General features: G+C 41.2%; 1 protein-coding gene across 2 annotated transcripts; it reads left to right on the top strand.

Moving 5' to 3' along the window:
* Positions 1–26,357: 26,357 nt before the first annotated feature.
* SATB2 (SATB homeobox 2) lies at positions 26,358–203,653 on the top strand. Of its 2 annotated transcripts, XM_081142484.1 has the most exons (12): positions 26,358–26,397; positions 28,508–28,587; positions 32,887–33,114; positions 54,007–54,183; positions 101,773–101,899; positions 102,974–103,097; positions 112,895–112,997; positions 130,529–131,001; positions 148,991–149,203; positions 153,435–153,590; positions 166,845–167,042; positions 200,496–203,653. In XM_081142484.1, the coding sequence occupies exons 3-12, from the start codon at positions 32,946–32,948 to the stop codon at positions 200,955–200,957; spliced, it is 2,202 nt and encodes a 733-aa protein (XP_080998610.1). In that variant the 5' UTR covers positions 26,358–26,397; positions 28,508–28,587; positions 32,887–32,945; the 3' UTR covers positions 200,958–203,653. The 2 variants fall into 2 exon arrangements, with proteins under 2 accessions (XP_080998610.1, XP_080998609.1); XM_081142483.1 differs by lacking the exons at positions 26,358–26,397; positions 28,508–28,587 and adding an exon at positions 31,475–31,630.
* The last annotated feature ends 84,705 nt before the right edge of the window (positions 203,654–288,358 follow it).

A 288,358-nucleotide genomic window follows, 5' to 3' on the forward strand; every position in this document is an offset into this window, starting at 1 on the left:
AGAGCCAGAGGGCATGAGATTTCATCACCTACTCAGAACAGAGTGCTATTTAAAATGTATGAATTGTTTCTTTCTGGATTTTTTCATTTATTATTTTTAGACCATGCTTGACCACAGGTAACTGAAAGTACAAAAGTGAAACCTCAGATAAGGGGAGACTACTGTACAGTCTAGCTCCAGTGTCTATGCAATTGGCCCCTCTCAAGATCTTTTGATGTTCACTAAGCATCAAACCCTAGTGTTCTAGAACATTCATCATGTGTAATGAATTACCTTTTCACCTATGCACCTAGTATAGTTATATCTATGTACCATCCTTAGGTACATAGTGTACATCCCAGTGGCTTCAGAAAAATTGTCTATTCTCTTCTCGCTCCACAAATAAATATATTCCTAAGTATCCTATTCTATTCTATTGTGAACAAAATTTTTTTTTTAATTTTCACTGTCAGCTTGTTGGTTGCTAGCATATAGAAATACAATTGATTATTTGTATTACTCTTGTATATTGTGGCCTTGTTAGTCCTGTCTATTAGTTCTAATTATTTTTGTACATTCCCTAGGACTTTCTACACAAAGAATCATGTTGTCTGTGAATGAAGGCAGTTTTACTTCTTTCTTTTTATCTGCATGCCATAAACTTTTTCTTATCTTATTACATGCCTAGCACCTCTAGTGAAATACTGAATTGAGGCAGTGAGATTGGAAATCCCTGCCTTGTTTTTTATATCAGGGGAAAGCATTTGGTCTTTCATTAGTAAACATAATGTTAACTGTAAGGTTTTCATAGATGACTTTTATCTGTTTGAGAAAGTTTTCTTCTATTCTTTGCCTGTAACTAAGAAAGAGTTCCCTATCTGTGTATGAGAGCTCCTCTCTTTCTCTCCTGGATTCAACAGCTTTTTTCTGCCTGCTGTCATTTACCCACAGTGACTGATGTGAATTCAAACTGAAGTACAAAATCCAAAGAAACAGTAAGCCCATTTTCAGCCTCTACATTGTGGACAACATGGGCTTCTAAAGCACATACACTCTGTTCTTCTATAGCCTATTTTTCTTAAATAATAATTAGTTCTTATGCTATTAGTAATTAGTGTGAGAATGTCAATATAATGCAGAAATTGTGTACACTTAAATATAATTTTTCCTAACATTTTATCATCTTGTTTCAACAAATAACAGCAACTGAAAGTAAAGTACCTAATACCACGGAAGAGTACAAAGCCGTGATGTGAGTACAGTCCTCCCACAGTCTTCTCCTTGGCTCAGTTTACCTTGTTGGCTGCTTCTCCTTGTCACTGTGTATTTTGCATTTTTTGCCATAGTTCACCAACCTCAACTCTTCCTCTCATTTATCTATTGCTGTATAACAAGCCACCCCAAAACTTAGTGGCTTAGAACAACATAAATATGTGATTTACTCATGTGCTGGCAATTTGGGCGAGGTTTGGAAGGAACAGCCCCTCTCTGCTTCATAGAATCTGAGGCCTCAACTAGGATGGCTCCAGTGGATTGGTGGCTGGAATAGCTGGAGGCTGGCTAGGTTCCCCCCCTTTCCTCTCCACATGAATAACTCAGGCTTCCTCACAGCATGTTGATCTCAAGGTGGTTGAACTTCGTATGTAGCATCTGACTTCTCCCAACATCAGCATTCCCAAAGTCTGTGATGGAAGCTCCAAGTGTTCTTATAATCTAACCTCAGAAGTCTACAACATCACTTTTGCTGTATCCTATTGGTCAAGCAAGTCACTAAGGTCAGGTCAGATTTAAGGAGAGGGAACTAGACTCAACTTTTCAATGGGAGGAAGTGCAAAAAGTTTGTAACCATCTTTTATCTAACTAAAGCCCCTTTCATCAAAATAATTTGACTTTTTAAGTTCAAATTTTATATTTACTATATTTACTTTTAATTAGAAATTTATCATATCTTTTAAAATTGTGCTAGTATGTTCATTTTAAATTGTGCTAATTGTTATTTAGGTAGTATCCTAATTGTCAAGTTCCACGGATTTTGAGTGGTTTCACCAACCATATTTTCTTCACAAACTTCGTTGGTTTGAGTGCAACATTTATAGGACTAAACATTATAGGAGAAACACTTGTGAATGCATGTGCTTCACTGAGGGTGTTCACTGAGTGTTTCAGGACTCTGCTGAGACCCAGCACTTCTTAAGAAGCCCCGGCCTCTTATTTTACCCCTTGATCTCACTGCAGAAGTACATTGTTACATCAACAACACTTATTCTTCAAGCAGAAACTGCCACAAAGAGGCAGGAATAAAACTGATCTTCTATGATGAAGATGGAGGTTGACTTCTAGGTGAAATCGGGGAAGTGTTTTTTCAGATTATTGTTGTTTCTGTTTTAGTAATTTAGCACATTGTTACATATGTGGCATGACAGAGAATCGCATGTAAGGTGAGCTGAAGACATGTAAGGCATTTCAGCTGGCATAATGCCCAGAGGAGTGCGTGTGTGTGTGTGCGCGCGCGCATGGGGTGGGGGGCAGGCTGATCTGTCATTCAGAGGCTCTGCTGAATTCTTTCCATTCCTACTTGCACCCTCATCACGCCTTCCTTAAGTCCTTTTCAAAACACAGGAACACTGTAAAGAAACCAAACACCATTTATAACAGAAGCTAAAATATTGACTTTTCTGGCCACATTTTCTTTGGAAATGAAAACACACACACACACACAGAGCTTAACACTCAAAACTTGAGCACCACCTCTGAAAGGTGGGGTCCTAGAACCAGATTTCTGACTTAAAATTCCTTATCAAGATAAGAGCATTCAGAAAAATAATATATGACTGACTAAATTGGTAGTGACACCTTATAGTTGCAGACCAGAGCTAAACAGAAATTTCTTAACCTGCTGTGTATGAAGCACCACACGAGAAGGATGTTTGAAAGGAAGTGATAGCCCTGGCCAGTGTGGCTCAGTTGGTTAGAGTGTGGCCCATGCACCCAAAGGTTGCCTGTTCGTTTCCAGTCAGGGCACATTCCCAGGTTGGGGGTTTGATCCCTGGTGGGGATGTGTACAGGAGGCAACTGTTCAATGTTTCCTTTTCTCTCTCTCTTTCTCTAAAAATCAGTAAAACATATCCTTAGGTGAGGATTTAAAGAAAAGAGAAAAAAAAAGATAATCCATTTCTCATTCAGTCACTTGAGCCTAAAACCTAAACTCCCCTTTGGCTTCTCCCTTTTCCAAGACCTCAGTAACTGCTGTAGAATCTACTGTCCCAAGTGTATCTAATCCAGACCCTCCTCGCCACCTCCAGTCCAAGTCACCTCCATCTCTCCCAGGGACCATATAGCAGGAGCCTCCTAATGGTTCTGCCTTCTTCCACTCTACCTCTTCCCCATACTTCCTATTCTCCACATAGCAGTCAAGAAGAAAGTTTTAAAAATTAAATCAAATCACTCCATCAACACTCAAAATAAAACCCAAACTCCTACCATGGCCTTCAAGGCCCCTGCCTCTCTCCCCTTCCCCATCTTCTAGGCTTTGCTCCTTGCTGACTCCAGCCACAGGTACCTGCTCGCTGTACATTGAACACACCTAGCTCATGCCGGGCTCAGGTCCTTTGCTGTTTCTTCTGCTGGGACCCTCCTCCCCTTGCCTCAACTCCTGTCCCCAGATGTTCACTTGGTTTGGGTCTCTGCTCAAATGACCTAAAATATCATAGTTAAAATAGCAGAGACTCCCAATTACTCACTATGTCCCTTTACCCTAATTTTCTATCTTCCTGGCCCTTTTCAGTGCCCAACATCATGTTAAATATTTATCTTTGCTTTTGTGTTTCTTCCCCTGTAAAATGAATCTCCAAGAGCTCTGTCCATCTTAACTGCTATAATCACAGTGCCTGGAACAGTGCCTACCACATAGAAAATAGTAAAGATTTGTTGAATGAATGAGTGAATGAAAACCTATCCTGGCAGAGCGCTGATCTATATTGGAAGGCGAGCTTGGAAACAGCATTTGCCCTACAATTGTGATTGTGCTGTGACAGGTGCACATACAAGGTGTTTGGGGACCACAGAGGGTGGAGTCACTGATTCTGCTTAAGGAGGAAAGGGGCGAACTGTTTTCACCTGGTTATTGAAGGATGAGTAGGAGTTCTCCAGATGGAGAAGTCTACAGAAGACATTTCAAGCAGCAGGAATAGCGGATGCAAAGGCCTGGATGTAAAATCGTAAGGCAGGGTGGAAGCTAGTCATTGTGCTGGGAAAGCAGGCAGCATGCGCAGAGGGGGAGGTGAGGAGAGTGGCAGAGGTGAGCTGATCGGCTTGGAGCCAGAGGTGACTTTCCAAGGAACTTGAAAGAACCGTTGGGTAAAAAGAAGGTAAAATAACCTTCTGTATTTTAGAAAGAGTTTACTGGCAGCTGTGGGGTGGACAGCTTGAGGCAGGAGGGCTTTGCTGTCCTGCTGGAGAGAGCAGTCATTGCAGGAAGGATGGAGAGAAGGGGATGGATGGGAGGTGCGTTTTGAGGGAGAGCTGAGAGGGCTTGGTGACCTAGACGCGGGGGCCAATGGAAAGGGAGAGATAGGCCTGCAGAATTTTAAACTTGGGTGACTTGATGACATTTATCCTGCTGAGGAATGCGGAAGGAAACCCAAGGTCGGGGAGTCCGCATGAAGAATAGTTGTCGTCGGCATCTGCCCACTCTCCTTCCTCTCTGAGCCCGAGTAGCCATTTCCAGCCTCCCAGCCACCAGTAAACAGAGGCTCCTGCTTGCACCTGTTCCGCAGCCAATTGCACAGTCTGGGCTCACGCCTGCTCCTTCCTCCCACCCTTGGAGCCTTGGTTATTGGGCCACTCCTGTGTGCCTGCCTCTCTCGTCCCTTGAGACAAAACCTCTCCCAGGTGGCTCTTTATCTCAAAAATAGATTTCTAGAAATTCCACCCCACCAGACATGCTTAGACACGCCAAGGCTCAAGGGGAACAAGACTTAAGCTCAAGCCTGAACCCACCCAAACCATAGGCATAATATTATTGGACTTTCATTATTAGATGTAATTTTTCAATTATACATCTAATACATGAATACCTTCCCATTATAAAAAATGCAAATTACAGAAGTACACAAAGACTGAGAGGCTCTTTTCATGGCCCCTCCTTGAAAAATAAAAAATGTTCACTCCCCGCCTAAGAGTGAGATGTGCCTTTTTTCAGTACTTTATTCTACACACACACACACACACACACACACACACACACACACACACATACTTATAGAAACAATATATGGTTTTATATGTTATCTTTGGGCTCAGATTGTTTTGAAACCTTTTTCACTTAAAAATATGTCTTCAAAGGTTTTCACATCAGTAAATACAGATCTACTTTCTTTTCAAACTACTGAGTGGTCTTCCATGGCATATATGTATATTTTTCATGTAATCATTCCCCTTCTTGGATACTTGAGCTGCTTCCAAGTTTTCAAGATTATAAACAGTGCTACAGAGAATATCATTGTATGCTTTCTTTCGTAGACGTCTGAAAACGTTTCTCTATGATGGATTCCTGCAGGTAGAATTGGTGGACAGTCCTAAAGGTATCCCATTTTAATTTTGCTACAGGCTGCCAGTTTTTCTATTCTATCTTATTAGATGCTTCCAGCTGTTGGTACTGAAACAAGAAAATTTCCTGAAATTGTAATGTCAATTACATCTTGACAATCTCTTCTAAAGTTAACATCAACCCAAGGACAACCCGACAGTCACTCTGATTATTGTGTTGAATCCTAGGGGCCAGGAATGCTTGGCCACAGATACAATTCTTAGGGTTCATTAGCTTTTCTGAGGCCTGCCTAAAGTCTTGAGATCAGAAAAAAATTTGTTTATATATGTATATATGTTTTGTATATATATAAAACTAGAACATTGAACTTAACACAAATTTATTAAATAATTATGAAATGTAGCATATGTTGACTTCATTGATATTAGATTAGTATTTATAAGTATTTTGTCATTGAACAACCCCAAATTCTAAATTCTTTCCCTGGCCTGCCCTACTCTTAGGTTGAGGGACCAGCACCAGCCTCTTCAGGGAAGAGATTCACTCAGAAAGTAATTTCAGGGCTTCCTTTCTTCCTTCCATGATTCCCTCCTCTGCAGGAAGGAGGCAAGCTTCTCTAGAACAGCAGTCTGGGGAGAAAGCACCCTTCTCCAAAAGGGGGCAGTATTGGGGAAGGAACTGCATTTGTGAGGGGGCAAACACTGGGGAAATTTTTTCTTCAGTCCTCTGGGGGAGGAGAGAAAGGCAGTAAGGGCCTGGAGGGAACAGTCCAAGCCCTCAGTGGGTGGGGAAGGGACAGGGTCTCTGGGTCACAGACTCTGTTATGAGGGTGGCAAGTGACAGATGGAATCTCCCTCTCATCTCAGCTTTTATTGTGACTCTCAAGCTCTGTTTCAATGTATTTCTTTTCCTTTGGTGCTTATTGCTAATGTGGTGATGACATGGCACCCCACTATTTATCATGGTAAAAGTACCTCCTTGCAGGTAGGCTGGGGTCCTAATCAACATCAGTGTTTCTATGGGAAAATGCATCTGGGTCTCCAACAGTGGAATTACTGTTGAACCTCTGGAGCACAGCCTGTTTCCGACTGAGCCCTGCTCACATGGACAGAGTATGTGATGGATGACCAGATGTCTGTTTTTCAAAGTTCCAGTTTGTGATTCCCTGAGAAATGTCTGAGGCCCAAGAGTTTTTTGTTCAGGTTCCTCTGTAATGAACCACAAAGCACTGTATGGGACATTTTATGGAGGGGCTTGGCTATTTTATATTGTTTCCTAAGCTGGTGACTTTGTAGTTTACAAAATGACCCATGTAGTTCAACAGCTTGTGAGGACTGGAAGCCCTAGATGGATTTATAAGATGAATTAATTCTACCTGTTTGTTTTAGTTTTTAAGTGTTGTATACTACAAAATTTTAAGTTGCATATATGGCATTATATGCTACTGGACAGCACCCCTGCAGTAGCTAGGACAGGCCCCACCGTAAAGGGCGCTGAAATCCAGTGCACCGGCAGAGCTGCCAGAGGAATGAGACTGCGAAGGCAGGGATGTCTCTTGGAGGAATGGGTGGCCTCAACCTGGGGTAGTAACAGAAACTCCCCCACGTGTCTGGTTGGCAAACTGGCTAAACACATGGACTCCCACCCTTTTCCCATTCCAGGCGCTTTGAATTGGCTGGTTGATTTCCCTCCTGCTGACTCACATGGCAGGAGAACGGAGCAGGGATGAAGTGCAGATCCCGCTCACACTAACTAGATTTGGCTTGGAGTTCGCTTCTGAGGTCATCCTTGCACCTTCGGATCCCAGGTTGTACATGTAGAATCTACATTGTAGGTTACTGAGTTGTTTGATATGAGCTTGATATCCCAGTCAGGCTTGGAAGGCTAATAATTCCATGGATTGTGTTGCCTTAAAATTTTCAGGTAATGCATTTTATTCATAAGAACTTGCTTTATTGTTTTCCTAAAGGGACTTTGTGGATCAGGGCATAGGCATTGCTATCCGACCAGGAAGAACTGGATTTTGCGTAGTAGTCTACAGTTTGCAATGTCCTTTTCAACAAATTATCACTTTTTATTGTCACAACATCTTGTGAGGCAGGCAAGGCATGTATAGCTTTTTATCCATATGTCATAGCTGAGAAACAACAACAAAAAAGGTTGTCTTGACCAACATTTGAAAGCTGTTAAGTGACAGAATTAGGGATGGATCATGGATGATCTAATTGGAAACCTTGGCTTCTGGTCTTTGGTGGCTTCTACTCACGTATAGAGGGCCACTGAGATAGGCCCGGGGATGAGTGGTCCACAGCTTCCTTAACTCAAGGAATTCTGCCCCCCCTAAAAATAAGGAAAGTAAATTCACCAGGCCTGGATGTCAGGATTTGGAAAACTGCCATTTGGGGATCCAGGGAAAGAGCATAATTGGAGCACCGCCTTCCACTCTGCAGGAATGCCTTTGAAGTTGGTGACTGTTTAATTACCCCAGGTGACCTCCCTGGGAGCTCTGGGAAAGGCCCAGCCACTTCCTCCTAGGAGACAGATTCTGAGCTGCAGGCAGAGCCCAGCAGAGGGTGCTGAGAGCCCACTACTTCAGGGTGGGACGGACTGTCAGCTCTGTGGAGCTGGACTGCTGGGAGAGGAGGAAACCTAAGGAAACAATGGTTTTTCTAAGAGTTTTCCTTTCAGTAGAGTGACGATGATGATGACGACGACAATGCTGAGCATATAAGTAGGAGCCAGGATTCACCTGGTGGGTGTGGTGTGGTTTGGAAATGTTAGAGGGTCTGGAACCAGTCCTCAGTTTCCACCATGTGTTTGAGTTCAGGCAGTTAGTAGTGAGGTGGCAGCCAACCAAAAGAAGGAGATGTGAAGCCAAGAAGTTAGGGAATCAGAGGGCTGGGGAAACAGTAGCAATAATCTCTGGGTCAACGCCACTGATTATTTTGTTAGACTTGACTGCACTTCTGTGATTTATTTACAGATCACCATGATCACTGACATGATGCATGTTGGAAAAATAAGTTCAACTACTTGTGTAGATCCCAGCAAATCATTGCACAGCCAAACTTAGAACTACAGTCATTCAACAGAGTAACGGAATGAAAGGGAACCCAAGCAATGGGCCTGTCCAAGGCCTTCATTTTACAGTTAAGGAAAATGAGATCCAGAGATGGGAAATTCCTTGCCAGATGTCACAGAGCTAAGAATGACCTAGAATGAAAACTAGAGACAGTGAAATATCAGTATCATGGTCAGAAATACAGGCTATGGAACCAGATCTGGCTTCAAGTCTGGGTTCTGAGAGACATTTATTTGTTTTGTGATTCTGGGCAGGTTATTGAACTTTTCTGATCTTAGCTTCCAAATCTGTACAGTAAGGGTTTTAAAAAGTATCTACCTCGAGGGTATTAAGTAGGGTAATAAGTATGAAGTGTTTACATAGGATATGCTTACTGTAAACATTCAATGAATAGTAACTGATATTATTATTAGAATTCCGCTTTTCTGACTTCCTGGCCAGAATTCATCCTTTATGCCATGCAGCCTCCCTCAGTTCTCATCAGCTCTTTTGCATGCCTGTGCAGGTCCCTATTTATTAGTTCTACTGTGACATCTTCATGGAAGATTGTATGAATAATATAAAGAAGTCATTTGACTTCACAGTTTCCCTAGATGTAAAATAGGATAAAACTAGCTGGACTACAGACCAGCTGATATAAGAAAAAGACTTGTAAGTAGAGTGGCTTACGCAGGAAAGGAGCTTGTTTCTCTTTTATGTAACAGCCCAGAGGTAACTGGTAAGACAGTCTGCCATCCTCAACATTTGAATCTCTTTTCTAGGTTCAAAGTGTCTTTTCCAGTTCTTGCATTTTCCCATGCAGACAGATGGGGCCAGGAAGTGCATGCCTGATCCTTTTAAAATTAAGACCAGAAGCAGCACCCACAATTTCTCTAATTTAATTGGCCAAAATTTGGTCACATGTCCACATCTAGCTGCAAGGAGAAACATAGGCTTCAGCAGGGAATTCACACACCTGGAAAGAGAAGAACAATGTTAGATGAAAACCTAGTTTGTCACAAGCTCCTTACTGTTAAAGCCATAGGTGCTGCTGTTGCTAAAAGTGCTGATATTTCTGACAATCCATCCACCCCACTTTTCAAAGAAAAGAAAAAATAATTTAATTGCCTAGAAAGGTAACTTCTCTTAAAACAGTTTGGTTCTTCGCTAGTGATTCAAAGGTAATTTAGAGGCAGCGAGACTGCTGGTGGTTACACGAAGAGTGATAAAGGATTACCCATGGGAAACAGCTGGAAAATGAGTGGGAGAACCATGAAGCAACTGAGAAAAGAGGTTTGCTGATGGGAGGGAGAGAACAAAAGAGCAAGTGCTGAGCTGCACGGTGAACTACAGATGCTGCTTTGACCATCTGGGGGTTACATTCCTGCCCCCGAAGGAGATGCCCCTCCAGCTCAGGGTTGATCCGGAGATCCTTCGACACCTGCTCAGTCTGAGGAAGGCTCCAGGAGGTCAGTCCGAGGCTCTGGAGCCATGAAGGCTTCTTTAAAAAGCTGGAAGACAGTTTCACTTTGATGCAGATAGTAATTTCTAGAATTTAGCACCCTCCTTGCCTACTTTGGGGCCACCTAACTGGGATCGGGCCAGTTTGTGAGGTGCCAGGTGATCCAGGCACTGGAAGAAAATGACTGGAATGGGGAAACCCATTGGCTGAGCCCTGGGGCTGGAACTTCAGTGGGCTGGGGGGACGCTCGGAGACATTTCAGTTATCAGAGGAATGCCTGATGGGCGCCTCCTCTAGGTCTCAGATTCAACCTTTGCTCTTCATTCCCACAGTTACTGCTCCGGGCTGGGCCCTCAGGATTCTGTGACAGGCTTATCCTGCTACCCTTCTAACCCGTCTCCTTCCCACTCACCTTTTTCCCTCAAAGCCACCCTGCAGATAGTTGCCACGATAATCCTTCAAAATCCTTTTCGTTAGGAGCCTTCTTTACCTGAGAATTTGCAAGTGGAGTTTTTAGAGTGGTTCTATATTTTTTTTGCTGTTGTTGCTGGGGCCGGAGTTTTTTTTACAAGTACTTTTAAATTCCTCTCAACAAGCATGTATGATTTTTGTAATAATGGGAAGACTAAGTCACTTTTAAAGTGTCAAAAGTTGGGAGGGGCAGTTGGGAACTGCTGTGGCTCTCGTTTCTTCTTCACTTTGGGGCACTATCTGAAGCCTCCGTAAATGGTTCTAGTCTAGCTGGCAAGCGTGCGCTCCCTGAATCCTTCCATCTAGACTCTTCTAGTTTCCTTATGACACCCGCTTCTGCTCCTGCCGAGCCCTGTCCCCCCAGTGACTTCAGGCTTAGCCATCTTTCTAGATCTAGTTAAAACTTCACCTTCCTGGACTATTTTATTTCTTAAAAGTATCCATCACTTCTATAACATTTTATTTATGTCTGTCCCACGCCTCTTAGGGCATGGATGATGCCCTTTTAGTTGCTGTTAACTATTGTCCTGGAGCGACTCTTACCTCCTAAATGAAGTCCAAGTTCTTCTAGGATAAGGGCGAGCTCTTGTAAATCCCTTGCTTTCCTCGCGCCATCTGGCATCATTCTAAACACGTAATAGGCAATCCATCGATCATTATGTTTGGGAACTTGATTCACATCTTAGCTGAATGATTTAACATGTGTCATGCCACTGGTCACCCTTCCTACAAAATATTTGAAAGAAGATTTCATAGGGACAGGAATCATGAATACAAAGGAATAATGGGGGGATTTGGGGTGTCAGTAACAAGCTGACAGGAGCAGCCTTGGAAAACATCCCCTTTGCCTTAACTTGACAGCCAGTCACTCTCCATTTTATTCCTGTTGGCTGTTCTGACCACTGCTGGTGAGACCCTCTTAGCAGACAGTACACTTCATTGTCTGCACCAGGTTCCTTCCCCCACCATTGTGTCCATCAGCACCAGAGATAACTCTTTCTCCAAGAAGCAGGCCCCAAATGCCGTCAGTGAGGTAGTGATCACACCTCCTCCAAGCCTGGTTCTAAACAACCTAGTCCTCCGTAATTATCACTCCAAAGCATAAACTGCATCGTTACACACGGGGCTAGGGAAGCTGTTTGCTCACCCATGCATCTGTCTATCTTCCGAGTGATCAAGCAGGATGTAATAGTTGTTTCTTAGACCGTTCTTAGAGGGTGCACATGATGTATTTTTAATGTGCCTGGGTCAGTTCCTGTCTGAAAACACTTCAAAATGATTGCTAAATGGTGCCTTTAAACAGGTCACATGCATAAAATCTCATCTCTGACTTCTACTGTTAGGCTGATAAAAGAACCAGACAGAAAGTCTGAGTAGCTCAGATCTGCTAGTTAAACCCAACTCCTAATTAGTAGTTATTATTTAACTTCTCTAAACTCACCTTTGAAAGTGAAATGTGCATGATAATAGTACCTATCTCACTGTATTGTTTTAAGGATTAAATGAGATAAAGGGCTTGGTAACATTAATAGCTATTATTGGATAGTTTTCCTTATTCCTTGAGGTAGAAGGTAGCTGGGCAGTAGAATGTATGAACCAATAGCTTCTCAGTACATTTGTTGAATTGAAATGGTTCTGTGACCTGTGTTTTGAGGTCCAGGAAGTCAGCAGAAGTCTGAGCTTTTCGCCAATCCAGTTTGGTAGCTCTTATCCAGATTCATGCCTCTTTTCTGCTCTTTCTCCCTTCCTCAGGACTGAAAATATCTGCAGGGGCAATAAAAACAAATGGCTGTTTTGCAGGAGAGGAGAGAAAGAGAGAGAGAGAGCTAATATCTCAGGCTACATAGTTCTGCTTTAGTTTATTATAAACCAACCCACCCCAAAGAATCAGGATTTTCATCCTGGGACAAGGCTTCCCAGCTGGTTGGTGGTGTCTTCCCTTAAGCTACAGTAGAGAATTGATTGGTAAAAAGCAATCAGTTTGTGTTAGGTTTGTGGGCGTGAGCATGATCTGAAAGGTCATTGAAATTTTATTGTATGAGTGTTTCAAACTGATGTAAATATCTAAGCAGAGCTCACAAAGGACAAAACGTTGAATCAAAGAGCGAACCAGACAGAACAGCCTCTTGGGGGTTTCCCTTCTGGCACTCTCTTCCTGGGCCTCACAGCTCTGCATTTTAATACCTACTTCTCCAGTCAAAGGCAGTGGGAGGCCAGGTGTATTACAAGCTGCCAGCCGGCTGAAAGCTTATTTGGCTTAGTATGTGGACTCCAAGAAATCCTCAGGAAAAGAGACACGAAACCGCAGGAGGGAGGAAGTGGGTCTTTGGTGGTAACTCCTACAATCTGCTCTGCTTTTGCTAAGTGGCAGCTCCTGTGAGGCTTCAAGTAGAGTCCCCGGTTTTGCAAATGGTCTTCCAGGTAAGTGACAAGAATGGCTTGTGACTGCTGCTCCTGAACGCTCTGCTTTTTCACTGCCCCCTTCTGGGGCTGCTAATGCTCTGCCTGCAGCCGAAAGAACACAGCCCAGAGAGAAGTCTAGCCATGGGGAGAGCGCCATAGGAATTTATAAACTGAATGAAGTATCTTGCCCAACCCAGCAAGACGCAACAACTTTCTTTCATAAAATCAAATGGTTGTAACAGAGAGGAAAATAGCAATATTTTTTTTCATTTTTTGTCGACACCAAACAGAACAATATTGATTCCTGGGCCAGTTTAATGCAGAAGGGTGAGAGAGGTGTTTCTGGGAGTAAGCCTACGGTTTTCTCACCATTTGGTAGCAAGAATCAAAGACTAGAGGACACAGTGTCTGGGTCTCTGTCTCTGTACCCGGAGTCAATAGAATGTCCTGGGACTGCATGAGAAAAAGGTCTAGCTGCCTGAGCATAGCCCTCCGTGGGAGACTCTGAGATGACCTCTTGGCAGACGGCTCTGCTAACCTCTGCCCACCTCACCCAGCTAAGGAGCCTCTGGTGCAGGGAAAAAGGGGCAAATGAGCTGAGGAAGAGGCGCTAGAGAGATACTTAATAAAATTCAGGCACACTTCATTGGCGATGAAGTGATATAAGATTCTTTGCATTATTTTGTTTAAAAAAGTGAATCTAAGGGAACAATACGATCCAAGCTTTAACTGTGTGCACATTCACTGATTTGCATGATGAATTAATAGAAAGAACCCATTGAATTAGCAGTGCCCCCATCATAACGTATAGTGACCATGTTCAAAGTTTGTATTATGTTCCAGGAACTGTTTTAAGCAACTCACATGTAGTATTTCATTGAATCCTCACAATTTTATGAGATAGCTGTTGGTACTATGCCCATTTGACAAATATGGGAAATGAGACTCAGAGAGGTCAGGCAGCCTCCCTTGGTTTACCCTGCTAGGAGGCGGCAGAGACAGAGTATAATTACGCTGTAGTTTTAAAATTCTGAAGCACAAAGCCTCACTCCCCTCCGATATTTACAGAAATTTTAAGAATTTTTAATAGTCATTAAAGTTGCCATTGCAAGAAGATGGATACTATTGTTTAAATAAATTTAATCTTTCAAAAAAGAGAGGATTTTTCCTGCACTACCTCCACACACACACTGGCATTACCTCCTTAAAAGTGGTCATAATTCTCCTTTCCCCTCCGTCATGCTTCCCTATGTGACACCTCCCTCACTACTCGCCTTCCCTGAGGCCAGGGGAGGGGTGCATGCAATTCTCAGATCCTTGCTCCTGGGCATCCCGTCCAGTGTCGTCCAGTGTCTCTTGGAGAAGAGAGAGCCTAGACTGCAGCCTCGATAGGGGGCCGGGGGCCGTGACTGCGGTGAGATAAACGGCCTGTTCTGGAAGCACACCCCTCTCCTGGGGCGAGGGAGAGAGAAGCTCTCCTTGTCATGTCCTTCTGCCCACTCCTGCAGACACAAGGCCGAGAAAAGTCACCTCACCTTCTTGAGCAGGAATTTCCCAGATCATGGTGCTAAACCTAGAAGATTGAGCTAAATGAATAGAAAGCTCTAGAAGTTCAGATGTTCAATTCTTCTTGGAGTAGGGGGAGGGTTAAGAGGGGGAGTAGCTAGTATGCAGTTGTGCTGAGAATGCATTATAGTAAACCTTCCCGTTCTTCAATGCAGCTAACCCATACGGCGTGCCAAGGGAGAGGAAGTCTGAGGTTTGTTTTTATTCATATGTTTTCAGCTTTGCTGTAGATACTGTTGTGTGTGGTAATTTCTAGGCAGATGTTACAATGTAGAGTTTCTCCAGGCGGTTTAGTTGGCATTTTTAACAGGACTCGGATTAAAAGTCTTTCTCCTCAAAAAAAAAAAAAAAAAACACACACAAGAACACAGTTCAGTGATTGAGGCTGAAAGGATCCTGGCTTTAAAATCCTCTCCTGCAAAACCAAAGACAATCAGAGCAGCCTTATTTTTTATTTTTTACTTTTGAAAATGTTATTGCCGTGAGTCTGCTGTGAACCAGCACAGGTTTAGGCCGCAGGAAGCTCTTAGATACGCCAGCCCCCAGGTGGGCAGTCACTCCAGCCTGAGGACTGCAGAGATCCCTTGTGAGACCCTTAGCAAGTGCCAGTCATCAGTAATACTACCCAGCTCATAGGGCTGTAGAGCAGGACTTAGGGAGTTATGTATTTGAAAGCAAACATGCCTATTCTGTTTCCTTCCCTGTGGATCTCTTTTTCCCCTACTCCCATTGTATGTAGGTTAACTGAAAACTTAGTGTTTCTTGACTTCTAAAACATTAAAATTGGAGAGGCAAATAAAATGACAAAGTAGGGGAGAGGCAGGCTGATCAGTTGAGTGACCTCAATGTCATTCCATTATGAATTTCTGGAAGTAATGCTTCTAAATTGTCAATTTTATCAGCCAAATATAATTCTTGCATGTGTATGATGGGATAAGTATTGCATATCTCAGCCAACCATGCTTTTTCTTCTTCTCCCCAATTCCCAAAGGACTTGAAGAAGGGAAATCAATAAATCAATTGGTACCTTGTCCAATACCCATTTCAATGACATCACAGCACCATTTGCTAAAGATCAGACATTAGTTACGGAACGAGATGGAGACATTTCCATTTGATAATGTATCTCTTTGCCTTTGTGAACCAGATATAAAGAGGAACAGTGTAGTGTCCTTGTAAATAATTTTTTGTGTTGACTTTATAAAAAAAGAGGATAATTATGGAGAGAATCATGAAATATCATGTATATCTCAGGATTTATTACAAAGCCAGTGGGGAGTGTTTTCTTATCCTTTAATATTTAATTCAAAAAAATTAAATGTCCCCTACTGTGGCTAAATCAACTTTTTAGAAATTAGAGTTTTATTTTTTTCAAATCTAATTTTTAAAATGTTTATATTCATTCATCTTGGTCCTTAAAAATAAACCAGAATTTAACACTTAAAAATCTATGAATGAACATTTAAATCACCAAATTAGCTCTGATTTTTGGAGAAAAATTACACAACGTGGAAGAATGTTGTGAGACTTTGATGACTTGGCCTTAGGAATGCTCTTATGAGCTGTGAGCTCTGTGGATGTTCTATTTTGTTCATTCATTCACATATTTGCACATATCCAATGTTCTTTTTTAAAAAAAAAATATATATATATATACATATATATATATTGATTTTAGAGAGGAAGGGAGAGGGAGAGACAGAAACATCAATGATGAGAGAGTCATTGATCAGCTGCCTCCTGCACACCCCTGACTGGGGATTGAGCCCACAACTCAGGCATGTGTCCTGACCGGGAACTGAACCACGATCTCCTGGATCCTAGGTCGACGCTCAACCACTGAGCCATGCCTGGCTGGGCCAATGTTCTTAAATTGGGATAAAACAACACAATTCTTTTTGTTTAGTCTTTCCTCCAAATGCTTCAATGCTGTACTGTTAAGTTCATTTCTAAAGTGTAGCCTCCCTTGAGCCAACTCTAATACTCTTTTCACACAGACCTTGCAGATGTTGTTATTACAATATTATTAAAGGAGTATGCCTTACAAAGAACCCTAAAATATGTGGGGGCATAATAAGAATTTCAAGGATAATGACAACAGTAAAATTCACTTCTGTTGCTGTGTGCTCAAAACTGTCCTGGACTGAAGGTCCGAGGAAGAGAGTTCCAGTGCTCACCCAGCGGTTCAGGGGCTTTCTCACCTGGAGCCCGATTCTTCGCCTTTATCCAGCTCAAGTTCCTCACCAGTGGTTGTTGGACTACATGGTCTTCATGTTTCCTTCCAAGTGTGAAATTCTTTGCGTTAGTCTCTTTGATGACTTGGCCTTAGGAGAGCTCTTTGAGTCATGGGCTCCCTGAGGGATTTTTGTGGGAGAGCTTGCAGGCTTTTATGCGTGGGAGTTTTGACCAGGAATCTCTGGTCCCTCGAGCACAGGTGTGCAGCCACACTGGGCACAGTGGGGTGGCCTGTGGGTTCCCCTGAGCCCTGGATTAAGATTATTCTCTAAACAGTGGTCCTATCTGATCTGAACTCTGACTTAAGCATATGGAGCCAGGAAGGAAGAAAATCAGTTGCTGCTGTTGCTGCGCGGAAGCCAGCAGGTCTCACCTGAGCTCTGTTTTGTGCTGTGACCAACTAAAGCTCCTGGAAATAAACGACTTGGAAACACAGTGAGAAAGAATTAGATAACCTAAAATTTTTAAATAAAGCTCAAAATTTGTGGAAGTAAGAACAACTTATATATATGTATATATCACTATATATGTATATATCACTATATACCTATCTTTTGTTTTATTTTGTTCTGTTTTGTTTTTTTCCCCCCATTTCCCATTGGATGGCAAAGGAGTTAATTTCACCTACACATTTCTTTAACTATATTTAGGCCTAAAGAATAGACTTGTTTTGCCTGTTTCTTTGCTGTGAAACAGCAGGCAGTTGGGAGCGGCTCGGCCTGCGTCCCCTTCTTCGCCGGCAGAGAGCACCTGGGGGCAGGTGAGGCGGCCTCCTGGCTGAGCCTGCGGGTGGGAGCTGACCGCAGGGCCGACGGAGGCCTGGGCCCGGCCGGCTCGGCGCCGGCGGCTGCGCCCCCTACCGGGAGAGCGGGGCGGCGCCGGGGGCGCCGGGGGCACAGCCGCCTCCCCACCCCGACTCCTGGGTGGCTCCGGGTGGGACCGTGCGCTGTGGCCGGTAGGTCAGCCAGGCCGGGCGGAAGCGCACCGCCGGTAACGGGCGCTTTCCTGCGTAAACAGTTGGCTGCGAATAAACATCTGAACCCCCGGCTAGGTAAACGGCCTGTGCGCGCAAAGCCCTCTAACTGGAGGTGGGCTGCGGGGGCGGGGGGGGGGAAGGGAAGGATTCGAGGCCCCAAAAGCAAGGAAGCGCCCCCACACGCATTCCCTTGGTTCAGAGGCGCGTAGGTTACCGACAAGTTAGAGCAGACCCTGGAGAGCTCAGCCCGGCCACACCGCGCCCCTTTCCCTCGCCCGGGGTGCCACGCGCTGCAGGTGGTCAGCACAGCCCACCCGACTCCAGATGCCTTCGGAGACCCGGACCCGGGGAGCGAGCGCCTCTGTGGGGCGCAGCCGCTGTGCACCCACCAGCCCTGATACAACTGATAGTTAATTGGGGCCTTCGAGTGCCTCAAGTCCAGGTGAGCAGAGGAGTCCCGAGGCCACTAGCTCCGGCCTTCAGCGCTTATCTCCTGGCACTTGGGTCCGAGTAGCGCCCCAAAGGCAAAGCCGTTTGGGACGAAAGACACGGGGCGAATTCGTTTCAGAGCGGGAGGACGCTTCCAGGGGCTTGGGGGCGCCCGCTGGGTTAGGCGTGTGCGGTGCAGGAGCTGCGGCCGGCGCGCATTTCGGGTGCGCAGGTTCGGGCGACGCGCACTCCCCGGGGCCGCAACAGCCGTCGGTTTGGCCAAAGTGGGAGCTGCCCTTGGTACGCGCGGGCGAGGGGGTTGGGTGGGGTACAGAATACTGCAGAGCGGTCGCTTGGGAAGCCAAATTCGCAGTCTCGCCCAATCTTTGGGGCAGTTTCCGTAAAGGAAACCGCTGGAATACAGCCGTCATCCGTCTACCTAAGATAGGGACAAGAAACGTGGATGGGAAATAGGGGGTGAAGGTCTGATCCGCCTCGGGACACCTGGCCCTCGCCTCCGTCTCCTCAGGCCCAGGGCTGTCCTGGAGGCAGTGCCAGGCGCAGTGGGTGTCCCCATACTTGGCCCGGCCCCGCCAGGGTCGTGACCCACCCACTCCCACCGCGAGCCAGGCGGAAACCCCCAGCCTCGCGCAGCCTGGGGCCTTCGTACCCCAACTTGGCACCCACGGCCAAGGAGGGGCCTAACCTAGGGATCAGGATAGGTGCCGGCAGCCGGGCTCAAACCGCAGGCCAGGCTCCAGGGAGAGCAGGGCAAGGAGGCCGCTGCTGCGGTGGCCGAGGGCGGCTTCTCGGGAAGTCTCGGGCAGGGGCTGCGACGTGCGCTTGAAGTCGCCTCAGCTGCCTTTTCCGCGCGGGGCTCTCGTGGGTCAGGGGTGGCACCGGGACTGTAACGACCTTCTCGAGCCCCAGCGCTTCCTCGCCCGCGCGGGCTGCGCGGGGCCAGGGGCGCGGACGTGCTCCCGGCAGCGCGCTCTGGGCGCCGGGGAGTGACCTGGACGCGCGGCCCGGGCGGGAGTCGGCGCGGGAGGGACGCGGGGAGGGGATTCCTTTCCGGCCCGCTTCTCCCTTCTTGTTCCCTTTTCAGAATGCGCCAGGGTTTTGGCAGTTGGGCTGTTACAAAGACAGACTTTCTAAACTCCCCCTCCCTCCCGCATTTTTTCTTGGGAGACGTTGCACTACCCCGTCCCCCACCTTTCTCTAACCTGCCCTCCTCCCTCTCGCCCGGAAAATGTAACATGTGAGGTTCAGCATAGCCCAGGGTCTGCAGCGGAGCCGCGAGCTAAGTGCGCGGGAGGGATTCGCCCAAGGACTTGGTGTTTCTGAAGTTGCGATAAAGCGCTCGACTTGTTGGCGATGGAGGCGCCGAGCGGGACGCGCAGGTGGAGGGCAGGGAACGGGCGCCCGGCCGCGTGCACCGGGTGCGGGCAGGGCCTGGCCTCGCGGGCCGGGCCCGAGGCCCCTCTCTCAGCCGGGGGCCGGAGCAGGCCCCCACCCCCACTTTTCTTTTTGTAGACGCGCAGGTAGCCCGAGGCTGCGACGTCGGAGTGCTGAGTGACCCCGGGGCTGGCAGCGCCCTCCCGGGTTTAGGGGTCGTCTGGGAGCCGAGGAGGGTCAAAGGGACATCCGTTTCTGTCCAAAGAGGACGCGGTGTACTTCCCGCAGAGGGCGGGCGGGAAGAGCCGGGGGCTGAGGGCTCCCGGGTGGCTCCCTGAGCAGGTAATCCGGCGGCGGGGCGCGAGTTGGTGGCTGACACTCCGTGACGGCGACCAGGCCGGGCAGCGCCCTTTCCGGTTATCAAGATGATTAACCTCCGGCTTCGCCTCCGGGCGCCCCACTCTCCCTGCGGCTCCCCCTCGCAGGGATTAGGGGGCACTCCTTTCAAAGGGGAACCCCAGGGTCGCCTTCGGGGCCCTCTCTTACCTCCGCGGGGCTTCTCCTCGGAGCGGGCTGGGGGCGAGGGGGCAGCGGGCAGGCCCGTCCCTTCTGGTCGCCCGCCTCGGAGTAGGGTTCACCAGGCCGGTCCCCCGCGGTCCCCCGGGTCACCTCCCCCCCGCAACCACTTGTCTGAAACTTACCAGATTCCAATCTTTAGGCAGGAAAAAAAGTGTTTCATATACAAACCGATCAGGGTATTTGCAGATAATTGCGAATGTCAAATACTCGGGCGTGATGACAAAGTGCAGAGATTGCCAGGGCCCGATCTCCGCCTGCGGGGCGGGGGCTGCTGGCGGGGCTCCCGGCCACCTCGGGCGGCTCAGCGGAGGGGAGGGGCAGTGGCCGCCGCGGCGCGCGGCCCGTTGACGCAGGAGGCCTCTGCGGTGGAGCTGGGCCACGCATTCCTTCCCCGCGCCGCGCTCCGGCCCGCGGGGAGCCGTGCGAGGCGCACGCAGCGCCAGGCAGCGCCCCAGCACCCGCACGCAGCACGGGTCCCCCAGGCCACGGGCGCGCACGGGCTGGGTGACCGCCGCAGCCGGACGCCACGGCCCGACGCCCTGCCAGGCCTCTGGCTACCGGAGCTAACACCGCGCTGTCAGCCCCTGCTGCCTGACAGACACGCGTGGGGCACGTCACAGGCCTTGGGGCCAACTGCTGTACCCTTCTAGCGCTGGGATTACTCTTCCATTGAAATAAAAAAACAAATCTTTTAAAAAGCAAAAGGCAAAAACAAAAACAAAAACCTGGAAACTCGGCTCTCCAACCCATTCCTCCTACTCCCAGTTGCAGGAGGCCCTTTTTGGGAAGGGGGTGCGGGGGGGGGGGTGCTGGGGAGCACACAAAGCCCACCAGAGCCAAACCCATCAAGGCCTTGGGGACAGCAAAGGTGGCTGGCTGTCCCCCCCCCCCCAACCGCAGGCCTGCCCAGAATGTTTCAAGAGCCCCAACCCCTTAAAAAAGTAAATTTAAATAATAAGGTTATTTTTGTTGGATTCCAAATCTACTGAAAACCAAGGGGATCATTATAGATGGTATGTGGAAGTTAGTGGCAGGTCTGCAGCTTCCTTCCCAGGGGTCAGAGCCGCAGGGGCGGAGGCGCTGGACCTGGGGGCTGGAGGGGGCAGAGAGGAGTAGTAGCGGCCTAGGCACCGCAGGCCAGTGCGGAAAGGGAGCACCATGGCCCGGCCTCTGAGTCCCGGGTCCCAAGACAGCCGCAGGGGAGGGGGAGAGCCTGAGACCTTGACACTATATGCCCACTACTTTCTGAGGTCCAAAGAAGTGAAGGGGATGCTTCGGAGGATGGGGGGAAGGGGTGAGGGGAGGTAGAGGCGGACAGCTAGGCCGCAGCGGAGGAGAGTCCGGGAGAGCACCTGAATGCCTGTCAGGTACCCCGTCCCAGCTCTCAGACCCCCTGCCCCTTCCACTGAGTGCCTGATGTCAGCATTTCCCTGGAAGCCCGTGAAGTGTTGCACTCCAGTTGTCTGAGGTTTCCAATGATGACAAATTAGAAAAACGCTCCGGCTGCAGTCCAGCACCTAAGTCGGAGCTGGGGGGAGGGGACGCTACTGGAAGTACAGCTGGGGAGAGGAGACTGGCCTCTCCCGCTTTCCCTACGGCTGTAGCTGCCGCGAGTGGGTGAGAGTGGATGGGGAGCTATCGCCTGGGGCTCTGTCGTGCCTCCGAAACCGGGAACCTGGGTCTGACGCCGGGCTCCCTAGCTAAGGGACACCAGCGCTCTCGGGTGCTCAGCCTTTCACGCCCTTCCCGGGAAGGCCTGGAGGTCACCGAGGGACAAGCCGCGCAACAGGCTCTTTAGGGCGCTTGCGCCCAGGTCCAGGCTGGCACAGAAGGACGACAGCGCCTGTCCCCAGCCTGGCAGGGCAACAAGGGCCCCACAAGTGAAAGATGTGATTCTATTTGACTTTCCAAATCAAAATGCATTGATTGGGGGCCCACAGAGTTCAAGGCACATAACTGTCTTAATTAAATCTGCTATAAACAGACAAATCTCTCCTCCTCTTGCACACAGAGCTTTGGGAGATCGCACAGGGTCTGGCAGAAGCCAGGCTTGGGGGATGCTGTTTGTTTTTTGTTTTTTAAAGGGGTGTGAATGAGGCAAACCGTGGAGTTTCCACGACCTCAGAAAACAGCTTAACTGAAACCAAAACATGAGATAGCAGGGGGCGCATAAAAGCTGGGGCACAACCTGGGTTCACAGAGCAGCTCCCTCAGGGACCTGCGGCCGGGAAGGGACTTCAGTGGAAGGCCGGGGAGGGAAAGGGAAGCCCTGGTTTGTTTGGGGAGGCTGAGGGGCTCACCGAGGGGACCCTGAGCTGTCCTGGGCCCTGCACGTTCCTTCCCAGTCATTTCATCTTTCTCAGCCACTGGATTCAACTTCCTGGCACTCGGAGGGCAGCGCAGGGATCCTTAAAGAGGCCAGTTAAGGGGCCCAGGGGGCTGCTACAATGAGTGCCCCAGCACGTGGTCACTGCGGTGGGCCCCTAAGGGCCCGGCGACGGCCAAAATGAGGGAGATGGGCGAGAGCAGGCGCCCAGGCGCGGGCAGGTGGGAAGGAAGGCCGGCTGCAACCCTCCGAGAAGGCAGGAAGCGGGGCGCAGACACAGCTCAGGGGTCCTTCCCTCCGCAGCCAAATGCCAGCACGGGCCGGCGGGCCTCAGGAAGGGAGGCGAGGGCCAGGCGCTCTGCTGCCCTTCGCCCGCGGGCGCCGCGCCAGGTCCGGGAAGCGGTGCGCGCGAGGGGCGGGCAGGACGCGGTTCTCGCTGCGCCGCGCAGGGCTGGGTCTGCCTCCGAAAAACTCGGCCTCCGGAAGTTACCTGGCAGAGGGCGACCCTCGGCTGACTTTGGGACTCGCATCCCCAAAGAAGACGTACTAAAGAACACTCATCCATTTTCTAACTAAAAGTGTAAAGGAAGAGTTCTCCACGCACGAAAACGTAAGACAGGAGCGCGCAGGTTTGGGTGTGTTCCTGGGAACTTCCCTACCGGCTTCCTTCCCGCCCCCTTGGTTTGCAAAACTGAATGCTCGTCACTTTTCATTGAGTAGCTTCTGACCCCAACAATAATCTGATTTAAAAATATTCTTCATTTCGTTAGGTCGGTCATGGCAAACACTAGCTACGCTGTATTTGGTACAGAATTTAAGTTCAAGGGAATTTTAGCAGAACGGTTTTCTAAAAAGTCCTTTAAAGGATTTGTTTGCTTCCATACCACAGAAATGAAAAAAACGTATATCCCGATAGGAGTGGAGAGAGAAACATGCTTAGATTGCCTTTAGACTTCTGAGATTTCTCTATAGGCTCCGGCTCTGCAGACACTAACGAATGGGCTACCTGCAGTTATTATTCACGGAAGGTCTTTTATGTTTTTAAATCGAGGTATGGTTCCCAGGCGGAAAAATTCTGTACGACTAAAAACACGCTTTCAAAAGGATTAGAAAATAAAGCAAGAATTTAGACGGCATTACAGTATAGGAGTCTCTACTGGCTACAGCAGATATCACTACAGTCTAGCGGTGGAAGTCCAAGGTGGTGAAAGTTCATTAGAATTCAAACTATTAGGGAAGCACTGCAAACGTCTTTATCACATCGAAGGGGAAAAGCCCTTCGGCCCCCCACCCACCACTTATGTTACACTTGATCTGTGAGGCTGGGGTTCTTGTCACCATTTCCCTCTGAACCAGCGACAGTTCACCTTCCAAAGCTCTTCACGGCAGAGACCATGGTGGTTGCTCTCCAGCCCAAGGACTCGAGGCAACTTCATTCACACGCTCACACTTGCACACCACACACAACTGCACACACAGTTGCCGGTTTTTAAAAACGTTGCTTCTGAATGAGAGAGAGAGGGGGAGAGAGAGCGGGAGATAGAGAGAGGGAGGGAGGGAGATAGAGATAGAGATAGAGGGAGAGAGAGAGAGAGAGAGAGAGAGAGAGAGAGAGAGAGAGGAGAGAGAGAGAGAGACTGGGAAACTCGAGCTTAGGTAACCAACAAGCCCAATTACTCGGCTTTATTGATACTAAAAGGAAAAGTTCCCCTCGTAAAATTTCCCCGAGCTTATTAGTTATTTAAATCAGCCCCAGGGCAGGACGAGCGACGCCGCAGGCACCGGCCGCGGGCTCCCGGAGGCGAGCAGACGGCGCCCACTCGGCCCTGGGCGCCCGGGGCGAGGCCGGCGCGGCGAGCGAAGGTGAGCCCCTGGGCAGGCGCGCGGCCTGGCGCGCTCGGCGAGGGCTCGGCGCGGCCTGCGGCTGCTGGGATTGAGAACCCGGCAGGTCCCAGCCCGTGGCAGGGCCGTGGGCGAGCAGGCCGGGCCGGGAGCGCGGGGCTCGGGCGGGCTGCGCTGCTCCCTCCCGGACTTGCCAGGAGCCGCTCTCCCTGCGAGAGTGCGTCCCGCTCAGGCGTCCAGGGCTCGCTCCTGTTTTGCGTGGGGCTGGGAAGTTTGTCACTGGGTGGACCCCAGGTGAATGTACACCTTTCTGGGCCGTAGTCCCTTTCCATAGTTGACAGTCCCAAAATGTGTGTGTGTGTGGGGGGGGGGGGGGCACGAGCGCCAGCGGGAACAGTTGAATTTATTTAAAATAAGCCTCAATCTACCTCCAAGCCCGACGTGGGGTCTCTGGAGGCAGCGCGAGGTGAAGCCTGGCTCTGCGGAGCTTGGCCGCGGGGCCTGGAGGCGACGCCCGGCGGGGCGGGGCGGGCCTGAGCCCCGGACACTGCGGTCCCAGCCACCGGGGCCTTCGCCCGGGTCAAGCCTTGGCGGATGAGAGGGTGTGGTGGGGCTTCGTGAGACCACGGCAACCGGCGAGCCGCGAGCCTAGGAAGCCCTTAGGTTCCCCGCACTCTGGACGGGTTTCCCCGCCCAACAGACCGACGGCCCGCTCGGTCCTCGGCCCAGTAAGTGCTGCGACCTCGGGGCCCACAGCGGGCTTTCCCGCCCTCGCGGGCGCGTTCGGGCCCCGGGCCGCAGAGCGGCTGAGGCTCGGGCCGCCTCGGACCCGGCCTCCTGGGCCGTCGGGCCCCCGCGAGGGCTGGGAGCGCGTTTCGTCAGCAAGGCTGGCCTGTCGGAGTTTCGGGTGCGGACGAGGCGCCCTGGCCTGGTCTCCCGGGCGTGCTTCTCACCACAAGGCGCCGAGGCGCACTGAGGGCGCCCTCACTTCTGTGCCGGGTGGTCTGGCTGTGTCCGGGCGGGGGCCTGCCCATCCCCCGCCGCACCCCTGTCCGGCGGCCTGCAGGCTGCGAGCAAGGGTTGGCTCCCGGACGCGGCGCCGGGAGCGGGACCCGCACGGCTGGGCCGCAGCCCACGCGGTGGCGCTGTCGCGAGAGGGCGCCTCTGCTCGGCTCTGGGCCCCCCGCAGTGACCCGGGCCCGGGGGGGTGACAGGGCCCTGACGACGACGCGTCCAGGCCGCGGGGTTCCTCGCCACCACCTCGTGCCCGGGGATTGGCGATGGGACCGACCCCCTCCACCGGGCTCGGTGTTTCCCGACTGAAAGCGCAGCGCGTCTGGAGCGAGACTCGGGGTCCGACCCCGTCGCACCGAGTGGGGGCGGGGAGGCAGCGGCCGCTCCTTTTTCTTCCCCCTCTGCCTCGTTACCCCGGTCTTTTAAAAGTTGATTTCTATTTTTTAAAAACTGGGTTAGCAGGGCAGTCCTCCTCTCAGCGGGCTGCGGAAGGAGATCTAGCTATTAAACTCTGGGCGCGCGGAAGATTGAAGGGGTCCGGGAGTCCCGTGGGCGGCGATCAGTGTCGCCGGAGTCGTGCTCCGAGCCCGCAGGCGCTCCGCCTTCCCGGGCCTCCCATCCGCACCTCAGACCAAACGACTTCCCTGGCTCCGAGGCACGTCCCTTCCTTCCCTCTCCCGGGGCGGGCAGAGCTCATCCCGGGCGCCCTGCCTCATCCCCTTCGTCCGGGACCCGCAGCTCCCCGGCCGGCCTTCGCGCGTCCCCTCCCGCCCTCTGGGCCTCCGCCTGGTCTTTTCTCCCGGCCCCCTGGGTCCTCCGGCCTCCCGGGGCTCGGCTCCCCGTCTAACTCGGCCTAGTTGCGCACCACCCCCGCCCCAAGTAGTCGTCTCCCCGGGACTGATCTCCGTCCAGGCCGCAGAGCTCGTTCCTTTGGGGATGGGAGGGGGACCTCCGCCGCCCCTACCTTAGGCGGCCCGACGGCTTCCTCGCCGCTCCGCCCCCGCCGGGCCCGCGGAGCCGCGGCGGGAGCCAGGAGTAATTTATCTTTGCCTGGCGCGGGTTGGGATTTGTCCAGCTCCGATGCCAACGAGGAAAGCGTGCGGATAACGAAGTAAGTGTCCCCCGCCCCCTGCGCTCGGGTCAGTCCCCCGACACCCCGGAGCAGCCTGGGAAAGGGCTCGAGCCCACCCTAGTCCATCTGGCCTTCTAGGCTTGTGCTCCTCGGGTCATTCTGGCCCCGGGCCCTCGTCCACTTGGCGCGTCCAGTTGCCAATCCAGGCCCGGCGCAGTGAAGTGGTCTGAGAAACTGCTGGTCGTCCAATTCTCCCCGGACACTTCGCATCGGAAATTTGGCTTCAGAGCTGGTGTTGGGTTCATGTGAATGAAATGATTCCCTCCCACCCTCCTCTTGCCCCCCAGCAGAGCAAGCCCAAGGCGGGGTGGTGGTGTTGGGGGGAGGGGGGAGTGGGGTAGAGGCCGGCCGGTGTCGGTACCTACGAACCCTCGAAGGGTTTTGTGGTCGACGGTTCCCATCGTTTCCCCCCTGGACGGCACGCGGGAGTGGCGGGGAAACGCGGCGCAACTTCCCTGGGCTCTCTAAGAGGCAGCGCACTGCCGGGGCCTCGGTGCCTGGGTCACTGGACTTGAAATCTAGGGAGCCTGGGTGTGGATGCTGGACCTTCAGAGGCCCGCGTGGCCCAGCAGAGAGCCGGGGTCCTATGCGTGGCACCCGCACCCGCACCCGCACCCGCGCCCGGGCAGCTGGGCCTAGGCCGTCCCGCGCGGGCTTTGGGGAAGGCAGGCTGGTGGGGTCCCGAGCTAGCGCGGCAGGACCTGGGCGTCCGGAGACAGAAATCAGGAAATGCTGTCAGTGGAAGTGCAGGCCGTGCAAGAAAGGGGAGGCCTGAGAGGAGCTGGGGAGAGAAGGGAGAGCGTGGAAATAAGCAAAAACACGCATATTTAAGCTCTGCGTATAAAGATCCGTTGATTTTTAAAATAACAAATCTCAGTGATTATGAAAGACAAGCGACCTTTGACTAAATGACAGATAAAAAAAAAAAAAAAGTTGGGGGTCGGGGGGAGGGGGGGAAAATTTGAGTAGGTTCCCGACAAAAAACGTCAGTGAGAAGCCGGGAGATGAAAAGTCCCCCAGTGAACTTTACGCTGTGAGCGCTGCAGCAAACTAGCAGACAGCGGACAAAAACGCATTCTGGGCCAGATTAATTTTTTAAAAGTCACTAAAACCATTTCTTTTCTTCAGTATGATTTTGTTTTTACAATGTTTGGAAATAAAGCACTTGAGGAGTACGAAACGAAACCAAACAAAACTTTCGAATCATCATAATTTATTTACTGTTTAAAAAAGAAAAATCCCAGGGAAAGGTAAAAATGCTTAGAAATTTCTTATTGTCAAAATTAAACATGCTGGAAATAACTGCTTACTTCAGTTGAAATAATATCAATACAAAAACCGTGCAGTGTCAATATAAAAGCTTATGCAATCTGAACCATAAAAAGCCTTTATTAAGGACAAAAACTCAAGGGGGAAAAACCACACACATCGGGCATATGTTATATCGTAAAACGTCTTAGAATTTCCTTTTCTTAGATCGAAAGAAATTTGTAAAATGTGTTACTAAACATAAGTCTACATTCAAAAGACATTTCTGGTAATAATTCCTATTATTCAACATGTCCCTTTATGCTAAATGTCATTTTAAATATTTTGAGCTCTTTGCCCAAGACGATAGATTTGTTCCCTATCAAAACCGGACAAGAGGGACCCCCAATAAAGAGAAAAACAGTGAATTTAAAAGCGCATGGGACCTGAAAACAAACTGGCCGCAGTGGACACTTAATTGTACTTAATTGTATACTCTATTTAAATCACCCTTCTCGGGGGTTTAATAATTTAGAATCAATAGTTCCCTTCAAAACATAATCAAATATTTATGCTTTATAAAATATTAACCGATGAGCCACACAGCTGTGTTGTTTAGAGAGCGTGGCTGCGGTCCCGCGAGCGCGCCGTGGACACGAGCCTGCGAGGCTGCGAAGTGATCCTTCGCAAAATGTAAATGACCTTCAGACAGTGTTGTTTATAAAATAGCTCATTAATGACTTAAGATCGAGTCGCTCCAACCATTCACATCATCAGATATAATAATAGTGACGAATCAGACGGGACAGATCCTGGCTAAACCACTTGCGTTTCCCCCCAGGAGGACTGAGGACCTCGTATCGCCAGTTCCTCCGAGTTTCTGGACGTGGATCCGGAGGAGGGTTCCCGGCCCGACGGGAGGTAAGGAGCCGGCGTCGCCGTGGGCGCGGACAGGCCAGGGAGGAACGCGCCCTCCGGCCCTCGGAGGCGGGCTCGGCCCCGCCGCCGGCCCCGTCGGCCTCCCGCTCGACGGCACAGTCTGCGCGCGGAGGGAAAGTTTGTCGGTCAGACTTACAGTTCGCTTCTTTGCAGCCAAAAACCCAAAAAAACCCCAAAACCCTTTCAGCTGCCGCCGCGAGCTGATTTCCTCGAGCCACTTTTCTCTTTCCCGGACTGGAACGGTGCGTTCTCTCCGACCGGTTCGCGTGGGGAGGCGGGTGGGGTGCGGTCTAAGGAATAAAAAACCGGGGGTGAAAAACGCTGCTTGAATCCCCAGGGCGGCTCCCCCGAGTGTTACGGCTCCTCCGCCTTCCTTTCCCCGCTGGCTCCACCGCCGCCCGAGTCGCCTCCGGCTTCTCTGAAACTTGGGGGGGCGGCGCCTGGGTGCGGGGTTCTCGGGAATCCGGGCGCTGAGACTCAGGCCAGGGGCAGGTTTCGCTTCTGCGACCCTTTCTGCTCCGGAGGCTCCCCCGCCTCCAGGCTCCTACTTTTTAGGGAACAGCTGCGCGCACGCGGCCCACCCGGTGGGCGCGACGAGGGGACCCCCGCGCGGCGCAGGGCTAGGCGGACGCGACCTCCCGCGGCGGGGGCGCCCCTCCAGCATCGCCAGCGCTGCCCCCGGAGAGCGTTTCCGAAACCGGATTTAGTTTGGCCCTCTGGCGCCGCCGTACCGTCAACGCTTCTTAAGGGGGACTGGCGTCTCCGGCAGCTAAGCGGTGGGGGGAGTCCTCGGGGTCCCGGGGGCGAGGAGGGAGAGCCCGGGTGTGCGGGGGAGACAGGAGGGGCAGCCAGCGGGGGGCTCTTCACCGGCCTCGAGGCAGGCAGGGGAGCGTCCACGTTCCCCGCCCCAGGTCGGGGCGCCGAGAGTCAGCCCGCGCGCAGGGCGTCTCGCGGGGGCAGCGGCTCCTGCCCACGTGCTTTTCTTTAAGGAGGTCGCGCGCCCAGGCGGGACCTCAGGGACAAAAGCGCGGCCGGAGTCCGGCCCGTGCGGCGAATGCCCGCGCCACCTTAAGCGAACGCCGCGGCCGGAGCCGGGCTGCAGCCGCGCGAGTGGGCAAAAGTTTGTGGCTCAGTTACGCCTCCGCCGGACCAGCTGGAGACGCCCCCGCGCGGCCCCCCGGGGACGGCGAGGCTGGGTCCGAAACCGCACGGCCCTGCCCGCGCTCGCAGCCCGGGGCCCGAGGCGCCTGGGGTCGCGGGAGCCGCAGCCCCGCAGCCGGAGGACAGACAGCCCCACCGCCCTCGCCGCCACCTTGGCACGGCCTCGGGGCGGCTCGGGCTGCACCGCTGGAGATGTCGCCGGCGCCGCGAGCGCTCCAGGGACTTCATCCAGGGATGCTCCCGGCTCCGCGCCCCCGACACAGCTCTCTCCCCCGTGCCACCCGCACCTCGGCGGGCAGTGCCGGTGCTCCTGCCGCTTGGGACGCCCGGGCCATTGTTCTGGACCCGCGACCGAGCCGGCTCTGAGGGCGAAGCGGCCTTCCCTGCGCGCGCGGCGGTGCGGCGGCCCGGCCGGCCGGCTCCGCGCCGAGGGGGAGCTCGCAGGCGCGGGGAAAAGTTGCTCGGAGGGGCGGAGGCGGTGGGTGGTGGGCGGAGGCGGTGGGTGGGGGAGGCGATAGCCCTCCAATCTCCAAAGTCGAAAGTACTCGGAGCAGTTAGCAGACCCGGATCCCAGGCACCGCGGCCGCCTCCTGCGCGCTGGGCTGCGCCTCCTCCGGGGACCAGGCAGCCGGCGCCCGCCGTGTGCCGCCGCCTCCGCGCCGGGACGAGCGCGCCCAGGGGCTGGGCGAGGCGGCCGCACCCAGGACCCGCGCGAGGAGGAGGGGGAGGAGCAGACCCCGGCCCCGGCCCCACGCGTGCGTGGGAGCGCGCAGCGCCCGCGCGGCTCGCGGTTCTCGGTCGTCTGCGCTCCGCCGCCCCGCGCGGTCCTCGCCCCGCGCTCTCCCACCGCGCCCTCCTCCCCCCGCTCCCCGCTCCCGTCCCCTCTCGCCCGTCCCTCTGCCTCCACCGCAGCCCCGCCGCTGCTGGGTCGCCGGGCTCCCAGCGATTGATTGATTGATGTTTAATTTCCTGCCAGGCGGGGCCCCCTCCCCCGGCAACCTCCCCGGCCCTCCTCCCCGCCCCCCGCTCTCCCTCGCGGCGGTGGACCAGTCTGGCTCCGGTTTGGATCCCCCCCCCTCCGGCCCCCATCCCGAAATAACCCAGAGACTTCCCCTGCCCCCACCCCAAATTATTATTTTGAAGGCGCTAGATCTGGGGACGGCAGGGGGGAGGGGAGAAATCGGAAACCGAGGACAACCCAAAAGGACTCACTTTGCCTGATGACTCAACGCAACTAATAATCATCTCCCTCTCCGCGCGTCTCTCTCCGCGGCTTGTCAGGGAGTCTGGCTCCGGCTGCTGGCGGCGGCGGCCTAGGGGAGCGGCTGGAGGTGACAGCGCGGGCGGCCCCGCGTCTGCTCCCGCGCGCGGCCCCGGTCCCCGCGCCTTCCCGGCTCGCGGTGCCACGGGCCTCACGGCGCCGGCCGCGCCTCCTCGGGAGCTGGCCGCCGGCGGAGCGGCAGCCCGGCCGCCGCTGCTGCCTCCCGGTGCTCAGCCCCTTCTCTCCAGAACCGGTCTCCTTCCCGAAGGTGTGAAGGGTTTTTTCCTGCCTCCTCTCTTCTCCCCTCCTCTGCCGTCCCCTCCCCCGCTCGCTCGGGTGCCCCTTTAGAGGAGCCCTCCTTTCCCTCTCCTCCCCCCTTCCCCCCCAATCACCATCCTCATAACAACCATCTCCGCGCTAGAAGACACCCCGACCCAGGACCGTAAACGTTAGGACCTGGGGAGAGGAAAGGGGAGGAAGTGGAGAGAGGAAGCCTAGGAGAACCCCGCGAGGCAGAGCACCAGAAACTTTCCACCCTGGATTCTCTACTTTTGCTCCATGGACAGAGCCCCAGCCAGCCAAGTTACAGACAGACCGTGAGCAGTAAGTACGCAGGGCTAGGGCTCCCGCGCCGCGCCCGCGCTCGGGGACACCCCGCGTCCGCCTCAGCGCCCTCCCCGCGGCTCCCACCCTCCGGGGCCGCGGAGCCGGAGCCCGGGGCGGGCGGGAGAAATTTTTGCCCGCAGCCCTCGGGTTCCGACTCCGCGTCCCTGGCGTCTCTCCCCGCATCTCCCCTCTGCCGCCCCTGCGCTGTCTCCTGGAGCCGCGGCGAAGCGGCTTCTCCCACTGCGAGGGCGCAGAGCGGATTCCCAGCGCATCTCGTTGTGCGGGTTCCTGCTGCTCGGGGTGGCAGCGACAGTGTGAGTGCCTTTTCATCAGGTGTTTCCCTCTCCTCCGCCGCCCCCCAAAACGCAAGGGGTGCCGAGATCTGCGGGCTCCATGAAGAGAGTGCTGCCAGCCAAGCGACCCAGAGGAAAACTTTTTGGAGAGACTTAAAAATTGGGTTGATAAAGGCACCTAATAATTCAAATGCTTTTAATTTTTTTTTTTTTTTTTGCTTTTGGGTTTTATGCTGAAGACCTTTAAAAAAATTACTTAGGATCGTGTGAAGATGAGCGTTCCAAAATCATAATTGTAGCCCCCGCCTTGTGATGAAGGTTATTCTGGAGGTTATTCTGGTGAATACCTCCAAATGTTTCTGGATGCTTATTGCTGTGGAATTGGGGTTGGTTTTGTGCAAATATGTGTGTGCCTCAAGACTGGCTCGGTAAAGGTGAAATGCAGGGATTCGAGGGGTCCATTAGCCAGGCCTTGGGCTCCTGCCCCACCATTAACCGCGCGGGCATCATATGGCTCATTTGGTTTCTCAAAGACTTGTGTGCATCCCCCAACCCCTCCTTGAGTCGGTGAGAGGCCTTTTTCTGAAGTTCACCTCTTCCACAACCACGACCCCCAGACGCTGAAGCTGTGGCACCCGGGAACAGTTTATGCCAACCTGTTCCAATGGACCTGCCACTTCTGGGCGCCCCTGGGTGCGGGCCCCGACGTTGTCACTGAGGGATAATTCCTGGGAAACAGCCGCCGTAGGCTCGCGGCCCGACACGCCCTGGGCTTCCTCTGGGTAGCCCCGTGCAGGGGTGGGACCCGCTCCGGGCTGCGGCCCCTCGGGCAGCGTGGGAGGAAGTTTGTGCGGCTGCGGTGCGTCGCTTTGCCACTGGCCTGAACGTCTATCACGTGTGTGAGCGGTTTTCCCTCTTTTTTCTTCCCTCCCCTTTCCCTCCCCCCCGCCCCCTCCCTAGGTCTCTGCGCGTTTTATTGCGACCTGCCGGTGGGAACTTTGTCTCCGAGTCGGAGCAGCATGGAGCGGCGGAGCGAGAGCCCGTGTCTGCGGGACAGCCCCGACCGGCGCAGCGGCAGCCCCGACGTCAAGGGGCCTCCCCCGGTGAAGGTGGCCCGGCTGGAGCAGAACGGCAGCCCCATGGGAGCCCGCGGGAGGCCCAACGGCGCCGTGGCCAAGGCCGTGGGAGGTAACAGCCCCCGGCGCGGAGGCGCGCGGCGCGCGGCGCGGCGAGAGTGGCCCGGGTGTCAGGGTTCAGGTTGATTAGGCCGCGTCGCGGTGTAGGATTACAGGAAGTGAGCTCCAGGTTGCCAAAGAATGCCCCGTCGCCTCTCACCTGGAACTGGTAGCTTCATCTCGAGTTAAAACAAGAAAGTGGTTTACCCAGAGGGTGGCATTTTTTGGGCACTTTGCCACTGTGTGCTGAGGTGTTGGCAGGTTTATGTCACAGCCAGCTAACTGTTTCTAGATTTTCCTAGAGAGCTTTTTAGTGATTTAACTCTTTTGCTTTGCCTCAGAGTATCTGTTGTGGGATGAAGTTAAGTTGCATTCGCTTTTGTAGACCAGCCTTCAGTCCTCGGTCTAGTATAGGAGCAAGAGGGTTGTTACTTTGTAGTTAGGACAGTGCTTTGAGACAGCTGAGTAACCACCGGGAATATTTCCTGCCACATTTCAAGTGTGAAATAAAGAATCATGAATCTATCAGGCCCTTAAAAGGCTTTCATGCTACTGTTTCCTATAGAGTTTAAAGTCATATGCGTTTGGAACTTTGTTAGGGTCCTTTCCAAGAATTTAATATTATTTAAAGATAGTCTTTTGTAGTTGTTTTTTTCTTTTTCTTCTTACTACTTAAACATCTTTTTAAAAAGTGGTTAGGAAAATAATTTTATAAAATGAAGATATGCAAGAAGTTTAAACATTATTGAAATATTTTGAGATTTATATGCCATTTGCCAGTTGTTTTTTAAGAAATAAAATGCACAATTTTACATGGTATGCAGTTTTAGTGTGTTTGGGATAAATCACTAGTTTGACTTTTCTTTGCTTCTAAAGTTTTTCTTTGTCCTAAAAATTTCAGCAGTAGCCTATTTAATATAATTCTTTACATTAGCCCGCCTGTAATGATACAAAACCCTGGCAAAACTTAGTGATAAGTTCCAACCCCAGGTTCTAAATAGCCATAGCATGTATTTTGAAGTAAATACTTAACATGTTTGCTCCGCTTTAAAGAGTTTAAATACAGGCATTTTATAAAGTAACATGATATTATTTTTACTTATTTTGCTATTGGTGTCTTCATGGTAGACATTCAGGATGGTTTGCTTTAGTTCCTTATATTAATCATCTCCCTTGAGAAGCACTCATTTTCACAATTTTTAAAGCTTTAAAAAATTAGTTGGCTATAGATTGTAGCTTACATGTCTTCCATTTTAGGGGCTTGGGGACATACTTTAATGAAGCAAAAGAAAACTTGATAGTTCTGTGACCCACTTTTAAAAGTGGTATTTATTAATGTGTTGTGTCTTGAGCCTGGAGCAATAACTTTAGACTTTTCATATCCTTTTTTCATCTATGCATGTGAGAAAGAAAAATATATAGTGACTGTGTTGGAACTAAATGTGAGATAATATGATATGTGCTGATAATGTTTGATTAAAAAACTTTTACATATCCTTTGAGGAGATGTGTTCTCAAAGCGGCCTTATGCATAAAGAAAAAATGTAGACTTGAACTTTTGGTTTCTTTCTGAAGACTTAATAAAATTCACTAAATTGAGAGAAGTTTTTAAATATTTTAGAATATAATTGTTAAAAATTGTGCTTCCCTAAGCAAGTTTTATTTATATCATATTGAACTGTGAAAATAAAACAACTGCCTAGTATTGATGACCAGGGCTACCTTTAGTGTAAAATAGTAGTTGCTTTTCATGTTTTCCAAGACTATAATTCACATTTGACCACTTATTATAAATTTGATATAAACTAAAATTATTAAGTCCTGGTGATGAATGATAGCTTTCTTTCAACAAACTACTTTTGTCACTTTTTCTGAGCTTTAACTGCATTTAGTAATAGCAAATATCTTACTAGCTGCTTCCCAAACTGAAAATAAAGATGACATTATTTTGTCTCAACAATTACCATTTATAATATTTAATAGGAAAGTGGTTGAAATAGTTTGCACATGGTGGATTTTTAAAGATTTTTAAAAAGAAATATTTTACTCTATATAGCACAGTAGGTTGGAAAGATTTTAATTTAGAAAGCTTTAAAATGTAACAACTAGAACATAAAATTTCGATAATACAAAGTTTTCTTATTGAATGTTAATGATTATGTTGGGGATTTAAGTTTATATACAGTAGTTTCTAAATGTGCATTGAAATGTTAATAATTTCATTTTCTTGTAACTTTTAATCATGCATAGATTGGAGAAAAGCAAAGCTTTTAAAAATGCACATTCTAAATTTAAAAAATGTTTAAAATATATTCTTAGCAGTTTTTCATACTTGACTTTTTTGAACATAGGGTAAATAAAAAATAGGTTATATTTCTATCACCCTGCCTCTTTTTGTTTAAATTTTCTTTATGAAGCAATACAATAAGCATAGACAACTTCAAAAATATTTATAGCTCTGCATTTTTTATTATAATTTTCATATCTATTAGTCTTGTAAATGTTGAAAAGTTGCTATAATAATGACTGTAATGTGTTTTAAAAATAGAGCTCAAAATTTGGGAAGATGTATTTGTTAATCTATAGTGATTTTAGGGGGCTCCCCCTTAAAATATTAATTTAGGGGAAATTATTAAGTTAATTGGCTGCTCAGTAAAACGGCAGTTTATCTTAATGCTTCTGATAAACAGCGAGTGGAATAAATGTTTCTGAGCGCATTGGTTGCAACAGTAAATTTTATTGCTATTCTACTTTTTTAGGGAAAGAGAGAGTTTGCCTTATTTTAGGGTCTGGATTTAACTAGTTGCGGTGGTAGATGTGCTATCACAGCCTTCCAGGTTGCATTTTAATAGGGGACTTAAAAGTTAGTGCATTGTTTACAATGTGGTTAGCTCTAGACGACTGTAAGAAAGAGGCCAATTTTGCCTTGTCTTTCCAACACTTTCTAGGATGTTTTTGCTCTTATCTAAGCAGTGTTTTAAAGCATGTATGTAATAAAGTATAAGTGCTCAGGTGTGTATGACAGTCAGCTTTTATAGAAGGTCCTCAGAAAAAAAAAAAAAAAAGAGAGGCTAATATCTCTTTAAAAAACATATGAAGGCCGGGAGAGAGTTTAGAGCAAGCAAGAGCACCGTGGTGTTGACAGCTTTATATCCCTGCTGGGTAACATTCACTTACTAGAATTGGCGTCCCCTGTCAGCTAGTAATTCACTCCATAAGGATCCTGAAAAAGGATGATTAATGGTGGGGAAATTTATATTTGTAAAATTGGTGATTAAAACTTACAGATCTATTTGAAGATTTAGAAAAAGAAAAGATTATTAAAGGAGACGGAAATAAGAATCAGATGATCCCTTTTTACCACCCTTTAGCATAAGTACCTAAAATGTTCCGCGACGTGTAAGGCTCCGGCCACGCAACCTGCAGCGTAAAATGAAAGTGATGCCAATCAAGTTTCCAGAGGAGCAGGGCCTGCTGCTGCCCCCGGGCTGGGCTGCGGAGAGTCGGGCCAGTCCTGCCTCAGCGTCAATAAATTATCGTACTTCATTCATTGTTAACAGAAGCAGTTTCATTTTTTAGTGTTTGGCTTAATGAAGAACTTTCAGACAGCTTTATTTAAACTGAATGAACAGTGCTTGAGTATAGCAGATGGTGTATTTGCTGATAGGAGGCATTAAACATCAGAAACCTCTTTGATATTTTTCATTTTCCTGTGAATTTTGATGATTTTATTGGTGTTAAATGTTCTAGATTTTAGGAGAAAATGTTTAATCACTGGGAATATCTTTTAGAGAGATTGGCTTTTTTGGGGGGGCGGGTTGGAGAATTCATTTTTTAAAATAATTTAATTTTGTTAAAGAATCATCTGTTGAAGTTATCTTATGACTAGGTGACCGGAATTAGACCTGTTCTTCTTGTTGTCAGGCAGCCCTTCCAAGAATATAACTCTTGTTGCAAGGAGGGAAAAAAAGATTATTCAATGCACACTGATGTACTCACAGAGGAAAGCAAACATGGCCCTGATGGGTGGGCAGGGCCTCGTTCGGAGCTGAGCACTGTCTACAACAGCCCTGCGCCTGATTGTCTGCATGTGGACCGTTCCCTTTCCATTGAAAGCAAGAGGCACGCAGCTCAGGTCAGGTGCAGTCAGCACATTAGCAGTTGTGGAGAGACAGCTTCCTTTCTGACAGGAGTGCAGATATGCAAGAGAATAGATACTGATGCACTGAAATGTGTTGAATATTTAGAAATTTAGAAATGTACTGTCAACGTGGGGAAAATGAAGAAAAGATTAAATTCATTTTAGCCAAGGATAAACACCATAATGCTTGTAGGGAGGACCCATGTTATTACTTCAAAACAGAAAAGATTGTATTTCCCTCTTCCACTCCCTCCCTTCCTCCCCCCCCCTTTTTTTTAAAGGGTTTAAGATCTATTTAAAAAATAGAATGAACTTAGGCTCTGGGGTCATCCAGCAATCTAGCACGTCCCCTGTAGTTTTGCTGAGGTAGAAAAATAGCCCTTTTCTAAAGTGTTTTTCGTCCTTGGCCTGTTATTAAAATAAAGATATACTTGGTTAAAAAAAATATATGCAATGGAACATACACATTAAACAGAACATAGGGTATCCGCCCCTCAAAGTCCGGAGCATAATTTGATGTTTGAAGTAATTTTGGAAGCCTTACGTTCCATCAACTGAAACCCAGTGACCATCATATATTCAAGATCGCCTGCAGTGAAGTGTGCGCGTGTGCGTGCGTGTTGGAACCACATAGGTGTCCCTTAAGGCGTCCCGTGTTTCAGCCCCTGCAGAAAACAGCAACATCATCCTTTCCCAGGGGTCGTGAGCAGCAGAGTCAGTCTCTACATTTTGGGCATCCTGTGTTCAGTTTTCTTTCCTTTTTTGACTACCTGTGGGGAAGGAAACAGACTGATCATCATTTAAGGAATATGAACGAGTTATTTTAAGGATATGGAAATTAGTTTTATTCCAGGTAATTATTTGGTGATTATTTGGTATATATGGCAAGCAGTCAGGCTTGGTGGTTACACTTTGATAATTTATATCCCTTCTTTATTTTTTAAAAAAATAATTCAGTGTAGAAACAGTTTATATGCCTGTATCAAAAAAGACATTAAATTAATAGGGCTAGATGAATTCCAAATTGTATTATTTTCTTTGGTCTTTTTAGAGGTTTTAGGTTTCTGTGGAAGTGAAAATGACCAATTTTCTCATCATTAAAACGTTTCTTGTAACAAATAATCTCACATGGAGTGCATACAATGTGTGCGTAGTTTGTTAAATTTCAGGAAGCCAAACTTTATCCTACATAGCATGTAAATAAGTAAAAAGTCCTTTATATTCTTTTATCTAATAAGTAGTCTTTTTTTTTTAACCTATATAACTAATGTATGGTAACATAGTAGTTTTTACTATCTTCCTTACATGAATGCTGAGATACAATGGCATTTTGGAACATATTTAAAGATGAAGCATTTGACAAAAGTTGTATGTGTAACAGTTTGTCAGTGAAAAGTGACAAGTGGGAAATGACAAATGAAATGTTGGCATCATCACTCTTTATTTTGATAAAAATGTCTCAATTTGCAGTGATATAATACTGTTTCATATTATTTCATGAGTTGTGTGAGATGCATAAGGGAAATTTAGATTTTGTGAACGGAAAATTAGCAGCCCAAACTCTCTTTTCAGAGGCTTTGGCAGCAAGTTCCTCCTCCCCCAGCTCCCCAAGAATAAGAACAGCAGTGAAATGTTGGATCTAACCCATACATTTTACATTTTAACTCATTATTTTTTGAGAAAGAAAGAAAGAAAGGGAAAAAAAAAGAGCTGAAAATGGTTTCAAGTAGGAGACCTTTATGCTTAGCTGGAAAAATGAAGAAGAGAGTTTGTCTTTTAGTTTTCATTGTTCTCTTGGTAGCAATTGTAAAATGAGTGATTTCCCTCTGCTGGCTAGGATTGTACGGAGCCTCTCTCACTCCCAATCCCCACTGCTCCTCAGCATTAATTTAGGGTGCCAGTAAGGAGAGCTGTGCATTCCTTTTATCTCCAAGTGCAATGGAGATTTGAAAATGTCTATGTGTTAAAAATGGATTTTTATATACAAAGGATTCATCATCCTACCACTTTCGGGTAATATGATAGATATTTCAAAGTCAAAGTAGACGGCCCTGAGTGGAACTGAGGTTTGAGTTAAAACAAAAGCCAGTTGCGGACTTACAGATTTCCAAAAGAGCACAGACGTAGCAGCCTCTGTCGTGTGCTATTTTCCATTTTCTGAAGTCACATTGCTTCCCTTATTGTCAGTGATCAACCAAACATTTATTTTCTTCTTTCACATGAAACAAGCCCCATAAGTACTTCATGCTACACAGTGTTCGTGTAAAAATGTTCCACGGTGGAGTTTTCAAAATCATGGAACTCTGTAGAATTTTTGTTTTGTTTTAAATTGACAGAATTGTTTTGCTGTTTAAGAGTGAGGGACTTAAAAATTGTGGTAAAATCAGTATAATTAAGTGGCAGTGAAAGGCTGCATCAGAAATTATCTTTTACAACTTGTGCTTTTTGCTTCTCATTTCCAAAGTTTTACTTATTCCAGATTTTTAAAAATCTAGGCAAAAATGACTTTATCTGGAGTAAATGTGCCTTAGATATATTGTCAGTTGGGTTTATGGCATATATTTTTTCCATTTTAAGTGATTTTTATAACTTATAAAATAAACTAGTGAGTATAGTAGTTACTGGTTTGACAAATGCTTAAAATAAAGAAAAAAACATTAATAGACATTTCAAGAATTTGAACCTTGAAATAAAGTTATGCGCAAATTATGCCTGTCTTGTATTGTACTAAGAATAATCTTGATTTGCGGTTATGACACCTTGGGATAATAAAACTCTGTGGGAAGTATTGAATTTCTATTATAACTGCTCCCAATATTATTACTGTTTGCTAGTGTGTAAGGCAGTGTGGTTTTGCCCGTAACTAGTTGCCTTATCATTGGAATGGAGTTATATCTTACCACAGTGGGTTATTAAACTGTAACATGGGAGCAACAAAGATCAGAAAGTTAAGGGGAGACATTGTAAGCTGCCATTTAGGAAAAGGGCTGCGTTTCCCATCAGACAGGTTGGTGTCCACTGAGGGCTGCACAGTTGCTGAAATGTGCTCAGCAGCCTAGTGATTTTCTTTGTTTTGTTGAAGATTTGCACAGGTATGAAAAGTATTCATAGAGACTCTAGTTAGAGCAAATGCTTCCCAAAGCACTAAGATCTGACAGAGGTGACTTACATGTTTTATAGAAACAATTTGTACTTCATCATATTGAGCATAGAGATCTCTTTCTTTCTTTTAAAAATATCTTTGACTTGCTTTTGTATCTGGCTGGAAAGTAAGCGTATCAGGTGTTTTTTGTTTTTTTTTTTAATAATTGAATAAAATTGATTTTCAAATTTCCTTATTATTTCCTACATTAAAATTGCATACTTTTATTGCATTCTTTCCAATTATTTATACATGTAAGGAGAGGCAAAGTTGATAGCTTAGTAGGAAAATGCATTCATCTCAAAATTCTTCAAATAGTGTTTTCAAAACATTTTTTTTCTTTTTTGGTTAATAGAACAAGAACTTTTCTTTGTCATAATCCAAATATGCTAAGAGAGCAGCATGATAAATGTCTCTTTAAGTGTCGTAGTAAAAGAAAATGACTTGCCTTCTGAGGCAGTGGAGAGTTTATGTTGTTTTGGACCCATTTCCCAAGCAGTGATCGAAAACAGATTACAATAACAATTATACAGTCAGAAGATGCAATATCCATTTCTGTTTTAATTGAGTGAAAGAATAATAAAAACATCGTTAAGAAACATGAGGTGGACCTGTCACATAATGTACAAATTTTTAGTCTTGAAGGAGATGCAGAATAACTGAAGTGCTTTCCACTTACTTTGTTGTGTTTATTAGCTTAAATCTGTTTTGGGGAAGGACCATTCGGTTCTTGCCCCTCCCTGGGAAGTTCAGAGAGGAGCCCTTGGGAGGTGGTTGCTTGGGAGATATTAAAAGTGCTCACTGATTCTTATCTTCAGATACACTTTGAGAAGGGATATCACATTTTCTGATATTGTACCTGAGGTGTAACTATCTTTTTTTTAACCTATGTAAATGGAAATAAAAAGTAATGAATGCTGCTCTTGTTATAGAACGCTGTCCAGTAAAGGGTTAGGTGTGGTCCCTGGGCCTGCTGTTCCTCCTTCTCTGGAAATCTTAACCAGGCTGAAGGGGAGGGAGAGAGTTGAAAGTGAGTAATGACCACTCTTGTTTCTTCTCGGCACACATGGGGCTGTGGGAGACCCCACGTTTCCACGTGTCCGTATTACCTGACATTCACTCGGGTACATAGACTCTCACCTGAGATGCATGGGCTCTGGCCTCCATCTGCAATCACTGGGACCATTAAATTGATAATCCTTCACATTGCTGAGCTTCCAGCCCTCAGTCCCCAGAGTGGAGCTTTTCAGCAACTTGGAGACAGCTGGCCGGCAGCAGCCAAAATCAGTGGCTAGTGTTCTTTCACTCGAGGCTGTGTTTCCTAGTGTATTCATAGAAACTGTGAGCTTCTGGAAACTTGGGTGATGACAGTGGAGTCAGCCCAGATAGTGGAGTTAACCTCTGCTCACTGTGAGGTTACTGAAACTGCAAATAATGCTGGCGATCAGAGCAGCAGCAGCCCAAGGAGGGAGTCTGTTGACAGTTATTGGAGAATATTTCTATCCTCTGTAGCTAAGAGTTGTCTTGGGGTCAATATTTAAAAACCTTTCTGAGGGTGGCTAAAGGAAAGGAGTAAGGCAGGCAGTAAGCCCTTCCCGTTGGAGGTCTCGTAGTCCCAAACTGTCCCAAGCATAATCCGCCTCAGAGTGAAATTTATATCAAACAGCTCAAAAGGCTTTAAAAAAATTCAGTTCAGAGAGTCTAGTTAATAGTGCTTTCATTAAAATACTTTTGTCAGCAAAGGGTTTTTCAGTTTCAACATTTACATAACCTAACAGCATTGACGAATGCCACGAGCTTTAAGGGTTTTTAGTGGTTCTGTTTTTCCTGGACTTTATAATTTAAACCTAAACATTAATTCTGGGTGGAACTTGGCATAATGTCTTCTTGCCTTGGAGGGAATTTTTGTTGTACAATAAAAAAAAGTATTTTTTTTTTCATACAGTCACCTTCTCCATGTCTCCCCTCCTCCAAGTAAATAGCAGTTAAATAGTCAAGCTTTTAAAAGGGCTTATTTAATTCAAAAAAAGGAGTGATTATTTTAGGTGAATTTAACAATTTTCCATTAGTTCACATTGCAAACTAGTGCTTTTGATATTAACAAGAAAGATCTGTGAGGCTGATAATGCAATGAAAATATTTTTCCTCTCTCATATACTAAAATCACGTGGTAGAACTTTTTATAAAATTATATTTGATCACCCTTGAAACTTTTAAGCCAGTTACTTGTCTTCTTTATTAGAAGCCGAGAGACATAACAAATGCTTTATTTTATGTCACCTGAAATGATAACGTTGACAAGAAGGAAAGATGTCGGAATCTCACTTTTAAGTAATGAAGCAACTGTATTTCCCAGTATTAGTTATTTTGGAAAACATACTTAAACTAGGATTCTTAAAGTGACCTTTTCTATATATCTGTATTATTAAACTATTACAGGAATCTGATTACAAGGTAATTGTGAAATTAAGAAACAAATGCGGAAACCCGGCAATCCTACCTTGTCATCATTTGATACCCAGGGGGTGTGGGGAGTGCTGGGGAAGGCACATGCCTGGAGAAAGGCCTTCACCCAGGACGGGGCTCAGCCGGCTACCCCTGAAGCTTTGCCTCACTTTCAGCTTACGAGGCTCCCTTCAGACAAGATTGTGTCCTATAGGTTTGGCAGATGTGCTATTAGAAGACCAAACACCCTTTATTATTGCTGAGGGTGTATAAGAGGAGCAAATTGTTCTCCGAAAGGGAAGTTATTACACATTTAAGACCCAAGTAAATGCACTTTACAAGGGTAAATAAGGCGACCCTGATTTTTTTTTTTTCCTTTTCAAATGAATCTCCAGGTAACGTTTAGGAAAACTAACTCTATTTACAGGCTCATTCATATAGTCAGTTTGAGCCTTAAGCACATTTTTACAGCTAACATATAAATCTCCCCAAACTGGAGCTTACCATTGAAAGCCTGCCAATACTGTCACAAATGGTCATTAGTTCCCAAGAGAGTTTAAGGAGAAAAAGAGCTGTCGGAGAATGCCGCGGCTTCAGTAAGAACCATTTGGAGGCACGTGTATTTTTTTTGCCGCCATGGCAGAACTGTCTGGGGACCCACCTGCACGTGCAGGATTGATAGTGTCCATTCTCCCATGGAAATGTATAGAATTCCAATTAGCACAGGGTCAGAGTATAAATGTACCTCTTTTCACACTGTTCCAAGTGGTTAGTGGAAAACAAGCTGCAAAGTAATTCCCTTGGCCCCCCAATAAAAAGATTTATAGCAAAATAATTCTCAGCTTCATAATGGGACTGTTGTAGGTTTGTTTGATATTTATAAGACTGAAATACAGTCCATGTACCCAAACTAAGCATTTATTGTAAACAAGTTAACTGCCAAGAGCTTATATTCTGTCAAACATAATTATATTGAAGATTGATGTAGAGCTTGAAAGCTAGTTTGAGGGAGACAGTTCTTTCTCACCAGGAGAGCTTCTCCTGAGAGACAGCTCCTTCCTTCCTTCCTCTGACAGGACTCGGCCGAGGTGTCTTGCTCGCAGCCAGCCTCTCCTGTATATACAGTCAACACGGGCTTGCTCTTTGAAACCTTACCTGTTTGTGATCCTACTTCTGTTACCAAAATAAAGAAATGAACTTATATTCATGGAAACTGTTAGGTCTGGTGTCTCACGATCTTTATCCAAATCTCGGCTGAGATGGCCTCCCACCCGTGACGGGCAAGGCCTCCTTGGCCACACCAAACCTTGAGTTCACACACAAACCTGTGTTACGCCCCAAAACGAACCCCTTTCTACTTTAATGTAGTTTGAAAAAGCGTCTTAGACCTGTCTTTCTGTTATTTTGTGTTGAGCCTGTGAGATTAGACCTATTTTGACACTGTTGCCTTTTGGGAGAAGGGGGAGAAATTACACTAATATGCTTCATTTTGTGGCTCGGAAATTATTATAGAATCAAAGAATTTATGAACCTAGGGAATCTAAGGGGAGTGAAATCTTTTTGAAATTAAGATGTTTTATATCTGGGATTACCCCAAATTTAAAATGGTGTAGTACTTTTCTAGGGCTGTTTTTGTTTTTTTGCTTTAAGGAAGATACTTATTTTAAAAAAAAAAATTAGATTTATTTTGTTTTAGGAGACAGATCACTTTGGGCTTTGAGTGACACTTCTCAAGCGTAGTTAAAACTGGAATAACACTCCTCCTTTGGCTGGGTGGTATTCTTTGGGTAATATTAAGGATGAATATAAGATTTTCACTGGATTTATATGGCCTACATGGTCTCAGGTTTTTAAAATACTAAATACTAAATTTTCTTTTCAAAATTATATAAATTATAAAGTGGATGTCTTGAAATGAAAAAAAAAAAAGATACTCTAGTTTTTTCTCTTCTGTTTTTCTTATTTAAATAAAAGTTATAAATTACACAGGTACACCTGTACTTAAAATATCTTGTGTGGGGTGCAGTCCATCGGTGGGGACCCGAGTCTCCCCAGTCTGAGAGCTGGGCTTTATTAACTTCATCTCAGTCACAACAATAACATCCTATGTATTGCAATCCCGAGATCTCAGTGTACCCTAGGGAACCGCCCAGTGCACACTATGACTTTCACTTTCTTGCGCTCTGCTCCGGTTCTGTTCCTTCCCTCCTCCCAGTGTTACCCCTTTCAAGAGCTTGGTTGCTACCGCATCTTGGTGGCGGCGTTTGCCGGGTACACGGATGAGAGTGGCTATTAGTGGTTGGGAAAGGATCATGATGGCTGCCTGTCTAAGCTCAGCATTGTGAAATCTGCATTCCTTTCACAGGGATGATTTTTACACATCTATTAACTATCCATACATGTTTTGCTGCTTGAACCCTAAATATAGACAGTAAGATTTCCTTTTGTAAGGGAGAAAGCCTTTTATTTTTCACTATAAAAACCTTACCTTTTCAGGGTTTTATTTGATAAAAATCTCTCCACTCTAGTATGATTTCCTTTGGGACTTTGCACCAGTGTTTGATCTCAATTTTTAATAATTTTGGTGAGTTAAACTCCCCAAAGAAAACATGCTTGTGCTATGAAATATTCCCACTAGAAATCTGGGTAGTCTTGTCTTATTGAGAGCCGAGTGCTTGATTCCTTTATTAATTCCTTGCTGAAGAACCTCTGTACAGTTAACCTCTCCTTAACACTACACTCGAGAAATTAATCAAGGGTTTTTTTAATTTTAATTGTTAAATTAGACAAAATAACATTTAGTTGGAGCTCCAAACCTGAGATGATGAAGCACATGGTTGTATAAAGCCAATTTTATTGACTCCCTTTTGACTTACGGGACTCTGATTTGCAAACTCCTTTTCCAGAGAGGGTCATGAGATTGAGGAGAGTGACAAATACATCTTCACTCAAATATTGTTTAAAAAATTATCCTCTGAGATACCTCCAGAATCAGGTTTTACTTAATGGAGGACTGAAATCCTGATATTGATGAAATGTGGTATAGTCCGTTTAACATGTCATTGAGTCTCACCGCTTACTAATGTATGCATTTGTAACCCTCTGTGAAAGAAGCTCAGGAATTTAGTGTTGAACTAGGGGATGCTGAACAGTATGCCACATGTTTGAACTCTCCCGTGGTATACAAACTTGCATATTCCACTTTCTTTAAAAAATTTTTTAAAAAAAAATCTGGGATCAGTAAACATTTTGTCTCTCTCTCTCTGGGGTTATTTAGAAAAGATGCTGCAGCCCTTCCAAGTCAGACTTGGGCAGGGCTGCGGGTAAGACCCCCAGGGTTCCAGGGCGTGCACAGTCACGGGGCACAGGGGCACAGTGCTGCTGGCCACTTGAGTCATACACCAGTCAACTGCAATGCCTTCCAGGTGGTAAACCGACAGTTTCTGTCAGCAGTGGTTGTGCACAGCCCCGTGGTCTGGTGTGCTTCCCCTGGAGGACATGGGTTGAGCTCCTGAATCCACTTCTGTGGACCATTTCTCGGAAAGATTTCCTTGTGTGCTGATGCTGAGTTCAGTGCAGTGGAGCCAAAGTGATGTGGACAAGCTCAGCCACTAGGGAGTCATGGGAAAAAGCCAGAACCGACACTACCTATTAACAGTTGTTATTAATGTCCAACTGGAATTAGCATTTTGTTAAACCAAGCCGACAGTTATTTTAGGCCCGATCTAGGTCGGGCTCAGGGGTGGAAGGAGAGTGCAGGCTTAGATCTAAGTCCAACCTGCATTGCGTGAGGAAAAGGTGCCCGCTCATTTGTTAACACGGCATTTGTGACATCAGGAAATTTAGTTCCTTGAGTCAGGCAGGCTTGCTACGGCCAAGTTCCCAGGGGGAGCTCAGGCACGCACCGTGCCTTCCGTGGGCCCGTGAATCCTGTTCTGCAGATTGCCGGGCCACCTGGATCTTGCCACCACATTTCTGTAACGAGACCTGGAGTTTACCCTTCGTCCTTCAGGGCTGACTTAGTTTGAACTGTGATCTTTCAGTTTGGGGGCAGGCCTGGAACCGCAGTTCTGAAACACGAGATCCACCTTCCTTCTCTACCACTTTCCCTCCAGTTTGAGACTTTGGGGTCATAAGCGAGAAGAGGATCGGAGGAGTTCACCCTGCCAACCCCGCCCTTGGGTCTACCTTTGTTCTTCTTTCAAAGTTAAGATCTGCCTCAGGGGCTGCAGAGTAGCTTCTGGTTCTAGTAGAGGGAACTATGAGAATAAAATATTTCTTGATAATCTTATCCCCTCCACATCCCACTTCCCGACAGAGGGCGAGGCATCAAGGAGACGTATTGTTGAAACTTTAGTTGGAGATCTAATCTTGAGATACAAGCTACTGGGTGGATCCTGAATGAGCATGGAATAGAATTTCTGCTTATTTTTCTGGGAGTTTGTCCCTGAGAGTGACTATTAGGCAAAATCTGCCTTCTCCATAATCGTAGAATAGACTGTGTTTCTCCACCTGTGAAAGACCCAGGTCTTCAGCTGCCAGCCTCTGTCTCAGCTCCTGCTTCCTCCTCAGTAAAAGTTAAAAACAAGACCACAACAAAAACAAATGAATGAATCCTCCGTTGAATCTATAGTTCACAAGCAAAGGATACAGAGGAACTTTGGAAAGTGGAGAGGTTTAGAAGAGCCTAGAGCACCTCTGGTCCACCTATGGGTCTTTGCCCCCCAAAGCTGTTGCCTTCCCTCATCCCAAAACTGGCGATTACATGTTTTTATTTCATGATCTGAGAGTCTTTCCATTAGAAGAAGTTAATGTGGGATACAGTGTGTTTCTTTGACAATGAAAATATATCTAAGGAGATTAAGCACTACTAAAGGGCCAGACAAGGTTTAGCATTTTCTGTCTGTTTGGAATTTTTGAGCTTAGCCCCCAGGGGAATGGGTGGCTGGGGTGGAATGCGGAGCCTCTGGCTACCACAGCCCAGGGGGTTGGGTGCCTGGGAGAGGACAGTAGGGGCAGAAAAGCAGAGAGTAGGACAGATATATTTGATCTGTTTGGAAATTTTGCCTGAGACCCCAGGGAGGAGATGCGGGACACCAACTCTATTCTTTCTTTCTGTTTTTGGTTACAATTCTTGGTGCTCATCCTTGCTTTTATTGTTTTAGGGTAGGAGAAAGTGCCTAGAGGTTAATATTGGCAAGTTATTTCTCTTGTTGTCTGTGTGACTGTGACGGGGGGGGGGGGGGGGGGGGGGGGGAGAGAATATGAGGCTATATAGCAACTAAGTTGTTGTTTTGTTTTTCTAGTAAATTTGCAATAAGAAATGATAGTTGCCACCCCTCACTCCTTTCTCTCCCAGTTCCCTGGAAGCCCCTGTATTATACAGTTGATTTGGTAGAATTTGTTTGTGTTTCAGGGTTTCTATGACTTATTGATGTGGTGGTTGCCAAGTGTGGTGCTTTACTCCAGGTTCAGTTTTATACAAAGAACAGATATGAGAAGGTCTGCCCTGAAGCCTAACTAATCTTCAGTTAGCCCTGGGACCTTCTCAGTGATAGGACCAGATATACTGGCAGCCACAGGGGAGGGAGTGGGCCCTGTCCCTGTCCCTGTCCCTGCCTTCCTTTCTACTGGTGGTATCAGGAGCCCTTTGAAAGAGAGAAGGGCTAGTCTCCTATTATCTCAGACTGGCTCCTGTCATTCAGGGGCCAGATCCAAGAATGAGGGTGGACCCAGGATCCAAAGGGGCTGCGTCGGAGGCTGGAGACCACTCCCACCCGCACTGAACTGTGAACTTTTGTTTGAGCCTTTCTGTGTCTGTGAGGAACTGAAGGTAGGAACCCTGTTTGGTTCCTCTATGCCCAGCACAGTGCCTGACATGTGGTAGGCCCCAAAAAGGTGAATTCACTTATATGCAACGCAGGCCACCATTGGACATAGCAAGCAGGGAAGGGTCCTTCACTAAAAGGCCAAGCCTTTAGACTCCTGTGGGTGTGGGTTTGAGAGTGTTGTTTTTGACTCCCAAGAAAGCAGAATGCCTGGGTTTAGAGGTGGAACCTGAACTGCTCTTCTTTTGCCCCACCCGGTTTCTTTGGGCATGTTACTTAATTTTTCATCGCTTTTGTTTCATTGTCTGTTAAATGAGAATAAGACTAACCCTCTCACAGGGTATATGTGGGGAGAAAGTACAGGTACAAAGATGCGTTAGAGTGCTTGATGAGTTAGGAGGCGCCGTGCCGGGGAGAGGCTGTTTGGTGTCCTAACTTGTGTGGGAGGCGTGGAATCCTGTCACCTAGACCTGCTGCCGCCGGACCTTCCTTCGTCTTGCGTTGTGGGGTTAGACACCGAGAGCACTGAAGAATATTATTCCTCGGGTCCCTTTCATGACAGTGTTGAATTTCCAGAAAGCTTGAATTGTTCTATAAAATGAAAGAAGGGGGAAAAAGCCTTTCCCTTATGAAAGAAGTTGGATTAATATAGTTAGAAATAAAACAATAGCCTCTAATTTGCTTGCTGACACAGAGACGATATCATGCTTGATTTTGGAGTTTCACCAATAGTACACCTGTCCTCGGGACTCCTAAGATCTGGAACATAGAGACAAGGTAACTGAGGAGCATTCCGAAATGCTCAGGACAATCATTCAGTTGTCCAAGTTACAGTTTCTGATGGATTTATCCTGTGTTAGAAAAGTCATTGTACATGCTGGTGTTTGGCAGATTGCTTAGAACAGCTCTGTCAGATAGAAAGAAAATAGGAGACACGCATAATTTTAAATGTTCTAATAGCTTCCTTAAAAAAAAAAATAAAGAAAAAGGTGAAAATAATTTAGTAATGTTTTAACTCAGTGTATTCAGAATATTATTTCTATATCAGTTAATTTTTAAAACTTATTCATGGTATATTTATTTTCATTTCCTTTTTGGTAGTAAATTATTGAAATTGAGTGTGTATTTTGCACTTACAGCACATCTCAGTTCAGGACTAGACACATTCCAAGTGCTCAGTGGCCTCGTGGTTGGTGGCTGTTGTATTGGACAGGCAGCTTTAAAGTGTGATGCTCTTAACACTTTTATCATTTTGCAGTGGTGCACATTGACCATTTCAGGCCATTATTATTTGCATCTTATAAAATCAGGGCACTCAGTGATTATTAGTAACATTTTTATTATGAAGAAATGCTTTTTAGTAAGTATCCTGAGCATTGATTGTGGGACCCTGAAAAAAATTATTCACCTTTCTCTCCCTCTCTAGAATGGTGTTAATACAGATTTTGAAAAAAGAAAAGCAAATATGTTCCATTGTCTGAGGGCTATCTGTCAGACAACTTAACTAGGTTACTTTGTTAAATCCTCACAGCTCTGCGAGGTAGATACTATTATTTGCGTTCTGCCTAGGGGGACGTTGAGCCTCAGGGAGGTCAAACCAGTGATCTCAGGCCATTCCCTCAGGTAAGGCGGGGCCGGGCCGGGATTTGATCCCAGAGTTGCCTGCCTCCTGACTCAGCCTAGGCACCACCTTCTTTAGCCACCGCCCCAGTGTCTCTGTCCTCATGGCGGTGGGGGTGAGGATCGGGTTGACTTTTTATAATCACGTACACTTCAGGCATCATGTCGTAATGAAAACGACCATGTGAGCGGCATAACCACTGACCGTTGGAAAGGCATTTTTCTAGCAGAGTGTCTCATGCTCGTCTCGCCTCTATGACAGCAGAATTCACCACACATCCCAGTCGTCAGAACGACGCGTAACTTCTGCCATGGCTGCGGCTCTGGGCCTGTCCTCTGGATTGAACTACCTGCTTTCCTCCTGCAGTTGTAAAAGGCTTAGTGCGGCTTACGATCAGAAGGTTCAAAGGTCTCTACTTGGTCATCTGGAAATGGGTCTGCGCTACAGTCAGAAAAGTAATGCCCTAAGCTCTCCTAAGCTCTCCGTAGATGGCTAGAGCAAGGGTTTTTTTTCTTCTTGATTATTTCTAAATTTGTTGTAAATGCATTTTAGTTTTACATCGCTCTTCTTGTATTGGAACTTATCTTAAAATTTTTCCCATTCTTAACTTATTTTTTGAAGTGCTTTCCAAACACTCTCCCTGTATTTTCATCCATTGGCACGTTTTTCTTTTTCTCCCCCCCGCCCTCCCTTTTTGCCTGGAGAGAGTGGGGGGACCAAATGGATAAATATATTTTGTGGCATATATTTTTACATATCCTTTCATGTTTTTTTCCCTCCCCCGGAGTTGCTCTTTTTTAAAGGTTTTAAGAGCCTGTACCTTTATTTTCCTCTTCCCCACACTTGACCTCAAGTGTGCTATATTTTTTATCTTTTTTGTCATTGTCGCTAGAAATTGAATCTATTTTTTCCTGTCTTCCCCTTCTTTTGTAACAGTTGCATTTCATTGTAAAAATTTCATAGTTGTTTAGAATGATGAAAGTCTAGTAAAGAGGTACATTCTTTTTTTGATTAACTATAACCTGTTTATGATATTCTTTGGTTTCTCATACGGGCTTTCAGAACAAACCTATTGTACTCTTCTAGTTAATATTGTTTTATTTTATAAGTTACCTCAAAGTCCTTGTTTTTTTTCTTTTTAATGAAGCCAGTGATACATATGAGGGATAGGTGTTTGCTTTTTGACTGTAAGGAGTTGTGGTCATCATGTCAGATGGCAACTGCTTTCTTCAATCGCTGAGCTAAAATGTTGAGGAGAGATTTCGATCATTGACACTTTCAAAATATAAGGCCCTACGTGGAGTAGACCCCTGTGCTTTAATGTTGTATTTCGTATCTGAGTCATTGAACTGTTAATATTACTTTGAAGAATTAATAGGGTCTTAAGTTTTTTCAATTTACCATACACTTGAGGAGGATTAATGGTTCCTAAGTGATGGATGCGTGATAGCTTATGGAGCAACTGGATTCATTTAAAGGTCTTATCTGTAATTCCCAGATGCGTGACACTCAGGTGTTGACATTAGGAGATGCACGTGGATTTTCAGCATCGAAACTTGTGTACACACAGGTATTAGTGGTGCAGTAGCTTATGGCACCACTGACTGCATGGCCCTATGTGTGCATGTATTTAAATCATTAAAAAGAGAAATCCACCTACTTCCTCAGACAGAGATTATATACCAGTATGTAAGAGTTAAAAGGTCTAAATGGGGGCTATTCCCTGCTGGTAAGGACTCTCAGGAGTGGGCCCTATAAAATGTCATTATGCTTGCTTAGGGAGATTTTACAGCACCTGCAACTGCATCGAGGGCAGGAGCCACATCAGGCTTGTTTTCACTTGTATCCCTGATACCACAGGGGGTACCTGGCACACAGTAGGTGTTCAGGGAATAAAAATCAGATAAATGAATGACAACAGAGATAATTTGCAGGAAATCTAAGTTTTACTATTTCTTACACGTCATACATACATTTGGGAGCAAACTGGGCATAAAAAAATAAGCATTTGATATGCTTATCAGTACTTGTTATAATTAAAAAAAATATTTTGTAAGGTACCTCGTGGCCGGGCTAAATTCTCTTCTTTGTCTGCAACAATCCGTCTGCCCCTTCCTTATTTCCTATTTTCCATAAATCTGTGCCATAGATAGTGTGCTTGCTATAAATGATAATGCTGCTCTGTTGTTCTCAAAGGGTGAACACTGAGTCAAGGGTTGTCCCAGGTATGATATGGCTGACTTGTTAGAGTGTTGCTCAGGCTTAATAATAATTACCATGGTCTTTAATGATAACAGTTCTTAATGAGTATTATTATTGTTAATAATGATTATATTTAATAATTACACCCAATACTTATTATCTTTAATAATAATAATTAGCACATGGGAACCAGTTGTACTATTGTATTATCTTTAGAACAAAAATCTAAATCTGTGACCTGGTAGTTTGCGGAGTGTCTGCTCCCACCCTCTTCTTTCCAGATCAGAGTGAGTCAGGAGGCTTCTAGGGTCCGGACAACAGGGAGGGGCTTCTAGAGAAACTCTGATGCCTTCTGTATGTCATTGCACACAGAGGTGTTGTTTTTCTTGTGGAGGGCCTTCACAGTGACTCCTCCCTCCCATCTCTCGGCCTGCCCATTCATCCTTCATCACTTCTGATTTCTCTTGCACAAAGAGAAGACCCAGAGCACTTCGTTATTCCATAACATACTAATTTGTGTAAATTGCACAGGACAGAGTCCATGTTTATTACTTGTATGTTGGTAAAACTTTGATCTTCTCATGCCTTGGCTATGTTTAGATTTAAGTGCCTGTACAACTTTTTTTTTTTTCTTTTTTAAAAAAACAAAAAACAGTTTATAAAAAAACCTTTGGAGAATTAAACATTTTTTAGCTTTTCACACATTGATACAAAGCAGAGAAATATTTCAGTGACAACAGATTTCAACAGATTTTCAACCAGACTAACTTGCCTTATTCTTTAGGGTAGTTTACTTCTTTTCTCTGAAAACACAAGGAGAGATAATCCCTTTCCAGTGGTAATGGGTGCTAATGTATAAAATAATAATTTTTAAAAAGACAGAGTTTTTTATTTTGATATATATTGTGACATAAGATAAACATCAGTTAGGACTTTCTTGAACAGGGTATTTTCAGGCAAATTGATGGCCTGTTTGCAGTATTTAGAAAAATAAAATATACAGGAGGAACTTTTCTTAAGTGCCTTTTGACTTTCTTGCACCTATTCACCTAACAGCATAGGCCCTGAAGTAAAATCTGCCATCCTGCTAGGTAATTTACAACCTTTCCAAACAAAAGCAGATTTGATCTAAAAATACTAGCCCTGATTGATAGTTAATCATAAAACCATGGACTGGAAGGGTGCGAGGGTCCAGAAGGTTGCCTTGACCTCACCTATGTGCCACCTTTGAACTGGAGGTCCCTCAGTCAGGACTCCTCTGATTGGGGCGCTCCACTTCTTAATGACTAGAATCGGAGGGCTTCTGCCATGGCCCAGGGCAATTCTGCTGCAGTCTGATAGTAATAATGGAGGGGAAAAATCCACAGCTTTCCCATTAGGCCCATCTGACTAAAGAGGCTTGTTTAATCTAAACCACTGTCGATCACAGATGAGTGACTTTTATAACTGTCTCTTCCCTTCTCATCATGGTGACTGAGATTTGCTTTGTAATGTTTGTGTTTTGCTCTTGAATTCTGTCCCTCCAGGTTTGATGATCCCTGTGTTTTGTGTGGTGGAGCAGTTGGACGGCTCTCTTGAATATGACAACAGAGAAGAACACGCTGAGTTTGTCCTGGTTCGAAAAGATGTGCTCTTTAGCCAGCTGGTGGAGACCGCGCTCCTGGCCCTGGGGTACTCCCACAGCTCCGCGGCTCAGGCTCAAGGTATCAGTGCGACTCTCTCCTCTCCTCCCTCATTTGTTTTGTCTGTAGTGATTTAAGGAAGACTGTGTTCCCTGAAATAATTCTCCAAACAAGGGTTGGAGGAGATGGTCAAATTTAGCATCTTTCCCAAACAGTGAGCAGCAGAATATTTTTTGCAGAGCCTTGTTTTCTGGTTTCTTTATGAAATATTTGACCAGCGCCTCTAGAGCCACCAAAATCACCTTACATTTCAAAGTGATCATCACAGGTTTTTTGTTTTTTTTCCCATTGATAACTCCGTTATCTACTCTAAGTCCTCAAGTTGGTATTTTTCAAAGTTAGATGTTTCACTCCTAACTTACCAAACTTTTAACGCATGATTCATAAGCATTCAGTTGTTAAAATATATTTACTGCAGCTTCTGCACTTTACAATTAGCTTTTAATTAAATAGAAAAAAATGGATGCATCTTACCGTACTTTTGTATCTTTGAAAACTGCTCTGTAGTTTTGATGTAATCCATTCATTAAAAAAGCACACAAACAAACCTCAGTGTCTTTGTGATCAATTCCTCTTACCTATTTAATAAATATTAAAATTGCATCATTATTTTAGTGTGTATTGTACAGCACTGGGGAGCCCATTGTGAGCTTGTGTTGCTGCATTCTGAAGTCTAGCCCATTGTTCTTTCTGCCAAAGAACTGACAAAACAAATAACAAAAATATCCCCCCAAACCTTGAAGAATAGAACATTTTTTTGACCCAATGGAATGATTATTCTTGTTTTTCAGCTGAAATGATTGAATTGTGTAGTTTACGATAATAGTTATAACTAGAGGATAGAAACATGTGTCTTCCAGGTTTTGTTTTATATATTATTTTCCTATGTATATTCCTTTAAATTACCATCTTAACATTTGTGTATGTGCCAAGCATCTTTGCTATTTTTTTATGCGTTCCTCTTCATATAATTCTTAAGCACTATTAGAGCATCTACTTATTCCGATAAGGAAACCAGGAGAGATTAAGCAGTTTATGCAGAATAACAAATATGGTGACCAAGGACATGGGGTTTAAATGATTAAGCTCTTGACTCTGGTTCTATAAGCAAATCATTACTTTTAAAAAAATGCTGTAGTTAAGTATTTAAATTATATCTTAGTTCTACCAAGAAAGCAAACCATCTAAAACCAGGGGGTCAAGAATGTTTCCCCAGGGCAGGTGGTGCTCCATAGATTATTGTGAGTCCACGTGCATTCTGAACCTGAGCGCTTGGCCTGTCCGGTGCGATGTACAGCTGAATCGTGGAGTCCCCTGCTTTCAAAGCAGCGTAATAAAGGATGATTCACTTCCTTTCTCTGAGGACTTTCCTTCTGGTGTGAGGGATTCAAGATTTGATCTCGAGCAAATTGCATACCGGCACCATTGCTTTTATTTAATGCTATGTGCCTAAATGAAATAAAAGAACCTCCCCCCTTCCCCCCATAAACTTTTCATGCCATTTTAGGGATATTTTTCTCTGAATGTAAAGGTCATTGTATCCCACTGCTTGCATCCTGGTGTGCCAGCTTCCTGTTTGACAGGGCTATCCATCTCAGTTAGCACGGCTGCTCAACGCGCCGTGAGCTCACATGTGGAGCACAGAGCACTAAGTGGCCAAGATTTGATTCTTGGCACAGGCTCAGGGAAGGGGCGCTCGGGAAATTTGCACTAGGGAGCCACACTGTTCCATTCAGTGATGTGAACCGAGAGTTCTGCACACCCAAGTGAGACACACTAGCAAGAAATACCATCTGCAGTGAAGGATTAAACAGCGGAAAAGTCAAAAGCGAATATTTGCTTCCTCGAAGTTTATGAAAACCATGGTTAAAAAACACTGAATGTTACACTTTTAAAAAGTTGAGTCAACATTCTGAAGGAGCTCTAGATCACAGATATACTTTATTTAGTAGGTAAGCAAAGGTTTTATCACTGTGTTCTATTCTGTAATCTCACAGACGGAAGCAGAAACCACAGTTTGTTTATTTTGTTTTAAATTAGGCTACTGATCTCTGATTTGGGTAAATAGAAAAACTTAAAATTGTTTGCTTTGAAATGAATGCATTAGACCTTTGTTGTTATTTAGGTCAGCAAATGTATGCAGTTTGCCGCGTGTTTGTTAGAGAACAAATAGAATGCATGAGGGGACAGGTGGTTCTTGTGCTGGACAAGCGGCGAGCGGGAGAAAGCTGGGAAAGGCAGTAGAGCAGAGTACGACGACATATTTGAGGCCTCGGGCTTCATGTCTCCAGTTTTACGTTTTGTTTTGCGTTTGTTTTGTTCGTTGGTGTTTCGGTAATTCCCCCAAGGTAGGGGAGGCCTTGGCAAATCCATTTGCAGCGTAGGAACCGAGTATACCTGAACCTCTTCTTCCTATGGGCAAAGCTAAGCTGCAACGATAGCAGATTGTTTGAGCCTATTTTAAAAACTGAGGCTTTTGAAATGTGATTTTTCATTTTGACATGACCAGAAAAGAGTTTCAATAATTGAATTGGGATAGTATTCAGATTGCCTTTAAAAAAGAAAATATATCAGCAGTGTCATTGTTTTGGAATGATACTCAAGTCCCGATGACAAGGCCATGGACCCATATTCTTGTGCGTGTGGGATAGTCAATTTCTTTTTTTGTTTTTTTCCAGATTGTTATCAAGCATTTATAAATAGCCCAATTTTGTGAAACTGTTGTTGGGGACAGAATAAAAAGAAACTGATGGTGGATTGTGGATTTTTTATTTTTTCTGTCTTTCTGCTTTATTTACTTACTTTATTTTTATTGTTGACACTATTACAGTTGTCCCCCCTTTTTGCCCCCCTACACCAGTTTTTAGTTTAAGATTTAAAAAGAAGTCAGTAGGTTATTAATGAGCCCCTACGATGTATAAACCAAGGGGTTCCTTAGAGTCTTAATTGGGCTAGATAACATTAATTGAGCAAATTACTATATGTGAGACACTATTGTAGAGATTTACAATTACTGGGTCATTTAATTCTTAAAACAGCTCTTTGAAATAAATTATGTTTCCCATTCTACAGATGAGGAAACTGAGGCAAATAAAGAGGGGAAGTAACTTTCCCAGTGTTACAGGGCTAGTGGGTGGAAGAGTTGAGCTCTGAAGCCCAGTTATCCACTTCCAGAGGCAGGGTCCTTCCCCATAGGGCTGTCCCGTGATAGACATGATCACTGGGAATTTAGAATTGGGGTAGGAGTCAGTTCTTATTTAATGCTTATGTTCTACTTTTTGACATAGGCCTTAAAAGGCTGGACTTTTTGAATACATGCTGCTGAAACAAGCACAAGTTAGGACTTTTTGGATTGAGTGCTTACTAAATATATAATAATTATATTTATTGATAGTGATAAATTATACATATTTCATTTCCATGATGCAATACATAGAGATATTTTTTCTAGATAAGTGAGACAGACCTCATTAAAAACAAGTAAGTAAACGAACACCCATACTTCACAGAAGTATTATCTATTGAAGGTTGAATAGTTTAAATATTCTATTGTTGCTTACAAGGCCAAAATGATACCTGGTATGAGAATAAAGTATATTGCTTAGTAACTCTGATCTTCAAAACAATTAATTGAGCAGTATTAAGTGTCTACCATGTGCCAGTCACCATTCTGGATTCTGGGGATAAAAAAACTGAAAAAAAACAAACAAACCACCTTGCATCACTGAGCCTACATTTAGTAGTTTAGTTACACATGAAGAGCTTAGTGTGTAGGTTTTTAGTTGATTTTTAACCCTCTGAGCTCAGAAATATTGAACACTGAGGTTCAGAGAATAGTACATATAAAATTTATTTATACTTTCGGTGTTAATTTACTATTAAATGTTCATTTTATTCCTGAAAAATAGTTAAAAATTCCTCATCCTCTTGTTAGTTTTCAAAAGTAAATGGCAAGACAGGAAATATGGGTTGCAATTTCTCAGAAATCCTTGCTTTGCCATATTAAAGGAAAGCTATTTATTTGCCATTTCTGTCCATTGTTTTCTTCATTTTAAAATAGGCCTATCATTGCCTTTAATTTTTATTGGTGAAACTTTTCTGCTCTTAGAGGACCATTTCTTCAGATTATTCCTTAGTAATTGTGATCTTCAAAATAATTAATTCAGCAGTATTAAATGCCTACCATGTGCTAGTCACTCTTCTAGGCTCTGGGGGATAATGAACTGGAAAAAAAGACATCTTGCTTTCATGGAACTTACATGGCACTTGTGACCATTCAGTAGATATTGGGAGAATGAATAAATGAACCTAATATTATTTATTATCCTGGATAATAGTATATGCCTTCCTGAAAAAGTATCAGTTTACTTTCTTTAATAATTATATTTAGACTCATGAACAGGAAACTATTTTGTTCCCCTGGAGTGGCATAGCACAATGTGACGTCTATAAGAATTCAATAAATATTTGTTGGCTGAATGGAAACAGTTTTCTAAACTTTATCCATGGAGAATTTTTTTCTTGGCATCACTATGAAGTTGGCCCTCATTCATGAATTAGCTATTTTTATCAGCATTGAAATATACTTTGACTCCATATTGATCATCTGTTACCATTTCCAGATTATTCCATGTCATCTTCCATACTCAGTGTTTTGACTATGCTTATGGTTGCAAAATACTCCAATTATAGCTTTTAGAACCATAAGAGGTAGTTATTCAAAAGGTGCTTATGAGATTGCTGGGATCCAAATTCTTCTGATTAAAACTGAGAGATATTTTGTCAGTGTTTATCTTGACCTCATCAAGAGGTCAAGGCATTGTGTGTAGGGAGACTAATTTCTAGTTCATAGAAACAATGACAAGAATAAATAAGTAGCCCTGGCTGGAGTAACTCGGTTGGTTGGAGTGTTGTCCAGTACGCTGAAAGGTGGCAGGTTTGATTCATGGTCAGGGCACATACTTAGGTTTTGGGTTCGATCCACGTTGGGGTGCATTTGGGAGGGAGGCAACCGATCAGTGTTTCTCTCTCACATTGATGTTTCTCTCTCCCTTCCTCTCTCTGAAAGATCAATTTAAAAAAATAAGAATAAATAAATATGATTTAAAACCAAAATAGTAAGGATATATTTATATAAAAAAATGGCTTAATTTTTTATTATTTATTTTTTATTATTTTATGATTTATTATTATAAACTTTCCAGTGGACTAGCTTTTTATATTTTATTAGGAAGAACTTTATATAGAAGCTACTTTTCAAATAAATTTTAACATTAGAAATGAGTACACTTTTAAGTTGTTGAGAGCTTGAAATGCTCTATTCTTAAATTAATTCTCTAAAATGTTTTATTATGGAAACATGCAAAATATACAAATTAGAAACTAGTGTATTAAGTGCTCATGAACTCATCATCTAGGATTTAACAATTAACAGTTTATGGTCAGTGTTGTTTCTTCACTGCCTCCACCGATTTCTCACCTCTCCCCAACTGGATTATTTTAAAGCTCATTCTAAACCTCATCTTTTTATCTACAAATATTATATTAAGTATCTCTTAAAAATAAAGCATATTTTATTTTTATCTATTTATGTTTTTTATCCTCACCAGAAGATGTTTTTATTGATTTTTTTAGAGAGAGAGGAAGGGGTGGGGAGGGAGAAATGCTGATGTGAAAGAGCGTTGATTGGCTGCCTCCCCAAAGTGCCCCGACTGGGGATGGAGCCTGCAGCCTATTTATTTGGTATACGGGACAGTGTTCCAAGCAGCTGAGCCACCTGGCCAGGGCAAGATAAAGCTTATTTTAAACACAAAGCCACAATAACGGAGCGATTCTTAAAACAAATATAATTTCTTAAAACCATGAAATATCTAGTCAAGGTTCAGATTTTCACAGTTTTATAAATTGTTTTTTAGTATTTGCTAAATAAGGACCCATACAAATCAGGAGCCATACCAATCTATATATTGTACTTGGTTGATGTGTCTATTATGTCTTTGAATCTATGGGTTTCCCATGCTCTTAAATTAAAAAAAAATTTTAACTTACGTTTGCTGCAAATTAATGCAAAATTATTTCTGTTTTGCTAAACTTAATGACAATTCTAATGCTATAAATACTGCTAATACTATGTTCTCATATAAACAATTAATAAGCTCATCCATAACCTTGGAAAGGACTTTAGAAAATCATGCTTTTTTTTGAAGAAGGATGGTTAAAAGACCTATGTTTTCTGGAACCGAGTTTTTCATGCTCTGAAAGTTTGACATTCTCCCTAGTGAAAATGTTTAAAATGATTCTTGCCTTGTCTGGCTTCTTTGGTCTCTTTCTTTGGCTCTCTTTTTTTCTACTTTTCCTTCTTTAATTAAACGCTCATGTTTGAGACACTCTCGGCAGTTTTTTCTTTATAAGGGCAACGTTGGAAAAAGGTGCATATTTAGAAAATTTAGGCCTTGGAGCAAACTTTTAACAAACAAGCTGCTTTAAAAAAAATTATGTGGCTCTCAAAAGAGAGCTAAAAAAGCTACCCAAAATTGCTGTTAACCGTGTTTCAGTGAACCTCATTAGAGCTGGATGGGCCAAAATGTGAAACACTGGCTGGGCCAACACAAATCTCTAACAAGCCCCCTGTACTCTTCCCTCCTTTACTACACAGAATTAAATATTCATATATGTGTGTGAGCACATATGGTGGTTCATTCACACAGCAAAACCTGAGACGCTACTTCTGCCAAGGGAAAAATAATGCTTATCTTACTTCCTTGTCTAATATATACCTAAGAAAATATCTACTACAGATGTTTATAGCTCTGAATTTCTTACATTTGTTTATATTCTTAGCGCACATATAGATATGTGATTATGGCTCAACTGAGGGCCAGCTGATGGCATTTCTGTCTGTAACTTTGTATAGGGTGAAGATGCTAGCCTTGATTTGCTAGATGCCTAGTAGTTAGTTGAGTAGGAAGTATTTGATAAAAACTGCTAAGGGCAGTTAAAAAAATCTCAACTCACTTTACCTCTGGCCTTGTGATTTCTATCTGCCCATTTAAAAAAAAATCACATCATTGGAAATAATTCATTAAAAAATCTAGCTCATTTTTTCTTCCATGATGAGAGAAGTGTTTAGCAATGTTTTCAGTTAGCTGTTTTGTTTGGGGCAATTGGCCATGGTGATAGTTAGCTTTGGTGTATTTTTTTAATTGCTTAATATCTTTCTCTTGGAGGTTAGGCATTCATGCCTATGACTTGGGGGACTAATCATTTAAGTCCTATGTTTTGTCATTCATGTAATAACGATCCTAGTTAAACAGATTGACTCACAGTGATAAATGATTTTTATTTACTATTTAGAGTGTGTCCCATTAAAAATACTTAGTTTTGTGGAATTATGAGTAGGAAACTAAGAACCTAAAATTCACCAATTTTACTCTGGTACAATTTATATTGTGATTATTTTTTTATCCCATTTCCTTCTAAAGTATAGCTGTCTTCCACTACTGAGTAGATTTTAAATGCAGTGTAGAGTCAAATGCTGGAGACTCTGGTCTTTTTGTGTTTTAAGAAGATAGAGTACAGATTCCATTCAAGGAACTCATTTGGTAAAAAGCACATTCATTAAAACACTTATAAATGCTACAGTGGAGAGTGCTGTTACCTTTCTGGTAGATTCTTTATATTTAAAGCACTCTATTGGTGCAACTCTCAATCTTGGTGCTATACCATCATATTCCAACTCTAAGTAAAGTCTGTTTGGACATTCATGATAGACAGTAAAAAAATTCTTGGCCATAGAGCATTTGTAATATTAAAATTCTTTTTTAAAACTCCCTGCTTTTAAAAACAAATATGAATAAAGAGCTCTGTCATCTAAATCTTATAATTTGACTTACTTTTTTGTTTGTTTGTTTAAAATATTACAGATGTCCCTTTTTCTCCCCAGTGACCCATTCCACCCTGTCCTACCCTCCTTGAGTTACTTCTTTGTGAAATTGTGAAATTTCACAATTGTAGTTCTTTCACTTTTTATTTTCGTGTACGTTTTATACTTTGTCCAAATTTTCTCAGATACAGTATTATTGTATTTTAAAATTCTTATGGGACCTCAACACCATAATACATTCATCTGCATCACATCAGTAAGTGGGGAGTTTATTACTTATTTAGGTAGCTTGGCACATGAAAGGGAACCCTGAGATGTCAGGGACCTCTTCTATGTGTGTTGTGACACAGGGCAAGCTCAGTGGTGGGTATGGAAGGCAGGGGTGAAAAGCCAGCATTCACTGGATATTTGGTCACTCATGGGCACCTTGGTTTGGTTTCTGAGGAGTCAGATTTCACATGATTGGGATGAACATCTAAAACCCAGTGCTTTGAGAAGCACTGTTTTTATTTATTTATTATTTATTTATTTATTTATTTATTTATTTATTTATTTATTTATTTATGGCAGCTTTGAGAGCTCTAAAGAGTCTGAATGCACACCATTTGCTTACTCAAAAGCAGTAGCTGGCAAAATTATTTGTGCGTCAATGAGAAAGATATGCGAAAGTTTCCCTCTATCTGCCTGCTTCTTTTTGGTGTGGAGAAATGAAAATCTGTCACCCAGGACAGCACAGCAAATCTGCCCTACTGTTTTACAAGCTTGTTACTTGGCTTGGAAAAGATTGCTGCAGGCTATATGCAAATACACATCACCCAAGGTTCCTCTCCTCCCAAGCTCATGCTAGGCCGAGAAATACATTAGACATATTGTTTCTGTCAATTTTATAAATCAAAGCATGAGAAGCTGGAAAGCTCTACAAAGCCTAATAATCTCCCAGATAAAAGCTGGACCCACCATCCTGGTAGGAGGTAAGAGGGCAGTCCGTTCTAGATCAAAAGCTCTAAAGCTCTGACCAGTTTTATCAACTTCAGATGGTGTGTGTTTGTTTTAGTATATGCTCCAGAGCCACCGTAATAAAGAATAACTCTAAATGTCATGTTTTGTTTTTGTGAATACAGCGATTCCTTAGGATGGTGGGGAGGATTCTTTGAAAGGGGGCCTACTTTAGATACCCTACAATGGAAGATATACCAAAATTATTTGGAAAGAAAGCACTTTATTTAGCCTTTGAGCACCACTGGAGAAATGTGGCTGAGTTTTATTGTTCCCATTTTATGGAGAAGAAAACTACAAAGAAAAATTTAAAGATTGCACTTTAATTCTCTATTTCTCTCACACCTAATCATTTTATTTACTCATTTAATAAATATTTATTGGGTGCCTAGTATGTGTCAGGCATTGTTCTAGGTGTTGGGGACGCAGCAAAGGACCAAATCTATGATGCCACTGCCCTCAATATGCTTACATTCCCATAGGGGACATAGAAAATACCATAAATATATAATAAAATGTTAGGGAGGGCCTGGCATTATGTTATGCATATGTTGGCCCTGTTCTCGCAATCTTGTCTAAATTTGGCAAATTTAGGCTTCTATAAAGTAGCTGCTTAGCCAGAACAAAATAGAAGGTTTCGAATAGATTTCAAAGATTAAAAATACATAATGTAGGCACTTAAAAGATTATGCGTTAGCTTTCTGAAAAATTGCTTATGTGGACTAACTCCCTTTGGAATGGGGTAAATGTAACATTCATTGTCAGAATTAGCTTATATTAAGCCATGGTTTAGATTTTGAAAAGGACACTGAAGTTTTTACATAATGGACGAGCTGTGACTGTATTTAATAAAGTTAGTATTATTAATTGATTAATAATAATAACTAATATTTATTTAGTGTATCTTATATAGCAGGCACTGTTCTAGGTGCTTGACATTCAGTCCTCATAATAATCCCACGAAATACATAATATTATCGTTCGCATTTTACCAATGAATAAACTGACTCAGAGAGGTAAACAGCTTTTTGACACCAAAAACGGGCTCCAGAGAATGTGTACTTAACCAGTGTCCCACTTCGTGGCATTATATTTCTAGTCTGTCAATTTTGTCTACAGTTCAAACTAATAGTAACTGTATTTTATAGGCATAAACCAAAGATTGACATTTTGGAATTGGTAACTGACCATATATATTTTTAAACTGAGTGGGGAGCTTGTTTTGAGTTTAAATAACAAAATTGAACTTGCTGTTTCAGGATGGCATTTTATGAGAACTTATTTTATTAGACACCATTTTTGAATATCGAAGCTCCTTATAAACTTATAAATTAACCAAATCTATTTCTGATTAAAAACTAATAAAATACAGAAAAAGTGGAAAGAAGACAAACTCCCCCATGGATGAACCACCTAGAGATAGAGGCAGACAACACTGTAAGTCATTCTTTTTCAGTTAGAGTTCTAGGTGTTCTTTTTCATTGTCGAGGTCATGTATATGTACTGTTTTGGTTTTTCAGTTACTATTATAATGTATAATTTACATATTCTTTATTGTTTCTAATACTACATAATAGTGAAGCTTTTGGTTTCCAAGTCAAATGTGAAACATTAGCTTTCATCTAGAAAGATTTGGGAGGGGTCAGTAAATTAGGAAGTAGGTATGGCCTCTGTGCCTAGCCCATGCTGCACAATCAGAGTGACTTACTCCAACATTTGTGTGAGAATATATTTCTTCCATTTGGTTTATTGCAGGTGAAAGGCCAATTATTGGTATTACTATTTTTTAATTTGGCGTTGGCCTGCTTTCTTTCTTACTCTGCCTTGTGGTAAAGAGTTAAGTTCTTCAATTTGAGAGAAGAGTAAAAGGCATTGTGTCATTCAGGAAGCTGTAGTTAATTGATTTCATATTTTGTTTTTATAATAGTTTTATTCTTACCCACATTTTGGTCTTTCTCTTTTTTAAAGAACATACCCAGCATTGTGTGGGTTAGTTACTGAGTGCCTACTAGTTTCACAACGACAGTCCTGTGTGAAAGATGTCCCAGGAATTAACAACTGATGACAGTTTGTCTGTGTTTTAGCCTCTGGTTTTTGCTCTGTGAAATAGGATGGAGATTTTATGAAAGAGTCATTGGGGGAAACTCGTAGGGAAGGTTTTTCCTGTGTTTAAATTGATTGAGGACAGCCCACTAATGGGTAGGGCATTTGTCAGACAAATCATGAAAGCTCTCTGCTTGAGGAGTAATGGGTTGTAATCCCTTTTGGTGGTTGGTTTGTACCCGACCTTGGATCCTCTGGGCATGGAAAGAGATGAGCATCTCTCTGTCTTCCTTCTGCATTTTAGAGTTCTAGGATTGACCCCAATAGCTTAGCAGGTGCGAAATGGACCTCATTAGAATTCAGATGTCTTTGGCCTTTCCCAGAAGGGTCATGGGCACCATTCCTATTGTCTCCCTTCTGTGTGCCTTCTGGAGTGGTTCTGCTCACACTGAGGTCTGTCCTCCTAGGTAGAGATCACTCTTTTCCTATGTGATTATGTTGGTGGCCCTTGGTTAGAGAGAAGTATTTGCTTTCAATAAATATTTAAGTGTTTCATAACAGACATAGCAAGTATTGGTCGGGATTTGTGTAACTCAGATTATCTATTAAAATGTACTCATGTCACCCAAAATATCAATTTATAATGAATGAAGAATTTAAATTATGAAACCAGTGTTTTATCAACTATACAAATCAGAGATATCTTATGTAACATACTAAGTTATAATTTGCTTCTGTGTTCCTTTTTTATTTGTAACCCCCAATGGATATTAAAATGTACCCATTTACAGTTTAAACTAATGTATTTAGTATCAACAGTTGCGTTTCTGTCTTACTAAGGGGAAAGGCCCTGTTGTGATTGATGATAAGGTTATGAATTTGTTCTAGTCTCTAGGCAGATATGAATTAAATTAAATTCAGGTAAATTAAAAAGACTAGACCTAATTCTGTTGTAAATTAGGGGGATTAAAACACTTGTAGGAATGGCATATTCTCCCAGGGGGACTAAGATGTCACTTAGTACTTAATAAGATACCTTGGTTGCAATTTCTTGAAGTTTACTAAAATTATCAATCAAGGACCCAATCAGTAGTGTATTTTCCCCTTATCTCCATTGGAATGCCTCAGTATTAGTCAATAAGATACAATCTTGTTATGTTTTCATGTATGTTTAGCTCTTAAAAAAAATGAGTGGTGTATCTGTTGTCAGTTGCAATGCCGGCGAGCACAGACAGAGCTATCCAGATGCCAGGCACTGTTCTAACTGTGTTATATATGTTAACTCATTTATTGCTCACAAACCATGTGTGGCATAGGTCCAATTATCTGCATTGCACAGCTGAGGAGACTTAGGCACAGAGAGGTTAAATAAGTTACCCAAGGACACACAGCAAGAAAATGATGGAGCCAGGATTCAAGTGTTCACACCCAGTTGTTCTGCTTCTTGAAGTGGTGATTTACCACTGCACCCCTTGCTTCTCTATGGCATGGTTGAGTATTATTGCGAGATTGTGTTATTATTAAGAATATAAATGAAAGCCTCTACAAGGCCTGACCTAATATAACTAGACCAGCTCATTAAAATGCCCCATATCTCTCCCTCTTTTTCCTTTATTTATTTTTTTTCTTCTGAAAGTAGATTGGGGGGAGAGAACTTCAAAGACATTATGAGAGCATCCTACTTAATCTGAAATATTTTGATGCTTGTGGAAAAGTGAAATGATTTAATTTCAGATATAATTGCATGAGGAATTATAAATTATGTTTTCTAAAATACCTATGACACTAAACCACAAAATGAACAGATAAAACTGATTTGTTCTCTGACAAATCAAGATATATGGCAGCATTTTCATTATAAGCGCAGTTCGCAGGGATGGAGCAGCTGAGTGTGCTACACTCTGATGGGGGCCCTTCGCAGGCGGCACGCTCTCACAGGCCATCCTGGGGTGATTTACAACCCACACTAAAATTTTTTTTAAAACACACTGTCATGCAAAGCCCAGGTTGAACTTTTAAAGTCGTGAGACGCAGATACAGCTTTCTAATAGAACTTCTTTAGCATGCACTTACTCTTCAGAAATAAGTTGTTTTATCCTGTGGGGAGAAGGGACTATTGTCAGGGCACTGTGTGTGTGTGTGTGTGTGTGTGTGTGTGTGTGTGTGTGTGTGTAGCATTTAGAAAATTCTCTCTTAAGTGCATTTAATAGTTTCCTGGAAGGTATGTGTTGACTTCTTCTGGAGGGTAATTTATTCACAGTAAGACTGAGCAGGAATTCTTTTTTCTTCCCGCTGGACTAAAAACAGAGTGTGTTGTAGGTCTCTGTGGTGGTGGAAGGCTAACACTCAACATTTGGACGTTGTGAGTTTAAGCACTTCTCAAAGGACCTGTGTCCCCAAGCTGCCACAGTCATTTGCTTGTCCTGAATTTTAAAAAGGCTTTGAAATGTGTGGAACCAAAATAGTTCTGTTTGTAGCACTAGGGATTCTGGGAAAGTAAGAGCGTCATCTGCTCTGTGAGAGACGATTGATAATGGGTGGATTGCTGGGCAGTGATACAGTTTTCACCTGAGTTTGCCAGAGTCACTCACCTGGTCCCCTTTGTGATCCATGGCAGCTGACTTGTGATGGGTGGGTAGGAACAGGGATAAAGACTAGTTTTGGGGGGATCAAATTGAAAAGCAGAACTCCATAAGGCAGGTATTATTCTGTTTTGCCTCAGACTCCAGCCTGATACATTCAGACTACACAGGAGGGGTCATTCTATATAACAGGGACTTGTGTTCAGTGCTTTATGTAATGTTTTTCTTCTTAGGAACATTTCCTATTACGTGTAACAAAAAGTTGGTTGAAAATGGTTAACCAATTTAAATGTTGGAATTTATTAAACAAACCAAATCAAACAACAAATAGTATTGTACAACATTGTGACGATGTAGAAGGAAACCAGGCTAAGATTTGAAAGTCAAAGTCACTGATAAAGATTTACAGTTGTATATTAGTTTTTTTTTAAAAAATTAACTTTTGCATAATGAAAATAGATGATTAAAAGCATGTTGATTTGCTGGTTTCTTTTCTCTAAGGCACTGCTGGGAATGGCTAATGGTGAACAGTTGATTATCCTGGCTTAGCTCATCTGTCAGATCAGCGGAGAGCTGTCTAATGCAGCGTAAAGGGCTCAGTTCTCCAATCTTGTGTCTTCTAGAATCTTGTTTTCATTGAGGATAGGAGAGTAGAGTGTGGTGGTTAGGTGTTGTGGATTTAGGAGTCTGTTGCTGGGCTTTTATTTTTTTAATTTTTATTTATTGATTTTAGAGAGAGAGCAGAAGGGAAGAGGGGTGGGAGGAGAGAGGGAGGAATCGAGATGTCTGTTGTTTCATTCATTCATGAATTCATTGGTTTATTCTTGTATATGCCTTGACTGGGGATTGAACCCCGCAATCTTGGTGTATTGGGACAACGCTCTGACTAACTGAGCTAGCTAACCAGGGCTCACTGCTGGGCTTTTAATCTTGGTGCTACTGCTTCCCAGCTCTGTGACTGTCTGCCTCAGTTTCTTCATCATACAATAGGGGTAACAATAATACCTTCCTCCTAGGATTGTTAGAAATATTCAATGAAACAAGCTGTATAAAGTGTATTATACAGGGTAAGAGCTGGGTACATGTTAGTTACTATTATAAATACTGTAGTTATTACTTTACAATGCAGAAGCCAGATGTAATATGTTAATTTATTTTGTTTTCTGTAGCTTTCCATAAAAAAGCCCCTCATTCTGAAATACTGGATAAGAATTACCAGTATTGTTTTCTTAATCTCTAATTTCTTACAGAATAAGAAGAACAGATCCTCTGATGTTCATGTCTTTTGATCAACAAAATCCAATTCCATGGCAAAGAAAAGACTTAATTTTCTTCTAGTGGACAAAGTATTCTGTAATACATTGCCTCTTTCTATTTTTCCCCCAAAGCATTTAATGTGTATGTTATATATTTTGGTGATATAATGAAACTTTCCTCCAAAATCATCTGATTGAAACTGTGTACTTAAAAAAATGCAATAGCTTTTATTAATGACAAATGAAAATTTAAATGTTCACTGATGGCTTTTTAATCAAATGAGGAGCTACTTTTTTAGTCAGATGACAAATATTTTGCATCTGTTCAGCCTTCCCCCTCTGTAGAGTTCTAAATATCAGGTTACCTAAGTACAGATGCAATTTGACTGCAGCAAAGCCATCGTATTTAGCACAACTCTCTTCACAGTTGTGTTGAATGAAACACAGGCTACTTTTCCTTTCATTCCTTCATTCCTCCTCTGAAAAAATTGCTTGTATCTTTTCTTGTGATGGGAGTTCCACTTGTGGAACTGCCTCAAAGCGAGTGTGGGACTGTGTGGAGCAGAAGGGATGTAAATGTTGTCCCTTGGGGGACACATTTTCAGTAGGTATTTATATCCTGGAAAATTTGAATGTAATGTCACCTTTGAATCGTGGCTCCTTTTTTTCATTCTCCTTCCTGGAGCATCTCACAGGAGACAGCTTCATGGCTGAATCCTGTTGCTTAGGTGCACTTTTACCTGGGCTAGATGATTGTGGCCTAAAAAATATATAAAATAACGACATTTGTGTGACTAGAGAGCCTAATAGATAAAGCATTAGGTCATGTTATGTTATATTCAGTTACATTATTGCATAATGCGATTAGCTGATAAACAGGGTAATAAGAAATGAAATGGTGGTGAACTCTGAGGCATCAGTTTTAATTTATTTTGATTTATTGACTTCTTTTCCCTCATCCTGCAGTCTTTTCCATTCTCACTATTTTTCTCCCTTCTCTTAGTATTTAAAATATTTCTGTCCCCTATCCCTGCCCTTTATTAAGCAATATTCTATTCTTAAGAAAAGAAAATTAAGCATGAATTACCTGTGGGAAAACACAGCATTTGAAGGCCTTATTCCTGCCAGCGAGCACATGTGTGGTCCCCCTGTGTTTTTGTGTGTTTATTTTAATATTAGAATTACCAACTGCAAGCTAATAATACTCTAAGAAAAGTATAATTACCAAGGTAAATCTGTATCAAAAATTGCATGGTGTACCTCAAAGTCAAATATAATTATTAGTGGATAGCCTATTTGATAATTACCCATTCATAGATTTGTACATAAAGTATTTTTAAAGTTTATTTATTTTCCCACAAAGTATAATCCACTAGATCCTAGGCAAAATAACCCAGTTTGGTATAGAAGAATAATGACACCTATATGGAAATAACTGAAACACACTAAAATAGAAATAGAATGTTTCTTCTGCCAAATATTATAGTGTGACTGCTGCCAGGTCTTGGTGCCCACTCCCTTCTGTATCCCGTTGTCCTATTTTTAACTTTCCCAAGTATTCACCCCTGCCCAGGCCTTTGCATATGACCAGCTCAGTGCTGGGCCAGCTCAGAGCACAGTGCAATATCCACAGGTCTGGTTTCTAATCATAAAGGTTTGCATGGCCGCAGCAGACCTGTGTGGAGAGGTGTTCGGGGAGGGGATGGGCCACGGGGCATCCAGCAAACAATCTCGTTGGGGACATGAAAGATTAATTCATTTAACCAAATTTTTCATGAATGAAGTCTTCACATTCCCATCAAATTAAATAGCTTATCTACAGCATTTTAATGCAATTTTGATATCTATATCTGTTATTTTATTAACTTTTCACTCATTTGTTTTTAACCAGCATGCACCATTAGTATTAAATCCTTATTAAAGCAATATTATTTTTAATTATAGTATACACAGTAGCTAATAAATTAAAACAATACTATATAGCACTTTCAGTGATTCATAGGGCTAATGATTAGCAACTCTTCTCAGAGATTTATAGTAATATTGATGGTTTAGTCTCTATTTCAATTATATGTTACAGTTGCTTTGTTTTAGCTTATTTTGAACAATTGCTTATTTGAGACCTTGGCCACTGGGCTGATGACAAACTTAGAACCAGTCCATTACTGAGGATAACATTTTCCTTCGGGATTTGTAGTCTGGCATGTGCTTGTCACAAGCCTGTTGTGACGAAGGACAGCATGTGTCTCATTTCAGGCCCTATATTTTAATATGTAAATGTTATGGCTCTCATTCTTATTTGAGTTATTTTGTTTTTTAGATTGTATTCAAATTGCACAGCCTCTCATCCTGTAGATTTTTCCTCCTTTTATTATTTCTAACTTTTTGCAATCTGAACTGAACAAGAATGTTCCCTCAGTATTGCTGGCGGGGCGGGGGGGGGCGGGGGAGGGCTCTACTCAATCAGAAGACTGCTGCTCTGCCCTCCTTCCCTGCCACAGTGTCCTGTTCCATGGCCCCTCTCTCGCACACATGCCAGGGATCATTCCTGGAGGGACAGGTGTGTGCCGACCCACCCCAGTGCGACCCAGCTCCTGCTGGACTCATTCTGTTTTATTTGTGATCCACTGGGAGAGGAGTGACCAGCCACAGGCTTTCCTTAAGCAGAAGCCACATGGTGTTTCCAATGGAAAGGCTTTTGCAGACTGGGGCTTGTGACAGGCAGGAGAGGCTGGCGCGGGAGTCTTGAGTGAGCGCTTTGACACACCGAGTAACAGCCCATTATCACTTGCGCTGGTGTCAAAACAATACAGCAGTGAGAGCTGCAGCTCAGCTCACTCCTGCTGTCACACACGCTCCCTTTCATTAGTGTTGGCGGGGACTCTTTCCGGGATCAGCGGAGATGCATTAGGAGAGGGGGCCGTGTTTATTAATCATCTGCTGTGTGTTGGGCACTGGGCCACGGGTGGGGGTGGGACTCCCCCCTTAGAATAACAAGGTCCTGCCCTCCAGTGCCTCTTGCCTGGGAGTGTAGTGGCCGTCATGAAGAGAACACAGGACAGGGGCAAACAAAATTGCTTTGAGACTTCAAAAGAGGAAGAAATCTCATCAGGTTGGAGGGATCCGTTTAGACCAGTGAGGGTGGTGACGTGTGAGAGGGGCCTTGACAAGACCATAGGACCCTGATGGGCAGAGATGAGGTGAGAGAGGCAGTTGGCAGGGAGTTCTGTGTGGCTGGATGCAGGGTATGTTTAGGGGAGGTATCAAGTCTCGAGAATCTGTTGTAAAGAGCCTTGGATGTCAAGCTAAAGAGTTAATGTTTTACTTTGTGGCCTCCGTTAGAGGCCTCCACTGAAAGGTTTTGAGTCCCGGGAGGGATGTGTTGAGAATATGCCATTGCATAGCTAGATGTTACATTAGATATTAATCAGTAAGGATTGCAAGCGACTACATATAGCAGAAACTCTGCAACAGTGGTTTAACCAAGTAGGGGTTTTATTTGTCTCACGTGGGTGGCCAGTCCCTGCTAATACAGGATTTGCCAATGCCTCCTGGCTTCTCTTCTTATGGTTGCAGAATGGCTGCTGTACCTCCAGACCTTTAGTTCAGATTCCAGGCAGAAGGGGTGGAGAAAGAGGGCCAAAGGCCAAACGCCTCTTCTCATGAAGCCCTGATTTAATCATCCTGGAAGGGACATCTTCCCCCCAGACTTTGTCATTTATCTCAGTATCTGGTCTAGAGAGCTTGGGAAATCAAGTTTTTTATTTGACACAATGGTTCTCAGAAAAAAAAGGGGGGGATTCTTTAGGAAGAAAGAGGGCAGAGTGAATATTGGGTAGATAAGTAGCAATGTTGGCCGCAGCTTGTTTGCAAATCTATCGTGGGAAATCAGGGAAGACAGAGCAGAGGGGCAGAAAGCTAGCCTTGCCAGCAAGGACTTCTGATTAGATTCAGAGAGAACAGCTAAAGAATGCAGTTTCAATTTTGGGTTTGTTTAATGAAAGAATGTGGGACAATGCGTTAGAAAAACTCAGCTTTAAATCTGGCATCATCTGTAAGCACCCATGCATTGGAAAAAGTCACTTCTGTGAACCTCACATTTCTCATCTATAAAATTGAGGACCTTGAAACCTGTGAGCCAAAATCGGTGATGCTAAGAAATGATTGCATAGGTGCTTTTGAATACTGTCTTCAGATGAAACACTAAGTCATAAAAATAAACATACAGATTATGAGAAGAGATACATTTTATTTAAAAATGTTTTCTCCTAATTTGAGGAACTAAAGAGCTAGCAAAAGTATTTCGTCATGTGTTAATTTTAAAAATACTTTAAAAAACAACACTGTAATCCTTGGCACTGGTGTTCGCTGTTATCAACTATACTTGCATTTAGTTACTGTACAGGAAGTAGGAGATAACAGATTCACTCTGGAGCCCCTGCTCTAACAGGATTATTTATAATGTGACAATTTATTACACGTTTTTTCCCTGATAAATAGCTCAATTATGTTCTCCATGTATTTTACAGTTCCATCTGGGGCAGCTCATACCATGCAAAGTGAATATACAGTTTCTGTTTTTCATCTGTGACTTGTCCCCATTAGGGGAGGTGTTGCTTCTTTTGCTCTTATCTCTGATTTCCTCAAACTACTGTTCCATGTTCCAAGGCACATGGAACTAGCTCACACGGGGTTACATTATTTTAAATATGGAGGGTGATACAAAGAAATATAAAATCGGGCCCCTCCCCTCCGGGGCACCTATTACCTAGCTGGGAAAGAAGACAGAGACACAGAGAACACGCAGAACAGCACAAAAGACAAAATAATCGTGCTGAACCAGGCTCTCATCTCTGTGTGCTGCTCATGTTAGTGGGGGGAGGGTGCACCTATACGAGGGGTCCCTTTGCCTGTCCAGGGCTGTCCTATCTCCTTGCTCAGTCAAGTACTGACTCCCCTGTTTGGGGGCCTTGCTTCATCATTTGTCCCCAGAGCTCTTGTACGTTCTATTTCTCCTTCTTCATTGGCTCTTTTTGGTCTACAGAAATGCTCAGTCAAGACGACCCCAAACTAAAACAGAAATTCTCGATATTTATTCCCTGATCCAGGCTACCACCTTATTTTATTTTTTTTCCTTGTTTAAATGCTTTCAGCCCTGGCCGGGCAGCTCAGTTGGTTAGAGCATTGTACCCATACGCCAAGATTGTGGGTTCAGTCCCTGGTCAGGGCACACACAAGAATCAACCAACGAATGCATAAGTAAGTGGAGGAACAAATCAGTGTGTCTCTCTCTTATAATTAATAAACAAATAAAAATGTAAATGTATCAAAGTTTGCATCACTGCATTCTTACCGTCTAGCTCCCATTCATCTCACATTGCTTTTTCTCTCAGATCAACAGTGTTTTCCTAGTGACCGCAGACAGGGCCCCACAGTGTGGCTTAAGTCTTCCTTTCACCCCTTCCAACCATGGAACTGCTTGCATCTCTGCCCTCACGCAGACCTGACCCTCTCGTTACTCCTCAGGTGTGCCGTGTTCTTTCCTGGATTCCTGTCCTTATGCAGTCTCTGCAGTGCTTGCCCCTCTCCCGCTCTCCGGCACTGGAGACTCAGTTGCAATTGGAGTTACCAGCCGAGGAGGAGCGTCCCCGCCACCCCACTGCCCTTTCACCAGGCAGCCTTGGTTGTTTTTTCCTCTGTGCTCCCACAGTGCTAATCTTTGCAGCAACATTTAACACAATGGGTTATAGCCTATCTGTTTATCTTTTTCCCCTGGCCTGTCTGTGAGTTATTCCAGTCCAGGGACCATGTCCTGTCTGCACCTACTGCTTGTCATATTGTCTGTATAACAACTCTCGTGGCCAAAGTACTGGCTTCAGAGTCAGAGGGCAGGAGTTCACATACTGACTCCACCACTTGCTCACTTTGTGACATCCAATAAGTGTGTCAACCTCCATGAACTTCAGTTTGTCTGTAAATAAAAACAGTCCCTGCCCTCATAATGTTGTGAGGATAGAATGACATCCAGGTAACATTCTTAGCGTAGTGCCTAGAACATGGTAGGTGCTCATATTAAATAACTATTTGTTTACAAATATATTAAGAAAATCATTCTTCCTCTTTCACTTCTTGTTTGAATATAAAAATAAGCCATGAACGTTGAAGGTGGTTGTGTCATTCTTAAATATCTGTATAACAAATTCTACTCTACTTAATAAGGGTGGAGTAAAGCTTTAAGTGAGGCTAAGAGGACCAAGATGGGAAGAGAAAAGCCTTTTTTGCAGACATACAGAGTGCCTTGGAAGGAAGTCCTTCAGAGTGGCAAGGAAGCTTATTAGAGAATGAAAAAGGAATGTATGTGACAGAGTAAGGCAGGTAATTCAATGGGATTTGAATTTGATACATAGTAATATGGCCCACATGAGATCTTTATCCTAAAAAGAGAGAAACTACCCAAGATCAATAAATGCCATTTATTAGCAATTGCCATTTGGGCTTCTTTAATTAGAAAAAAAAGTCTCCAGGCATCTAAGATCACGAATAGAGCTTTGGAAGTAAGAGGCAAAAAGGACTTTTATGGTTTTTTAAACAAGTTTTTATTTTTGTATTTGCAAAGGTGAATATAAATGTTTTACCAGATCATAAGTGTATGTTTTGATCTACTTTTATACTTATTAGCTGCTTAGTTATAGTAGGAAAATTCATCAGAGGTTTTAACACTTGCTTTTATGATAGCCTTATGATGTCATTACTGTGTAGTTCCTTGCATTAAAAAATAGAGTGACCACCCTGAGCCGTTGGTTAAAATAATGGAGCATTCATTCTTCTTGAACTGCAGCCCGAAATATTCCATAGTTAAAGTTACGGTAACTTGTGCCGGGAGGTGAGTTTTTCAGAGTTGTAATCTCGCTTCAAGATTGGAGATTGGTAAAGCTGATAATTACCTGCATCCTTTGTCCAATTCTTTGAGAAGATGCTAAATTTACAGATTATACAGGAAAATATCGAGTTCTGAGAAATGAGGCGTAAATACGGTCCTCTTCTGATTGTCAGGTTATCTGCACCGAGGAGCGGGGTGAGCAGTGAGCAGCGGAGCAGTTGAGAGTGCTCCGCCCAAGGAACAATGACTCGTTTTACAACTTGGCGGCAAAATTCAGCTCGGTTGATCCCAGCTGCCTCAAATATCATTAAACTAATCTCCGAGCCCAGGATTAGGCTCGGCTCACCGAGAGTCCTTTCAGGTCAGAGTTCAAGGAGTCCTGGTTTAGTTTCAGGGAGCAAGGAGGACGACCTACCCTTGGTATTTTTTTTAAACAAAGGTTGTGTTCTATAGTGTTTTTTAAATCTCTCAAATAGCCTTAATTGCTAAACTAACACACATGGGGAAGGGCAGTGTCATCATCTCTATAATAGTCTGTTTGCACAGGTTATTAATGACTCTAGCCTACAGGGTGTGTACAAAAAAATAAAGTCAGTAGAAGGGGAGGTGGCAGCGATGGAGAGAGAGGGGCACGCTGACAAACTTCCTCCCTCCCTCTGTCCTTCTTTGCACACTTGTAATCAAATCCAGACTTAGCAGAAGTATTATTACGTTGTGAAGATGAGCTAGAGACTCTTTTGAAGTTGAATTTCTTAGCATTACCCCCTGCAGTAGAAAGGGCATTCTCACTGTGACCAATCCTTAAAGACAAAACAATGCTAAACAGCATGCATATTCCGAGCAAATTTCCTCCTTCATAGAGACTTGACATTTGTTGCAGGTGGTGTTATGACACCATGGCATAGAGAAATCTAGTCTTGATTTTTAAAGTAAGGTTTTGAAAATGTAAAGTAGGCACAGTTGTAGGGCACAGATTAATTTAGCCATGATAAATGTGTTAATTCACCATCTTGTCCATGGAAAGAGCGATTCCTCGGGGAAATGGAATTAACTATGCAATGTCTTATAGCCAGATATTGCTCTGTAAAATGTTGGAAGTTTGCACATGATCTAAATTCAGCTTTCTAACTATTATTTTAATTAATGCCTCTTGTATATCAATAAATCTAATGTAAATTCACTCCTCTCCAGTGCAGTGTAGATCACCAGTAAATAACAGAGCTGAGTAGTGTATAAGGCTGGCCGTGAAAAGATAAAAACTGGAATGGACTATTGGGATTATAGTTGAGTCATAAAACATAATTAGAAATCATCTCTCTCTGCTCCACACCATAATCACAAATCTCCAAGAATTTTGAGTATTATCTAGACTGCACTTGGCTCCTTCCAGGGATGGGGAACTCATTTCTTTGTGAGGCTACAGATATCTCTCACCAGTTGGCTTGGTTTTATCATTCCCGAGGATTGTAAAGGAAACAGTCTTCAGACAAAGTGTACTTTGTTGGTAGGACAACTCAGGTACTTGGAAGGTAAGGACCATGCTCTCTCTAAGACTTGTAGACTAAACGACCACAGAAGTGTATCTGTACCTTTGGTCCCTTTTCTGTCCTTTTACTCTCTGTATGGCCCTTGTATCTGGATTCTCTCTGTCCATGGCCAACCTGAACCTAACTCATCTCATTACCTCACATGTGATCTTCATTCTCCATAAATGCATTAATTATTTTTAGCAGATATTTACAATACTGGCTCATATTTACTCAATTTATTATAATCAAGTTTGTTTTTTCTACATGAATTTAGTTAAGGTAAAAAGTTATATATACATATATTCATATATATGTTTGACTTTATTCATTCTTGTTTTTTTGTTTTGTTTTGTTTTTGTTTTTAAAATATATCTTTATTGATTTTGGAGAGAGGAAAGGAGAGGGAAAGAGAGAGAGAGATAGAAACATCAATGATGAGGGAGCCATTGATTGAGCCCGCAACCCGGGCATGTGCCCTGACCGGGAATCGAACCCCAATCACCTGGATCCTAGGTCGATGCTCAACTGCTGAGGCACGCCCGGCCGGGCTATTCATTCTTGTTAAATTTAATTTTGTGTTAGTCAAGTGTTAATAGCTCACTGAGATAATTTTGAATCTAAATTATGTTATCAACTATATTGGCTTTTGTGAACTCTACAAATTTTATAAGCATTTTCATGCAAATCAATGGCAAAATGTTGAATGGGCAAAGAAAGGATGCTGGGTAATAACCTGGAACACCACCTTGAAGACTGACTGTTTATTTTGAGACTAGTTATTACTCAATAAGGCACAAACTACCTAACTGCACTGCCTATCAGGTTCACTAAGGTATCATAAAAGATTTTCTCAAATATTCCTGCCATTCCTGTATCCTGGGTTAAAGGACATGGTTTTAGTTTGGCATTATATTTTCTTTGTGGCCCGAACTGTTTTGCTTTTTAAATTTTGAGCTTTGAGTTAAAATTTGACTTCTTTTGGAATTCTTTTGTTTTTTTAAGAATCTGAGCGTATATACAGGGCAGGGCAAAAGTAGAGTTACAGTTCATATGGGAAGTAATGCAATAATTAATAATACAAGAATCAACTCAGTGTTTCGCCTACTCACAACTGTAAACCTACTTTTGCCCCATCCTGTGTGTGTGTGTGTGTGTGTGTGTGTGTGTGTGTGTGTGTGTTGGGTGTGTATTTACCATCACATATCACTTCTAAAAATTTCCTAATGCCCCAGGATGTGAATTCCTGGGCCGGGAGACGTACACTCACTTACAGCAGCCTGGTGTTCTTTTATTGCTTTATTTCCTATATTAGCTTTGAGGGTTTTCGTAGCCATTGTTCTGGCATTTCCAGTTTGAAATTTCTTTTGCTTTAGCAGATGAAGTGGAGATAGGTGGACAGCTGGGTAGTCCTGCCTTTCATCTTTTTATCTTTTTAACAGTCTGATATCTCCCTTAAACAGTTGTCTTGTCTTTTCCTACATCACCATTTGCTCCCTGACTTCCCTTAACAACTTTGTTAAAATGAGCAGAGTTCGCCGTCTCAGGACTTTTTGGAGCTGTGACCTCTTTGTTCAATAAGATTCTTGGAGATTCCTGCTATTTCTCTGTTCCACTTTCCACAATTTTTTTGAAACCTCAAAGATTTAAGCTCATGGGAGGACTCCATAAGCAGCCACACAGCAGGCTTTTGAGTATGGTGCTCAGATCCTGGCCTCATTCCTTGCTAGGGCATCTGACCTTAGGAGAGTTGCTTAATGTCTCTGTACTTCATCTATAAAATGGGTTAAGAGCCCTCCTTCCTTTAGGACTTTTTCAAGGATGAAGTGAGACACTATTTCAGTGACTAAGGTGTGACATTGTACTCAATGAACGTTAACCTTATTATGATTCTTTCTGATGGTGATGCCCACTTATATTCTTTTACATTTTTGTGATCATACAGCTGTTTTCATGGCTTCACAACTCCTTTGAACCATCTCCCCTGAAACAACTTTATTCGTAGAATCACACCCATATTTTCTTTCACCTTTTTGATGTCTGCTTTTCTAAACTGTAGAGTTCATCTCTCTTCTAAGAATGCCACTGCTGAACTATTGCAGGCTTCAGGAGAAGCGGGCTTTTGTACCTTCAAGACTCCTATGGCTCCCTCTCTCTCAAGTCTGTTCTTCAGATTTAAGCTTAGCATAGTTCACCTCCAGGAAGGTGTTCATTATGTCTTCCACGCTGAGTCCCATAAGCCAGCTGACTTAGGGGACTGCCTTCGCCTCTCCAGATGCTAAGCTCTCAGAAGGCTCTGTGGAAACCTCTGTTCTTCGGGGGGGTAGATTGTCAGCTGGAGGTGTTGATATTTCTCTGGGTTTTCTCACAAAGAACTGCACATTGTGAGAACTAAACATATTATTAGCATATAGAGCTTGGGATTTAATGGGCTTAGGGAAAAATAAGTGAGAATTGTGGAAACATAATCATGAAAATAAAGGGTTTCACTGTGTTTACATTTTAACTTCCTACTTTGTCGTTAGGCGTGTTAATTTTAAAGACTGCCTGTTTTTTATATGCAGTATGCAGAGCGTAAGTAATAGTACTAACCTGGGACTGTGCTGTAGTCATCTAATGAAGCATTCCTAAATTTTTGGAATTCCTAAGTAAGAATGGATTTGAAAGAGTTTGGCCCTGAGAGCTTTTTTCTTCATTTTTTCCTTTTTAAGAATAACTAGAAATAAGCATGTGGAGTTTGATTTCTTTACCATGAATAGCTGTACTAAAATATTTCTAGGCCATGTTCTAAGTTTGCAGTTATATGTGTGAATGTTCGGAGAATACTTTTGAGGAAATTCCTTTTCTTTTCCCTGAAAAAATGATAATGGTGGAGTATCCCTCTCTCCTCTCCCCTCTCCCCACCCCCACCCCCACCCCCACCCATAATTTATATTTTTCCTCTGGCCTTCTTTCACTTCCCTCGGGGGACACACCCTATTCTAGTATCTGCCCCCCCAGGTTGGTTGTGGGCTGCTTATGTAAGTGCAGATTCCTGGGCTCATCCCAACCTAGTGCATGGGGTATTTTGGTGGCAGACTCCAGAATCTTCATTTTCATAAATTCTTCATGGGTGAGAGGTTCTCGTGTCCCCAAGATTTGAGAACCCCTGCTCCAGTCCATTTGTGACTGGCTTGTTATATCAGATGAAACCAACATTATGCAGTGTTTCTTCTGAAGTGCTTTGTTGTTGAAGAGCAGGCTGCCAGTGGGCCAGAACAGATTGTCACCATGTAAATGGGGAGTCAAGGGACATAATTTCATGGGCTCACACCTATCTCTCAGCCAAAGACATTTCAGGTTAGCCGTGTGCCTGCACTAGTAAAGGAATATAGTCTCATTTGAACTGGGACAACCCTAGTTCTGGGTACATTCTGTGGTATTATATTTGCCAACTCACATTCAGCCCATGCATTTATAATTACTCAACTGTTTCCATGCATTGAGTCATTGCAGAAAAGCCGCTTCTTTGTAGAACCTCATTAAGATTTCAGCTGCTAACAGATTTTATTTTACAGTTCCAGCTTTCATGATATTAAGATATGGAGATTTGGGCTTCTGGGAGGGGTTATTTACAAGTGTAAAGCTCTTAGCTCTGGGAGCATCACAGTTATTTTAAGGGCATAACAAAAAAGGGGAGGGTGGTCGGTCCAGTGTTCTAATCGATGAAATATAATACTTTGGAGGCAAAAATAAAGAATGGCAAATGACTTTAAAAAAAATTATTTGTTTGGAATTTGCATGATTTTATTTAAAATGTCATTTAATTTAAAGTGATGTTTTTATAAATGTTATTTATTTAGGGGGCCCAAATGACTCACACAGCATTAAAGCAACATTCACAGTGTTCATATTTTTAAAATGAATATACCTTCTTTAATGCTAAGTATACATGGTAAATGAATAATCTCTGGCTTAAATGACATATTTTTCTTTTGTGGTTGTACCCAAAATTATACCGAGCCATTTTATATCCTGTATTGCTCTTTCCTATGGTATTTTAAAACTTTCTTTTAAATAATGTGCACTATTTTAATTAAGGTAAGTAACCATTAACTGAGAGTTATTGGTTATGTCAATTAGAGCTGCCACTTATATTTTGTCTTCTATCTGTTAACATGGTAATCATTCCTTCGGCAGCCCACGAAGGGAGGGAGGGAGCTAAACCAGAGCAGGCAGGCCCATATCAGGAATCAGGAGTGCTAGCTTTTGGGATGGTTGTTTTTGTGTGAAACTTCTTACCCCTTTTTTGTCATGGTGCCAGCATGGCTTTCATTGAGGAGGCTGGCTTCTGGTCCGGGTTAGCTGTCGTCCTTAGCGTTGGCCAAGGGGAGTCGGGCTCTTCCAGCTCAGCTTCTCGGCACAGCATTCCAAGGGGCTTCTTCCCCTCACTCTGCCTTCCCTGGCACCGCAGGGGGTCCTTTACTATTTGCCGATTTGTCCTTGGTGTCCTTGCACTACCTGCTCTTTCTCTGGCCAGGCGATAGGCACCCCTTGTTGACAGAGATTGCCTTCTGATTCCTTGTGTCTCCCTGTGGCTTGGTACCCTGCCATCCCAGAAGGCACTAAGTCGATGCTGGCTGAGTAGATGGTGAAGAATAGGAGATTTCTGCTAACTGTTCAGATTGATTTAATTTGTTGGTGTTTTGAATATCAAGGCTTCCTTGGTTAATCTTCTTTTAGACAACATTATAACTGTGTTTCTGCCTAAAGGTTTCTAAATGGAAGGGTTTCTCATCTGAAAATAGTCAAGAATTTATAAAGAAGTAGAGATTCCTGGATGTACATAGCTTCCTTTCTGTGTGTAGATTGCTTTACTTAATAATTTGCAAGGAAAGCACAGCAATTTTACTGTAATAAATGTACCCATTGTAAAAAATTTGAAAATACAAAGTAGCGTGAAGGATAAGTTAAAATTCTCCTTTCACCTCACTTGTGGTCCAAGATACTATTTCTTGCCCTAAAAGTTTTACTGATAAAGTCTTTTTCACATCCCTCATAATCTCTTTTTTCTCCTCTCCTCATAGGCAATGGACTGTATCTATATATAACATTTTAAAAACTTAATAGAACAAACATTTTCCATGGCATTAATTTTTAATGCCTTCCTAATGGTTGATGGTATGAGTATACCATAATTTATTTAACCATCCCATTTGTTTTAGACATTTTGGTTGTTTAGAGTTTTTTATTTTTACAGATACCTCTTTAATAAATATCTTTGCATTTGGATGCCATTCTATGTTTATGGTTAATTGGGGTTATGGCCCCCGATATTTTTTTTCAGTTCTCACCTGGGGATGTTTTTTCCATTGCTTTTCAGAGAGAGTGGGAGGGAGAGAGAGAGTGAGAGAGACACATCTATTGGTTGCCTCCACATGAGCCCCAACCTGGGCCAGGGATCAAGTCTGCAGCCATTGTATGTGCCCTTTGCCAGAATCGAACCTGGGACCCTTCACGTCTGCCAGTTGACTCTCTAGCCACTGAGCCCAACAGGCTAGGGCATGGCTAATAATCTTTAAAATTTTGGATTATATTCCCAGTTGACTAATTCATGATTAATTTTTACTGATATCTAAGATGTTACATTGACAAAGTTCAGATTTTAAAGTTAACTTATAGTTTTCTTGTTATTACAATTAATCTGGAATTAGAAAATACCTGTTTCATTAGAATTTGGGCTGATGATGAGCTTTATTTGTCTTAAGAGTCAAACTGAGGGAGTTATAAAGCATGCCTGAAATTACAAGACTGCTACATCTGAGTATTCTAACATACAGCAGTCATTTAAAACCTATAGCATTGGTCATCTAAATGCTTTATTATGAAATATGCCATGCTTACACAAAATATAAACACTGTACATATTTAACACTAAAAAAACAGACACAAAACAAAACAAGATCCTTCTACTCACTACTCTGCTTAGAAAATAGAACATTCCCAGTACCTTTGAAACATCTTTATGGTTTCCTCATGTGGATGTTTTTCCCCAAAAGAGCTCAGTGATACCACATTGAGGAAGATTTTGAAATGTTTAATTGTTTCCATTTTCACTGCTTCCTCCTGTCCAGACTACTACCCTTCTTACCTGACTCACTGCAACGGTCTCCTACATGGCTCCTCTGCTTTTTCACTTCTGATCCCCTGCAGCTTGAGTGATGGCTTAAATACATAAACTGAATAATGTCATTCGTCTGCCTAAACCCTTCCCCAGTGTTCTGTTTAGTTTAGAGTAAAATCCAAATCCTCACAGTGACCCTCGAAGTTTGTCTAATCTGTCCTGGCCTGCACCCTTAACCACTCACCCCCCTGTTCCCACTTCAGCCACCCTGGCCTTCTCTGCATTTCTCAGTCCAGGCCAAGCCTCTCCTGCTTCACGACCAGCATACATTCTTTCCCCCAATTTTGCTCATCAAGGCATCCCTTGGGCCATTTTCCCTGACTATCTGATTATCCTTTCCCACAGCATCCTATCATTTTCGTGCCTAGCGTTTGTTAAATTTTTTTTTATGTCTTTGCTTGTTGGTTAGACCTAGCAGACTCTAAGTTTCATGAGTGTAGGCACCATGCGTATCTGGTTCATCACCCTGTACTTACAGTACTTGGGTAATCACTCCATAAATGTTAAAATGAATGAGTGAAAAACGCATTTGGAAGAGAATGGTAACATTACACAGCTTTTTATCAAAAGCAATATATGATATTCTGGGTCCAACAAAATACAACTGATTCAGTTAATTGAGTCAGCCCTTCATCCCCGCGTTTAATTCTGTCTGACCAGGTTATTAAATGTGACCAATTTAGGTTCAATAGTCCATTAGAGATTTATTATCTCAAGTGCTTATCTCAGGTATTTAAAATAGAATGATTTAGGCAACATAACATAGCAGAAGGGATCTTGATATAGTGGAAAGAATGTGGGCTTTGGAGTCATAAAAACCTGAGTTTAAAGAGTAGTTATGTTGCTTGTTAACTGTGTAATCTCGGCAAACTACTTAACCTTTTGGTCCCCTGGTGTTCTCATGTGCAAAATGTGATACAATCTATCTCCTAGGTTTGTTGTGAAGATCAAAGGGGATAATATATATTAAATCCTAACACTGTGCTTGTCACAAAATAGGCACTTAAATTATATTATTATCATCATTACTATTAGAAGCTATGTGCTGTAGTTAATTGCTTGATCTTTTTCTGCTACTGTTTCCTAATCTGTAAAATGAGGTTAATTTTTATTTATAGGAATAACTTGAGGATTAAATGACATAATTTATACATATTATAAATTATTATGTATTTTTATAATACACAATCAGTTTGCACATAATTATAGTTATAATACGTAAGTGAACTGATGTAGGATACCTACAGCAGCTCTACCTGGCTAATGGTTGACCTGCCATAAATGAATAAGGGTGCTTAATAAAAATAACAGCCTGAAAGAGTTGGGATCAAGTTACTGTGTGGCAATTTGGAGTCTTTAAAGTCCATTGATTCATTCAGTACATGTTAGGTGGGTACCTATTTTATGCCAGGGGCTCAGCTCAGTGCTGGAGCTACAGCGATGACTAAGACGGAGCTCTGTTGAGTGGCCTATAGTTTAATGGGAAAAGAGGATTTCACATGAACTGTATAGTTATTTACCTCACGAATAAATACAAGTGTAGTGAGATTCATTCTGCTGGGGGAAATAGAAAAGTGCTATTTTCTCTGGAGGCCTTGTTTGAGTTGGACCCCAAAGGCTAAGCTGGAGTTCTCCAGAGGGTAAGAGGTGCCATGATGTGGGGAGGAAAATATAAACTTTGAAGTCAGGCAAATCTGGCTTCCAGTCTCTTCTTTTAGTATCTTTGTGGCCTTCGGGAACTTATCCTGCCTAATCTAAAACGGAGACACTCATGTCTACGTCAAAGGATTTTTGTGAAAATTAATACAATGAGAAAGTGTTCCGTTCATAGAAATAACTTATCAGTGTGATATTTTGCAATCACCTGGAATTTTGACCCCTTCTCTGTATACAGGAAATTACAAAATAGTCTCACTCCCAAGAATCCATAGTTCTAAAGCTTTACCTGGTCAAACATGCTTTTCTTTTTCTTTTTCTTTTTCCTTTTTAAACTTGATTAAATCTTATCTATATCTTTGTCTTCAAAAGTTCAAAGATTGGCTGTCCATCAGCCCTTAAGACCCAGTTTGTTGGAACCTTTACTCAGCTCTTTAGGGGTTTCACTCTCACCCACTGTCAGAGAAAATAATGTCCTCTTTTTCTAAAATTTGAAACAATTAGTCATTTTAAACTCTTTGCCATTGTGTTTACTCCTTATGACATCAGCAAAATTGGCAGCTTACATTTGGTTAGTAGTTTAGACTTTCCAGAGAACCTGAGTTCATAGTAATGCTCTCAACAGCCCTCGAGCTGGGGCCCATTGTGGTCTGGCCACAGGGGAGGGGACTGAGAGGCACTGAGCGCTGGGTCCCTGGTTCTAACCCAGTGCTTTTCACTGACCGTCATACGTGCCTTTCTGTTTCGACTGTCTTCAGATTCGGGTTTTCTTTCCAAGGTTGCCAGCATTCACCCTTTTTCTTTTTTTCTTTCTTTTTTCAATTTTTTTCCCTCTAGACCACAATAGTCCCTGTTCAGCCTCTGTACCGCCCATGTTATGCAACAGCCTCTTATGACCCAGATTCTGCAGCGCCGGGACAGTCGGGCCTGCCTCGGGTTGATCCTGATAGGCCCGCGTTTCTCAGTCATTGCTTAGCGCGCTGTAGGGCTTCTCATTGCCCTGTGAAGCAACTTCAAGAGCCTCTGCTGTGCTCTCTCGAAACCACAAGGCACTGCCCGCTATTTCCTGGCCCTAATTTCACCACCTTGCCGCGTTATGGAGCGTACTTTAGGTACGGCTTCTTTGAGGTGAAACCGTTTTACTTGTAGCATCCTTGTGCTTCCTAGCACCCTGCTAAGCATCTTCTGTTTTTCTCATCTTGGCTCTCTTGAGACTTTCATGTTAACTCTATTAAAAAAAAATTATCTGATATACTTACCTCTGTGCGTTTATTCTTCTTTTCCAGATTTTGTGTTTCTCACGTTTATTTTTGCCAAATTATTTTTCAGATTCACCCAGGCTTGAATTGAATGACTTAGATTACACATTCCTAGGATGTAAAGAGCACTGTCACTTTAAATTATTCTATGAGCATCGTAAGCCAGTTTGAGATGATAAGGGTGACACTTGATATGTTTTTCTCTATTAGACGGATCATAGGTTTACAAATAGTTATTAGCCTTAGAAACCCTACTAGCTGCAGCCTGTTTTCCAAATTTGGGGCATATTTTCATTTATCATGTGTTCACAAAATATAAAAACACTAAATTCAAATTAAAACTGATTTAAAATTATACCATAGAGGATCATGAAGATCTGTTAAAAGATACAAGACGATGTCTTATCGTCTGTGATCTCTGCCAGCTCCTTTTCCTTTATCCTGTTATCTCTGTTTCAGTAAATAGTCATTCGGGAAGGTGGCTCGTACAAAAAGAATGAAAATAAAGGCATGAAGGAAAATGTATGCACTACCATCTCCTTGTCTCTCCCTCTGAGATTTTATGTATGCTCAGCTTCAAAAACCAGTTTAAAAATAAAAAAGATGAGGGCGGTTGCAATCTGCTTCATTTTATGCAGATTAGGTATGGCCCTCAGGCACCTGCCAAATTGCTAATATGGCCTTCCGCTGGGCCCGATTACTGTGAACCCAGATCTTCTTTTCCATTAAAACAGGAATGTATTTGCTGGGACTAAGTTAACAACAGAGGTGATATTTTCACTAATAACCGTGGGTCAGGTCACACTTGGGCAGTTTCTCAGTGTAGATGAGACAGACCAGCCCGGGTATTTATGATTTCCTCTGCCCTCACTTGACTTCTCCCTGAGGACTTTGGCGTTTCCAGAGATTAGTGGGACTGTGACTTCCTTTTGTGCTGTGGCGACTCTGAAAGGTCATTTTCCTCTGCATTCCAAATGCAAATGTTATTGTCATTTTTGTAAAACACATCTGTAGGCCCTACATTTGCAAAAGCAAATACCTTAAATTGTCCAGAATGAATGTTTGAATACGGGTACCCACTCTGGGCAATTTCATTGCAACAGTTATTTTGAATGCCCTGGGGTGAAGCATTAATTATATTCCAAAATAAGATAATAGAGACAGCAAATATGGAAATCTCAAGCATCTCTTATAACTCTATTAGAGCAAGATTTTAAGAAAGTATTTTGATACTAATAATTGCATTTAATGGGAAAAGAGTAAAACGTTTGTATGAACCCAGCTGGGGTTGGATGTTCAGGGAGACAAAATTGGGTCCCTTTCTCCAGGTTTGGGTGCATACACAGTTATAGCCTAAATCCATCCCATGTTGAAAATTGCTGGGTATTTAATATGAGCCATATCTCATGTGAAGTCATTTTGTAACCCAAATTATTTTTGCCAATGGAAGAGCAGGAAACATATTAAACAGGTGACATAGTTTGTGTCGTCATGAATAGAGCAGAGAGAAGTTCCTGGGCATCAGACACCATAATTAGTCCTTTACGTGGGTTTGCGTCACATGGAGTGGTTTATGGATAAATAAAAGGTTTGTGTTTGGGGCCCTTGTTCTGGTTTATTCTGAGCATTATTATAGGCACCACCCACGCCAATATTTTGTGTCATCAAATAATTAGGTAGGTAGCGGAGGCAAGAATTGTAAAGCTCTTGCTTCCTATTTATTTTACTTGGCAAAATACAAACAAAATGCTAAAATTATGTTACACAGATGTGATTGGGGAGGAAACTTGCAGTTGTTTTTTGGACTCATAGTTCTTAGAACATAATCATGTTTCAATATTATTACTCGAGCATTATTCTTGGGCCTCTACGAAGTGTCAGTCACTAGGCTGAATGAGATAGTTCCTGATTGGTTACAGCTTCTTTATTTTTGATGACAGTTTTGAGTGCTCTAAGAACCACAGATTAATACATAAATGTCCAGGGGCATTTTCATGTAAATAAGTTTAACTTACCGTGAATCATACTAAAAAGTATTACATCAGAACTTAAACATTAGTAACTTATTCTTTGTTTCTGGTGTGAATTAATTTCAATGTGATATTAGATAATTTGGTCAACTATTTTCTTCTAGTGTCGCAACCTACCAATACCATGGGGAGCATCAGAGAAACACCCAGCTTCGTGATGGATCAGTGTAAAGTGAATAGGGTGATCCACTATTGAACAACTCTGAGGGCGAGAGGAAAATTTGGGGCCTGTTAAGGCATGTGCAGCTCAGCATTGTAAAAAAGGTCAGACAGGAAGAAAACCAGTCCTGTTGTAGTGAATGCTTTCTGTGCGCCTCCCAGGTATTGTAGAATATGTATGTTAAAACAACAAATAAAATAACAAAAAGTGGAATAAACTGACCCTTTTTAATTTTTTCATTTGATGTAGTGACCAGAGTGACCAAGTTAGTTTTGAGATTTGTCTCTTTTCTTCCTTTTAGGGGTGGGAAGTTGATGTTAGAATCAAAACAAAACATTACTCAAGTTATTTCAGGGATGTTGAATTAAAAAAAGACCCACCTGATGCCATAGTCCTTGGACTCCTTTCCAGTCTTTTTTTCTAATGGAATACAATAGAAACTTATAGTATTAGCTCTCATATAATTCCTGTCTTCTCATTTTCCTTACCAGTTTTTATTTTTTAAAGCCCTGAATAAAAGTAAGTCTTGTTTACATTTTGAGGGGCTCATATGTCAGTGATTCCTAGGGAATTTCTCAGTATTTATAATTATATAATTTTGAGATTTCAGTACCTTGATCTTAATTTTCAGCATCATACTTCCTGAATGAATTAGATTTATTTACTTGCGTGGGTTATGCTAGGGGCTTTATTTGGCTATATACAAATATGTCTTTAAGGAGAGGAAATTACTTATTTGGGAAGGCATATAAACAGTTTATGTCTTCTGTTTGGTGTGATAGAAATGCAAAATTGACCTGAGAGTATCTTACTTATTTTAATAATTGTTTTATTGTGTTTCATTAACAAAAATGAATTCTCAAGAAAGTCATTCATGGTTAATAATTTGAAGAGTAGTGAACACAATTGCATTTACTCAGGTAGTGGTCTCTTTAGTCATCTGTGGGCAGCAGCTTTTGCTATTTTAGTAAGAAGTGCAGTTGGCAGGATGATGTTCACTTAATAAAATCCTGATTGAGCCATGTTTCCTTTTGTGGTTGATACGAGAGCCATTGTTGTTTTGCTCACCAACTGGCAGACCTTCAATTATCTTGAATTTAGAAGTTGTTTACTATACTTTGAAAGTTTAAAAATGAGCTCTCCCTGAGAAGCAAAAATCTGGGTTCTTGCTTTTTTTTATATATAGAAAAGTAGCATTTTAATGAAAGAAAAATCAATCTACCAATTCAATGTTGAGTTTATTTTCACAGTTTTGAAGGCTTAAGTGTTTTTAAAATGACAGTAATCAAGACCTCCATTACTGGGGCCCAGAGTGTTTGGGCAGCGTTTTGATTTAGAATGTCAGAGCCGCAAGGGGTGGATGACTGGGACATCTCTGGGGTGGCGTGGATTCCATGAGATTAGGTTTGAGGGTTCCGTCTCCTCAGGCCTTTCTCTGTGCCTTCAGCAGCTGTCTAGAACATCCCTCGTGCTGGTCTTCCTGGATGTCCAGGGTGTCGGGAGTGTGGGAGCTCAGGTTTCTCCTTGTTAGGGGTTAGCAGGATGCCTGGACAGAACCTGGGTAGGGAGCATCAGGTGAACCTGAAAGGGAGCTAGTGCTGTTCATGGGCCATGGCAGAGTGGCCCTCCCTCCCTCCCTCCCCCCCCTTCCCTCCCTCCCTCCCTCCCTCCCCTTCCCTCCCTCCCTCCCTCCCTCCCCCCTTCCCTCCCTCCCTCCCCCCCTTCCCTCCCTCCCTCCCCCCCTTCCCTCCCTCCCTCCCTCCCCCCCCTTCCCTCCCTCCCTCCCCCCCTTCCCTCCCTCCCTCCCTCCCTCCCTCCCTCCCTCCCTCCCTCCTTCCCTCCTTTCATCATCTTTCCTCTCTCCCTCCATTTCCCCTCCTTTCCTCCTTCCTCCCTTCCTCCCTCCTTCCATCTCTGAGCCTCTACCATCTGCCAGGTACCATGTTCTTGTGGAACTTTGAGTCGAGTGAGGAGTAGACACCTTGAGTATTGACATATGCAGAGGGCCTCTGGGATGCTTTGCAGGAGGGAGTAGGGGTGAAATGCAGTTGTTGACACCACCTCTCAGGTTTCCACTCTCCTAAAAATGACAAAGTGGAGCCCTAGCAGGTTTGGCTCAGTGGTTAGAGCGTCAGCCTACAGACTAAAGGGTCCCGGGTTTGATTCCAGCCAAAGGCACGCATCCTTGGTTGCAAGCTCGATCCCCAGCTCCAGTCAGAGTGAGTGTGGGAGGCAACCAATTGATGTGTCTCTCACATTGATGAGAAATTCTCTCTCCCTTCCATTCTCTCTGAAAAGCAATGAAAAATATCCTCGGGTGAGAATTAAATAAGATAAAAAATTTAAAAAAATCATTAAAGATAACAAAGTGGAGGCTTAGAGAGGCGAAGTGACTTGCCCCAGTCACTGAGACAGAAAAAACTTCCAAGCCCAGGTTCTTTTGACTACATCAGCTGACTTGCCATCTTAGCCAGTGACATTTTAGAAGATTCACATTCTTGCTTAAGTAAATGAAACTTTCCCTTAAAAATATTCTAAAAAATGTTATACTTGCCTTTTTCATGTTAACTTATAGTTCATGAATGCTAGCGTATATTTAGCTTATGTATTTTATTATAATTACTATTAAGTGAGTCAGATGGGAGGTGGGTTATTTTTTGTTTGTTTTTTTGTGTGGTTTTGGGGGGTATTGTTTTATTCTGTTTTTGCTTTTATTTTTATTTATTTTAAAATTTTATTTTTCAATTATGGTTTACATTCAGTATTATTTTATATTAGCTCAGGTGTATAGCACAGTGTTTAGAGAATCACATACTTTACAAAGTGTTCCCCCTGATATTTCCAGTACCCACCTGGCACCATATTTAGTTGTAACAACATATTGACTGTATTTCCTATGTTGTACTTTACATCCCTGTGACTATTTCATGATTAACAATTTGTTGTTCTTAATCCTTTAACCTTTGTCACTCAGCCCTCCAGCTCTCCCTCCCTCTGGCAACCACCAGTCTGTTTTCATTATATATGAGTCTGTTTCTATTTTGTTTGTTCATTCATTTTGCTCTTTAGAGTCACATGTAAGTGAAATCATATGGTATTTGTCTTTTTCTGTCTGAGTTATTTCACTTAGCACAATACCCTCTAGATCCATCTAAGATGTTGCAAATGGTAAGATTTCATTCCCTTTTTTTTTATGGCCGACATATACAAATATGAATACATATATATTCTATTGCGTATATGTATCACCCCTTTTTTATCCACTCTCCTATTGATGGGCACTTGGGTTGCTTCCATATCTTGGCTATTGTAAGTAATGCTGCAATGAACATTGTTTTCGCTTTTAAATACCAATTTTATAGAAGAGAAAATAGGGGCCCCGAGAGGTTGAGTTGCCCATTAGTGCAGAGCAACAGCATCTAAGATCAGACCTAGATACCATGATCCCCAGACTGCTGCTGTTTCAGAGTGGCTTTCTTGTTACATGACCGCCATATGCCCGCTGTATCTTGGGCATCCTCATGCTTATGGGGCTGTAGCAAGGGTTGTATAAAACAGTTAAACTGACAGGACCCTTGCTCTCTGTCAATTTATAGTCTAAAGAAGGTAAAGAGTTTCTGAACTTTATGCATGTATAGGAAACCATATTTTTCTGGCCTTTACCTATTCAGCTTATGTCAAATCCTGAAAACTTAATAAGAAATACAACTAAGTGACAATGCACTTCTAACCCCATTTTCCATCTCACGTGCCCTAAATTTCTCCTTTCTCTTCGCTTAACCTACTGGAGAGTAATGAGAATATTAGCTGGTAAGTTGGAAAAGGAGGGATCTGGGGATTTTTTGTTCTCCTGCACTTCTTTTGAGGAAATTGAGTGGATTGATCTCCACGCTCCAGGTTCTCATTTTTACCAGGCAACCTCGGCAGTGCTTCTCATACCTGCCTCATCCTCAGCATCTCCTGGGATCTACACTTTGAGCTTTTGTTTCAGAAGCTGGGGCTGGGGGTAAAGCATGGCGGCAGACAGGACTAGGGATGATCTTGGAACTCCTTCAGTTAATGTGATCACTCTCAACAGCACAGCCCCTACTGAATAGATTCCTGGGAATGGGGAGAAGAATTACCTTCTGGCCTTCCCCTACCCTCCAGGTCATCTCTAACTGCTCAGCTACCAAGGAGAGCGAGACAGCTTTTCAGGGATAATTGCTAAGTCTCTATCACAGTTCAGTTGCCCATTGATTCTATATGGCATTTTTCTGACATGGCTGAATATTTTAGGGACTCAAATAGACCATCGTCATTATTCATCACCAATTATGCAGTGACTACTCATCTACCTTAGTTTCAATTCAATAAACATTTGCCTAATGAGAGCTCCTCCTATGTAGTGGGCCCTTGCCATCTTAATTACAGCCATTAAAATGGTAGTGCTAAATTTAAAAGTTGAATTTACTGCCTTTCAATATAACATTTTCAAAAAATGGAAATAAAAAAATCTGTCAAAATGTTTTTGAATGTAAAATATCTAATATGAAGATGTACTGAAAGTAAACATTATTAAAATATTCTTAGAGGAACAAAAAAAATCAAATCAAATAAACAAAAAACCTCTAAATGAAAAGCAGTTACCATTTTGTAATAGTTACAGCCATATTTGCTTCCATGTCTTATAGTTTCTTAACAAATTACTGTGAAATCAGGTTAGTTGAAGCATGAATAAAAATGTACGACATAAATAAGTCTTTTTGCCTTCATATTATATGCCAACGTTTTCTTTGATAATCAACATGCCATTATAATATTGCCCTTAAGGTCATATATTATGTAACCTTAAATTATAGGAAACAGAATATGCCTGAAGGACAATTCTGGAATATATAATTGGGAGCATGCAGTTGATAGGGTTTCCAAGGGTCTAGAGCCTGGAATGAAGCACCTGGAAAGACAGGGCCTCAGGAAAACTTGTTGCGACAGTCCAGCTCCCACCTGAAAAGAATACATGTAATTAATAAGGACGGGAACTATGTGCGGCAACTGTATTTTTAGATCTTCAGTGGTTACTCCTTACCCCAGAGGATGCAGAAACACTGGCTAGAATAACATCTGCTAGAATGTAGCAAAGCCCGTTTAAAAGAGTGTACTTTCCCCCTGTGTTTTGGATTATTGGAGATATTTTAGGGGGACAAATGCTAAAGGGAAATCTCTTTATGCAAATGTATCTCTGAACAGAAAGGAGAGAAAAAAGAGAAGTTCGTTTGTGTTACCTGCCAAAATTAATCCTTTAATTCCAAACTCTTTTAGACAATGGTTAAACTATTAAACTGAGAACAGTAATAAAATATGTGCCAGATAAAACAGTTTTTAACCCATGACAGGAGCTTAGAACTGAGCCCAAGTAATTTCTCGTAACCCTTTTCTTTCTCATTTGTCCTATTCCCCATGTAACGATTTTAAATGGCACTGTTATGAAATAAATAACTAAACACCAGCCATATTTTTTTCATATCCTGACCAATATTTTGGCTGTTTTTCAGAAGAATCGGAATTTTCAAAATTAAATAAAGGTTTCTAAAATACCAACTTCAGAAAGTTTTATTTAATTTGTGGAATAATTTTCTTCTTTCTCTCTGTTTTTTGTGTTTTTTTTTTCAATAGAGTCTTTATTAATTTAGTCTAGTTACTTAGTGCTTATATTAAATAATCTAATAAAAGTCAGGGTTATAACATAACGTTTCCCAAATGTGAAGCAGCATCTATTACATGAGACAAAATCTTTGTGCTGCAAAATGTCGAAACCATGTATAGAATTACAAGGCACCAAATCGTACTGTAGAGGTTTTTTCGGTAGAACGTTCCTGCAGCGAAGGCTCAAGGAAAGGCTGACAGGCGGCTGTGGATCACCAGGGTTTATTCAGAAAGTGCTCTCACGTCGTAGTTCAGTATTTACTACTAATGATGTTCCTGATGGTACTTTTCCCTGGAAGATACGGATATGATTTAAGAATCAATGTTAGTATTCTTAAAAAGTAAAAAAACCGCCTTGTTCGTGTCTGTCAATCACACCCAAATTGACGCAGGCAGAGGAGCTGTCTGTGGAGATGGGCTGTCGTACATTCGGTGTCAGTGTGTGCGTGTGCATGTTGATATTTAGATAATTTATATAACAATATGTAGCCTCACCATTTATTCTGAATCATTGAATTATTTATTTTTGTCTGGTGTTTTCTTTTGTATTGTTATAAATACGAGATTAAGTGTATTGTAGGTTCCCAGACAAGTGTGTTGTGAGGTTTCATTAATTTGTGTAAGTTATAACAACACTTTGAATAATGTAAAGTGCCAGAAGAATTCTATTTCATTTTCCATTTACTTTTACCCCAATGCTAGACATTTGAAATATAGATAGCTTTTAAAATCAAAACAGGAGCTGGAGAAGAGTTACAGAAAGTTGTCTGGAGTATTGCAAAGCTATGCTTTAGAAAGGAAAATATGTACATTTCGAAAATCACTTTTGTTTCGCCCTTTTTTCTCTTTTCTCATTGAAAAGTGTTTCCCGCCGCAGGTTTAACAATAATAACTACAATTTATGCCTTTATGTTGCTACAATTTGATGATATACCACAGTCGGCCATAGGTTAGAAACAGGCTGAGTTATTATACACTGCTGGGTAGTGATTTCCCATGAACTGATTTATGGATAAATAATTCCATGTTATTATTATACAGGACAGACAGTTTTTAATTTCTTTAACAAAGCATAGCCGAACAACAGAAAATGGTGTGGCGCGGCATAAGGACACGGCCGCTCCGAGGAGGGAAACAGATGCATCAGTGTCGTGAGCGCTTCTCTTTTTACAAGGGGCCTCATCAGCAGTTGGTGTATTGTGGAAATAATACCATGAACCAGAAGCCTCAGGCTTAGTGACGCTGAGGCTGGGTTTTATATTGGTACTCTTTTGCTGAGATCTTTTCCTGGGAGTAATGAGATATATAAACCCCAGCCTTTGGATATTAAAGCTAATGTCTCATTTTTTTCCCAGGCTGAGTTTTCTCTTTGCTTCGAGAATTAATGTTAAAATGTACCTGGAATAAAAGAAAATTATTCACTGAATGGCATTATAAGAATACTGCTGATATCTTGGTGGGTTCCTATGTCTGTCTCAGAGATTGATTGGTGGGTTTCATTTTACAGTATACTCAATATATACCTGTTTTATCACCATCAATCTATATGCCACTGCAAACTGGGAGGATTATTTTTGTGTACTTTACAAGGTATCTGATGCAGGCCTTCATGAAATAAATGTTTCTCATATTTGAAGGACAGGAGATAAAAGCTATCATTTTGCTTTATTTTAAGAGTGGTTTCACTTAGCCATGTATTTAGCAATAATAAGCTTTTGTACTCAATTGTGAGCTCCATAATTGCAGGAGTAGTGTGTGCTGGGTTATCTCTGCATCTTTGTGACTTATGCTGGAGACACAAAGAGAAACATTTGTTGAATGAATGAATGAATGAATGATTACTACTTAATACAAATGCTTCTGATGTTCTATTGATTATGTTGTATTATGACCACATTTTATTTAATTCTCAGAGTGATCAACTTTCTAAAAAGTTAAATCAAATATTGATCAACTATAATGTATATTATTACCACTCTTGTTTTTACATAGAGGTAAATACTACTAATGATATGAATTATACATCTACTGAGAAGAATATCTGATTTCTCTGAGATAGATTACGAACTGAAAAAAATAACAAAAACATAGGAACACACACAAAAAAGCTATTGATATTTCTTTTTATGAAATGTCAACTCTTTGCCTCTGAGAGAGTACTGCATCGAGAGAGTAAAAACTGGTTTCCGTTATTGCATCTTTTTAATTTTAGAGTAAGATTGCCTCCATTCCCAACCTAATTTTATGTCACTAATGGGAAATTTACCTACAATTGCATTTTGTTATTTGGTCTAAAGGCACTACACAATGAGTGGATTGGTTCTCTGTATTTTAGTGAACAGATTTGTCTGGGTATGAACAATTTTATTTATATTGTGCTCAATCATGTTAACATTTGTATGAATTTCAGCCCCCAAATAAAGGCCCATAATTTGTGACTCAAAGACCTTGAAACTGCATCTGTAATAGTCCTCAACACAGGCATTTTCTAAATGTTTGCAGATGATAAATTCCTTAGAAATAGGAAAGATGATTTTGGAAACAATGTTGATTTCTGAAATGGCACTGTTGTGGGAGACAGTTTTTTCCAGAGAAGTTCCAAGTATAGCTGGCTTTTCTGGGCCGGTCACTTCTTTGTTTATTGGTCTCATTTGCTCCTTTGTTTACATGAAATGTCATGACACCCTGCCTGATATGTGACTGCGGATGAGCCATAGTCCCACCTTCCAAGGGCCCATCGTGGGTTTGGCCACTGGCATATGGACGGAGCTGAGTGAAAAGTGTATTATTGGCCCTGTAGTTAGAAAACTTGCCAGATGAAGCCCAGGGTCCAGTCCTGACTATAACCCACTAGAGTCCTTGAAAAGTGGCTCTTCTCTATCTTCAGCTTGCTCCCAGTTAGAGTACTGGCTCTTTGCTCTTCTCATGAGGATGAACTAATGGATTGAAAAACACACTCTGCAAACTGTAAAGTAACATAAAGGGATATTGTAATAAAGTCAGTCTTTTATAAGATACCCAAACGAACCAAGAATATTTATTGTGCAACTGTGCAGAGAAAGGATTACTTCAGGGTTAGAATGATTCTTGGGGCAGAATTTGAAGAATGTGTATGATTTCCAGAAATGAATATTGGGGATCAGTACTCCAGATGGAATGAGAATGTGATAAGTGTTCAGAGGAGAAATGGGAATTGGCATCTATTGAGCATTTACTATGTGCCTGGCTGGGCTCGAGGCATGTGTGTATGTGTGCATCTATGTGAATGTAGTAATATCTAATTTAATCATAATTAGTGTTTCTCATTTTCCAGATCGGGGTTACACAGCCTGCTCATAGAGTGTGAGCACTGGAAATAATATCTGTGTATGTATAGCTGTGCCATTTCTATTGGGCTTTTCCCAGTGCTGTGAGTCAGCCACCTCCAGTGGACTCAGCCTGCTCTTTGGCCTTCACTGCACTGTAGCCTGTGGTAGGGCTGGTACCCCTCCTTAGAGGATCCTGGAAGAGGCTGTGATGGCTGTAATTAGACACACCTCTTTATATCGTTGCAGGCCTTTTTCCTCGCCTCAAAATGCGTCCCTCTTTTAATCCACCTGTATTCCAGTATAGGTTAATTTTCCTAAATTACATCTATACCCCAGACTGTTTGCCACTAATGTTTACTGAGCACTTATTGTGTGCCAACCCCAGCACTAAATTCTAATTCTTGTTTAAAGCTCATGACAGCCCTAAAGGGCAGATATCGTTACTATCCCCATTTTACAGAAAAGGGAAATCGAGACTCAGTGAGACTAAACAACCTGTTCAGAGCCTCAGAGCGGGACCTGAACTCGCCTCTGACTTCAGGCGGTGCTCCTGACGCTCAGCGTGGTACTGAGTGTGGCCTTCGAGGCTGTCCAGACCGGGCCCAAGCTCTCTTCCAGTCTTCTCTCCTGATGTGCCGCCCACAGTGCGACGTGGAGGATGCTGAGAAGGGCAGGCACGTGGTGTGACTGAAGGGAAGCTGGGCTCTGTACCTTCAAGTTAACCCAGCCCTTCTGAACCTCCATTTCCTCCTGGAAAGCAATGGAACTAGATATATAGGGGAGACGGTCTGATGGGGAAATTGGAGGTGCACTTTCAGTACATTTGGTGGTACAAAAAATGAGAGACCGAGGGGAACGAGATTGCTATAGTGTTACTGTAAAGTAGGGGAGATCTGACTACTCAGGTAAAAGGGAAGGAGGCCCTGAGGTGTAAGCATGGAAGAAATGAAAAGGGTGGGGGACAGGAGGAGGGCATAACTGAGGTCCAGTCCTCCTTTGTGATTTATAATAATGACAGCCTTTCACAGGCACATGACCGAATTAAAGATGAAAAGGTAATGAAGTCGTAAAAATACCACCGAGTCCACATGTTTGGAAATAAATGGACTGTATCTTCTTTTTAAGAAGTATTAAAAACATCTAAACAATGACCGTAAACAGTTGTTGAGATTAATTTTTTCCAGGCTCTGTCCTAAAGACTCTACGTTTAATTCGCACTATATTCCTACGAGGTCAGTCCTTTTATCGTTCCATTTTACAGATGAGAGGACTGAGGTATGGAGAAATTAAGTAACTTGCTAAGTCTACATAGCTAGTGGGTGGGGGAGCCTGGATGTGAACAGAGACCATTTGACTTGACTGTGGTATGCTGCTTCCCAATTTGATTTCCTCAATTAATGCTTGACTCCTAGTCCAAGTAATATTTTTGTCTATTTTATATCAGAGAAGGAGGACTATAGCTAAGGACTCTATTTCCAGAGGGTTAATACATCAGTCAGAAACCCTGTTGGGAGGAAAGTCTTGTTACAGAGAGTTACTCCAGCGCCTGCCTGGCTGGAGGAGGGCAGCCTTGCGGACAGAGCTGTCCTAGCCGATCTTGCGCCCGCAGAGCCTGGCACATGGTTGAGCAAAGGACTTGACGTCCAGGACTGTGCAGGTTAGTCCGTAGGGTGCAAAAAAGAAAGAGCACATGCCGCTTCCCACTGCCTGGAAATAGCTCTCTTCTGTCAGCAGCTCTCTTCCAAGAGGTGGAAACCAACCTGTAGCAGCTGGTCTCGGTAGAGGCATTAAGTGTTGTGAAGACACCTGTGTGTGTCTAATTCCAGCCCAAACAAGTCTCCTTCTGGCTCATCCATGTGGGGAGAGAATTTACCTAAATGGAGGTTACTGTTTTCAGTAGAGTGATTTGTCTATCATTTCCTGTAGACAGAATTCCTCCCCCTTCATCATTTTTCTGAGGTGTCATTCACATACAATAAAACGTTTGTATGTTGTTTGTTTTTATGAAATTTGACAATTTTTATACCCATGCAACCACCAACCCAAACAAGAAAATTCCCTGTGTCCCTTTCCAGTCAGCTGTCCCTGCCATCCAGAGGCACCCACTTCCTGAGCTCTAGATCCATAGAGTAGTCTTGCCTGTGTTTGCGTTGCATGTAAATGAAACCACACCAGACTATTCTGTTGTTTTGGCGGCGCTGTGGTGTGTCCTTGCAGTGCACCGCTACTCAGCAATAGAAAGGAGCGGACGGTCACAGATGAGTCTCCTCTGGGCTGCGCGCTGGTTTGCAGGAGTCGCTTGCTTCATACCATCTTTGCATCCTTAGTAACCAAAATGGCCCACAACGGGCCGCTTCCCCTTGCCTTTCACTGTGTCCGATGGCCGGCTTCGTCTTCTTCCCCCTCCAGTCCCTGACAGTGAAATAGCCTGTCTTTAGAACATGGTCCACTTATACTCAGTTTTTGGGCTGTCACAATAATGATTTTTAAAGGAATTTAAAATTGTGATTTTTTTTTTAAAGAAAGGAAATATGCTAGACATGTTCCATGGTATCTTTTTAGTATTTTCAAATGTCAGAACGTGTCAGAGAGGCAAGGAAGCAGCCCCGGCCCCTGGTGGGTGGCTGTCCGGCGGGCCCTGGATGTTCATTTCGTGACGACTACGTGCTGCGTGCTGCGCACTTTTCATTGTCATGAGAGTGAATGTTAGGAAAACTATCCCCACAAGAAAACAGCTTTTCTTGGCAAGTGAGATGCGACTTAAGGAGCCAGAACTGGAGACATACGGTACTATGAATGAGAGCTGTGTTACTTTATTGGATCAGAGTCCAGGCACTATTTATACTGCAGCATATTCAGCACCAGATTGTTAAATCTTAATACTGAAACAGTGCATCATTTTAATATTTTTGTTCTGTTTATCCCCTGTTTTCAAGCATTATGTCAAGCATTGCGCATTCATTTATCTCATCTTGGACAGGACATAGCCTGACCAGAGAGTTCATTTCCTATTGTTGGAATTTCACCCCATAGCTATGAAGCATTATTTTGTGAGGCTTTTAAAAGTTCACTTGGGTATATAGGTGTCCTCACTCTTTGGTGATAAAAAAATATTTTTTTGAAAGAATAGTATAGTTGGACTTACTTTTATTGTCAAAAATAAAAATTAAAATGCTGCGTTTTCTTTTATTACTAGCACATGCTCTGTGTGTGTGTATGTGTGTGTGTGTGACAATTTCTGACATCCTGGGGACCATTCGACTTTTCATAGCACAGAAATACAATTTTTGTTACTTCTTTGTGAAATGAGTTTCTCTATATTTTTCTACATCAATGTTATGTATGTGCAGATATGATGGTTTCATCTTAAGCGGAAGTTAGCGTTTTCACAGAAGCTGTCTCATGAATCTTCCTGGGACGAGGGTATCCCTAAAATCGCTGCTCTGTGAGCCTAAGTTTGACCAGGACTGTGTCTTCTCCCCATTGTCATGTGTTGGCCATCTGCCACCGAAACCCACAGGGGAAGGGCACCATTGTCAATCTCAAAAGAGCTGAAGGCTTAGGAAAAAAGGAAGCTGAAGGCATATCTGTTCTTGCTGATCTGTGGTCAGCCACTGTGCGACTGGCCAGCAACCCCTCTGCCGGTGCGGTGCGCGCCCACAGCGAGCGCTCCCTGCCGTCGGCTCCGGGCCCGTTTGCACCGGGATCACACCGCAGTCAGGATGTGACTGTGAGTGTGCGGGGCCCACACACAGGAATTTTCTTGTACAATTCAAAACCAAGTCTCATATTTACTTAAGGCTTGCTTTTCTTTTTTTTTTTTTTTTGCTTTTCGGTTTATGAAATCAGCAGTCTGGTATATTTAGCATCCGTCTTAAGTTAGAGTGTGAATCGAGACTTTGGGGGAAGGAAGTGTCCTTATGCTTTTCTAAGTAATTTAAGAAACAGGAAAACATAAAATAACTGATTGTCCGTGATTGAACCCCACCCCTCTATTCCCATCTTCCTGTAGCGTCCACTCAGTTGTCAGCCAGAAAGAAATAGGTTATTGCACTGGGTTGTAAAATTTCTCCGAGTGGGCCTTGAATGTTGACTATTGAGTGACCTTCTTAACATTGAACAAACAGCGGGGAGGTTTAATAAATAGCAGATGTGTGTTTATTGTGTTTTTCTTCCCTGCGCAGGAATAATCAAGCTGGGGAGGTGGAACCCGCTCCCCCTCAGTTACGTGACAGATGCACCCGATGCGACCGTGGCCGACATGCTGCAAGATGTCTATCACGTGGTGACGTTGAAAATTCAGTTACAGAGGTGGGTGTCTGAGCGCCCGTCCCTCGCAGAGTCACTGCGGAGACGCGCGTCCCGCCTGTTGGTTTTAGGCCCTGGGCGAGATGAAAGACAGAGGAGGCAGGAGGGGCCGGCACCAGGCATCTTTATAGTCCGCATTCCAACTGTTTTATGTTTTGTTTTCAGAAGCAGCGAAGTGCTAACCTAGGGGAAGCTTGATAAATCATTAAAAATCTGCAGCCCATAAAGGGGAGCTTTCCACCGCCCCTGCTTTAATGGTTCCTCTGGTTAAATGCTTAGCACATAGTATTTGAAGAATAAACAGCTCTGCTGTCTCGGGTGTGTGGTGAGGGACGAGTGTCCTGCCCGTGGCTGGCCCAGGACGTGGTTTTCCTCTCTGTGAGGGCCTGCAGAGGCTCTGGGACTTGTTTCTGTCATCTCCCGCACCCCCCCCGCACCCCATCCAGAGCAGATTATGGCTCTTTTAAAGAATCCAGAGGTTCCCTGCAGATCTTGTATTGTCAATGCCTCCAAGTCCTATGGTTTAAACATTGTCCTTCAGGTAAAGGTTTTGAATTTGCTGCTTTAGGAGAATTTGTAGTTGAACAAAAACACAAAATTTCTATCCTCGTGTAGAATGCTTTGGTGTCTTCTCTGAAAAGTTATTTTTTGGTTAGGAACGTAATGTCTCTGAATTTTTCTGTGAGTGAACGTTGGAACATTTCTTTACATTTAACCTTAGGAATGTCCAAGAATTAAATTTGTATCGTGGAAGTTCATAATCACACTACCATGCCGTTTCCATCAGAGGATTAGAGAAATCTTCCTTTAAAAAATTGTAATTTCCTCATATCCAAAATGTCTGTTTTTCTTAGGCTGGTGTGATCACCAACTTGGTGACTGTTAGGCTCTATCAAGGTCCTAGAGAAGCAGCTTTATTGCTCCCCTTCCCTCATTTGGGGCCCACGTTAGATCGTGCTCTTTAGCTTTTTCTAATGCTGGCGTGGGACCCGGGAGTGGCTGCTGCACCCCTACCCCTCTGCAGGCAGGGCCCTTCTCTGAGGTCTGCGTGTTCCTCACTCTTGCCCTGTGTTGCAGTTGTTCGAAGCTGGAAGACTTGCCTGCGGAGCAGTGGAACCACGCCACAGTCCGCAATGCCTTAAAGGAACTGCTCAAGGAGATGAACCAGAGCACATTAGCCAAAGAATGCCCTCTCTCCCAGGTCAGTGTCTCCAGGGGGCTCTGGGAAACGCGGAAGGCCGCTGGCGGGCTGTCGGGGAGAGGGCACACGTGCTTAGACAGCTGCATTTTATTTGTAGACTCACAGTACCTTTCAGGTGGAATAAACAAGGAGATTATGGTACTTTCTGTTGTAGCATAGAAGGTGTCCGTGACTGAAAGCTTTGACGCAATGGGAGTGTAGTAAGACATTTTACATTTACAATCTTTAACTTTTCGCTTATAAGAGGTGAGTATCTGCGTCTCCGTTTTATAGATCAAGAAATCCAGGGAGAAGCACTTCACCTGCCTAAGCTTGCTCAGCTGGCTGAGCGATGCGCTGACCCTAATCCAGGGCTCACCTGCCAAAGCTCAGGCTCCAGATCATTGCATTACTTGGCCATTGGAATGAGTCTGCCATGCCAAACCCATCTGTATTTATATTTATCTGTTGAGCCTCTCCCCTTTCTAGAAGAGAGAGGTGATCTTTGCATCATACACATTGTAGAGATTTTAAGTGAATTCACCAGGTGGAAATTCACCGGGAGGAAAAGTGATAGTCCTTTTTTAGTGAACGGATCATAAACAAGTTATGTGCCTGCTCTTGTGCTTACAGCCTTCACCCAGGCCATTCAGTACCTACCTGTAGGGATGTGTGTAGGTGCTAAGGCTTGTTGCTAGAATTTTTATTTATTCCAGTGGGATTGCTCATGAAGTTATAAAAATAAATATTTTTAATTCCGATCATATACAGGGACTGGTTAAAGAACAGTTTATGAAAAAAACTTTCAGTCATTTGTCCTGACTTTCACAATTAGTCACAATTACCTGCCTTTTGGATTTATTTATGTGGGAGTCAAAATGGGCTTTGCCTGGAAGTGTACAAGCTCCTAACTTAATATCACCAATTCAGAATTTTATCCAAGGCTTTTAAGGCCTGTGGAAATTTAGTCCAAACTGACTTATCATGATTATAAAGTTTGATTATAAGTATAAAATGTGACTAAAGAGAGGGCATGAGGGGAAAGAACCCAAATCAGATGCTGAGAGCCTGAGCCAGTTTTACTCTAGATGTGTGATCTCGGGCAAGGCCTCCATTCTCCAAGCTTCATTAAATTCTTCTGTATATGGGATGTGATTGTGTCTACATATTTTACGTAATTCACAGGGTTGTCTTTAGGTTCAGATGAAATCGTCTTATTCCTGTAAAAAAACTTTCTCTCCCCATTTTCTGTACTTACTGCTTTCCCACCTAGTTGCCCAATCTTAAAAGCTTCTTCTCCGTCACTCTCACATTTGATCCTATGGATTCCACTACCTCCATGTCTAAAATCTTCTTCCTTTATGTCATTGACTTGTTTAGACTTTCATCACCTCTCATCTGAAATATTTTAAGTTGTCATGCATCATAGCTTTTCTCCTGCCATCTGCTTCTCCAGCCCTAATATGTGCTTTTCTTCACCTGTAAGTCTCCCGTCACTCCCCCCACCCAATCTGTGGGAATTAAGGCTCCTATAGCATAGCCAATAAGAACCATCAAGATGACACTGTCCAGCCTGATTTCCCACCTGAGCCACCTGCACCCCTCTACCTGCAACCACTTTGTGCTCCAAACACATGGAATTCATTATTTGGAACCTTTGCCACTGTTCAAACTTCATCAGAGGATTCCTGAGGTGGGAGAAACCTACCCAGTACCCTTGTACCCACAGTATTACAAGTTTAACAAAGTAGCTTCTTGCATTATTTGGAAAAAAACATGCCAAGTTTATATTCTACTCAATATATCAGTATTTTTGATATTTAAAAAAACGCCATGTAAATCACTTTATGTGTTAAATTATTAACCTCCTCCAGAGCCCATTAAACTGCCTCTTTAGGGAGATGCACTGTGTTAATCTCTGGCTCTGGCAGCTCTTGCACACAATGCTGATGCCCCTGGAGTCCTTCAGTTTGACACTTGCTTTTGCATGTGGTTTCTCCAGCACACACTGCTCTCTTCTACCTGATGAAATCATCTCTCAGATTCCAGCTGGAAAGTCACTGCTGTGAAGTACTCTGACCTGGTTGAAGTACTTGCTTTTTCTGCTCTTAGTAGCCTTTTGTAAACACCTCTGTCACAGCACTTATCACAGCCTGTTGTCAGTGTTACCTTCCTGTTCCCATCACTCGATGGATTGCCCACAATAGCAGAAGCCAATTCTTGTTTATGGTCTCAGCATTCAGCACAATGTATATCTTCCATGTAGTTGTTGCTCTAATGTAGCAGTTCTCAACCTTGGTCTTATTAACCTTCTAGGCTGGATAAGTCTTTGTGGATGGGGTGTTCTGTGTATTGTAGGATGTCTAGCAACATCCCTGGTCTCTACCCGCTAGATGCCAGTAACATGCCACCATCTCCCCTTTCCCCAGTCCTGACAACCAAAATGTCTTTGGACATTCCCCGATGTCCTATGAGGGGAGCAAAACTGAGTTCTATCAGTTGAGAACTACTGCTCTAACATGTTTAAAGAGTTAAATATAAAAATGTTTTAGAAAGTGCTGTAAAAATGTAAAGTTTTATTAATTTTACAGTGTTCTTTGCAGCTCTAAAATGTTTTGAACTAGAAACAGTGACTATAGTCATTTGATAGGTGATGCGTAGCACATTTTTACTCAAAACGGGCTCAGTTCTGTTGTTTAGATTTGGGGGAGCTTTGATATGGGCTTCTGGTATGCTGTGTGATTATGGAACATCTGGCTCATTGGGGTAGTCCTCAGCCAGCATGGGCATGGACTGTGGACCTGTCATTAGTCCTACAGTTATTACCCTCAAACATTCCAGATTATCTACCTAAGTCACAGTGGAGACAAGCTCACTTGTTTTGTTGGTGGTTGCAATAGAAGAGATGCATACATTTTTTGAAGTTCAACCTTCGTAATGTGAAAGAGAATGCATTCTTGTTCTAAAGGTGAAATGGTAATTCAGCAGTGTATTCCACCAGCATTACTGGAGTCCCAAATAAGAGTCAGGCACTTTTCAGTGGGCTGGGGATATAGTTGTGAAGACGAGAGGCTAAGTCTTCAATCTAGGAGGAAGAGAGTGAGGCACCCAATACTGCTTACTTCAAAGGAGAAAGGCAGGCTAGCGGGCTATTTAAAATAGACTCCGCTCATGAGTAAATGTCTGTTTTTAAATTGTTCCTTATTACCCCCAAACCAGGCCATATTAGATATTTTCTCACTCAAATTTGGCAGTTGCCTAAAGGAATGGTTCAGTGGCTAGTGTATACTTTCTTGAACATCCCGGTGGGCTGCAGTTCAAAAGAGCAGCCTTGGTAGCACAAGAAGAGTGGAAAGTCCATAAAAGGGCATCAATTGTAGCCGGGGCATACATATTTAAAGGAAGGGAAGTGATGATTTAGCTCTTCTCTGTCTCGCCCCCTACTTGGAAAGTATAGGTTGTGTTTGTGTGTCTGTGTATTTATTTTTGATTTCACCTTTCAAAATGGACATCCCCTTCCTTCTCCTCTGATGTCCCCGAGTCACCACTTCCAGCCTCTTCCTTCAGCCACAAGGTCAGCCCCAAGCAGCCTAATTTATCGCACCTCAGGCACAGGTCTCCTTGATTAAATGGTCTTACCTCACGGTTCCAATTTGAAAACGTTATGAACACACCTTGCTGTGGCTTACTTAATCCTAATTGAGGAAGAGTTAAACAATAAAATGCAATCCCTAGGATTCGGATTCATTAAAATACGCAGAACTAACAGTATCTGCCTTGTCGACCTCATAGATTATTACGATGATCCAAATGGACTGACTAAAAAGACCATCTTGTAAACTGAAAATTGCATTGAAAGAACAAATAATTTGTGAATGAAGGTACCTTCCAATGTCCGTCTGCACCCACCCCCAACATGTTCTCTGTGACTCTAGATACGCTTTAAAAAATATTTTTTGTGGTAAAATATGCACAACATGAAGTTTATCTTTTAAGCCCTTTTATGCCTATAATTCAGCGTCATTAATTATATTCACAGTGTTGTGTAACCATCACCTCTGTCTGTTTCCAAACTTCTCATCACCGCAGGCGGAAGGTCTGGAACCATGAAGTTATAATTCCCCCTTCCTCTCTCCTCCACAGCCCTGGTAGCCTCTGTTCTAGTTTCTATCTCTGTGAATTTGCTTATTTTGGTACCTCATAAAAGTAAAATCATACAATATTTGTCCTTTTGCCTTGGCCTATTTCAAGCATGTAAATATGTTTTCAAAGCTCTGTCCCATGTCCCTAGTTGAGGTTTTACTGTCAATACTTGAAGAACAAAACGACTGACTGAAGTTATGGAACCTGTGAAAACGTTACTGGTTTTCCAGTATGGTGGTGAAATAGCATTTATAGTCTTCTTTAGAAATAGACTGTACGATATTATTTCTGTCATCCCAAGCAAGCTTTGTTCATTTGGGGATCATTAAAGGACTAACTTAAATGTACAATATGCCAAAATAATTAGGCAGCGAGAGCAGGCAGCCAGTTGGGTCAGGAGAAGAAAACAAGTTGATCGCATCTCGTCTACCGACAAGTGGATGGTAACTACTGGACCAGTCTTGTGTTAACCAGTTGCCATTTGTCTGCTTAATTTAATCTTAAATTTGTGTATGAAGTGAGAGTGCACCGTCTCGTATTAACCAGTTACCACCTGTCCCTTTAATTTCATGCAAGGTTGTTTTAGTTTGAGGCCCAACCTCATGAACTCACGTTGAAGGACAGCTTGCAAGAATTCCTAACCAGGTTATTGAGACAACCATATGAAATGATTGCTTGGAGGGGAGAGAGCTGACATTCATCGACCCCGCATCTTATCTTAGCACTTTTCCACAGGTCCTCTTTCTGAATCCCTACAGCCCTCTGCGGCAGGTATCAATGTCCCAGTTTCACAGGCGAGGGTGCCACCCTCAGACAAGCAAGCCATTCAGCTGCTGTTTGGGAGGGAGGCTCTCAGATGCAGTCTTTTTATACCCCAAAGCCCGGAGGAAGTGTTTCTTTCCCCTAGAATGGTAAAAGTTTTCAGTTCTGATAGGAGAGTCAGAAATGGGGATAGAAAGGGATAGTGGAAGGCTGCCAAGTGACATTAAATGAATTTTTATGGCAAAGTAATTCCTCCAAATCAGGTTTTTGTCTTTAGCATACGTAATTGAAGTATCATTATAACCTCATGTTCATTGTGTTATTTAGCATATCACAGAGCAGAATGAAGAAGCCAAAGATGAGCAAAGAGCGCTGTGTTCTGTATCCCCGGCGCCGCGCCCTCCACACAAACGTGGACCAAGACGAGGGAGGTGCTCCTCTCCCCCCTCCTCCGCGCGCTCCTTGCTAAACAGGACATTTTCACTGGCAGAATGTCTGTCCATTCACTTTGGCTTTAAATGTTCTTTTTTTACAGCAACTGTGTTATGTGTCTGCAGGTTGGCTACTCTTAGTATAATGTCCCTGTTCAAACAAATCTCACTGAGCCAAGGGGAAGGCAGCGAAGAATATCCAATTATTGTAGGTTTCTTTTTTGGGGAGGGAAAGGAGATACTCAGATCTCTGTCTAAGTGTACTATACAAATCATTTTAATTCATATTTATTGTTTTGTTTTTCCTATTAAATTTTAAATTGCCTTTAGATTCCTTAGTTTCCTCTGATTCTAAACTTAATTAGCTTATAGAAGGGACCTGAGGTCACTCCGTTGTTTTATTTTTTGTCACCTTTTTTCTTGATTTGTCTAAAGAGTTGGTTGCAGTATCCAGTACTGAGCATGTGCTAGCAGGTGGAGGTGATGGTGAATACTTCCTTCCTTTCATTAATTAGTTTCCCTTCTTAAGAGACCCGTGAAATAGTGTGGCCTGGTAGTAGTGTCTCTTTGTGGCACTTTCCATCACTTTTTGACTTTGGACAAGATACTTCATTCTGAGCTTCTGGGCCCTCAATTTGAAAATTAGAACCATACTTACAATCACAGGTGACATCTATTATCTGGGCTAGTAAAAAACAAACAAGTTTAAAATTTGCCTGAGGAACCTAAAAGAACATTTCTTTTTAGATAATGCAATCTACTTAGCTCTAATAAGTACTAATAACAGTATTATAATATCCTCTTACAGTTTGGCTTAGAGCAAATTCAGATGAGCTAGTAAACTTTGGAGTAGCTAATTCTGTCATATTTTGATTTCTCAAATACCTTATTTTATTAAAGAAAAACTTGCAAATACAAGTGGCAAGTGATGTGTCAGAGTGACTGCAAATGAGGAAACTTCGATTTTATGGTCCCATCTACAGTCTTCATATTTAAAACCTCATGATTAATTACAAAGAAGTCTGAAACTTCCCAAACATTTATGTAGTTGGGAGGGCATGTTAAGCCTTCCTATTTATTTTAATACATAGCATTTTTTTCCCCACAAGATAGTTGTGTCCATATCGCTGTCCGTGTGGTGCTTGTGGCTGTGACTAAGTACCTGAAAGGGGCTGCTTTGATTTCCCATTGTGTGTCCTTCCCATTCTTTCTCAGAGCCCACACCATGCAAAGTGAAATGAGCTTAGTATATGCAATGTCACTTTAACCCTCCTCAAAACAGAGTCCCTTTGTTTAAGTATTGCAGATAATAATGCACATATCTTTTGGGGTACTTGTATCAGCATTGCTTTATATGAACATGGACACTCAGGATTTGGTTTCATCCTGGGTTGAAAAAGATCCTGTTCCTTTATCAAAAAGGTATGGGGATCCTGAACATTCTGTGGTTGCTCTAGAATGATTGGAAAACATAAAAGAGCAACATAAACTACAAATTTATATACATATTTGAAAAAGCAATAAATGGAAATTAGATCTTTTTGGCAGGGTAGGAGGTGGGAGAGATTTTAATCATTACACATTCCATTTTGCAGCAACTGTATCTCATCAGGTTTAACATGCTACTGATTGTACAATGCATCCCAGTTTCAGGGACATTAAAGTATTTAAAAAATGTGGCTGTAGCATGGATGAAATGTGGTAAATACAGATTCTCTGTGTCCGGGACCTCTGGAGACCATTATTCCTTGTGGAGTAAAGGTCAGCACATGCTGCGTCTGTGTTAGCCCCTTTCAATTCTGTTTATAATGAATTAAGTTTTGATTTTTTAAAAATAAATTGACATTAACATTAAGATGACCTTGTAGAATGTGTCCAGAATATTCTAGCGAGGCCTAGTAATTCAGCCTCAGGCTATGCGAATGTAACAGTCTAATTTAGGGTTAGGGAATGTTCATGTTTGAAACTGAAATAATAAGACATAACATGACCTTGCAGCTAAAATATCCCCAAGATGCACCTCTTCTGCTTTTAAAGCTCTCAAGTCAAATTATAAAAATTTATATAAGTAAAACTTTTGTGACTGTCAACTATGTGTAAAGAATTAATAGGAACTAGATTTGCCACAGATTTGAAGAGATCTTTCTAGCGACTAAATATTCTCATTATCTAGGAAGTTCTCTTTATTTACTATCCATAGCTCCTTGGCTCAGTTCATAGCTAAATCCTGTTTATTTTTTGTTCTGTGATCAGTAAAGATAAAGACAAATTTATAATAATCTGAGGAAGAGAACAGATCTGATTGAGTCTCCGGGTAGTCACCTCCTTTTAAAATGAGTGTGAATGTGCCTCTAGCCTAGGATCTGGCGATAGAGCCCACAGAAGCCCAGATACTCATTTCCTTGCCATCTAGATTGACACTGGCCTTGTGCCATGTCAGTGAAGATGCATCTGGAGCAAAGACGAAGTAGGAAGTTCAGGGAGTGGGGGCATGTGGATTGTTTGGGGCCAGAGTAATACGTGTTTTGAGGCCTGATCTTAGGGCCGGGAAGGGTTGAGGTACAGCTCCAGGCCGTGCTTGAGACATTTTCTAGTCTGCAGTTGGAAAGGAAACAGACACATCTGAAAGGCATTATTTGGATGACGGATGCTGGAGCTTCTGATCCCACCTTTTGCTCTGGATGTTAAATCACTTTGCAATAGAAGGTTCAGCTCTGGCTCCTGCCGTGGCTGTGCCTCTCCCTTCCCAGCGGATGACATCCATACAGACAGCGCAGAGATGACAAGTGCACTTGCCGTTATTCACACACCAGTGTGGCTGCTGCATCTATTACTAGGCGCTTTCATGTTAAATTTTTCATTATTATGACATTTCAGTTTGGCATTTTAAAATTTCATCTCTGTCCCTTTTCATCTGTTACATTTCAGTGACTCAGATATCCCACATCAGAACTGTGTTAGACATGAGGGAGAGAAAAAATGAAACATAGAGTCACCGTCTTCCAGGGCCTCTTAGTCTAGGACAGAGGGAAAGCTCAGCCGGAGAGGGAACTAGCCCAGCCAGCCAGGAGGCTGCTTTACTCCTCTGTTAATAATCCGCAGAGCAGAACCCTGCCTCGGGAAGACCCGGACTCCACTGATCCTTCAAGGCAGCGGGCGAGGCCGAAAGTTCTGTGAGATCCTCAGGTGATACTGGCTCTCTGGTTCCTGGGGCTGAGTTCAGATCCTTAGATTAAAAGAGTTCTCCTTATTATCTCCCCTTGGGGAACAGAAGTGTCATTTAGAGATCAGTAACCGGGGCAGGATAGCCATCTGCCATGTAGAAAGGGCCAAAGAGGTTTCTGTGAATTGAATTAGGACCCCCTCCCCCACCAGTACTGCATGCTGATTAAAAAAGGGAGACTGTGGGCTCACTGAGGGAATTGTTTTCAACGGCAGCTATGCTGGACTGTTTGCTGGCGTGTGAGCCTCCTGGTATATAACTTGCCATTACCTTGATTTATTGTTAGCCTTTTAATCTCAGCTCCTCTGTAGAAATGCCATTAGAAGTTCTAAGATTTTGCTCAACTGCTTCGTATCTAGGGGAGCTTTTTTAAAGAAAGATGAGATTCCAAGGCAGGATATAAAACCTTACGTAGGTCATATGGATCTCTTGAATTGTTTATGTCCATTTGTTTTTAGACAGAACTTGTGGCAATAAAATCTGTTTATAAAACATACGCATGTACTATCACAGTCATTCAGGTATCAGTTAACATCTGCCACAAATGCTGGTCCAGACAGGCCATATTGACTGAAAACATCTCTGTAGAAAATTCAATTCAAGGTGTGTGATCATAATTTTAATTTTTCAGTGGTAAATCAGGTTATGCTCCCCTTCTCTTTACTTTCTTCCCAAATTGCAAACAAGTCAGCTGAGGAGGAAGAGAGGAGGGGCTAGAAGAAATCAAGCACGGAAGCACTCAGGAAGTTGGAGCTTTGATTCATTTTTGGTTGAAACACAGCACAAGCGTTAGGCTTAGTTTCCCCTGCTCTAAAATAGCACTGCTAATTTTTTCATTTGGTGAATTTTCACACAAGTGCTAATCACACGTTTCTATAAATTATATTAATTTAACTTATTTCCCTAAATGTTGTTCTGCAGTGAGTGGCACGGATGTTCCCTGATTCTTGGCTCTCTGAGCTTGTTGCAATTGGAAAGGGAACAGAAACATCTGAAAGGCATTATTTGGATGACGGGTGCTGGAGCGTCTGAGCTCACCTTTTGCTCTGGTTCCCAAATCACAACTGTCCACCACACAAGTATAAGTTAAAGCGATAGTTCATTTAGGTAATCATAATGTTTAATAGTTCAGGTTGCAGGAAGGTGATGCCTTCAGATTTAAAAGACAAAGGAGATTGGTGTGGGCTACAGTGTGCCCTTTCTTGTCCCTGAAAAGGAGTACTCATATTTATGAAAAATACCTGTTTTTTTCTTTATAGAGTATGATTTCATCCATTGTAAATAGCACATATTATGCCAACGTGTCAGCGACTAAGTGCCAGGAGTTCGGGCGATGGTATAAGAAGTACAAGAAGATTAAAGGTAAGCTTTTTATTTTTAAAGCCCATTTTCAGTTTCTTAGGGCAATGAGTTGTTGAGGCTCTAGAATTCATGCTAATTTTAGGTATAATTTTTAAATAAAAATTTTATATAATTTTTAATAAAGACGTGATTCTTAATATTTTCATCAAGAGATCCAAATTGGCTTCCTTAAAACTAAGATGATGCTGGAACTAAAAGTAAAATTCTTAGCATAATATATGAAGTTTTCAGTTTTCACAGGAGATGCTTGTGGAGGTGGAGAGCCTTCAAAATATTTTGAAATGGTTTATTTCACATAGGCGTGTTTATTTAAAAAGTTAATCAATGAATCATTTCCACTAATATACTAATGGAGTTTTAAAAGCCGTCATTCTAGGTTAAATCAGCACTTATAGTTTAAGTACCAATTACATATTAGAAGGACTGTTTTCTCAGGAAATCTTGGGTCAGAAATGGAGTTTTGCTGTTGTGTTTATTTGGAGACAATTCTAGAGCAGTGGTCAAAGCAAAGGGAGTGTGTTCAAATGTCTTTCTTCCATTTACTAGCTGCGTGAACTCGAACAAATTATTTAACTTCACCAAGACTCAGTCTCCTTATCTGAAAATTATCTAAGTTGCTGGCTAGCTATGACTAGTAGTATTAACTAAATAAGTTAATACTAGCACAAAGCATCTCTTAGTAGCTATCATATTCTAACAATAGTAGTAGTTGTACTAGTAGTGATGTCTTATATATGGAATTATGTCTTACCCTGAATATACAATTCTCTTATATAATAAATGTCCTGCGATTTAGACCATCCAGTCCTTTAAATATATTTGTGATATTTTGCCTTTGCAAATATGTCAGTGTTGGAAAAATTATGTTCTTCTAACCTCAGTTCAAGTGCTGTTCAATTCAAATGCTACCAGCCTCTGAGAGGACTGGGGGAATTTTGGGTAACATAATAGGTTGAAGTTGGCAGGTATTTCAGTCCATATTTTGTATGTTTATGACATCATTCATCATGTTTCATTATAGGTTCTCATAGCCCCCATCTGAGGGTCCTGTGACATTTATGGTGGGTAGGTAGGTAAAAGTAGAGGGTGGATTTGTTTTACTACCAGCAGGCTTCCTCTCCGGACTCAGTGTGGGAGGAATGCTTGTCGGCAGTTGAGTGTTTGGGAGCTTGCTTACAAAGTTGCCTTCTGAGAAAAGGAGTTGCACATGCATTGGTGGCACATTTCTGATTACAGAGGAATGAGAGCATTTTATGCTAAATATACAATTTATAAAGAAAGTCAAGATGTTGAACTACTCAGGAGAAATTAAATTCACTGAAGATTGAGTTAACATCTATTTCTTTTCAACATATTCTAAAATTCTTAGGTCTGTCTAGATTCTGGTTTGGGCACTTGCTTTAGGGTATTATTAGTATTAACTCTTGTACAGGATACGATGAATAACTCCTATTATAAGACATGATTGTGTGGTTCAGAAGGGTTTCTTTTCTGCAAGTGTTGCCTTCAAGTTTTTCTTTTAAAATAAGATTGTTAAAGTGCTTGAACATACCCTCTTTGGCTAAAAATCAAAAGAATCATGCAGCTTCAAGGTCATTTGTTAAATCCCATTTGCTTGCTGTTAAAGAGAAAGGAGAGTGTCCTCCTTTAGTCTGGAGTATAATTCCAGATTTGTAAAGACTGGAAACCCTTCACTCTAGTGCTTTCAGAATTGCCACTACAGAATGTGTGTGTGTCCGTGTGTATCTGTTCACACACATTAGCACTTATGGCTTCTACTCTTCTCCTTTCTTCCTTAGAAATCCAATTCTTCAAGTTCTTTTTTTTCTTCAAGATAGTAAATGCACAGTTAAATCTTTAAGTGCTGTAAAAGCAGACTGAGACCTTGATTTCAATCAGGAGGTCAAGGATCCACACACCTGAAGAGGCTGCCAGACACTGTGTACACATGCTATTCAAAGAGATGGAGCTAGTCATTCCTGTCGAGAAGTGTGTGTATGCGTGTGTGTGTATCAGTAGGAGGAGGAAAGGGAAGGTTAAGGTATGTGTGAAGTAAACACAAGCTGCCGTAAAACAGTTCAAGTGGTGTTGATTCATCAGCCAAGGGAGTGGGAGGAAAAACAAAGAATTCATGACAGGTATAATGGTGTACAGAAAATAAACACCCAGAGAAGAGTGTTTTATTAACTTTCGACCCCCAGAGGAAAGCAAGTGTTGGACCTATACGGGCACGTTTCATTTGATAGAAGCTTTATGCTATGAATAGATGTTGCTGTGGGAGTTCCTATCTAGTAGAATCCATTTCTCATGAGAAAGTAATGATTTTGTTTGTAAAATTTCTGTTTGTGTCCATCTATTTTCAAAATGAAAAAAAAAAAAAAAAAAGAGAGAGAAGGAAATGAGTAGTAGCAAAACCCGAATTCTGCCTTAGGGCGCTTCCTGAGAGCTCGGAAGTCAGAGTTCCAGGCCCCTCCCTCGCTTTCAGCCCGGAGTTACCTGTTCACATGTGCTGGGGCTGATAGGACAGAAGAAAATCTCAAACTAACGTACTGATGTCCCAAACTAAATGCGGGCTACATTGTCAAATATGTTTCCTATTATCCGCTAATGTCTGTTTTAATAAAACAGTGGGAACTAAATGGTTGCTTCTTAATCAAAACCATGATTTCCTAAACATAAGCTATGTGATTCTGTTACAAATTGCCACATATAGATCTCCTAGGTCAAAAATTTTTTCTCTTCTCATAGAAATAAATAAACAGTAAAATAATTATATACTCTGAAAGATCAAAGTAAATATGACTAAAACCTGGCAAAAATAAAAGTCTACTGGAAGGATTAAAAAAAAAAAGATCAGATTGCAAATTCTATAGTTAATGTTTAAATAAATATGAGAAAAATGAACAATCAATAATTTGATATCATTAAAAACAGATGTAAAAACTATATACAAATGGAATTGTCTAAATTTTGAAGTAAACATTTTAATGTGCATTTTTTGAATTTGTTGTTCTTAAAACTAAACTATTTACACTTATTTTTTAAAAAGTCCTAAGTTGGTTTGGCTTTAGCATGTTAACTTTATTTTCCTCAGTGATCACAGCAAAGCACATTCTGTTTACCTTTTTTCTTTAATTTCAAAGACAATCACGGTTAACACAGACATATTTGAGTTAACATTAGTGTTAATTCAGGGTAGATGGGGAGACAGAATTTGTATACTCTGGTTTTAAGGTCCAGAACCTGCGTCCCACGAAGAAATGAAGTGGGTGGATGGGGTAGTAGGTTGTTTAGACAGAGACAGCATTTTTTTTTTTTATTGCTGTTCATCTCATACTATAATTGCTTCTGGCCTACATTTTACAAAGTAGAGCTCATAAGCTCCAAAGTATAAGGAAATAAATGTACATGTTGTGTAAAAGCAAAAAAAAAAAAAAAAAAAGGCCAATATTAACAGTTGTTTAATGTGTCGGCATTTTAGTGTTCAATACAAGGATAATTCACAAGGACTTAAAAATGTTCAGGCTATTACATTGTTTTCAAGAATTCTTGGGATTTTGTGGGATTTACTGTGTCAAGTTTTCCTTCATAAGTTCTATGTATTTTAATAAAACACTTTTTTAATCTAATTCTTTTGTATTCATTACTTTTAGACAAAAACTTTCCCTGCCATTTTTATGAAATGAAGTAGAATTATGGATGCCATACACTAGAAATGATACTCTTATGGCAGTCTGCTTGTGCAGGGGATTAAATAAGATAGTGCCATAGCAAAGAAGGGCTCTTATATTTTAAATGTTACGTAATTAAAAGTTAATAAGTTAAAATAATTGTATATCTGAAGTGTTTTTCACCTGGCACCAAAAGCAAAGTGAACTGTTGTCTTTGGTCAGGTTGATCTCAAGTATTTAATATGTCACAAGAATTAAGGGGTCATTGAAAGTTCACATAAATACTAGTGGATATCATGAAATTATTTGTGTCATAAAATAATACCACTAGAATGAATGGACCCAACCAAACCCCATAGTTTGTTTAAAAGCAAAATTATCCCCATCACTTTCTTTTTCTCAATCATTGCTCAAGAACCCTCTGATTGCTAGTTGTCTTAATTTTATTTGTTTATTTCAGCTTATTTTGCAAAATATTAAAAAGCTGGGAGAAATGAGGATTTTTAAAATCAGTGTTACTTCCCCAAGCCTGGTTTATTCTAGTAATCAGTATTTTATCTGACCCTGTCTGATCTAGTCTTGCAAGATCAAACGTCCAGGCCAGCAAGCAGACAGTAAACAAAGCCCGTGAAGGGTTTCAGTAAACACAAAGATTAGATGTTGAATGAAAATTAAACTCCTTGAACTAGTCCTCTGTACTAAAGTGGTTAAGTGGGTTGTGATTAAAAGAAATAAGTAATTATGATCATTATAGCTGAAATGATATAATGTTACCACATTTAAAGCACCTCTTGTACCCCCAAATGATTGTGTCATTTACAAAGTGGTGCCTCGGAGTTGAATAGAGAAATCAATGTCCTCTGACCTGGTTCCATAAGGCAGCCCTGCTTAGCCGTGGTGGCATCGGTGGTCAGGACAATGCCTTTAATCAACTGCCGGGACTTCTGCCTCTGCTGTTGTTTAGCTCTGATGAAGCACAAGCAACTCACTGTTGTCTACCTAATTCTTCCGAGTTAGGAAGGCAATTTGCTTTCAGCTTTGGACCTAAATCAAGGTGTTTTGGCAAGGAAGTTTGTCTGTCCTCTGCTCATATTGTACCTTGCTTAAAGGAATGCCAACATCAAATCCTTGAATTTTATATAAACATTGGATTCCTGGAAATAGAAACAGCACTTTCACAATCAACCAGTTTTTATCTTACTGGTTGTCCAACATTTGGAAGAGCTTGTACATTTCACTGTGACAGCCACTGAGGAGCCCTGGAGATCGTCCATCAGTCACCTTGCCCGCCTGGCCTTCCTGGGAGAAGCTCGTTGGTAGCCTCGGCACCTGGAAGAATGGTGCCTGGAGGACGCCTTGCACCCTAAGTTCGGATGGGGGCTGATTCCTTACTGAGAGCTTAAGAAGCTCGTTCCAGCTATTCTGGCAGTTGCTTCTTTAGCCTGGATATGCTCATTCATAAATGTTTAAAGAAGTACAAACAATTATTTGTCAATAAGTAGGTTGTAGATTAAAAGAAACAAACTTGCTATCTGCTCACATCTATACTATTTATAAGCCATTTTAAATATTAGTTTAAAAAGAATAGAAAGGGAAAGAGGATCTGCTTTCCTAACTCCCTCCTTTCCTCATCCATCCATCCATCCGTCCGTCCGTCCATCCGTCCATCTGTCTGTCCATCATATATACTTTCTATTTAAAAGATGTATAAGACACAGGTCCTGATTTTAAAAAGTCAAATTCTATATAAAATAATTGATAATATAATACATGTTTTGTCATTTAAAAATAAATTCGAGCATTTGCTTTACATACCTGGCAGGATTCTAAGTGGGGGCCATTACTTAGTCCCTTCTTGCAAGAAAATTACAGTCACAATTAAATAACTGATTTTAATTAAATAAGTGTTTAGTGAGTGCCTCTGCTGTAGGCCATATTCAGTGTTAGAAGCAGTGAGAGACATCCAGAAATACATAAGATGTTTTCCTACCTCTAGTTGTGTTTCCCTCAACCTAGCAGAGGAGGCAGCCCTATAAGTATACCTGGCAAATATATAGCAGTGGTATAAACCATGGAATGTTAGCACAGAGAAAGGTCCATAAATTAAATTCAGCTCGCTAAGTGTCATGTTTGGAGGGGGAGAGTGGCAGCAATTTGAGAAGAAGGAACACATGATTTACACCTTAAGGACAAGTAGGGTTTTGCAAGGGAAAAAGAGAAGGAAGAATGTTTCAGGCAACTGTAAATTCATAATATAAATTCAGAGGTGCAAAGGAGCGTGGTGTGTTTAGAAAATGATGACGGTGGCCCAGAATGTCTCAAATGGCAGAGCATTTATCATGACTTTGATAGAACAGAGGCTCAGAATGGCTAAGATTTTTTGATTGGTGAAAAGAAAAGATAGAGCATGTCTGGGAGTGAGCTCGATGGTGGCCCCAAACACTGGTGAGCATGCAGAAATGTTTGGGACCTGGCCATAGGGAACATCTGCGTGATAGTGATGAAAAATAAGGTTGGGGAGGTAGTGAACACACCTTGGGGAGCTCTGAAAGCCCAGTTGAGGCATTTCAAAAATCATTGAAGGTTTTTAGCAAGGAAGTGAAATTATGAAAATTATAGTTAAAAAAATTCTTCTAGAAGCATCTAAAACTGTATGATTTGAGTGTGTATGGTGGGAGGGGAGGCAGCTGGGGGGGAGAAGGGGAAGTATGTACACCCTGGACGAAGTGGGTAAAATAGAATCTCCTGTGGTTATGTGTGGAAGGGAAGACAGCGAGGGAGGTGATGTTGGGCTTTGGGTGGCAGCAGTGAGAAAGAAAGAAGTGACCGATGCAATATGTCTGTGGGAAAAAGAAGGAGAAATCAGAGTAGAAGCCAAGGCTTGAACTTAAGTGACTCTTGCTGGTTTTGACAGAAATAGGACAATATATTGGGGGGAAGATACTTTAGTGAGAGTTGGTAGGACCAGGTAGAACTATCCATCAGGCTGTTCAGATGTGGAGCCAACTGACCAAAAGACAAAACAAGAGAACAGATTTTGGAGCCAAATTGTTTCTGATGGTTAAAATGATACCAATAGACCATTCTGGAAGGAATTAGACCTGGAGGGGGTTGGAAGCTTTGAGAGAGAAAGGGTCATGGTGTAAGAAGACATAATTGGGAATGAAGTGAGGCTTCATGGAAGCCAAGATCAGATGGGTTACTAGTGGAGAAATGTTATTAAAGGTAACAAAGGGGGGGGACGGGGACGAGATCATCGAAAGCTCTTAGCTTTGGCAAAAAGGAGCCATTCTGACTCGGGGGGCGCTCTTTGCCCGCAGTGTGAGGACAGAGGTACCTCATGAGCACCCAGGAAGGGAGGGAGCCGGGGAGGGAGGGCAGCGGGTGGGCTCACGGAGCGTGTAAAGCACGAGCCGCGGCCTAGGGTTCATGGGGCACGCCCTCCCCCCCTTCGTGCCACAATTGCAGGCGAGGGGGCTGGAGCTAGTGGGGGCCAAAGGCACTGAAGAGGGGAGAGGCGAGGAGCCAGAGCTCAAGCCGGGAAGGGGTGCATCTGAGGCCAGATGCCGGCTCTGCCTTCAAAAGAAGTAGCTACGTCAACTCAGAACCCTCCAGAAAGGAAAGGAGAGGGCTAAGGGACAGGTTCTGAAAATGGAGTGAGTGGTAAGGAAAGAGGCAGCTCATGCCACATGGTGAGGATGGGGCGATGTGATGCTCAAGCAGCGAGGGAGAGAGTGGTTGGGATGGGGCCTTGGTAGAGGAGAACCCCAGAAATAGGTTCTGGACCAGCTGTGTTTGGGAAACAATGAGAGGGAAGTAGGGAGTTGAACTGAGTGACATAGTTAAGGATTTATAGTGGTGCAGGTCTCTCTAATTCTTAGTATTTACTTACAGTGTGCTTTCGATTTCCCATAGTTTCAGATTTCCATTTGTCCTGCCCAGAAACAAAATTAAAAACTCAAAAACAATGAAGATCTGGTGGTGACTGATGAAACTACAGAGTTGTGAAATGAGAATTTTTATATGTAGAGCAGGAAATGTCCAGATTAATTAAAATCTGGTATGACTGTAGTGATGTCCTCTAATTTGGGGGGAAGCAGTTGGTTAAAATCAGAGAATTCTCTTGGTTTCTTAATCAATTGAATAAAAATGACTTGTTTTTCTTCAGACAATTTATAAAGTTAAAAGCTGTGAAAAGCACTTAAGTTTGCAGAGTACTCGAAGCTCTTAAATACAAGTGCTGTGTAAGATGCCAGGACTAACATGACAATTGCTTTTGGTAGACAGGTTAGCTATTTGCCTGACTGATGATTAGGCCTGCATTTTCACTTTTGCAAGAATTTGAGATTATCTAACCTTGGAGTCCTGAACTCCCAAGGGAATGGACATGAATCTAGAATCATCAGGAATACCAGTGAGGCTGTGAGTGCTAACATTGGGCCTTTCAAGCTGTCACCTTTCTAAGTTCTATGTTCCATAGTAGTTTTGATTCTTGACTAACCGCCTACTAGACCAAAAGTTCCTTGAAAGAACATCTGGCAACTCATCCATTGTGTGATTTCCTCAAAGCCCTGTAGATATAGGACCTGGAACATTGTAGGTCCTCAGTAAATATTAATAGAATTAAAGTATATAGATCAGCTTATTTGAATATATATGCAGTTAGAACAGTTTTATTTCCACACATATTGTGAATAATGTTATTTACTATTTTATTTCTGAATTGAGAAAAAGAAAAAAGAAAATACTTGTTTGCTTAAATCATTTTACAAGTGTCCTTAGCAAATTAGTAATTGGTTAGAATCATTCTTTTTCCACTAATTAGTTATTGAGCTGAAGATTTAGTAATAGTCAATTCCATTGAAAGAGACAGTAACACCTTTATTGAGTAAAAATTAAGGTCCATTTATGTAGCCTAAGGAAAACATCCCTTTGAGGTTTTTTCCAGCTAGTTTATTGACTATTTTCCTTAAAAAATGGCCTAAGACATTTAAGTTCTATAAAATCAGAGATAAAAGAATGAATCATGGGCTGATTGTTTCCTGGATTTTTTTTTCTTCAATAGGTTGAACAAAGAATTTATACACATAGAATGCTGTCAAAGGCAGAATGTTCCTGAACAGTAATGCTGTTTCAGAAATGTGTTTTTTTCTATCATGTGTGAATTCACCTCTGAAATGATAGTTTCAGATTAAAATAAAGAATAAAAATAAAGATATTATTACATATAAGTAGCTTTATCCTACACAGAAAGTTATGGGAATGCTTGAAATGATCAGTGATTCTTCAAATTATGATAAAGCATTGTTGGAAACCAAAAGGGACGTAACGTTCAGATGCTGTATGGGTAAAGGTTGGTAATGCTCACTTTTTCCATGGAATATAATGGAGTCCTGTGAGTTTTTATTGCCAAAAAACAGAGGTGTCCAGATTCAGGTTGCTTTACGGTAGACATAGATGTTTTTGTGGATCTTAAAATGATGGAAAAAGGAAGTTGATAATAAGGGGAAAATACACCTAAGACCAGTCTTACGGAATTATCACAATGCCGGCTGGTGCACCTCACTTATGGGGCTGGAAGCATTTTCCTTCCAAACCTTGTTTTATTAGGAGTTAACAAGTTGGCTCTGAATATCTTGCTCTAGGCAGAGGCTTTGCAAGCAAGTTCTCAACTCAGAGACAGATTCTCTTTAACAAATTTAGAGAAAAAATCTTTAGGTTCTGTAGTCCTAGAAGACTTAGCTTCATCCCCCCCCCCCCCCCTTTTCTTTTGCCCTTCAGCCCTTTCAGATGCCTAATATTTTTTAAAATTATATTTAGTGAACTCTTCTGGTAATAGTTCTCCCTCCCCATCCAATGGTGTGGGATTTATATCAGTTATATATGGGATATTAACTTTAGCTCTTGAAGTCATGTCTGTCTCTGTTTGTATTAACAGAAAATGGTTTTTATATAACAAATTGACTTTGTACTTAGAGTTACTGACTAGGAGAGAGTAAATCACAATTATTTTCTGTGATTGGACATATTTGGTATTGGCAGATGGGATGCTATTCTGGGTTTTGGGGGGAAATTAGTGCTATATTTACATTTTAAAAAAAATTTAACTCAGTGAAAAACGGTGAACAGTAGGGTTGCTTAGTGTTAATGTGGAGTGCAGTTCAGTTCAAAGAGACAAGTCACTGTAAATATCAGGTAGAACCATATGAAGTTGCCATTTTTGCAGGTCAAAACTGTTGCTTGTCACCTATTTCATGCCGTTCAATCATATATGAATTTCTTGTGATTTCCCAGGATTCTCAGGTTATTCCCGTGGTGTGTGAGTGTGCACACGTATTTTATTTATTGTTGGCTACTGGTTCAAAGCAGTGCTTCATATTTGCAGTTTATGACGAATGCTTGCTGAAGTTCTTTGTTGTGTGATTCATGTCTCTCATCAGTCAGGTGGGAATCCTTGTCGATGACACTCATTTTGGGACAAAACTCTTTTGGCCACAAGAAATATAAAGAAAGGGGGATTCATGAAAAGAAATATAATTAGTGTGAATTTGTGTTAGAGGACTGGAATGAATTGATAATAAATGACAAGATAGGCATCAAAAGGAGCTATGTTTTATTATCAAATAGAAAAGCATTGTAAATCATAGGCAGATGTTGCAGCCGTGTGTACCAAGCAGTTAAATCGTCTGAAACAAATCTGTAGGTGGAGTTTTTTTGATGGTAATATTCAGTACTGTATCTCCAGGGGCTGACATCATTCCTAGCACACAACAGTTGATTAATAAATATTTATCATATGAATTAAAACGATAAACAAATGTGAATGATCTTATTTTATTGATTAGCTAATTCAGTTTTTGAGGAATCAGTAATTTCATCACTTTTCGGAACTGACCAGCCTTTTCAGTCTGTCACCTTAGCAAGGGTTACAGGACCTTAGTGGAAACATGAGGTTCAGCCCTCCCCATTCAGATAATCACCCATCCACCACGCCGCCTACGCATGCACAGGCCGCATGCCTGCACGCATACGCGAACAGAAAGCAGGATCTATCTGTAGGAAAGTTCACTAGTCCTGACTCAAACCCTGAAATTAATAGTAATTCCATGCCCCAAGTTGGCAGTTTTACATAAGCAGTGAGGCAAAGGCTTTACAGTCCTGAAGACATGAATTTGAATTCTGATCCTTTAATAAGTTTGTGACATCTTAGTTTTCATGAACTGCTTCAATAAAGTGGCCATAGTCCCATCTAAGTTATACTATCGTTGTGAGAATTAATTGACAATAATGTGTAAAGGGGTTAGCTCAGTGCCCCAGCTGCTTGCTATATATGTGGTAGGGCCTGATGTTACCTGCAGCGCCAACATGTTTTTAAAGAAGTGTATTAGCACGATATGAAAATTTCAGCACTTAAAAACATTTTTCTTTAAAGGAAATCTGTGCTCAAAGGTTTGGGTACCCATTTCATTCCCAACTTTTCTACCAAGAGTGCCAAAGGCAAGCCTGTGTCTTATTTTTGTAAAATCACTTCTATAGTACTTTCTGAGTCACAGAGAAATTTTCCTTTTTTTTTTTTTTAAATTGTCTTATATTCTTCCACCCAGGGTTTCAGGAGATATTGTTAGGGGAATGCTAGAGTGTTATAGTACCCATTCATGCTAATATGTTTGCATTTGCATGAACATCTCAATGGTTTAAGGAAAAATTCATAGACCAGAAATTCTAGAAATTTCTCAGTGCAAAACCTTTTACCCAATTCATTGCTATTCACTTATTGTAACTGTGGACAGACCCCAGGGGTTATTTCCCAAAAGAATTGTGTTAAGATTTGCATTGAAACACTAGGTTCATTGTTCTGGAAAAATTTTCAATCTTTTATGCAGTATTGATAGATGAGCTTGCAAGAGGAATACTACAGCTACCACTACTGCCACTATATAAACTACTGTGTTCTTGTTGTTGTGTGGAGTTTCACAAAGAGAGATGTCTTAGGAAAGTCCTAAATTCTTACCAAGGAGTCAAAGAGCAGAAGCAAGTATTCTAAGAACGGGGGATTATTTGAAAATCCTAGCAGCACTACTCTTTAAGATGCTATTAGGTAAGTAACCTGGAAGGTTGATTCAAAACCCAGTTTACAGGTAATCTCCTGATTTTACAGGTAATCTCCAAATCACTCAGCTAGTTACAACTCAGGCCTTAAAAGTCCTAGTGTGCTCTTCTTTTCACCTATCCTATGCCATCTTGCTCTGATTGGCAGGCATCTGTGCCTGTCAAATACTTCTCCTGTTGCTGCTCATAAATCCTCAGAAAGTCACTTTAGGGCACTTAGTTACTGGAGTATATATTTTTGAAAATTATTATATTCCTTTTTTTAAGTTAGAACATATTGATATCTACTTATTCTCTGGAAAATAAAAATAAAAGCATTTGCTCTTTAAAAATACTGCTGTAGGACACTTTCCTTTCTTCTTGTGGTTGATCTAAATGTAACATGTATACAGGTGTACCTCAGAGATGCTGCAGGTTTGGTTCTAGACCACAGCAATAAAGTAAATATCACAATCAAGCAAGTCACATGCATTTTTTTTGTTTTCCTGTGCATACAAAAGTTATGTTTATATTATACTGTAGTTTCTTAAGTGTGCAATAGTATGTCTCAAAAAAACCAATGTACATATCTTTAAAAAAGAAAACTTTATTGCTAAAAATTGCTAACCATCATCTGAGCCTTCAGCAGATTGTGATCCCAGCAGTTGGGCTTAGGAGTCTCTGCTTATAATCATCATATCATACATGTTTCCCAATAGATGAAAAGATATTTACCTAAATTGCAATAAAGGAATTACCAAAAAGTGTCAGATAGGAATATAAGACAAGATATATGTGTATGTGTATATAATTGAAAATGTTCTTGCAAATATATATATATATATATATATAAAATCAGGGATTTGCAATAATTAAAATAGTTACTTGGCTTCCTGGATGTACTGTAAAATTGCTTGAAATAAAATGAGATTTTTGAACCAACTGTCTTCTAATTGTGATGCAGATAAATCTCTTGGGAGGAGTGAAACCTTCCGAGGTATGAACAACCTGCCACAGCCAGCAATCATGGGCATTGAATAGCTACTGGTTATAGGGTGCTCTTGGTTAGAACATCAACTGTGAACTTGAGAAGGCTCAGGAGGCCCTGGATTCTAATACAGGGTTATAAAGGGCTCTCTCACTTTGGAGTTAAGTGGAATCCCAGAAACTCAGAGGGTGGTTAGATAAAGGTTTCTCATTCCCTGAGGTTTTCACTGAGTCCCAGAAAGCTCAAAAGAATCAGAAAGCTCCTTCTGGAACTGTGAGTTTCTCAGAAACCTGAGCAGGTTCCAGATCTGTATTGTGTGCCTGCAAGGCTCCTGGACTGGAATTCTTCCCCAAAGGTTGGAGTAGCTACAGAAAGCCTCTCCGCTACTGGAAGTATGTCAACCCCACTTGTTTCTATAGTTCCTCAAACCACATCCTGCCTGGGGACTTGCACTTGAAGCTGGGGACGGAATTCCTTCCCAGGTACTTTCCACTCCACAGATCACCTTCAGAACTTCAGCAATAGTAAACTCAAATTCACAGTGAATTAAATTGCCTCTCTGATATCAAGCCCTGGAAGCAGTTGTGTTTCTGCTGTCTCTTCAGTAAGTAAGCATTTTGGCTCCACTGAGAATATTTTCTGTTGTGAATGTGAAAGTTGCTTCCATCTCAGGGGCAGCACTGCCTTTATTTCTCACTTTTTTCCAAGATTTCTAATCCAAGGCTGAATGTTGCAGAGAGAAGATAACGTTCAGAGCCAAGGTGTTGTCTTTGGTCTTGATTTAGGTTCAGACAGACTTAACATGATGATTTCTATCAGAGTGAAATAAGCAAAGCACAAAATCAGGCACTTCTCTTTGTTCTGCATTTAATTCATTGTGTTTACTTTCAAGTAATTTAAAAAGAAAAAGGGAAGAAGACAGGAAAGGAGGGAGAAAAGCGTGGAAGGAGGGAGGGAGGGAGGGAGGAAGGGAAGGAAGGGGAGGGAGGGAGGGAGGGAGGAAGGAAGGGAAGAAGGGAGGAAGGGAGGAAGGGAGGGAAGGCTAGAAAGAAAAAAATAGTAATAATGATAACTGAATTTAGTTTTTACATGGAGCCTGGCACATTGTGATGTTCCTCTGACTTTTTAAAGAGCATTTCTATTTCACTTTCTGTCACTTAAGAGGCTAAATATTATTCTGATATTATATTTTATGAGTGGCAGCAGAAAACAATGAAAATATTTTTAAAATTTGGCAAAACCCATGCAAACCATTACTGAAATCATGCATTGCCTTGGTCAGTGGAAATGCAGCCTGTTGATGAGCATTTGGTTTTTAGGCATTTGTGAAGCTGGGATGATGACCTCCCTCCCCCCCATTCTTAAGAGTAAAGAGCTTGGCTTTTATTGGTAGAGCTGCGAGGGACTGAAAAACATCGACAAAGGCTCTCTGCCTAACCAAACTTTAGACAGGCTCCCGAACCTTCTCCTAGGCCCACCTGTGCACTTGTAAATTCCAGTTTTAGCAAAAACCCTGCTAAGTCAGTTTAACCGGAACCCTGTACCCTAGATATTGATCACCGTCAGCATCTCACCCTCCCCCCCCCAGGTGGTGGCTGATTGCCCTGGCCTGTCTTTAGCAAAGAATCCTGTTAGGTGGGTTTAGCCAGAATCCCCTTTACTTCTGATATTTCTTCTTAGTCATTTCCCATCCACTGACCCTCACCCTACCCTACTCCTTACTCTAAATTCCCTCTTGCCCATGCAGTGTTTGGAGTGGGCCCCAACTCTCTCCCACTGTCCAGTCCTGCTGCAGCGTCCCCTCTGTCTGTTGCAGTGATCCTGGATAAGGTCTGCCTTACCGTCTTTGACAAGTGTGTTGCTGGATATTTTTTTCTTTAACAACATAGGGGGCACCTTTAGTTTTGTAGGCACAAATTTAAGACTGGCTGTCCATGGGCAGCATCTGGTTTTCAGAAATGTTTTGTTTTGCTATTACTGCGTTTTGAAATGGAATTGGTTGCCAACACTTAAAATTAAGAGCTATCATGTAAAATCCAGATTTTTCATTTTCTTGAAAAAAAAAAATCTAAAGAAATGACAATATGAGGAAGACAGGGACTCGCTGATGCATGTTAGGGGCTGGGCATGCCATCATGGACTGGGCAGGCTGTCCCTTGCTCCACCTAGTGCCTCTGCAGCTGGCTTCTCTGGCTGTTCTCTACCGGGAGGTGTTTGCAATTCCTTCATTATGGTTTACTAAGTAGTAGTTAGAACTTCATGGGGTTACCATGTTTCTAAGGATACTTCTGCAGTCACTGTTCTTAACTCTGTGAACTTATAAGGATTTGGGAACTCATAAGAAAAGGGGGAATTATTATGTATAATCTTAAAGGAATTTAGATTGACATTCTGATTCTTACTATGCCAATTCATATAGATTTCATGGGATTCTGGGATTCGTGCTTAATTGTACGCATGATTCTGACTAGATCTGTGAATAAAGTGGTTTGTTTTTTTTTATTAGTGATGTGATTTAGTTATATCTCAAGAAGGTAACTCGCTCAGATGTAATTAAATCACTGAAAAATGAAAATGCTGACATTTTGGAAAAGTAGCTTTTGGTCAAAGAATGTATACTATGAGAGAAGGAGCCTATGCTTTTTTAAGTAGAAAAAGAAACAGATAAAACTTCAGCTAAGTACCTGAAAACATAGTCTAATATTTGAATTTATCTTTACTTTGGCTGAATTAAAAAGCAAGTAAATAAATAAAAGTGAGTAATGTCTACCCGAGTCCAAATATTTCTGCCTGTAAAGTACAACTTGTCTCTGGAAGTAGTCTATGGTCGCTACTTCTCTTTTCAATAAGGAAATTATAATAGTGACTTTTGTTTAATGAAAATTGTGTTAGATTACCTTATTTCAAGGCTCTTAACTATTTGCTTGGTTTGGTTTTAAGACTGTATACCTTAAAGTTTAATTAATACAATGACTGAAAAATGTTTGCCTTTAAGAGGATAAGATTAAAATAATTTGTTCACCTTGAACCTTAAGAAGGAAAGGTGAATGCAAACTAAATGAATTACGTTGGAAGGATTAAGTTAAAAATTGAACACTTAAAGAAGTTTGAGGTAAACTTTTGACTTATTTGGGGTTCATAGGAAAGTTAGGCAATCATTCCAGTTTTTTAAAGCAGAAAAAAATCCTCTATATGTCTGAATATAATGTGAACCTGAGATATGGGTATTTTTCTATTTTCCCAATGAGAAGTTTTGACTATATAAAACCTTTAGATATTCAGATAAAATGGTCAAATGTTTAGTTACATTTTTATGTATTAATTTACCTCCTCACATGTAGTTTAAAATCACATATTACATAAAGTATTAATTTAGAAATATTACTTTTCCCCACCCTTACAGTTCATTAACTAATTATTCAAATTCTTCATATGTGATCTGTCACTAGTGTCTTCGGCCAAAGTAAAGACAGATTTGTCACTGTTTTGAGTCATCTCACCCAGTTTTATAGCATATATCACTTCTGCCTAAACTTTTTTGAGATTCAGTACTTTTCTGATTCAAACATGATTCTGTCATTTTAAACCATATGCCACAAACTACAGGCACCATAATAGTGGTACCAAATAGGGGGGCATTTGAAATTTTTTTTCCTATAGGTGAATACTTTTGAACTCCAGCATATTTTGAACACCCAAAATAGTGTTCTTTAAAGTTATCTTAATAGGCTTTTGCACAATCCTGTCCAACATTTGCAATTTTAAGAAATAATGATTAAATCTGTTTGGAATTGTTATTTAAAAAACAGATTTGCAGATTATATCTATAAGCATTTAAAACTAGTAATGATGGAGGATTTTTTAGCCTAATGTGTTTTCTCCAAACAAACCTTTGTTTTACATAATAAAGTAATACAGAGATTTAGATAAGGACTTGACTATGAGGGGACTCACTCCTTTTTGAGAAATATTCTTAGAGGAAGAAAAAAATCTGCCTCATGTTTGAACATATATGATACTGTCTTTCTTCTCTCTTTCAAGGTTATTCCTTAAATTTTTACTAAAGTGCAATAGGATGTAAAAAAGTAGGTAACCCGGAGAGGGGAGGCATCTTATTTAATGGCAAGTCATGGTGATGTTATTAATCTTGTGACTCTCTTATCCTGGTGTATATTGCAGTCATTAAAATATCAATTTCTTAAAGAAATATTTCTGTAACAAAGATAGCAAGTGAGTAGATAGAAGGATATGCTATTTGTTAGACATTTTCTGTGATTGTTTTCATAGTTGTGTAATAGCAGTTATGTGGATTTTTATTAGGATGTTGTAGTTAGTTTGGCAGGAGATGTTGTCCTTATCATTTCCTGATGACCATGAACTATAGAGACCATTAACGGCAAAGTACAGAAGATGAAAACAGCTGGTGTGTTTATAACATAGGGTCATGAAGGAGATGATAGAGCTTGGAAATGTGAGAGGATTTAGAGTTTATAATGGCCAGTGGTTCCTCTCTTGGCTATTCCATAAAATGCCCACTTTTAAGAATTTAAGATAATTAAAGTGGCAAATATTATTACTTTCATATCACCTATGCAAAAAAAAATCTATTATTCTAACATTTTGCAGGAAAAGATAACTTACTTTTACTTTGGGGCTTCCAGTTTTGTATAAAAAAAAGCCTATGTCATTAATTTACCAAAAATGTGATAAAACAGTGCTACATATATTAGCAATAAATTATACCAAGGAAAAGAATGATAATTATCACTTTTATCTCTTAACAGTGGAAAGAGTGGAACGAGAAAACCTTTCAGACTATTGTGTTCTGGGCCAGCGTCCAATGCATTTACCAAATATGAATCAGCTGGCATCCTTGGGGAAAACCAACGAACAGTCTCCTCATAGCCAAATCCACCACAGTACTCCAATCCGAAACCAAGTGCCCGCGTTACAACCCATCATGAGCCCTGGGCTTCTTTCTCCCCAGCTTAGTCCACAGCTTGTCAGGCAACAAATAGCCATGGCCCATCTGATAAACCAACAGATTGCTGTTAGCCGGCTCCTGGCTCACCAGCATCCTCAAGCCATCAACCAGCAGTTCCTGAACCATCCGCCCATTCCCAGAGCAGTTAAACCAGAGCCAACCAACTCTTCTGTGGAAGTCTCTCCAGATATCTACCAGCAAGTCAGAGATGAGCTGAAGAGGGCCAGTGTGTCCCAAGCCGTCTTTGCAAGAGTGGCATTCAACCGCACACAGGTACAATTAGCATTGAAGATGATAACTGATGGTTAACGATAATTCTAGGGATGGGATTATGACACATTTTCTTTTTTATTTCATAAAATATTTTTTTATGGATCTCAGAGCACACAGAATTAGATTAATTAATAATGCTTTGTTTATGAACTGCTATCGCGATTGATCCATGCATAGCTATAACTAATTAGTCGATTTCAGCAACGTGATGAACACATCTGAACTCACCAACTCAGGACCCCAAATGTTATCAGTGATTTGGTCTATGTGCTCCTCTCGTCCCTCATCTTCGCATCTGCTTTTCCTCAGATATAACCCTGATCTTGAATTTTGTGGTTATCATTACCTTGTTTTTTGAAAAATAGTTTTAAAACATTTAATGCATGCCCAATCTATTATTACTTTGTTTTTGAACTTTATAAAAAGGGTATCATTATATGCTATAATTTCTGTAATTTATAATCTCTTCAAAATATTCAAGTTAGATTTAAGATATTAATAAAGTGACAGTGGATAACTTATTCATATTTATTGTTCTAGGGGAATCATATGCCAATATAACACTAAATGATGAAAAGATAAACAGTTTAGTTATGTATATCTTTATTTATTGAGGCAGCGCTTATAAGTAAGACAGTCTTTCCCATCAGTGGTTCTTAGACTTCAGTGTGAATGAGCATCAGCTGGAAGGCTGTTAAAACACAGATTGCTGGGCCTCATCCTAGTTTCTGATGCAATAGGTTTGGAGGTGGGGCCCAGAAATTTGCATTTCTCATAAGGTGATGCTGCTGCTGCTGGTCTGGGAGCCATACTTTGAGAACCACTAATCTAACCCTTATTTGAGTAACAAAAACATAAAAGTGCTAATCTTAAGGAGCTAAGGACCTTGTATTGAAGAAAAAAAAAAGTGCCCAAATAACTAAAGGGAAATATGAAGTACAGTGAATAGTACAGGGGAGTGCAGGCAGTGAGTGCAGTGGGTGTTCGTGAGTGGTTGGGGGTAAGGAATACTTGCAGTAGCATGAATATGGTGAGTCTTTAAGAGGACAGTGGGTTTAAGTTTAGCCACCTTACTAAATGCAAGGCAGGAATCTAAGCTCTGTGCAAGTGCAAAAATAAAAGAAGATCACGGGCCAGCACATATGTAAACAACTGACTTGAGTATTAGGTTGCTGGGGAGTTAGACCTTGAAGGATAAGTAAAATTTAACAGGCAGAGATGTAGACAAGGATATTTGAGGCTAAAGGAATTCAAGAGAACGTGTTGAGTTAAAAATATGAGAAGGGTTGGTAGTTGGTAGCAAAGCTAGATAATAAAACTTTGATCTAGAGGAAACAGAAAAAGGTCTTTGGGCCATGCTAAGAACTTTGAACTTTATTTAATAGCCACTGGAAACCATTGAAGATTTTATGTAGGAGTACGTGATCCAATAATCAGAATTGGATTTTAGAAAGATTTCTTTTCCCCACGTGGTAGAAAGAGGGTAGGGCTGTCATTTAGAAGGCTGCTGTGAGTGTCCAGTGGAAATGAGTGGGCTTTCAGAGCTCGGCTGATGGCAATGAAGCAGTTGAAGAGCATTTAGAAGTAAAGTTGACAGAAAATGCACCCACTTGAATGGGCAGAGGAAAGAAGTAAAGATAGTGCCAGGGTGTGAGCCTGGTGAGGATACAGCTGTAATTAGAGAATCAGGGAGGATATTGAAAGAGATGGTTGGGGTTAAGGCAAAGTGACTGTTTTGGATCAGACTGCTTTGACTTTGAGGTGCTGGCAGATTTCTTGACGGAAGATGTGAAGCAATTGTTGAAAATAGGAGCTGGGTGCTAAGAAGAGGGGTCAGGGCTAGAGAAAGAGATTTGAAATTTATATACAGACCCTGGGATTTAAAGATTTGGGGAATGAGGGGAAGAAACCTTCAGCACCACTCCCACCAGGAAGAGAGAAGAGATGCCAGGAGAGATGGGGTTAGCTGGAGCTGGAAGAATGGGGAAGTGGTAGGGAGATGGACAGAAGACGTGAGGAAGGCTTCCAGGAGACTTCTTTATGTGTGGGAGCCTTAGAAGTCTGGAAGGGAGAAGCTTCAAACCATGCCATGAAATTGGGTGGTTGGTTGGTTGGTTGGGTGAGATCTTTGCAAACTTTAAAGTATAATTTCATCAGAGCGGTGATGGCAGGAGTCAGAATTTAGGAGTTATGGAGTGATTAACTGTTGAGGATACAGAAGCAGGGGCTGCCAATGACTGTTTCTGAAATTTGGTGTTGAAAGGGAGGCCAGAAGTGGGTTGACAGTTTGAATGGGACAGGGAGTCAGTTTGAGATAGAAGGGTTTGTGAGGCAGTTTGGGGCCTCAGCTAAAGTTAAACAGCCGCACTAGTGACAGAACCAGCCACTGTGGTTTGGTCACAGTCTTTGGCGATGCTGGAACGATAGGAGTGAGAGTGGGGAAGGAACACAGTGGGATTGTTTGAGGTTTGGTGCTGACAGATTAAGTATGGCAGGAGACCCAGAGAGGTGAAATTTCTTGCTCCCTTGACTCTTAGCAAATTTATACATTCTATTATCGACAGAGTCTGTTTACATCATTTGGAAATGAGTTCGGAGGTTCACAGAGGTCTGCACATGTTCCAAATGTCACTCCATCACTTCTCCTGTGACTCAAAGTCCTCAGGCAGCATTTAGGTGCCCATAGTTATATGGATTGAAGCTATGAAAAACTCTGGTCCTTTTGAGCGAGTCTGTTGAGTCCTGTTGCAAAATACAAAATGGAAGGATGCTTCTTTTAGTTTTGTTTGCAGTTGTGTGTGTGCGCGCACGTGCGCTCATGTGTGTGTTCTTTCACCTATCATTCATGTGCATGAATAGGCATTTCATGGCTAGCCAACATTTTATTGCCTGGTTCTACATACAGCTCCTTTGGCTAACGATAAAGTTGAAAGCATGGTTGTATTACTTTGGATTTAAAACCAAATACAGTATACCTTTTGTCCAAGTAGCATGAAGCATGCGAGAAGACTCACAATGAGGCTGGACAAAAGACAGACCATGCTGGTGTGAGGGAGTGCTGTGCCAAGGCCCAGACTCCTGGGGGTCTGTCTTCTCCTGCACAGTCCTTTTTGTCTATTTTTATGGATTAATGATTTTTCTTTGGCATTGCCATCTTTCAAGTGCCAAGTTATAAAAGGTCTAATTGAAGCATGGAACACATTTTATTTTTTTCCTCCTGCCATTAAATTTGTAAGATGGCTACACCCAGAAAGAAACATTCACTTTCAATCAACATGAGCTGGAGTTCATGGGCCAGCCTTGAGGATATCAAATGGAAACTGCATAGGAATGTATGAGTATTTCCTTTTAAAATTCTGCTTTTAATTTGGGAAAGCTTTTCATCCCTCTGGGATCATAACCTGTTGTGTATAAAGCCCAACCTAATCAAGGTAGATGGTATTGACAGAATGACATAGTTTGAACTTCAGCCGGAGGTCAGCAGGCAGATTGTTTTCGCTGTATATACTGTAGTCACTAACAGCAAGGCTGGACAGCTGGGTTCCACCAGCAGCACTGTTAAGTGGAAAATATGGTGTACTATGCCCTATGAAACCAACCATGGATTTTCCAAATGTTAAGCTTTTTTGAGTGGAATCAGACATTTATGGGTGATATAATAATTTGTCAGCTATAATAGTAAATAAAAATTAACTTTTATAGATGATAACATAAGAGAATTCTTACTCTTTGGACAGAAAGGAACCTCAACATTTTTTTCTCCTCAAAGCAAATAGAATCAGACCCATTATTTTAGATGGACACCTAAGGCCAACATTGGTCTTATACTCAGTTGCTTTACTGATATGTGGCATATCCTCAGTTCACTGAGAATTTTCCAGAAGTGGTTCATGATGTCCATTATTCATTTATTATCAAATTGAATGAAAACCATTTTTTCACCCTACAGTTGTGTTTCCAGATTTGTGCTTAACGGTTGGGCCACGAACAAATCTGGCGATTTGTGTGTGTGTGTGTGTGTGTGTGTGTGTGTGTAGAACAAAATCACATGCACAGCATTCATAAATAATGCTAGCATTGTAAATATATATATATATATATATATATATATATATCAGCATAGTTTTCCATGTTTAATACTACAAGATGAGAAACTCAAATTCATAACCAACAGCATTTGAAATTGTCAGTTCTTCAGAGAGAAACTATTAATTACTTTGTATATTTGATCCATTGCCACTATAAGTATATTGTTTGGTGATATAAACTAACATAATTAAGGAATATAGTTATATTTCTAAGAGGTTGCATTTTAATGTATTTTTATTTTAATCAACATGTGTTTCAAAACCATTGCATACATGTGTTTGATAAAATCATGCCCTGCACACACCTCACAACAAGGTCATGGCTTCTGCTGGAGTTAGAGGCAGACAGCCTTTTACCAATCTTATTATTTTTTCTTATATTTCTATATTGGTTTGTTAATACAAACATATAATGTCTAAGCCAAGAATATAAAAGTAAGTCCCATGTTCTGCGCAAGGGAAACAGCACATTTGAGGCCATGCAATGCTGGGGTATTGAGCCTCCAGCGTGGGTGTGAGGCTGATGTTCTAGATGCAGGGTGCAGCAGAGCATCGCACTGCACCATCAGTAGAAGCCTATTTTTGTCATTGTGACTTTATATGAAATATATGCTTATCTCAAAAATACATAATCACTTTCTTGTTTACAATCTTTAGAAAGAAAAGGTTAGCCCTACTTTTCATGTCTCTGAAGAGTTTTACAACAAATGGGAACCACTGGGACTAGTAAGGTAAAAGCGATGCGGTGCTTTCTGACCTGGTCGTTGATATTCAGGCAATCCTGTGATGTGCACTTAAAGCGTCTAAGCCTTTCTGTTACTGATGCTCCCTCCACCCCGCTCCAGTCCATGCTTTTAGGTCTAAAACCTAATGCCTGTTAGTTGCCTCTTTATTGAAAGGATTCTCTTCAGGCCACTGGATTTTGCTTTGATCACCCTGGCAAAGAGCTGGAAATGCTAAGCCAGTGCCTGGTAGGTGAGGAAGGATGAAAGCCCAGCTCCCCTGCCTCCTAAAGCAGGGTCAACTCTGAAGTGTGACTCCCACTCCAGAGCTCCCTGCAGGATCAGGCTGAGGCTGGGGCCTTGCTTGGGTTTCTCCCTTCCCTATCCTGCTCCTTCTAGTCCCTCGCCAGGTTCCCTGGGAAGCGCTTCTTTAATAACTCACCTGTATCGGAATCTTTACTCAGGATGTGGTTTATCCCGGTGACAGACTGATGCCCTGGCCAGCCTAGTTGACTGTTGGCTATGCCATGGGTTAGAAGCCTGAGTGAAATCTGCCTTTAATTTTTGCCTACTACCTTCACAGATCTAAAGCAAGATGTTATTTTTACCTTAAACAGAGTCCCCTAAATTCAATGGACTGATGCTGATCATAGGATTTACTTATGGATATTAAATGTTGGGGGAGGGGGAGAGAATGAGACAGAAACACACGTCAGTTTTATGTCCCTATGAGATCTTCCAAACTTGACTTCAATGAAAACCATTCTTACTGAGTCTGAATGGTGAGTTACATGATTTATGTGAGTTTAAGAGTAGCTTTGCTCTTTGGCCCTGCCCTATCTCCAGGGCTCTGTCTGTGATGCAAATGGTATTTGTAGAACCAATAATTTCCAGAAGTAATAGGATCAGTGCTCTGTCAGGTTTTATTTTTTATTTTTTTGTTTGTTTATTTTTCTTTAAAATATTACAGATGGCCCTTTTTCTCCCCAATGACCCGTTCTACCCCGTCCCATCCCCCTCCCCAGTCCCTCTCCACACCATTGTCCATGTCCTTGGGTTGTGTATATACGCATATAAATTCTTTGGTTACTCTCTCCCCCTCCACCCACCCTCCCTCCTCCATCTCTCTGACATTCGTCAGTCTGATCCATGCTTCCATGTCATTGAATCTGTTCTGTCCATCAGTTTATTAAGTTCTTTAGATTCCACATATGAGATCATGTGATGTTTGTCTTTCGCTGCCTGGCTTATTTCCCTTAGCATAATTTTCTCCAGATCCATTCATACTGTCCCAAAGGGTACGAGATCCTTCTTCTTTACAGCTGTGTAGTATTCCATGGTGTAAATGTCCCACAGCTTTTTATCCACTCATCTACTGATGGGCACTTGGGCTGTTTCCAGATCTCAGCTATTGTAAACTGCGCTGCTATGAACATAGGGGTACATATATTCTTTCTGATTCGTGTTTCAGGATTCTTAGGATATATTCCTAGGAGTGGAATCACTGGGTCAAACGGCAGCTCCATTTTTAATTTTTTGAGGAACCTCCATACTATTTTCCATAGTGGTAGCACCAGTCTGCATTCCCACCAGCAGTGTACTAGGGTTCCCCTTTCTCCACACCCTCGCCAGCACTTGCCCTTACTGATTTGTTGATGGAGCCATTCTGACAGGTGTGAAGTGGTACCTCATTGTGGTTTTAATTTGCATCTCTGATGATTAGCGACGTTGAGCATTTTCTCATGTGTTTTTTGGCCATCCGTATGTCCTCTTTGGAGAACTGTCTATTCAGGTCTTTTGCCCATTTTTAAATTGGATGGTTTGTCTTCCTCTTGCTGAGTACTATGAGTTCTTCATACACTTTGGAAATTAGCCCCTTATTAGATACATCCTTAGCAAATATGTTTTCCCAGACCTTGGGATTCCTTTGTATTTTGAGGCTGTTTTCTTTTGCTGTGCAGAAGCTTTTTAGTTTGATGTATTCCCATATGTTTATTTTTTCTTTTGTTTCTCTTGCCCTGGGAGATGTATCAATGAAAAAGGTTTTTTTTTTTAATATTTATTTTTTCTTGCTTATATTTCTGAACTTATTTTAGTGCTGGCATACTTTCACTTACTAGACCCATGGACATGAAATAAATTGCTTAGCTATTTACTGTATTTACATCTTTGCATTTTGACAGTTCGATTATGAATCCTAACCTTACATGTTCTTTTACCCCTGTCACTTTATGAGCTTAAGACATTAATCAGAGGCTTATGACAGTATTTTAAAAGACTTAATGTTTCCAGCGAATGGTTGTGGGATATCCACTGACCTATGACAAGTGCAGTTTCATAAAATATGCACAGTGAGTCTTCCTTAATAGATAAATTATTCTGTAATTTATTTAAAAAACCAATGACCGACATATTTATATGTTCAGAAATCCCCCATTTCCTAACATTGTTTCTCCTCTGAGACCTTCCATCTGAGCAATTCTGTTAAATGAAGTAGAGGACACTTTGATCCAAACTAGGCTAAATCCATTGGAATGGACGCCCTGCCACGTGTGAATGGAGCATTACAATGCCTGGAAAGGGCAGTTATTAGCCGTGACCCTCATCCCCTCTCTGCACCACTGTCCCCTTAACCTTGGCAGTAGAGTTCAGGACACATCCTCCTGCAAAGAATCAGCAACGAGATGTTTGCATCAATGTCTTCGTGTGAAATGACATGTATTTTGCTTTTATGCTGTATTGGCACCATGTTTATAGTGCATGTACACTCACATTATTAAGGTTAAAAATGTCTCGGGACTTGCTAAACAGTATATTTTGAAGTGGCACACTTGAGAAGAGATGTGTAGCAGCCCAATGAAAAGTTTAGCAGCCAAAATAGTTGGAAGTCTTGGCTTCAGTGCATTACCAGTTCGTTTTTTGGGTGAGAAACTTCTCTTTTTTAAGTCTTGTGTTTGATTTATACATATTGTTAGCCAAAGATAGGCATGATTTAATTACACATATAGTTTATATTTGTAGAAAATTTGACCTCCAAGATAGTCAGAATTCCTTCTCAGCTGACCTCTGCTCCCAGTCATCATTATTTCTCAGCATCCGATAGAGATACGGCCCTCGGCAAGCCATACAAGAGTAAAACACAATGTGAATCTGCGGGTCTTGACTCCATGGTCCAGTGAGCTGGTTATAAAATGACAAGGGAACCTGTGAGGAAAGGAAGTCCACCCTCTGAAAGATGGGCTGTAAATATGAAATGCCGCGGATCAGGCATGCACATGTTATTGGCTTGGGCAGCAAATAATACACCCTCTTTTGATTTCCACATTAAATTAATAAAGGAGGAAAAGGTGCCCCGCGTGCTTCATAAAACAGGCAGTCTTTCATTTCAGAGTCACTGGCTTGACTTCAGAGATGTAAAGATTATAATAATATTAATACCTTCCAGAATAGCAGTGTCTCCGAGTTATTAGGTGGCTTAAGGATGGCCCTCTAGATAGTGGTCTCACTGTAGTGCCTCCTGTGTATAGAAAGACTACCATTAATTAGCGCTTTCTAGGCCATTTCAGCCAAGAAGCCTGCGGGAGGTCCCGGCTTCGTGCTCTGGGTAAAGAGAAGTTTGAGTCAGAGCTGTCGAACATACACAACTCTCTCCTCAGTCTTCAATCCACTTGGGATAGAAACGTTTATATAAAAGAAAATTTAAAGACTTTCGCCCCCATCTTTCACAAAACTTGTACCAAAGAATTAGAGGAAACAAACATGATTACACTCAGTTCTTTCCTTTCCTTTCATCTCCGACCAGTGTGTGAAGTTCTTAAAATTAGTTACAAACTAACTATAGAAAATGCAGGTCTCACCATTTTTACCAAAAAAGACTGCCTTTTGGTGATGGTTTTGTAAACGTTTGTCACTGTTCCCTAACAAGGAGTGACCGACTCATTTCTCACAGATAAGGCGTCTTTGTCTCAGTAAGTTCTTGCTTTCACCTCCAGTGAGTGTCTCGGTGGAGACCTGCGCTGTTAGTGTGAAGGCCTACTGTTTTATTATGTAACTAGTCTCCCCAAATTCAGGGTGATGTTTATAATTCAAGCAGAATTTTTATAGAAGAAATACCAGGAAACACTAGCTTTAGACCCCACTATTTATATACTTTTCGCCATTGCTTATTTAAAGTAATAAAATAAATACACGAGTGTTCTTTTCCTGGCCATTGATTGAAATGATGACCATTTGGCCTGTGGTTAAGTGCATGTTTGTTCAAATAAAGTGAATTAAATTTAAAGGCCAGAAATGCTGTGAGAAAAATATAACTGAATCAATTCGAAAGTCAGTTGGAAATTACAAGGTTTTTAAAATTTTATCTACAATTTAAAATTATCACTGTAGACTATAGCATTTACTTTCAAACTTCTCTGAGTGCAACACCCAGTAACAAATACTTTTTATCTCATGAGCTGGTACACACACTCTCACACATGTGACCATACCTGCGTATTGTACCTCTGTCTTGAACTCTATCTCATTTCCACCTATATCTTTAGTTGTATATTTATAAAGCAAAGCCTTCCTGAAAGAAAAAAAAAAATCTTCATGAAACAGTACTTGTACCATGTATGGAACACTTTGGTAATTTCTAATCTATCTAATTGCATTTCGTTATTAAAATGTTAATTATGATGTGCTAAATTAATTTTATCATCCACTAATAATAATGGTCCATGTTTAAGCAATGGTGCAAATTAAGACTTAATTTTAAATGATACAAAGTTACTTAGGGAGGAAAACTTGTTTTACTTTTCTGAAGCATAAAATGAATATCTTAGTTTAAGTACTATCCTGAATATCCATATGTTTATTTCGCTTAATATAATTTATTCAATTTTCCTTTACATTCTCCTTTATCCCAAATAGTTTTAATTATCCTACTTCCTAAAATGTATTCTTTGTATTTTCTTCCTTCTGTATTCAGGAAGAAACCTAGCAAAATATAATTGGAGGGCATTGACTATAAGAACTGTACTTTGATGTTAGTTCTGTATTTATCCATTCTTTTAACAAATATTTATTAAGCATTCAGAGAGTTTGCTAGGCATTATAATGATAACTAATATTTATTGAACATTTAACATTTATTGGGTACAGTTATAAGCTCTCTAGGGAACCCTATGAGTGAAGTACATTATTATCTTAATTTTACATGTGAGAAAACTGCCATATGAAGGTTAATTAATCCATGTCCAGTTGGAGCCCAGTTTTGAACCCAGCAATTCTGGCTTCAGAACTCACACTCATAGCCACTTTATTCTCAGTTCTTTCTGCTGGCATAGAGCAGAAGATGAAGCACACAATCCCTCCTTTAGGGAGTCAAATGCAAGGAGTAAACAGACTTTCAAAGCAGTAATCCCACTGTGGTGTAAGTAGTACTGTGATGTGTCACATGAGTTGGTGAGAACAGATGCTTTTGATCCTGGAGGTGATTGAAGTTAATGCAGAAATATTTCAGTAGGAAAAACTAATATTTTATAACCATTTCAGGACAGAGTCAACATGTATATTAACAGACTGCTTTACCTCTTATACCTGAATGCACTTGATACAATTGAGATATAAATGTTCAATAAATGTATGCTTTTGGTTTGTCTTTTATTTCAGAAAGTACTATTTTTGCCAATGATTTGATAAAGTAGCCCAAACGAGTAAATTTGGGGGGCACTTTGCCAACAGTTGTTTCAGAGAATGCTCATGGGATAACCAGGCCCAGAGCCTTGTGAATGCAATAGTCCTGCACCAGGAACTTGAGGTGTTAGTAGCAACCATGGGTGTGCGCAGAGCCAGGGCACCACTGGTAAAATGTTTCCAAGGGGAACCTGTTCAGTTCTCTATTTGCTTTTGCTTTTTGGTGCTAATTTGTTTAGAAAATTGTGACTTAGCTTGTATGTGGCCCCCCCATTCCAGTACCTAAGACTTTCTAAAGCCAAGGAGAGAACTGCTTATCTAATTGCACCTGTTATTGCATAGCGTAGATAAGTGAAAATTAGCCAAGTTCTCAGGAATCTCCATTAGGTCCAAGTCCTCCATTGTGTGTGGTCAAGTGTGGCTTGGACAGGGGTTTGACGTTGAAAAAGCGCAGACTGTTTGGTTGTACCCACTCACTTTGCATTGCATGCTTTCTGTGTTCTGCTATATTAGAGGGCACAAGCAAAGTTTTATTATATACACTGGAAAGATAGCTGTCTGTGAGGGAAACGTTTCACTTAATAAATTGCAGACTTAGGGTACATGGAATGTGTGTCCTAAAGTGGAGTTAGCATGGCCCAAATTTCAGTTTCCATTATCTTATTGTTTTCAGTAGGTTGAATAAAAAGATCTTGAGAATAACGGGAATTGGGTTTTTAATATGTGGTCTATCAGGACCTGCTGCTGAGGCTGTTCAGCAAGATAGGACTCCCAATTCTTGGAAAAATAAAAATTATGGGCTTGGTGCCTTCTTGGTGCCTTATATTCCTGTGTATCTCCCAACTAGCCACTGTGCACAAAATGTACAGATTCTGCTCCCAAGGAGTTTACAGTTTGATGGAATGAAGCACAATGCATAAGACGAAAGGGTCATAAATGCAAGAGAACTGGTCAGCCCTTTTCCTATAAAGGAGGCAGAAAGTATTGCCAACTGCAGTGTATATACGTGTACACATAATACATAGTGTTTTAGTGCATTATAGGATACATCTCAGCAGCAACAACGTTATCTGCAAATGTTATTCTTGTATGTGCATTTATATTTGCAAAGTACATTAATTCCCTTCAGATGCTCAGTTCTGTCCACCCCCATCCTACAAAAATGCTGTATGCATAGGCTGTCTTTCCTAATAAAGAAATATTATAATAAAAGAGAGGTTTTATTAAACTAATGCAATAACGACATTTTCTTTGAGGGTTTAACACATCATTTTTAATAATAAAAATCAAATTGTCATTGTTGTGCCCTGTAAACCTTTTATTCAAATCAGACTAAATACGCTGGCTTCGTGGCTAAGCGGTGCTCTGGGGGAGGGGTTAGGGAGGGGGGAGTATTTTTAGCATCACACAAATGAATTTCAGCAGTCAGGTTCTCGTAGGGGGGTGTAGATTATGAATATGGGGCCCAGGGAAACCTGTTTATGTTCGTGAGCAGAGGGGAAAATGCCCCTTAGGAGCGTCTAGAAGGAAATGAGATTGGAGACTAGGAGAGAGCCGATTCTGTTGGGCGGCTTTCAGAATGTAGGATGTCAATACTTTCAACAGCCACGCAGCTGATCTCCCCGCTTCAATGAGCTGTGCATTAACAACCAAAATTTAGGAGTTACTTTGTATGATTAGGCCTGGATTTTGGGGTTACCTGGTCTTCTTAAGAGGATACCAGTTTTTGGCTGTCATGTCAGATGGAACCAGAAATTTCAGAATTGTGTGAAAAGTAAGGCTAACAAATCCATGAAAAGGGGCGGCGAAACGTGAGGAGGTCCTTTGGAAGGACTTTTTTTTTTTTTTGTATTTCAAGAGAAGTGTGATAGGTTATGCTCAGAGGCAGGGTGCAGGGTTGGCTCACATGAATGCCAAAGCCCCTGCCACCTTTGATCCTCTATAATTTTAATCTGTGGGGGTCTATGTGCCTTTCAACCTTGCTTATTGGTTATGACATCATTTGTTAAAAGCAGTATAAAATTATGAACTAAAACAGTATATTTTCAGACTCACCACTGCATAAGCTAGGGCTCCCAAATAAATGCTTCAGCTCATACATCCTTAAAGAGATGTAACTTGATTTCTGAAGAGAGCCATCATTAAACAGCTTATATACTTTGTTCATACATCCAATAGTTAAGAATTAAAATATATTAGGAGGAGATAGGGCTTTTTTTGTAAAATACCCAGTCTAAAAGTTTCTAAAAAAGTGTCAAGCACACAGCCTTACTTTTAGCACAGCAATCACATAAGCTTGGGGTTTATATGACATTCTAATATCTCCCTTTGTTTAGGTTGGAACCCAACACTTTCAAACTAGTTGATTTATATGACAGCTGAGTATCTTTTTGTGTCGAGTTACTTTAAAGGTATATATTATAATAAGTATATGAACACCACAAGTTATCCTTTATCCCTGTGACTTCATCTACCACAAACAGGGATGAAAACAGTCTCTGGCTAGTTTGAGTTTTTTCCCAAAGCAAAGCACTGGGGTTTGGCTGGGCCAGTTTGCTCAGTACACACCTGGTGTATATCACTTTAAAAAATAAATTATGCCTCATTAAATTACAATTAAATGGAATCATGATCATTTGTTTTTCTGGAAGGAAGATGTTTTGCATATTGAAAGCCTAATTTGTTGCAGGTGACAAAAAGGCTGAACAGATTATCTAATATCACTTCATTTTGGGGGTAATGTTTGCTAGTTAGTTTGTGTATACTCCAGTAGTTCAGAATGGCATTAATGCAGGCTGCATGATTTTCACTTCAAAATGCCTCCTACCACTTGATCAGTGGTGTTCTCTTCTGATGAAACAGAAACTTCTCTTGGTATCATGTTCTTTTCTTTAAATGTCCTGGTGCTGCCCAGTTCCCCGCTCCCCTCCCCTCGGCCTGGCTCACCACCGTCTCTATGTCCATGTAGTGTGTAGAGTTCAGACGCCAGCCAGGCTCAGCTCCACCCCTTCCTTCCAAGGCATTTTCCCCGAGTCCTCTAGTTGGCAGTACTTTCCCCCTTGTTCAAACCGGGATGGCGGCAGTTCTATCTGGAATTTATGACCCTTGTCATCTTTAATGTTGTGCTTCTATAAACCCTCATATAGTAAACTGCTTGGCAGCAGAATCTGTGTCTTAATCTCTTCTTTCCTTTCTGAGCTTTGTATTAAGTCACAAATAAGAAATGAATTAATAGGCTGACCTCTCATTCTTTGGTAATAGGTGTATTGAATTTGGGGGTTCTCCAGAGAGTCAATGGGAGAGATAGCCCAATCCCAGAGAATTATCAAAGGTGTGAGAGTTATGAAGAAAAGAATCAGTTAAAATTGAGTTAGTAATGACCTTCACTGTTGCCGTGGGTCCCGGAATGGCCTGGGGGTGCGGTCTGCAGGGGCTCATGCTCAGTGTTCCCAAACCCTGGCCCAGGTTTGGGTTCTCTTATGGCTGTCTTCAAGGATTAAGGACAGTTTCTCATCTGTCCCAGGCAAGGCCTCAAGGGCTAGTGCAGAAACTTAGAAGTAAACTTTATAGAGCCATTCATGGTAATGTTTCCCAAACATTTATGAGTATTAGCATGTATTTTGCACACTAACAATTTGGGGAAAATTTTGTGAATTGGTTAAAGAAATATGGAAATCATAATCATTTAAATAAAAAAGCTCATCGACAGAAATTGCAAATTCAGAAACCATAAGGTCATTTAATTTGTTACAAATAAATATTATTTAAAATACTAGAAGTAATAACTGCATTAATTTTTTTATTTTAAAAATTAGCCTGAATGTTTTGTCTGTGAAGATAACCAATATGAGCAACCAAGCTAGAAGGTATTACATTAGCTCCTATTTTGTGTTTTGAATTATTTCGTTCTTGTCGAATTTTCTGCCAACCTCATATATTCTTTGCTGGTGCTGGAAATACTATGAAGCTCACAAAATCCCCCATTATAAGGCTAGAGAGAAAGCCAGGTTGGGGTTCTTTATCCCCAACTCCCTTCGTTTTTCAGCAGCTGGTAACCCAAGAGCTATTTGTACGTGGTGTCTCTGCTCTGAGCAGATGCTCGTTCCCCTCCTTTCAGTCAACATGTTTCCTGGTCTTACATAACCTCAGCTCACACCAAGGGGGAATTGTCTTAATCTCTCCCTCGAGGAGGCTCTGTTGCGTATGATGAGGAAAATACTTAATGACCACTTTACTCAATACTTGCAATATGTTTTAATATGATTACTGACATGAAAGTTTAATAAGCAATATCCTGGTTAATTTTTTAATTTCCGTCAATTTTCACATTTTCAATATTCATGAACCTTCTATTCATAAAAGTACATCTTTTTTACTTTTATTTTCCAGTGCCCGGGTCCCATGCCACAGTCTCTGTATCTCAGGCTGCATAATGGGAATGTCCAAGTGACATCTCCCGCCTGGCTGGTTGATAATTAAAATGCCAGACAATATAGTGGCAAAGGCCTTAGAAATATTTATGTGTGATAAATGATTAATTTGTGTTCTATTCAAGACGGTTTCAATATTATAAACGTTTACTTATCTTGATAATTAGATGGGGCAATTTGTGGTGTATCTAAGTTATGCCAGAGATTTTCTTCTGATTTTTCTCCTGTGTGATGATTTTCAACAAACTAAACTCACTTAGCATTTGTGAGCCTGCAGAATTTGGAATCTATTTTTAAAAATCCCAGTTTAAATAGCTAAAGCTCATAAATAACCAAAATGAAAAAGGCTCAGCCAAACAACTAAGAATCTTCTTAGGTCTACCCATTAGCCACTTGTTATTGAAAATGTCTGGGGTAAGAAGAATCTGCTTTGGGACCTTGGCTACACAGATGAGACCTTAAGTAAATAACTTAGAACACTGTTCTCATTCTCTGGGGCAATACCAGAACGCAGCGCTGGCTACCTTGTTGGTTTGAGACTTTAGCTTCAATTAGGCAAATGAAACAGAGGCAACAATGTATTCCACCAGCCCTTTAAAATACATATGTTGCGTCTTGTTTACTTCGGACATGATGCTGATGAGCAGTCATTTATAAGAGTGCTTGGCCTTGATTTTCCTTAGAGATGGACTCACTTCCCCGTGAGGTGTCCAACAAGTAAAAAAAATGCAGAGGAAGGAACCCCACAATTGCAAGGTGGAGAAGAAAAGTAAACCAAGGAAAACAAGAAAAGAAAGCACTTTATTCTTCAGAGTGATTTTTTTAATTGATGAGGAATGAATGAACGATTTTTAACCTGGTCTATTAGAACACTAGTGTTTGTTGTTTCACTATTTTGTGTGCAAATTCTTAGCCATACTGTATTCTACAACGTGTGAAAATAATTTCATAGACGTTTACAAACTTTGCTTCTGAGATATCCTAAGTATAATCATAACTAGCATAAAGAATATATCTGGATCTATGTAGACCCTAAAACTCCTCCAGATTTGGAATCTGCAATATATTAAAATGCTTAAATTACTTACGAGAGAGGAGGCGGAGGAGGGGGAGAAGGAGACCAACTTCTTGCTTATGTGCAGAGTTCATCACTAATGAATGCTCAGAAAACAGCAGTCTTAGTGTCTTATTGGTATTGGAGATTAGTATTGATTTTAAATTCACTTCCTTCTTGGAGATTTTTTTTCCTCTCAAAACCAAATTTGTTATTTATACAGGTTGCTTAGCGCAAGTGGAACTAGAACAGCTTAAGGCAGAACAGACTTAGTTTTAGAAAGAGAATCAGTACTTAGATTGTATAACATTTTCTGGGGGACAAATGTGTCACTTGTTGCTTCTGAAAGCATGATAAGAAATCTGGGTTTTCTTAGAATCACTTTTCCAGTAGAGTATTTTTACATATACATCCTTGCATATATGTGTGTTCTTTCCTTGAGCACACACGTGTGCGTGCACACACAGACACACACACAGGTTAAAATTTCTTCTAGCTTCATGGTATGGCATATTTTATTCTCTTTAGTAAAGACATCTCTAATCAAAGTAACGTGACACCCAAGCTGCAGAACTATGTGATGACATGCATACCGCTTGTAGGTTCCTCATAGTAAAATTGCCTTACATGCTGTTCTGAATGGTGATTACCTTGGAGTACTGATAACTGTGGGATGCACATTCCTGTAAGTGGCATTTGCTTCACTATTTTATAATGCATTACTTTTATGTTCAAAGATTGCCTAACTTATCTGGAAGATTTCTGGCCTAGTGGGAGATGACATATTCCTCTTGCATCCAATGCCTTTTAAAGTTAAGCCACATATTACAAACCTGATAGTGTTTCCTTTGCACAAATATTCCCCTCAGTGGAAATGTCCTTGACATCTACTTTTCATGATTTGGGGTTGCCCCATCTATTAGAAGTCACATAGTTTAACATCTCCCTTCTTTCTGGGGTATGATCCTGGGTCCTGATCTCATACTGTCCTAAGAATGGATGTTATCTGGGAGTGTAAAGAGATGCCTCTGTGTGATAATCTAACAAGTGTGCAGAATGGAATTGGATCTGCTTTTGCCCAAAGTACTAAAGTGTTCCAGCGTTGGTCTCCAGGCCTTTTCTTATGTCCATACTACTTTTCTCCACTCTTGTCAACTTTTTCCTTCTGTGTGTATGTGAATTCTGTCATCAGAGCACAAAAAAACACTAACTTCCTATTTAAAGCTTTCTATTTGGATAAGTCACACATTCAGAAAGTTTCTGAGGCTACCATGGCATTCTCCAGTTGTGCTCTGGCCCCTCACGGGATGTGACTGCATTTCCATGCCTTTAATGATGGGATTAGAGCTTCCCCCTTGAGGGCATTTCATAAAAATGTTTGGATGCTTTCTGGAACATAAGCAAGGATACTTATTACGTGTGTGGATTGAGAAACTATCAGAGGGTTAACACAAGTTTTAGCCATTTGCTTTGTGTCTTTTTTTTTTTTTTTTTGCTATAAGAAACATCTATATTGAAAACAGTGGCCGGTCACATAGAAATTTAGCCAAACTTTTTTTTTTTTTAAGTCGATGTAAATCTCCCATGCTGTTTAAATGTCGGAACTAAATTTACCAAACTTGGCAGATTTTTAAAGCTGAGCAGGACTGCCAAGTGTTCCCAATTTCAAGCAGAGAGTTCTAACAGTTCCTGAAATACTTGTAGGAGGCACCTGGTGGTAATTGCAGCTTCACAATTCTTTCCCCAGCACCTACCTTGCTAGCTGGCATCTTTGTGCCCCAATGATTATTGCAGCGATGATAAAGTGTCAGAACAGAACGCTCCAAAGTAAGGCGCAGCCCCCGGAAGGAAAGCACATTCCCACCAAACCTTCCTGCTGGAGAAGCCTCAGGAATTAGACTGAGGTTCTTGACATCACAGCCAGCTGGTTACACCAAACAGATAACGGGGGGAGGGCGGAAGACGGGAACCACACACACCAACTGTGTGACTCGGCCTGTTTTTTTCCCATTTAACCAGGGATTGTTGTCCGAGATCCTCCGGAAGGAAGAAGACCCTCGGACAGCCTCTCAGTCTCTCTTGGTAAACCTGAGGGCCATGCAGAATTTCCTCAATCTCCCAGAAGTGGAGCGGGATCGCATCTACCAGGACGAGAGGGAGCGGAGCATGAACCCCAATGTGAGCATGGTCTCGTCGGCCTCCAGCAGTCCCAGCTCCTCCCGAACCCCTCAGGTGAGATATTTGCTCCACTGACTTTTCACTCTTTGCCATGGAAACATCTTGCCTTCATGGATGCTGTGTTTTCCCTCAAAACTAAGAGACAGAATTCAAGGATTTCTTAACCCATTGAACATGGTCAGAGGATATGAAACTCTGACCATGGAAAGTGGGTTGTCCTTTACTATATCATATGCCATTTTTGTCCCATTAGGATCAGAAAGTACCAGTCTTCCACACGTCACAGGAGATTAGGAGCCAGTGGAGGGACCTCCGGGTGGAGGGTACGGCTGCTTAGTTATCAAGGAAGAAGCTAGGGGATTTGTGTGGAAGCTGAGTTTGCATGGCAAGCACACTGCTTTTCCTTAAATTGTATATTTATTTGGATGGGGGTAAGGTAGTTTGGGGCAGAGGACAGATGCATGGTCCAAGCTCTGCTTCATGCAATCTGAGAAAGACAGAATGGGGGGGACCCTGTGTGAGATGGAAACACCATATGCGGCCGCGAGAGCAGAATGACTGGGTCACTCAGTGAGCCCTTAGAGAATGGTTGTGGAAAGGTAAGCCTTCATTATTTTTCTTCCTAGGTTGATCTCCCCAGAACTCTAGGACTGAGCTTTCCGTCCCTCCTTTCTCCACAATTTAAACACATTCTGTTCTCAGTTCCTCCCGCAAAGGCATACATCTAGTCATTCTGTGTGCTTCAAAGATCCTACCTGAAGGCTCAAAGGCTCAAGTCAGTCACGGGTCGTTTTCAATTCAGATCTGAGCCCACTCATTTCCAGCCTACTGCCCTTAAACTTTTACTACTCACAAGATCTATGATACAGCCATCTCATTTCACTGTTGCCAGGATGGTTGCAAGTTCCCTCTGAGTGACAGCTCTCAAGACATTTGTACACATTTGTACAAATCAGAAAAATGGGTACTTTGTAACCAAAGGATTTTTTTGCTCAGTGTTTTTTTGTTTGTTTTTGTTTTTTATGAGTTTGTTTTCTGGTGAGTTCCAAGATTAAGTGTAGAAGCAAAATCTTATCCTAGTAGAAATATTTGAGCTTTTTCAAAAAGATCTGTTTTCTATCACACATCTTAATTTTTTATAATTTTGCACTCTGCAATAGATTTGTAATTGAAGACCATTTTCTATCATGCACAGCCAAATTGTGATACCTACACTTTAGTCTTTAGTGAATTATGAGTTTTAATTACTGTTAAACCAAAATGAGTCTCTTGACTGCTTATGTTGGACAAGTGTAATCAAACTTTTATATAGGTTTTCGGGTTTTTTTTCAATTTTAGGGCATACATATTAAACCATTGAGTTGGGTGAGTTGTTAATTTGCACTAATATTTACTTCTGTTCAATTGGCCAAAATTCTTGCCACTTTTGAAGTTCATTAAACCATTGCAGGAGAGTCCAGCCATGCTTCCTGGCTGTTTAACCAGACACCTCTCCACAGAAAGTCACTTCTACTTCTTAGAAAATCTCTCAGGCCTGTGTGCTTTGTGTTCTGCTCCTTCATAATATTTTTCTAGCAAGATAATTTAGGCATCTTTTCAAAGACCTGATAGCTTTCAGAACTAGACCAAATTACAAGCCACACCGGGTCAAGATTTTGCTTTTTTCAGTAGCACAGAATACCATCTAGAAAATTCCTAGGCACAGGTGCCCTTTCAGGACAAGTATAATGGAAAAATTAATCATTTAATTTCAAAGTTTTAAGATTTTGAGAAAATCATTTTATATTTATTTTTTATAAATGTTTTTGAGAATACAGCCTTGGCACAGGTATTTCACATTCTCTGGAACACTCTTGTTTTTCTGTTGGTTAAACATTGAGAAAGGGGAAGTTATTAAAGTCTTTTAAAACACTCATGATTACCTACTTACTCAAAATTCTCTACAGACATCTCAGTAGTAAAGATCCATAGCTGAGTAAAGCTTTCACATGAGAACAAATATCAGAGGAATACCCACTGATTCAGCCTTTTAGTTGGAGTCAGCGATGTAGGGCACAGGGGCAGCCTTATATAGGTGCATGGAGATTATTTTCCAGACCCCTCAGCACTCTTTTATCAGCTTAAAACAAATTGAAGAAATTTCAGATTTAAATTTGAACCTCCAGAGTCTCTTCTCATAAAATGCTTCAATTGGCCAGTATTCCTTGAAGCACTTAATAATAACAAACAATACTAGGGTAAGAGTGATCACTTACTGAGCATCGACTGTGTACCAGGCATTGTGAGCATTTTGCATGAATTGGATCTTCACCATTTTGCATTGTTGTCCCCATTTTACGGATGAGGAAACTGAGGTGTAGATGGATTAAATACCTTGTATAAGGTTAGATTGCTGGGCGGTAGAGCTAGGATTTCAATTCTGGTTATTCTAAGTCCAAAGCCTGGACTCCTAACCATGTATTTGATTGCCTCGAGGGCTTTCCTTTTAGCCCCCGGGTTTTTAGAGAAGATTTGATCAGTCTGGTGAGGTGAGATAGGCAGTGAGGCTAATAAAAACCTGAGCTGAGAAAAGCAGAAATAATATGCTAAATCGTGTACTTGAAAGGAAAAGTACTGTGGGCTCACTGGAAGTTGTGAGAAGATAAAGGAGTTTCTTGAAAGAAAAATGACAGACAATTGGATCGTTACAGGAAGACTCCAAACTTGAGGGCAGGAAGATACCTATAAAGACAGTGTCGATACAAACTGGAGATGCTGGAGGCAGGTTAGCACAGTGGTCCTGGGCCCACACGTTGGCGCCCGAAAGACTTGCGTTCAGAATATGGCTCTCATGGCTGTTGCCTCTCTTCCAGGTTAAACATCCTTTCATTATCAGGTGTCTTCATCGGTAAAATAAAATAAAAATAGTGCCTAACTCACTGCGTTCTTAGACTAGTTAAATGAGGTCACAAAAGCAAACCGCTTTCGGGAGTGCCTGGCCCATAAAAAGTGCGGCATAAATTCTTATTTTTTGTAGTAACCAGAAAATAGTATGAGATGGGGAGGTCCGAAGAGAACGGCGCAAGTCACCAAGTGCTCTTAGGGATCCCAGCCTTTCTGGAAACTTAGGGCATGAGCTCTGGGTTCAGATCACTGAGAATGAAACCACAGCGGCCAGACTGCATGCCCCGTCTTTCCCCAAACCTGCCCTTGCTCGGTCCAGTTGGGGACAGCTCGGGGCACCCTCTGCGGAGAGGGACAGTGGTGATTGGAGGGCTGCTCTCTTGGTTTGGGATTAAGGGCGAGCGGGGACAAAAAGGAAAAACAGTTCAGTTTGGAGCAGATCAGCTGGCCATGCCCATGAACCCGAGGACTGGGGCGGACGCTTGCTGCAGGGCCCGAGGAGGCCGCCCGGCCCCTCTCGTGACACCCAGAGCGACCGCCCTCATCGCCTTTCGGATCGAGTAGCGTAGCGCCAGGCGTTTTAGGGTTATCCTCACCCCAAGAAATACAGACACCTTCTACGTTGTCCTTCATTTGTCTCTGAAGCTGATGGGAAATCATTCAATTAAAACGAGCAGGACAGAATACATAAAACCACAATATGAGTTTAAGAAAATGAAAACGCACATCAAAGGCCTTCTGAAGCCTAGTTTTATGAAATGAAATTTTGTTTCATTGCCACTGATTTCCTAGGTGAAATCAGGTGACTGTCTGGGTAGCATAATGATGATAATGATGGGAAACCGTACATGCTCGAATGACATATGTAAAGCTTTAATAAAGGATGAGACGGACCCAGGGGAGTGCGTTAAATCGAGTAATAATTTATTATTTAGAGACCTGTACCCATTTACTCATTTTTTTCTGGAAGAATTGGCTCTTCTTCCAAGGTGTGCCATTTTTAGAAAGAAAAAAGGTAGTGTGTGTGTGTGTGTGTGCGTGTGCTTGTGTGTGTGTGTGTGTGCGTGTGTGTGTGCGTGTGTGCGTGTGTGTGTGTGTGTGTGCTGCATGCTTGTCTAGCAGTTAGGTGACGGCTTTTAGTTACAGAGTAGCCGTCCTTCCTGGGCACCGTCTCGGATTGCGAGGGAAGGCCCAGGGTTTTCAGGACTCTGCGTGTCCTATAGGAATGCACTGCAATTATTTCCAATCACAATTAACCTGATTAGAATAATGGACAGGAAGTGTCCCTCTGTAGCTAATGCAGTTTGGCATCAGCTGACTGAAATCCTTTGATAATTTCTGCACAGATGGCTGAGCTGAATGTGGCACTTTTTAAATTATTATTTTCATGGTCTCTTGGTAGGCCAAAACCTCGACACCGACAACAGACCTCCCCATTAAGGTGGACGGCGCCAACGTCAACATCACAGCTGCCATTTATGACGAGATCCAACAGGAGATGAAAAGGGCCAAGGTGTCTCAGGCCCTGTTTGCCAAAGTGGCTGCAAATAAAAGTCAGGTGAGTGGTTTTTAAAAGAGCAAAAGTGAGAGCTGGAATTAGACTGTTCTCTCCTCCCACCAATAAAAATACATCTGTTCCTATAATAATAATAACAATAATAATCCCTAGGGAACCTGTCATGTTCTGAGGTTTGCTCTACACTTTGCTTTTATTCCCACTGGAGTTCAAAACAGAGACTAAGTCAAAACCCAGATTTTTTTTGTCTTTTAAAGAATTGTTTAAAAAAGAATCAGCCTTGAATGATTTCTCTTCTAATTCTAAACACTTATATTTTCTTTTTCTTTCTCTCTCTCTCTCTCTCTCTTTCTTTCTTTCTTTCTTTCTTTCTTTCTTTCTTTCTTTCTTTCTTTCTTTCTTTCTTTCTTTCTTTTTCTTTCATTTTTATTTTATTTTGGTATTTGAGCAAAACTTGGTATTCACAAAACAGCACCTTTCTGAGACCACATTTTAGCCACGTCTCATCGCCTCTCTCATTCTCACCAGGGGACTGGCTGACTTTGTTATAATAACTGCTTTCCCCCAGCCCCAGAGACACCTTGTGATGTCAGGTGTTTCTTTTATGTATAGAATACAGTTGTTTTTCCAGGAGAAACACACGTGGGGGAGTCCAGGGTGAGTGCTAAAATCTTTAACAGAAAAACACAGAAGCTTATCCAGTGCAGTTTTTCAGAGTGCTGGGATTGTGGGGAATGGAATGCTCCAGGGAAAAGGGTAGACAGATGCTTAGGGTTTTTTTTGTGTTTTTTTTTTTTTTTTTTTTTCATTTCTGAAAGCAGCAACAGTTGATGTGATCTACTATCTGTTTCAATTCCTTTAAAGGGACAACTACCGCCCTATCCTAGAATGGATTAGGTTGAGGTGCCTACTTATTTATCCCTGAGATGAACAATTACCTAATGCCTGGTGGAGGAAAAAAGTTTGTTGAACCGTAATTTTGAGAATCCTTTGATTCTGAGCTTGATTTCCTCTGTGGCCTTTCATGACCAATGTTTTCATCCCTACGTATGTAAGTGGCAAAACGGCCCACCGTCTCCCTAACAGATCTTCTGTTGTATCCTATGAAGAAAGGAAGTTACTGAATATTGTGTTTCTATTAAACAAGAAGGTTTTCAATAAAAATCAAGTTTTAAAAAAGATATGTATAGTTAAATGCTATATTTAGACTAATTATATGGTTTTGGGCATAGCCTTTTTTACCTGCAGCTTGGCAGTAACCTGACTTAAGTTATTTTTCAGATGTTGATAAAGGGAAAGGAGTAGAATATCAAGGAGCTTTGAAGAGGATGGGACTATTTATTTCCCTTTTCAATTTTAATGTAACAGTCTTTCCAGATTATTCTTATTATCTCTCATCAATGAAATCATTGAAACGCAGTTTGCTGAGATTTGACGTCCAACCATAGTATGAAATACATGAAAAGAAAATACCATGGAGCCTTCCTAAACTGTTAAATGCATAAAATCCCATGTACCACATGGCAAAATATAATGAGAGTTGGAGCTGTTAAACGAATAAAGCTGTTAAATGCATAATGCCACTTGGCAAAACTACTGTGCATTTAATGGTTTTCCACTGTGTAATAAAGGACATATGTGGTAAATGTGCAGTGAGTATAAAAGCTACACAATTGATTTTGCAAACCTGCCCCTTAGTCGTGAGTTGACGTAAATATCAAAGTTTCAGTCTTTTTTTTTTTTTTAATAAGAAGCTTTCAAGAAAAAATGAAGACCACAGTCTGAGAACTTGATTCAAAGTGCCTGTAATCTTCCTATTGACTTGGCAGCATGGGTTCTGGAAATAGTGATGCCTTCAGCCTCCAAAAATAATTCAGGTGGCTGATTGAAAGCTGTGTTTGCCAGTTGGCCCAGACTTAGCTCTCCAAATTTCTGGTGCCTCCTGAAGAACTCAGTAGCCCTGAATTTGTAGACTCTGGAGGAAAATGTAGTTCTGGGAATTAATATGCTGAAGGATGAGGTTGAGCCTAAATGGGGAATAGATGCTTTGCCGTTTTTCTTTTGGACAATGGTCTCATTCTCATTTATGAATGGGGAACCGTATTGTAAATAGCTCACTAGATTGGCAAATCAAATGCTAAGACTTTTTAAGTGGTGATTTAACATAAGACATTTCAAAGGCAATTTAACGTAAGACATTCACTCCATTTTGTGAGTACCAATTTTTGCTTCATAAAAAAGCATATTTAGTGGAATCAGTTGCATGATCTGGTACTTTGCCTGTGTATTCGGTGCATATCCATAACGTGTATATACATGACTAACAGAGGGACTTTGGCCAAAGCACTTAACCTCTCTGGGTTGCGAGGGGAGGTGGCCGCACTCTCTTCCCTGGATCGTAGGACTGAGAGAACAAAGTTTTTCCCCTCCTCACCTGCATTCCCTTCCCTCCCTTTGTGATGTTTTTCCGGAGGGTTCAGAAGCTCTTGGAGTGACTGAGGAGGCAGGTGAATAGTAAGGACTCTCTGTTCTCTCTTGGATGTGAAGTCAGGAGAACCTTTAATTAGGTTCTCCATTCTTCAGAAATGGAGTAGGGTTGGAACCTTGAGGGCCCAGTTCAAATATACATCAGGTCCTCTGCCCTTCCATTTTAAATATCTTTTAAAAGAGAATAAACCCTCCATTAAACCTCATTCACTTCTTGGTGTCGATTGCTGTCATCAGTTATTAAGAATAATACCTAACATGTGAGGCAAGCATTGAATGAGAGTAGGAAAAAGAAAGGAAAATTCTAGAGAGAGGACAGGTTCCTGGCCAAGATGGTCCTTGAGGGCTGTCTGTGTGTAGGGACACAATGGGAGGGGGGTGTCAGAAAAGGAGTTGAAAGAGTGACCAACTTCTGCAGTTCTGCTCATAGTCCTGTTGGTGGAAGTGTATTACTGGAAACTGTGTTTCCGCAGTGCGTGGGTTACGTCGGGAGGCCTGTGTAGGGTGGAGACTGCCGCCTCTAGATCAGCTCCAGCTCCTTTATCCAGGCTGCCACCCAACACCTTTGACTGTCTCCTATCTGACTCTTGCCCCTTTCTTCATGGGAGAAGAGTCACCGGAGGAAAAGCAGGAGAAACGAGTAAGAGGGAAAGGGGTGCTTATGCACATTTCACCTTCCACTTCTCCTTCGTTTTCAATTTAGGATTAACTTCAGGGGTGTGCGTGTGTGTGTGTGTGTGTGTGTGTGTATGAATTCTGAGGGTTAGGTAACCCTTTCCTTCCTGCAGAATATTCAGACTGTTGGTCTTCACGGGGTAGGATGCACGATGGTCAGTGATTGTTCCCCTGGGAATAGGAGTGAGGGTCTTTAGTTGGAGCCATAGTGTAAAGCAGGGGTGGGAACGTCTGGCCCGCAGGCCGGAATCATTTGGTCGGGCCCTGCCAAGGCAACCACAGTTTCTGCCATCACATTAGGGGTGAGTTAATTAAATGCTTTTCCAAATATAGCAGGCTAATTTTTAAGTTGATAATTTCGTATGGCCTGCAAATGATGTTATAAATATCCAAATGACCCTTGGCAGAAAAAAGGTTCCCCACCCCTGATGTAAAGGCCTATAGAACATTTTCTGCATAACTTCAATATGACCCGTAAGTACAGAGGGCCAGCAGGGAATGAACACCCCAGAGTGCCGTCTGAGTGGCCACAGGAACTCCTTGTCCCGTGATGACTTCTTGTAATCTCCCTACCCCTCTTCCATTCCGTAGAGTTGCTTCCCCCCTTCCTCCCCAATTGCAGCTTTTCACATGTGATCTGGGAAGCGGCAACCCAGAGGGAGGAAACATGGTAACCGGTGGGCTCTCCCACTGCAGTCCTCCAGGGCTGGCCGCATGCTTTGTGGCAGTATCTTCAGCCACTTTTCTTACCCTTGACGTCGGCTGCCCCTTCCCCCCTGTTGCTGGGCAGGTTTCTTCGCAACACAATAATTCTGACAGCCTGTCAAGGAGGACTTTCTACTCTTGTCAACAGGGGTATGTATACTACAATTTCAAGGCCATCCACCAAATTCAAATAAAGAATTAGTACATTTACACTATAATCACCATTTGAAAAAGTTATGATGCCACATAGTGAAGAAATTAGATTTCTCACCATTCCCAAACACCAACCTAAGTAGGCAGTCAACACCGATGTTGAACTGTCAAGCTGAGCCCTTCCTTCTCTTTTCCTTTCAGCATAATCTTAAAGGAGTAGATTCTAGTGAGCTTCTAGCAGCAGAAAGTCCCTCAAGACTGTTTTTGTATCCACCTTATAGTGAGGAATTGGATTCTTTTCACTGTGCCCACAATTAGTTATGTTAAGGTTGCATGCCCTAAAACTAGCTTTTATGGGAGCCCTTAATTAGATATCAACTGATATTTAATCACAGAGTTCATATGCAGATCTTAAAATGTCAGATGCAGCCTGGCCGGCCGTGGCTCAGCAGTTGAGCATCAACCTATAATCCAGGAGACCATGGTTCGATTCCCGGTCAGGGCACATGCCCCACTTGTGGCCTCGATCCCCAGCAGGGGGTGTGCAGGAGGCAGCCGATCAATGACTCTCACCATGGATGTTTCTCTCCCCCTCCCTTCCTCTCTCTGAAATCAATAAAGATATATATATTTTAAAAAATAATAAAATGTCAGATGCAGTTACCCACTGCTAAAGTTCACGTCCAGGTTTTAAGCACATCTTTATCTACTGCCGAGACCTTGAGCTGCATTATTTTGCCTGTTTATGACATGACACCTTTGGGAACTTTCATGCAACTTTGAAGCAAATCAGCTGACATGTTAAAGCCACCTCCCGAAACACTCCTAGCCTTCTTTTGAAGAGGACATCGAGGGAAAGCAGGATTCTTACAGCTGGAGAATGTTGGTGCCTGTGAATAATTCCTACCGCTTTCCTTTCACAGGCCCAAGACTAGGGTGAGGCAAACTAGGTCCTAGGATTAGACAATAAGGAGGCCTGCACTTCCAGAGCCACACTCCTTAAATCTGTGCACTAGTCGCTTGCTCACCTCACCCTAGAACCAGCCCTGATCTTTCAAAAAAGCATCATTCCTGGTTTTCTGGTATATTTGCGCCTCCCCCCCCCCCCCCCCCCCGCACATCTAAGTTTTTGAGGCAGTTTGCACTGTATATAGTATTGTGTCATAGGTATGCTAGAATTTGGACCTGAAGTCAGGGACTGGAAATATTTTTGTTGTTTTCTGCTTTATATTTTAGTCTAGTACATTTTGTTGTTAATACCTTTCTAGTGCTTAAGTGGAAAAGTACAAGATTCCAGATTCATTCAGCTTCTTGACAAACATGGACAGCTTTGTCAAATGCATGTTCCCATATATGCATGTATGTGTGTACGTATTTGTATAGTCATACCAAATTTCCATGATGTATATCTATGTATTTCTGGTAAGGACAGAAAGATTTTATAATCCCCTCTTGACTTGAGCCCTCTATAACAGAGGTTAAGGAGTTCATTTGAAATAAAATTTTCATTACTCTCAATTACAGACTCAATCTTTACAAACACATCCATAGAAATGTGAGAGACATGCCCAGAGACAGCTGAAAATTGGTCCCCGTGAAAACACAGTTTGGATCTTAGTGTACAATTCTGAAAAATAAAGAAAGAAGCAGATCATTTTTACTTAACACATTCAAGGTATAAAATAATTACCCTTGAACTGTAACCAAATGCTCAGCAAAAACCTTTGTTCAGGTTCAGATGACCTCCTCATCAGGGACTCACTGAAGCCCTTGACAAGTCTCCCTTGCAGTTAGCCTGTTACCCATTTCAGTTTTCTTGATTAGGTTATCTTGAATCATTAGGGGGGTTATTTATTTTAATAGACACTTATTGGATTCATGAAAAGAGAATTCGGTGACTAAGAAACAAGAGCTGAATATTATCTGGCTCATTTCACACTTCAGAAGAGTCTCAACCAGCTGAAGAGAAATCCTTTCACAGTTACAAAAGTTTGTTTGGGGACTTTATGTGCTTCCATTTAGAAAGCGAACTGTCTATGGTTAATAATATGAATTTCCTTTTGAGACGCTCAGAAAACATTTCCTTTTGGTTACATATGCTGACATTTTCTGTATTGAAAATGTGGGTGAGTAAGTGGCCTTTTGCATTTCTGTTGCAGGAAGCCCTGAGTCATTCTCCCAAAGAGCTGTTCATTTGCTGACTTGTTCATTCACTAGAGTTCCTGGGGCAAAGGTGGTGGGGCCGTTTACTATTTGTAGGTTGAATTCACACATCAGCTCTGCGTTAGGCGCTTCAGGGGGAACAGTAGTGGCTGTGGCAAGGCCCTGCCTTCAAGGCTGGTACAACCTTATTTAACAGTTGCAGTCATTTATCTTTTTTTGTTGGAGATTGAAGCGGGAGGTGAATCTGTTTGTTGCTGAGCAAATCCTGGTTTGTATTTGTTCTGAAATATTATAAAAATTTGGAAGTTTGTCACCAACACGGAACTTACTTATTTAGTTTTTTAAGGAAAAAACGTGGGGAAGTTGGAATCATGACTAGTGTCCTGGGGGTAAGAAAACAGGTAGCTTGGTACACAGGGAGGTTTCAGTACCACGGACAGGAACTTCCCTCTTCCCACTGGCCCCCCTCCCCCACCACTTAACCTTAAGTTTTGGAGCTAGGATTACAGCTTTATCTTCTGATGGACTTCAGACTCAAACACTAGCCTGTATTAAAAGACCTCACTGGTATTTTGAAAATTCTCAGCCTTTGGTATATAGTTCAGAGACTATGTCATCACTCATTTATTGACTACTTGAAATTTTTAAATTTAAAAATTGTTTTATTGGTGAAATAGATATTGCTTTTCCTTGTTCATTTTAATCTGGGAAAGCTTTAAAATGCTTCATTTGAACAACATCAACAACAACACACATATTTAAAAAATGGTTAAAAAATGATTGATATAATGTGGCACTTAGGGTTTTTGTCATTATGTTTTCGAATGAAAACTCCTAGAGGATATAGTTGATGAAGTATGTACTTTACTCCCACCAGGCCGTTGTGTCCATGGTGTTCTTGACTTTACCATAGTGTTTTCTCTAAGGACTTCTTGTTAGGAATGAGGGAGGAGGGAGGGAAGTAGGAAGGAAGAAGGGGGGGTGATAATTTTATAAGTCTCTGCACTTGCTGATAATGTTAATCTTTGCTTGGAATTGGCTTTCAGTCACTTTCTCTCCCCACTTGGTGAAACCCATCTTTATCTTTCAGGGTCCACCTTATATGTAATATTCTCTATCATGACATTTTTCTGAGCTTCATTATCATAATTACCTCCTTGCTGGTGATTTCAGTTTACCTTTTGAGTAAAAGGTAATAATGAAACTAAATGCTACACGGAACATGTCAGCACATGGCATGGTACACAGTAGATGGGTGCTCAATACAAGATTATAAACTGGATTCATGCTCTGAGAGGCCTCTGTCACTGTTTGCATTTATGTAATGGGGTAAATTGGATCACCCCATTTTTCTGTACTATATTCATGCATTACAGATGGGAAAACAAACCTCAGAACATCCACAGGGTTGCTTCTGAAAAATAGTGCTCCTCTCTAACTAGAACTCTTTGAATTTAAGGCTGTGAAACATTCCTCTACACTAATTTCTGTACACTCAATAGTTTCAGGTCAATCTAATGAGCATTTATTGAGACATTTTTATGTGCAAGGAACCACAGTTTCCTCTGAAGGGCTGAGATAAGTTAAGAAGCGACCCTTTCCCTCCACCCCCATCAGGAAGCTGACTGTTCTGATGGGAACACAGACCTGCCCACCCGTAACAATAATCACCATCAAATTGTGAAGGAGTGTAAGCAAAATGCTTTGGGGTCATGCAAGAGTGAGCAACCACTTGTTACAGTAGATTAGGTGAGACCATGAAGTGCAACTTCTCATGGAGGACAGAGGGTTGAGCATGAGACATTTCAGCCAAGGGAGTAACATGAGGAATACTGGCTGTGCTCAAACACTTGTAATTCACTTAGCTTCAGTTTTACCATACAAAACAGCTAAACGGACTCTATATTCAGCCAACCTTTGGTTAAAACTCACAGCCAGCCTAAAAGAGAAATCACACATAGGTATATGCCCCACCGTTCACGCATGGAGACAGGAATATACCAAGCATCTTCGGGGACGGAAAGTAGTTCCAGTAGCTGGAGCACCAAGCCAATAGGGGAATTGATGGGAGATGAGACCATAAAGGAAAAACAGGAGCAAATTGTGGTTCTTACTGTTCTCCCTTTTAATGCTTTTGAATTGTGAACTAAAGATGTCTCACTTAAGTATATCACTAACGACCACAGCTTTACTAAAAGATAAATTATGGGGTTATTACTCATATTCCAAAAAGAAATAGTGGCACATTTCTTCAAGTATTGAGCATTCCTAATACATTTACAGCACAATTTGCTTTGTAAATTTAGATTGACATACAACTTTTCAGGAACACGTGGATTGGTAAATAAACTATATTTTGACGGGTGTGCATGTCGCCTCACCTGCATAGTCGAAAAGGATGGTCAGAATTGTTTTTTCTACCGAGGGAAATATATTTGTTTAAGAGGCTGACAAGATGACTAACATGAGATGTTAACAGGTATTTGCTTATGCACTGGATGCTTGGGAACTCGTTAACCACGGATAGCAAGGATGCAGCCTTTAAGCCTATATTCCTTCTCTGGGCTTAGATTTTGAAGGCAAAGGAGTTTTAATTGTAGATTTCTTGGCATCATTACATTTAGCTTTCCTGTATATTTTCCTATGAAAGTTTCAGATAGTCCCTATGTTTAATTTTTTAAAAATTTTGAACAAATTTTAGACTCACAGAAAAGTTACAAAATAGTAGTTTCCATATATCCCTCACCCAACTTTCCCTAATGTTAACACCTTACATCAAAAAAATTACTGTAGTGCAATAATCAAAACCAGGAAATTAACATTGTTTTAATACAGTTGATTAAACTAAAAAATGTATTCTAACTCGAGCAGTTTTCACACTGAGTCCATTTCCTGTGCCAGGACCCCACCCAGGAACCACAGTGCATTTTGTTGTTATTTCTCCTTAGTTTTCTGTAGTCTGTAACCATTCCTCAGTCTTTCCTTTTTGTGTTTGTTTTTTTTAACCTTGCCATTTTTGCAGAGTACTGATTTATTCTGTTGAACACCTCTCAATTGGGATTTGCCATGATTTGATTGAAGTTATGCACTTTTGGCAAGACTACCTCAGATTTTATGTTCCATCCTTCGCAGTGCATCATTAATACAGGGTTCATGATGTTGATATGTCATCACTGGTGCCATTGACCTTGATCACTTGGTCAAGGTGATTTCTTTTTTGTACTTTAAAATGATAGTTAACCATTACCTGCTATTTCTGACAAATGACAAGATAACAAATCATGGAATGTAGAGATCATCTTTTACAGTTAAGTTCCCAAAAGCTCCAAAACAGGAACCATGTGCCCCAAAGTGACCCAATTATTTATTTATTTTTAATTTTATTTTTTATTGTTGACAGAATTACAGATGTCCCCCATTTCCCCCTTTACCCCCCTCTTCTCCCCTCCCCCCCGCCCACCTCACCCCCCCAGGCCTTCACCACTCTTGTCTATGGCCATGGGTTATGCACACGTGCATATAATTTCTTTAGTTAATGTCAGAGCAGGAATTTAGCAGTTAGTTCTCAGGGATCCAAGTTGAATGCTCTCTATGCTTCTTAGCTGTGCCCAAACATTTGTAATTCACTTAGCCTCAGTTTTATCATACTAAAATATCTAAACTGACTATATGAGTACTTAGCCACCTTTTGGTCAAAAGTTATAACCAGATTAAAAGTTCCTGGTGCCTGCTCACAGAGCTGGCCAAGGCTGGGAATCAGGTGAACTTCTGTATCAGCATTTCTGAAATGAAAATAATTCTGGAATGCACCACATAACACATAGGGAACAGCAACAAAAAACCTACTTGAGATTTTTAACAGAAAAAGGAGATTTGTTTATTAATAATTCATGAGTTCCCATTGAACATGCACGAAAGAAACAGTGCTATTCAATAGAGAATACTGTCATCTGTCACTGTTTTATTTGACATTTACACTTTTTTTTTTTTTTTTTTCCTGATACTGCAAAACTTTCTTGGATGGCATGCAAAATTTATATAAATGAAAAAAATCCCAATGTGGGGACTCTCTATTTCTTCTGTGATGGGTTCACTCACAGTTGCATACATGTGTGTTCACGCAAGTGTGTGGTACTTTCTCACACATTCATAAGCCACCAAGCAAGCTCGTAAGAAACCCTACTGAGAAAACAGAGATAAGCATCCCAAATGGACTGGTGGAAGGGTCGTGTGAATAAAAAGATGGAGGGTGAGATGGGAAGTGAGGTGGAAGAATAGATTTCTGGAAGGTAAGCATAAAATAGGGAGAGTGAGCATTAAGTCAGAGTGAGGGGAAAGCAAATCACGGCTGCCATGAAGAAAATGGACAAAACTACATTGCCATTTCAAATGCAAAATAAATATTTATAAATGGCACTGGGGGAGCTCTACTAGTGGGAAATATCGGCATTTAGTAGAAGAGCAAGTTAGAACTACAGCACCTCGCAGTTTTGTGTTGCTGTAAGGCTCTGGACAGTCTTTTCTGCTCTGTAGGTTAGTTATTATTTATAAAAATCACAGAACCAGCTGATACATTCATAAGCTAATTATTGAAGCAGCTGGGTACACATGGTGCAATATGTCCAAGGCTGTGAAGTATCACAGATTTCTTGGGGCCTGCTGTGGTGGGGGTGCGCCGTTGAAGGCTCCATCCCTTAATCTGATCAGCCAAGCAAACACTTGGTGGGGAAACTAGATTAATAACCCTCTAAATACCATGAATGTGCTTCATCTTCAAAACCGGGTTCCCTTAAACATGCTATTAGCTCAGCTCCATCAGGGATTTGAGGAGGTTCTCTGGTGCCCTAGGAACAGGGTCCTGTTGGCTACCTCCCTGTGCCAGAAATTAATTTGGTTTGCTTATGTCTGCACACATGATCACACTTGTGTCTAATCCGCTCCCTAATAGCTTCAAGGTCAGGACCTTGCATGTCAGTGGGCAAATTGAGCACTACCCTTCTTAAAGACTGATGCCAGACAGCACAGTCCATGACGAGGCCTGTAGTTGTTCTAAGTGATTGTAATGAGTGCAGATTATAACAGTGCATATAAATCAAATGCGGCAATGAGAGTTGTGTGAGACATTCCGAGTATCGTAAGTGGCGATACCACTCAGCTGTCACCTGTCTCCTTTCAAGCTCTGGCTTCCCACAATGCAGTTCACTCCTCAAGCAGAACAGCAGGTGCTATCCTCCTGAAGGTCTGGGTATCTCAGAACTTCATCTTTTAACAGATGTAGGTTTTTGTTTTTATTTTCTGTTAAATGATTTGTCTCCATTGCTATAGCTTCCCCTGGGAGATGTTAAACATACCTGTTTGAAAGATTTGAAAGAGTTCAGTTGGAGACTTATTCAGATCTGTGAAAAGACAGGGACATAGGAGCTTATTTTTTTCACAGATGGCTTATTTTCCATTTCAGGAATCCTTTCCTTTGTACAAAGAAACCCTTGAGGAAACACCCTGGGACTAGGAGATTTTAAAAAATATCATTTATTTTTTGATAGATAAAAAGTTTGTCTTCAATTTTCATATGTGGTGCACCTTGAAAATCAACCATTACCCGTCTCTCAATTGAGTTGAAGAAAAAAAACCACAAAAAACTATGAAAATACTTGGAAAAACATTTCCAAGCAAATGATTAGGTATCTTGTTTTCATTCTTCCTAACCCTCTAACTCTCCCCAGCTCCCAGTTTATTGCAAGAAAAGATCAGGTCTGCGCAAATGTGGCCTCTCACTTGTAAAAACAAGGCAGTGTTGTGTTACAGATTAGTTTATAAATCCCCAGTGGCTTCACAGTTCAGTGCCTACAGCTGCTGCAGATGGGCCTGGGTTTTTGTCTCTTCGCGGTGCTGCAGCCAGCAGTTGAAGGAGAAAATGGAATGATCAGGTTATTAACATGGAGGCCGCGAGGAAGAGGCTGCACAATGCGAACAGCTGGTGTTGCCGCCTTGGCTGATGCAGCGGAGATAATCAAATCTTGCCTTTTTTTTGGGTAAAGGCAGAAGACACAGCGGAGCGTCAGACAAACAACGGCTTATGATATTATATGGGGTTTTTAGAATGCGTGTTGGGAACGTTCATTGGCTTACAAGTTATGATATAGAAATTTGTGGAGGTTTGGGATTTATTTTTCGCAAGGTCATTTGTGTTTGTTTATGCACCTTGTTAGAAAAATTTTCACTCCTTTGCAAGAGGCGTGATGTGGGACAGTTCTTGTTTTGAAATTTGCAATGTAGCTTGGAAGTGATGGGTTAGAAAGCTACTGGGTACAATATTTTGACACGAGTCAGTGAGCGATGTTGACAGCATCCTCTGTATTATTTTCATATAATCTATCATTATTTGCATTACATTTTCTTCCTCGTGCAGTTGCGAGCGAGAGAACATCCGGATGCCGGGGTGGGAGGCACACGGTTACAGGTGTGACCCGACCCACTGCCTGCCTTCCTGCAGGTGTGGCTGTGGTGGGAAGGTGATGGTTAACAGAGCCTAGAGCCTAAGGCATTCAGAGATGGAGCAAATATACAGGTTTTTTTCATTCTAGCTAAGGTGCTTGTTTCTATTTTGCAGTTATTGATAATTGTAAGACTCTTTTCTCCCTGGAGAATTCAATGCTCTTTATACTTAGATATTTTTTCTTCTTTAGAGTTTGTCATCTTGTAATACATATTTGTTCATCTTTGCTCTTTTCTTAGGGTGGAATACTGTCCAATTGGGTAATTTTTAAAAATTGTAGTAGAGCGAGCACAAAGTAGTATTTTCTGAGTATCGGTTAACTATAATCTTGCTTGAGTATCTTTTACAAAGGAACTGTAAGTTAATTGAGAATGTATGTGATAGGAAAGGTGCTAAGATAACTAACAAGAGTGAAGATTCTCGGGCATTGGTGTAACCCGCCTACGTGGTGATTGTTTGGTTTTAGAGTTGCCCAGCTGTTTCAGTATCTCCCCAGGTTGGTGGAAACAATTTTGACAGAGAAATATGATAACATGGGATGGCACTGACTGCAGTCGAGCCAGCCTCTTCTGCTCTGCAGTCCACAGGTGAACTCAAGTGACCTTCTCTCTCTCTAGGGCTGGCTGTGCGAACTGCTCCGCTGGAAGGAGAACCCCAGCCCAGAAAACCGCACGCTCTGGGAGAACCTCTGCACCATCCGTCGCTTCCTGAACCTTCCCCAGCATGAGAGGGATGTGATCTACGAGGAGGAGTCCAGGCATCACCACAGTGAGCGCATGCAGCACGTGGTCCAGCTTCCCCCCGAGCCAGTGCAGGTCAGCGCCCCTTCTTCCAATCTGAGCAGGGCTGTCCGTGCTAGCAGCCGTGGAGGGCCCAAGGGGCACCCCACACCACCTCCCGCAGGAAGGTGTCTCGTGCCACGTCCTTAGGGACAAGGACCCCTTTCTCTCAGCGGGGGCTGCGTGTGCTCATGTGCACACTCATGCTCACGCAGAGGAAACCGACTGAGAAGTCAGATCAAAGGGAGCTCCTTTCTCCGGGCATTTTCCTTGTGGGACTGTGAAGCAGGAGCGCTCGTGCAGAATTAAACCTCCCAATCAGAAAACGCAACTCATAGTCCTCATTAGTTCCCTTTCTAAAGAAAAAAACTGAAGTAGCCAATGAATCAATTAAAAATTCCTCAAGGAATGTTTGATTAGGCTGAGGAAAAAAAATAACCGCATGAGCTCGAGAACACCATGGAACTCCGCTGAAACACAGAGAAATTACTGATAGGTTCTTGGACTGTTAAGACGAGTTTTTACCGTCTTTGGTTTCCTCTGTTTTCAAAATCGACCTTCATTTGGGTTTCATGCTTTGTTGCTTTGTTTTTGCTGTAACTCAGACAAATGTTTCTTTCTAAAAGTAATTGAGTTTAACTACTGACTCTTGCTATAGTCTAAAATCAGTTGTTTCAGGAAGAAATATTAACTAGTGTTTCCCAGGCTGCACCCTTTAGAGTTTTGCCCACAGATAGTTTTGGTAGGTGGTGAGATTTGTCCTACTGTCCAACCCCAGCTGCCACCAAGGAGGACCCTTCACACTCTCTGTCTGAATCTCCTTTTGTGCAGCAAGAGGGGGAAGGCTGAGGCAGGAGTGCATGTCGGTGTGCGTGTGTGTGTAGAGAATGGGAGAGCAGATAAGGAGAGTGAAAGAATGGTGGGCTGTGGTTTCTTGAAGATGTCGTAGGAGAGGTGGTGAAGGACGGGGCGAGATGCTCTACCCTGAAGCTTCCTATCTTCTTTCCCCTTGGTCCACCCTTACATGCCTGGGGGAGAAGTCAGAAGTGAATTGGTCCCTTATATCACTTTCCATCCGAATATTGACGTCTCAGTCAATACTATCCTGCTCCCATTGGCCAGTTTCCAAAGTCCCAGAGTGAATCGCCCACATGGGTAGACTCATGAATCCACAGAGCTAGAAACACCTAGAGGCAGTCTTTTATTCTATCCACTGTAAACCCAGAGTCAGTGGGTGACAAGGGTGGGCTAATGCGTGGCAGAGCCCACTCGCCTGGCTCTGGCTGGTGCATGGGGTGACTCATTCCTTGGAAGTGAGCCCCAGGGCTTGCCCTTCAGGATCCATGGTCTCCCTTTCCCCCTTTGTCCTTTCCTGGCTGGGGCTTCATCCACACACAGAGCACCTCCCCATTAGATCAACACACGGAGTCACATAGAGCAGTGGTTTTCATATTTTGAGATTTAGTAGAAATTAAAATTAAAGAGAGGTCCACTATAGGTTCACTAACTTTTTATTTAGGAAAATAAATTTTTATGAAAAATTTAAGGGAAGCTCCCAGTTTTTATCAATATATTTTATAAATTAAAATATTTTTAATAACACACAAATTAATGAAAAGGATAGCCTCCGACAGAAGATCTTGCAAGCTGTATAAATTCAGTCATATAAAAAACTTCTCCATCAACCTTGTTTTTCTCATTTTCATGTAAACTGGTCAAAACTTCTATGTCAAACCAACACAAGGCCAAGGACTAGCTTCAGGGAACCACTGACTTTGTGTGGACTTTTCATTCAGGCTTCATCTTAGTTCAGTCCAGGAAAAGTAGAACAGGAGTGAAAAACTGCTTTATCTAGACATTGACGGTGTCCCATTTTAAATCCCATTTTTATTTTAAAGTTGGAAATTTAGAAAAGTTTGAGATAAAAATACTAAAATCTATTCCATTATAATTGAGAACTTCCCTTCATTTCTGTCTCCATTTCTTGTCCAGAAATTCTCATTTCTATGATGTCTCCATGTTTAGGGAGCTAAAGGATATTCAACATACTTTGTCTTTTAATTGACCAGATTGAGTCAAGTAAATCTTAGAAGCAGACAGGCAATTGATTTATGAGTTTTATTACCTTTCATGTGAGCATGTCAGAACTAGAGTATGCCAGCAGTATTTAGTGGCTAAGAATCTGTAATTTTTATTTTCAGTTTTAAGCACTTTGTGACTATTAACATTAACTTCTGATATCACTGAGGGAATTCTTTTACTTTATAAGAGGTTTCTCCTATCTCCCAGATCTTAAAGAGTTTACAAATAGGGTAATTTTTTTTATATTGACTGTGCCTTAGCCGTTGACCTTGAACCCATAACTACTATGAAACTCTTCAAATACATCACTTTTTCTTTTACATTGTGCCTGTCTGAGTGACACTGCTTTGAGCGCTGCATTTTGTTGGTCAGTAAAATGCAAAGATTTGGATTAACTATTCATTCCAGCCATGGTATGATATGAAAAATAAAGAAAAATAACTGGAACTCCTGAGACTGGATAAGATAGTTGGCACAGCTTCTGTGACTTGGGAAGGACTATATTCAAAAAGACCCCAAACTACTAAAAAATACTTGTAACTGCCTAAAAGTTAAGCCTTTGCACTCAGGATTGGAATTTACCCGTATCCTTATACCAACTGAAATTCTAAGAAGACAGAATTGCTTACATATTTTAGGAATTTTTAAATTCATGTGGAGTATAATATTGGTTTGATGATGTTACTTATTGTCTAATTAGGCAGAAAATGCACCATTATTAAATTGTTGAGTACAAGTGAAATCAGTGATTGTTAAGAGCTTCTGATACCTGTAGCATATTAAACTGCATGAAGTCTGCCTCACGGTGGTCAGGGAAGGATGCCATTTAAATTTCTTTAAGCAGTTAGGGGACACTGTTTCCCAGTTTGGTTAAATAGTAAGGATATGAAGCAGTGATCTTTGTGCATAATTCCCCACCATGTTAGTTTGTTGAATTAGGGCCCCACAGACGTGCCAGATAAAAGAAGGAGCAGCACATCCCCTGGTCCCCAGTAAGCACACTCTGTGACATTAAGAAGCCCCTTAGATCAGGGCCTCTCTCCTTACAGAAGAGGGGAAATTTTTCCTGCTGTTTGTTTGCAAATAGCTTACAAATTGATAGGTTTATATTAAACACAGCCTGCAGCTGTGTTTCCTTTTTAAAGTCCACAAAGGGTTTACAGTTTTTAAACCCACACTTAAAAATCAGGAGATTTTACATAAAATCCAGATTTCATATAACAATGTAAAAAAATCAGAAGATCCCACCCACTGGGCCACTTGGCTGGAGCTGATCTGATCCCTTTTAATCAGGGCACACACTCACCCTGCTGCACAGCCCTGGTCACCACACTGGTGTCGATGCACACACATCCCTTCACTCTAGTCATTTAGGCCTTCCTCCTGTCACCCTCGCCTGTCACTGCCCCCTGTAAGGCTACCTTGCCTCTGTGACTCCAGCTCTACATCGAAGCTGCCACACCAAAGCTGCATGTGCCTTTCCCCCGGGGTTCTGATTTCCTCCATGGGAGACATTCTGTGCTGTTTATTTTTATAATCCTAACACCTAACAGAATCCTTTGCATGCTTACCAAGAAATGCATGTTGATGGCCTTTTCTTCAGAGATGAAGCTAGGTTATGGTTGAGGCCTAGTTGGGCTTGGAGCCCCCGAGAGGTGCTGTCAGCTCCAGAGACTGGGCAGGGGGGTGTTTCCTGGGAGAATGAAGTGGCTCTTCCCCAGTATTTCTGGTGATGTCATGCTGAATTGTCTGGTTTCTCCAGTGTTCTTCTTGGTGTTCTAAGTCTCTTCAGAAACCCGTGTTTAAGTCCCTGCTTTGTGGAAGGTGACTTTCCTGGCTCTGAGCACACTTGTAAAGTAGATCCCTCTATTCCTTGGACCCTTCATGAGGCAATGCTGCCCCAGGGGTGAAAATTGGTTCTTCGGGAGCATGAAAAATCTTCAATTTACAATGGTTCGTGGCCATCCAAAGGGTGATACTTAGTATATCTCACATATTAAAATTTCATGAAGCAGGGGAGATGATTGGGGGGGGAACCCCTAAGTAGGTTCCTTCAGGGGATAATGAAAACAGGGGGGCTTGTTTCTAGTCCATGTAAATGTAGCACAAGGAAGGCCAACGTAGGTGAGAGGACGTGGTAAGGCAAATGAAAGCATTCAGTGAAAGAGATGAAATAAATTCTATTTTTCATGCCAAAAGTTGGAGACAAAATTATTTCTCGTGGTTGTAGTGATTTTCTCCCTAGTGGTTATTATGACCTGAGGCCCGTAGTGAATGGATATCCTCAACTTAGAATAGAAAACTAGTTAGGTCTAGGTCTGAGTGTTCATTATTACTAACCCCATTTTACAACTGGAAAAACTGGAGCAGAGACGCTGAGCCTTGCCCGAAGCCCGAATCCCAGCTGAGTGAAAATGCAGGCGTTGGCACCCAGGGTTTCCTCTGACCACACTTCCTTCGTGCACTGGAGAGGAAGGGACATTGCTCATGCCCTGACTAGGTCACTGAGTGGGCTTGATTGGGGAGCATTTGCCAAACTGTTCATGTCTGTGTCGTTTGTACTTTATTGCTTTATTACATTTCCACCACAGTGTTTCCATGGGTTATTTTGTAAGTTCAGGAATTCTGAGCTTGCTGCTATGTGGTTTCCTGACAAGTAGTTGTTTTAAAATTCCATGCCGTACACCGAGGAAGAATGTGAGACCTGGTGGGTGACACCGACACCAGCAGTGTACCCCTGCTCGGCCCGATTGCTGCCCACTCGGGATCCTCAGTATTTTCTAACCCACCGATTCCCTGTTGTTGCTGTCAACCAGTGGGTCTCAACCAGGGGCAACTTTGACCCCCATGGATATTTGACAATGTCTGAAGACATGTTTGGTTATTATAGCTTGGAGATGCTACTGGTATCTAGTGGGTGGAGGCCAGGAGTGCTGCCAAATATCCTTGAATACATAGGACAGCCTCCCAGCCCCCCAAAAACAGTGTCAGTAGTGTTGGGGCTGAGACACCCAGGGATAGACACACCATTCATTGCCAAGAGTGTAAGATAAAAAATCATAATTATCACTGAGGCCAACTCTAGGTTTTTCCTATACAAGCCCCAGTGGTGGTTATAACAATGGTGATGATCATGGGTCTTCAAGTCCAACAGCAGCTCCCCTCTGTGGGGACCAGGTTTCCGAAACATGAGACTTTTACATGTCTTATTTTCTTCAAACCTTGTGAAAAACCAAGGGTGAGGGTGGTTTTTATCTACTTTTACATGTGAGAAACTGAAGCTTAGAGAAGGTGTTCCCTGAGCACTTGCTACCGGCTCTCTGTACTGTGTAAGCCTTTTGCGTACACAAGTCAATTTTTAATCATTCCACTGAATAGATATAGTTTTGTGAGCTGTCTTTTTTCCAGGATACTGAATGCATTGAAACCTGTAGCCTGGGTGTGATGTCAGAGAACTGATGTGACTGCCATTTTCATTTGGCACCGAGCGTTTGTGAGACAGCTTTAGCACATGACTCTCCTTGCTGATGTTGAAGGGTACTTGAAGTCTGACTTTGAGCCCTGAGAGTTCAGCTGTGCCTTTCCACTCCAGCTGTAGCTATATCTTGATTTGTGAATTGGCTTCCAAAAGGACTTCTAAGAAAAGAAACATATAAGCTAATTAATTAATCAGTTAAGGATGTTTGCAAATTCTCCAGATTACTAGAATTTTTCCCACCTTGGATTCATTCCAGGCTCCTCTGCAAAGCCTTGTGTCTAAATGGAACTTGAGAGTTTTGAAACCCTCCTCTAGTCCTGGGAAAAGATGCAAACGATCACTTGTCATTTTTAATGAAATATTGCTGCAGTTAGGGACAAATAGGTCCTCACTTGGGAAAACTTTGGGCATCCCTGGCCATCAAGGAGGAGCCACACTAGTTGTTTTCATATTACTTTTATGCTATCCCATATGCATTTATTCTTCATTTCTATGTTACTAGTTAGCTTTTCAACATGTCCAAACTTTAAAATTTGTCATTTGGGATTATAAGAAGATTTGGAGTTCATTTGCAGCCATTTATTTTCTAGGAAATGGTCACTTCTGTCTTCGACTGACTTCTTCCAAAGTGTAGTGAATGTGCTTCTCTCAGTAATGATGTCAGAAAGTTGAAGAACCTCATTAGACTTGGTAGCCAATAGATTAGACATTAGCTATGATTTTGTTTTTTGTAGAGATTTAGGTAAGTTGCTTGCCTACTCTTTAAACTTAAAGTTTCTTGCCCAGATGGGTGTAGCTCAGCTGTTGCTGTTGAGCATCGACCTAGGATCCAGGAGATCAGGGTTCGATTCCTGGTCAGGGCACATGCCCAGGTTTCAGGCTCGATCCCCAATGGGGGGTATGCAGGAGGCAGCCAATCAATGACAACTCTCTCTTCATTGATGTTTCTCTCTCTCTCTCCCCCTCTCCCTTCCCCTCTCTGAAATCAATAAAGATATATTTTAAAAAAATAAAATTTAAAGTTTCTTAAAGTTTTTCTTTTACCAGACATTCTGACAAAGACTGTCCAGCTTAAGAAATTTCGGCTTAATTATTGGAGCTATAGAAATTGAGGGTGATAGAACTCCTTGAAAATCCAATGTAGGACTGTGAGTATGGTTAGAGCTCAATCAAGTAGCGGTAGTTCATGGGTCCACCCTCTCCTTTGCTATCTTAGGCATAACATACCTCCAACTCATGCCAGCTTCTTTCTACCACCCAGCTTTTCTTCTCACTATCATCTGATTTCCCATTTACTCTGCATCTTTGTCTACCTTGTAACTTCTGCTTATACTCACAGTTTCTCTGAATTATAATTCTGCCTCTTCGAAGCCTTGGGTTACCCATGACCTTTGCTCTACCTCGTGACTTATCTCTGTGTCTTTATCAAGTCCAGCGTCTGTTGCCCGATCTGTATTTACTACTTTATATTCTTATAAGAGGGAAATCGACTGGTCCACCTTAACCCCATGAAGGGAAACTTTCTTGACATTTAATTTCCAACCAATAAAGTGAATGCTTAATTTGGAAAGCACTGCTTTTTAAAGGTAGAGTTCTGCTGGGGAGAACATTAGAATAATACAGAGATTGAGAAGCAGAGAGCTAAGTGGCTGTAGACCAGCTGTAGGTAACTTGTTAATGGGCTGCCCTTGGGCTGGAAAATTTGGGCCATGTAGCTGAACCTGGCTCCTAGGACCCTGCACTTATCAGGGTAGATGGCTGTGGGTCTGAATAAGAAGTCTAGTATAAAATTCTCAGATTAAGGGAGATTTATATGATTTTTTTATGTATAGTGCTGTGGACATGTAAACAGAAGGATACCAGTGCCTAGGGTGATTTTAAGTTCCATGTGTATCTAGTTTTACGCCTTTTAATTTCGTTGCATTAAAAGAAACATTTGTCATGTACTTCCGTGCATTCAGGCAGCGTGCTATAGATACTCATGGAAACTAAACTTAGAACTTTATAGTAATGTCCTGGGTCCGCTTGTTTATTTCTTTCAAGTGGGGTCAGCATTTTACTAGGCTTATCATTTCAGTCGTTGGAATTAGCTTTCTGCGTCTCATTCTTTGTGGAGTTTTCTGGTGTTTTTTCCAAGCTGAGCTCTCCCTGTGAGTGACTGCACTTTCATAACATGCCACCTTCCAAATTAAACATGCAGGGCTAGCTAGTAGTTGGAGATGAAATGTCAAACAGCTGGGTTCCTCTTCTCCCAGGCTTTTCCTGCCCTGTGGGAACGTAGGGAACCTTGGCTTCTAGAGTAGCTTGCTCTTCCATAATTGCTTTGCTTCTTTAAATAATAGTAGGATTTGGTATTTTGCATTTCTGAGAGGCAGCACAATCCCTTTAGCTAACACTGATAATTACTGATACATTCATTGGTTTTTAGGTCCTAAAACTGAATGGAAGGTGTTTTACCCAGTGCTGCTCTACAGGTAAAGGGAGGAATCAGGATTAGCTGTGTCATTGACATTGTTCAAATACTCCTCAACCACACCAGTTTCTTCACTGCCCAGTGCTCAGAAATCACTAAAATCATTAATATAAATTATCCTTTTGATGTCTGTTTTTAAGTTTTGGGATGGGGGGCTCCTCATACACATTTTTGTCTTCTTTCCTTCTGATGATCTCAGATGAAGCCAAATATAATATAAGACCTTCAGCACCTTGGCCTGTTCTTGGTGTTCTGATAGGAAAATAAGATCAAACATACGTACATAATACTTTTGAATGTAAAGCTTAGTTGTCCTCCCTCCCTCCCTCCCCCTCCCTCCCTCCCCCTCCCTCCCTCCCTCCTTCCTCCCCCTCCCCCTCCCTTCCTTCCTTCCTTCCTTCCTTCCTTCCTTCCTTCCTTCCTTCCTTCCTTCCTTCCAACTCCCTCCCTCCCTCCCTCCCTCCCTCCCTCCCTCCCTCCCTCCCTCCCTCCCTCCCTCCCTCCCTCCCTCCCTCCTTCCCTTTTTTCTTTCTTCTTTCTCTGCCTCCCTCCTGCCCTTTCTTTCTTTTCAATAACCTGAAACACTTCTTTTTAACCTGAAAAAATAGAGGGTAATGGCTAATAAATTCTGTGAGGGGACAAACTGATTACATATGAGCAATGTGGAACAAGTTGGGAAAGAGAGAGGCAAAATAAATAGAGAAATGAAGATAGAAAGTGCATTAGAATATATCCTTTCTTTCCCCCACTCACAAAAACAACAAAATAAACTTAAACTAAAATTAAAGCGATTGTGGGGTCCTGTCACATTTCATCTGTGAGAAAGAAAATACATTTCTTTAAATATTCCTATAGATGCCTAGCAAAGTCTGGCTTTTGGCAAAGATGATTAATATTGATAGCAAAACTGTTTTCAGGCCTCAAGTTACAGACATGATTAAGAAGATTGGCCATTTTTATCCTCACATTTTTACTTATTTATTTAACAAATATTTGTTGAGCTCCTTCCGTGTGCTACATATTATTCTGGGCACCACATATGTAACAGTGAATAAAACAGATAGAATTTTACACATATTTTTGGGCAGTTGTTCCCTTTACTCACTTAGAATTACATTTCTAAACACACTTCCATTTTCCCTCTTGCTACCTTGCCTAAATCTAGAATTCAAACTACAAGTTAGTGGAATTCATAGGTTCTATTTCCTTCTTTGATTCTGACCTTGGGTGACATATCTTTGCTTCAGTTTTTCTAGCTGTTTCCAGAAGGTACTGGGTAATATCTTTAAAACATGTTGAGCCTCTCAGAGATGATATTATCTTAAAAACAACAACAGCATGGCTATTTGAAACAAACAGACCTTCTGAGTCTATATGACAGAGTCCCAAGGGATTTCCATAGTTCTGCAAAGAATTGCATATGTAGATTAGTGATTGAGTGGCACTTTAAAAGATGGTTTTGATGGAAAACAGATAAGTATTTCTGTTTCACCTCTAATTGCTCCTTGACCACACAGACAAACACTGCTTTTGAAATCCTGGTCATGTTCATTCTCTCACCCAGGGTGACTCCTCTAAGCAGCTACCTTATTACTTGGCACTGGGGTTATGGGCTAATTTATCGTTAGCACTTGACCAAACTCTTGAGCCGAGGAGCCACTTGCCTCTTTGGGCATGTGTTGGTAAAGCTGTGTGTAGCCCTTGGAGGGTCAGGCATGTGAACTAGTCCCCCTTACAAGTGAACTGTTGTGGCAGAAAAACACACGCTATTCTAGGACCATGGGAACGCGCTGCACAGTTTCTTCTTACATTTTCTACCAGAGTGCTTCTCTTTTACAGGGCATTGTTGATTCAAAAGGTGTTCATTGTATTTGCATTAGAAACAGAAATGCACATCTGCAGGGAAGGGTTTCCCTGCATGGATGAAGTTCTCATCATTTCACTGTTTCTTCAGAGCAGAGGTGATAATTTCACATACTTTGATTTAGGCCTAATCACTCAAGCAAGTCCATAAATCTGAGAGAAGATCACAGCTGAAACAAGGCATGAGGGTAGCTCTGGAAGCTCAGTCTTAGTTGCCTTTCTGAGACTTTTGGGGCTGCATCTGGGAATTGATGGAACTGACAATACTGATCCACAGATACATACTAATACAGCCATTGTATAAGATTTTGGACTGCCTGATTCAAAAATATTTTAATAGAAAGGAAAATATCCAAATGAAAATTAGATTTCTTTTACCCTTCTTCCTTTTTAAACATAAGTGATATAAATTGTGAAAGAGCTTACTTATCCAGGTATATGGAAACAATTGCTGAGCCAGAAACTTGGGGAGCAGCATGGATAGAGGAGAGAGGGCTGGAGCTTCAGAAGACCTGGGTTTGAAATCTGGGGCCACCACTGGAATTGGAGCTCGCTGGTCGTGCCCAGGTCACTATAATTTTCTGGAAATAGTGATGGTAATTCCAAATCTACAGGGCTAAGGCTTACATGAGAAGGTGGTTGCCTAGAAGGCACTTGAGAAAGGATAGCACTATCTAAGCATTATTAGGGTTAACATTAAAGATAAAATAAATAATTCTCCTCAAAAGAGTTCAGAGTTGACCAAGGATGGTGTCAGCACATAATTTTCTAACTAGCGAGGCATGCGAGGGTGCCTCACCTCTATTGGGTGCATGTTGTACAACTGTTTTGAGTCAGATTTGAAAAAATCAGAGCTGTCTAGTTTCATCTGATCTTTCTACATTTCCAAGCTCTTTAAAAGTCATTATAAGTTACTTAAAAGTGAGAACTTTTTTTCTTAGCTCTGAATAAAATCCCTGTTAAGCATAATAAAATGTATTGGATATGACAAAAGTGGGTTAGTGCTTTTTTTAAAGAAAAAATGGTTTTAGCTTGAAAAAGCACCAAGACCACTGAGCTTCTGGATCATCTCTGGGCCTTCTTCTGTCCTTCTCAACACATTAGAACCCACAGAGTTGTCAGGATGTCACACACTGACAATGTTTGGACCTCTTTGGTCCAGGATTAAACAAGCACTCACCACATCAGCAGCTCTGTACTAGCCTCTGATGGACTCAGACAAGGGGAAAGAAATTTTCTCTGGTCTTGTGTTGCTTAGAGGCTACCAGGGCAATGAATATAGACTTCTGTAGAGTAGGCTCAGTAGTATAGGTTGACCAAAGATGCAGAATTCTCTAAGGTCCTAGGACATTCTTTAATGGGTCCTTCATACTGAAAATAATAATGTGTGGTCTTCATGTAAGTGACTCAATTCCTGGTGTCACCAGCTGGAATCCTACCTCTTTTCCTCTCACAAATGCAAGTAAACAGGAGTGGAAGTATGTATGAATAGTATTGCTGCAGAAGGAATATAGAATCAGTTCTAATCTACTAAAGATAAAAGAAAAAATAAAACATTTGCAAATTTTGCTGTTGGTGGTAACAAATTATTTGAAGTGCAGTTCACAATGTCTAAGTCATGGCTTCATGAGTGGGAGCTGCAGGACTAAGAGCCTGAGGATAAATATAACCATTTGATTTTAATTTTGAAAAATTATGATATCTTACATAATGGTAGAAACAGACATAAATGTGTCTTTTGAATGAAGATCCTTCTGATTAAAATTCTTTAAAGCACATTTAATATAGATGACTAAGAGTTTCTTAAATCTGAGTGTAGTATGACATTAAAGTAAAAAGTTCTCAGATATTTTAAATTTTTCTGTATGTTTGTTACCCCTCTAAAACTTTCTATTCACTGTTTCAGGAACTAGAGTATCTTGTAAGGAATAAAAATCACTTTCTATGACTATTTTCAATGAACTTTAACCAAGTGGGGGAAAAACAGTATAGAAAAGAAAAGTCCCCAAAAGTGACAATCTGTCATCACAGGGCTGAGCATGTGACCTTAGATAAGGGGTTCTATCCCTTAGAGTTTTCTTCTATTGTTTTCTAAACTGTTATAACATGGGGTAGGTTACCTCAGAGACTTTATCTGCAACACTCATTCTGTAAGTTGGTTCATCTATTTCGGATCCCCATTTGAGTATTTTAATGAAAATGTAAAAAATGAAAAACAAAACAAAAACTCATTGCTCCTGGGAGGTTAAATGCATTTTGGAAAAATAAATTAGCAACAAAGTAACAGATGATGAACACCTTATATGGGCTCATAGAGATCCAGTTGATTGTCTTATGATTGATAGTTATGACAATTGCAAGAGAAAGTCAGCCACTGAGTTTTAAACTATCGTAGCCAAACCTACCTACTGTGGCTTCTCAGCTGTTTCTGTTTAGTGTGGAAATCTAATGTAGCTGAAAACTACTGCTGATTTTTATTAAGTCGAAGTCTGGAACTTCCCCTTGTAATGATAGAAAAGCACACTTTCAATTAAAGGAAAACTGCCAAAGTTCTGAAATTCATTTATTTTATTATTACTCGGTTTAACCCTAGAAATGGGAGATCAAGCAAACTAGATAGATTTGACAGTTCTAAGGTCACAAGTTCACTTTCTTCACAGGTTGTTTCTAGATCTAATTCACTGCAAATCATATAACCCTTCACCTCTTGATATGGAATCTTCTATGGAGTTTTATATCACTCAGGGTCGTCCTCCTCACTTTGGGGCTGAGAACATAGGTCAGTCAGGACAAGCAGAGGCTTTCCAGGAAGCAAGCCTGGGGCGGGGCGCAGAGAGGGACGGTATCGCTTTCTAGAGCAGAGCCAGGCGTGAGCTGCGTTGGGCGTCCGCCGGCCCGGGCGCCGTGGCTGCGCTTCGGGCATTTGGGAAGGGGCCGCACGCGCTGGAAGAATGCACCTGGCTCGCTGGGCTGGTGCGCTCCGCAGGAACGGGCAGGTGATCCAGTCGGGGCTTTTCTCTCTAGAGAGCCAGTGGCTAAACGTTTACCAGCACAACACTGAATAGACTCCATTTAACTTTTTCTTTTTTGAAGCTCTGTGGATATCCATGTATTTATTTTTCATAAACAAAATATGCTGAAAACCATTGCATGAGAGAAAGGTCAGGTGTTCCCAGAACTGAATGGCTGGATGGTATTCAGCCATTCACTTTATCACCTAGGTATCAAAAGTAGTTTATTTGGACAGTAGTTTTTCTACTCTTCCCCCTTCATGCTTTCCTTTACTTTAAATTTATTTCTTCATGTTCAAGGAAGTCTGTCTGTGTGTGTCTGTCTGTATGTAATATAGAAGGCTAACTTGAGTATCGGTTAGGTTGATTTTGCAGAATCAGAACCATGTGGCATAATGAATCCATAGTCTGTGATTTCCTAGTGCCGAACACCCAAGAGATTTGGGGACTCTAGGTAGAAAGTGGGACATGAGTTCTTTTAGCAGTATTTTTTAAAATGTGGAAAACTGAACCCAGACGGTGCATTTCAAAATGAAAAGTCAGTTATTTTTTAGAAAGTACTCTAAACTTAGGAAGCTAAAATCTATGATGTGAACTCTTAAAGATAAATATATGTGGCTATGGAAAGGCCTTCCTATTTCTCCTGTGATCTAAATGAAGAGAATGTGCTAAAATGAGCATATACTATAGACATGCAGTATCCACATGCCGATAATTTTTAAGTATCATTTTTCTCATTTCAGTTTTATGACCATTCATGTCAACAGTGTACTCAAAAGTATGGTAACAGAAGAGTGGGAAGGAATTATGGTGGACAAATGTCAAATATTTTAATTTGGGAGTATATGTTTGAGAGGAATCCTTATTTGAGTTTATGCTTCATGTGAAACAAAAGCCTCCTAATGAGATAGAGCTAAAATAGTTAAGCAGTCTGTGCAGTAAGTTAATATAGTCACTTCCTTAGTAATGAAAGGAGAGGAGCAAATTGTTAGATTTTTTGGCTTGTAAAACATAATCCGGATCAGATGCACTGGTATGTTCTAGCAATTGATGATTCTTTGATATCTCTTCATGTTAGAACTGCTGATGTACCAGGGGAGACGCTTTCTTGTCATGTTATTTGCAAGAAACCAGCCACTCTATTCCGAGCCCCTAGGACAGATAGGCCAGAGATGGCATGCTGTACTTCCATGATCTCTCCATGTCTGCATACGTGAAGCTGAGTTACAGAGGACACTGTGAACATGTAATGTCATCTGTGTTCTGTGTTGCCATTCCTCACATGTAGAATGTGCCTGGAATCAGCTTCTATTTTATGTCCGATTCATCTGCATGTGCAGCATTTCAAAGACTAGTCTGAAGCATCTTGGCACAGATGGGGAAAAGCAGGGTTGCATGTAAGTCCCAGAACTACAAAGACACAGATCAAACATCTGATATTAATAAATAGCTTGGATGGGGGGAGGATTAAAAATTAGATTATTTATTTAGAAAGTTGAAAGTCTCCATTTGTGATCATTACCCTGGTCTTGAAAGCAAATAGGTGCTGGGCTTTGTGTTTTGTGCTTTTCCTCCATCCTCACATTTCCCTCCTCCCCCTTCCTCATGTTTTGAATTAAAATCTAAAGACAGACCGAAGAAGTGTATATATATATATAACTGCAAGAAGGATGTGGTAAATCATGGCAGGGGTTTGTGATCTCACAGACATGGTGGTGGCAGGGACGTGAGACCAAAGGCGGGTCCTCAGCTTGCAATGCATTTACTTGAAATCCCTCACCCTTGTAGCGTATCACGGATAATAGCATATCATGGATAATTACGTTTTTACAAACGGTAGAGAAAATCATTTTGACACACACATAGTATTTTCCAGCCAGACTGGCTTTTCAATCTTTTACAGCTTTCATGCATTAAGGCTCATATTTTCTTTGTTTATTTTTAAAATATTATCATTAATAATAGGTTTGTTCTGTGGTCACCCTCTGAATAGCAGATACCGAGGAAGACCTCTTTTTTTCCTATTTGCCCCAAGTCAAACATCTGATACTTTTCCTTTGTAGAAGTTTGTGCTACTCGTGTTTTTCATTATGAAAGTTATGGCGACCAAATTTTCATGGAGATTTTTAGGAGCTTTGGTCATTTTTCAGCTTATTGCTATGTGTAATAGAATGAATTATGTTTAGTGACAAATCACTGGGAAAAAAAAAAGAACAGGTAAAAACGTCTTAGAAGAAATACTATCATCGACTGCTTTGCCACTACTCTGCCGTGAAGTGAGTTCTGACTGGTTGAACCTGGGAAAGGTCATCCCCACTGGCCACTCAGCTGCTTCCAAATTCTAGGGCACAGAGAAATTGGGGGACAGTGTTCTCTTTCCTTAACCCTTTCCGATCAGATGCAGAATTTCATTTTGAAAATGAAATTAATTCCCCTGAGGCCTTTGAAACTTTAATAATACACAATAAATAAAATCATATCTAATAACTCAACGGTTTTATTTGGCACCATCATCATCTTCTAGATGTACTGCAACTGCGGAAACATAAATACTTGCAGGCTTTGAAAGCCCAGTTTCTATTTGCTAAATAAACTTGGCTCGCTGTAAATTCCTCTGTGTACAGTCATTAATACAATCCACTTTGACAGCATTTAATTAAAGTGCTTTTCTCTATTAAATTCATTAAAAGTTCCCCCCTCCACCCCGCCCCGATGTATAACTGCTTTCCAGATGCTGAGTGGCAGGGACCTATGAGCCTCACTTTAAATAACTTCTCATTTCTCTTTGTAAAGTGTTTATTACATTCAATTTAGAAACTGTTAAATATGGCTTAGAAAGAAAGTCAGATTCCAGGACACGTTCCCCAGCCCTTTGGCAATTTCGTAAAAAACAAATGTTAGTTTAACTCATCTGAGTAAGCATTTATTATCTGAATATTTTTGTTGTATTTTGTCAACACTCCTAGGCACTGAATCTGGGAGGTAATAAAGATACGATTGATTTCCATATTGGGGAATTTGCATTAGTTAGGCAGGTACTTGGCTTGAATACCTTTGCCTGCAGATTCGGGGAGAGTGAGCGTAACAGTCCAGTATTAATAGATTATTGACAGTTTAATGTCTTGGCACCTATTTAGCCCATGAAATATAATAACCAGGAAGCTGTGTGATATAAAAGCAGTCAATAGCATTTTTAATCAAAACCTTTCAGTTAATTGCTGGCTGACCTTAGAGATTTCCTTTAGGCAATGCCATCTTTAGTTGAGACCATAAGGACCACACTGATTTGTAGAGTTTATTTGGAGATGATTATTTAATACCCATTGCTCCAGGATATGTGGTAAATTTTGCCTTTTCTGTGTCTACCAAATGAATTGTCTTTTTGGCAGTGCTTTTCACAAATATTCCCCTTACCAGCTCTACTTTGAAAATATCTCATTAAATCTGTTCTCTTCTCAGAAATAGAAAGTTGGGAATCTTGAGGGAACACATGATCAAGTGTTTTAATATGATAATTGAGTTTTGATAGAATTCTTTGCTCAGTCTGGAATTATAATTCCAACAGAGACCCTGACAAAGCTAAACACTATACTGTCAGTAAGGGTAATTATATAATACCTTAAAAAGCACTACACCAGAGAACAAAAATGTTCTTTAATACCAAAATGCTTTTTGATCTCCATAAGTATAAATGAGATGGCTTATATTTAGCACCTAGATTTTATATACTTCCATGATTTATTTAGTTTTAGTTGAATACTTCTAAAAACAAATTTTGATACAATCTCACTATGCTGCAAAGGCAGGCAGGAAACGGCAAAGGCAGGTCCTGGCCCCGACTTGAAACCATTCGCCTCCCTCCCTTTGGATTGCCTGGTGTTGGAACTACAGAGGTTGATTCAAAGTGGGGGCAAAACTGTGTGCTTTGAAGTAACTTAGTTACTTTTCTTTCTTCACACATGGGCTAACGTCATTCATTCTACTCCAAGAATAGCCATTTTGGCATTCCGTGTGTGTGTGTTGGAAAAAACCTGCAGCGCCTCCCATGGCACTGCGCAGATAGGCACAATCCTCCTGCCTCCAGCCGAGAAGCGTTGCTGTCTCGGGCTTTTACTGGGGTACCTACGCTCCACGTTTAGCAGCTTCATCCAGTTCTTATACATTCTTTTCAAGGCTCCCTTTCTTTGTCTGATATGTATTCTCTCACTGTTACTTGTTGTTTTGCTGTTTTTGCCTCCAGCAGCTTTTCTCGTCATAGAAACTGTCTGCTGTAGGCCTTTTGAATTCTACTGATAGTAGAAATATTTCTGCAGATTGGGGAGGGGGAGAGTGAAGCACACTGAAGAAGATGCCAGCTTTTATCCCTGAGGACAGTGGCACCCTAGACGTATGTCTCTGAGTGTCAGTGACTTTCAATGAGATAATTGGGGGGGAATTCAAGAACTGCATGAATCACTATGTGCTATTATTAGCCTATTCAAAGTGTATGTGTGAATCTAATAAGTATTACAAACTATTGTCATTCAGCTCTTTTTGGTAAGTGTATTTTTAATGAGCACCTATGTGAACTTGTCCCTGTTTTCCTCCCTTTAGAGCTATTGGACATGTTCTAAATTTTAAGACGACTTTTGGTCTGCATAATACGGCTATTACCAGTACAGAACTATTCTGAACATTTTAGGATACATTTTAAGCTTTGAATATTCACTCAGAACATAGTGCTGGACCCTGTGCTCAATGCTGACTGTGTAACACAGAATCTACCCTGAAGGAGCTCTCAGATTTGTGGAGAGACAGGTACGAGGACAGGTGACTATAAGACAGCATGTAAGTAGGACAGGGGAAGAAAACACAAAGGAGGGGCACATATGCCCGAAACCTAGCGGGAGAAGGACCTAGAAGCCTCCCAGGAAGTGGAGCCGCTCAGGGTCACTTACAGAATTCCTCATTAGAGGAGTTTTCTGGGTAATTCCGAGGCAAAGGCACGGAGGTGGAGGGGCGCCCCAGCATGAGGGTGCGGGCCACAGCTGTAGTCAGAGCACAGCCTGCGAGGCAGGGGTTGAGGAGCCAGGCCGGGGCCGGGCCACAAGCTGCAGTCGGGTCACGGAGCCTTCTCAGAAGCCCAAGAGGCCTTGACCCATTTTAAGACCACTGAAGGCCTTTGGAAAGATGCTCTGTTGGCTGTGGCAGGAGGCCCGTTGGGAGGAAGTCATAATAATTCAAAGGTCTGACAAAAGCAATGGGAGTGTATGTGGAGAGGGAAAATTACCCAAGCACTGTTTAAAAGGAATGATCCGCAGCACAGGGGGTTGGGGAGCTGTGGAGGTTTGAATGAGGGGAAGGAGGCAGCGAGAACTCAGACCCCGACGGGGGCAACTTGGGTGAGGGGGTCTCCGAACACCAATCAGGGCGTTGATGATTACTTCCCTGCTTCATGTCACTTGTGAGTATGTTTGTGTTGTGCTGAATTTCAGCTATTAAATTAAATCCACCCATAAGCAGATTCACATTTGAAAGTCCAATGATTTGGCAGTTCCCATGTCTGAGGACAGCCTACACAGGGGAGCAACACAGGTGGGCAGCACTGGGTTTACACTTGTGAGTGCGTGAAATAGAGTTTATTCTTGTAATATTACTTATTCATGATCTTCCGTGCAAACAACTGGAAATGTATTTTGCCCCACCCTGTATGCTTAGAAAAGCTGAGGCAACAGACAAATCGGACTTGCTTGTGCATCTGAGTAGATGTGGTTGCTGCAGGACTGGCCGCATGGGAGCCTAATGCCTCATCTGCAGCTTGGAGGCGCAAATCTTTTGTGTGGGGAAAGGAATCACCAGTCCAGGTACTTAGCCCCAGGGAATCAGGAACTGAGGCTTTCTCTTCCCAGCGACCATCCTTGGTACCCCGGGAGGACATTCATTGCCTTGAGGAAACCACCGTCTAAATAAAAGTGCCCGGCCCTTCTGCTTTCCATCTCCCCTGGTGTGCTTGCCACAAAGAGTAGAGGCAAAGGGTTCCCCAGACCTGGTGTCATTCATTTAGCAAGATCCTTATGTAGAGGATGCAAAACGAGCGGCCGCACAATAAATTAAAAGTGGCTTAGAAGTTAAAAGAATACTCTAGAATTAGCCTTTGGGTCGTTTTACCTCACATCATTTCATTTTTCCATATTGTTTTTCTCTTGAGAGATAATATCAAGGAAGCTGGTTTCTAATGAAATTGAATGCAGTGGAAAAGAAAGGCTGAGTTTGGTGAGCTCTCATCTGACACCTTTTCGTGGCTGAGCCACAGGGGATCTTTGCTGCCACGCCCTGGAAATCAGTGGCCCCCGCCTCACAGGCCCAGGAGAAAGCCCTTCTTTGATGATTTGACTTTGTTTACCCAGTTTGGACGTTAGGTTATAATACACCATAATATGTGAGCGGCGTGGTAATGCTGGGCATTTTGTCTTTCACCAGAATGGTTGATTGTAATGCACCGTTTAAGATTTGCTTTCTATAAAAGGAATATTTGTACTTTCATGTGTTTGATTCACACAGCGCAGTTTTCTCAAGTCCTGTTATTAAGTGGTTACATCCAGAAAGCAAAAAATATGCTGAGGTAGTATTTTATTGGTGAACATCTAATATTTTCAGTAACCATAACCGTCAGATTGTCCTGACTTCTGCGTGGCCCCAACTGTAAAAATCACACAGGAAATGCGGCCCATCCCGGGGTTCTCGGAGCCCATGGGAGGCCTCCAGCACACGAGTACCTCCTTTCTTCCCTTCCTGCCCCAAGGAAAGAATCTAATCCAAACACTCCTTCTTCTTAAATAATTTAAGAAGCTGGAGAACAGCACAACTACAGTGTCACTGGAGCCATCACGGTTATGGGAATTGTTCATCTTAAACGTTGTCCTGGCTAAGTTTTGTCAGGAAGTTTCTCTCTCTGTTGTGCTAGCAAATTTTGATGAAACTGGGTTTGTGCTTTCTAAAAGCGGGATTGACATTTGAGAGAGGAACTTCTCCATAATGTATTCTACTTTTTCTAACTTTGTCTTCACTTTTAACTCCTAACTTGAAACGCTGAATAGTATCCTCTGTCATTTTTAGTGTTATTTTTACATTTTAATTGGAAGATAATTTATTCACACCAAAATGAATTTGTGTTCAAGACTTAAATTTAAATGGAACGTATTTTTGCATTTTTTTCTTCATTTACCAGCTAAGCAGCAGTAAGGGCATGTTTGTTACAGGTTGGACTCTGGGATTTGTGATTTTGGGTGCCAGAGCTCAATTTCATGTATTCATTTCTCCCTTTGAAGTATAAACGCAACAGGACCCACCTACATTTTGAGATTCATTTGTTGTTGTTTTTAAGACATAACTAAGCCCAAAAGATAGTAAAGTGCTTTGATAATATCCTAACTATATGATTTTAAGTAATTCTAGAAACTTGACCACGGAGTCACATTATATAACCTGCGTGTAAATCTGGAAGAGTAGTGCTTTATTTCGATGATGCTTACATAATTTTTGAGATCCTGTGATTTAAAGTAAACATAATTCATTTTCCCCATACTATCCTTGTTTACAGATCATTCTTTACCAAATAGGTGTTTTCAAGTTATTATTTTTGTCACTGGATTTATAAATACTAAGAGATTTGGAAGTGGTTTGAGTTCTGACTCTGGTGTTTTATCTTAGGAATCATTTTTAAATCTTCATAGACACAGCTCTTGGCTGGCTACATGATGTCTGTTCTTAGGAAAATGTATCTATTCTCTGCCTTCATCTAACTTAACATGTTTTCACTTAACAGGAACCAAAATTCTGCTCTGGTTAAACTTCCTGGATGAAATTTATTTATCTGAAAGAGTCTCTGTATTCTATTCTTTTAACCTTACCTTGAATCTGTTTTAAAAATTCACATTTAGAACTCACTGAGTCATGCATCACTGGCATTGGTTGTTGTTTTTATTTGTGTCATGTTCTTACTGCGCTTGAGAATTATTTAGCCAACTGGACTGTTTAAGAATTCTAATGGATCGTTCTTTGCTAATGGTGGATATTATGAATTTTCAGGTTGGTTCTTTTATACATCAATTCCTGGTATTCAAGCCATCCTAACTTTTTACCCCCTTTATTTAGTTACCCTGGTTATCTTTAACTTGAACTAGACCGTCTTTTTTTATTCATGCTGGTGCAGAAGCCACTTTTTTCTTGATTATACCAATGAAACAAGTCATGCATTTGTTTGAAAATCAGAATTCCAGAGGTAACTGTCAGCCTTCATCATGTCCATGTTATCCCTTACTCATTTTAACACAAATATAAAGCCCGTAAAGACACTTTAGTGTTACCTGTACCTTAAATCCGGCCTTGAAAAGATAGGCCTACTCTGTGCATTTTTTGGCTAAGCTTCCTGTTCTGAGAAGACATAGTGAAGGATGGTGGAGGTGTGTGGGAACAGGGGGGATGTGAATGCTCATGGGTGTCAGGTAAATGGAATTGGGGTGGGTGGCATGGGAGATGGTTTCTCCTAGGCAGAAGGATATATGGTCATGGCCTGGACCATCCTGAGGCGTCTGCTCTTCCTGTCATCTCACGGGTTCTTTCTGTCCTATTTGTAGAATGGTTTTGGTCATGCTGTCAATGATGCTGATGAAGGAAAAGGTATAATTGCCATTAGATTCAGTGTATGTCCACGCTTTACCTCGCTTACATTCTAACAGGAGAAATGGTTGTTTTTTTAAGCTGCGTGGTGTCTCTCTGAGATACAGTTGCTCATCTCGATTCTGCTTAATTTACTTCCTGTGAGCTCATCTCCTTATATTGCAGAAGCAGCTCACCCAGCTACCTACCTCTGCAGTGTTTGCAGATTCTGGCCACTCCCCATAGTCAGATGAATGACTGCAGCCCCCCCCCCTTTTTTACGCAAACCATACCAAAGTTGTTGGCATAAGTTGTTCTCAGTTTGTTACCAAAGAGGAAATGATATAAGCCAAACGCTGTTTTAGGAACTATGCTTCCTCCAACACCCAAGTTGATTCTAACAGATTATTGTGTCACAGTGCTTTTATGCTTTTATCTTTGTCCAAAGTGTTTATTTTGAGAACCAATTATTAAGCTGCATTAAAAACATACATGATGTCCCAATACCATCTTGGTTACAATATTAAAAGAAACTCAGACTAAGGCTGGATGAAATTGAACACATATTTCCATGTCAGACTTCCTTCCATTTTGCTTGTTTGTATTGATTTCTCTTGACATGGTCTTCTTTTATTGAGCACTGCTCTTTTTTTTTTTTTTTCTTATTCTCTCTCTATATATATTTTTAATTTTTTTTTAAATCCCCTTCCTCTAGCTCTATGTGCTAAGAGCAATTGTAAAAGGAGACCAACTTATATTAAACCTGCCTGGAGTCAAAATGTAATCTAACACCTGTAGTCTGCAATTTGTCATCGCTCATGGATACTTTTTTTTTTAATAACAGATTTCCTGAGTTTTGACCTTAGGATACTGTATAATCCAAAAAAAGCAACAGAACTAAACCATGGTTTTTAATAAGTCTTATAATGTTAGGATGTGAAATTACAACCATAAGAGCCAACTCAAGTAAGATCACTTGGAGTTGGAAATAGTGCTGAGTTGTGTTTCTTGGAGAATGTTTTGCCTGTGAAAATGTCTTTGAGCGATAAAGTCAAGAGGCCAGTCGTAACGCGTGTGTAATTTCTCTTACACTCATTCTCTAAGACCTTCCTAGGTGACTTGGCTCAGATAAGGATGATGTAGGGTCCATTTTGAATTTTATGGTCAGTGTTTGATTTTCATTAGGAAAAAGACAGGGCTATGTGTTGAGCATGATTCATGTATTTCAGAGTTTTCAAACTTCTTGGTGTTAGGATCCCCTTTTGCTTTATTTTAAAATATATATCTTTATTGATTTCAGAGAGGAAGGGAGAGGGAAAGAGAGAGATAGAAACATCAGTGATGAGAGTCATTGATCGGCCGCCTCCTGCACGACCCCGACATGGGATCGAGCCCACAACCCGGGCATGTGCCCTGACCGGGAATCGAACCTCTGTCTCCTGGATCCTAGGCTGACGCTCAACTGCTGAGCTACGCCCGGCCAGGCTCCCCTTTCGCTGTTACTATTAAAGGGTGCCAATAATATGTTATAACTGTCAATATTTGCCATATTAGAAAATAATTCTGAGAAAAAGTTTAAATGTTTATTAATTTAAAAACAATTTAAAAAATGTACATGTGTAAATATTTTTATGATATATAATTGTATTTCTAAAACAAAGAAATGAGAAGAGTACCATTGTTTTATATGTATTTTTGAAAATATTTAAAATATCTGGCTTAAATGGATTCTCATAATTGCTCCTGCATTCAATCTGACACAATATGTGGTTTTGGTTGAAGTAAATGAAGAAAGTCTAGCGTCACACACACATGCAGTTAGAAAAGGAAGGACTATATTAGCAGCCTTTCCAGGTAATGTTCTTCTTTGATACTGTAGCAAAAACTCTACAAGTGGTTTCTTAAAGGATATTTGCAAATTAGACTCTAAAGTCATACTGATAAACTTTTCATACTTTTTTACTTTATAACTCATTCATTTGCCTTGCACTTTGAATGGATTTTTTGCCTGTTTATGATGTCGTAATATCATGCATTGGTCATTTGGAAAATATTGATATACTGAGTTATGTAGATCTTCTAAATTTTGTTTTGTTTCATTATATGACATGAGAAAAAATCACCACCAATATCATCAAGAAAGTTTTAAGATTTGGGGAGCTGTTAATATTATAAGAGAAGCTACACGTTTTCCAAAATTTGAATTTTTGCTTGAAAGATTCAATTTTATCATTGGCAACAAATACGATCAGATATTTTCCTTGAAGTAACAGGCTTCTTTCATTTTTAAGAAAAATGTCTGCCAAATACCCAGATCTGATAACCATAGTTGGTCTGTTAGCCGCTCCTTCCAGTAAAAATTACGCTCTTTCTCATGACAGCCGCCTTCCATCTTCTCGTATCTGCAGAAATGCTTCCCATTTCCTCACACACAATATTTTAAAAGCATATACTCCAGGATTGAGACTTGATATAATTAATAATGTATTACTGCGTCAGCAAGGACCTTCTGACGTGACAGTGGCATTTCTGCTGTGTGTGGCCCTGAAGAATACAGCTAGAGTACAGTTTGGTGCCACTGACTTATCCCAACAGGCCAGCAGCGCTCCCACCCCTGCACCTACAGTGCACATTTCAGCATGATCAGAAAGGCATGCAATGTCTTAGTTCTGCCATGCAAATACCTTTTTTTAACAATAATTATTATTTTATTTTTTGTTAATCCTCACGTATTTTGTATTTTTTTAGATTTTTTTAGATTGAGTGGAAAGGAGGGGGAGAGACAGAGAGACATCGATGTGAGGGAGACACGTCGATTGGTTGCCTCCCGCATGTGCCCTGGCGGGGCCGGGGATGGAGCCGGCAGCCGAGGCACTCACCGTTGGCCGGAATCGAACCCGGAACCCTTCAGTCCTTGGACTGATGCTCTAACCACTGAGCCAAACCGGCTAGGGCTGTCGTGAAAAATACTTTTAATATCAGGGACCTCTTAATGGGTCATCAGGATCTCCCCTCGGGTCCGTGGGCCACGCTTTGAGCACCACTGATAAAGGATGTCTTCTTAAAGAGCACCCCCGGCTGCGCATGTGGGTGTCACCTTCAATAGGACTGTGACCGTGAGGTGTAATTTCATGTGACAGATGCTTTGGAGGCAACTCCCATGTGCTAGGTGGCATGTTAAAGATCAAAGATATGCGTAGTATAAAAGCAAAAGGAAGACAAGGACTTGGGATCCATCCCTGTGTGCAGATCTGCAGGCCTTTGGTGTGAGGACAGACAGATCTCTGCGACTGTCGATGACGCATACTTGACAGAAAGATGCGTGAGGCAGCATTCTTCCGATTCTTGCGTCCTCTCTTTTTTCATGATAGTAGCTGCTTATGAAACCTCAGCTATGACAGCAGCTCTGCTAAGAACTGAGCACGCTCTGCCTCGCTCAGTCCTCACAGCCCTGCATGGAGATGCGACAGAGTAACAGTCGCCGGGTCAGAGAAATAACTGGCGCAGACCCACAGGGCTAGTCAGCAGGTGTGCTTTCTGGGGTAAGGACCAGATTCAAGACCAGGTCTTTGGGACCCCCAAATTCTTGCTCACAACTTCTATAACGCTGTGTTCTAATGGGTTATTCGGTGTCTTGGATTTTTTTTTTTTTTTTAACACAAGAAATGTTAAGAAAATATATATAATTTGCTCTCATATGGCCACTAAATGTCAGTTTCTATGATGCTTAAAGTTTTTACTTTTAAAACAAAGTTTTGTTTAAAAAAAAATTAAAAAAAAATAGTAAGTTGCGCAGTACAAGAATGATAACTGGTCTGAAAGTAGAGAGAGTGTGGAATTAATTTAGTGCAGCAGAGCAAAGATGAACTGAGCACTTACTGTGGGCCAGGCATATGGTGTAACAGTATGTGGCTCACGGTCCAATAGTTGAGATAGATATACAGTGTTTATATTCATTATTAATCATTAATGCTAAGTTCTCCCATTGAATTTTTGAACCAAAATTAATAGTCTTAAATGATGATTTTGAAAAAAGAGGAATATTAGGGTGTAGCACTAGGTTGTTGACACTTAGAACAAGTATCTCAGTTATATGATATTTTATATACATAGTATTTTTTAAAAATAGCAGAATTCATTCATTTATTTAAGGAAGTCCAATTGAGTTATGCACAAGGCCTTTCAACCAGTTGCTCTTATCATCTGTTAAATATATTCCTCTCGGGGCTTTTGGTAGAATAATGCTTTTCTCTTTTGGGTCAACTATTTTACATTCTGTTGTCATAGATGAGGTAAGATTAAACCCGTCTAAGTAATTCTGATACTAACTCATAATAAATGCAGACAAAATGGTCATCTTGTTTGTGGTCTCATCTCCTGTTGATGTGTGTCACTGAGGACCTGGAGCCCTGGGTGAGGCTCGCTCCTCTGGCTGGGGCTTGTCATAGAGAGATGGAAGCAGCCACCTAGACAACTTTTGTTTTAACTATTACCACACTGGATCAGCCACCCTCTACAGTCACCTCCTTAATAATTTCTCATTTTCTCTCTATAAAAAGACCACAAAGTCTTGGCTTATTATAAGTAATCCATTTTACCCCATAATGATACAGTGAATTATATACTTTTCTCAACTTAATCATTCAAGATCTCACTTCCTTCCCTGCAGGCAAAAACCATTATATTTTACACATGACTCCCAGCTGGTTTTCATTGAGGCCTTCAAAATGAATTTGAATACTGAGAGGTTTAAGAAGAGCTATCTTTCTTAGTCAAATTTTATCATGGTACCATTTTGTCCCTGTGTTTGCAAAATGTTCAGTTTTGAAGGCAGAGAAACAATATGTCCACATTACGACTGTGCTTTGTTGCTGGGCAAGGAGATTTGGGATTTCATTTTGCAGTTGATGTCTCTCTTGAATATATTTACAACGTGGTGGGGGTTTTTGGTCACATCTTCACGTCCATTTATGTACCATGTATGTCATATTTCAGCCCAGAGAGATTTCAGCAAATAAATAAGAATGAACTTAGACCTATAACTTTCTGTTTGTTTACATCCTACCCATAACCTACTCATCAACACTTAATTGTTGAAGATAGGACTCCTTATTAGAAAGCTTTGTAAATTAATAGGCTTAATTATTATAGACATTCCATAAATATTTGATGAATGGATACTTTTTTTCACTCTTTTAACCCGAGGTTGATTGTTTTAAACATAATTCCTTTTAGACATGCTGAGCACATCTGATGAAGAGGGTAGCCATTAGCTAAATGCAAATTGGCCATTCCCTTGAGGATAGAAGTGCCAATGCATCCTTCTGGTTGTGTTTATAATGGTGTTGCTATTTCTGGAATGCCATTGAAAGTCCAGTAACATATTATAAGCTGAGTTTTTCTTAAAGTGTGGATATATGAATATTTCTCTTCTCTCTAGTAATAGTGTCGTTTTCATGTCCTACTATATTTTTGGCTAGATCAGATTATAATTGTGTTTCATTGTGAGGACGTTCGTCACCCTGACAGTAGAACTCCAAGGCCCTGCATGCTCTGGCCAAGGCTGCCTCTCCGCTGTCCTTTCTCTCTAGTGCAGGGCTGTCCCGCAGCACTTTCTGTGATGATGGGACTGTGCTCTGTCTGTGCTGTCCGATATGCTATTGCGCAGTGTGATTATCACGCATTTGAAAAGTGGCTAATGTGATGGAGGAACTGAATTTTTTCTTTTTTAGTTTCAATTAATTTAACTCTAAATGTAAATAGAGAGTGTGGCTACTGGCTGCTGTATTGGGTGGCAGAGCTCTAACGTGCCGCCTTCCTGATGTTCTTCAAGTACACTGAGTGTGTTCCTGACCCCCAGCCTTTTTGCTTGCTGTTCCTTTGTCCAAATGCTCTTCGTCATGGCTGGGTCTTCAGGCTTCTGCTCAAAGGCTTCCTCCTTAGAGAAGCTTCCTTGAGTTACTGTATCTAAAATAACTTCCTCTCCCCCCGGTTCTCCTCCTTATGCATTACTCTGTTTTTGCTTGTAGTATTTATTACTACCTGATATTTTATTTGTGGTCTGCCACCTCTGCTCTAGAGATTTTGTTCAGTTTTCCTATGTAATCTTGCTCATAGAAGGCAGGAGAATGTAATGTTTAATGGCATAGGATTTAAAAGCAGACACGTTTTAGAATTCTAGTTCTGCCTCTTATGGGCTATGTGGCCCCAAACAAATGATCTAAACTCTCCGAACTCCAGTTTCTCATCATAAAATGGAGTAAAAATACCTACCCCTAGGATTACTGTGAAATTAAGATATATTTATAGCTTTTAAGCTAGTTTTTGGCTCATAATAAGCTTTACTATGAATGCTACCACCTATCATTACCATTATTATTATTATTATTGTTGCTGTTGTTATTATTAAAGCTACTTAGAAATTTCAGTGCTAAACCCTAATTGTTTTTAACCCTAATTGTTGTATTGAAAAATCAACAATAGACGCTATGAAAAAGAGATTTTTAAATAAACATTTTAAAACTCTCTTTGTAAAAATCATCAGAAATGAATTGTTCAATAAGTTAATATAAGTTTGGTGGTAATTAAGAAAACTCCAAATAAAAATAGAGCTAGGATGAATGATCAAGCTTCAGTTTACAAAGGCCAAGAGTGAAGGGATGGGCGGCTGTCTTTCCAGAATGATATATTCTGTTATTTGGGAAAATCACGTGAAAGATGGTGGACCTAGGAAGAGAAAGAGGTCAACTCCTGGGCCCATTCTGAATGAGAGGAGAAAGGATGAGGCTGGAAAGTCTGTGGATGTGGGCGTTTTTACATACATATCTGGGAAGATGCTCCATGAAACTTAAAAATCCCAGAAATCAGTAATCTGGGTGTGTGAAGAACTCGCTAGGAAAGAGCATATTTCTGTTCATTTGGCAGGGTTTTCTCTGTCTTGTTGAAATAATGGAAAAATTTTATAATTTAAAAAAAGTCAGAAAAAAAATCAGTCAGAAATATACACCTGAATGGTCAGATGAGCCGGGAAACAGGCTGGCTTACAGGTCCATCCAGCAGGAACCAGTGACGCGGCCTCAGATGCGAGGTCGTGGGCTGCCTGGTTAGGACAGAGACCAAACTCGATTTATTCTAGTTAAGTAACGGAATTTTTAACATCTCTGAGAAATTCAGATAGAAGAACTAAACTTCAGTTAAGTGGGGGTTCAGAAACCTGTCTTATAAAGAAGGGGCTAAAATAATTGATAATTTTTTGTCAAGATGTGAGAAAGTGAAGAAAAATTCCTGCCATTTAAATGGGAAGATTTTTTTTTAAAATATGTCTTTATTGATTTCAGAGAGAGGAGAGGGAGAGAGACATAGAAACATCAGTGATGAGAGAGTCATTGATCGGCTGCCCCCTGCACGCCCCCGACCGGGGATCGAGCCCACAACCCAGGCCTGTGCCCTGACTGGGAATCGAACCCTGATCGCCTGGATCCCAGGTTGGTGCTCAACCGCTGAGCCACGCCCAGCTCGGCTAAGTGGGAAGATTTTAAGAGAGGGTTAGGATCTATCTCTGTCTTGGAAATACCGTCCTGTAAGCATTAGGCCCTACTCTACTGGGTCCAGAGTCCTTACACCACTGGAAGAAAGCACTACATGACCATAACCATTCCTTGATTGTCATGATAATAAGCTACTGCAATTGGCCAGTGAGGAAGTTTATGTAATTCTTTTTACTAAAAATTACCCAGAGACAATAAACAACTCTCTACCTGGAGTAATTAGAACATTTGCAGGGAAAGAGGGTAGTCGGGACAGATAAATTGGGGAATCTTTCTTCTCAAGTCTTAGGCATATTGTGGTTGAAAGAAGGTTACAGCCAAAGAAAGTGTAACCAGAAAACCTCAGCCCTGGCCAGTGTGGTTCAGTTGATTGGGCGTTGTCCATGCATCAGAAGAACGCAGGTTCGCTCCCCGGTCAGGGCACTTGCCCTGGTTGCGAGCTTAGTCAGTGTTTCACCCTCGAGTCAATGTTTCTCTCTCTCTCTCCCTCTCCCTTCCTCTCTCTCTAAATAAAACCAAAATAAAATAAAATAAAAAATAAAATAAAATAGCCCATCTGGGTGTGGCTCAGCGGTTGAGAGTCTACCTAGGATCCAGGCGATCGGGGTTCGATTCCCGGCCAGGGCACATGCCCAGGTTGCGGGCAGCAGCCGATCAATGACTCTCTCATCATTTATGTTTCTATCTCTCTCTCCCTCTCCTTTCCTCTCTCTGAAATCAATAAAGATATATTTTTAAAATAATAAGTAAATAAATAAATAAAAAATAAATAAATAAATAAATAAAAATAAATAAATTAATTAATTTAAAAAAAATGCCAGGCAGGCCCTTTGGTGACTTGTAAGAAAGTTTTACTGTAGAGCTGCTCATTTTGTCACTGTTTTTTTCTTCTCTGTTAACTTTGTTCATGTAAATAGGGCCATGCCGCCCAACTCACTCTAGAACGTTGTCTGACCAGAAACTAGAGATTTCACTTTGTAGACTATTTCTGTCGCTGTTACGTCTCTGAGAAACATCTTTCTCTTCTGTGATGGGGTGCCATTGTTCCTTGGAAACCTGCTTTCTCAGACCGACGGCTCCCTGTGTTTGTAATTTCCAGTGTAAAGGGTCTTCCTGAGGTGCTCCGTGTTTTCAGGCTGTTCTTGATCCAACAGCACCTTCTCCAGACACTGGGAGGACTGTCAGTGGTAATCCTCTGTGAAGTTCGTAGAGCGGCCTGGCACGGAGCACACGTTCAGGAGGTGGCCTCTGTTGTTCCTGCTGCTTCTCTGTTCCATGCGTGGCTTCCCCGTGTGCACGTGCCGACACCGCTAGGTTCTCATGAAGCAGGGGAGGTGATTTAGGCCCACTGGTTGGACTTAAGCAGAAGACAGACCCTATCATGCAGAAAGATTATACTGACTTCCAAGTACAGTTTTGGAAAATCTCTTTAAATCTAACCAGTGCACAATGGAAAACCCCTAAAGAACCAATCTAATTATTTAATTAAATGGAACCGTTATGCTGACTTTTACTACAGAAGGCAAGCATAATTTAGAAAATGGGGCATTTTAATTCTCTTTTGTTTTCCAATTAACACAATTGCTCTAATAGGGGGTACTAATGCTGGAGTGTATGATCTTCGAGTATGTATATTCCATACATAATTTTTGTCTCTCTCTCTCTCTTTCTCACCAGAAACCCAAATCTTCACCTGTTGACATAGAGGTTCATTTATTACAGTGCTCAGGCCGCCCGATTTTGACCTCAGAGCAAATGTCTTTGGCCATCAAAGCTGCCATGAGCAGTGCGGGCCCACCACGCAGCTCCACTTTCCTGCTGGCTATAATTAGGATGGGGAAGTAATGGGGCTCTCACTTTTTTGCTGATGCCAGCTTACCACGGCAGACCACACGGGTTTACTCTTAGTTCAAAGTGATAAAGAAAATGCCAGGAACATTCATTTTAATTGGTCAACATCACATGGACCTTTGGTGCCACTGTTTTTATGGTCCTCTCAGGTTTTTTCTTGCTACTGGCTGTCAGCTTATTATGAGATATTCCTATTTGCATTTGGTCATCCTTTTTATTATTATTTTGATTGTTACTTGATTATCAATTATTATTTGAAAAATTTCATCCTCTTGTTTATCATTATCTTAGGTAACAGTTTCATCTGCCCTAATATTTATTAAAACCTCTGTAAAAGACTGGTATTTTCATATTGCTGAGAAGTTATTTTTTCATCAGATTGTCCTAAGACTAGGAAAAATGGCAGAGGTTTTTTTTTTTTCTTAAATGCTTGCTTTGATGTGGATGTTTTATAGCTATAAAAAGAATATGGGTAGTGTGTGGTGGTGATCGTGATAGTGGTAGGGATGGTGGGACCAGTGATTCTCTAATGTAACTAGACATGTTTTCTTTGGCACTGATTGGACTATGTCCCCCTGAACTCTGGAATGTATTTAATTTGTTACTCTAACATGAAAAAGATGGTATAAAATAGGAGAGAATGGTGAGAGGAGAAATGTGTGGGTTTTTTTTTTTTTGTGTGTGTGTGTGTGTGTTTTTAAGTGAAATCATTGTTTAATCTTAAAGGGCCTGGGATGATCCAGGCAGTTAGGCACAATCTGAGTAGAAGAAATGTGGTCTGTGCCTTTGGAGTAGACAGAAAGCTTGTTAGGGGGCCCATCACGTCCACCTTTTAGTTCCATAACATTGCTGCTGCCGTTGAGGCATGAGCAGTAGCTGAGCTCTTCCTCCTCGGGGTCCATGCCCCCTCTCCCCTCTCCACGCAGGCCTCCCCTCCACGCAGCCCTTCTCACGTGGGCCGACGATGGGAGCACGAGCAAGTTGTTCTACTCTGTATGCTTCCTTTCTTTTGTCAACTGAAGAAGTGCATAAATAAAAATATTAGAAGGGCAAATTATTGCATGTAGAGAGATGTTAAGAAGCAATTACGAAGATCAAGAATAAGCTTGCCGCCCTGGCTGGTGTGGCACAGTGGTTAGAGCACCGACCCCTGCACCAGAAGGGTCATGGGTTCAGTACCAAGTCAGGGCACATAGCTGGGCTTCAGGTTTGATCCCGGCTTGGGACGCGTACGGGAGGCAATTGATCGATGTTTCTCTCTTACATTGATGTCTCTCCTCCCCCCACTCTCCTCTAGAATCAGTGAAAAAAACATATTCTCTGGTGAGGATTAAAAAGAAACAATAAGCTTGCCTAACTAGAGTTTTTTGGTTTTAAAAATATGTAGGGGATAGGTAGAAATAAAATAGAAATGTAAATTAATTACAATTAGAAAACCATGATATTAAGGATGAAAATGCAGAAAGTAGGAAATATGTGCAAAACAGGATTAATAATTTATAGTGATATTGAGAAATCCAGCTCTATGAGTATAAAACTGTCATTTAAAGTTCAGAGGATAAGAAAATGTTTTACCTTTAAATTAATTTGGAAGTTTTTATTTAATAAAATATATTTAAGGATCAAAATCAGAGCTAAGAGAAAATAAAGTTTCTAATTTTATGAAGGATTGATTTTCTGTCTCAAATATCAACTCTTCCTCTAAGAGTAGTTGTGAGGCTGATGATAACAATGACTGTCATTTATTGGATGTTTGCCCTAAGCCAGAAGCGGATAAACTGTGGCCCATGGGCCAAGTTCAGTTTGCCACCTGTTTTTGTAAATACAATTTTATTGGAACATAGCCATGTTTATTAGCATATGTATTACTTATGGCTACTTTCACGCTATATAGAGTTGGGTCATTCAACAGAGACTGTATGGCCCTGCAAAGCCTAAAATATTTACTGTCTGGCCCTTTACCGAAAAAATTTGTCAACCTCTGATTTAAGGTAAGCACTGTTATTTATGTACATTATGTCATCTAATCCTTACAACATCCCTAGGAAGCTAGTTTCTTAGCCTTCTTTTATAGATGATGAAATTGGGGCTTAAAGATGTTTAGTGTCTTGCACAAGGACACCCAGCTAAGTGGAAGAGTCTGGACTTGAACCCATGAGTTGAAACTGTAGAGCCTGCACTTTCCTTTTGGGTCCAGTTTCTTTGTCATTAGCTTTCAGGGAGGTTGCAGGCATTTCGTGCTAGTTAACAGCAAGGAAGATTCTGGAGCCCAATAGCTTGAATTCACATGACCTTGGCCAACGTGACCAACTTCTTTGTTCCTCAGAATATAAATATTAGCCGACATTACTATTATTAGCCTCTTTTTTTATAGGTGTGAGTCTAAATTTCCAGGAATGCTCTTAAGTTTCCTGTAGACCTGAATTTACAAATGAGCCTAGCCTTACTCCAGTGCTGCATGGACAACACATATTTCAGAGGATGATGGCTTTGGAAAGGTAAAATGTGAGTCGCATGTTAATTTTTTCTTTTCGTTTTAATTACCAGGTCCTTCACAGACAGCAGTCTCAGCCTACCAAGGAGAGCTCCCCTCCCAGAGAAGAAGCACCTCCCCCACCCCCTCCAACTGAAGACAGTTGTGCCAAAAAGCCCCGGTCTCGCACAAAGATCTCCTTGGAAGCCCTAGGGATCCTCCAGAGTTTTATTCACGACGTGGGCCTGTACCCCGACCAGGAAGCTATTCACACCCTTTCTGCCCAGCTGGATCTCCCCAAACACACCATCATCAAGTTCTTCCAGAACCAGCGGTACCACGTGAAACATCACGGGAAGCTCAAGGAGCACCTGGGCTCGGCGGTGGACGTGGCCGAGTACAAGGACGAGGAGCTGCTGACGGAGTCCGAGGAGAACGACAGCGAGGAGGGCTCGGAGGAGATGTACAAGGTGGAGGCCGAGGAGGAGAGTGCGGAGAAAGGCAAGGCCGCGCCCGCCGAGATCGACCAGAGATAATGTGAACTCCCCGGCACAGCAATACAGCGGTCCAAGGAGTTTCTGTTTTAGTTTCTTTAAAAAAATTTTTTTTGGGCTTTATTTTATTTTGTCTTTTTTGGTCTGTTTTGTTTTTCTGACCTTTTTTGACATTTCTTTGTTGCACAGGATACACCTGTAGACTGAATAAGTTCAGTATTTCCGAATCAGATGTCGCCTTGGCAAAGACACTAAGTGTTACACTTTTACAATTGACTGGATCATAGTAATTATACTCACAGGAGACTCTGCCTTCATTTCTTGCACTTACGGAGGAGACATCAGGCAAGTTCCAGGATGAAAAGACCTACGAAATAAATGAAGGAAGCTACAAGTGTGTGTGTATATGTATATGTATATATCTATATATTTACATATATATATTAAAATTGCATGGGACAGAGAACTTTACAATCGGAAAGAATAGACTGTGAAATGAGTTCTTAAGGAAGAGACTTGTTTATGTATTAAAAAAGACAACCACTTCACAGTGAGTCGCTTCGGCTTTTTGGTAAACTTTGGCCTGCTCTCAGGGTGGGGTGACTATTTTTGGATTCCTATTTATTTTCTGTGTTTGTCCCTGATTTTTTTTTTTTTTTAATTCTATGGCTTCCTATCTGGCAGCTTGATGGGTAATTTTTGAGGTATGTATTTAACAAAATAAATCAACACTGCCAAATAAATAAATAGATAAATGAAAGAAAGAAGAAGAAAGTGAAAAAAATCAGGGCACCTTAAATGATACAAGTCAAATTACTCTAAAAGACACGATGCACACTTTTAAAATGACTCGATACGTTCCGTTACTCAACTTGTCATTACTTTAGTGAACAGATGTATTTCTGTGGAATTCCAAAGGAGCAAAACTGAAATTCAGTACAGAGAAAACTTGTACATTAGTGCAGTCTTGATAAAACGACATTTTGACGTTGGACATATGGAATTCATAGTATGAGCCACATTTTGTTGTGAAATTTATTTACCTGCTCGTGGCTTCAGATCTTAAAATTTTAATAAGCCTGCTCATTTAAAAGTTGTTTGTTGCTGTTTTCTTTTGTTTTTTGTTTGTTTTTTTTAAAAAAAAATAGAAAATAGTTCAATGTAATGTTAAGTTAGAAAAGAAGTTGCTGCCCAGTTAAAGGGGCTCCCCCTCAAATAAATCTCCATCCTTCTGTCTCCCAAAAGACATCTGTCATTCCTGCTTCCCTTGGGGCTTCCTCCCTTCGTGCACATTCCGTCCCCCGACGGGCCGTGGGGCCTGCTCTCCCGAGCCTCTTCCCCTCCCTGGCGTGGCAGCCCTGGCAAGAGCCTGTTTCTGAATCTTGTGCAGCTCCGGGCAACAGAGTAAGTGAAGCGACTGCCGCGGAATCACCTTCTCGTCACCGACGGAGACGTTTTCCCAGTTGCCTCCATAGCAGTTACCTTATAAAAAGCAGAACTAATGCCGACTGGCTGTCCAGTGGAATGAGCATTAAGCTGCGTTCTACTAGGGTTCTCCCTCCCTCCTCTAGCTTCCCGTCAGAAACACTCGTAGCATACTTTTCACTTCCACTTACAGTAATTGCAAGAGGAGACCTCACCTTCAGGATGGCCTGGTGAACCTAATCCACGCCTCACCCTGGCCCTGAACAGTCCCACACGGTTGGATTTTTTTTGAGTTGTGCTCTCATGCAACCTTGTCAAAGACCTCATGCAATATCACTTTGAAAGTTATTTTCTGTTTACTACACAACCATTGTAATATAACTGTTAATACTATTTATATATTTGAAAGGTATAAAAGGTAGGAGTTAAAAAAATAAACCTCTATGTGTAGATATTAACTCAGAACTTACAATATACAGGGAGAAGACATGTTGCAATACAAGCTAATTCTAGCTGCTCAGTAACCTCTGGAGTTTTTAAAGGGACATTTTCCTGTACTTTTTCCAATAATGATGTTGAAAAACTTATCTTGACACTAGCATCATATACCTTTGTGAAAGGATGGTTATTTGCAGTTAAGCCCTGGGCCCAGCCTTCCTACTTCTGTGTGTGCTGCAGCTTTAATCAGTCCATGGCTGCTGCCTCCTGATCTCCGAGTTACTCTTTCCAAATTGTCTTCTTACACTGTTGCTGAAGGTCACTCTGTACATGTAATGGAAACTGATTTTGCCAAGCTCTTACAAGGTGGTTCATCTATCGATGGCATCCGCATTTGGTATCTTTTACACTTCAACCAAAAATTTATTAGGTATTTTTCAATGCTAAGTCTTGCCTTTTATTTTTTAATTTCACTGCCAAGTTTGCAGTGGTTCTAAGTGAATCTGTGGGCATTTTAGCCTGTGGTCTTGCCAGATCTTTGCGAATTACAATGCATATATGTCTATTTATTCAATATCTGTCATATAATATCTATTTGGAAGAAGAAACTTTCTCTTGTAGTGCCTCTTGACAAAGCACAATTTCCCGCCTTTTTTTTTTTTTTTTTTTTGTGAAATGAAAAACAAATTGTGTTTTATTGCGGTATCAACAATGTGAATAGGATTAACATATTGTAAATGTTCTTTTTTCCATGTAAATCAACTATCTTTGTTATCACTAAGTGATAATTAATTTTTAACTTATGTGCATTGTTAGGCTCTTAGAATTTTTTGGTTGTTAAAATAAAACGCATTCAATAAATATGACATTGTTTGTCAAGTATTTTACTGGGCATTGCCTACTTTCCCATTTCACGTCCATGTAGAGTGAGATCTGGTGCGTGTAAGGAAAATCCGTTCCCTTATTTTAGAAATAAGACAGCGGTACTCTAAGAGACGTCTGAGTCCCGTAGGATGCGTGGTTTGGATTGTACATGTGAATGTATGTCCATCTCTGTGGGTTTATAAATGCATGCGTGTTCACATCCTGGAGCTGGCGACCAGGAGAGTCATTTATCCAAATGTTTTGTCGTATACAAGCAAAACTCAAATGTATAAAGATATATTTATGGGCTTGCTTCTTTATTTTTCTAGTGGATATTTTCTGTTTATAATTAAAAACCACAAATGACTGCGTGTCAGGAAACTTTTGGAGCACATATGTCCATGGTTAATGGACATAATAAAAGTCTTTTATATTTAGAGCTGGGGTACCATAATGTGTGCGTAGAGGAATGCTGAAGGGAATAATGTATCGGAGAAATGTGTGAAAACGATTTTTTAGAAAGTGCTTACAATGGAAAAAATTGCTCAAAAGACTAAAGTTAATAAGGAGGAAGCAAGTGCTTAGTTTCAGAACTGGCAAAGAGAAAGTCAATTAAAAAGTGATTTTGTTTTCTTTTGATATTGTAAATTGTCTTTCCTGTGTTTTTTCTATTTTTTGTTTTTGTATTTGGTGGACATATAATTGTGATTTTTTTCCCCCCTTTCTTCCTCCGTTTCACTTGCCCTTGTTCTATGGACTATATAGGTACGTTTTAAGGACAATTTGTGAAACAGTGTTTGCCGAAAGGCAGACAGCTCAAAGCACAGGGCACTGAGGCTTTCAAAGAAAAATCAGAGGCTCAGTACAGGGGGAAGCACATAACTTGTGCAAATGGAAATGAAATCTGCATTTGGGATAAAGACATGGAAGGGAAGCATGTGTGAGACAATCTGACTTTTAGCACAAATAGCTCCCACATGCCTGAGGTTGTGCTTTTAGGAGTCAAACTTCATCAGCAGTGACACAATCAAAAGTGGGAGGCTATGCTCGCAGATGGGATGGCTTCTGCCTAGAAGGTGGTCTCTGTGCTACCAACTTCATTTCCAGGAAAGCAACGTAGGGGATTTCTTGACTATGCGTTGTCATATGAGGGCATCTCGGAGCCATTACTCTATGGGTTGAGTGTTTGTTTGTTTTTCCCCCTTAGAGGAGATATTTTCCTTTACACTGTGATTTCCCTTTCTGGAGAGTTTGAAACAAAGATTTAAAAGTCCCTACATTTTTTCTAAAGGGCAATCATGGCATAATCAGACAGTAAACATTTATTAAACATGCATTCTATGCCAGATAATTTGCTAGGAGCTGAGGTGACAAGGAAAAATATATGGCTTGATGCGCTTCCTCAAGAAGCATATAACTTGTTGGGAAGGTATGATATAAATCCAGGAGAAGTGAAGTAGCCCCACAGAGGTTGTCTCCGGACAGAGATTTATTTGTCCAGTGAGTGGTGCAAACGGGTGCTATGAATTTAGAGAAGGAGATGATAATTATTTGTGAGCTAGAATGGTCTTGAAAGGTGGATCACTTAGGAATGGCTGCATATAATAGAACAAATGCTAACAGACAATGACCCAGACAAGGTAGTCATTTACCTGTTTCTTACACAAAAGAAATTGCTGCCGTAAGCTGGCTTCCTGAAGCTGTCAAGCCCTCGGCTCCCTCCAGCTCCCACTCGCTTCCCCCGTGTTCCCTCTTCCTCCCTCCAGGGGAGGGTGCTGAGCTCTCACCGTCACCCCCCCTTGCAGACACCGGGTGGGAGGAGAGAGAATGGCTCAGTACTTCTGCCCCGCACCTGCACCCAGGGACTCGGGGACCTGTTCCTAGCTCCTCCATTAACTTCAGAGAGAAGTGCTTGTCTGGTAGGCAGCTCACAGCCCCGCCCGAGAAGGTGTCACAAACGACCTTGAAATGACAGACGAAGGGAGGGGAGGGTAAGGGAAAGGGGATGCTCGCCTCCTCGGACCTCACCCCTCTGCCTCCTAGCTGCCCGGAGTCCTTTTCCTGGCTAAGTTGAAGGATTAGTCCCAGGATCGCTTCTTCCAGGCAGCCCTTCCTGATCTGCTCTGCCAGTGTGGTTGCAAATCCTATGCTCACGTAGTCCCCAGCGTACTCCGCGGTCACAGGACTGTCACAGGGCTTAGCCCCACTGTGTCTGCTGGGGTGCTCCGTGGGAAGGGGGAAGGAAGTATTTCTTCATGTTTGGCCGTGCAGAGGACAGGCAGGCAGGGGAAGGTGACGTGGGCTCTGGGGACAGGCGTGACAGTGCTTCCTCTGGGCCAGCATGTCCAGCACTAGAGTCAGAGACAGAAAGGAAGGAAAGGGACAGTGAGGGACTGGAGATTTGGGACCCTGCTAATCAAGTATGGTCAGGGAATGGTAGAGCCAGGATCTAAAGGCAGATCTGCATGACTCCAAAGCTTGCATGTCCACCACCTCTCTTTTTATGTCCTAGAATGTTCTAGAAAGGCTGTATGAACTGAACTGAACATCAGCTTACTGGCCAACCTATTTTATATGACATGACCTTTGGACTTTTCTTAACACACTTTGTTTTTTATGATCTTGTCTGAGTCTGACATTTCTGATGGAGTTTTCTGACAGAAAAACGTATTTTTAAAAACACATGCTCTACTAGTAAAACTATCCCAGACGAATCTAGAAGTAGCTTCTTCGGTGACATTTTAAAAAGTTGTGTTCCCTTCACATATGGAAAAATAGTTACAAAAATATTTTCATTAGCACTTTAATAAATACTGCAGAGCAATGATTAATTAGAGAGAGAACTGTAACATTCACATCCGCTAACTAGTATAATCCCATTTTAACACAAAACAGCGCAGACTAGGGAGTCGGGGCCGAGCAGCAGCTCTGGGCTGTGCGTCCCGGGAAAGCAAGGAGAGGCCCCCGGAGCCCGCGTCTCTCCGGGCGCCCGAGGGGCGGGAGCGGCCCTGGCGCCCGCTCTCAGCCCGCAGTTCACGGGGCCCCCCAGCCCAGCTTCCAGCGCAGGGGCTGCCCCGCCCTCGGGGCTGCAGTTACGCGTGAGTAACTAGGTGGAAGCATCCAGAACGGCCCTTCCCGTCCTTCTTCCTTCCGAGAGAAAGAGAAAAGCCGGAAAACAAAACGTTGTAAGTGACCCCACACAGTGCAGGTGCGTTTCAAAGTGGGGCGCAGCCTGACGTCTCAGCAGGGCGCGTTGGCTTCGCACCGCGGGCGCCCGCAGGCCGCGCGGCCCCGTGCGCGCGCCCCGATGCCCGCTGCCAGCGCCCCGATGCCCGCTCCCCGCCCCCCCAGCTTCCCCGCCCGGCGCCCGTCCCGTCCGTCCCTCCCCGCGCCCTCCCTCCCGCCGGGAGCTGTGCGGTGCTCGCTTCCCCACCTAGAAAGAAAGCGAGTGGGGCGCGTTAGCAGCCTTCTGGGGTCTTCAGAATTAGAGCTGAAACACCAGCGACGCCGCGCCTGTGTCCCTGGCGCCCTCTGCTCGTGTTCGCGCGCGTCGCCGGGTCTCCGTTTCCCGCCAAGGCCTCAGCCCGGACGCCGGGGCTGCTTCCCGGGCCCCCTCCCCCGGACCCCCTCCCCCGGACCCGCACCCCTCCCTCGGCCCGCGCGGCGCTGGGCGACCCGGGCCCGCGACTCTCCCGCCGCCTGCAGCCGAGCCCCCGGAAGCCCCGCGCCCGCCGACGGCCCACCTCACAGCCCACCCCGCGTCCCCGAACCACCCCGCTCTTCCCCAGGCTCGGCGCGGCCTCGGCAACGCGGCCTCCGGGTGCCCGGGCCGAGCCTCGGGTCCACCTTCGTTCCTTCAGCCCGTCGGCGAGGGCTCTGGGCCACCTCGACGGACACGCGCCTCGGCCTCTCCCCTTCGAGACTGCTACCGGCTGGTGGGGCCGCCGGCATCTCCCCCGACCCGGCCCTCTCATCTCCCTCCTTTCTCACACTCGCGCACACACGCACATGCACACACACGCACATGCACACACACGCCCGTGTGTGCACACACGCACATGCACACGCGCGCCCGTGTGCACGCACATGCACATGCACACACACGCCCGTGTGCACGCACACGCACACACATGCGCACACACATGCACACACACGCACATGCACACACGCACTCTACCAGCTGGTCAAAGCCACCACCATCTCACCAGAACCGACCCTCTCATCTCCTTCCCTCTCTCACACACCGGTGCACACACACACACACACCCCGTGCTTCATGGGCTCCAGCCACATCTGCCTCCTTGCTGTCCCTGGAGTAAACAGGCCTAACCCTCCTCCCCTCCCCTCCCCCCTCCCCCTCCCCCCTCCCCGCTCCCTTCCCCCTCCCCTCCCCCTCCCCCTCTTTCCCCTCCCCCTTCCCTTCCTCCCCCTCCCCTCATTCCCCTCCTCCCCTCCCCCTCCTCCTCTTCCCTCCCCTTCCTCCCCCTCCCCCTCCCCCTCTTCCCCCTCCTCCCCCTCCTCCCCTTCCTTCCCCTCCCCCTCCCCCTCCTCCTCGTTTTCTTTGCTGCAGTGAGTCTGTTTATTCAGTGAAATACAGCAAACACTACTTCTAATTGCATGCTTTGTCTACTTTTCTTTTTTAAATGACAGAGTTGACCATTCTTTAGGTCACTTTTTAAAAAAATTGAATTTATTGGGGTGACATTGATTAATAAGATTATATAAGGAAAGATGAAGCACTGCCATTTGCGACAACATGGATGGACCTTGAGACTATCATGCTGAGCTAAATAAGTCAGACAGAAAAATTCAAGAGCCATATTACTTCACTCTACAAATGAACAAACAAGAAACACAAACGAAAACTCACAGACAGGCAGCAGTAGGGCGGTTACCGGAGGGAGGGAGTAATGACGGGTGAAGGGGTTCCATAGATGGTGACGGAAGATGACTGACGGTGGGCGGCGGGCACAGTGCATGGCACAGACCCTCTGTCATAAGCAGGCCCGTCCTTGCTGAGGGCCCTGCTCTTCTACCTTTTGCTAAGTCAGGAAAGTCCTTCCCCCAGAGAGCCACATGGGCCACTCTTCAACTCCCTCTAGGCCCTCAAACATCTCCTCAGTGAGAACTACTCCAACTACCGTCCCCACCCTACCTTCTGGTTCCCTTTCATTCTCCCCACTTTAATTTTTCCTTAGTTATCACATGATCTACAAGTTACTTATTTTTTATGTTTTTGTTTTTGTCAGTTTCTTTGCAAAAACACCAGGAGGGCCAAGGCCTCATTTTTTAACCAATAAATATTTAAGTGGAATACATTTCATAGGAGTTTTCATCTAGTTGAATTTTTCAATTTTCCCAACTTCAGCCAGGATTAAGGATTTAAATTACTTTATAGAGATGAACTTCACCTGAAGGTTTCTTTAGTGCATAACCAAGGTACCTGAGGCCTCGGAACCTCTAAGCCCACATTTGAGTAGCTCATAGTCTGTGGTTCCGTGCTGTCTTGCAAGATAGAATCACTGAACCATGAATTTTGTTGTCTAGCACGTCCTCTTATTCAAAGCAGAAATCCCTTTTCAGGGTGCAGGTCTCCTTGGCTGGAGGCCTTGCAGCCTTTATCCCTCCATGACTAGGAGCTTGTGACTTTCAAACTCAGCGCATTCCACCTTTGGTCAGCTCTGCTGTCCCTGTACTATTTCTGATGCCATCTAAGACTGCAGTGGCTCTTCTAATAACCACCTACACGTTTGGGCTCACATTGGATTTTCACCGCTAAATCCCTCAAGTTCTTAGGTTTCTTCTATTCATCCTGTGATGTAGCTACTGAGAGAGCTTACGTCATCCCAGTCTGCATGAATAGACATATGCAGCTTGGCTCCAGGGGAGTGATCATATAGTCTTCAAACTAATCAGGCCACATTACAGCATTAGTGTCAGTTCTGGATGACATGTTTTGGAAAAAAGATTGGTAAATGGAGGTATATTCAGAAGACAGAGGGTGACCAGGATGGTGAAGGGTCTGGCAAGCTTATTTTCTATTAATTTATTCTATTTAATAATTTTCAAATTCATCCAAAAACAACCCAAATTTATGAACGTCTATTGTATTGAAGTCACTGAGGAAAACAAAGTTAGGATCTTTAGTTGACAACAATAGAATTGTAGCCACTTAAGCCGAAAAGGAATTTACTAAAAGACATTAGAGTGCTCAGAGAATTTCTGGGGGAGTCAGAAAGTCAGGGTTAGAGTTTAGGGTCAATGTCCAAGACTACTCTAGAGTAGACCACACTGCTGCCCCATGGGCACTGGCATCAGAACTTGGTCCCTTGGTCCTGGGCATGGATGCCATCTATAGAACCTCTACCTTTGCTGCCTCTTAAGGGTAAATGTCTCTGCTATTGCCCTTCAAAGAATTGAACCCACTTGGCACATTTTCTCCTCACTCCACCCCCTTCCAAATAAAGGCCTCATGCAGGTGCAACTGATTGAAGGAGCCTAAGTCATATGGCAATAATGTTTAAAAAGTGATTTTTTTTTTGTCTTCGATCTTGAGAAACATGGATTCATAGGTGGGAATTTCCCCAAGCATAGGAGACAGACAGAGGTGCTCATGGTCCAAAAGCCAGTGGCAATGGGGTTATTGCACTGGGCATAGTGGGGAGCTCTTTGCAGAAAGATACTGTGTCTTATTCAATCAACATGGTGTTTGGTTTGAAATCAGAAGGATCTGGTATGAATTCTGGCTACTCCATTCCTTACCTTTCTGTGACTTTGGGCTACTGTTTAACCTGGATCTCAGTTTCCACATCTGTAGAAAGAGAGAAATAATGCCTGCCTTGTAGTTATTTTTGTGTGCGAGGAGCAGGATTCAAGCATCTATAGCACAGAGCCTGCCTGGAAATGATAGCGTTTCCCTCATTGTATTTATAATCCCATTACCAAGGACGGTGCCTGGTGCAAAGTGTCCAATTATTTTTTATTTTTTATTCCCATTCCTCTACCCACCCTACCCTTTGGCAAACATCAGTTTGTTCCCTATATCTACGGGTCTGTTTCTGTTTTTGTTGTTGTTGCTTTTAATGTTATTCCCCATATAAGTGAAATCATATAGTATTTCTTTCTCTAACTTACTTTTCTTAGCATACCCTCTAGGTCCACCATGTTGTTGCAAGTGGCAAAATGTTCAGGTTTTTAAAATGTGCGAATGTTTGAGAAAGTCATGGTGTTTGCCTTCAAGAAGAATATGTCAGTGGGTAGGTAACATGTAACCCCCAAATAATAAAACCTGAGGTGGGACAACTTAGATGCACTGTAGGCAGGAAGGGAAGCTCAGTGTCCTCCACGACGCTGCGGCCTGCTTTTATTAGCAGAAACAAGGAGTGACCTCAAACTATACTTAGCTCCGTTCTCTCACTCCTGTAAGTGTGATGCAGGGTGAACTTGATCAAGGGTAAATCTCCACCAGTCATTCTTCATTCTTCTGTATTCAGTTGGACACCACTAACATTTCCCGAGGGCAGGCTAACTCATTAGATCGCCTGGGATCACATTTTATAACTAATTCCATGGTGGGCAAGCATCATGTTGGGGTGAAGAACACCAGAAGGATGGTCGAATCGCAGGAGAACCTTCCCTACATCAGACACACAGCACTGCTCTGAAGCCTCCAGCCTCAAGCAGGGAACAAAGGGGTTTCAACCAATTCTGTGTTCAACTTCCTGCGCATACCCAAGGTGGCTTCCTGAAGGGGGTCTTGAGGCCTCGCCCTGGTGGCAATGGGGAGGACTATTGCATTGGGCATAGTGGGGAGACTTTGCAATCTGCAGCACCAGCATAGGACAGGTGCACTTGTGCCAAGCCCCCATCAGCAAGTACAGCTTTCAACTACCTGATCCTTTCAGCAGTTCTATTTTGGAAACATAGTCCACTGTCCACGGTTGGGACTTTATGGACCAGTAATAGCCACCCCTCAGACTTTGGGGTGAATAGAGTTGTTAAGTTTATATTGACAAATAAATACATTCAGCAAACAATACAAAATAGAAAACTACCACCTGCTCCACCATCGTTACATCAGAGAAAGAACCTTTAACCCTCCCAAAGTTGGGAGGGCATAATCTTAGAATAAAGCACGGTCCTACCTAGGTGAGCAGAGTTAACCAATTTGCAATGAAATGTATGTGTCTTGCTCGACTTTTTCACCTTTCTCTGGGGAGCAGTGAAAAATCTGTCACAAGCCAGAAGTTAATTGCAGATGACATTTGAGAATCGCTGCTCTGAGGAATAGGCTGGGTATTTCCTATCCCAGATACACTATCTTTTGATTAAATAAGACACTGGAAGATCCACACTTAAGCCAAAATCATCTGAGCTTTCTCAGAATGGACTCCACTGTGCTTTGCTGGTGTCAAGGTTTGTTGCAAGATAGCACTGCCATGGGGACCTTGCCACTGCGTGTGCTTTTAACTGTCGATGCAGCTGTTGCCTGTAATTCCCTCAGTGGCTCCCAAGGGGAATTCCACTAGAGAAATTATTTTAGAGTTGGAAGTACAAAAGATCATTCCCTTCAGTGGAATGTGTATATTATTTTCTTTTTCTGATCATGAGAACAATTAAACTTCCTTTTTGCCCTGGCCACTAGGAAGCTCAGAGTCAAATCTACCATGTGTTCCTAGCTACTGAATTAACCCTGTATTTCTAAATAGAAAAGAGGCAATACTTGAAATTACCCAGAAAGCTGAGTTGGAGAGTGCAGGGCTTTTAGTAGCAAGTCATTAAAAAATTAAACAGTTAAATTTCTTCACACAGGCAAATTCATCCTTCTGAAGAGACCAGAGAACTCCCCGAGCCACCTCTTACGACTGACTGTGAGGGTTCACAGCACAGGCGCGCTGGGTCAGGTAAAGAAGAAAGCCGAGGCTCACCAAGTCACATGTCATGGTGTGAGCCTGCTTCTGCCCAGAGCAAGAGGCCCTTTTCTCTAACCAGCACCAAGGTGCAGAACGGGCTGGCATGCCTCTGCTCACATGTATCCCATTTCAGCACTTTCTCCTCTAATATCAGTGCCACCGAACCTCCCCATGATTGGGGAGCAGGGAGCTCTCCTAGGCTGGCTGGGCTTTCCATGGGGGAGAGGCTGAGCTACCTTTCTGCTCCAGTGCACTTTGGGCAAAAACCAGAGCTTCGCCCGAGTAAAATCTCCACCTTTCTCTCCCCTCTCTAAGCTTTAGTACACAGGCCAAGACAAGAAACAAGGGAGCTATCAAAAGCTATGAAAAATTGTTAGTCAGAACTTTTGACTGATTGGTGCCTCCAATTTCCCCCAACATGCCAGATGTACAGCTTTTTGCTGAATGTAGTTACATATGTGTCCTTTGCATAAAGCCTCTCTGGCTAAACCTCAATCCCTAACTATTATATATTCTGAATAAAAGCGAAACATCTCAGCATTTGCAAAAATTCAAGATTTATCAACATATTGAGCTTTTACTAAGTCATGAATTCTTCATTTGTATTCACAGCACTTTTGCATATTCATAGCCCTCTTTAGCCAAAGATCTTCAATCTGCATTTCCTATGGAGTGGTAAGTATATATTATTCAGCTCCATTTACCGATGGGTAAACTGATGCCCAACGGCAGGCCTGATCAGAGAAGCCCAACAAGGAGCAAGCCGCCCTTAGCCCCTCCAGCGCGCTCCAGCTGACTCCCGCCAGAATAAGGGCCCACGAGCTGCCTGGGATTCTCACCTCTCAAGCACCAGGAGATTCAGGATTTTCCTCTGTATTCGTTGGAATGTCTGGGATAGAGTTTTCTCTTAAAGCACATGGGACAAAAGAATAGCCCAGGGAAATGAAAAATAGTCTTCTTTCAAATTGCTTCAAATCCATGATGCCAAAGGTTAATTGACCAGATTAGCTCTTCCTAAATTTGGAGAACAGGTAAAGAGAATCATTCATTTGCTCCAATAACTAATTAATGGCATTGATTGGGCTGAAAGGATCTTGTCTCTCCCACTTTTATTAGAAAGACAGAACTCAATTTTCTTAATACCTTCCTTTTATACAATCTATTCCTTTAGTTTCTAAATAATTTATCAAGGATTCTAACAACATATTATCAGGTGCTGATTGAAAGACGAATTTAAAACATAAGAAAAATATTTCTGGCCAGATTTATAGAATTATAAGAGAAGAAATCAGAATGATCAGATGAGAGTAACCAGCCTCTATTACATATCACAAAGGAATGTCAAGACTTATGATTATTTTTGAAACTATACAAAGAATGCATTGAACACATTTCTGTATGAAGATTGTATTGTGCAACAAATTATTTTTGAAAGAATGCCTTGGGTGATATTGACAGGAAGACTCTCATTTATTGGGGAAAGTGACCATCCCACTCCTTAATGTGTAAACTAGAAAGCTGGTGGTCAAAATGTTCATTCTCTATTTACTTCACCCCAAAACAAATATAGTCAATGTAATTATTCAGGATTTCAACAACACAAATGTCTGTTTTTATCAAAATGTGTTGCTCTTCAGAGGGCGAGAGGATGATGCATAATATTTTGTTGGTTTTTATGTACAAGAAGCACATGATGTAAATAGAACTCATAATAATCTAGAACAGAACTCACAATGGAATTTCCCGCGCTGATGGAAATGTTCTACATCTGTGTTGCCCAATACAGTAGCCCCTCACACATGTGTGGAGTTGCCAGATTTAGAAAAACCAAAACAAAACAAAATTTTAAAAAGCAGGACACCTAAATTTGAATTTCAGATAAACAACAAGCGTCCTATGCAATATTTGGCTTCATAAATGTTATCTAGTATTATTGTTATTGAAAATTATTATTAGTCTATTTTATTTGTGTGTAACTAAAAGGGACTCTATAGATAAAATGTGCAAAATGCAGCCAAACAGAGTTCTTTGAGGTGAGAACGGAAAACTGCAAAATCAAGTTGTACAACTTGGGATAGAATGGATCTTATTTTTTTCTAGACTCTGTTGGCTTTCACTATTTAGTAGCCAAAACTATGGCTACAGACCAAGATACATCTTCAACTTCTTTTCTTCAGCATTCAGCTGCAATTTTTATTTCCAGGATACCTCAATTTATGTGGCAGGTATGTCTCCTGAAAAGTTGCTTTAAGTCAATTTTACCTGAATCCAATAACTCAAGATTTTACTCTCTGTTTAAAGGAACATTGAGAGGAGAAAATATGCATATATGTGCACATACACACAATGACAAACGATCATATAGAACAAATTATCCACCCCATCATTTAAAACATTTTGATATGCATATTTAATTTCTTTGAAGTGCAGGGGACAGATGGCACATGCACAGTGTTGAACTGTGTGAGGTTAAGGAAGGGCCTGTGTAAGGAGGTGTGGTTGCCGTTAAAGGGACCAAGAAGGGCTGGTGGCACCTGCGGGGTTAGCGACGGTGGCAGCTGATGCCATGTGTGGGTCTGAAGGGCCAGGGGCTGGAGGGTAAGGTGGGCTGCGTGGCAGGATCTGTGGCCTCATGATTTTGAAGCCCTTCAGAACCACAGCAGGGCAGGAGCATAAAACCCCTGCTCGACTCTTTTCAACATGTTTCCACATCCTGTCAATTCCTCCGACTGTCCAAACCAATCGGAAGCCAGAGGGTACAGGGGCCTAGGCGATAAGGGGCCTTGCCCAGGCTCCGGGGCACAGAGCAAGGCAGGGAGGGCGAGGGGTAGGACTGAGGCACAGAGAGAACGAGGAGCGCAGGGAGCACGCATATGTTATCTTTCTTTAAAAACTCCAGTCACGTGTTCATGCATATTATGGAAATAAACAAACCAAGTCCGTATTCTTCTTGTGTATGAGTTTTCATCACTGAGTTAGTTTGGAAAATTTTATGCAAAATTTATTCAGTCTTTGAATGTTTAGTCAGTTTTGTACGTATACGGAGAGTTGAATGTTGGAGTCAAATTATTCTATGGAACACAGACAAGAATCTTGCCCTACAGTTGTGTTGTGTGTGATGTGAGTATTAACTGCACTAAAAGCAATTGTTTTCACATGTTGTAATAGATCAAGATAACAACAGTTCTCGGTCTTGTTCTCAGGCTCATGAGCATGCACTGTCTTTATTCAGAAGAACCAGATGGTTAAAATGAAGGTAATTCTCACAGTAATCGGTGCTATCTTATAAGATTTTATTGGAGGTTAAGGGAATATCTAATTTGTTTATGGACGTTTTTATTACTGAATACTGTATCTTTTCATTGTACAGTAAGGCAGTATTTTAAAAAAATTAACAAATCTTTCCTTTGTCAGGAATTACTATAGATATTAGATTTTTTTTAAAAAAAGAAAGGGGGCTTTTTAAAATGTAAGCCATCAACGATTTACCCTGGTAAAATAGGATATTTCTTCTGTGTATCTGCTCCCACAAACATACTTCTTATTTTATCAGGTTTTTCTTTAAAATCATAACTCCAGATAATCCTAAAAATGCCCCCTCCGTAGTGGGATGCTGTTTTATTTATTTATTTAGAGTGCAATGATTAAATGAAAGAGGCCAGGGCATGAGACCTGTGGCAATTTGTTTAACCTCTCAGTGTATTCATTCCCTTATCTTTGAAATGGTCATAATCAGAGTATAAGACTCATTGAGTTGTGGGGAATTAATAAGTTATTAATATATTCCTGGCACATGGTATGTGTTCAATAAATGTTAGTGATTATTGTATGGAAAATTATTATTCACTTTGTAAATGTGTTTGGGTAGAAAGAAATCTACATGTGTAAAGTACAAAAGGCAACAGAAACGAGTTTTTGAGGTGGCAATGGAAAACTGGAAACCAGAGCCCTGGGGCTTGAAGAGAATGCATTTTGAGAGGTTACCTACTCTGGCCACTAAAGCCAGAAAAGTTAAGCAGGGCACCCACCGTCTTAGCTAAAACCCAGGCCCCCTCTCACTGCAATCCTGGTTGCGTTCTCTCACCATGCTCCCGTTCAAGAGCATGCTGGATACCACTCAAACCAGCTCGCCGATTGTTATGTTTTTAGGACTATTGTGAGCTAATTTCTAAACACAGCCATTATCAAACTTTAAGTTATATAAGCTTACAATTAAATTAATGATATTAAAATAGATATTATAAATACTCAAAACATTACTACAAAATTATTTTCCAACAACTTACTATTATTTATGCTCTTGAGATTATTTGCATCTGTCGATGGTGGAAATACTATATGATGCTGTGCTCCTGTGAGTCTCTTTCCCGCTCCACGTTGGTGATGTCCTGCTGATAGCTTGAAATTGGCCATGGTGGCAGTGTTTACACCACAGAACTGCCAAATTCTACAAACCACTCTCCTTCTATTTCATTTTTTGGTAAGCTGGTTGTTAAATATTTACCAGTACGCCACTGGTTGGATATTGATCCTTTTTGTTAGTGAAAAAGTAGAATAGTAGGTATTAAATTGAACCAAACTTGTTAGAAAGATATGCTGGGCAGATGCGTTCAGGGCAGTAAAATGCACAGAATGGGAAATTGATTTGAGCTGTTAATGAATTCTAATGAATAGCAATGCTAGAATACTGAGCTCCTGATCTAAATTGATCCCTCATAAAGAGCCCTTGAGATCAATGGATGAAATACTGATGGGAAATGAAAGGTTTTTGTTGTTGTTGTTATTTTTTATTTTTATTTTTTGCCAGAACCTTCCTGAAGACAGTGTGCACCAGAAAGAGGTTACAAAGAAGGTTCGGAGTGACTAGAAATGGAGTTCCTCAACACTATTCATTCCCCTGTAGTTTTCATGAAAGGATAATTCACGGAAATCATGTGCTATCTACAAGGAGAGAAGCAAGAAAATGCCATGTTTGCTGAGGCCATAGGTCTTTAGGCCCAGAGCAGCAGGTCTCAGGAGGCCTTGTAGTTTCTCACCCTGACCAATAGCCTCTCCCTGAACAAAAGTGCCTTCCCTTCCATTGTTTTAACGAGCCAGGAATACTGAGACCCTTAATTGAATGCTATGCTAAATTAATTGCCTCATTTTTATTTATAATATATCATTCCCAGGAAAGCTGTGGCTGAACAGTGTCTTCAAATCTCTGATAATCCTCCTTTGTAGAATAGGATCTCTGAGAACCATTCATAGACTTTGTTAAGTTTGTGTGTGTGTGTGGGTGTGTGTTTCTGTTAACATACATTTTTGTTAATCCACAACTCATCTTTTAAATGTCTTTCTTCAAATGTTTTGTCTGTAAACTGAGTGAGGTCAAGGTGGGAACTTGAAACATCTATCAGAGTTGTGGGACAGACCACGGGACAGATGTTCCTGATGGGTGGATATAGAAAGGCTAGTGACAAAACAATTGGGTGGCTCCAGAGCCATCTACTGAGAGGCTGCACAGAGTAAAGGAGATCTGGCTGCAGTAGCAGGACTTCAGCCATGAGATGGGTGCAGAGGCAGGAAGACAACTGGTTAGGACAAGGCAGGGGCTGGGGAAGGAGGGGCTGGATTGGAGGGACTGATTATGCCAGCCTATATCCTGGAAGCTGACTTTTCAGTTAGAATCCTCAATTAAGTATGAAAGCTCTCTGTACCTCAGTTTCCACAGCTGTATAATGGGAATAATAATCTTGCTTACATTATAGGTTTGTAGTAAGAATTGAGTTAATACATGTAAAGTACTTTTGAAAATGATTAGCTACTATTATAGTTATTATTATTTGCTATTTGACAGGTACCATGTTAGGCATTTTCATGACATCAAGTTTTCTCAACAACATTATGAATTAAGAAATGTTGTGTTCAGTTCCAACATGTAAGGAACTTGGAAGTCAACAGACTAATCTTCACAACAAGAAAAAAGCTGAACAAACTGCAAACCAATCACTTTTCTTAGAGTCTCAGAAAATTGATGTCATAGGGCAAACTACCACTCCTCCCCCGCCCCCCCAAAAAACCAACCCAAATGAACAAACTGGAAATAGAAGAGAAGACAGAAAACCACAGTTCAGATGAGCTTACTGAAAACAGAGGCCACTGGTGACTGGTAGAAACACTGATGGTAATTCACAAATTGCTGGAGACTAAATGTGGACTAACTTAAGATTTAAAAACTCCTGGAGGCCCAGATTTCAAGGATAGAGAACACGTATTTGTGGATTTTACGTCCAAGATCTTCACAGTGAAAATGGGAGAAAAAGTCGTTTGTGTTTCCACCAGAGAGAGGGGAAAAAAACATTTTGAAATATGCCCAGAGCATTCTTCATAAGGAAGGCCTGCCCCTCAAGGGAAAGTGCTTTCCTACCCTATCTGCCAGCCCCCGTCTTCCTGTTTTATATGACGGGAGAGGAAAAAAATAAGGCTAAGAAATGCTTCTGAATGTCATAGCTCAGGGACTCAGATCAGGCCCACTAAAAAATCTGAGATTTAATCACAGAAATATAGAATACTTCCCCTCTCTAATATCTTACCATCATGTCAACAGGCTTTTGCTAGAGTGACAGCAGATGGCCAATGACAAAGCTGCAAGATACAGACTCTATTTAAAAAAGTGTTCCTTAGGGAAATCCAAGGTACAGCAGAGAAGAAGAAAATAACAATGAAGAAATGAGAGGAAACTAAAGCCACTGGCACCCACTGCTACAGCAATCATTATGAGCCAGTTGCTAGCCAAATTAACACAACCCTCCCACTAAATGCTTATTTGTCTCAGTTTATATTACCAGATACATTATATCCTTCTTTCAACAAAAATTTACAAGATATGCCAAAGACAAGGAATCAAAAGCACAGTCTAAAGAGACAAAAGAGTCATCAGAACCAGAACTAGGTATGACACAGGTTTTGGAATTATCAGCTAGGCAATTTAAAATAGCTGTGATGATAATGTTAGCATTCTAATGGAAAAGTAGACAACATTTAAAAGGAAATAGGTAGCATTAACAGAGAGATGGAAATTCTAACCAGAAGAAATGTTACAAATCAAAAATGCTGTAACAGAAATGAAGAATGCCTTTGATGGCTTCATCAGTAAACAATATAGGCCCTAAACACACACACACACACACACACACACACACACACACACACACACACACACACCCCAAAATCAGTGAGCTTGAAGACAGGACAACAGAAATGTCACAAAGTAAAATGCAAAGGGGAAGAAGAAAGGAAATATCAAAAACTGTGACACAATTACAGGAGGTGTTACATACCAGGAGAAAAAAGAGAGAAAGGAGAAAAAGAAATATTAGAAGTAATGACAGCTGAGAATTTTCCAAAATTATTGACAGACTCAAAACCACAGATCCAGAAAATCAGAGAATGCCAAGCAAGATAAATACCAAAATTTCTACAGTAGGCATATCATACTCAACCTGCAGAAAACCAAAGGCAAAAAGAAAATCTTGAAAGGAAGAAGACAATAAAAAACAGTCCATCTATAGAAGAATAGGAATAAGAATTATATCAGACTTGCCATGCAAGCAAGAAGAGAATAGAGTGAAATATTTAGTGTTAAAGGAAAAACACCCTACCAAACTAAAATTCTGTATTTAATGGAATTGTCCTTCAAGGAGAAATAGAGGCTCTCTCAGACAAAAACTGAGGAATTTTGTCACCAGTAAACCCACTTTGCAAGAAATTTAAAATAAAATTTTCTGAGAGATGGAAATTGTATATGTCGGAAGCTTTGATCTACAAAAAGATAGGAAGACTATTCAAAGAAGAAATAAATGAAAGTAAAATAAAAATTGTAATGTTCTGGATAGATATGTTTGTTCAAAGCAATAACAGGAACAATGTATTGAGTGATGATAGCTCCTGGATAAAATAAAGGAACGACAGTGATGTTACAAGGATGGAGGGGAGGAATTGGGAATACTCTTGTTATAAGGTGCTTCACCAACTGTGAAGGCATATGATGTTACTTGAACATAAATAAAGATTAGTTGTAAATGTATATTGCAAATCCTAGAGCAGCAACTAACTTGTAAAAAAGAAACATAATTGTTATGCTAAGAGGGAAATTGTATAAACTGTTCAAATAAAAACAGAGAAGACAAAAAGAGGGTAAGATAAAAAAAGAAACAAACAAGGACAACAAATAGAAAACAGTTAATCCAAGTATATCAGTAATCCCAATTAAATGTTCCTGGGCTGGATAAATAAATGAAAAATGCCATAGAAAAGACCAAGAAAACTAAAAGCTATTTTTTAAAAGGATAAACAAAATAGACAAATCTTTAGCTAGATTACCAAGTGTAAGAACTAATAAATAAATTCAGCAAAGTTGTAGGATGCAAAATCAGTAGATAAAAACATAGTTGCATTTCTACACACTGACAACAGGTTATCTGAAAGTAAATTTAATAAAATAATCCCATTTACAATAGCATCAGAAAGAATGAAATCTGAGTCAATTTAACAAAGGAGGTGAGAAAAACTTATATACTGAAAACTACAAACACTGATTAAACATATTAAAGCAGACAAATAAATAGAAAGGCATCTCATGTTTATGGACTGGAAGAATTAATATTGTTAGACTGTCCAGACTACCTGAAGTGATCTATAGATTCAATGAAACCCCTATCAAAATTCTCATGGTATTTTTTACAAAGAGTAAAAAAAAAATAAAAAAAATTCTAAAATCCATATGGAAGAACAAAAGACCCTGAGTAGCCAAAGCAATTTTGAACAAGGGAAAAAAAGTTGGAGGCATCATCACACTTCTTGATTTTCAAGCATACACATAGACCATTGGGACAATATAGAGCCCAGTAATAAACTCACACAAAAACTGTCAACCGATCTTTGTCAAGGGTCCCAAGAATATACAACAGGGAAAGAATAATCTCTTCAATAAACAGTGTTGGGAAAACTGCCTCTCTACATGCAAAAGAATGAAATTCAATCCTTAAATAATACAGAAATTCAACTTAAAATGGATTAAAGGTTTAAACATAAGACCTGAAACCATAAAAGTTGTAGGGGAAAAAAAAGGAAAAAAAACAAACACTTCTTGATGTTGTCCTTGGCAATGGTTTCTTGGATATGACACCAAAAGCACTGGCAACAATAGCAAAAATGGACAAGTGGCTTTACATCCATCTAAACAGCACCTACACAGCAAAGGAAACTATTAACAAAATGAAAAGGCAACCTACAGAATGGGAGAAAATATTTGCAAACCATATATTTGATAAAGGGTTAATATCCAAAAAATATACAAAACTCCTTCAACTTGATAGCCAAAAACCAAATAATCCAATTTTAAAAATGGGCAATGAAACTGAACAGACACATTTCTCCAAAGAATACATGCAGATGGCCAACGGGAAATAAAAAGGTTCACAGCACCATTCATTATCAGGGAAGTTTTTATGTGAAGCAGTCTTTTTATAAATAATAATCCTAACAATAATAATAGTAATTATGACAGAGGGAGGAAACGTTTGGAGGTGATGGATAGGTTTTTGGCATATGCTATACTGATGGTTTCTCAGGTGCATGAGTTTAGAAATGAGTATACGAAAAGCTTACGTATTTATAGTATCGTCCATTAAATATGACAAGTTTTCATATGTGAATCAAACCTCAATAAAATGGTTTTTCAAAAGAAGTCACAGGAGATCCAAATAAATGGAGATATAGTGCATGTTCATGGGTAAGAAGACTTAATATTATCAAGACGTCATTTCTTCCCAACTTGATCTATAGATTCAATGCAATCCCAGTCAGAATTCTAGAGTTACTTTATAGGTATCGATTAATTGATTTTGATTATATGTAAGGCAAAGGATCTAGAATAGCCAACACAGTGTTAAAGGAGAACAAAGTCAGAGGACCAGCGCTACTTGACTGCAAGACTTACTATAAACTTACAGTAATCAGGACAGTGGGGCAGCGGCAAAAGGGTAAACAAACAGAGCCGTGGAACAGAACAGAGCCCAGGAACAGATTCACACCAACACAGTCCACAGATCTTTGACGAGGGGGCAAAGTCAAGTCAATGAAGAAAGGGTAGTGTTTTCAACAAATGGCTCTGGAACACTGGAAATCGACATGCAGAAAAAGAGAATTTAGAGACAGATCCTACTTTTTTTTTTTTTTACAAAAATTAACTCAAAATGGATGATAAACTTAAATGCAAACATAAAATTATAAACTTTCAGAAGATGACATAGGAGCAAATTAAGTGACCTTGGGTTTGGTGATGAATTTTTACATGGAACAGCAAAACATGATCCATGAAAAAAAATGAGTTGAACTTTATTCAAGGTAAAACCTCTTACTCTGTGCAAGACACTGTTAAGAGAATGGAAAGACAAACCACAGACTGGGAGAACGTATTTGCAAAACAAGTATCAATAAAGACTTGCAATCGAAATATAAAAGTAATTCTTAAAACTCAACAATAGGAAAACAAATTACCCAAATAGAAAATAGGCAAAAGAGTTAAAGAGACACCTCATCAAAGAAGATATAAGGGTGGAAAGTAAACATGTGAAGATATGTTCAATATCACGTCACTTGAGAAATACAAATTAAAACAATAATGAGATACCACCACACATCTATTAGAATGGCTAAAATCCAAAACACTGACCGAATGTTGGCAGGGTGGGTAGCAACAAGAACTCTCATTCATTGCTGATGGGAGCGCAAAACAGCACAGCCACTTTGGAAGAGAGTTTGGCAGTTTCTTACAAAGGTAAACATAATCTTACCATATGCCTGCTCCTAGGTATTTACCCGATTGAGCTGAAAACTTATGTCCACACAAAAACCTACACATGAATGTTTAGTTTTATTCATAACAGCCAGAACTTGAAAGCAACCAAGATGTCCATTAATAGGTGAATGGATAAACAAACTGTGGTACATCCATACAATGGAATCTTATTCAGTGACAAAAAGAAATGAGCTATTGAATCATGAAAACACATGTAGGAACTTGAAATGAATATTGCCAAGGGAAAGAAATGAGTTTGCAAAGGCTATATTCTGTACGATTCTAACTATGTGGCATCCTGAAGAAGGTAAAACTATAAAGACAGCAAAGAGATCAGTGGTTGCCAAGGGTTCAGAGGAAGGGAGGTAGGAAAGACTAGGTGAAACCATTTTTAGGGCAGTGAAATTATTCTGTATGACACTGTAGGCATGGATACATGGCCTTATGCACTTGTCAACACCTGTATGGCACAGAGTGAACTATAACGTAAGCTATGAACTTCAGTTCATAATAATGTAGCAATATCGGTTCCTTAATTGTAACAAATGTACCACCAATGCCAGACGTGAATAATAGGGGAAACTGTGTTTGGGGAAGGGGTATATAGGAACCCTGGGCTATCTACTCAATTTTTCTGTAAATCTAAAACTGCTCTAAAAAACAAGGTCTGTTAAACTTTGTTTTTAATGTGTTCATTTCATAGATGAGAAATCTGACACCCAGTGTTCAGAGAAACTAAGTAGCTGGATGTGAGACACTCGGAGCGACTGCAGCGGGAGTCCATTCTCCAGGTCAATCTAGGAGCAGAGCCTCAAAAGAGAAACCATTTTATTTATTTTTTCATTCAGGTGCAAACTTAGGGCTTAAAGAAAAAAAGGAGAAGCTCTTTTACTAAACAGATATATTCCACTGTGACATGAATTTGGGGTCCCGGAGACCATGCAGGGGCCTCTGACGTCACGGACGCTGGGCAGAGTCAGAGCCTCGGCAGGTGGCTGGAGAGCGCGGGAGCCAGGGGGCCGGCGCTCGGTGGGCGCCCCTCTCCCCAGAGCGCCCCGGGGTGCTGTGCACGCCTGCGGAAGGTATCGGAGAGCAGAATGCATTTTGTTCAGTGTGCAGGAACTGTCTCTGGAGTTTAGGAGAAAAACACTCATTTAAATTCGTTTCTTTGTAGTAAGAGGAGGGAGCAAATGCATTGTACTTTTCTTTACCATCATGATTTAGAATTTAAAGTAGGAACCATTCATTCAACAAATATTTATTGAGTGTTACTGCATGCTGGGCATTGTTTGGGCTCAGGGATACAGTGTAAGCAGATTATACTGGGCCCATGGAGCCTTTATTCTCAAGAGGACAGACAGGCAAATAATAAATAGATTTTTTTAAAGGAGGCGTCTGCAGGCTCGGTCCCTGTGTTAAGCTGTGTTTTCGCCCCGCTCCCGGGGCGTGTGCTGTGAGAGCCTCGCAGGGGACTTCCTCCCTCGTTCTGCGTGTGACCCGCCGCCCTGTTCTGTGATTTGGGGGCAGCAGATGTCCAGAATCACCTTCCATGCCGAGAGGAATTACGTGCTTGAGTTGTTGCTGGACTCCCTCGCCACGTGAGGAGGAATGTACATGTCACGTTGTTTTGAATACTGAATGACAAAAAGGTAGAGAAAATAAACCGTAAGAAAATAACCCCATGATATTAGCGCTAAGGATTTTAATTCACCCAAACAAGCAAATTCCAAATGAAGGCCAAATGTCCAGGACCACACTGCTTTTCCGGCCGCACTGATGGGAGAGCTACCAACCAGGATTCTTTCTTCACCTGGTGGTGTCTTGGCTTGTCATTTTGACACTCAGCAACTTGGTGGCTACTCGGGGAGAAGTGATCCTCAGCCTCTCAGGTTGGCCTCTCTGTTTTCTTTGCTGGGATTGGCATTGAGAAGAATTTTTACCAAGCAACTTCAAACAGAAGGGTTTGTTTCAACTTGGCCTGAAAGTTAATCTTTTTTATTAAATGTTGTGGCGTTGCAGAGCAAAGAGCAGAATTGATTCCAATAGCATTTAAAAAATATCTTCACTCTAAATAAAAATCAAAGGAAACCAAGAAGTAAACACCCAAAGAAAGGAGGCCGTTACGGAAATTGTAGAGGGAGTATAACTAACCCCCTGAACTTGGCCCCAGTGTGTGCTGGAGTAGATCAGGAATTGCTGGTTCAAGTCTGTGCTCTCCCAAAGAGAAATCAAGATAGCTTCATTATTATTATAATTTCTTCCCCAGACTTGCTAAATACACCCAAACTAGCTTTCTCCAAGCTCGAAATCAGTAGCTTTGAAACTTGACTGCATTTAAAAAACCCCAATGCCCAGGCCACAATCCAGACCTGCTATATCGGTATTCTGAGGATGCTGTCTGGGTATTAGCGTTTTTAAAGCTCCCCAAGAGATGCCAATGGGCAGCTAAGTTAGAGACCTAGTGCTGTAAGTAACCAGTGAATAAGCCTCTTCCTAGCCTGCCACTTGCCAATACCAAAAGCACTGTTCTTTGGCAGAGAAGGGTGAGTGAATGGATGTAACTGGTCAGGTTTTTCTTACCTTCCCACCTGGAGGGCAAAAGAAAGTTAAAGAAGGCTCATGAGGGATTTCACACCATCAGTTATAGTCAAACAGACTTTAAGATGTGACTCAGGACACGTAAAGCAGAATGTGTGCCAATGGGGTTTTCTTTTTGGTAAGAATGTCCATCAGTTGTACTAGATGGAAGAAATGAAGAGGCTGTGGAGATGAGGAATTAAAACTCAACCCTGTGATATTGTTGAGCAAGCCAAGAATGACAGCGCCTGAACGTGTGTTCATTGCACGTTGGATTTATTACCAGGTGGACAGGTCGCCTGGGAGAGGGAAGGGCACGGTGCTGAGGGGGCGCTCTGTGCTGGCTGCTTAGTTCAGGGTGAAGGTCCAGGAAAAAGAAAAGCTGAGTTTTTCTAATTGTGGTGTGAATGAAAGTAAATGAGAGAATATTTGCATAAATCGTGCTTTCCTAGTATTTAGTGGTGGGCTACCAGGGGGCATGTTACTGTCAATGATGATGAGAGGAAAGGGAAGTGGTGGCATATCGGCACCTCCAGTTTGAGTGGCACTTGGTATTAGCACTCGATAGCACTTGCGTAGGACAGGCGGATGTTGTTTTTACCATATCATCAGCTGGTAAACTGGGCACAGAGACAGCGAGGACCTTTTCCAGGGTGACATGGCTAGTAGGAGAATAACTGAGTCTGACTCTGAGTTTATTGTGTCCACAGAATAATTGGTGAGCACTGGTTGCCCCGAGGACCACGTGTGGTTTTGACTAATGAACATACTACTTTTGATCCCTCCATCTAAGAGATGCACACCAATGGCTCTTTCAAAGTGATACTTTTATGTTGTGTTTAGAGAAAATGTTGAATGAGAACTGAATGCTTTTCTGGTCTTTTTGAATAATCTGTATTTAAAACCCACCGATTCTCCAGACGTGGGATTATTTAATCAGAATTACAGGCATAATTGATGGTAACTCTTCTCTTCATTATGTCTCTAGATAAAAATGTCTCGGGACAGAAAAAGTAATTTAAATGGGGTTGGAGGCAGGACTCCAGACTCTGTCCAAGTCAGTAGATTACCCTTTTATTTGTACCCCAGGTCAAAGCCCTATCTTATCTTGAGCGAGTTACTTATATTTTCTGACTTTGTTTCTTCATCTACAAAGTAATAGCACCTACTCCAAAAGGCCATTATGAGGTCCTAGCCAGTTTGGCCTGTCAGTGGTTAGAGCGTTGGCCAGCGGACTGAAAGATCTCAGGTTTGATTCCCACCAAGGGCATGTACCTCGGTTGCAGGCTCAATCCCTGGCCCTGGTCGGAGCGTGTGCTGGAGGCCACCAATCAATATGTCTCTCTCACATTGATGTTTCTTCCCGCCCCCCGAAAGCAATGGAAAAAATATCCTCAGGTAAGGATTAAAAGAAGGACCATTATGAGGCTTAAATAAAATCAGGGTAGTGAAAGAGTGAAGAGTTAGACTGTCTCCTGTTGGAAATCTAGTGCTGCCTTCTACTGGCTGTGAGGCCACCAGAAAATTCTGACATCCCTTGAGCATCAGTTTCTTCATCTGTGACATGAAGAACTTATGGTCAGTTTTGTGCACAGAGTGCCCAGTACTGGGTCTGGCACGTTTGCTGAATAGGTGTTTAACCAATAACAGGTGTTCCTGTTGTTTTGTTGAATTGTTTGTTCCTATTTAAGGAATCTCCCATCAAATTGTACTGCCAATAGAGGCAATATTTCTATGTGACAGCTAAATAGGCCCAGATTTGGCCTGATGTCTTGAATTAAGAGGCGGTGGAGATGAGGAATGTAGATGAGACATAGAAATTTAAGATATTTGTTATGCAACTGGGCATTTGTTGTAAATTTTATTTTGAGGCCTTTATCATACAGGAAAATGGTGGTTTGATTAATGTCTATAGCTGGCTCGAAGTCAAAATCAACTCTCTGGGTGCTCTTAAGTATATATAAATTATCAAATGATGTTGAAAATAACCTCTGACTGGCTCACTAAGAGTTTAAAAATGAAGTACTTCAAATCAATAGAGAGAGTATGAACACCACCAAATGACCATTGGGATTTTTGTTGGATTTATGTGTGTGCAGGCTGACCAGTCACCCCACAGAGCTCAAGGTTGACTAGTTGGGAATGAGAACTGTCAATCTAACAGGAAGCATCCCAGGACCTTTGCCACTTCATTCAGCCTTATTTAAATTACACCAGAGGTGGGAATGTCTAGCAGGGGAGGGGTAGTGCCATGCTTAAGGGTGTGGGGCTTGGGAGTCAACAGTGGGGTGCGCAAGCTCTGCCCCTTGCTGCTCACTCACCCTCTTGTCCTGAGCAAGTTACTTATATTTCCTGATTGTGTTTCTTCATCTGCAAAGTAATAGCACCTACTTCAAAAGAACATTATGAGGCTTAATTGAAATAAAGCACGTAAAAGATTTGGCACAGTGGTGGCAAACGATGCATATTAGTTATTATCATGATTATTATAATCATTATTATTAGACTCAGGGACACTTTCCAGGGAAGGCGAGGGTCAGGGAAAAGGAAGGGTAAAAATCACTCAAAAAAAAAAAAAAGAAAGAAAATTGAGTTGAACATATACTTAAATGTAATCAGCTGATTGCTTGGCATATTAATTTGACACAAGTTGTAATGTGGATAGCAGTCTCTATGCACTTTGACCATGTTCTCCACGTGCCCATTTCTTAAGCCAAGAACTACCATCATCTTAGAAAACTTCTGTTTCATCATCACGGAAGATTAAAGACCTACTTACTGATAACTTATAACCCTGTCACTAAAATGAACATATAACAGAAGGTTGCTGCTTCCTTTCCTTTTGCAAATTTATTTTGTAATGTCCAAAAATACATTCATGAGACATCTATTTCTCCTCATGTACACAGCACATCCAAAGAAACGATGCTAATACTGTGGACAAATGTCACTCCAGCTGCTGAGGCCAGGTTGGTCACCTGGAGTCCTTACCTGCCGCCTCACTGTCTAGGGGAGGGGTCCTCTGGTGAGTAATGCAGCAGGAGCAAGGCCGTGGCAGCCACCAGGAAGGCCTCCCAGCCCCGGCTGTGTTAGGGCCCGCGGGCTGCCTACCAAAGAATCGCAAACTGGGCGGCTTCGAACAACAGGAACCTGTCGTCTCGTGGTTCTGGAGGTTGGAAATCTCAAATCAAAGTGTCAAAAGGGCCACCCTCCCTCTGAAACTGATAGGGGAACCCCCCTTGCTTGTTCCAGGCTTCCAGTGGTTTGCTCATACCCGTGGCTGTCCTGGGTTTATGGATCCATCACTCCAGTCCTTCATCTTCGCAGGGCACTCTCCCTGCATGTCTTAGTGCTGTTTTCCCCGTGCTCTGTGTATGTCTGTCTGTGTGTCCAAATTTCCCCCTTTTATAAGGACACCACTAATACTGGTTTAGGGCCCACCCATTAGGCTTCATTTTAGCCTGATTCCCTCTGTAAAGACCCTATTTCCAAATAAGATCACATTCTGAGGCATTGGAGCTTAGCTTCGTCATATCTTTTTTATGCTTTTTATGGGAGGACACAATTTACCCTGTCACACCAGGGATGCTCACATTTAGCCTGGATAATTCTCAGAGGCTCTTCACAGAGTTATGACAATTGAGTGTGGACAATAGGCATCGGACAAATTAAATGTCTCTCCAATTACAGGGCCATATATTTCAATTCCTTAAAAGTAAATCTTGTTATCATAATTTTTTGGGTTAAAATGTAAATTTGGAAAGGGTAAACATTTAGAATTCACTGTGAATTTTGTAATTCTGGCATTTCTGTTACATCAGGGGCCTCAGCAGATGAAAGTGGCCGAAGCCTTTGAGCCTGAGGCCAGTGAATCTTCATGACCTAAATGATTTGAATCTTGTTTTCAAGGATTTATTCAAAGGAGACAACTATCTTCCCTTAATGTTCCCTTTTCAATGAAGAAACATTCAGAATAGAAAACTGTGTGACATACTCCATGGTTAAGATAAATTTCAGGAAAAGGGAATAATAGTTATAATGATCACAGGTTCTTACATGTGCCAGTCATTGTGTTGAGTGCTTTCCTTACTCTGTTGAGCCCCACACTGATAATTATTCTATTTAATGGAACTTCATTATACTTCATGGTGAAAACATGTAATCCAGAAATTTATTGACTGTGCAACTTTGAGAATAAATATGGAAAGGTCTCTCTTTTTAAATTGTTGGCTATTTAAAAGCTCAGTGTTCAGATTTTTTTCCCCTTTCTGCTGCTTTACTTGATGGTTTTGGGTGGTATGTTTTTTCCACAGTTTCTCTACCTCTTGCTCTAAAAATCGAGAAATGGGACTCAAGAGGAAGTCATTTTCTGCCTTCCGGGCATCTGACCTGCATTGGATGACCAATTGGCTGTATTTAAACAATGAAAACATTATTTATGCATTTTATTGAAGCATATACATGTTTAAACACTGGGTGAAATGTCCTTGTGTGTCCTATTTTTACATTTACTTTGAAACTTCCCAGTCCTTGAGGTATTTTTATGGTCAGGCACATATGCATGCAATGACTGTATGACCACCCTTGGATTATGTATTGCATCTAATGAAATTAGCTTTCCTGCTCACCCCTGGGCAACCTTTGGAAATAAGACAATAGTCTCAGTTGTTTGTTTCCTGGAGAAATGTTAATAATTAACTTGAAAAAATTAGAATTTCTTTTACCCCGCTGCCTAATTTTTCATAATTCCATACAATTGCTGTGTACCTTATCTTTGTTTAATATATCCCATGCAAGATATTAACTTCTATAACACTGGCGTACATATATTTTTGGCTAAGGAGAGAGCACTACCGTACCTAAAGACTTCAGTTCTTTCTAGTTGGGGTGATTGTTTTTCTATATTAAGCCTTGTCCGCAGCCAGAAATATTGAATTCAGGCTTTGCTTTAATGGTTGCTAGATAAAGCATCAATCTGATTTATTTGGATACTAACTACCTTTTGCCTGAATCCACAGAGCAACTAATGTTTTCCACATGTGCTTAGCAAATCTTTATTGGTGCACTGTAGCATGATGTGAACTAGTACAGAAACGTGAATTACTATGAGCGGGCTGAGGGTCTGCAGCGTCTGAGGAGTAATCTTAGGACAGGCTCAGGGGGCCAACTCAATGCAAAACTTGGGAGATGACCTACTGCCCTGTGGTAGATGAAGCATTTGGTCTTTAATCATGGTTGTTTGCAGAGTATTTAGTGAGGCTTAGGGTTCTCTTTTGGACTAGAGAGAGTGGCCTCTGGGCTAACCCAGGGGTCCTCCAGAGCAGGCTGGGCTGAAGAGAGAAGCCAGTTCGCTTGTGCGATGGCCAAATGTTTGCATGTCTGGACTGGGCACAAGGCTAGAGGCATAGCACTGAGTCTTGTATCTGTACTGCCTCTTTGAATTTGCTTAAGAGCACTGGCAGGTAAATACTAGTATTCTATTATGAGAAAACTAAAGAACAGAGAGGTTAAATGCCTTATCTTTGGTCACAGAGATAGCAAATAAAGGGGCAGAGCTTTGATCCCTGACAATTTGACTCCAGGTACCCCTTTGTTTGGGGGTTAGCTCTTTGTAATTCCCCAGGGAGGCTGTATGATAGATTGCCAAGGGCCTGGGATTTATGTATAGGCCTCTTTGAGTTTGAATCCCAATCCCATACTTAATTAGCGGGTGTCTATGAGTTTATTATATAAGCTCTCTAGGTTTTAGTCTCATCATCTGTAAAATGGGTTTGCTGTGAGATTTAAATGAGATTAATCCATATTAATATCCAGCCTGACAACTATTAAGTGTTCAAAATTGTCAGCTCATATCTCTCAAGCTACTGGCTTATATTCCACGAGGACCTTAATGAAGGATCTCCCCATATGGCCCTCGGTTGTTGTGATGGGAATGGCACCCCTGTCACGCTGCTCAGCTGCCATTGCTCTAATAGATGCTTCTCAGATTTGGGGCCTTGGCCAAAGTTCCAACATTTTTATTTCCATTCAAGCAGAGGTAAATCCATCCAGACATCCTTCTTTTAAGTGCCGAGGGCTGCATCTGTTTCAGACCAAAAATAATACCTTGTGATTAGGAATGTTTCAGTAACATGATTTGTGTGTTTTATTGAACCAGAGGTTACAATTATTAGCGACACCAGGAATTTCAGACATTTAAACACAGTCTTGACTTCTCCAGAGCAAACCACATCCCTGTGCAATTATTAGTTTATCTAAATACCTTCCATCCAAACCCTAAACCGAGCCGGCCTCTGTGGGAGGTGGTCCCTCTGAGGACAGACTCTCGTCCATGCTGTCAGTGGCAGGCAGACAAACCTGAAACTCAGCTGGGGGTCGCACTGAAGGTGACTTGGTTCTATTAGCCAGTAATTTGCTACCTGGCTTGGGTCACTTCCTAGTCACTACCAATTTGGCTGGGTTATCCCGACTCCCTGTTTGAAGCTGACCTTAAGGATTTAAAAGAATTAGAAACAGGGTTTTCCTTCCCTTGGAGTCCACTCCTGTCATATGATCTCTTTATAGTGCGCATTTCTGCCTGTCTCTCACAACCCAACATCTGTGCAAGGGACAAAAACACAAACAAATAATAAAAAAAACAACCCAAACAGCCTATTCTTCAAAGCCTCAAGATCTTACCTCCAGCCATGGGCTAAACATTTTTTGTTGTTTTTTTTTTTTTTTTTTGCTTATTTGTTTCATTTTAACAATAGTTTTCAATAAAAAGGAACCATATGCCTTTTAAATCCAAGGCAAGCAATCCACATGGGTGGACATATTGTGTTCCTAGAGAAGATAAGTTAGATGTCCTTTGAAAAGGGTATACCTAGTAATTGATCCTCACAATTAATTACCATAAGAATTAGGATCTCCACCTACAGACAAGGGACCATGCTCACAAAGAGCACATGATCCTACATAGGTGATAGTGCCAGGCTCTGAACCATGGTTCATGCCACTCAAAGCAGTTTTCCAACTGCTCCTGCTGCTTACATTTGGGAAAGACAAAGAGGCAAGGCTTGCAACCTTAACCACACACCCCAGACACATGTCACCAGAGTGATGGACTCTGACAGGCTGATATTTGCTGCTGCTGTTGTTTTAAACCTGTCTATTCTCATTTAAAAATTAAACATTTAGTTGAACCAGTCTGTAAGCCACTACGCCTACATTCAACAGGAAGTGGGAGCTGAGTGTGCCGCGAGCTGCTCTGGGAGATGCGGCCGTGTTCTCAGAACTGGGGAGGAGGCTGGGAGCTACTGAAGGCTCTTAAGCAGGAGTGTGATGTGAACCTGCCTGAGGTTTGGGAAGATGGTTGACAGTGGTCTGGAGAAGGGATTAAGAGAAGGACTGAAGGTAAGGCATTTCAGAAGGCAAGAAATCATGGGCCCAGGCAAGAAATCACAGGCCCTACCAAAGCTTTCTCACACCAAAATTAAAGAACAGCTGAGATCTTCTGTGAGACAATGTGCCAGGTGAGGTTCCTTAATAAGAAGTCCCAGTATCAGCCCAGCTTCTCTCTTTAGCTACCTCTCCCCTTCCAGCACCTTGGGGAAGGTGAGCATTACCTTCCCTTTCAAGGCCTAGCTCATCTGGTGTTGGGACAGAAGTGGGTACTGAGGATGAGACAGCCTTACCCACTGAGAAACCCTGTGTAGCTCACTTGGCTGAAGCAGAGGAAGGAAGCAAAGGAAGTCTTGTTAGAGGTAAGACAATGTCTAGATCCCAAAGGCTCTTCTAGGCCATGCTACAGAGGCTCAGCCATATTTCTTGAGACAATGGAAGCCACTGAGAGGTGGCAGAGAGGTAACATGAAGGTTTTCATTTTAGAAAGATCACCCAGGCAAAACTGGAGGCAGGACCACCAGTGAGAGACCATAAGTTGGGATAATGAAAGCCTGAACTAAGGTTCTGTAGTTAAGGGGAGAAGAGGAGAGAAGTGAGTGATGTTAAGAACTTAGAATCCACTGGGCTTGGTGACTGATGGGCTGTGGTGTGGGAATTGGCTTTGAGAGGGAGCTTGGATGTCTTCAGGTGTCTGGATTGAGTGATGTTGGCACCTTCACTGAGATGGAGGGTAGGGAAGGAGGAGTTGCTGCAGGAGGATGTCTGGAGTTTGGGACTGTCTCATGTGAGGGTCCGTGGAACCCCCATGTGGAGCTAGTGGTCTGAGAAGCAGTTTGATGGAAGAAGCTCAATCTCACAAGCGAACCTCAGGGTAGATATCGTCTGAACACAAGTGTCAGCTGACAAAAGAGGAATAGATGATTCGATTGGAATGATGAGAGTGCGGGGAAAAACCTGGTCATCAGTGGCTGTTTTAGGAGAAAGGATGTAAATTCTTACCTGCTTGATTTCTTAAAACCCACTCTGTTGTGAGGTGGGGCATGTACAAGAACCTTATATCCAGACAGCAGAGAATTCCCTTCAATTATTGGGTGCCTGGGTTAATGTATTCTTTATTATTGCAGGGTTATTTTTAATTTAAATTTTCAGCCATAATGTACCAAACTAATTCAAAATGAAAAAAATGTATATCTATTACTCTCATCACTCAACTTCGCTCAACCTCTCCTATCACAACTGCTGCAAAAAACCTGAGATGCAGCGTCATAAAACAACTCATGCTTTACTCCAGATGTCATTCCTTTTTGCATGTATTTGTCCAATTTTCCCACTAAATATTTATTGAGTACCTCCTTTGGTCAAGTGGAGTTCAGGCCCTGGTGTAATGTGGTATATAAGACAGACAAGTTTCCCTCATCTCATAGAGTTATCATGAGAGTGAAGGGAGATTGTCAGAAAACATGGAAACAAATAAAGTAAATTTCAGCATGTCCATTGAAACATCGCCATACCCTTATACTATCTCATAAGTTTAATTTAAAAGAACAAAAATGTTGGTAGAATTTTGACATGCACGCAACTAGTAATGAACTTCTGGGCTCTTTCCATTGTTAAATTTTCTGGAATCTGTTGATCTCTCAGGTGAACATTAATGTGCCTTTCATTTTATTGTTGTGCTTTCTGAACGGACTCCCCCAACTCCTCCCCTATTAATGATCTGCCTCTGGATCCAGAGAGTGAGGAAACAAGTTGTAAGACTGCTCAGATGCCCCCTCCATGGGCTGGGAGGGAGGCTCCTGGGCAAGTCCTCGGAACCCACTTGGGTGTGAAAGCATGCCTGCTCCCCAGGAATGCCCTCCTTGGGCACTGGAAGTGGGAGAGGTAGCCCAGAACATAGAACGGACTTGACTTGCTCACCAGATATATTTAAGCAATCTCTTTCTTAGTAACACCCAAATGAAGTGCTTTAAAAACAAAGCTCTTCAAATCACAAAATCAGGTGCTCACGCACTGAGGCCGCCGGGCCAGTCATAACTGCACTTGATGAATGAATAATTCGAGAGATTTTCTTTACAAAATGACGGGTTTTTAAATGGCCACCATATGGGGGCAGGCAGGTGGCTGGCAAAGGTTTCCGTTCTGCTCTTGCTAGACAGGCTGCCCTCCAGCGTGCTGTCAATGAAGGGCACGGACACAAACTGATTCCTGAAGCCCCTCGCCAGGCTGTGCCTTGACAGAGGACACTCCTGCCCCACTAGGCAGCAGGTGCTGGGCCGGGCTGAGCCCCGAGCTCGCCCGCAGTTACACTGTCAGCCTCTTTCAGCTCTAATGCTTCATGACAACTGCCTACCTGGACGAGGATAATGGCAGAAAACCTCTGCAAAATTGATGGGGGATTTTGCACAGCAGAGTGGCCTCTTGTGTTCTGTGAGGCAGAACGCTCTGATTCTGTTTGCCAGTGGGAGACAGAAGGTTAGGGTCAGGACCTGGGCAATGGTGTGGATTTGAAAATCAGAATTTGCTGCTGACTTGACCACCTCCCTGGCTCTGCGTGTCACATGCATTTGTTTTCTCTCCAATGCATGAGCCTCGGCTGTTCTTTAAAAAAAAAAGCTACCAGAGGATTATCTTAGAACTGGATTCCACATGACATTAAGTAACACAGAAAGCTGACAATAAATGATATAATGGGCCGATGCTTCCACTCTGGATCAAGTAGGATAAAATCCTGCATTGTCCTTGCTTGTCTGGATCAAGCTGAATGTTTTATGTGAATTATACAGCTGACTGAAGCTTATTCAGCAGATCATAGTCAACCATTTATGCAGTGCCACTTAACATCCCTCTTCTGTGTGGATCAAAAGCACATTGTATCCCAAACCTCAGTTGTCAATTGGCTCATCAAAATGATTAAAACTCAATGAAATAGACCTACTTGTTTTGTTTCCTGCCTTTAGGAATGGTAAAGATATAGCTAACCTAAGGTGCCCTGAAGAGCTAAGGAGTAATCAGAGAAGTAAATATAAAACCCTAATTATTAGAAAATCAAGTGAAATAATGCTTGTAAAATGCTTATCAAGATGCTTCAATAAATGTTAGCCTTCACCATTTATTATTATAAATGTTTTAATTACCATAGCTGGCATTTCTGTCATTGTTTGGATGCTGATATTTTCTTTTCCTGTCATTGTTGTGATTGCAGAGGCAGGGAAGGGACAGCGAGAGGGTTCATTGGCGTGTTCGTTTCTGTTAGAACCTACCTGATCAACTGTGTGAATGTGTGGGCCGTGCTTAAAGATGGGCCTACTTAAGTTTGTAGTTTTCTCTTAGAAATTGGAAATCGCTCCTAATTGGTGGTTTTAACTTTCAGCATTTCAATGTTTTTAGTGTAAAATATATCTGTGCTGTATCTTGAGAGTATAAAGATCTCTAAAACATATGAAACTTTAGGATATTTCTAATATTATCTAATTAATAGAAATACTGTTATTCTACCATAATATTGAAAATGGGCTCTAATGAAAACATATGCAAAGTAGACATTTTTTTTCATTTTTATAGTTATTCAATTGTAGTTGACATACAATATTATATTAGTTTTGGGTGTACAACATAGTGATTAGACATATATCAAGAAAACATTTTAAAGTAGAATTGTCCACTACCTTCCTTGTCTTTCCTCTCACTGAAAACTCTCAGCATTCTAGGACTGTCTGTGCCACAGTCCTTGTTGCATCTATGAGAGAATCATTTTTAAATAGTCAGCAGTGAACCCATTTTGATGACAGATATTTTGAAAAGATTTTAGAAATTTAGGGTATGGATATAAAAAAAATTCTTGTAGCGTTCACAGCTTTCAATACTGATATTGTCTTCTAAAACAATACTTTTGTGGCATTTATTATATACCGGGTACTATTCTAAACACTTTCCAAATACTGAGCCATTTAACCTTCACAAAACCATGTGAGGTGAGTGCTGTTCTGAACCCCGTCTTCCCGATGAGAAACGGAGGCCGTGAGGCTACGAGCAAGCCCGAGGCTGTGCGACGCGGTTAATCCCCACGCTCCCTCCATACCCGGTGTTCCAGGGACAGCCCTGCTGTTCCCGGGAATGTGTCAGGCTTTGGACTAACTTTCTCTATACAAGTTTGAGTATCTTACAGGACATCTTATTAAACTTCAGAGAAGTTTCGATTTTGTAGTTTTCTCTTATAAATTGAAAATCACTCCTAATTGGTTGTTTTAACTTGGAACATTTCATCTTCTTTCAGTGTAAATTTTTTTCTTTACTCTAAGAGGTTTTGTCATACTTTTCCCCCTTCTCATGCCTCGGGTAATTTTAAAGTTAAAAAAAAATGAGAGATGGCAGCCTGGACACATGCGTAAAACCACCATCTACCCCTGGGGACCCTGCCGAGGGATCTGCTCAGGTTGTGAGAAACTCGGCCTTCCCAGGTCTGGGCTCAGGACCTGGAGAGAGGAGCTGCAGGTACAGAGCACCGGTCTCCCGGCCTCGGAGCGGGGGCCTTGCTGCTGGAGCCCGGGGAGGACAGCCGATGCTGCGGCTGCTGGGAGGGACCCTGCTCTGGGCGCGGAGGCCCTAGTCGGCTGATGGCACCTCGCGACCAGCCTCAGAGAAGAAACTGCAGCCTTCTCTCTCGTAGCCGGCGGCCCAGCGCTGCCCCGACCCCGGGAGCCTGGGCTGCGTGGCACCAAGGGACCTGCTCTGCGACACGAACAGACAGAAGCGAGCAAAGGGGTCCCGGGTGCTTGAAGAAGACAAGCTGCCACGCATGGAGGAAGATTGACAGAAAGAAGCAGAGGGGGACCTAGAAAACAAACAAACAAAGGGAGAACTGGGAATGATTTGGCAATATGTTAGGAAAGATGGGAACAGTAAAATCATAATTTTCAAATTAAAACAATTCGCCAGTGGAAGGGAAAGGCGAATCCATGCCACTGAAAACATTAGTGATCAGTAAGGCTAAGCGAAGGAACAATTTCAAAGACATAGCAAAGAAATGAAGTGAAGGAAATGAAATCGTGACTGTAAGGGTGGGGTAAGAAAATAAGAAGACAAGTCCAGGACATGTACTAGGGAAACGCTAACCGTTACTGAAAGAGGAAAAGAAGACATGGAAGGAGGAGCGGGCATGTGCGGGCATGTGCGGGCATGTGTGGGCATGTTCATGCCGTGCATGTGTGTGTGTGTGTGAGGATAAGCCCCCGAGCTGAAGAAGCACTTGAATTTTCAGATTGAAAGGGCTCATCAGATCTCAAGAAGGGTTAAAACTAACAATGCTTTCAAGCAAGCATATCATTCTCCCCTGCCTCCTCTGCGTTTTACCTATTTTAGAGGGGTACATTGAAGAAGGATTCTTTTTTCCTGCTTTGCAAAAAAAACCCCAAACCTCAAAACTCATAATCATCATCATCATCATCATCATTTCACTAGGTACAGTGCAAAGCACTTTTTCACGAGGCAGGATTACAACAATGAATAAGACAGGTTCGATCCCTGCCTCAGAGTTTAGAGTCCAGTGGGGTAGACCAATAAGTATTAAAACGCTGTGTTATATACACTATAATAGCAGAAACCCAGGGAGCTGTGGGCACATGGGCAAGGACCACCTCACCCAGACTGGAGGGAGTGCGCCGGCACTGGGACCTGGATGAGTGAGAGTTAGCCAGAAGGGAGGAGACTGTCCAGGAGAGGTAAGGGAGGGCATGCTGGAAGAACTGGAAGAAATCATGCTGGCAAGAGTCAGGGAAACGAATTGGAGGTGAGGAGGCACAGAGAGATTAAGCAGAATTACGCTGGGGCCGGAAGAATTATCAAGGGCTTTCTAAGTTTTGGGAACCATTCTGGGTGTTTTACTCCTCGTGATGGCCAAATGATATAAGCACATCCCCATTTTCCAGATGAGGAAATTGAGGCAAGGAGAGGCTAACTAACTTGCCCACGATCACCCAGCTAGTTAAATGGTGGAGCCAGGCAGTCTGGCTCCAGAGCCCACACCCTAAGAATGTTGACAAAGGAAGGATTTTATTTTTCAGCACTGGTTGACCTTAGGAACCGTATCTAGTGGTTTCAGACATAAGAGGATAGTCTTGGCTAAGCCACCCTCACGCAGCCCCACTGCAGTAGCTGACACACATGCCCGCCTGTCGCATCTGTGGACTTATCTGAGTGCTCTTAAACCATGGGTAAATGATCCCCAGGCTGTCTTTAAGATAATTAGAAACAAATGGAAAATAGTTCTCCTATATTATCAAGAGCATATCAGCAAAACTTGTGTCTTAAAATGTGCATTCAATTTCTAATATTAAAAAACATAGTGAAAGCCATATGTTGGATATTATCACGCATCTTTGTGAAATTAGTAGGGGACCCATTTGAATAACCATTTTGTTTAGATCAAACTTAGTGGAGGTTTTTTTCTTAAGTCCTTCCTCTCCTTTCCTTCTGACCCCTCTGTAAATCTAAATATGAAAGAAAACTTCCATGTGTAGATGTGTGGGTTTGTGCATATGTGTGTGTTATATGTAGGTGCCTGCAATGGGTATGAATTGTCAAGAGCCAGTCTTAGATTTGGAAAATTGTCATTTGGAGGTATGGCAGAAGGAAGGGAAAGTCAGCAATTGTTCAAGAAGAACATAGGTTGCTGGTGATTAATACATGATGGACCCCAAAGGACTCTTCCTTTCATTTCCCTCCCTCCCTCCCTCCCTCCCTCCCTCCCTCCCTCCCTCCCTCCCTCCCTCCCTCCCTCCCTCCCTCCCTCCCTCCCTCCCTCCCTCCCTCTCTCTCTCTCTCTTTCTTTCTTTCTTTCTTTCTTTCTTTCTTTCTTTCTTTCTTTTTCTTTCTTCTTTTCTTCTTTCATTTTTGGAATAGAACTTTGGTGGCAGGGAGCGCTGGTCTACTTCATCTAATCTTATAGTTATTTCCCTAAATACCTAATGACCATATCATGTAGCTCTAGTAGAAAGCCTTTAAAACCTCTGCCCAATCAAGTCTTGGGAAACTTTAATCACTGTTGTTTTCCTAATTTCCTCATTTAAGGCCACCATGCGGAAGTAAACATTGGATAGATGGATTTTCTGAAATGAGCAGTCCCTTGAAAGATATGCCTTCAGTATTACCTTCTATTTCTAGAGAATGGAGATCACGAAAGGAGTAATATTGATATATTTGGAATACAAAATATTAAACAACCATTTATACCAACTGGTGAGCCACCTACATGTTGTGCAGACATGAATTCACAGTGGACCCTAATGGATGCTGGGAAGAAAATCCATCAATATTATTAGTCAGATGTTAGAAGGAAAGAGACTGGTGGATTCTTGCAAATTTAAAAAACATCATGTTTTGTAAAAATTAGTTGAATTTTCAAAGAAGACACAAGCAAAGAAGTAGATGGCTTACAAAAATTAAAAGGAATAAAAGCTTATGTTTGATCACTAAAACTGAAAGGGCCTTGTAAAACACAGAGTTTAGCCAAGGTAAGAAAAACAAAAATCAGTAATAAACATGGAATCAGTTGATTTAGTCTGCCTTAAGTAAAATTGAACAACAACAAAATCTCTTGATTGTAGGAGCTGAATCAGCAAATAGAAGAAAAATCTCCCAAAGAATCAACCCTATATTTACAACCCACTTGAGGTTTTTCACTCTGACAGACTAGTCACTAAGTATAGACGGTCCTCCCACTGTTGGTTTGTACAACTTTAAATTTGTCTCTTTCTTTGGTCTGGGCCCCAGGATATATTCTAGGTTCAGACTGTGTCACTCTGTGCTTTTTAATTGATGCTTCATCTATAACAAAGAGGCTAAGATTTTCCATGAGAAGCCTTTCCATGCAAAAACCTTGTGGACAACTCACCTCATTGCCTAATAGGGGCAAAAGTAAAGAAGGCCAGTGCGATTCGATGATGCCATTTGCTCTGGTAGATATGTATGGTATCTACTTTGTGTAAGACACTCAGATATATCAAGATAAGCAAGCCATAGTTCCTACCTTCAGGGCTCTGTACATTCTGGTGAGAAGATAAGATGGGTGAATATTCCAGTTGGAGACAAGCAGGGCTAGAAAAGAAACACGGTGAGAAAGGTAGAAAACAAAATATTGTTTGTGTTCAAAGAAAAGGGGAGCAAGAGCACTTCCAGATGAGAGAATCAAGAAGATGGCGGTTTCCTCAGACCCTGAGGAATGGAAGGGGTTTTGAGAAGCAGGGTTGGAGGCTAGAAGTTTCAGAGGGAGAGAAACATTGGTAAAGACACTTGGAGGAGGGAGCTGTTGGTGGTGCACAGTGACAGGGCCTGGGACGATGAGGGTGGGGGAGGCATGGGTTGGAGCCACTGCTTCAGAGCCTCAAATGCCATGCATAAATAGTTTCAATAGACATTTGAGTTGTAGAGAAAGTAGTGCTAGAAAAAACTATCCACCTTGGTTCATGGAAGACAGCTATGTCAAAGAAGAGTACAGCAGTAACAGCCAAAATGTACAGTAGCCCCCCCCTTATCTACAAATTTGCTTCTCATGGTTTGCAACCCATAGTTTGAAAATGTTAAATGGAAAATTCCAGGAAGAAATAATTCATAAGTTTTAAAGCACATGTTGTTCTGAGCAGCGTGATGAAATCTCATGCCACCCTGCTCCATCCCTCCCGGGATGTGAATCATCGCTTTGTCCAGCATCTCCACGCTGTAGACGCTCCCTGCCTGTTAGTCACTTAGTAGCCACTTGGTTATCAGATCGGCTCTTATGGTATCACAGTGCTTGTGTTCAAGTCACTCTTATTATACTTAATAATGCCACATTCACATAACTTTTATTACAGTATATTGTTATAATTGTTTTATTTTATTAGTTATAATTGTTAATCTCCTGCTGAGCCTAATTTATAAATTAAGCTTTTTATAGGTGTGTATGTATAGGAAAAAATATAGTGTATATATAGGGTTTGGTGCTCTCAGTGGTTTCAGGCATCCACTGGGGGTCTTGGAACATGTCTCCCATAGATAAGAAGGGACTATTATACTTTTTAAAAAATGGCAAACTTTCCTTATCTTCCAAAGGTAAGTTAAAGGGATCTGATTCATAACCCCAACCACCTTCCTCCTACCTTGGTTTCTCGGCTCAGTGCTCATTGTCAAGCTTTCAGAGCTTCCCGCAACCACTCCTCCTCCCCGTTCCCCCCCGGACTCAATGCGGATTTTATTCTCTCTCCTTCCTCCTCTCCAGGCCCACATCCCTCCTCGGAAACTGCTGTCATCTCTCTCAGGAGCCTCTTCCCTGCTTTGGCCCTCTGTCCCGTCAGTCTCTGCTCATTTTAGGGTGGAAATTTAATCCAGTACTAATTCTCTTTTGTTCTCAAGCCCAAGTTGCATAAAAGAGGACTGAGAGAGTGACCACAGAGAGAAGGGGGTGTATCAGAGACTTTTAGTGCAGAACAAACAATAGCATTTAGCAGCAGATAACATGGAAACAAGTCGAAGGCAGCTTTAGGATTTTAAGTGAATGGTATGTGGTTGGCAGGTGGACAGGGAACTCTGGGAGAGGAAGTATTGAGGGAGGGTGGTGATTTCAGTCTCAGTGGTTGACTAAACTTGAGGTTGGTTTAGATGAATGTTACAAATGATAGAATTTCAAGAAGGGGGGACATTTTTCCAAGTGAAATGCTCACATAAAAGTTTAACAGATAAGTTTTCACAGAGAGACTGCACTTAGGATGGGCAAGATTTTAACAGGTAGCGTGAGTAGTAAAGATATTTTGAAATGCCAATCTCTGATATTTTGGCTTTATCCTACAAGCAAGGAGAAGTCACAGAAAGGTTTTTGAGCTATGTTATGAGTTATAGACAGATTTCTATTGATATGAATTTACAAAAGACAGGTTGGAAGGAGGAGAGACAGAATTAGGGAGAAATACAAGGAGATTTTTGCAGTAATAAAAGGGTGAGGGACTATGAAACAGGTTGGTAAGAGTGGCAATGGAAAGGAAGAAATCTATATGAGAGATATTTTAAAGGAGGGCTGTATTAGTTAGGAGTGTGGTTCGGGGCTTAGGAAGACCTGAGTTAAGTCTGCGTTCTGAGGCTTCATCTCTGTGATCTTGGGTAAATAAAGTCATTCATTACCCCCCAAGTCTCAATTTCCTTATCTGTCAAATGAATATGAATAACATACTATCTCACTGAACTGCCATAAAGGTTAAAAAACACACACCACATAAAATTCCTTGCACAGTGTCATAAACTGGTTAAGAATGCTTTTTATTGAGCTAAAAATACAGTCAGTCCTCAGCAACAGTAATGAATGTGAAGGGGGAAAGAATCAACAGAACCAGGTCCTAATTGAATGTGAGTGAATGGAAAGGAGTCATTGATGACACATGTTGAACTTCGGTTACTGGAAGTGAGACCATAGACACAGGGAAGTCAGGAGGGGGAGCTGAGGATGACGGGGAGGCTAGTCCTGCCATGTTGAATGGGACTGAGGAGATCCCCCCACCCCGGCCCTTCAGGCCCATGGCGACAGTGGCCACCAGCCTCTGGACAACCCTTGGGGTGATTCTTTCCTTTCTATAACATTTACACAGGCTTAGTGCTGAATGGCTGTGCCAGCCCGTTTCCTGCTGGTAGTCCCAAAGGTCTCACAGTGTTCTTTCATTTTGTCCTGGTTCTGTCCCCTTCGGTCCAGGCTGGCACTGTTTCTGTTGAGATGGTTGGTTGGATCCACAGGTCACATGCCAATCTCTTTAGCCAATGGTTGTCCAGCCACACCCTTGGAGTTTTCACCAGAGTGTGCTGTCCTTGTTTGCAACATGGATAAGCTGAGCATTTTTCGGATCTTCTAGATGTGCCTTTTCAATGTTCCCTCATCTTTCTCCTCTTGCATTTTACTATAAGCAGCAGGGAGAAACCTGGCTGTGCCTTTAAAACCACTTAGAAATCTCTTCATCTAAATCTGCAAGTTAATCACTTGCTGGTTCTGCTTTCCATTCCATAGGACACAATTCAGCCAAATCCTCCACTGCCCCAGGACCCTTTGCTCCAGCTCCCTCATTTCTACCCGAGACTTTACCAAAGCACCTTTAACAGCCACAACATTCTCTTTAAGGCATTCTCAGCCTTTTCGATCATGTACCCCCAAACTCTCTCAGCCTCCACTCATTGCCTGGTTCCAAAACACTTACACATATTTAGGTGCTTGTTACAGCAGCCCCCTGCTTCCTGATACCACAGTCTGTATGAATTTGTGAGGCTACCATCGCAGAGTGCCACAAGCTGGGTGACTTAAACAATAGGAACCTGTTGCCTTACAGTTCTGATGGTTGGAATCTGAAGTCGAGATGTTGGCAAAGTTGGTTCCGTTAGGGCTGTGAAGGAGGGAGCTGTTTCAAGCCTCTCTCCTTGGTTTATAGATAACCCGCTTCTCTCTGTACCTCTTCACATGGCATCCTCCCTATGCGATACAGCTCTGTGTCCAAATCCCCCCTTTTTATAAGGATAGCAGTCATTTTGGATAAGGCCAGCAGTTGTATTGGATTAGGGCCCACATTAATGATCTCATCTTAACTTGACTACCTCTGTACAAATGCTATTTCCAAATAAGGTCACATTCTGAGGTACTGGGGGTTGAGACTCCAAAATATATTTTTTTGAGAGACACAATTCAACCCATAACAACTGAATTACAAGGGTTGAATCAAGGGTGTTTCATAACCAAATTATTCACATGGGAATTTTCTAAGTTAGTCTTGTGATTTCAGAGGATTGTAGTTTTTGACATTTCTTGTCTGTTTTGATGAGAGCCTTCAAGTCCAGGAGAAAGCAGGCGAAGAGATAGCGTTATGACTTTTGCTGATGATAGCAGTTTAAGTGGGGTGGGGGGAGCAATGAAACGGTAAAACTGATTTATTTTCCAGCCTTGCCATGTATAGATCTCTTGGCTCCCGACAAAATGAACTTCTTTTGATGAACTGCTTTTCCATTTTAGTCTTTTTTCTGTCAGAGTAGAAGCCCCTTCTGCATGGAGCTCTTAATGAGGACATAGGGAATTTATATCTCTTAATAGAATTTAATTACAAAACTGTCTAGTGATCTGCTTCAGATTCTTTCATGTGCAATAATCATCATTTTTTAATGGCTATTTTAAAGTTTGTATTGGAGACGACCTTATAGAAATTACAAAATATGCTCTTTATGGTGGAACATCAACCGAATGTTGCATGATTTTAAAGAAGGTTCTAACCTATAGAAAACTCCTGAAATTCCAATGTATTTGTACTCTAGGAGTGACATTAGAAATATTAACTTCTGAAGCATTTCCCCCTTGTGTCATTATATTATCCTCTAAGGATTCAAAATACTCAAGATTTCTGTACTATAAATTTAGTTATATGTTTTTCCTTTGTTTTTGACTCTCCTTCTTGCCCCCTTTAATTTTATTTTTTTGCTGTGATATACTTGCTGGTCTATGCAAAAATGAGGCACTTGACCAGAAATATTCAAATCTATGCGCATACACACGGAGCAGAGCCTGCTTATTAACTACGAAATCTGGATCAGATGCTTCCCGATTGTCTGCAGCATTTTGTCAGACTCTCCGTGAGTCCTGTCATCTGGCGCAGATTCCTCCCCTCGTGCAAGGCCTTCCCAAGCCCGTGTCTGGTTTGTCAGCTCCTATCTTCTGACTGACAGAGCCGACTGACTCTGCGCTGATCGTCACCCCCTTCACCATGCCAAGGAAACAGATGGAATGAAAGAAATAGGAATCAATAAGATTAAAAAAAGTTTCATTTCCTTGGTCTTCCCACAGTGTGCCACCTTCGTGCTAAAGCCAGGGTTTGCAGAGGAATGAACGTGGCTCCTTTAAAGAAAGCGAGGGCTTTAGAAGCCTCTTGATTGCTTTGCCACAGCTTGGCTGTTTTCTTCTTTCTTTTTTCTTTCTTTATAATTACAGTATTTATTCTGAGTATAATTTTCCCTCACATTCACTTTTGTTTTGACTGCACGTTAGTTATGAAGGATGATTAGTATGAAAGAGCCCGAAATCCATGTGTGTGACTCTATCCGCTGAGGTTGGGGAGTGTAATAGAAAGAACACAGACGTGGAAGTCAAACAGTTCATTGTTCAAATCACGGCTCCATTATTTACAGACTCTGTGACTTTTGCAAGTTGTTGAACTTCTTTGAGCCTCAATGTTGTCATTTTTAATGACACCAATTTTGCTATGTTGGGAGGTTTTCAGGGGAAGCCCAGGGAGCATCTTGAAGAGAGCCTGCTACTCTGGTGGCACCCACGGATGGTAGTCATGTTACTATTTACCTGGGGACCATTAAACATACAGGCAGACACAGAGACCAATGAGCGTGCAAAATACAGAGAACCTTTAAAAAGGTGGCTGTGAGATCTGCTACCTTTTCAACTAGAACAGATAATAGACCTTTTGTCACAAACTAAGAGACTGATAGTAAAGATCTAGGCACATGCTGAAATATTTTATAACTTTTAATGGCCTATGGGATTTTGTGCTTGGAACTGGTTTTCTAACATGTTATTCAATTTATAACCATATACACGGAAGCTCAATGCTTCCAGTGGGATGCAAACAAAAAAGGTATCTGACCACATATAAAAATCCCAGTTGATTGATACCATTGTCATAAAACTCTCTGCAGAAATATGTTATAACTAATTTTGTTAGAATATTTGGTTCACTAATATTAGCTGAAATGGTAGAGAATACAAGAATAAGCTTCTGTGAAAGATTCATGAAGCCAGACACTAGTGAGAGGGAAAGATTTTAATTAGCAATATACTATTACACCAAGGCAGAGGTTCCCGTCTGAACTAAACTAACTTCAATCTGTACAGAGGTGATGGGAGTTTTGAAGAGAGCGTGAGGAAGTAGGGAGGTGAGTTTGAGCTCAGCAGAGCAGGGGCCGCGCAGAATCACAAAGGGTTGGCCAGTGTAAATGCTGACTGGGCCTGCTGCGCCTGTTAGCTGGCCGTGAGCACAGGTAGGATCCTCTCCTGGAGTCTCCTGGCTGAAGCATGCATTGGTGCCATTGTTTCTTGGCAACTATTTTGGCAGTATATAGGAAGAGATATATAGGGAAGAAATATACATGATATATATATGTGTGTGTATGCGTGTGTGTGTGTATATGTGTATATATAAATTGCCTATCTGTAATTTTTTCTCTAAATGCCCAATATGGTGGGTTATTAAGTTATCAAAGTATACATTGTATGTTTTATTACATAATATATATTTTTATATTATTTATTAGATATGCTTAAAGAGAAATTTAGTAACATTTTATTGTTGGTTTCTCTCTCTATATGAGTGTGGTGTTAAAGTGCTTTTAATTATCTTTTTAAAATTTTTTCATGTTATTTTTTTTTACAAGAAACGTGTTTTTATCATGGGACATAATTGTTGCAGAACTTTGTGAAATTTCTTCAAATACTGTTGCTTAAATGAAACTCATCTTCTGCTCAAAGTTCTTTTTAAACTGTGAAATGGAATAAAATTAAACAGGATTCTTATTATTGTAACTGGAATTATTGTTCATGTATTTGGTGGACTGGATGTAAAGTCATAAATATTTGGGTCTGTGCTTGCCTTATACTCAGGTTTTGTCTTGGCATGTAAATTTTTGGAAGGAAGGGTGTAATTCTATAGTATTGTAATTAAACAACTACTTTATATTCCTCAGAAATACAATATTGCATGGAGTTCAATATAGAAAAAGACTGGACATGGTAAAATATGACCTACGTACAGTTAAACTGCATTTGGGTGAATGCAAACAGCCAGAAAGTTAGTCTCTGACAAACTGTCAGGGTTTTCTTTTTACTTCTTCCTTCCTTCCTTCCTTCCTTCCTTCCTTCCTTCCTTCCTTCCTTCCTTCCTTCCTTCCTTCCTTCCTTCCTTCCTTCCTTCCTTCCTTCCTTTTTCTCTCTCTCTCTCTTTCTTTCTTTCTTTCTTTCTTTCTTTCTTTCTTTCTTTCTTTCTTTCTTTCTTTCTTTCTTTCTTTTCTTTTTCTTTTTCAATTGCTTCTCTATTTGGATGCTGCAAGGTTTACAGGCTATTTAAGAGATGTATCTGAATATTACCTGCCCTTTATGATATCTTCAGAATCACAAATTCTTCTCGCTGAGACCACTAATTAAAGGACGCCATCCTCCGTGTAGGTAGACAGGGTCACTTGTCTCAATCCCTTGCGAATGTGCCGCGCCTCCAAGTTCCCTTTTCTTTCAAGAGCCTCTCTGCCTCGCTCCAGCATTCTGCTCTCCGAGTCTCATTCTTTTGATACCCTTTGGTCTTCTCGTTGCATCTTGTGGGTACACTGTGAATAGCTATTCTTTGAACCTTCCCTTAGCTGCTGATGGCTCAGCTGTGCACAAGTTAGGGTTGTATGAGATATTAAAGGGTGGGTAACATCTTTAGAATGGTTCATGGACCTTGGCATGAGTAACAATGAGCATGTGAGGAGGGAGTAGGGAGTTGGGTGCCACAGGAATCTTCACTGGGTGGCAGGTGTTAAGGGGCCTGCAGAGGTGGATGAGGGCTTTTACTATTATCTTACTGGGCTTTATGTTGGGTGGTTGAGCCTCCATAGAAATACTCACAATGCTCTTACTGCTGAATCAAGGTTAAATAGACAAATGCATAGTAGTGTCCCTGGCCCCTTAGTTAGCGCTCTCTTAGGTCCTTTCTAACCGCCTGCCACATAGAACAATATGATTTTCCTGGTTTATAATATCAATGGCTATTGAATTCATGTAGGAATTTCAATTGAGATAGTGTCTGCTAAATATTTACAGTATATGCTAAAAAGAAGTATTTATATATTGCTTCTGACGTTCAAATATATTTGATAAAAATTTATAAACATAGTCCCGATTAAAATAAAACTATAGCAAACACCAATGAAAGCCCTAAAGACTTGACTTGTATACAAAAATAAAAATAAAAAATTTCAAAAAAATCATCAGACTTTGCAAGATACAGATACTAATTTGTCAATATAGGATATGAAAAAAGGAGCTCACACTAACATAATGAAGAAATTGAAGATTTTTCTATTAAATGACAAAAGAGTTTAAAGAGGGATATACAATGATTAGTAGGCTTCATTGAGCTTGTCATATTAAAAGCATTCAGGACAAATGTAAATCCATTTATTTAAAATACACGTTTGCCACTACTGTACGCTAGTCACCATGTGAAGTATATAGTGGTCAAAGTTGAATCACATGCGTAACCTGTCTTGAGGATGCACAGAAGGAAGAAAAAGTGAAGGCGCCAGGAGAAGACAGCCATCTAGAAGCAGCTACACCTTCGGACCTTCTAGCCAGCCAGCTGTGTAAGATTATCGAGGTCATTGCCTCTATCTGATAATAGTTAGGTTTTATGTGATTGTCATTTCATGGTGAGGCTTTGTTGTAGAGATTGAGTAAAAGAGTAAATTAATAAATCAGCATGCAGACCGTCAAAATATTTCGAATTCATCCCCTTCTCTAGCTGAGATGGCCGCAGGGGAGAACATAATGCTTAAGAATTCTCTAGCAGGCAGTCCCAAGAAATAGACAGAAAAGGAGAAAAGTGAATAAAAAACTAAGTAAAGTAAGTGGACAGTGAAAAATTAAAGAGTGACAAGAGAAAGAAAAGTAGGAGTTACGTGACTGGGGATGGGGAGGAGGGAATATGGTTATGAGTACTACCTCAAATAGCACTGGGTTTGGTGGCCTGATTGCTTCAAGATTAAAGAAGCTGTAGTTTCAGTAAGGTTTCCTGTTTTCTAGATTTCTCAGATATTTCAAAACATCTCACTATAAGTAACCATAACACATTAGCTACATAATGCATTGTTCCATGGTTGTTGCGGTATTTGGCTTTCAATCACCTTTAAGTGTAGAGGACATTTAAAATTAAATAATCCATGAAGTCGTCTAGAAAATAAGAAAACATGTGATTACCGTGCATTTATTAGCGAGCTGCAGATTCCTTGCTGTTTCAAGCCACTGTGACTACATGAAAAGAAGCCTTTTGTAATAATTCAGCTGTAATAACATGCCTCATTTAGAATGTATTAGAAATATACATCTCTTACTGCTGATTTAAAAACAAAGACTGTATCAGAAAATTATCTCTTCATTTGAGTTTATTAGGAAATTGAGTATAAATTATGTCAATTGCAATTAAATTTCTTCAATTTATTATATTATACTCTGCATGAGTAGCCAAAGAGGACATGGTATAAAGTGTATGTATTACAAGGATAGTTTAAGTAAAATGGTGGAATGCCTATTCACAAGATCAGGATCCCATTTGACCCTGGATCAGAGTCAAATTCTAATGATTTGTGTTGTGCAGCTATGAGACCTTGTGATGTAACACATGGTGTAATCTCCTCTTGTTGTGCATTGTGTGTTAAAAATTATTTGTGAAATAATTCTTCAATTTTGCATCTCTCTTTGTCTAGGCTCTGCACAGAGCATCCATACTGTATGATTTTTTTCACTTTGTTTATCTTGTGCAGCTGTTTGCTATAGAAACATAAGGAGAGGTTTTGAAAACAATTGATTTTTAAAGGAGATTGGGAGTTAGAAATGCTTTGGAGATGTTCATTAGTCTTCCAATTTGAATTTAAAGCAGCTCTGAACAGCCAGTTTATTGTTAGGTGTTGTGATTATGAATGGGGCACCTCTGTGGGAAACGATCAAGTTCTTCTTACAAGACCTTCCAAGCCGAAAATAACCTTTCATTTCCTGGCCTTTACCTCCCAGAAGGAGGGGAGAAGGGTTGTAAATAAATCCAGGTTTATGCAAACCCAAGAATGTATGGTATAATTGGGTCTTTGGATTGGGCAGATTTAACTACAGGAAGAGTAGTATTCTGGCCAAATCAGTTAGAGTTCATCAGCAGACCGCTCTTCTAGAAATTTAGATGATCTAGTCATAGCCTTTTGTTTTAATCTTCCTACAATATTAATACAGAAATCATGAAATGTAAATAATAAAACTGATGGACAGATTAGAAGTGCCATTGTTAAATTGATACTCTCATTTCAGTCTCTTTTTTTCTGAATATACCTGGATTATTTAGTTCTACTGAAGTTTTTTCTTGGAGGTTCTTTCTTATAATAATTGTGCTTCTTAGTCTTCCTGCTTGTATTTAATTGCAGTTTACATTCTACCATCTATTAACTTCCTCTGTTTGTTGAAACTGTACGAAAAGGCCTGTATAAGTGCATTAAATTCTAGATTTTTTTGTAAATTGGATATATTTGGGAAACATTACTGAGACTTATTACAAACATGACTAAAATGATCCAGTTTAGTAGTCATTTAAAGAGATGTTGGTTTTTCACTATTTTTGTGATGTATAACTTATGTACAATAAAATGGACAGATGTGAATTACAGAGTTTGAAGAGTTTGACAAATGTATACCCATCTAACAATCAGCCCATTAAAATTTAGAACCTTTCCACTCCTATTAAGTTCTCTTATCACCCTTTCCCGGCATTTTTCATTTTCTCTTCCAGCTATGCCAAGTAACCATTTCTGAATTCTATCCCAAATTTTTGTTTTGCTTCTTCTGGAACCTAGAACTTTAGATAAATGGAATTATACTTTGTCTGACTTTTTTCTTTCAACATGATTTTGAGATTTATCTATGTTGTTGCATGTATCAATGATTTGTTTCTTTTTATTGCTAAGTAGTATTTCCTTGCATGAATATATCAGTTTGTTTAACCATTCACGTTTTGAAGGACACCTGGGTTATTTCCAGTCTGGGCTATTATGAATAAAGTTGATATGAACATTCTTATACAGTCTTTTGTAGAAATAAATTTTCATTTATTTTTGGGTAAATACCTACAAGTAGAATTGCTAAGTTATAGGATTGGATATGTTTAATTTTTAGGAAACTACTAAAGAGTTTTCCAAAGTGGCTGTACCATTTTATACTGCTCCCTCAAAGATCTATGAGAATACCAGTTATTTCACATCATCAGCAACACTTGGTAGTATAACATTTTTTAAACTTTAGCCATTATAGTGGATGGGTAGTAGGATCTTATTGTGGTTTTAATTTGCACTGTTAGCTAATAATGTTGAACACTTTTTATGTGTGTGTTGTTCATTTTTATATTTTCTTTTATGAAGTATCTTTTCCCTACTATTTTCACTTGGTTGTCCATTTTAACATTGAGTTATAGAAGTTCTTTAAATATTCTGGATACAATTCTTTAGAGACCTATGTTTTGAATGCCTTTACCAAGTCTGTGGTTGGCCTGGTCATTTTACTAGTAGTTTTTATGAAGTCTAATTTATCTTTTTTTTTTGTTTTATGATTCATACATTCTTAGTCTATAAAAATTTATATCTGCCTTAAGTTTTACCTTTTATGTTGGTTAATGATTCATCTCTAATTAATTTGTCTGTATAATTTGAGGTAGGCGTCAAGATTCAATTTTTTTCCATCTTGATGTTTTAGCACCACTTGTTGAGAAGACTTTCCCGTTTTGGCCCAATGGATTAATTGCTTTGGCACGTTTGTAAAAAGCATTTCACCATATAAGGCCAAGTTTATTTCTATTTCTATTCCATTATGTATTTGCCTATTCTTACCTCAATGTCACAATTACTTGATATTACAGCTTTATAGCAAGACTTCAAATTAGTATAAATCTTCCAACTTTCTTTTACTTTTTCAAGACCATTTTGGGTACTCTAGTTCTTTTTATTTTTAACATAAAATTTTAAAACCAGCTTGTTAATTTCTTAAAAATACCTGTTAAGATTTTAAAAATTAAAACTATTTTTTAGAGCAGTTTATGATTTACAGCAAAATTGAGAGAAGGTACAGAAATTTGCCATATACCCCTTGTTCTCACACATACAAAGACTCCTCCATTATCATTATCCCCCACCAGAGTATACAGTTATAATAGATGAACCTACATTGACCCATCATAATCACCCAAAGTCTATAGTTCACATTAGAGTTCACTCGTGGTGTTACACATTCATGGGTTTGTACAAATGTATAATGATATGTATCCTTCAGTATGGTACCATACAGAGTATTTTTACTGTCCTAAAATTTTTCTATACTCAATATATTAATTTCTTCTTCCTCCTGAATCTCTGGCAATCACTAATCTTTGTACTGTCTCCATAGTTTCATCTTTTCCAGAATGTCGTATAGTTGGAATCATACTGTATGTAGCCTTTTCAAACGGACTTCTCTCATTTAGCAATATGCATTCAAGATTCCTCTATGTCTTTTCATGGCTTGGTAGCTCATTTCATTTTAGTGCTGAATAATATTCAATTGTCTGAAGAATCTCATACCGTTTGGGACCGTATGGATGGACCGGAAGAATATTATGCTAAGCGAAATAAGACAGGCAGAGAAAGACAAACATCACATGATCTCACTTATATGTGGAATCTAAAGAACTTAAACTGATGAACAGAATAGATTCAGTGACGTAGAAGCATGGATCAGACTGATGAATGTCAGAGGGATGGAGGAGGGCAGGTGGGTGGAGGGGGAGAGAGTAACCAAAGAATTTATATGCATATATGCACAACCCAAGGACACGGACAATGGTGGGAAGAGGGACTGGGAGGGGGAGGGGATGGTGTGGAACAGGTCATTGGGGAGAAAAAGGGACATCTGTAATATTTTAAGCAAAAATAAACAAACAAAAAAATTCAATTGTCTGAATGTACCACAGCTTATTCATTCATTCACTTCCTGAGAGACATCTTAGTTGCCTCTAAGTTTTGGCAGTTATGAATAAGGCTGCTATAAACATATGCGCATATTTTTATGTGGAGCACAATTTCTGGATTGTATGGTAAGAGTATACAGTGACCCTTGAACAATGCAAGGGTTAGAGGTACCAGCCCCCCTTCACACAGTTGAAAATCCATGTATAACTTTTGGTTCACCCCAAACTTAACTATTAATAACCTACTGTTGACTGGAAGCCTTACCAATACTACAAGCAGTCAATTAACACCTATTTTGTATGTTATATGTGTTATACAGAGTTAGGCAAAAGTAGGTTTACAGTCTTTAGAATGGAAATAATATAATAATTAGTAAATAATAATAAAAGAATAAACTCTGTGTTTTGCATACTCACAACTGTAAACCTACGTTTGCCCCACTCTGTATACTATATTTTTACCAAAAAAATAAGCTAGAGTCCGGGCAGGCATGGCTTAGCGGTTGAGCATTGACCTAGGATCCAGGAGATCACAGTTCAATTCCCAGTCAGGGCACATGTCCAGATTGTGGGCTAGGTCCCCAGTTGGGGGCGTGCAAGAGGCAGCCGATCAATGACTCATCATTGATGTTTCTATCTCTCTCCTTCCCCCTTCCTCTCTCTGAAATCAATAAAAATATATTAAAAAAAAAAGCTAGAGAAAATAAAACATTATTAAGAATATCATAAGGAAGAGAAAATACATTTAGAGTGCTGTATGCATTTATTGAAAAACAACATCATATGAGTGGAACTGGGCAGTTCAAACCCAGGTTGTTCAGGGTCGACTGCATTTAGTTTTGTAAAAAACTCCCCAACTATCTTCCAAAGTGTCCATAGCACTTTGCTTTCCCACCAACAATGAATGAGAGTTTCTGTTGTTCCACATCCTCACCAGCATTTGGCAGCGTCAGTGCCATTCTAATAGATGGACAACAATATCTCATTATTGCTTGAATATGCATTTCCTTGATGACATATTATGTGGAGCATCTTTTTATATACTTATTTGCCATCTGTATATCTTCTTTGGTGAGATGTCTGTTAAAACCTTTGACCCATTTTGTAATTAAGTTATTTGTTTTTTTATTGTTGAGTTTTAACAGTTCTTTGTATGTCTGTTACCAGGTGTGTCTTTTGTAGATAATATTTCTCCCAGTCTATAAGTTGTCTTATCATTCTCTTGACATGTCTTTCACAGAGCAGAAGATTTTAATTTTGATGAAGTCCAGATTACCAATTATTTCTTTCATGGATCATACCTTTGTTATGGTATCTAAAAAGTCAATACCATACCCAGTCATCAGGTTTTCTTGTATGTTATCATTTAGGACTTTTAAAGTTTTGTGTTTTACATTTAGATCTTTGATCTATATTTTAGTTTTTTGGTGGGTGTAAGTTTTGTGTCTAGATTTTTTTTTTTCTTTTGCATATAAATTTCCAGTTGTTCCAGTACCATTTGTTGAAAAGATTATCTTTGCCCAATTGCATTGCCTTTGTTCCTTTGTTAAAAATCAGTTGCCTATACATATGTGGGTCTACTTGTGGGCTCTCTATTCTATTTCATTCATCTATTTGTCCGTTCTTTTGCCAATACTACACTCTCTTGATTAATGAAATTATAGTAAATCTTGATGTTAGATAGTGTCAGTGTTCCAACTTTTTTTTTTTTAGAATAACATTAATTTTAATATTTAAAAATGAAAGATAGAATCTTTTTTATTTTTCACATTCAACACCATTCCATATTAGTTTCAGATGCACAACACAGTGGCCAGACAATCACACACTCCACAGCGTCCTCCAACTTTGTTCTCCTTCAGTATTGTGTGGGCTATTTTGGGTCTTTTGCCTCTTTATATAAACTTGAGAATAGGTTTGTTGATACCAAACTATAACTTTCTGGAATTTTTATTGGGATTGCAGTGAATCTATAGATCAAGTTGGGAACAAATGACATCATGAAAATATTGAGTCTTTCCATCCACAAACATGGAATATTTCTCTATTTAGTTCTTTGATATCATTTATCAGAGTTTTGTAGTTTTTCTCAAATAAATCTTATACATAGTTAGATTTATACCTAAATATTTTATTTGGGGGGGTACTAATGTAAATGATATTGAGTTTTTAATTTCAAATTTCACTTGTTCATTGCTGGTATATAGAAAAGAAGTGATTTTTATAAAATCGTTTAGATTCTTTACATAGATGATCATGCAGTCTGAGAACAAAGACGTTGAATCTATTAAAGAGCTGATTAAAGGCATTCTTTATCTCTTACCATGATTTTTATTTGCAGCATTTTTTGTGTCTTTTTTTTCTTTTCATGCATGTTATCCACATTTTCTTCTAAAGTTTTTATTTAACATAAAAATTATAGTTATAAACTCCTTGTCAGATGGTTCCAACAAGTGCGTCATATCTGAGTCTTGTTCTGTTGTGTCTTTGTCTCTTAACAGTGATTATTTTAATGTGTCTTATAAGTTTTGGTTGACTAAAATTAGATATTGTATATAGAATAGTAGAGACTCTGACAAATAGTATTTATGCTTGAGAAATGGTCATGCCTCATTTTTATTACGTCTTATTGTTGGGGTGGGGTGGGTTGAATCAGTCTGGTCAAGAATTGAGCTGACACACTGAGATCAGTTTATGTTCAATAAATGATTGTGTTCAACTGAACATGGAATTACCATATTCTTATTGGTAATACCATTGATTTTTCATTTGCTTCTTTAATATCTCATATTGTTGTTCAGTTTTCACTTGTAGCTGCCTTTCTATCTCTTGAACACACATTCTCCTTCCTGCTACCCCCTGCTACAGGACGTCACCAGACCCTGTCCCCTAGACCTCCAATGTTCCTTCCACTCCCCTTCCCCACAACTAGCCTCCTGTTCTGAATCCTCAGAAATTAGCAGAGCTCTTTGCACATAGTGAATGTTTAATACATGCTTATTGAATGAATAAATAAATAATTCTCCAGCCAAACTGGAGCAGTTTTTAAATTTTGTGTTTAGAAGCGAAAGTCTCCTTATGAAGGAAATCTTACTTGGAGCCCCCATGCGTAAACAAGAGATGGCAGCGTGCTCTAGCTGCAGCCTGGACGGAGGGGGCTGGCAGAGATGGGTGGCTATTCAGAAAGCTTAGGGCTCAGTATTCCTGCTGGATCCTTGGTTAAACTCCAAAGTCCTACCCTTGGGCCCTAAGGCTGCTTAGAAGAATCAGCTCCCTGGAACGCAGCTAGAACACCTCTGCTCCAGACAATTATTCTAGGGGAAAAATGGAAGAGGAGTGGTCTGTGATACATCCCTGCTGACTCAATAGTGAATTCAAGGAGCTTCCACTGCATTAATCAAAATGAGGGCTGTTACCATTTTCAGGCATATTTCTATCCTGGCTTTTTAATCATGAAATGTTTATTTAAAAGTCAACACAGAAGATCCATTCCCTCTTGCCAACTCTTGTTTTATCTCTTTTTAGTCAGAAGCACTTAAGGGGCAAATTTAAAAAATGATTATTGAGGGTTATTTCCTCTTCTGCATTCAGAACAAGGCAAATACCTTGTGAAATGGCTTTGTTTCGGGCAGTAACATACATGTTGTAGCATTTCATGAAATCCTTTTCATTTATGCTCTTCTCTCTGTGAAGGTTACAGTTGATTTAAAATATGTTTTACTTTAGCAGGTGAGAGTACATAAAATCCCTAAATCAAATTTGCCATGAACACCAACTCGAAAAAATGAAGCCTCTGGACAGTCACGAAGGACAAAAGACCAGCACACACCCATTTATTTTCTCTTCTTAAGTTTGTGCTAAGTGGCTAATTCCTCTTGCTTTAAGCATGACTGTGAAGTTTCCACTGGAATCATCTCTCATTTTTAGCGGCTGCTTCTTTGTGCATCAGAGGGACCAGAGCGAATGTCATAGAAAAAGAAGTGTTCAAAACCTTCTCTTTTTAAAAGGTACAGGGAAATCAAAAGGGTATTTTACAGCCAAAATAATCAATGGGCTTCTTGTGTCTTTTTGTGTATTTTGCTTGAGCCAGCACATTTTACTTCTGACAAGAGTCCTTGGCAGTACTTTGTTCTGTCAAAAAGGGATGCCAATATTCACATATTGACAAATTGTGAAATATCCTTTCCATCCCCGCTTTCTTCCTATGCCACTGCCTCTCTTTTTACCTTTATAACGTCTGACATGTCACTGCACAGAATGCCAGGTGTAGGTGAATGAATGTGCTTGTACAAATCGACAAAAAGGGAAAAGCCGATTTCTCTTCCATGCTCCTTGGCTGCGCCCTGTGTCAGCCCAGGTATGAAGTGGGGTCGAGGTACACAGCGGCTTGCAGAGCTGTTCTTAGCAAATGCACCGGCTAAGACTAGGATGTTAATTCAATTTGAGCGGCTATGGATCAGCACCACTCTGTTGAAAAGGTACTAACACACTTATTTTTCAGTAAAGTACAAGCTTTATTTTGAGGAGTTCCCATGCTCTAGACACCATAGTAGGTCCTGAGGTTACAGAGCAGCCTCTGCCTTCAGGTTATAGAATTGGCTGCTGGGAGAGAGAAGCAGCGGATGAACCATTACAGTGCAGGGTGACATGTACTGTGACAGAGATTATGCATGGGATACTGCTGGGTAGGGCTCCTTCAGCATGTGCAGGACCCCAGGCACAGGTTTGTTCAGGGACCCAGTCTCTATAAGTAATTTAATTAGAAGACATATTATAAAAACAGGAAGTTTATTGACTTACTGATGAAGATCTAGAATAGTGGGGACAGAAGAAGTACTTAGGTATTTGTTTTGTGTCCAAACAGTGCATTCGAGGATTCTTTGTAGTGTTCAGGCACCATTTCTTCATGTTCTTTATTGTCTAATGTGCCATTTCTGACTAATTTGAGGAGAAGATAGCTACGCTGTTACTCACAATGACATAGCTGCTGGGGACTGTTTGTATTTTAACAACACAGATCTTTTGGCCTTGGCAGTTCCCTAACACCAATTATTTAATGGTGGTTACAATAGTAATCATGATGCTCTATCAACTACCAGGTCACCCATGAATACTGACTTTCCAAATGTTGTTCTGTGATTTGTTAATGATGACAGCAAATTCAAGTCTTATCTAGACTTTGCAGGAAAATGTGAATGATAGTTCATTTTCAGACCATGTTGAATTTATTATTTAGGATTTCATAGTGTAAACATAGCACAACACATCTTCTAAACATGTCTTTTCTTTAGACCACAATCACTGTATTTCTAGACTATGATCTCTTTCAATGTTGATTGTACTCATGACTTCTATATATCTCCATGGGTAGAATAAGAGGAGCTAGGGCTCATGGGTGAGCAAAAAGAGTGACCTGACTAGTACCAGGAATGTCTGTTCCTCATTCAGCACCCTTAAGAGGACCTAGAACACCATCATGTCAACACATGGATCAGAAACAAGAGAGAACATTGACAAGAAGGATCTGTTTACATTGCAAAGCAAAGAAAGCCCTCAGAGGAGACAGATACAGCCACTCTTGGAGGGCTGTTTGATACATGGTATAAAGCTTTGGGGGTGGGGTGACCTCCTTAGGTGCCAGTAGTGGGGGGCACATAGAATAAAGGATGTCTGCTGCCATTTCCACCACTTTCAGGTGCTATAGGCCAGAGGCGGCACCATGGTTAGAACACAGATGAGAAAACAGAAACAAGAGCCCATACAGAGGGCTAAAGCACAGGGGTTGGTGTGGATTGTCAGAATTTCAGAGCCCTGAACTTTTTCTGGGTCCCATGTGAATAAGAATTATCTCAAATCATCATGTGAACACCATTCTGGCTGCTAAATTGCATCCTATCCTGTGAAAGAAGCACTGCTTTCATCAACAGGAGCATTTTGCTCACTAGACCACCTTCCTGCAACCAAAACCCAGGCATGGGACCCTCCAGAATTTCTTAAGACATGTGGTCAACTCCACCTATGGGATAGTGAGTGGGAGAGTACCCTGAAGGAGAAAAAAGAGGGAACTAGGGTCCCTGCACATCCAGGTCCAGTCTGAGTGTATCACACCTCGATGGTATTGCTGGCCCTAGCTTACTCTATGTGCTGGAAGGCGACTTGGAAAATTTCAAGGAAGGCACTACAAAGTTCAAAGCCTCTGGCAACATAGGCCATGGGATGTGAACCTACTTGTCTGAATCTAAAGGTGGTACTGATTGTTACGAGGCAAATATGTATGCATCCAATTAACCTGGAGGAAAAATAGACCAGGCAGGATTTCTGAAAGGCTCCTGTTTAAGTTGTGTCTTTTCTTTTTTTTGCCAGTAATTAAAAAAAATTAATTACAGTTGACATTCAATATTATTTTATATTAGTTTCAGGTGTACAGCATAATAGTTAGATATTTATATAATTTATGAAGTGATCCACCTGGTAATTCTAGTACCCACCTGGCACCATATCTGGTTATTACAATATTATTGACAATATTCCTTCCCTATGCTGTACCTTAAAGGGTAATGTGGCATGGAGTAGATAAAAAAGGGAGGAAGAGCATTGCAAGCAAAAAGGACCAAGTGTTTAAAGCATGGAGACTGTGAAGCCTAGGTTATTTGGGGAAGCTATAGGTAAATTATTACAGCTGGAGTGATGAGGTCATGTAGGGCCTTGTTATTCCAAGTGTAACCTGTACTAGCCCCCCCAGTGACATCAGTATCACCTGGGAGTTGCTAGAATGCAACATTTTGAGTCCCACCCTAGACCTACCACAGAATCTATATTTTAACAAGATCCTCTCCCCTTTGTTCACATGAAATTTGATGTTTGAGAAGCTTCTATATACCTGAAAATAGGCATGTGTACGTCTCGGGTTGGGTCAGATGCTAGATTTTGGATTTCATTCTACAGATAAGGAGAACCCATTGTACTTCAAGCAAAGAATTAAAACAATCATATTTAGGTTTTAGAAGAGCCAGGTAGCTGCAGTGAGAAAGGACTGCAGAAGAGTAGACTGTGGGAGTGAGATGATTAAGAAGTCTACTACCCATTCTAGACAAGACAAGAGCAGAGGCTGAATTATGGCAGTGGGATGGAGAGGTAGGAAAAAGAACTGCAAAACACTTTGGTTTGAGCATGAGGCAGATTGAAGAGACTAGAATGATGAGCAGTAATCTAACCGGGACAGACGGCAGTGAGAAGGGGAGCTAGGGTGAAAAGATTTTCTGGAAGAAGATGATGATTATCCTCTAACATCTACTCCACTGTGAATGGATGTTTGGGTGGCTTCCAGTGTCAGGCTATCTCAAATAGTGCTGTTAACATTCCTGTATATGTCTTTGGTAAACTTATTCTAGGGAGATATATACCTGGAATTCTGGGTCATAGGGTAATATATGTTCAGGTTAGTAGTTACCATCAATTTTCCTACTGGTTGTACCAATTTATACCACTACCAGTAGAATACAGGGGTTTGAGTTTCTATGTGTTCTCATCAACACTTAGTACTGTCTGTTTTTCTCAAATAGCCATGCTGGTGAGTGTGCAGTGGCATTCAATTTTCCTGATGACTTGTGAAGTTGATCACCTTTTTCTGTATTTATTGGCCATTAGGATAATATCTTCTTTGAAGTTTCTGTTCAAGTCTTTTGTCTACCATCTGTTGGATTGTCTGCCCTTTTTCTTACAAGGGCCGGGACTTTTGAATTTCAAAAGTGATTTAGGGCATGTACTTTGTAGTTAAATAAAATATATCAAAAACTAGTAGAAGAGACAAGCAACCTGGTTGAGATCCAGTCTTTCAAAATAAAAGCTAACTGATTATCTCAAATACGACAAAAACAACAACAATAATAATACTAATAAATGGTAGACACTACAATTTAACATGTGCCAATTCTCTATAAGACACTGCTATTTTCTGAGAAAAACATCCTAACAGAATGAAAAAATGTAGGGGTTGGAAAGTTGATGGTTATAAGAGATAAAAACAACCACATTTATTCCTAGAAAAACTGAGTTACATATGAACATACACAGAAGAGAATATGTGATTATTTAAATCTCAATGTTAATTTAAAAAATGTTGCTGTTATAAAAAACCCAGATAAACAGTATCATTTAAGTTTTAAAGTAATGAATGAACCCGTGTTGTCCCCAATTTACTAATTATCTTCTTGCATCACAGCTTAATTGTTTCCTAATGAACGCCTTGCCATTTTCAAATACTGATTAATTACATTAAAAAATTCATAATTTTCTGACTTCTTTGTGTAGATTGGTTTAGATGCACAGACTCCAGTTACACATTCTGGGTGGGGCACCCCCAAAATCTAATAAGGACATTGTTAATGAAACTATTACCCAATCCATGCTAATTCTGGGAAGAGATGCAGGAAAGAATTACAACTGAGTGAATAAAAAATGCCCCCCCTCATGTTTACATGTTTACCCTTGTATTTTTATGTTAAAAGCTAATGAAAAAAGAGACAAAAAACCTTGTTTTACAACTTCTTCCAGTTCCTGCAGTGCTTGATAGGTTTTGCTCATTGCACTGGCGAGTCATCACTGCTGAAGGGCTACACTACTTTGTATTTACAGATATATCTCCTCCTAGGTGTATAAAAGCAGTTTTTAAATAAAAAAAAATGAACACTTCATTTTAAGAACCTGGATTCCTGTTCTCTAATCTAAGTTGTCTAGGTTTGCATGGGGACCTACTTACACTAGCTTATCCTTAAGCAGTCAGAGGGTCCCTAAGTTAGAGTAGCAGCACTCTGAAGGGTAGGGACCAAGTAACCCACATTCTCCATGATTTTGAAAGGGGATGAGCATGTTAGAGCACAGGATCTGACTCTGTGGGCTATACATACATTCTGACCTTGGCCTTGACCTCGTTAGCACATGGTCTAAATCACTAAAATCCCATTACTGATAAACTAATTAATTGACTGATGATAGTTCACCTAGTAGTGCTCTTTGGTGGCCTCAGGTTGGAATTTGTTAGCCCCCTAGAGAGGAAAGTAATTGTCAAACTAGATGATCTCTTTTTCTTTTTGACGTTATCGCCTGTCTTTCCCAGAGAGCACTGCTCAGTGTCATTTTTGAAGTTCAGCAGACACTGGTTTGAATACTTCCTCTGCCATCCACTCAACAGCAGTGTGACCTGGGACAAGTCATTCAAAGAAACTGGGCCTCAAAGGCTCTGCATATTGGAGGAAATTATAAATTAGTTGATAGGTGCACAACACTTGATACAGTGTCTGTTGTGTGGTAAACACTGAAAAAATGGTAGGTAGCAATATTATTATTATTCTCCTCATAATAACCTTACAATGAAATTATAGCCCCTTAAAGGTGAAAGGAAACACAAAGATCATGTGGAGAAAGAGCCTGAAGCCCAGAGACATGAACTGAGTTTTTCAAGGTCACAATTTGGAAATCACAGAATTGGAACTAGAACAAGTTTTCCTGATGCTTGGACTGAAACCCTTTCCATCTTGGCATGTGGCTTTCTTGTATAACATGAGCAATGTTTTCCATAGTGACATCCAAAGCTCATGCTATAAAATAAAGAAGATACATCAGATACTAATCAATTTCCAAATATGTAGATTGGGCTGTAAGTGCTAAAACAGTCTCCTGCAAAGAGATAGAATGATGGGGTTAGATTAGATCAAAGGTCAAAGAGGTGCCTGCCTTGTGGGGCCCCAAACACAAGGAAACTCATTAACAGAGATGGGCTGATTTAAATAGCTCCTTATAGAGATAATTCATTCATTTCATGGAAATGTCTATTTTACTGCCAATGGCCAACACCTGATCACACCTAATTAGTGTCTTTCTGTTGTGTCTCTGCTTTTCTTTCTCTCTCATTTTTTTCTTTTTTATAAATTTTGCTGGAGATATGCCACCATGCTTATTTCTACATTGGTGTCTTCCCTGTAAACAGCTGAGTTGTAGCTTTTCTCCCCAGTAAAACAAAGTTAACACTTTTCTTCCCATTTCTCATGTCCCAGAAGAAGAGTAGATACAGATTTATGCATTTAGCCTGGGCTGAAACCCTGAGAAGCTCTAGCTAGCACTTTAAGTTAAGAAATTGTCTGTCATGGATGCTGAATGACAAAAGGTCAGAGACAGAGTGTAAGACTGTGATGAGGTCATGAGTGATGTGAAGCACCAATACGTGACTTGTATTTCTCAGATCACCAACAGAAACATTTTAGAAAATTGATGCTTGAGAAACTATGCATGCCGAGTGTACTAAGATAGATGATTTATTTCCATGAATTAACTTATATTATTGACACACATATTCTTTAGCCTCTGGAATCTCCATTAAAGCATAGATTATAAAATACATTTCCCCGCATACCCCAGTAGATTCCAAATGAATACAAGAGGTCCTTGGCCTCTTCTATCCCCACAAACTGATAAACTAATCAATTTCCAAATATATAGATTGGGCTGTAATAATATCAACAAAAGCTATTTATTTTGTTTACTTATCAATAACTTTAAGTGGCACTTCCTATGTACCAGGCACTGTTCTAAACACTTTGTAAATATAAACTTATGTAATTCACATCACAAATTGATGAGAGAGTACTTGTATCATGCCCGTTGTAGAGATGATAAACCAGAGGTGCCCAGAGGATAAATCATATGCCAAGGTCACAGCTCAAGTGGGAGAAACAATATTTAAAGTTAGCAGTCTAGCTCCAGGGTCTTGAGTGAAGAGCACTTTAAGGAACCTGAAACAGGTAGAGGTTAAGCAGACTGGTCAAGATTATAAAAGTAAGGGGCACAACCATGAATAAGAACCAGTTTCACTCTAGCACCAGTACCCTTGACCACCACCTCATGCTTTGGTCACTTAATCTCTCCACTCTCATAAGCAATATGCTCCTGTGGAGCTAGAAGACAAATTACATCCCTCCTTCCACCAACATTTATTTATTGTCCCATTCATCTTGAGAGAGAGATGTGTTGACCCTGGGGACTGAATTCATCAATAAGATTTGGGCCTGCCTTCTGAGAGTTCCCAGTCCGTAGAGAAAACGGGATCAAAGTCGTTTAGCAGGAGGCATGGTGGGTATGTATCACAAAAGGAGCAAAAATAAAGAAACTGGGGTAATTTTGACTGGAAGGAAAACGGGGAGGAGACTTCAGAGGTGGTGGTATCTCTGCTTGACTTTAAAGGGTGAGGAGTGATACTTGTACGATGTGAACTGGTGTTTCTTTCTGATATTTCCTAACCCACCTCCTCCCCTCCCTCCCCTCTGATCCAGGGCGCTCTGCCCTTACACTTCAGGGAAAGGACACAGTAACAAAACCAAGGGGCAAAAAGAGGGTTCTGGTGTCTGACTTGCAGGATCTCGGCTCTTAAAATACAAAACTCCAAGAACAAGAGGTTTCCAAGATTACCGCCCTCCTTAACCTTAACCTTAACCTTAACCTTAACCTTAACCTTAACCTTAACCTTAACCTTAACCTTAACCTTAACCCTAACCCTAACCCTAACCCTAACCCTAACCCTAACACCACTCTGCCACCCTAAGCATACTTGCACAAAAACACCATGTGCAGAGAGGGGGGGCAAGGAAATAGTGAAGAGAAAGGGAGTGAAGGAGAAAGTTGGGGTGGGGAGAAAGAGACGTGAGCCCTGAGCCCGGTGCTCCCAGTCTGAGCCCTGGGAAGGCCAAGCAACTGTGCAGAATCTAAGAGCAGAGGAATCGTCTTTTGTTTCTTGGTTCAAGCTCCATGGGGGTAAAAGGCTCAGGAGGACAATATCTGTTTGCTGTGCGGCAGATAGGGCCAAACACAGCTTCATCAAAACAGTGCCCTACCCGTAGTGTCATTTCTTCACTCCCCAGAAAGGCTAGGAGGTGGTGGAGAGTCCTGCCAGGAGAGAGGAGTATGGGATGGGAATGAGAATATTGCTGGAGCAGATATAAATAAGGACTGAGCACAAGGACCACATGGAATGAGGAATGTCAGCCAATGCTGTGTAGACAGATGGCACTGAGCCCCGCCTCTCTCTCCCTTCTCCCATCGATGCACTGGTCCTATTTTAGACTCATGGAACTCGCATGACCTCAGGGAAAGGGGAGAGCCCCAAACAAAAATTACATTTACTTTCTAAAAACCCAGTGGAGTTGGGCTAGGGGGTTGAAACAGGGATTAAGATGTATAGTCAGATAAGGGCAGTAATGTTTCTTGTATAGCTAGATTCATGGAGGGACATCCATACCTGCTATAGGCAGATCCCCCCCCCTTTCTGTCTGTTAGAGCATCTCTTCATTTATTGAACAACAGTTTATGAGGAATCTCTGGGTGCCAGGGCCTGTCACAAGGTGGATATCACCACACAACCTTGGATGTGAGACACTCTTAAGAGTAAGATTTTAAAACAGGAATTGCAAAGGGAAAAAAAAAAAATTCATATGAACAGAACACCATTACCTTGATGTTTAAACTCTCCTACTTTAAGGTAAACCTTTGGCATTTAGAGTCTTCTGGGAGAAAACCAGAAGTTAATAGCACTTGTTAAAAGAAAGCAAAGTCTCCTTCCTTACACCACTTTACTGTTATTTATTAATCTATTCTTAGTAAGTGTTAACTTGCAAAATTAACAATGCAGTGTATTAATGGGGGAAGGAACAAAAATGTTAAAAACTGAATGCTTGAACTGCTAGTGGAAATTTTTTTATTGGAATCATTAACTGGATTGCCATTAAAACTGATATGGCACTAGCCACCTTTTACTTTTATGCAATTTACTTCTGGCTAACAAGTTTTTCATTGTGAGGCTATTTTGGAAAACTGATTTGTGCTCAATTTAGATTCTGTAACTCTGATCAATATTTATTCAGCCTCCCTCTTTGTGCACCCCAATTTCTGGATTCATAGAGAACCACCTTCGTCTGCTGCCCTGACACCAACACCCTAAAATTCTATCCATCTCTAAGCACAGAAGCCACCCCCTGAGTTCCAGCTATGCATGCTTTGTTTCAGCCACCGAACTTAGGCTCAGAAAGTTAATGTCTTAGGTTCCCCACAGTAGCCCTTGAGATGGGGGCTTGTGTAAAAGTTAGAGAGTGGAAAAGTGGGACCAGGAAGGAAGAATGATGTGGGAGAGCATAACATTCTCTAACGTCCCCCAGAGAATAACTTTGGCTCAGTTACTCAAGGGAGACGTGGAGACACCTCAGACCCTTTTTTCAACAATTTTTAGATAGAATTAAATCTTAATTCCCTAAGACTCCCATTGTATGTGACAAATTAATTTCTCTCCCATGCTTCTAGAATGTATCAGTTGTATACCATCCTTGGGAGAATTGAGAAAATAGTCGTTCAAATTCTTTGTGTTGTGTGGTTCAGATGGGGAGCTCTAGTTGAGAAAGTCTGCTGGATGTTCTGATCAGGGGACAGAGGAGCTGATGCGTTTTGTACTCCATTTCTATCAGTCTTGGTTACAGACCACCACCACCAAAAGACACCAATTCTTAGACTTGTCAGGCTCTTTCTTCCAGCAGACTAAGTGGGTTCTCATGGCCTGATGGCAGCAGTCATGGAAGGAGACATGGATGGGTTGTCGGGGTGAAAGCCTGCTGGGAGTCATCATATATGATAATGGAAAAGGGCTTCAAAGGGAACACTGGGGACATGTGAACAGGAAGGGAGGGAGCCTTAGGAGGGTGTATTATCAAGCAAAGTTGGCAGCTCGTTCAGCCTCCCCATGGGACCTCAGAAAACAGCATAGGTAACAGGTCAAAGTGTTCTGTTAGGGACAAGGGAGTTGGAGTATGATCCTGCCACAGTCAGTCAATGTCTAGGACTGCCCCTGTGGTGACATGAATCCTGGCACTTCTGCGCACGCAGACAAACAGAGTTCTGGCAGCCAGGGCAGCCCTCCCACGAGGAGATGCAGGTTCTGGCTGTGGGCAGCTAAAGCACATGGTGAGCTGTTGTGCATAAGCATTCTAAAGAAGCCAGAGGGGATATGGGCTGAGCACTGACAGCATCTGCCATTGTCATCTATTGATAAGCATTTATTAGAAGGTTCACATACAACTAGGGTAGCATTCCCGTAGAGGAGGGATTGTATCTGTCAGCTTTTCATGTATGATTCCCCCACACCATTTATATTACTAGGGTTGACTACCTTTACAATAAACTTAAGTGTGTATCAGTTATTTTTCTTGGTCAAATTTTGTTGCAATGAGTAGTCTGCATGAAATTAAAGTCCTACATGAAATCTCTGTGGGCAAATTAAGAACAGAACTGAGCCTCATCTCCTGCCCAGTGACTTGTTGAATAAAAATATTGCTCCCAGAAAGCTGGGAGAGAAGGGTCAGGCACAGATCTTCATGCCCATCTCTTCTCTCCTCTAGATAGGTTGGTCTTGGGTAAAGAGTTGACAGTGAAGGATGGCATTTTTGAGGTTATAAATTGTTGTTGTAAATATTGCACTCAAGTGATCTCTTTTGTGATGTGAAAAACATGTTTGTAATATGAAGACAGTGCCTCTTGTATTTTATTTTTAACCATTACCCAAGGATATGTTTTTATTGATTTGGGGTGGAGAGAGAGAGAGAGAGAGAGAGAGAGAGAGAGAGAGAGAGAGGGAGGGAGAGAGAAACATCAGTGTGAGAGAGAAGCATCTATCAGTTTTCTCCTGTAGGTGCCCAGACTGGGGATCAAACCCACAACCTAGGAATGTACCCTGACCTGGAATTGAATCTACAACATTTGGGTGCATGAGATGGCATTCCAACTGAGTCGCCCGGGCAGGGCCATTATCTCTTATATTTTGAGTTTTAATTTAAATAGCATGTTTCCTTAAAAGAGAGACACACCAATATTCCAAAAATGTAAAAGGAAGAGATTTCAGCCTACTAGTTTGAGTGAGATTTTAGGTATAAATGAGTCTTCATAGCTAATGAGAAGTGTGCTTACACTATGCATCACGGTTTCTCTGGGTCTTATATATGCCTGACCACCTTGGTGCTCCTGACCAGGAACAAACACAGATAAAGGGACAATCAGTGGGATACTGATGATTGGATGTCAATATGTACCAACCCACCTTTCTTCTTTTCTTTTATTTTGGTATTTAAATAAGCATTGGGTAGAAATTTCAAATACCATATCTTCATGCTGGATAAAGGTTTTCATTCCGAGTTGGCTCAGTGAGTGGTCTCTTGGGTCAAAGCAAAACCATCTGCTACTTCTGTCTTGATTTTCACAGTCGAATGTACACCTTGCTACATAAATATAATCTATGCATGTATTCTTAATAAAATGACACCCTATTTATTTAATGGAAATTCAGAAGGTGACAGGTAAATGGCCAGTCACGAGATCAAAAGAAGGTTTTTCATTTGGTCTAAAGCTCTTTTTCTTGTCTAGAACTTGGCTTTTAAATTTATTTATATAGAAATGTAATGAAATTGATTTTTGTTGTTGTTGCTAATCCAGAAGCAGAAAATGGAAGGTATCAATGGTTACTTTTTTTTAAAAAGTAGCTATCTCATGCTATTTCACCCTCTTTTCCTTCCTGCTCAGGTAATTAAGATGCACTCACACCAATAAACTATAGAAGAAAAACCATGAGGAAAATTTATTCTGTTGGGAAGCATGCTTTTTCTTACCAAACTAAGCATTTCGCCAGTGTTTTGTAAGCAGTGTACATGTTATAGGCAAGAATATTTTTTTTAGTAATTACATAATTTTTCATTTAAGATTACTATTGGAAATTGTGATTTTTATCTATATGGTAATTGAAAACATATTTTAATGTATGAGATGATATACTTAACTAACACATTCTCTTAGGTTATTTCTACATCCGATGGCTAGATTTTGATCACTTATATCAATGACCAGGAAATTCCATGTGAACTTTTGTTCTCTCTTCCCGTGTTTTCTAGCTCCAGTAGCAGTATTGTCACACCAACAAATTTAATAAAATAAAAATAAATAAATAAATAAATAAATGAACCCAATTTAACTCTACATGGGAAAACTAACCCTTTCAAAATAATTTCTTCTCGCTCTTGTTTTGTGTGTTTTTTCCCTAACCCTTCCTAGTGGCTCTTTTTGATAGTTCTCAGAAATTCCCACGTACCCAGTAAACATGAGGTTATTCTTAGTATATTAACACTTATTATCATGGGAGAAGAATGATCTTAATATTAATCAAAATAATTTCCATTCACTGCTGGAATAAATTAGTTTATTTTTAAAAGTTGGTTCAATGATTGATATTTATAGAATGTTAATTTTTTTTTTTTTTTTAAAGCCAACTCTGTGTGGAGTCAGGCAGTTTTTGGCCTCTTCGTCTGCCCTTCAAAATAAGAACCCAGAAATTATTCTGCACATCAAATGCAACCCAATCTCATAAACCTAAATAATAACCCCAAGAACTGATGGTCTATTATGCTTTGCTGAGTCAAAGCACTAAAAAGAATTAACAAATAAAATCTTCAAAGGACTCCCCTGAGGTAGGTAAATATTGTCCTGCTTATTGTTTTAGAGACTACATTTCAGGTTACTTGCCAAAGCTAAAAGGTCATTGTTGCTGATGCCAAGAGTGCCAAGAAGCTTCTGGTTGCTAATCCAGTTCTTAGATGGTTATAATTAGAGCTTGATATAAACTATGCCTAGTTTTGCATTTGGTTCAAATTAACAATGAAATTTCTTGACCCATTTAAATTATTTTAAAGTTAATAGAATTGTTGAGTTGGGAAGGTCCTTCAAAATGACCTAGTTCAAATTCTTTATTTTATAGATGCTAAAAAACGGAAGCTCAGGGCTGTGAAACTCTGCTCAGGTTTCAATCTTGCCACCAACGGACTGGCCTGCAAAGATCTGCTGGTCATGGTTTAATATGGACACCTCCCAGTAGTTCAACAGATTTTCCAAGAGATGGCATAGCTTAATAGAGGAGTGAGTACTAAAGAAAAAAGGGGACAGAAGATATTTTATAAAAAGAAAGAATTTGAGGGGTTTTTTTTTGGTTTTGTTTCTGAACAAGCTTCTTTCTGCACTAAATGACACCATGCCCAAGAAAGCCCATGTTCTATTTCTTAGAAAAATGCCTCGGCTCAGAGCCATCCCCACAGTCCTTCTTAGACACCCAAAATGGGCAAGGAATATTTGCTTGGAAGAATATTTGTAATATTTCCCTTGAAAAGTCAAGGGTGGCAGGAGGCAAGGGAAAAGGGAAAAGGGAGAGGTTGTGAGGGGAAATAAGAGTGCAGATGCAGCAAAGATGGGGCAGATCCACATGAAGATGAGTGCTGGCTTCCCAAATATGGCATGCTCTGTGCTGCTCCAGAGAGACACACCCTCTGCGAGCCCAAGCAATGTTCTGAAAGTCTCCCTGTCTTTCTGTAATAGTATTTTAAGCAACTTCCAAACTTCTTCTCAACTCCAAGGCTCATTCCAATGGCCTACTTGAAAGCTCCATTTTAATATCTAGTAGGTATCTCAAAAGTAACATGTTTAAAACTCAGCTTCTCATGTCTGAAACCTACTTCTCTCACCGTCCCTCCAAACCCAGGAAAGAACAACTCCCTTCTTCTGGAGAAGCCAGAAATCTCGCTGTGATCCTTAAAGCTTCTCTTTCACACCTCATGTCCAGTTTATCAGCGAGTGCTATTGCTCCGGATCCTCATTCCTGAGGGATCCTGAGCCCCTCGCTACCTTGCTCTTCTCAGGCCATGGCTGCTGTTTTGTTTGCTCATTTACTATGAAAATTGGGAAGAGGAGTACCAAGAGTGGCCCTAGTGAATTATTTGTTTGCTAACCAAATCCTTGCCTTCCTACACTATATAACAAGTAAACTTGCCTCCCCTTGATAATCACAGTCAATGTCCACTACCAGGATGGTGTCAACTTTCCTTAAATGATGGCCACTTCATTCAAGGAGCTGAAAGTAACAGAACGGGAGCCATAGCTTAAACTTTCAAAGATTTTTGAAATAGCCTGGCCGGTATGACTCAGCATTTGAGCCTCGACCTAGGATCCAGGAGATCTCCGTTCAGTTCCCGCTCAGGGCACATGCCCGGGTTGCAGGCTCCATCCCCAGTAAGGGGCGTGCAGGAGGCAGCCAATCGATGACACTCTCATCATTGATGTTTCTCTCTATCTCTCTATCTCTCCCTTCCTCTCTCTGAAATCAATAAAGACATTTTATTTTTTTAAAAAGGTTTTTGAAATATATCCTGTAGAAATAGTCTACATATCTATACCTCCAAGGGCCCTGCGCTGTGGGGATGGGGAGCACAATTCGCCAAACGGGCCCCTAGGACTGATGTTAAGCAGAACTACTTCTGCTTCTATCTTTTGGATCCCGAACCTATTTACTCTATCTGTTGTAGATAAAACACCATATGATGACTATTGATTTAGGATGTATGCTGTACCAGAAGGATGGTACTTCAAAATTATATGATATTATCTTCAAGCTTGAGCATCAGTCATGCCTTGAATTATGACATGAATGTGAGTGATTATATCTCTGGAAGTTTTAGGTAATAGTTCATAAGTAACTAAGTGGTTAATTAACTATAACATTTGATATGAAAAAGCTCAGCAGGTTACATGTTTTAGGAAGTGGCACTACTGAAAAACAATTATTTATCAAATTCTGAAAAGTGCACTGTTTCACCTACTATTTCTTCCAAAGTTTAGGGGGGACTTAATATTATCTTGTACACCACATTGTTCTAATAATCAGCTTAGCATCATAACACCTATTTTGACATGCTTATATTGGTTAATAGTTTTAAAAATTAGAGTTACAAATTGTGAGTGTTATACCACTATAATTATGTTTTTCTATCTTTAATTTTTGGCTTTGGCAGGATCTCTCACAGTCATCTAGATCACTTGGTCTTTCTAGCTATAGCCAGCAAGACTATGGAGTTCCCAGTCTTGTTCTAACAGAGCAGGAAAATTGAATTTCTTTCTTCCTTTATTCCGACTTTAGTCCTAAAGGGACTAAAAAAACCTCTTCAGTTAGAAGAATGCGTCTTGCATACAGCTGTGAAAATTTTCACACATCAGGAGAAATCAGCAATATGTACTGCTGAAAGCAGAAAAAAAAAACATGGTTACTGCTAAGTGAAGCTTAAAGGAAACATACCCCAATGTTTGTGCAGGCAAATGAGTGAACACAGACCCTGGGGTCCCAAACACAAGATTTTGGTGGATTATTATGCACGATTTGTCCATTCTCATCCTCACAAAATGATTAACCATTTTGCGTCTGTGAATCCATGATCCCAAACAGAATAAAGGTAAATATAGCTATGTTGACAAATGGCTTGGTTGTAAAATTCTGGTACAAATGAAAGCATTATGCGGGAGGGGTGGTGGTGTATGGAATAAATTTACATCAATTTTCTTATCAACCACCAGGAAAACCTCCTCATTTTTTCAAAGAAAGATGCTATGTCATTAAGTATTAATATATGTGGAGGTAAGTGGGGAAGATATTTAGGGGTAGAATTTTAGGATTTTTAGGGCAAAAGATAAGGATAGTAAGAAGTAAAGCAGGGCTCAGTCTCAGGTTGGAAGGCCTTTAAATAACCCACTTCATCACCAGCAAAATGGGTGAACATGGAAATGATTTTTGACTCAATATCTAAGACATCCTTCCAGTATATTCTGGCTTTGAAAAACCCTGTAGGTTCTTCATATTATACCTTTCCCACCTCAGAGAAGGAAAATATGGACTACAAAAAGCTGGGCTGACATTCCTCAGAGAGAAGCTGTTGAAGAGATGGATAATTTCCTCTTATTTTTCATCGTATGTCAAAATATTAAATCCTAGAAAATTCATTTAACAGGTGAAAATTAGGATAGTGTGATCCTGGAAATGTGGGTGAATTACAAATGTTAGAAAACTAGCTAATTAAGCTAAAAACAAACAAACAAAAGAACTGTAAAGCATGAAGATGGTGAAGGAATTAAGGAGTGCACATTGGGCCCTGGCTGGTGTGGCTCAGTTAGTTGGGCCATCATTCCGTGCACCGAAAGGTTGCTGGTTTGATTCCCAGTCTGGGCATATGCCCAGGTTTCGAGCTTGGTCCCCCCAGGGGGCGTGCAGGAGGCGGCCTATTGATGTTTGCCTCTCACATTGATGTTTCTCTCCCTCTCTTCCCCCCTCTCCTGTTTTCTCTAAAAATCAATAATAAAAAAAAAGAAATACACATTAGTAGTTATAAAATGATTATTATGGGATGTAAAGTACAGCATAAGGTATATAGTCAATACTATTCAATAACTATGTCTGACGCCAGGTGGGTACTAGAAATATTAGGGGGAACACTGTATAGTATGTGATTGTCTAATCACTGTGCTGTGCACCTGAAACTAATACAAAATAATATTGAATGTAAACTGTAATTGAAAAAAATGTCTTTAAAAGAATCCTAAAGGACATTTATAGAAAGTTAAGTAGATCTTGCCTCAATAATCTTAGATTTCATCTTTAACCCATGACAACAGTTTCCCCAAAATGACAGTAATAGAAAGAAGATTGGACATTTCATGGATTCTACTTTATTCAAAAGTGATTATAGTATAGTACTTAGTCCTAGTTATTTAAATGATATCTAGACCACTGTTTCTCAAACTTTAAGACATATGTGAATCATCGTAAGATCTTGTGACAAATGCAAGTTCTAATTCACTTGGCCTGAGAGTTTGCATTTCTAGCAAGTTCCCAGATGACCCTGATGTGGAAAGTCCAAGAATGAGACTTTGATAAGCAAAGACTTAGAAAACTTGGGACAATTCAGAAAAGCATCTAAGAGATATTAATTAACAATTGATCAATTATATCTGTGAGGAAAAGTATTGACTTCCAGGAAAAATAACAAATGTGGCACAGGAAGGAAAACTGAGTAATAAGACGATTAAAGAATACATAGGCTCTTAGCAGAGTTTTCTGATTCCACAGGGAGCACAGTTACAAGTAAGTTTCCATGATAACTTAAAGGGTCTATGTACTATCTGGGAGAATTGTATGACAGTGAAAGGTGCTGAATATTAAAAAAGGTTACTCAGAGAGGCCATGCAATCTTCTATCAAGAGTTTGGGATGGTTTAAAAATGCTCCTTCCTCAGGAAAGATGGATGTTCTTCAGCACCCCTTAAAAGCCTCTTCCTGGTGAATGTGGGAAGATTGCCATATCGATTTGGTAATTTTAATAATATGTTTGTACTTAAAAATCATTTGGAAGCCAATTCTAAAGATCAGAGCTGGTAGCAGGCCTCATCGCAGCACCATCTGCAGCTATGCAGTTTACTAATTTTGGTGGTATTGGGAGATCTCTCCTGGAAGAAGACATCTATCAGTTTACTTTGCCTTGTATGCTATAGTTCCAGGCCTCTGTTCTCTTATTTTCCCACTGGCTAACTAGAGGAAAAGTAAAAAAATATACATATCACTTGAATTTATATAATTTTTAAAAACTTCACAGCTTATGAGTGGAAAGTACAAACATATAGTCCCAATTTTTAAAAATGCAGTAAAAAACGAGAGAGAGGCAGAGGCAGAAAGAAAGAAAGTGAGAGAGAGAAAAATTGTTGAGGGTGAATAGCATCACGTTTAGTCCAATTCTTTATTTTAGCATCTTTCATAGAAAACCCTTTTTTGTTTCAAAGAGCTTTGTGTTCATATGGTGCTTTGAGGGTTGGAAAAAGAAGTTAAGAAATCATCTTACATTTTTTCCGTCATTCCTTAGGGCCCTTACCTTGATAACTGTGCTTCATGGGCTCAGTACTACAGCTGAAGACCACGTGAGCAAAAACAGGCAATGAGAGCTAATGTGCACAGTACTTCCTATTGGCCATACTCTATTCTATGTGCTTCTTGTATATCAACTTGTTTAATAGTTATAAGGATATGAGCAAGCTTCAGTAACTAAAGAAAAAAATAGTCAAATACAACATATTCATGCTTTCAAAAAAACAATTTAAAAAAAAAGTGTGAGGAGAACCGGGGAAAGGTCTCTTTCAGATCTCTGGTGAACTTCAGTGATATTAATGGCCAGAAGGCAATTATACACAAGGGTGCTATAGAAGAATTATAGGCGATTTACGTAGCAGAGCTGATAGCAGGCCTCATCTAAACACCATTTGTATGGAATGAATCCAAATGTTTCCAAGCACATTCCAGCAATGTATTATTAGCATCCCTGAGCATAGGTCCCAAGGTAAGTGCTGGCCAGCACACTGGACCTCCTGTAAATTCACTCAAGTTCTTCAGTATATGTTTCTACCCTCAATGATTCAACAAAGGAATGGATACCTTTTTGAAAATATTTTTTAACATCCCTCAGAGCAGAGACTAGCTCCCTTCTCTTACCATCTCTTCCTCCTGAACCCCAATACTATGTACCACTGCAATTTACTAAGGGTTGACTTGTAGATGTGATAATTCTTTTACTACAAGGGATTAAGTCCTATACTGTGTATCTATATGTAGTTATAAAACAAAGCTATAATTAGGTAAAAATTAAACTGATCAGAGTAAAATTCCATTGCCCTAGAAAATAAGAGTAAGGAGGGCTGAGGCCTTCTTGTAAGCAGCCAAGAAGGGAAATCCATTACAGTTTGGGGGTTTCACTTTCCTTTTAATGTCAGGGACAGCAGAATTTATGCTCTCTTCAATGGAGTTAGAAAGGGAGATTGAAGGAAGAGAGGCATAGAGGACCATCTGCTCTCAAAGGCACTTGAAAGGTACCCATGTAATGGCAATCGGGGAGGGGGCATCTGTGCAGATGACAGACAATGCATTGCAGGCAGACTGATGGAAGGGAGGTGGGTAACTAGAAACAGGTAAAAAACTGGCAGCTCAGATAGAGGTCCTCTACTCTCTGGCTGTTTGCTTTCTGTCAGCTGGAGTCTGATTCAGTATTTAAAGTGAGGCTGGACACCATTTTCTAGGTGTCTGTAACCAGCTATCCCAGAATGATCTGGGTGCTTAGACAAACATTTCAATTGTAAAGCTCTACTTCTAATTTAACTGCTTAATTTTAACATATAAAACATCGGTTTCTAAGCCAAATTAAAAAAAAAAAAATAGATCCCGTTTTTAAAAACTTATTTGAAAAATTAACCAAATGCCTCAAAAGTCCCACTTTGGAGGGAGAAAAAAGTTATTCCTCACAATTAACATTATTAATAATTGTTTAGTTGTGAGGTTGAAATGCCTGCTTATTTAAAGGGATTTGGAATCTCCCAAATACATACTCTTCTGTGTTAAAAATAATAGCTAGAGAATATTTTGCCACCAGTATGTGGGTGGTAGGAGGAAGTGGAAAAAATAAAACTTCACAATGCCTTATGATTTATTAATGAGTTTCATCTTCTTTTTGGAATGTGGACCACTAATTACATGTGTGTCTAATCACTCACTGGTGGGAGGAATGTTTGCAGCCATCAGCTCAAGAGACAGACACACATTATTTGCAAAAGGGAAACTTTACAAGTGACACTCCTTAAGCCATTCTCTATCCCCCACATTTGCACACAAGCTGGCAAACAAAAGTTGTCCTTGAGACTTTCCATCTGGGCCCACTAACTTTGATTAGCAATTGAAAGCAGGTTTGCTTGTTTGTTTATTTTGTTGTTTTTGAATTTAAGAGTTACCCACAGCTTTCTGCTAATGATGATGTCTGGTTACTTTGCTGGGTGGAATGGCCCAAAATAGCCCACTGCTATTCTATTACCATCCCAGAGGTGAAGGAAAACAAAACAAAACAAAACAAAAGAACACACCCAGGATTTCTAATAAGAATAAGTGAATTAATTTATTCATTCAATAAATGTGAAATTAATGAAGTTAAGGACTGCATAGGTAATTTCAGCATTTAAAATTTGTAAGGAGCCCCAACAAGTGCTGTATGCTTTATGGTTAAGGGTCTCTCAAAGAGGTAATTTAAAAAGAATACCTGCTCTGGTAGCGCGATGCAGTGTGCAGATGTTTTGTTGAGTAGTACTCTTGAAACCTGTATGGTTTTGTGAACCAATGTCACCACATAAATTCAATTTTAAAAAATTAAATAAAGTAAAAAATAAAAAGAATACCTGCTCAGAAACTTCCACTAGCTCTTTGTTTGGTCAATCTCTTCCCACCTCCCCATCCCCACCCCTTCTCTCAGATTTGTGGGCCTGTTCCATGCTTTCGTGTCTCTGGGTCTATTTTGTTCATCAGTTTATTTTCTTCATTAGATTCTACATATAAGTGAGATTATGTGATACTTGTCTTTGACTGGTTTATTTCACTTAGCATAATACTCTCCAGGCTCCTCCCTGCTGTCTCAATGGGTAAGAGTTCTTTCTTTTTTATAGCCACATAGTACTCCATTGTGAAAACAGGCTTTTCCATCAGCAGTTAGGAGTCTGCAGGTGGGAAATTGGGGCTGGGAATGCAAAAATACTGTTTTAGTTTGGTCTGCAGTTAGTTGAACCTGCTGATGCGAAACCACGGGTAGGTCTTTCATGACCACCTCCAACCAATGCAGAAGTCATTTCTTTTTGTATCCAGCTTGGGAAAAAAAGATTGGCATATGGTAAGTGCTCTATTAATATCTGTAAAATGACTAAATGATTCTATCCAACCCAGTCACTTTCTGAGATTGTGTGTGGAGATAGAATAATGAATAACTTATGTTTATTTGGAGCTTTCATATTGTAAGATGTTTTCATATACCTTATCTCATTTCATCTTCATTATTTTTCTAATGTATTAGGTGAAGCAGTCATAACCACCCAGATGAGGAAACTGGGGTTCAGCATGACTAAATAACTTGTTCAGGGCTCACACAGCTATTGTGTAAGGAAGCCAAGATCTTAGAACCCTCCTATTTCCATCATCACCTGTCTTACTTGTGTAACCTCGTTAATATTGGCTGTTTTCTTTCCTCCAACCCATATTTTTCACATTTTATTCATCAGAATTACCTGGGGGGGGGGGGGGAGCTTGTTAAAACAGGTTTTGGACCCCAACTCTAGAGTAGCCGATTCAAGTAGGTCTGGAGTGGGGCCCAATAATTTGCATTCTTAACAAGTTCCCAGGTATCCTCATGCTTTGAGAACCACCATGTTAAGACTGTGAACTCTGTAGGAGCGAGCATTGTTTTCTGTTTCCTCAGTCAGTTACCCTGGCTCAGTTGCTGTCACACAGCTGCTTTGTTGTTCCACCTTTAACAACTAACTCACTGTCAGGGAGTTCTTTTTTCATTCTGGAACCAAGTTGCATGTAGTTTAAATGGATTTCACTTGTTTTATGGCAGAGATTCAGAACAACTGTGTGGGCTCCTCTTATACTTATTTAGTAAGTGTTTCTCAACTTGTTTTTCAACAAGTGTATTCCAAGAACCACATGCAATAGCATCATCAGGGTGCTTAATAGAAATACTCATTCCTGGAACCACTAAGTCAGACTCTATGGGGTTGGGGCCCAGTAATGAGCCTGTTAACAAGTGAGTCACTTACATGCCGGAGTTATAAATCTCTGCATTAAAACAATTTTAACATTCCCCTTTCACTTGTATCTATCTCTTCCTAGATGAAAAATTCTGGTTTCTTTAAGTTTCCTTCCTAAAGTTAATTTTCCAGATTTTCTCTGAACCCTCTCCAACTTGTTTGAGTAGCAGGGGATGAATTTTTGGGCATATTTTCAAAGAGTTCTTCTGCATGCCGTTCCCATGTGTGGGTTTCTGCCCAGTATTTACAGAGAAATTCTTAATAGACAGTGTTTTGGAAAGTGACTACTGAAGATGTGAAATGGACTAGGCAAGGAACATTAAAAAGTTGCTTTAACTTTCACATAAGACTTCCTTGAATTTTATATTTAATCTTCAGCCTAAAACTTGGTTCTTCATAATTGTTATCTTAAATGAACCTGACTCTACAAACACTACTTTAAAATATTGTACTTATTTATTCACATTAGATCTTAAAGTCCTCAAAATCCCCTTCATTATTGACTATGTTTTATGAATTTTAGTTTGAAAATTAACATTGTTTCAGGAAATATTTTCTTTATTTTAGAGTAGACCATTAGTTGTTAGGCTAAATCTATGAGTTTGTTTTGTTGTTTTTCAAGTTAGTGTTTTCAAGAGTGCCTCCTCAGTTTAGGAAACTGTTTCTTTAAGGTGTCCTGGGAATTCTGGAGCAAATATACTGACAGTCTTTGATTGGTCTGGAGTAGCTGATCGGAACAGGGTTTAGGCTTTGGAAATAAAATTTTTTTGGCTTGTGTCAACAATAAACATCATCTTATTCTCAACCTACCCAGGAGTTCATAAGACTTAGTAGAACCCTCACATTGTAACTAACAATGACCCCCTTGACACCCTCTTCTACGTCTAAGGACCCTTGTGATGACATTGGACCCACTTCAATAACCCAGGATAATCCTCTCTCAAGGTCAGATGGTTAGCAATTTTAATTCCTTTTGTAATGTAACATCACGAGTTTCAAGGATTAGGATGTGAACATCTTTTAAGGGGTCATTATTCTGTCTACCATAGATTTCATCAGAGAAATAGCTAGTAGTTATAACTGAAATCTCCAAGTGTGGTCCCTATACCAGCAGCATCAACATCACCTGGGAATTCATTAGATATGCAAATCTCAGGTTCTACTCCAGGTCTACTGAATCAGAAACTTTAGTTCTGGGGTTTGGCAATCTGCATTCTAACAAACCCTCTAGGTGATTCAGATGCACACTAGTGTTTGAGAAACACTGTTTTAAGTAATACCGTAAGGAACCAGAATAAATATTCTATTTCCTTACTCTCTATTTTGACCTAGTATTGTCAGGTGATAAAGAACTTTACATTTTACTTAGAATTTAAGGTTCCAAGAAACTGGAGGTGCCCTGGAGCCTCTGAAGATGAGTGCAGACCGGCAGTGCATAACATTTCCATCTTCTCAATTCCACATTAATCTTGGTAGCTTGATTTTTATTACTTACCTATGAATTTTTATTGGGGGCAAGTTGTATAAAATTTTATTCAGTAAAATTTACCACTGCTAAATATTTTTTTCTAAAAACAATTAAATGTGTTGAATATTATTTACAACTTTATGAATTCGGTCCAGCAGAGTATCTCCCACATTTTTGCTGGTGACTTTTGCTTCAGGTCTAGCTGTAAGGTAAAATGCAGAGCAATCTAGAACCCTTTGCCAACATAGATAAGAAAAAATATTCAAGACTGTCTACTCACCTTTAAAACAAACAAAAAACTCCATATCTTTGCTTTATCTCATGCAAACTGAGGCTCTGAGGCAGAGATTGACTTCCCTGAGTCCTACAACTAGAAAATGGAATTAATAGGACATTATATAGGCTATTGAGCCATCAGCTTATCATTTGTGGCTGATTGTGGTACCTGAATGGAAAGATGATCCACTGAAAAAAACGACCAAAAATAAGCAAAGGCTTGTCCAACCACTGTATGCCTGAAGCTGGCACCTGAGAGGAACTTTCCCAGGAACTGGCAACATGTGAAATTACCAGCATAAATAAGCTGGGAAGAATATAAGCATGAAAGAAGCTTGAAAAACCCGTGATTTTACTGTTTGCTTCTTACAGCCTTGCATGAAGGCCTGGCGATTTCTTTAACATGCAGAGGACTCTTCGGAGTTAAGGCATCGAGGAACGTGTCTAGGACTTCTCACTTCCCTCTCCGATTTCCTCCCTCCCTCCATGGTCTCTCCTGTCCCCACCATATCTACAAGGTGACCAACCTGAACATATCAAGTCCTCTTTCTTCTATCATTTTAAGTCCTCTTGGATTTACATAAAGCCTTCAAAGTCCCAATTAAGAATTCAAAATTTAAAAATATTAATTGAAACATTATCTGACAGGAAATTTGCTAACTCCTGAGATTATAGGCTGAGCAAGACTGACATCATTCCTGGTCTCACTAAGCTTAAATAAGGCCATACATTTATTTCCCTGTTCTCTACAACTGGATTATGCAAATACCATACATACATACATATGTATATGTACATACTTTTCTTTCTTTCTACTACTCTAATTGCTGTAACCACTTTGTGAGGTTACCTCTTTATTATTTCACATTTAGCTCTGATGTGAACACATTTTCAAAGCTAATACCATATTGGTCGGAAACCATATGCTACTTTAAGGAAGACTACTCAGATTATATTTCCAACTGCCTTCAGGCTGCTTCCATTTTTATGTGGGCTGATTCCTCTCCTTTACTTTCTAAACCTAATTAGGCTTGAGAATCATCATGGAATAGGTTAGAGAAATTCGGATTTGAATCTTAGTTCTGCTTCTTTTTCTCTCCCCCTCTCTCCTAACTATATGTATATAGACTTGGAAATTTTAATGTAATATTTCTAAGCCTCAGTTTTCTCAGGTAAAGGGGAGATTATATATTACCATATGAGGTGGTTGCAAGGATTAAAAAATGTGTGTATGAGTATTTATATGCACATGTATAGTTATATATGTTATACCTTTTTTTAAAGGTGAATTTATTATTATTATATATCTTTATTGATTTCAGAGAGAGGAAGGGAGAGAGGGAGAGAGATAGAAACATCAATGATGAGAGTCATTGATCAGCTGCCTCCTGCACGCCCCTGACTGGGGATCGAGCCCACAACCTGGGCATGAGCCCTGACTGGGAATTGAACCCCGATCTCCTGGATCCTAGGTCGATGCTCAACCGCTGAGCCATGCCTGGTCTGGGCCATTTTATACTTTTAAATGGAGAGATGCTTATTTAAAACTGTTATTGACATATACTGTGTGCTCAATAGAAACTATTCTCCACATCCCCACCTCCTCCTAGTCAATTGTTCTTATGAAATATGAACTCTTTTGGCTCCCTTTCTCTTCAGTACCATCACTGTAAGTCTTATATACAGATCTGTTATAGCCTCCTATTGTTTTTTCTCTCCAATCTTTCACCTCTAATTTTCCTAAAGCATTGCTTTTGCTGCATTACTCCCCTGCTTAGGCATGTCCTGCAAATACTTAATGCCCCTTGCAATACTCTGACTACTCTGACTGGTGTTCTTTGTGCTTCACTTTTGTTTTACCCTTGATAAAACCGCCTCCATCATTTCCCTTGCAAAAATCTCTTCACTGTGCTAATGCTTGTTGCTTTTCTTTCCTTAGATGTACCATACTCAGTTTCTCCTCTGAGCCTTTGCTTATACTGTGGTTGGATTTTAAATTGTATGTGAGTCAACCTTAATCTTGAAAGAAAATGCTTAGAAGTTTAATTCTATGCTGCATACACTTAATATGCTTTATTAGGTCTTTGATTATAATCTACAGAAATCAAACTAGCTTAGGCCAAAAAAGTAAATTATTATTTTATGAAATCCAAGTATAATTTTCATGACTAACTGTGGGAGGTCAAGGGTTCAACAGTCATAGGAACAGCTGGGACCAGAGACTAGACATGCCTCAGAACCCACAACACCCCTCATCACTGCTTTTCCGGGTCTTCCAGTTTCATACTCTCTCCCTGAAGACTTGGCTCTTCCACATCTTGGCCCTTCACCAAAGGCTCTCCCAAGGACGGAGGGTGACTTTCTTTCAAGGACTCTTATTGGTCTAGCTAAGAGCAGGTGTTCACTCCTGTGCTATTTAACTCTATCTTGGCAGCAGGGTCCTGTAGAAGTATGGAAGTTCCCACAGTAACTCTGTGTGTGTGTGTGTGTGTGTGTGTGTGTGTGTGTGTGTTAGGGTACAACTGGGGTTATAGAGAGGGAAGAATGCTTGATGTCAATACTGTAGACATAATATTATTAACAAAATAATAATGAATTTGTTGTGCTCTTCTGAGTTTGTCATCATGGAAGGTAACGGCATCTTTACACATGATATTCATGAGAGAGATGCTTTACTGATCTTGATGGCCCACTGGCACAACTAAAAATATATTTATTATGTTGTTATAACTCTATTTGCAAGGGATTCATGTGAGTGAGCTTGGGAATATAATCATTATTTATCTGTTGGATGTTACTAACTCTAGTATTCATAGTAGTGTCATACAGTTTAAACTTAAGGTTTCACCTATTTTGAACATATACTTCTGCAACAAAGTAACATGTGAAATCATCTTTTAAGTATATGACCTGTTATGTCCAGGCCACTGCTGAACACCAAATAGCCCACCAGTAATACTCCTTGACACTATTTTAATAACTAGAGTGGCCTTTATTTTAGATAGTGTATTTTGGTCCATTGAATATTATAAAGAACAAGAAGGGGAATTATAGACCCATTCAAATATTTATTCTCCAAAATAGAATTCCATTCATTAGATAAAAAAAGTTGATTCTAGTCACATATTGATGTTTCATTTAGCTTTGCAATACCTTTCCCATCTTGCTGAGACCCTTGAAATTTAAGAATCTTCATTAAGTTTGCATCTGTCAAAATTAAAGAAAAAACAAAAGAAATGTAGTCATTCAGACTTCAGGTTTCTAATGACTCTGTGGGTTTCTCTACCTGTAAGTTTAATAACTGAAATGAAATTTTAGTACTTAACAGTTGGAATCCTCTATGATTTTGGTTATCTCACTAAATAAGCTGCTGACACAGCATGAGAGCTTGTAAAAGATAAAAAAGATCCTCTCTGGTCTGAGCTAAGACACCCTCTCCTACTGCTTTGCTTTACATGTGTCTGTGTGGGGCTAAACATCTGGTAGACCACTTATTTGTGAATGAGGGCAATTACCCTTGGCACAGGTGTGTTATCTCCTGAAAGATCTTATTTCATTCTAATATAGACATGTCTGCAAATAATTTATGAGGTACACTTATTTTATAGTCATTTTTCCTGTGCAAAATAATTGCTAAGCTGCTTTTCTTCCCTTTTTCTTTCTCTCTCCCTTTTCTCTCTCTCTTTCTTTCCTTCCCTCGCTCCTTCCCTCCCTCCCCCCTCCCCTCACTCCCTCCTTTCCTTTCTGAAGGGCTGGGTTTTGACATCTTTTAACCAAGATGGTAATTGTAGCATATTTGATGAACATATAAGTGCTAAATAAGACACTGATCTTTCCCTGTAAACCTTAAAGGAGATACTATAATTTCTAAAATAATCTATTTCAAGACCACACTGCGCTTATAGGCCGTAGGTTCTTGGTAGCAGCTCTTGGTAGAACTTCAGTTTTTGGTTATGTTCCCTGTCTCTCTATTGATGTCAACAGTGGATATAGAAGTCTAGCCTCAGTACCATGCTCCTTTCTCAGGTGTGCAGATTCTGTTAGCGTCCTTCGTGTTCTGCTCATTTCTTTTGTGCCCAGCTTGAATCTGTGAAAACCTCCTTGAAAGTCAAGGAGCTTCTAATTCTTTGAAAATTGAAAGTTATCATTTGCATTTCACATGTTTGCAAATAATTAATATAGTTTATTAACAGACATGGCAGGACTTCGGACTTATTCCCTAACAGGCAGCATTCTTTTTAAAGTCCATTCTGAGTTATTTGAGATGAAAAGCAATGGAATCTTTTCTCTTTACTGAGGCTGTGTTGTTCCATATAGAGTCTCTCCAATATATATTTATACATTGAGATACTTAAATGTAAAAGGAAACAGATATTATGGGTAAACATCAGTGCTTAGTTTGTCAGACTATTTTGGACAAATCATTTAACCTCTCTGAATTCAGCCAACTGGGTAAATATGGACTCTGGAGCCACAGGCCTGGGTTCGAGTCCTGGCTCTGTCCAATCACTCACTATGTGACCTGTCTTAAACTTTAGTTTTCTATATATAAAATGAGGATAAAAGTCATGTAGGAACTAAGATAAATTTGTCTAAAATGCTTAACACGGGGGAAATAATTAAACTATTATTATTTTAAGTGCTCATTTAGTATTAACCATTATCATTAGTAAATACAAAATGAAAATAATACCTGCCTATCTCAGAAGTTATTATAAATACCAAATGGTGATGTATTTATAAAGTACTATGTAAATATAAGATACTATTTTGATATTTTGTAAGCTATAACTACCCTGTATAAAAGGATTCTGTTTTTAGCAGTGCCAAAATTTTGGAAATTCTCTCTTATTCCCTGTTGTATCCATAGCACTTAGCCTGGTGCCAGGCACATGGTAGGAGTTCCAGAAATTCTTGTTGAATGGAGCTATTGTGTTGCTTACTGAACCACTTTTTGACATTTGAAACAAATTCCTGCTCTTTCTTCTACCAGTGAGGTTTTCAAATTTCCTTGGGCTGGAAATCACTGGGGAAAGAATTGAGGTTGAAGTCAATTTTTGAAGGTCTGGAGAAGTCGTCAAATGGAAGGTAACGCAATATCTCTAAAGGTGAAACAAAAGCAAATACAAATACAATTTCACCCTTACTCTCTGCAGTCTGTCAATATCAAGGGAATTTGAGTAGCAAGAGGAATAAAAGTGGAGAACCTTCTAGGGCTGAATAATCAGGCAGGAAGGGAGATCTGGCCTAATCAGGGTTAGGGTAAGAAGTTAGGCTGTGCTGTGTTAGAGAACAGTAAGAAAAAACATAACCAAGTTTGAAGACTACCTCTCTCATGTTTATTTCTCTCTCAAAAAAAGAGGAATAAGTAGAGCACTAAAGGAAACATTACTGCAAAATCAAGGGAAAGAAGGTGGAGGGGAAAGAGAGAGGAACCATTTTTTTTTAATAGCCAAGAATAATACCATCTTTATTTGTTGCAGAAAATTTAGTTTAAACATGTTGGATATTTGGTATCTTATGGACCTAGAATATTCTCCCTGAAAATTTGGTCACACATCTTCCTATAACTTCTTTCCCCCACCAAAACACAGTCACATCTCCTGTAATATTTAACTGGAGGGCTGGATGGAGAGTGATACAATATCCATTTCTGGTTTTTATTTGAGGCAATGTTTCTGTTCTTGAATGAAGATATCATTGGAAACCTTGAGTTTGCCTGTTAGATTAAACAGCAATGTTGATTAAGCCATCTAGTGGTTCTAACCTGAGTTGGGCATCGTATTTACTTGGGATACTTTTAAAAAATATAGACCCAGACCCTCTTATTCAGTAATTGGGGAGTTGAGGGTGAAGGAGACTGGGGGAGGGGTTGTATTGTGGAAACCACCAATCTGGTCCAACCTAGCTGTTTTTACAAGGGAGGAATTTTGAATGGAGAGAAAAGAAGTGGTTTCTTTAAGAGCATGCTTTCCAGCTACTAAAGAGTTGCCAGTGCTCAAGACAAGGGTTAGGAAAATGCCCAGAAGAGCTGTGTGCATTAATAAGGACAATTGAAGAGATTTTGCACCTGATCAAAGGCCAGAGCCTCGAGCAGATAATAAATCCTCAAAACTGAACCTTTTCCCTCCCTTCCTCACTCACATCTCCCACACAGCATGTGACAGCATTGCTAGAATAGGTAGGAGCTCAAGCATAGTGAGAAAGAAATTAATGCCTCACCTGCCGGAAACAAATGCAAGAAATGGTGAGACTCTCATGTCTCCTTACGTAACCTGTGTCCTATTAGTAGGGGCTTTGGGTGCAAACCTAAATATTAGTTATCTTTCTCCCATTAATTATTGTCACACAGATTTAAAGGGTCAGAGACTTGGAAGTTAATGCCTCATTCAGTGTGGGAAAAGTAACACTATGCACTTTGGCTGCTGTTTTTCTTTCTGGCTGACTGCAGACCAGTTGTTTCTGCCCTATGTCTGCTGGTTGGCAAAATGCTAATTTGCATAGGGCAGCAGTTTTCAGGTTGGGAAGAGGCAGCATTGAACTGACTCTTGATTTCAGGTGAGCACATGGATCTCAGAACCTACACCCAGTCAGTGCACTCATGTGTTTATGCCTGTTCTTTTTCTATATAGAAGACTTCTTGTGTGTTCCTTCACTATGACCGCTCTGGGCTTCTCTTCTGGCAAACGATTTTCTTTGCTACAAACAAACTAAAGAGAGCCCAAAGTTTTTTGTGTTGTTTTACTTAGAGTCGAGTGATGCAGCATGGGGTTGGGAGGTAAGACTCCTACGTTCTAGTCTGACTAGCTTAAGGCTTAAGTGTGCTGATTAAGATTTCAGAGTTTTAGAACTCATCAGAAAATGACACTAATAATAGTTACTTGGCTTAGCACATTGAATAAGTGGGAATTTTGAAGTTGAAATGGTAAAGCAAGT

The sequence above is a fragment of the Miniopterus schreibersii genome (genome assembly GCF_964146895.1).
Source record: "Miniopterus schreibersii genome assembly, chromosome: 7".
NCBI classification, from domain to species: Eukaryota; Metazoa; Chordata; class Mammalia; order Chiroptera; family Miniopteridae; genus Miniopterus; species Miniopterus schreibersii.

Coding starts and splice junctions, on each gene's coding strand:
- SATB2 (XM_081142484.1), top strand. CDS start 32,946: ATGGAGCGGCGGAGCGAGAGCCCGTGTCTGCGGGACAGCCCCGACCGG. Junction 33,115..54,006: donor CGTGGCCAAGGCCGTGGGAG/GTAACAGCCCCC, acceptor CTGTCCCTCCAG/GTTTGATGATCCCTGTGTTT. Junction 54,184..101,772: donor CTCCGCGGCTCAGGCTCAAG/GTATCAGTGCGA, acceptor TTCCCTGCGCAG/GAATAATCAAGCTGGGGAGG.